General features: G+C 40.4%; 3 protein-coding genes across 3 annotated transcripts; 2 read left to right on the top strand and 1 right to left on the bottom strand.

The window, feature by feature from the left end:
- Positions 1-53,990: 53,990 nt before the first annotated feature.
- Positions 53,991-219,409, top strand: STIM2 (stromal interaction molecule 2). Its single transcript, XM_066280375.1, has 12 exons — positions 53,991-54,615; positions 127,098-127,228; positions 161,142-161,256; positions 193,469-193,580; positions 196,989-197,104; positions 200,358-200,535; positions 201,074-201,251; positions 205,484-205,651; positions 206,344-206,444; positions 206,697-206,935; positions 212,442-212,721; positions 217,981-219,409. The coding sequence occupies exons 1-12, from the start codon at positions 54,243-54,245 to the stop codon at positions 218,456-218,458; spliced, it is 2,469 nt and encodes an 822-aa protein (XP_066136472.1). The 5' UTR covers positions 53,991-54,242; the 3' UTR covers positions 218,459-219,409.
- Positions 219,410-266,569: 47,160 nt separating this feature from the next.
- On the bottom strand, positions 266,570-272,710 carry LOC136306670 (serine/arginine-rich splicing factor 7-like). Its single transcript, XM_066233100.1, has 7 exons — positions 272,683-272,710; positions 271,467-271,647; positions 271,042-271,218; positions 269,891-269,965; positions 269,708-269,809; positions 268,704-268,757; positions 266,570-266,663 (listed from the first exon to the last, which is right to left on the bottom strand). Exons 1-7 carry the CDS (start codon positions 272,708-272,710, stop codon positions 266,570-266,572), a joined length of 711 nt encoding a protein of 236 aa, XP_066089197.1.
- A 9,788-nt stretch (positions 272,711-282,498) lies between these two features.
- Positions 282,499-284,274, top strand: LOC136306668 (tetratricopeptide repeat protein 39B-like). The gene has a single exon (XM_066233099.1). The coding sequence runs from the start codon at positions 282,499-282,501 to the stop codon at positions 284,272-284,274; it is 1,776 nt and encodes a 591-aa protein (XP_066089196.1).
- The last annotated feature ends 4,084 nt before the right edge of the window (positions 284,275-288,358 follow it).

Genomic DNA, 288,358 nt, shown 5'->3' with positions numbered 1-288,358 from the left:
TCTTCCTGTTTTGTTTTTTTACTTTAAAATAAGATATGTGCAGTGTGCATAGGGATTTGTTCATAGTTTTTTTTATAGTCCAGCCCTCCAACGGTCTGAGGGACAGTGAACTGGCCCCCAGTGTAAAAAGTTTGGGGACCCCTGCCATAGAGAATCCTCCCCCCCCCACACACACACACACTGAAGGAAAGAACCCTGAGGATCAGGACATCCAGGAAATCAGCGTGAGGTTTGAGATCACGCGGCCTCGCTCCTCAACCCACATATGCTTGGTTGGACTTGCTCTGAGACTCTGGGCCAATTACTTAGATATTCTATGCCTTCTTCGTGTTTTCATCTGTTACAGACGGAGGGAATAGTATCTCATAGAATTCTTATGAGATTTAAAAAGAACAAGGAATGTAAAGTGCTTGCACATAGGAAGTGCTTAATAAAAGTAAGCCAGTACAATTTTATTCTGCAATAGGCCTGTTATAACTAGACTCCCGGACCCTCTTATACGTAGACCCTATGAGTCTGAGAGAAGGCCCAGGAATCTGTATTTTGAACATGGCCTCTGAGGTTTTCTCCTGGGCAGCCAGGTCTGGGAACCAAACACATGTGGCCCCACATACAAGTAGCCCGACTCCTACAGTGGATCCCAGCAGGATTCTCAACCCAGGGGTCTTCATTCAGATGCAGTCCCCTGGCTTCAAAGATGAATGACTAACAGACGTACGATATTAAACCCAGTACGTACTTTCTCACCCACCATGCCTGCCTGCTGCCATCTTGTTCATCTCCCATGGACTCCTCATTCACCCGGCCCTCAGGCTGCGAGCTAGGGATTGTCCTCCTCTCACCCCTCCATATTGGTCAGCAGGACCTGCCCGCGACCCCTCCTCCTTCCCCCCCCTTACCTGATCCCAGCTTCCTCTCTCACCCCTCTGTTGAGTCCTCATAGCCAGAGGGGCCTTTATACAGATTCAATCCAGCGACGAGTCCCTGCTCCGGAGGGCCTGCTTGCCTCCTCGTTGGTGCCTTGCACTAGACTTTTTCCTCCTCCTCGCACCTGCTACGCTTGCGCTGGTCCCAGGGCCTTGGCATGACTCTTCCCTCTGTCTGGAACACTTGTCCTCACCCCAAGCGCCCCAGCCTTCCTGTAGCTGCCGCTATCTCCTCACCCAGGTCTCCACTGGAGTGCCATCCGCTCAGAGAGTGTGTCCTGACAGCCACAGCCAAAGGAGCCGACCCTGTGAGCTGCGGCAGGTTCCCCGGCCTTTCTGGACTTCTGTTCTCTCATCTGTAAAACGGGGATAAAAATAGTACCTAACTCTTCCAGTTCACTGGAAGGATTATATGAGTTTAAATGTACACCTAATTCTTTTTATTTTATTTTATTTTATTTTATTGAGATAATGACAAACTGGATTAGTGTAATGTATGTTAATCCTAATCCGGAGGGACCCAAAACATTGAAGACACGAACAAAGTCCGTCGATTACACATCAAAGCTTTATTGTCTAGCTTGGCCAAGCCGCGGCAACTCCAAACAGAAATCTGAGGGAGAGCGCGCCGGCCCTTTGTTCTTCTACCTAGTTTTTATAGGTTTGTAAGTGGGAAGAACAGAAGCAAAAATTGTAATTAGGAGCCCCTTACCACTATTGGTTATAGTCATATGTCCTTTAACATGATAGGACCACGTTCAATTTGCAAGCCATACATCCTTTTGGAGAAAACAAAATTTACAAGTCAACACAATGGCAGAAAGATATCTTTTTACATATTAAAAGGCATTCCCATATTATCTAGTGTTCATCTGCCATCTCTCTGTCCAGAGTCACACGTGTTAACCACACGCATTTACATAGGAGAGGTAGTTTCCGTGGGGACAAATGCCCGCAAATGGCTCATAGTTATAAGAAAATATTTATTTTGGCTTTTCCCTCCCTGTACCTGGCTAGCCATTCACCCCTTTCCCCACAGGCGTGATGGAATGTCTGGGGATCCATGTTTTCCTCCCCTTTGCATTTACAATACAATGCCAAGGGCCATCCTGACTATGCCAATCACACAGTACAGAGACTATTCTCACAATTTCTCTGCACACCTTAACCCAAATTAATAAAATATTCTGCAAACCTCTTAAAATATTAATATTAATTCTGTAGTTTTTGGTACCTTACAACACCTGCGAGTGAAGTGGCTCAGTGGCCCCTCAATGTATACAACAGAAACATTTGCTATACGTATATACGGCAAAACAGGCCCCACAGTACGTTAACATTCATCACCTCACATAGTTACAAATATTTTTCTTGTGATGAGTACTTTTAAGATATACTCTCTTAGTAACTTTCAAATATATAGTATTGTTCATTACAGTCATTGTGCTGCGCAAGTATCCCCAGAACTTACGTATCTTATAACTGGAAGTGTGTGCCTTTTGACCACGTTCTCCTCACCCCACTCGCCCAACCACCCCCACCCCTTGCTTCTAACAATTGCCAAGTTGTTTTCTCTGTATCTATGAGTTTTTGTTTTTTTTTTAAGATTTCACATTTAAGTGAGATTATTCAGGTTTTCTCTTTCTCTGGCTGACTTATTTCATTTAGCATAATGCCTTCAAGTTCCATTCATCTTTTCCCAAAGGGCAGAAGTTTCTTATTTTTATGGCTTATATTAATATATTTTTATATCTTATATGAATATATACACCACATTTTCATTATCCATTCATCCACTAACAGAAAATGCAGATTGTTTAAAATAGTACCAGGCACTTAATAAGCGCTCAATACGTGTAAATTTTTAGCTCATGTTTATGTCATGGAATTCCAATAATCTACTTATGTGCCTACCTCGTCTTTATGCGCAGGCCTGCTGGCAGGGTATCTGGCATGAAGAAGACACCTATTCTGGGTTGAATAGTATTCCCCCCAAAACTCATGCCCATAAGGAACCTCAGAATGTAACCTTATTTAGAATGAGAGTTTTTGTGAGTACACTTTAGTTAGGGTGAGGTCATACTGGCTTAGGGTGGGCCCTAAATCCAACAACCCATGTCCTTATAAAAGGACACACAGAAGCAGAGGGAAGAAAGCCATGTGATGACAGAGGCAGAGGTTGGACTGATGCAACTGCAAGCCAAAGAGCACCAAAGACTGCTGGCCAGTGCCAGAGGCCAGGAAGACACAAGGAACGATCGTCCTCCGGGACTTCAGAGAGTGCGTGGCCCTGCTAACCTCTCAGTTTTGGACTCCTATCTTTGACAACAGTGAGACAAGAAATTTCTATTGTTTGAAGCCACCCAGTTTGTGGTACTTTGTTATGGTGGCCCTGGGAAGCTGATACAATTCCCAATAACTGGTGAGTGGGTGACAGGGAGAGAGCGAGTGAGTGAAAACTTCAGATGCATTCTTCACCCTGCACTCTAACTCCATGAGAAGGCAAAGGCTGCCTAACTGGTGGTGGTGCAGTGGATAGAGTGTTGACCTGGGACACTGAGGACCCCGTTTGAAACCCTGAGGTCATCGGCTTAAGTGCAGGTTCACCAGATTGAGCTTGCAATCACCAACAAGATCCTAAGGTCATGGGCTTGAGCCCAAAGCTCACTGGCTTGAAGCCTAAGGTCTCTGGCTTGAGCAAGAAGTCACTGGCTTGGCCTGAGCATCCCAGTCAAGGCGCATGTGAGAAGCAATCTCACTAACTAAAGTGGCACATCTGTGCTTCTCACTCTCCCTCTCTCAAAAAAAAAAAAAAAAGAAAGAGAAAGGAAAAAAATAAGAAAAGGGAGAAAGAAAGAAAGAAAGAAAGAAAGAAAGAAAGAAAGAAAGAAAGAAAGAAAGAAAAAAGAAAAGAGAAAGAAATTAAAGAAGGCAAAGGTTTTCCCTCCCTACAACATTGCAGAGAGCTCGGGGGGTGTTGGCAGACAGGGTTCCCTCAGGAGACACAGCTGGAATCCAGAGTCCTTCCCACTCTTGACTTAACCACCCTGCCTCGGCCCAGGTCAGCCCAACACACACTGAGCTGCAACCTGCCATCGAGACAATGGCCTCTGTCCGGGAGGGAGGAAGGTCTTCCACGATGAAAGTCATTAAACCCATCAATTGGTTCCACAATACTGACTGAGTGCTCACCACGGGCCAGGTGCTGGGCCTGGCTCTGAGCCCTCACAACCACTGCTCTACCCTCTCCTGGGAAACCTCTTACTTCCTCTCTTGAATTTTGGCTATTTATATATATAAGGAGCTGCCTCATTTTCCCAAGGGGGTCATTTGGCAAAGATAAAAATGGCTTAGAGAAACCACAGACCAAAATACATTATTGACGAGAACCACCCACCCTTCAATGTGCCACTTGCTTGGAGAGTTCATTCTTTTCCGTCCACGGTGGGGGACATTATCAGTTTGCCCAGAAGGGTTTCTCTTCTGGGTCCTGGATTCCTAGCTTTTTCAGGTCAACCCCTCCTCTCGCTCAGGTCAGAGGCTGAAGACAGATGTAATCACAACTGATCTCACTGCTTACTCTGCAGCAAGCAGCACGAGGTTTGTTTCATGTTTGTACCATCCATTGTGCTAAGGACTATTATTAACCCTACTTTGCTGAGGGGGAAACTGAGGCACAGGGGGGTTACACCTGGAATAAAGGATCCTCACAAGCTGCAGTGCAAGGATGGGGGTCTGGCTCCAGAGCCCACTCGCAGCCGCAGCTAACAGTGCAGCTTGCGGGACATGTCTTTGCAAGCGGCATATCATGTTGTCATGGAGGACCCAGAAAACGATTCCTCTGAACGTGCTTATCATGTTTGTTGTGTTTCTAAAAAGAACTAGTATCAAATTGCTTTTAAAGCAGTAATCCAGCAGAAGCATAGAGGAATATGAAATTTGAAGTCAACAAGACATAGACTCCATTCCCAGTTCTGCCTGCTAGATGCCCAGCCTTGAGCCAGCCGCTCACCTCTCTGGGCCCTGGTTTCTCCACCTGTAATGTGGTGATAGTTATAAGTTGTCTGCTACATAGTAGGCATTCAACAGGTTAGGTTCTGTGGGTCTTCCTCTACCTACATTGATTTTACATGAAATTCCATAGAAAGGGCACTAATAACAACAGGGCACTGATTCCATTCTTGAAAGTTCCACCCCCATGACCTAATCACTTCCCAAAGGCCCTGCCTCCTCATACTGTCACATTGAGGGGTAGGATTTCAACATAGGAATTTGGAGAGGGGCTACAAAACCATTCTGTCTACAGCACCACCCTAGGTCACATCTAACTGAAGTCATATCATTATTGAACGACAAAATTTGAAGCTAAGAGGGACCTTCCAGAAATGGAGAGGTTTGGTTACTGACTCTCAGTCTATTTGAAAAACCAAATGCACCAGATGCTCATGTCTCACCCCATCCCTTATCACTTGCTGGTCCCTGCTCAAGCTCCTGAATATCTTCCTGGCTGACAGCTCCCGTGGTCCTCACACAGGGCAGACCACAGCGCCGGGGAGTTCTAGCCCTGTGAATGCTTCTGAGCAAAGACGGAGAGGAACTGGCGGTCACACCCAGCCTCCTCCTCCCTCACGTGGAATGGCCCTGAAGCATGTTCTAGTCCTCCAGACGCCTGAGCGAGATGCTCACCTTGATGACCCACTGCCGGAGCTCCCGGCGGCGGAGGCAGGCTGCCTTCCCCCTCCTGACAAACTTCCCCAGGCCCCTAACAGTTCTTGGGATCTCCTCCCAATTAGCCTGCTGTCGTTTGAATCTTGACCTCAGAGTCCGCTTCTGTCGGCACTAACCTGAGATAGCAGGTAATCATATCTTGACCTGGGACATGGCTGAATGTCTTGTCCACACAGGTCACTTAGAGCCACCATCACCTAAATAAATTCCAATCACAAGGTTGATAAGACCGTGATCGGGCTGCTGACAACTGTCCAGACTCATCTTTCCCCAATACTTTCTCCTCTAAACCCTCCTGCTTGATGTCCATACAATTATTTGCAGTTCTTAGAATGTATTCCAATCCTCAAGCCTCTGGCCCCGTGCCATGCTAGGAACATCCTTCCCACCATTCATTCGTTCACTTGCCACTTGACTTTGAGGCTTCAGCCTTCCCTGGCCACCCCCCACAAGCACACGCGCCAGCTGGGTGACTCATCCGTCTTACGTGTTCCCGGGCCACTGTGTTCTGAGATCGCCTATTTCCTCTGGCGAGACGGAGTGAATACCATGAGACAAGAAGCCTATCTTATTTATCTTCAGACTTTGAGCTTAGTACTCCATCCACACAGAGTAGGTTTTGCATAAATGCTTGATGAATTAATGGGGGGGAGGCAATAAAAAACAAACAAACAAACAAGGCTTTTAATTTTGGAAAGGGAATAGACCATTCCCTAAGGTACAGTGAGAAATAGTGAGAACCGTGGGGGAAGGGTAAAGCCCTCTGTGGGCTGCCAGCCCGAGAGAGGGCAGCGTCGCTTCCTCGTGGAAGAGGTGAGCTTCGCTGTGAAGGTTGTGAAAGACGGTGAGAGCTGGCAGTCGGAATGAAGAGGATGAGGAGCAGGGCTGGGAATATTCCAGTGAGAGCCCCGAGTCTGGACATTTCTGAGTCAGCCTGGGAAGCGAGGAGCAGGCCCGGCCGACTGAGTACTGGGACCTAGGAAAGTATGGGGGCTGTGAGGAAGCCATGGGTAGGGGGTGTTTCCTCCGACCACACAGACAGCCCCAAGGCGTGTGACTTCACTTATTGTTTCATCTACTGGCCCTCCCCCAGCGCGGCCATCTTTCCTTCCTTCCTCAGCTTCCTCTGTTAGTGGGTGAGGCTTCCTGTTAAGTCTTTCTGAGAACTGTGGTTTTCGGAGCTGTAGACACCCGGAATGCCTGCCAGCAACATGACCGCTGCAAGTTCACACTGAATTCTGAGAAGCCATTCCTCACTCCGCTGCCCTGGGCCATCCAGAGAGCGTCAGCCCCGATGGGGGGGGGGGGGGGGCGGGGGCGGGGGGAGCCCTCGGGGGAGAGAGGAGAGGCCTGGTGCATGCACTTCACTTCCAGGGACCACGTCCTTGACCTAGCATTCACCTCCACTCAGGAAGAGTCGTGTGTCCCTCTGCTTTTTGTGAACAAAGCCAAATTGTAACTACCAGAATGCTTGCTATTTAGAGTTGAATCCTGTGAATCATTTCCAGAACACAGACACTTCTGCAAACTACATAGGCATGATCTTTTATTTTTTAGTTAATATTCTTTTGAAAACCTATATAGGGTAATTTCTATTTTTCCAGAATCAAGAAAAATACATACAAATAACTAGCTAGCAAAAAAAAAAAAAAAAAAAAAAAAGACTGTGCAAGGACAATCAGTGTTCATAATGACAAGAAAAGGCCACCGAATCCTAGGGTGCCTTCTGAAAATTGAACTACTGGTCAATAATCCCCCTATTGTAAATTCCAAAATTTATTTGCTAGAGAAAAAAAAAATGTGAACTTATGAGAAGTGATCTATGTTTATTTATCTCACATAGAGTAAACAGTCACACCTTTTGCTGTAATATGAATGTGTTTTAATACAAGGTGCCACCCTAGACCCTGGTATATATAAACTGTATATACTGCTCACAAAAATCAGGATATTTCAGAATGAATGTGAAGCGATTAAAAAAAAGAAGCATTTGATTTTTTTCCTATTAAACAAGGACATTAGAAAAGCAAACAACAAGTCAAAGAAAATTGTTGGATTATGCAAATGAGATGCAAAACCAACTTTTATTTCATTGGTGAAAAGGTACTAGACAGAAGGCTGAAAGTACTGGAGTGTCTGCATGTCCCCTGATCCCCTAATTTTTGTGAGCAGTGTAGTTTATGCACACTATTATCTTTCTACAATGCGAAATATTCCGACTTACAGACTGCATCTTGTCCAAAGGGCTTCAGATAAGGGATTATGGACCGGAGTCTCTATAAATGATGTTTAACATTATTTTAGCATTAGGTGGTTTTTTTAGGGTGTTCCAACTTTGTGAGATTGGAGTGCTACCTATTATTCTCTTGATTTCTTATGTCTCTCCCATGCCCTCCTGATCCCTCTTTGCCAGGGAAGCCACACACGTGGATGGCCTCGTTCTAGCTGACCCCCTTGATGGCCAGTGGCAGGGCCTGGCTGGACCACTGGGGACCAAGGGAGAGGGAGGTTGGGGTGTTTCTTCTATACATCAGCACCCAGCACTGGCACTGCCTGCCTTGCTCCCCATGCCAGGGCCTGCTGGGCAGCCCTGGGAGCTGGGAGCCACTTCTTCCTTCAGCTCTTGAGGTAGTAACTGTTCCCCTCGATTGCGGCAGGTGGGCGCACTCAGCTCTGCATTTGTTCTGTGTGCCCTGCCCGCACCTGTGAGCAGCCCCTTATGAGAGTCCCTCCATCTGAACCACCTGGAGTGAGCACTGTTTCCTGCCACACACGGACCAACACTTTGACAAATCAGAGTCCCTGGCGTGCCCTGTAAGGTGCACAGACCTTCAATTAGGTGGCCTGTGTGTGAGGATTGGCTAACCTTGGGCAAACCACTTCACGGTTTTGATCCCTGGAATTTACAAAGAGAAAATCAGGGTTTGATGATGCCTATTTCAGAGTGTGCTGTGAAAATAAAACACATTAAGGTGTGTGAAAATGTCTAGAAAACATTAAAGAAATGCGAAAGAATTTAAGATCCCTTAGGAAACTAGAATATTCAATTATTCTAAATCCGTAACCTCTCAATGTTTTTTGATGAAAAGAATATTTGCTCTGTGTCTTAGTCTGTGAGGGCCACTATAACAAAAATATCAAAGACTAAGTGAATTAAACAGCAAACATTTATTTCTCACAATTTTGGAGGCTGGGAAATCCGAGATCACATCTCTGGTCGGTCCTATATCTGGTGAAAACCTGCTCCCTCGTTTGCAGATGGCTGCCTTCTCCTCGTATCCTCACACAGCAGAGAGCAGGGAGAGGTCCTGTGTTTCTTCCTCTTTTTATAAAGGCTTTATTCTTGGCCCGGCTGGGTAGCTCAGTTGCTTAGTTGTTTAAAGCATCATCCCAACATGCCAAGGTTGAGGGTTCAATCCCCAGTCAGGGCACATACAAGAATCAACCAATGAATGTACAAATAAACGGAACAACAAATCCATGTATCTATCTCTCTCTCTCTCTCTCTCTCTCTCTCTCCCTTTCTCTCTCTGTCTCTAAAAATTAATTTAAAAAATTTTTATAAAGGCTTTACTCCCATCATGAGAGCCCCACCCTCATGACCTCATCTAATCATAAGTACTTCCTAATGGCCCCACCACCTGCTACCATCCCATCGGAGGTTAGGGTTTCACCATATGATTTTGGGACTGGGGTGGGGGATGCAAACATTCGGTTCAAAACACTTTGTTTGAAGCAAGGTCTACTCTGCCCTGTGCTGAGCCCAGGGTGATAGGAACAGGAAAGCCTGTGGCGTGCCCTCTCTCCCTCCTAGATGTCCATTTCTGCTCTTCCGCTGCCTGAGCCTAATGTCCGTCATCCGCCTCCAGTGAGGCACGGGGCACAAGCTTCTGTGCTATTAGTCTGACGCTAATTCATCTGCTTGCTCTTTTCCATCTCCTGCCACTCTGTAATCATTTGGGGTTTCCTTTCTATGTTCTTTCAGATCTTCAACATTCTATCTCGTTTCAGGTTGCTTTTACTTGTTTTAAAAGTCACATAATTCCCTAGAGTGACAAGTAACCATTTTTAGTAGTACAAATCTTATCACGCACTAAAATTCTCTTCACCTCCTCATAGCAACACTATCTCAAACAGGACTCTCCTATGTATAGTTATTATCAATAAGAATGGGTTGCTTGGGCTTTGGAAAAATTTAGAATGATGTGTGTGTGTGTGTGTGTGTGTGTGTGTGTGTGTGTGTATGTGTGGCCAAAGTTTACCAGAAAGATATTTAACTCTCTACCTTAATCATATTGGCTGGGCCTAAAAATCTGATCTTTTCCTGGAGCTGGTCATTCCAGCGATACATGGGTGTTCCCCACAACAGAGAACAATCGACAAGATTAAGTTCCTTTGAGTTCTTAATTGACTTAACAGAACTTCCTCTTCCTATCACAAAATGTAGCTCTCTGAGCAACACATTTGATTTAGCCTCATCCTGCCCAGAGCTTTAGTGAACAAGGCACATTCTGGGAATAAAACTGATTTCACATATAAATGACTAATTGATACTTTTACCCTCCCAATAACCTGTATTATTTATCTTTACCAAATCTGGTGCCAAAACAGAGTGTGGCTTTGTGTTACACATTCTGAGAGTCGTTCAAATTCTTCTGATCCCTGGAGTTTTGTGGTACCAAATATTTACTAGGAGTAAAGAGGACATTCTTGAAGGATTGGGGAATACTTTGAAGTGCAAAGATTTGGTCAGGTTAATTATGGTAACCGTAATTAATTACTATGACTTGGTATGATTTTTCTTCTTTTGGATAGTTTATAATTATACTTTTTTAAAAAATAGCCCTGGCCGATTGGCTCAGTCGTAGAGTGTTGGCCTGGTGTGCAGGAGTCCTGGGTTCAATTCCCAGCCAGGGCACACAGGAGAAGCGCCCATCTGCTTCTCCACCCGTCCCCCTCTCCTTCCTCTCTGTCTCTCTCTTCCCCTCCTGCAGCCAAGGCTCCATTGGAGCAAAGTTGGTCCGGGCACTGAGGATGGCTCCATGGCCTCTGCCTCAGGTGCTATAATGGCTCTGGTTGCAACAGAGCGATGCCCCAGATGGGCAGAGCATAGCCCCCTGGTGGGCGTGCCAGGTGGATCCCGGTCGGGAGCATGCGGGAGTCTGTCTGATTGCCTTGCTGGAGCATGCGGGAGTCTGTCTGACTGCCTCGCTGTTTCCAACTTCAGAAAAAATACGAAAAAATAAAATACAAAAAAAAATACAAAAATGGAGCATATCTATGCCTAACCTATGGTGATACAGTGGATAAAGTGTCAACCTGGAACACTAAGGTCACCAGTTTGAAGCCCTGGGCTTGCCTGGTCAAGGCACATACACATATGGGAAGCAACCATGTATGGCCAGCAGCCGCGGCCACCATCACAGCTGCCTGGCCCGTACAGCTTTAGGTTCACATTTAATTCGGGTCAATCGTAGAGAAACAACAGAGCCAAGAACTGGTGGGCCATTTTCCTATATTCTAGACTTATATGGGCCAACGAGTAAAAAACAAACACATGGGCACCAAAACCCATTCTTTCTGGTTTTTTCCTAGAATCAAAGGCTCCCACCTCTGTTCGCCTCCATTTCGGCTGCCTCCTCCCCTCCAACCACGTGGCCTCTCTCCCCTGGAACCACGTGGCCTCTCTCCCCTGGAACCACGGGGTCTCTCTCCCCTGGAACCACGGGGTCTCTCAATCCAAGATGGCCTTCTAGCTCCTCCTTTTAAAACTTTTCAGCGTGAAACTCTTCTCCCAACACACATTAGCGTAACCAAGCCCCTTCCCAAGCATGAAAATAATCAGTCACCCACCGTGGGCAGTGGCCACCTTTAATAAAGTGAGCATAAAATTAGTTTACAAACTTATCTGCCCAACAAACTACTATCAGTTGATGCTACCTGCTCCTCCGCCACCACCTTTCTCTCTCTCTCTCTCTCTCAAATCACTAAATAACATCTTTAAAAAATAAAATAAAAGTAGAAAGCAGAGTTAGTCTATTTTGAGCAAGACATGGCAGGGCCCCTCTGTCATGTGTGCAGTAACCTAAATGGGGAAGCCCGACACACTGCTGTGTTCTAGGGCAGAAACACGCTGACTTGCTGCAGCGCTCCCCAGCCTTGCTGCAGCGCTCCCCAGCCTTGCTGCAGCGCTCCCCAGCCTTGCTGCAGCGCTCCCCAGCCTTGCTGTACCCCTCAGGGCCTACAGAGCAGGTTGGTAGATAAGATGCTCCCTGTGTGTGACCGAAGCAGAACTGCATTTCAGTTCAGCAGGGCCCGTCAGCAATCACAAACTACTTTTCTAAGGACTAGGAGGTCAATATGTAAGGCTTCGTGGGCCATGGTCTCTTTTGCAACGTCTCAATTCCGACATTGTAGTTTGAAAGCAGTCATAAACAGTAGGTTAACGGACAAGCATGGCTGTGTTCCAATAAAACGTTACTTACAAAAATAGGTGTTGGGTTAGATGTGACCGGGGCTTTCTACCCCTTGTTTTACTTTATTACAGAGCAATTGCTCCATTGTGCTGTAATTATCCCTCACTTGTTTCCTCTATAAACCCATGCACTTCTTCTGATGAAGATTCTTCACTGCTGAACATTATTCTTTTAGAGAGAGAGAGGAGAGAGAGAGAGAGAGAGAGAGAGAGAGGTGGGGGGAAGGAGCAAAAAGCATCAACTCACAGTACTTGCCTCTCGTACGTGCCTTGACCAGGCAAGCCCGGGGTTTTGAACTGGCTACCTTGGCTTTCCAGGTCGATGCTTAACCCACTGCACCACCACAGGTCAGGCACATTTTCAAAAGTAAAATCCAATCATTGGCAACCACCTTAAAAACCACTAATTCAAGTGAGAGTCATCAATGGATACTAAAGTGGGAGAGTCTAATAAGAAACAAGATATTTACATAGTCTCCAAATATCTCTCCACCATATACTTGTTAATTGCAAAGGAGAAAACAGTAACTTTACCTTGGAGAAAGCTGGCAGAAACCCCCTCAATCTAGATCAAAGATAATATACCTGGTCTTGGGATAAATCAATACCAGGTGCCTTACTTTTGTGGGATTCCTGCAAAAAAAAACAACCTGAACCCAATCCTGTGAAAACATCAAATGAACCCCTATTGAGAGACATTCCACAAAATATTCGGCCCGCGCTGTTCACAGATCTCAGCGACACAAGAGAAGGACCGAGGAGCCGGCCTAGATTACAGAAGAGAGAAGAAGCAAGGCAAGGGGATGCAATGCATGCTGTGGGGTTTTCTTTTTCCAAAGCACATTATTGGGCAGATTGACAAAATCTGAACGAAGGTCTGAGTATTGTATACCAGAAGTCTCACTTCTAGATTTTGATAATTGTACAGTGGTCATGTCTTTGTTTTTAGTGCATACACATTAAAGTATTTATAGGTCAATGGGCGTCTCGGCTGCAACTGACGTGACCAGTCATCCTGGTTTGCTTGGGACTAAAGTAGTTCCCAGATGCAGCATTTTTCATTTTAAAATCAGGAACGTCCCAATCAAACAGAGAGAAGGTTCTCACTTGCACTGCAACTGACTACAAAATTCAGGATGAAAATGTGTGCGCATGTGTGTGTGTGTGAAACAAATGTGATAAATGTCAACATTTGGGGGCATACAAGGGATGAATCTTTGTACTATTCTTGCAACTTTTCTGTGTCTGAAATTATAGCAAAATCATAAGTTGAAAGGAAGAAATAATCCAGCACCGTTTGAAGAAATGTGCTCCAGAGCAGATTCAGTCGTGTTTTCCTTTGTCGTTAAGGTGGCCAACTTTTTTACAATGAAAAGGAGGACAAAAATAAATAGAAGAAAACAATATCGTTAATAAAAGAAACATTTATTCATTGCAACAATAATATACACTATAATATGATAAATGCATAATAAAAACATTTGTAGACCAGGCGGTGGCGCAGTGGATAGAGCGTTGGACTGGGATACAGAGGACCCAGGTTCAAGACCCCGAGGTTGTCAGCTTGAGCAAGAGCTTATCTGGTTTGAGCAAAAGTTCACCAGCTTGGACCCAAGGTTGCTGGCTTGAGCAAGGGGTTACTCAGTCTGCTGAAGGCCCGCGGTCAAGGCACATATGAGAAAGCAATCAATGAACAACTAAGGTGTCGCAACGCGCAACGAAAAATTAATGATTGATGCTTCTCATCTCTCCATTCTTGTCTGTGTGTCCCTGTCTATCCCTCTGTCTGTCTCTGAGAAAAAAAACACATTTGTAATATTTCATATTGTAATTATGCTTACATGCCTATTAATTTTTAATAATAATTGTAAGAAAAAAGTACTCATTTAGATACAAATACGTCACATCACACGCAATGGATCAACTCTGCATCGATCGAATACGGACATTTACAGATGAGTCTTCCAATATCAAAAAGGAGGACATGTAGGAGGACACTTTTGGAGGGAGGACAGAACTTACAAAAGAAGGACTGTCCTCCCTAAAGGAGAGCGATTGGTCACCTTAGTGTCGTGGCAGTCAGTACAGCAGCTCGGCGGAGAAAGCACACAGGTCTGAGTGTCTGCGTTGTGGAGCGGTGCTCAGAGAGCAGCCCCCCCAGCCCCCCCCCCCCCAGCTTCAAGCCACAGCCCTCCCTGCCTGGCTCACAGAAAGCCTACCTTAAATCCCATACGTTTAGATCCAGGAGTGGGAGGCCAAGCAGAAATGACTGAAACTCAGGTACTTCCCCACTGGTTCTATGTTGGGCACATTGTCACATGCTTTCCTTCAGATAAGCTCTTTCCAACCTCACAACCACCCTGGGAAGACTGTTAATAACTTTGTTTTACAGATGAAAGAAAAAAAGCAAGTCATAAAAGAGTTCGATACTTGACCAAGGTTACACAGCTACAAAGTGGCCACAGAAGGATCCCAAACCAGCTCCAAATAACGTGTCCATCCCTCCTGGGGAATAGGAGAGATTGTTTAAAAATATGAGATATTGCTGTACCTACTATCAACATGGAAGGTTATCGAATTATTATCAAGTCAAATTAGCCTAGCTATTTTCACTTTGCTATATAAATTAATTTTATGTTGTATGAATCGCTTTGTACATATAAGTATGTGTTTAATCTCTCTGTGTGTGTAAAACTGTATGTTATTTTGTGTTAATAGAAAGGTCAAGGACAACAGATCTCTCAAATTGAGGAGTCCATAAGAGAAACCTGGTGATCTTGTTTAAATGCATATTAATACAACACTCTGCTCCCAGTAAGGACATAGTTTGGCAGGCGGCCCATGAGTCTGCATTTCCAACAAGCACTTAGAATCTGGAACTCCGTAAATCAAGCTATTACCAAAGGTTTCACCTGGAGAGTGGGAATCTTTACTTTTCACTGAAAACATTCTGTATTGTGTGACTATTTTTAAACAGGCACGTTCCCTTTTTATACTACATGTTAAACTTTATTTTTAACCCCTGCCCTGATACCAGACCTCTTACCACAAACCCACAGCCTCTGACAGCTACTGGACCCAAGACAAGCCCGCAGCTGCAGCTGAGGCCTGGGCCCCGGGGAAGCTGGGCACTGGAAGGCCGTCCTGTCCAAAAGCATCCTTCCTGATGTCAGGCTCAAGACAAAGCCCAGGGCTTCACTCAGTGGAAAATCATCTGAATTTCTGGAGACAATGTCTGTGGCATTTGCAAGAAAAGGGACTGATGCTAGATGTGCCTTCCCCAGGCCCCTGCTGGGAGAAGACCAGCCGGTCTCTCAGAGGAAAGCGTAGCTGGATTTTTCCCTTTAATGTTTGTGAGCAGCTTGCTGTCACCTTGGGTGTCCGTTTCCTCTCACGGGACTGTGGCCCGTTGGGGTTCTGGGTACCCCCATGATGCATGGAGATCAAGGTGGCTAGGACTGAATCTTTGCAGGGGGGTGCATTGACAGGTGTGTTGATCCTTCTGGGGTCCTAGAACACCATTCTTGCTCTGTTTTCTTCCTGTCTCCGAACAGACTGAGAATAGTGGGGAGAGGTAGAATGCGTCCACACAGAGAAAAGAGTGAGAATTTAAAATCTAAATGGATCCAGCATCTGATCAGTTCTTATCATGCCCATCCCACGCACGCTGGTCCAGCTGCCCACAGCTCTCACCTGCATGACTGCCGTAGCCATCGATGTGGCCCTAGCCATAGCAGAGGCTACACCACCCTGCTTCTGCTCTAGTCTCTCTCAGTCTGTGTTCGCTGCCGCCACCATCGTCATCTTGCTAATATATGAATCAGATCACGTCACACTGTAGCCTCCAGTGGCTTCCTCTCCCAGCCAGGATAAAGTCCAAACTAATTACGATGTCTCTTGAGGCCCTACTCACTCTGATTCTCAGTCACCTCTCTGACATTATCAAATACTAGTCCCGGCCTTGATGACTCCTCTGTCACGCCCTGGCCTCTTTTTCTCCCTCAAACTACTCAAGTGTGTCATGCCTCTGGGCAGCTGTACTTGCCCTTCCGTCAGCTTGGAATGCTTTGCTGTCAGCTATCTGCCTGGCTTTCTTTCTTCCTTCATTCTTTGTTCAAATAATCCCTTCTTGAAGAGGCCTTCTCTGGCCACTGTGTCTAAAACTGCAACCTTCAACGTACCCTCTCAGCTTTACGCTACTCCTTTACACTCACTACCACCTAACTTATTAGACATTGAACTTACTTGGTGCTAGTCTCTGGTCCCGTTAGGCAGAAAGCTCCAATGTGCACAGTGTTATTTGTTTTCATGGTTGTACTCGGGGCCCCAAACATCTTCTGGAAAAAAGGTAGACATAAGTATCTGTCGACCAGCTACTGCAAGAACGGGAATCCCTCTGCTAGCTCTCTGCGGGCCTTAAGCTCTGTGCTGCATTTGGTGTAAGGACACGTGGGTTTTAATGGGAGGCCTGGGAAGAGAGGACCTTGGGACCTTAAGCATGTGAACAAACACTTGGTAGTTTCCAGACTGTTTGAAAGGACTTTGAGTCCTAGACAACCTTTCTCTCGAAGGTTCCACCTTTCGTCTTAGCAATATATTTAAATACACTAACACGCACTTTCACCCTGATTTTGGCTGGAAGAGGACTATTACAATTTTGCTTTTGGAATCATTTGGCAATGAGTGACATCGTTCATTTGTGATTGGCTCTGACTTTTGGCAGTCATCGTGCACACCTGGGAGTTCTTCTGAAGTGAAATCAAATGCCACCCTGAAATGATTTTCAAATGTCATGATATTTTTATGAATAATCAATTTGGCCATTAGGGAAATTTGAGGGTCTTCCTTTATGGAAACCCTAGTTAATTCCGGTCTTGCAGTGCTCCCTGTGCATGTGAGAGCTGGTGTGTCTTTGGAGTCTCAGCCATGTTTACGGGCCCTTGGAATCTCTTAGAACATAGGTCTTAGACCAAGAAACTCCAATGGATGAAATAGTCATAGCAAGAATCAGAAATTTGAAAACGGAGGTCTCCCGTTACTGCCTGATGATGTGGCCCTCGATCAGCGGGTGGTGCTCTGTGAGCATGGAGGGGAGCCAGGAAGCTATGGCAGGGTCACCGTGGTTGTGCTGGAGTCTCTGCCCCAGTGTGCTGTCCTGCACAAGCCAGTGGGGTCACCATTCTTTACGTGTGGCAGACTACTGGTGGCCAGGTGGGCAGCTTCCATCCATGAAACCCTTCTCCCCACTTTCATCATCTCCTGGGCCCTGATGGAAAAAAATAATTTCGGCCCTGGTCAGTTGGCTCAGCGGTAGAGCGTCAGCCTGGAGTGCAGGGGACCCTGGTTTGATTCCCGGCCAGGGCACATAGGAGAAATGCCCATTTGCTTCTCTACCATCCCCCCTCCTTCCTCTCTGTCTCTCTCTTCCCCTCCCGCAGCCAAGGCCCCATTGGAGCAAAGATGGCCCGGGCGCTGGGGATGGCTCCTTGGCCTCTGCCCCAGGCGCTAGAGTGGCTCTGGTCGTGGCAGAGCGATGCCCCGGAGGGGCAGAGCATCGCCCCCTGGTGGGCAGAGCATCGCCCCTGGTGGGCGTGCCGGGTGGATCCCGGTCGGGCGCATGCGGGAGTCTGTCTGACTGTCTCTCCCCGTTTCCAGCTTCAGAAAAATACAAAAAAATAAATAAATAATTTCACTGACATTTTATGACACTCTTGCAGAATTCTGTTGACTCATGCGAGACGAGAAGGGGGATTTTTCTGCAGCAGTTGCCACGTGGGAAAACAGATCACTGAGTCACATCATATGCCAAGCCCTGCTGCAGTCGGCACAGAGCATTTGCAATCATGTAGCCTCCAAAGGCTGTCCCTCATTTGCGGTGACATTTGCCTTGATGATTTTCTTCTCTCTCTAGCGCTGTCCGTGGCTGGGGCTTTCTCATCTCTGTCTGTAACAAACACACACTTGTTTATCACAGAGGGGGCCAGCTTGGAAAGGAGTCTTGCAAACTCCTAGAGAGGAAAAAAAACATCTCATTCCTCGCCGGTGCCGTCTCCTGCAGGCCTTTCCAAACCCAAAGCCTGTGGCTGTCCCAGTGGACAGATGTCATCCGAAGCCGGCATGGATCATTTTGTTTGTTTTTCTTGCTAACCCTGCACGACTTTGAACCTGCTCTGTAAATAAGCAAGACAGAAGCCCCAAGCTCTGCACTTCCTGCTTCCCTCGCAGTGTGCTGACATTTCAAAGTCCCAGATGTTTCTCTAAACAAAGTTTCATGAAAATATGTATTAAAAAAAAAACCATAACTGCTTCTAGGTTATTACAACCCAAGATAAGAGAGGTTGGCAGTGACTGAAGAGGACAGTTTATAGAATGCTGTGATTGTCTGCACCCCTCTTTATAACAGCAGGCACATGTGAAAGGTTTCTAATGGAGATATGGTTGAAGATATATATATGTATGGTTCTTCCTTTAACCATGTAAGTTATTAGCAGTATTCTGCAAATAAGCCCCAAGCAGGATGTAGTTTTAATGAATATTCCCCATTCAGAAATGAACAAGTAACTAGAGTTTAAAGCAGGCCAGACTACTAAAGAGTTGTGATGGACATTTGCTAGTTATCTCTCCAGAACAGATCCTTCCTTACTTTGATTCTCCTTGGAAATACACCCCTCTTCCATTCTCACTGGTGGTCTAGTTGACTTCTCCCCCAGCTCCAAGAGTGGACGATAATTGGCTCAGGCCAAACAACACAGTCCACATGCCACCACGATTGGTCAGGGATGAGCACAGGATTCAGTTTGTACCAATGATCCATGATGATAAATGCCTACATTCAGAAAAAGTGAAAGAGGTAAAAAACAAAAAACACCTAACTTGACATTTCAAGGAACTAGAATATAAAGAATGAACTAAGCCCAAAGTTAATAGAAAGAAGAAAATAACAAGGATCAGAGTGGAAACTATAAATGAAATAGAGACTAAAAACACAGCAGAAAAGATCAATGAAAACAAGAGCTAGAATTTTGAAAAGATAAAGAAAACAGACAAATTTTTAGTTAAACTTACTGAAGGGGGAAAAAGAGAGACAACAGTCACAGGACTTGTGGGAGGAACAAAAGGAGGGCCCCTGTCCCTGGATCCCACTGGCGCGGTGTGAGGATATGAGGTGTGGGCTTCCAGGGCAGCCTGCTACCCGGGAGAGGGCCCAGAGCTGCCGGGAGCCTTCCTGTGGAAGCTGGAGATAAAACTGCCGTCAGCAGAGAAACTGCAAAAGCCAGATCCTTTGGTGGCTTAATTCACCTGAAGTCAGCCCTACCTCTTGACTTTTCAGTTATATAAATCAATAAATTCTCTTCGTTGTTCAAGCCAGGTCTAATTGAATTCTCTACCCATTGCAACCACAAGCCACCTAGATGATTCAAGGCTGCTAATGCTGTTCCTAGCCATGCAAAGCCAGCATCTAAAGAAACTCGGAATTTTATGATGAAAATGTCTTTGTTGTTCTGGTTTTTACCTCATAACTGTAAGGACCAAGAGAAGATCAGAAAATAGGCAGGGCACTAATGGAACAGGGAACTTAAGGGTTACAGGCAGGTCCTGCTCCTGTTCTGTTAGGAGTAACATGCCCAAGGTCCTTCAAGAAGCAGAGACAGATAGGGACTCTGGGAAGCTGAGAGAGAAGAAAAAAAAAAGAAAAAGAGACAAACGTTTGCATTCTATTGGTTAAAAGACACTTATCAGAAGTTTAGGTTTGGAATTCGCCAATGAGCTAGACCCCAGCCCCTGCTGCTATGCTATGTGCAGCCCCCTTAGCAAATAGGTTACCGCCACATCTGCTTCTGTATTAGGCTTGCTTGCTTAGCTTATAAAAAGATTTAACTGTGAGCGCTAGGTGCGATTCCCATCTGCAGCTCCTTGTGAGCACAGTGTCTCTGGACACCTCGGGAATTTGCCCCTGCGCAGGTAAAACTGGCCAATAAAGTTACATCTATACTCCTGAAAGTCTCCAACATTTGTTCTTGTACCCGGTGGATGGTACAATAAGCATTCTCTACTGTTTTTCTTTTTTCTTTTCTATTCTTTCTTTTTTCTTTTCTTTCTCTCTCTTTTTTCTTTTCTTTCTTTCTTTCTTTCTTTCTTTTTTTTTTTTTTGCATGTCTCTGAGGGAGCTACCATTCCCCCACTTACTCCATGCTATCCTAGTTGATCCCAACTCCTGGCTACAGCAGTGGACATGTGACTGAGGCATAACCAATCAGAGAATGCCATTTGAGGAGCTCTTTGATTGGATCAGGGATGAGAACACGATCCCAAGATGGCCAATGAAAATAAGATTCAGGACTTAAAAGGCACTTAATTGAAATGGCAATTAGAGGGTTTGTTGGGGGAGAAAGGTGCCACATGGAGGGACATTTCTGAAAATGAAACAATAGAGAGGAAAGAAAGACAAGAGATAAAAAGGTGGTGAGAGGAAGACCAAGTTTTAGCGCCGTTGTCTGAGGCCTGGGTCCAGCGTGCCTGAGAACATCAAGCAGTATCTATTTTCTAGTTAAGTTAGTTTGATCTAGGTTTTCTGTCACTTGCACTTTAGAATCCTGATTAATACAGACCTGAAACTTTTTTCACACTAAGATAAATATTTTTCTATTAATAATAATAATAATAATAATAATCTTATTTCCCCCTACTACAAAAGTAATACATGCTTAATGCAGAAAGTCTGGAAAACACAAAGAAAATAAAGCAAAATTCACTTTTAGTACTACCACTCTGAGATTATGGCTGCTAACCTCTTAGTGTATATTCTTTGAGTCTTTTTAATAAGCATATTTATGGACTTCTACAACACAATTCCCAAATTATGTAGGGGCACTACCCTTAATTCTTTCTTTTTTTTTTTCTTTCTCTCTTGCTATGGTTTACTATTTACTATCATGAACATTTGTGTTGATAAGTCTTTGCACAGATCCATGGACATTTCCTGAGGGTAACTTCACATTGCCATGAACATAGTAAGTTCATCAGGTTGCTTTCAATTTTTTATTATAAATAACATTTAAATGGACATGTTTATGCATTCCTTTGTGTGGAATAAGCTCCTAGAGGTGGAATTGCTGGGTGGAGGACACTTGCCTGTTTGGGCTCTTGACAGACATCCCAAGCCACCCTGCAGAAGGCTGTCTGAGTGGGTGGACCTGCTGCCCCTCCACGCAAATGCACACTCCAGCCATTGCTATGACCTCCATTACTAATCAAGAGGAACATTTTCTTCATATGTTGGTTGAATATTTGTATTGATGTTTTTTGCTTTGCCTCTTCACATCTAAAAATCTGAAATTCTTTTACTTTTCTTTCGGGAGTGACTAGGTTTGCATTATCAGTCATTTCAGTGGAGTTTTTTTTCCCCAAAGACATTTTCTGTATATGCAAAAAAACTCCAGGCTGTCATGGGTACATTTTGGTTGAAAAAATCTATTGGTCACTCCTTTGAATTTCTAATGACAATTTTCTATATCACTATACCGCCATGAGCTCAGGACATGACTTAAGAAGTACTATTGTGTAGTTATACTAGTTAAGTCAAAAGGATTCGGAGCTAGGCTTTATTTAGCAATTGTGTGACACTTGGAGCAATTGCTGAAAATCTCTATTCTTCATTTTCCTCATCTGTAAAATGGGGATAATAGTACCTACTTCACAGGGTTGTTATAGCATTAAGATGAGTCCAGCACTTGTAACAGGGCTTCCTCATATAAGTTGTCAATAAACATTAACTATTCATAACAGAATATAATAACCATATTGAATTTGATTGTTATAGTGTGAAACAAACATCCCATTTGATCTTCACCAACTCTCTGAATCAATTTCTTTTGTTATATTCATTTTTGTAAATGAAGAAGCTAAGACGTAGAGGAGTTAAATAACTTAACCAAAGTCTCATTAATATTTTTGGGACTGGGATTCAAGCCCACCTATAATCCCTCTTGGAGAATACAGAAGAGAAATTGTTTGCATTTCTAATTTTTTTTCTTATTTGAAGGCCATATTTTTATTATAAGAGGAAAATTTTATTCCCATTGCAGTTAGAACTTAACATTCTGCCTGTCTGTTACTTAATTCCAGTATTAGGACATTTTGTCCAGCAACCTAATGCCTATTTAATAGAGCCAATAATCATGAAAAACAGGATATTTAAAACAATTTATAGTTTATGTACATTAACCGTTTACTGTCTGCTTATAATAGGTGAACATTCTTCAGAAAAAAATGAATGGCATTGTTACTAACCATGGTAAACAAAGAGACTCTGTTGATCAAGACATTAAGGCTATTACAATCATAAATGCCTCTTATTTCTCTTCCGTAATATACGTATAAGAAGCACTTATGATTGTAACAGCCTTAATAACAGTTCAAATGTTATAAAAATGTTTACCTGAAACCTATGTATTCTTATTAATCAATGTCACCCCATTAAATTTAATTTCTAAATAATAAAAAAAGAAAGTTTAAAAAATGCTCCCTTTGAGTGCCACTGATAGTTGCTGTCCACATGTATTCTGTCACGTAGGGTTCAGCTTGATATTCAGCAACCCAGAACAAAATCCAGCAAGGTTCAGCATAATGACATTTCAAGGTTTATAGCCCTGTTGTTAAGCAAAAAAGACAGTGCAGTTTTGCTTAATAACGATTAGTGTTGGGTAGATGTTTATAATGACTCTGGGTGTGGGTTGTGACGTAGATTGAGAGACTGAGTAAAGAAAGTGGAGAGTAAGTGTTATTACCAATAAAAGATAAGCCCTTTTAAAGAAATAATAATAGTTATGAAACAGGAATGAATCTCCCAGTCATGTAATTCAACCCCCTACTGAGAGGTGGGGTGAGGCAAGTCTTTCTGCTAAACTGGTTACATAATATTTTTTTTTCTTTAAGAGGTTTCACAACCTCTTTTATAAACTGTTAATGTGCTTATTCAATTGTATCATGGGGAAAACAAAGTAATTTTTAACTTTAAGTTTAGCTTGACCTTCCCATGGTAACTCTGGCAAACCAATGTGGATTGCGGTTCCATAACTTACTCACTCCTAATCAAAACTTTCATTACAGGACGCGACAAATACATAGGTTGCATACTCTTTATTTTCACTTCACTGATTAAACACTCAGCTTGCAATGCATTACTGTTCAAATGATCTCGCATCTTAGTCACCAACTCCATCATTTGGATCAAACACCTTAGGCTGGCACCCACCTACCCAGCCCTAAAATCCAAGCAAATGTTTTTGAGGATGGGACCATGTCACTGGGCTTGGAGGTGAACAGAGGCCACTCAACGAACAAACCCATACCTGAAGGTTCTTATTAGAAAAGAACTTTGATCGATTAGCTGTTATTAGCAAGTCAGGTAATAGCAAATGTTGGAGAGGCTGTGGAGAAAAAGGAACCCTCATACACTGTTGGTGGGAATGTAAAGTAGTACAACCATTATGGAAGAAAGTATGGTGGTTCCTCAAAAAACTGCAAATAGAACTACCTTATGACCCAGCAATCCCTCTACTGGGTATATATCCCCAAAACTCAGAAACATTGATACGTAAAGACACATGCAGCCCCATGTTTATTGCAGCATTGTTCACAGTGGCCAGGACATGGAAACAACCAAAAAGCCCATCAATAGATGATTGGATAAAGAAGATGTGGCACATATACACTATGGAATACTACTCAGCCATAAGAAATGATGACATCGGAACATTTACAGCAAAATGGTGGGATCTTGATAACATGATACGAAGCGAAATAAGTAAATCAGAAAAAACCAGGAACTGTATTATTCCATACGTAGGTGGGACATAATAGTGAAACTAAGAGACATTGATAAGAGTGTGGTGGTTACGGGGAGGGGGGGGAATGGGAGAGGGATAGGGGGTGGGGAGGGGCACAAAGAAAACAAGATAGAAGGTGACAGAGGACAATCTGACTTTGGGTGGTGGGTATGCAACATAATTGAACGACAAGATAACCTGGACTTGTTATCTTTGAATATATGTATCCTGATTTATTGATGTCACCCCATTAAAAAAAATAAAATTATTAAAAAAAAAAAAAAAGAAAGAAAAGAACTTTGAAATAGTTCCTCCAAGATCTGTTTTGACAGATGCTTTGACAGCTGTGAGTATAAAGGCAAGACTAGAAACTGGCCGGTGCTGCCAGTCAGAGTTTCTCCACTCTGGCTGTTAAGTGTGTGGTCCCCAGGAAGATTATCAAGTACTCTGAGCCTCAGTTTCCTCTTCTATGAAATGGGTTTGGCACTGGATGCCCAGGCTCTGGACAGGACCGCAAGGGGTTCCTGTGGCAATTATTGATCCCAGCAGACTTGACGTACTTCAATTGGGCAATTCATTTCCACCCCCTAGGCAGTCTGTGAACTCTACCTTACTCTTCAGGCAGTTTTTAATAAATTCATGATGCGAGCAGAGATAAAAGGAAAGTACTGAAACATCTTTGGTTGTTCCATATAATCTTGGAACTGTTGCTTTTGTGCTGAAAGACTATCAAATGGTAACCATTCTGTCATTCCAAATCATTTTTCTTTTTTTTTTTTTTTTGTACTTTTCTGAAGTTGGAAACGGGGAGGCAGTCAGACAGATTCCTGCACGTGCCCGACCGGGATCCACCTGGCATGCCCACCAGGGGGCAATGCTCTGCCCATCTGAAGCGTTGCTCTGTTGAGACCAGAGCCATTCTAGTGCCTGAGGCAGAGGCCATGGAGCCATCCTCAGCGCCCAGGCCAACTTTGCTCCAATGGAGCCTTGGCTGTGAGAGGGAAAGAGAGAGACAGAGAGGAAGGAGAGGGGGAAGGGGTGGAGAAGCAGATGGGCGCTTCTCCTGTGTGCCCTGGTCAGGAATCAAACCCGGGACTCCTGCACGCCAGGCCAACGCTCTACCACTGAGCCAACTGGCCAGGGCCCCAAATCATCTTTCGATTACATTTTGTTGGGATAGTAAACACTTGATGGAATGATATTTGAAAATTTTCTATTATAAAACATTACTTCCCAAATCCACACATGCCCAAGTATAATGCACCATGGCAAAGTAATTAAGAACTCTGGAGAATGACCACCTTCAAATCTTTCTTTTGTCACTAATTAGCTGTGTGACCTTGGGCGAGTTACTTACCCTCTCTGTGCTTGCAGTTTTCTCATTGGTAAATAGGTGGTGTTAAAATGGATAGAGCATCCAGCTGGGGCGCTGAGATCTCAGGTTCGAAACCCCAAGGTCACCAGCTTGAGCATGGGCTCATCCAGCTTGAGCACAGGGTTGCTGGCCTGAGTGTGGGATTATTGACATGATCCCATGGTCACTGGCATGAAGCCCAAGGTCACTGGTTTAAAGCCAATGTTGCTGGCTTGAGCCAGGGGTCACTGGTTCAGCTGTACTCCCTGGCTCAAGGCACATATAAGAAGCAATCAATGAGCAACTAAAAGTGACACAAGTTGATGCTTCTCATCTCTCTCCCTTTCTGTCAGTCTCCCTCTCTCTAAAAAAAATTAAAGAACAAAAGAACCTACCTTAAACGATGGAAGAATTAGCTAAATTAACAAATTGAAAGGACTTAGAATGGTGCCTGTAATATTATGAGGGCTGTGTTCGGTGTTAGCTTGTAAAATAGTGTTAGATAATCAGAAGACATGGAGTAAATGTTTGCTTTTGCATTCTGTTGTCAATAATGGAGGCCGGGATGCAGGAGGGTGGGAAGGGAAATTAGCACAGACCCATTTAGTTTATACCCCTTAGTCATCATATCTACAACCTTTATCTAAACAATTATCTAAGGCCCAGGACTCCATATTGAAGGAAACATGAAGCTCGAATAGCAGGTAATTAGAAGGAGCTCACTTTGAAAAATATGTTTGCTTTTTAATGGGGCTATAAATGAGCTCATGGGAAGTTTATTATTAAATGCCTGCCTGTACGAAGTGCCTTAATGGTTTAAAAGCTTAATTGCAATTCAATTTTTTTAATAATACCCAGGCCATGTCCCTCCTGGGACTCTGTCCCTGCTGTGGGAGTCAAAGTTCTTTGAATGTCCCAAGGCATTTCAAAGCAATTACAAAAGTCACATTTTAGAGGTAGCAACGAATTTGGAAATTATCTCCTACTTAGCTCTCTTTTTATAGCCAAAGAAACAACCCCAAAGGGGTTAAAGGATTTGTCTGCAGCAGCTCAGCAACCCTGCCTGCCAGCTAACATCCACACCCACTTTCTTGACCTCCTAGGGTCCCTGGGTCCCTTTCCAAGAACACATCTCCAATCTCACAGAGAGAGGGAAGGAGAGGGTGGAGGAAGCTGCGACCCGGGGAATTCTCCAAAGTATTTTCCCTTTCTCACAGAGGGAAACAGAAAATAAACTGATCACGTACCTGTAGAAACAATTACGATTGTTCAGAGAAAGTACCTAGGCTAAGCAGTGCATCACCAAGCATTCAAGATGAAAGTTCATTAGAGGCGTGGTAAGAATGTTTTGTTGGTTTATTTTTACTTGATCAGGACTCAAACCCGTTGCTATGTTGGGTGCAGGCAGTCGTGATGCCTGTGGACAAAGAGCAGAGCTGACTTACCCAGCAGGTAGGGTTTGCTGCACTCCCAGACTTATTCTAGCAAGCCATGTCACCTGGCACACAGTGGGGCCAGAGCTTCCCCCTAGGACAGGGCTGGGACGTCAGGGATAATAGCTTATCTTTTAGCAGCTCTGTCTGTACCCCTTCCACACCCACAAACCAGGATGGGGACCATCTTGGAGCTGGACTCAAGGAATGGAACCTCAGTGATTTCAGGCTTCGGTGAATTTAGCCGTTTCATTCTACGGTGGCCATGGTCCACCAAAGAGATTTCTATAAGAAGCTCACTCTCCCAGACGGGCACTCAATCTCATGCTAATTTGGCAGGAAGATCACATAAGTGTTCACTCAACTTGACAGCATCATTGACCCTTGAACAAGACGGATCTGAACTGCATGGGTCCACTTATATGTGGATTTTTTTTTTTTTTTACAATAAATCCTGTAAATGTATTTTCTCTTCCTTATAATTTTCTTAATATTTTTTCTCTAGCTTACTTAACTATAATACAGTCTCTAATACAGTACATAATAACAGTATATAATACACATACAAAACGTGTGTTAGTTGACTGTTTATGATATCAGTAAGGCTTCCTGTCAACAGGAGGCTATCAGTAGTAAAGTTTTTATGGAATCAAAAGTTATATGTAGGCCCTGGCCGGTTGGCTCAGCGGTAGAGCGTCGGCCTGGCGTGCGGGGGACTCGGGTTCAATTCCTGGCCAGGGCACATAGGAGAAGCGCCCATCTGCTTCTCCACCCCTCCCCCTCTCCTTCCTCTCTGTCTCTCTCTTCCCCTCCCGCAGCCAAGGCTCCATTGGAGCAAAGATGGCCCGGGCGCTGGGGATGGCTCCTTGGCCTCTGCCCCAGGCGCTAGAGTGGCTCTGGTCGCGGCTGAGCGACTCCCCGGAGGGGCAGAGCATCGCCCCCTGGTGGGCAGAGCATCGCCCCTGGTGGGCGTGCCGGGTGGATCCCGGTAGGGCGCATGCGGGAGTCTGTCTGACTGTCTCTCCCTGTTTCCAGCTTCAGGAAGAAAAAAAAAAGTTATATGTAGGTTTTTGGCTGCGTGGGGCTCAGTTAATGTCCCTAAGTCCTATGTTGTTCAAGGGTCAACTGAACTTGCAAATCATCCGTTCTGTTCCGTCTCTGGATAAATAATGCTTATATGCAAATGCTACACACTCATGTTTGGCCAGGACTGCTCCTGAGCCTGTGGGTCAGCATGCCAGTGACGACTTCACCAGAGCGTTCCTGGCTCCTGTCTTTACATGGCTGAGTTATCTTTCAGTTATTTTAGTTACTTTGAGTGTACATGACATCCTACCTCTGCAGAGTAGATGTTTCTGCAAAAATGACTTCCGCTACACACTCATGGGTAGACACAACTGAACAGGCGAGGAGCTGGGTCACTGCAGTTATGGGGGGGGGCTCTCAGAGCTGTGCAATGTTTGCATATTTCTGGGGTACTTATCATGTCTGAACTCTACACTTGTTTTCTGTTCCCGGGGATCCCCTAACCACCAGATTGTCACTTCTGCAATTTGGAGACTCACAAAGGTTTTTCTTGTACCCAAGATTACAAAGAACCAGGACCCATACTCAGGCATTGGCAGCCTAACAACCCTTCAGTTTTATAAAACAAGGTAATTGCTGATGAGGTCTGATTTTCCATAGGTACTGGGACTCCAAAAAACTGGCTTGTTCCTGGAGTCCTGCCTGTGGAGACTCACAATCTGGTAAAGGAGTAATTTACCTGAACTGTACAGGTGGGACCTCTGGGAACTTCAGACCTCTGGGAACTCTTGAAAATATACATAGAGGTTTTAGTGTATTTGCCCATTTTTAGATCTGAAGAGGGAATCTTGAGATCTTTTCTGGTACCACAAAATGTCAGTAACCCACCAAAACCTTAAGAATAATTGCTTTCTTAGAAGTTTTTTTAAGTTGTTTACTGTTGAGAGTGCATGTAAACACAGAGATGCATGGCCATGAATACTAAATATCACACTCTCTCAGGGCTCTGCCACAGCGCTGGAGAGGAAGCCAGGCCCTGAGTCCGCACCTGTGTGTTCCCACAGCTGCTCAGAATCCTGTGGACAAAGACTGAGGAGATAAACCATACAGGAAGCATCTAGAAAAATGAAAAGAAATTTTATATATCATAAAGAAGACCAGCTGGAAACTTTGCCTGAGATATACTCTAGGAAAAAAACCCCAAGAGTTGTATTAACCTTTCCCCTACTTTTTATTCAAAATGAAACATCTCTATTTGTGAAAGATATTATCACAACACAGATGCTACCTTTCCATTCTTTTTTTTTTTCTTGTATTTTTCTGAAATGAAAAGCATGGAGGCAGAGAGACAGACTCCCGCATGTGCCCAATGGGGATTCACCCGGCATGCCCACTAGGGGGCGATGCTTGGCCCATCTGGGACGTTCGTTGCTCCTTTTGAACAGGAGCCATTCTAGCCCCTGAGGCAGAGACCATGGAGCCATCCTCAGCGCCCGGGGTCAACTTTGCTCCAGTGAAACGTTGGTTGCAGGAGGGGAAGAGAGAGACAGAGTAGAAGGAGCAGGGAGAGGGGTGGAGAAGCAGATGGGCGCTTCTCTTGTGCACCCTGGCTGGGAATTGAACACGGGACTTCCACACGCGGGGCCGTACCTTTTCATTCTTAATTTCAAAAGTAAGGCCTGACTGAGCACAGATCTACTGGGAATTCTTTTTTTTTTTTTTTTGCATTTTTCTGAAGCTAGAAACAGGGAGAGACAGTCAGACAGACTCCCGCATGCGCCCGACCGGGATCCACCCGGCACGCCCACCAGGGGGCGACGCTCTGCCCACCAGGGGGCGATGCTCTGCCCATCCTGGGCGTCGCCATGTTGCGACCTTCCTGGGTGTCGCCATGTTGCGACCAGAGCCACTCTAGCGCCTGGGGCAGAGGCCACAGAGCCATCCCCAGCGCCCGGGCCATCTTTGCTCCAATGGAGCCTTGGCTGCGGGAGGGGAAGAGAGAGACAGAGAGGAAGGCGCAGCGGAGGGGTGGAGAAGCAAATGGGCGCTTCTCCTATGTGCCCTGGCCGGGAATCGAACCTGGGTCCTCCGCACGCTAGGCCGACACTCTACCGCTGAGCCAACCGGCCAGGGCTGGGAATTCTTTAACTAGGGAATATTTTATTTTCTTGGAGTGGAGCGTGGTCAAGCTTCTTCTATAAAAGGTCAAACAATAAATATTTTTCCCTTTTCAAGCCATATGGTTTCTGTCACACTTCAAACTCTGCTGTTGAGTGGAAAGCAGCCATAGGCAATATGTAAACAAATGGGAGTAGTGGTGTTTCCAAAAAACTTGATTTACAGAAAACAAGCAGTGGGCCTGATTTGGCCCATGGCAGCTGTTTGCTGAGCTTTTAAAGGTTTAAAGCATCAACTCACAGTTGCTTCACCTTACTTGTTTTATTGCTTGCTTCTCATATGTGCTTTGACCACAGAACTCAAGCTGAACCATCAACCCCTTGCTCAAGAGAGCAATGTTGGGCTCAAACCAGCAAACCTTTGGGCTCAAGCCAGTGACCTTGGGATCATGTTGATGATCTCACACTTAAGCCATAACTGAGTGCTCAAGCTGCTAAGCCCATGCTCAAGCCTGTGCGCTCGCCGGTGACCTCAGGGTTTCGAAACGGAGCCCTCAGCATCCCAGGTCGACTCTCTATCCACTGTGCCAGCTCTAGTCAGGCTAAAGATGCTACTGAGTGAAAATGATAGTGTCCACATATTTTCCAGGTTTACTTTGTCTACCCACTTGAAGCTACTTTGCAAAAACACACTACCTGATGGTCTTATTCTGTTGGTTGTTGTATTAGAATGAAAGTAATTTCAACAACTATTTCTACATGCTGGGCAAGCTGTGAGTGATGTTAAACACCTAACAGTTAAAATCTAGAGCTCCACATGTCAGATTTTTCTGGGGGTAAGACAAAAATACAACTGGATTCTTTAAACCGTGATTTGTCTTCCCAAGCAACTCAAGGAAATCAGGTTTTTGGCAAAATAATGAAGGTAAAATAATCCTTTTACCCTCAGGCTTCACTCTGGGTGGGGAATCCCTCCCTGATCCCGCACAGGTAGACCTCTGTGTTTTCTAGAAACCTGATATCTTTTTGAATCACAGGCTCCTGGCACTGCAAGCAGGAACGGGCGTGCCTGCGAGGCTGCAGGCTGCTGCTTGTCCACTCAGGGAGGAGAGGAGTCCTCCTGCAGCTCCAGAAGTCTGTGCCTCCTCTCATTCCCAAGGCAAAATGGTAGAGACTCGATCCTCCTTTTACTTTCCGCAGTTGAAATGTTAGTCATCGTATCTTCCTGTGGAATATGTAGTTTTGCATGCTGTCTGGTTAGAACCTATCACTTCTGTACAGGAACAGAGAGTGAGGTTTGAACAAGTGAACGAAGAGGAAAATGGAAAGGGCTCGGATAGACACCAAGTGAGCCGAAGGGAAGTCAGTCCAAAGGCAGAGTCTACCCGAAGGGAAACCAGTCCTCCAGACGATAAGGTGACAGACTTTCTTACGATGAAAAGGAGGTCAAAAATAAATTGAAGAAAACAATATCATAAATAAAAGAAATATTTTATTCATTGAAACAATAATACACTATAATATGATAAATACTCCAGACCAGGCGGTGGTGCAGTGGATAAAGCGTCGGACTGGGATGCCAAGGACCGAGGTTCGAGACCCCCCAAGGTCGCCAGCTTGAGTGCAGGCTCATCTGGTTTCAGCAAAGCTCACCAGCTTGAACCCAAGGTCGCTGGCCCAAGCAAGGGGTTACTCAGTCTGCTGAAGGCCCGTGGTCAAGTCACATATAAGAAAGCAATCAATGAACAACTAAGGTGACACAATGTGCAACAAAAAACTAATGATTGATGCTTCTCATCTCTCTGTTCCTGTCTGTCTGTCCCTGTCTATCCCTCTCTCTGACTCTCTTTCTGTCTCTGTAAAAAGAAAATAAATAAATAAATAAATAAACCCTAGGGAAAAAATATATGATAAATGCATAATAAAAACATTTGTAATATTTTTATTGTAATTATGCTTACATGCCTATTAATTTTTAATAATAATGGCAAAAAAAGTACTCATTTAGATACAAATACGTCACATCACATGCAATGGATCAACTCTGCATCGATCGAATACGGACATTTACAGATTAGTCTTCCAATATCAAAAAGGAGGACATGTAGGAGGACGCTTTTTGAGGGAGGACAGAACTTACAAAAGAAGGACTGTCCTCCCTAAAGAAGGACAATTGGTCACCTTACCGGACCTAAACGTGCCCCCTTGGAGTTAGTGAGTGCTGAGTTCCCTGCAGGAAAAACAACGTGTAAGCAAGCTCTGCCCACTGTTCATGAGAAGCTTACATCATAGCTGTCAGCACACAGACTGACAAGCAGAAGAGACCTGACATTGCCGGTAACGGCTTTCCATTGGCAGGAGTGACCAGACTTCACAAATGCCCAGGTGTAGGGGATACAGAACCGAGTAATCAGGGTGTGCAATGCATGTGCGAGAGTCAGTAAGAAGGAAGGGTGTCTTTGTTCTTTCAGCCAGCAGCCAGTTTACAAGCAGAAAAATCACCTTGTTTAGTGTATAGCTCTACAAGGTTTGACAAACACATCCAGTTGTGAAAACATATTCCCATCATCACAAAACAATCCTTCTGCCCCTTGGCAGTCCCAGCCTTGGCCACTCCCAGCTTTTGGCAACCACTGGTTTGGTTTCCATCTCTATAGTTTTGGCTTTTTGTCAGAATGTCAGATGAGTAGGCTCGTAGAGTCGGTAGCAGAAATGGTGAGATTTTAATCTCAAACAAAGAGGAGTTTTTGAGAGATTAAATGTCTCTAAGGCATCTTCAGACAGATGGGACAGCTTGTGCTATAAAAACAGCCATGGATAATGGAACTTGTGCAGGGGTGTTATTTATACACAAACTTCCTAAAATGAATACCTGATCACGCCACCTCCCTCCTAGAAGCCTTAAATGGTTTTCCATTCTCCTTAGGATAAAGTCCAAACCCTTCAGTGTGGCTTGCATGGCCTTGCATGATACCCCACCAGTCACTCCCTGAGCCCTTTTTCTCTTCATTTTTCTCATCGTCCACTTAAAAATCTAAGTGCTGGCTGCTTTGCTCGGGTTCTTCCAGGGGAAGTGCACTCTCTCTCACCGCTGGGCCTTTCGACACAGGTTTGTGTCTATCAACACCATTTGAGCCTGACCCTGACTCTTTGGCTTTAGACTTTGGCTTTCTCTGGAAGCCCTTCCTGACCCTCCCAGTTTGGTTTAAACGTCAGGCTTGTGGACTCCAGCACGCGCACTTCCCCTATCTCAGTGCTTATCAGTCTGCGCTGTCATTGCGTGTTGAATTATGTCTCCCCACCTAGACTTTCAAGTCGGTGAAACTCTAAGGGAACAGAAGCCAAGTCTGTCTTACTCATTGTTGTATTTTCAGCATCCAGCACAGTGTTTGGCACAAGTGGTTCCTCCATAGTTATACTTTGATTTGAGTCAGAGACAGACCAAGTGCAGACAAAATTCAGAAGAGGAAGAAGCTTCTTTTAGCTGGAGGTGGTGGAGGCAGGAAAGAGGAAAGAATCAAGAAATACTTCAGGAAACACATGGTATTTGAATTGGGCCCTTGTCCAGTTATTGGCCTGTTATCTCCCAGCTCCATCTGTCCTTCCGTATTGGGAGTTGGAGGGGCCAGGCTCAGTGTCTGAAACTACATTTCCCAGGCTTCTTTGCCAGCAGGGCCCAGAGGGAAATCCAAAGGCAGCAGAAACAAAAAGAATCTTGCTCTGGCTGTTACGTCCTGTGAGGTATTAAGGAGAAGAAAGATTGAAGAAGAACACCCAGGGTTTGCAGGTATCAGTTTCAGTGATGTACTGGGGACAGAACCTAGCGGCTAAAGAGTGGTTGAATACTGAAGAAGTAAAAGTGAGAACAGCCTGCTTTACCATTCTCTTGGCCTCTTTTGCGTGCATTTCCTCTGCCTACCACACAGCCCTTCCCTCCCACATCTTCCGCTATTCACTCCTGAGCTCCCCTTACTGCCTTCATCCAAGTCTAGGAAGGGCCAGTTGCTGGGATCAGGTATGCAAAGCTAGCTCACGGGACTTGCAAGTTTGAACTTCATGTAGACACTCAGTTTAACTGTGAAGGCCAATTATTGGTCAGCATCAAGGAATAGTGTTTAAAGTTGCAGATTAATTAATGGTGCTTTAAACTGTGCTCAGGGTTTTTTTTTCTTAAAGATGTCTAGTAGTTTATTAAAGAAAGGATAGTTGCCTTATATAACTTAATTAAACACACATGAAAGAATTATTTAACCTCCCCCTTTTTTAAATCCACACTTAAGTCACAAAATCCCTTGGACCACACACCATAAGTGTTTAAAGCTGTAGCTCTCACGGACCCTGGTGAACTCTGCCGACCACACTCTGAACAGCTGGTGAGAGCAGGCCACAGAGAGAGTGAGCAGGCTTCCTGTACTTTGATAGACCAGCGAAAGCCAAGGTTAAAATCTGATTACTTTGCAAAAGATTCCAAAACTTGACCTACATCACGTCACAGAAGTTCGTTAACAAATCAGAGCATCTTAGTAAGCAAGAAGCATTCAGCCCTCAGAATTCTGGTAAGTTTCACTTTGAAGATAGGGTATACTTGAGCAAATTAGACCTTTCCTAAATGCAGAGTCTACTAAATCCAAACTTATCTATGTTCATGATAAAATAGCAGCCTTCTGAATTACATTCTTTATGAACGAAGAAACTTGTAGGACATCCAAACAACAGTGCAGTAGGTAGAAACAAATGTCTTTGTTATTTTTAAATTAGTGTATTCAACAGCAGAAGGGGGAAATATTGCTTATTTTACACAACACTTAGGATTTGAATAGTTTACCTGTTATTAAAAACAAACAAACAAAGCAACAGCTTGACCAGGCGGTGGCGCAGTGGATAGGGTGTCAGACTGGGACACGGAGGACCCAGGTTCGAAACCCTGAGGTCTCTGGCTTGAGCGCGAGCTCATCTGGTTTGAGCAAGGCTTACTAGCTTGAGCCCAAGGTCACTGACTTGAGCAAGGGGTCACTCAGTCTGCTGTAGCCCCCTGGTCAAGGCACATATGAGAAAGCAATCAATGAGCAACTAAAGTGCCCCAACGAAGAGTTGATGATTCTCATCTCTCTCCCTTCCTGTCTGTCTGTCCCTCTCTCTGTCTCTGTCACACAAAACAAAGAACAAAAACCCAAAACTATCAGGCTGTCAAAGAGTTTTCTAGATTTTTAAAGTAGTGCCTAAACTGTGTAACTCTGTGGTGTTCTGACCTCTAAACACTACAGGTTTTCCCTGAAACTTGCCATAAAAACTGTATTGTCATAGAATAAAATAGCTTAAAATAAATAAAGTAAAATAATTAATAAATAAAATGAATGATATTAAATAAAATGAAGTAGGATAAAGTAGTTAAAAAAAGATACCTCTGAACAGCCTAACTTGATTTTTTTCAAATCACAAATACTGGCAGCTTAGATACTCATGATCGGTATCTTTGAATATGGAAAATCCCAGTTAATTTCCACTTCTGGTCTCGAATTGTTTTTTCTTTTTCCCCTCAAGTGTAAAATTTCAAACAGACTTCTTGATTCTTGTCATGTTGCTTTACCTCTATATTTAGTTATAGAGAGTGTGTGGGAAGGAGGGTGCGGGAGGAACGGGGGTAGTGGGAGGGGGTTCACACTACCTTTGCATCACCCTCCTTTGTGACAAAAAAAAGGGTTTGAAATATTAGACTCTACCCTCACTGTCTCAACTTCATCACCTCCCATTCACTTCACTACCCACTGCCATCTGGCTTCCGTCCCCTCACCCATTCAGACAGTCCTTATTAGGATCTTACCAATGTTTCCCTGCGTGCCAGATCCAATGACCTATTTTTAAGACCCCTCTTATTGACCTTTCTGCAGCATTGCGCACGCAGGGCAGACCCGAGTTTCTGAGCTCAGGTGTCTGCAGTCATCCACGTGGGCGAAGCTGGTCCCGTGGAGCTGCCGTAGAGGCCGCGTGAGTCACAGGAACCTGTCACACAGTGGCCATGTGCCCCTTCTGGGGGCGCAGCAGCTGCTCAGCTCTGGTTTTCACTTTGGTCAGAGAGGAATACAGGCACGGCGCTGTTCAATCTTTTAATATATATAAATTAAAAAAAAAAGAAAACAACAAAACTTGGTTTTGTGAGAAAGCTTCTAATTTTTAAATATTGGCTCAAAAATTTAAAACGCTTGTGCAACAAGTAAACATATCTGCAGACCTCCCAGGATGAGCCTCTACTCCGGATAACCCTCCACTTCTCTTGGCTTCTGGGCCTACCTCCCAGCCCTTCTCTCTTCTGCCTGTTCATCTCGGCCTGGTTTTCACTCTTTTCTTTCCTTTCCCGCCCACCCCTCTCGTGTTGTGTCGGGGTTCCCCAGCCTGCTTCCTCGGTCCTCGTTTATTTTCTTGTCCTGTGGGAAGTGTAGCTGAAAGGCGGTCCCCACGGTCTGTAACCCGTGCAGCGTAGGCCCGCGCTCAGGAGGGCCCCATGCTTGGGGTTTAATGCTGTGTGCCTGCATTTCTTATAATATCCTTGAATTTGTGTTTTGTGAGTGAAGTCTGGCAGGCAAGGGGAACATGTCCTGGGAGCTTGGCATCTCATTTTAAGAGCAGTCCCTTTCGCCCCTGCCTCCCTGAGAAGGGTTCTTGCCATGGGCTCTCTGACCTTTGATCCTTGCTCCCCGAGTCCTGCCTTCTTCCCTTTCAACCCCACCTCCCAGGGACTGAGCAGGCTCCAGGAGGGTTGGGGTTACCACCAGTAGCATGTTGGGACAAGGCCTGGCAGTGGGGGCTGTCCTTACCCAGGCTGCCACTACTGCATTCATTCCCTAGGCAAGGTGGTGGAGGCCAGCCTCTCTCCACCCTTGATCCAAATAACTTAGTGCATCCTGGCACGGCAGTTGCAATATCCTTGGATTCGCCCATCTGCTGCGGGTTGGGACAGCTGGCCCGAGGAAAGGAGAGATGCTTGACTTGACTTCCTAGCTCCCCATGGAGATGTGATTCATCGATCTGGGGACTGGTTGGAGAGAGAACATAGCGCCATCAGGGCCAAGTGCATGCAGACCTTGCCAGTCCCCGGCTCTGAACTGACCCTACGAGTATCCCCCACAACCTCTGGACTCACATTGTGCCTGCGGGACCCTTTTCATCCTCTTTCTGACGTCCCTCATCTGGCTTGTATTAGTTTCTTCTGACCAGCTCAAGGCGTACTCCCGGGTCAAGCCATGAAATATGAATTGTCTAACTTCATTGATTCTACATACAAGTTAAATGTTCTGATATATACAATTCAAACTGGCATGGCACCATATAAAGATAAATGGTAAAATTCATGCCAATTATTTACAATTTTTATTTATTTTGAACAACATTAAATAGCAAATAAAAACCATCATGACATTTTGAGGGACAATGGAAGAAAGGAACACGCTTTCTATTTTAGTACCTTAGTTCATTTAATAACTTTATTAGGGCCTTTTCCTGCTTTTTGAACAAGGAGATGCCCCCTTTCATTTTTCACCAGCCCCCACAAAGTGTGTTTCCGGTCCCGCCCCCTTCCTCATCTGCAGATGGCTCTTCCCCCTCATCTTCAGCTTGGACCCTGCTGCTCTTCTCAGACACGTCGTATTTCTTTTCTTTTTCTTTCTTTTGAAAAAATTCATAGGAGTTTATTTGAGCAAAACTGCAGACACACGCCAGGGAGCAGGATCTCAGATGCTCCCCTCAGACCCATATATCTGAGACCATCCTAGCCCAGAATGGTCCCGTGGAGGGGACCACAGGCGACTCAAACTCAGCATGGTCTCATCTGATCTCATCTCCCAAGTCTGCCATCTCTCTCCTTTTTCTCACCTTCCCATGCCCAGTGGGTCACCCAGTTCTAGTAGTTCTACCAAGAAGTCTACGCCCTCTCATGTCTTCAGGCCCGCGTATCACACATGCCGCCTGAAATCCTTGTTCAGTGTCTGTTTAAAAACCAGATCATAGGTTACTTCCTCCAAGAAGCCTTTTTGGAATTGCCCAAACATAATTAGTCTTTTATTTTTTCCTGCTATCAACAGCCTGCTTTTGCAATATTTATTATGCTGGCTTGTAATTATTGTTTATGTCTGTCTCCCCCACTGGACTGTGAGCAAATCAAAGACAGGATATACATTTTTTTAATCTCTCTCTCTCTTTTTTTTTTTTTTTGTCTAGTATATTATGTTGCGGACTCTCAGTGAATGATTAAATGGTACAGGAAAAATAAGACAATTTATAGGACTCAGAGAAAAAAGCAGATTCTTGTAGAGTGTAAACCTACTTTCTAGAGATACCTGAGCTCAGGGGGACAGAAAGTGGGGCAGGCCCTATATATGCATAGCAACAGGTTCATTGCAAGCACAGGCTTGTCATGAAGAAAAAAAAAGAGTGGGGGATGAAGCAGGGAAAAATTCTTGGTACTAGCAGAAACATGATATAGAGGAAACTCATGAGTTATGAAATAATTTCTGTATTAAAGTTTTGGATAGTGTTATCATGATAGTTTTTATTTTAAAAACATTTTGACATATATAACAAAGCTGTAAATTTGTACAGAAGCTGTAAATAATTAATGTGTACAACTAGCAATAGATAGGTTTGGAGATCAGTGTCCACCCATGAAACCATTGTCACGATCTATATACCATAAACTTATCCTTCACCTAAAAGTGTTTTCCTGCCCTTTTGTTTCTAACTATAATCTAATTATTTATATATATTTATAATTACAACAATTACTTGATAAGGACACTTGACACGGGATCTACCTTCTTAACAAATTTGAAGTACACAATATACACAGTATTGTTAACAGTAGTTGCTACGCTGTGCAGGAGATGTCTAGGACTTACTTATCTTGTATAGCCAAAATCTTTTACCTTTTACTAATGTCTCCCTGTATTCCCTCGCCCTAGTCCCTGGCAACCAGCATTATTCTTTCTGCTTCTAAAATTTAGACTATTTTATATTCATCATATAAATGGTATCAGTATCATAATACATTTTATTTAAAATTTTTTTCATTGATATTTATAGAGAGAGAAGAGAGATAGAAAAAGAGAGAGAAGCATCAACTCATTGTTCCATTTTTTTTTTCAGTTGTACACTCATTGATTGCTTCTTATCCATGCCATGACTTCAGTGCTCCGGGACAATGCTTTATCCAACTGAACCACCGGGCCGGGGCCAAGACACTTTTTAAAGTTTCATGCTTATTCAGTTAAAGTCCACTCAGGAAAAAAAATATCAATACCATGTTCAATTAAATTCACTCATGTCTCCCTAAACTTTTTGGTCATCCCATACATTTGATTAAGACTCCTCTCTATTCATTACATGTTTTTCCTGGTGTCTTACAAACAACACACCCTCCATCCAGGTATCAGATGTCAAGGAATCAGAGAAAGGCAATATGGTGGTGAGTCATTCTGTCGAAAAGATAGTGATAAAATGTTGTACCGACACCAGAGACCACTAATATCATATACTACATTACATTTTTATCAATGTTAAATATGAAATCTGGGATAAGGTTTACTGTTAACCGAAACATTAAATGTTAGTAATAGCAGAGTAAGAGTTCTTTAAGGTAAAAAAAAAGAGCCATAGAATCTTAAAGTCAGTACAGGTATGATTTGCAACTGCCTTAAAAATGCAGCAGGTTATTTTAGATAAGTTAGTGCTTCCCTGTAATCTAAAAAGTATGCTATCTACCTCTCTTCATGCAGAATGGCAAGCATTAATATGTTTTTGCCTGGAGGCTTGGTAAAGCAGAGTACTCGCTAGCAATTTCTAAATTAAGTCTTCTTAGCTTGATTCCACTGTTTCAAAATGTCCAGAGCAAATCATCTAGGTGACTGTTAAAAATGTCAGATTCCCAAATATGCCCCATCCCAAAATACCCATTTCAAAATGCCCTATCCTAGACTTACTAAGTTAGAATCCTTTCAGGAAGAACTGAGGAAACAGCATTTTAAACAAGCCTTCCGCACCATCCCCAGTGATTGTCAGGCACTCCAGATTTTAGGACAACCCAACTTCTAACATAAATATAAGTATTTTAGATTGTCAAATAAAAAGGAAAACTTCACTTTTCTTTAACAATTTTGGGAAAATGAGGAGTTCCAGCTAAGTTAGTTTTCCAGAAGAATTTAATTTCCATTTATCCCAATAAGTCCTGGAACTTTTAAATGCTTTAAAGATTTAATGAAAATCCTTCTAAACCAGGGGTAGTCAACCTTTTTATAGCTACCACCCACTTTTGTATCTATTAGTAGTAAAATTTTCTAACTGCCCACCGGTTCCAAGGTAATGGTGATTTATAAAGTAGGGAAGTAACTTTACTTTATAAAATTTATAAAGCAGAGTTACAACAAGTTAAAGCATATAATAATAATTACTTAACAAGTACTTTATGTCGGATTTTTGCTAAGTTTGGCAGAATAAATCTTTATAAAACAACTTACTATAGTTAAATCTATCTTTTTATTTATACTTTGGTTGCTCTGCTACCGCCCACCATGAAAGCTGGAACGCCCACTAGTGGGCGGTAGGGACCAGGTTGACTACCACTGTTCTAAACCATGTTATATAACGTGCACCATCTTCTCAAACACAGTAGACTGCACATACTGGGCATTGTTAGTAGGGACTCAGGAGCATTATTACAATTATCCATTATTATAACAATTGCTTAAAAGGTTATGAAGTGTCTAAAATTGTCGGATTCTACACTAACTGCTCCAGCCAGCTGGGTTTTCATGGTACTGCACTTCCTTTTTGTGTGTTGTTTAAATAATTTTCCTGTTTTCTCCCTTGCTGCCTGCTCACTGTTCTTAATGGTACCATTACATTTTCCACTTTCCACTTTTCAGTAAACTCTGGGAAAGCCTACGGAACTCTGCATGAGTAAAGTTTTTGTGTGGGTGCAAGGATGAGTTGGGATGCTTTCAAACTGAAGCAAAAGCCACAACTCAGATCGGCTGAAACAAAAGGAAGTTCCTTATCCCCCATAAGAATGCTTGTCTCACAGAGTTGAAATCAACCTGTATGCATAGGTTTTACCTTGCTTATTTCACTTATTATAGCAAATCATGTCTTATGTCATTAAAATCCATTATAAAGTTTCTATACATAGCATTTCACCATATTAATTAGTTCAACAAATATTATTTGAGTATTTTCTATGTGAAAGCACAGGACGGTAGTGAGAGGAAGAGAGAGCAAGAATAGACAGGGTTCCCAGTGCCTGGGAGGTTCCAGGTTAGGAGCTGGCCATTGTTTATTTGCCCATTGTTTTTGCAATTGTTGCCAAAGAGTTGTTTTGCAATTATCAATAACATTCTGACAAACATTTGGCTTACATTTTGGTTCATTTCCACAAGAGTAATTTCTAAAAATGAAATTACTGGGTCATTTTAAGGCTCTTCTTTATAGATATGTTTTGAGATTTGTTTACATACAAGTAAATTTACCATTTAAAAGATTTTACTGATTAATAATAGTAACTACTTTACTATTAACAATAATATATATTAAAATGTAATATTTTACTAGTATTGATAAAATATTTATAATACTATTAATTTTTTTTACTGTTTAAATATGAATAAAATAAAATTTACCCTTTTGACTTTTTCAGTGTACAATTTAGTGGCATTAGATACATTCACATTGTTGTACAACCATCACCACTAACCATCTCCAGAGCTTTTTGTATCACCCAAAATTAAAACTCTGCCCATAAAACAATAACTTTTGACTCTGCACTCCCTAGATCCACCTTGGCAACTACTGTTCTACCCTCTTTCTCTATGACCTTGACTATTCTAGGTAGCCCATCGAAGTGGAATCGTGATATTTGTTGTTTCGTGTCTGGCTCATTTCACTTAACATAATGTTGTCAAAGTTTATACATGTTGTAGCAAGTATAAGATTTTATTTCTTTTTAAGGCTAAGTAATATTTCACCGTAAGTGTATATCTTACTTTGTTTATTCCTTCATTGCTTGATGGACATTTGGATTGTTTCCACCTTCTGGCTATTGTGAATATCTCATTCTGTTTTTAAATTGCTTTCTGAAATGGATTGTACCTGCTTAGGTCTACCGAAAGTATACAAGTAATTCTTCTTCACAGTTTCACTTTCATAATTATATTTTTAACTTGGTTAATAGAAAAAATCTTAGTATTTTTTGAATGATATTTTTTATTACTCAAGCAGACCACTTTACACAGTTTATATTTATACTTTCTAAAATCTGTTCCTGTTTTTCACCTTTTATATATTAGAATTTTTCGGATTATAAGAGCTTTTCAGTATAAAATGTTTCCTCATTGCCAAACTTACTGCAGGTATCTTTCCCAGTTTATTTTAGCCTTTTCATTTGGGCTAGGCTTCTTTTTGATGTAGAGAATATTTGATGGATATTCAAATTTATCAGTTAATACATTTGTAAATTATATAATTTTTTAAGCTTGAAACTTTTCCCATCAGGAGCGTATTTCTTTACTGATTTTTATGCATTCAACACTATCCATATGGAGTTGGATATATGGTGTAAGATGATCAACATTTATTGAGTTTTTCCAAATAGCTAAGTAATTTCTACAGACACTTCTTGCCAGACTTCACCTTTCTGCTGCAGCTGATGCTGCTAACCACTCCTTCTGAAAGTATGTCTCCTTTTTACTTGCTCAATCTCCTTGTTCTTCTTTATTCTTGTTGCTTGTTTTCAGGCTCCTCCCACTGTCCTTTCTCTAACTGCTTCTGTGATTGACTTCAACCCTTTCATGTTGTGCATTCTTTCTGAGTAATCTGCCACCTGAACACAATTCCACCTTCCACCCATATGTGAACAACTCCCCCTTTCTTTTTCATCTTCTGCAGGAACTCCTATCTGGGTCCCAGATTATGTGTTGGGTCAATGATTCAAACAATATCCATCAAATAGTAACTGAACATCTACTCTATCAGGCACTGCTCTTGGCTCAGGAGATACAATGTCTACCCTCATAGAATTTATATTCTTGTGAGTGAGACTGATGATATTGTACCTACATACTATATGTAGTAAATTAGGTGGTCATAAGGACTATGGAGAAAATCAATGCAGGCAAGGAAGTTAAAATGTGTTTGTGGATAGAGATGAGGGTTATAATTTTAAACTGCATGGTCAGGGAAGTCCACACTGAGAAGGGGACATCTGTGCAAAGAGCTGATGGAAGTAGAGTGAGAAACAACCACTGTGGGTAGTTGTTGGAAGAGCACTCCAGGCAGAATGAAACACAACTGCAGAAGCCAGAGGTAGAAGGCACGAGGGGGCTCTCATAGATGGAATGAAGAGAGCAATAGGAAATGAGGTCAGAGAGGTGAATGAGATCATGCCAGGCTCTGCAGGCCATTTTATCATTGGCTTTCACTCCAAGAAAGATGGCCTGTTTGAGGGTTTTAAAGAAATAAATAACATGGTCTCTGGAAGATGCATCAAGAATAAATTTTGGAGGGCATGGGGAAAATGAAACCGGTTAAGAGGCAGTTGTAATATCTCAGGCAAGAGTTGCTTGGACCAGAGTGGTAGCTGCAGAAGAGATGAGAAATGGTAGAGTGGACAAGATCTGCTGAGTATTAGATGTGAGAATGTGAGGGAAGATCTCAGTCATTGAAGATAGAGGATAGAGTATGAGCTGGGTAGACTTTTTGGATACCACTAACAATCCAGTATGGGGTGACTGTCAGTCATGACAGTTATGTCAATTGCTGTGTCAAGACTAAGGTAATGGGGTATAATGTAGGAGAGGCCCAGGATTCCCAGAACCTTAGGTCTAGACACTTGGATAAAGACTCCATTTGCACACTGATATGATGAAACCTCTTCCCCTTGTGGGCTATAAGAACTCAGAGCTCTGACCACCCAATGCTGGAGCTTGGTTGCACCATGGGTCACACTCAGAGCCCTGACAGATGCCTGCTGCTACTGCAGCCACTTGGCTTGAGACCAACGCATTCTCCTTTACCTGCAGACATGCTAGTGACAGGGACTTTATGCCAGATGCTCGCTCTGCTTGCTTCTATTGCACACACTCCCCATTTCTGTGTATAACCTGTACATGACACTACTGGCTTGTTGGGGAGGTCTCCCCTAATAAACCTGGTATAGTGGGAAGCCAAAATTGTGTGAGAGACTCCTTCCAGGGATGCTGCCTTGCTCATGACAGATGGGGACTGTACAGAGAAGCAGGGTTTGGAGGAAAATATCAGAAACTCAGTTTTTAAACATGTGAATTTGAGATGCTAATTAGATGTCCAAGTGGAGATGTCAAAATGGGTCTGGAGCTCACAATATAGTTCTGAACTGGAGAAATGAATTTATAAGTCATTAAAATATGCCATTTAAAGCCATTGAGTGAAATGAGTGAGATTGAGTGAGATTGAGTGAAATAAGTGAGATTGAGTGAAATTATCAAAGAATAAATATAGCTGAGAAGAATAGTGAGCTCTGAGCACCCTGTCATATATATAAATACTTGCTGTATTTTTGCACCTGTATGTGCCAAGCATTTCAGAATAAACATCCCAAATTCAGAACTGTCTCTCCTGCTTTATTCTCTACTTTTGTATATAGAACCACCATTTTTGATAGGACAGAGAAATAAAAACTAAGATGAAAGAGTAAGCTGTTACATAGATTTAAGTTCTTATATAAGAATTAAAAATCTTACCTGACCAAGTGGTAGTGCAGTGGCTAGAGTGTTGGACTGGGACACAGAGGACCCAAGTTCAAAACCCTGAGGTTGCTGGCTTGAGCCTGGGCTCACCAGCTTGAGCGTGGGGTTGCTGGCTTGAGCGTGGGATCATAGACATATTCCCAATGGTTGCTGGCTTGAGCCCAGAGGTTTCTGGCTTAAAGCCCAAGCTTCTTAGCTTGAGCCCAAGGTCACTGGCTTGAGCAAGGAGTCACTTGCTCTGCTGTAGGCCCCCAGTTAAGGCACATATGAGAAAGCAATCAATGAACTAGGGAGCTGCAATGAAGAATTGATGCTTCTCATCTCTCTCCCTTCCTGTCTGTCTTCCCTATCTGTTCCCCTCTGTTTCTATGTCACAAAAAAAAGAGAGAAAGAATTAAAATCGTGCAGCAAATTTACCTTTTTCCTTTGAGCTTCCTGGCAGCCAAAGAATGAATACTGCTTATCATAAAGCCTTGTTTCCATTGTTACATTTTTCTTTTACTTTAAAATAACAAGCCACTAGCTTTTCCAAAGATTGCCTCCCACTCATATCTGCTCCTGTGGGTGTACATTACTGTGACTTTCTTCCATCTGTCCAACCACATTGCTTATTAGGTACAAACAAGCTTTTAGGTTTAGATCTTTCCAATTGTAACATAGTACCTAAAAGCTCTCCAAGTGGTTTAACGTTAAAGTGCTCATACACAAGGATACACACACACACACACACATCATAAATTTGAGGCCTCATGATGCCAAGATCTATTATTCATTGATTTACATGCTAATGTTGAGCAAAATATGATTGTTCTCCAAGAGCGTATATTTACTCTTCTATAAGGAAGATTTTACTTTATTTATCTAAAAAAGATTCAGTTTCTATTACTTCCGATTAGAATGCCTTTCTTTCTCTTTCTCTTTGTCTATCAATAGTTAACCTTTAAATTCATAACAGCTTCTTGTCCTTCAAAGTCATCTCAACTATTAGCTCCTCTAAGAAGTCTTCTCTACTATGTCAGGTGGACTGTGGTTATGTAGCATTCTATTTATAGCCCTATTATCATATTTCTACTCTAAACCCTTATTCATATGTCTCCTTCTCTGGATAGAAACTTTCTGGGGAGCAGGAAATCTGTATTTTTAACCTCTGATGCCTAGCAAGTAGCACAGTGACTGACATTAGGAGTCAGCTGATACATGTACATAAAAAAATTAATTAACGCCCTTTGCAAATAAAAGAGCCTTATTACCACACTGAAAAATTAAGATGCTCTTGTTGTTGGATTGACCATAAATCCATATCATGTCAACTTTAAGTCCTAAATCACTTTCCAAGTTTTAGGGTCACCTAACACACAGCTTCAGGTTTTGGTTGGCTTTGTGGGAGAGTGACATTTTCATTATTTTTATAGCCAACTCTTGTCTAGCATCATGTTAATGGAAGTTTCCTTTAGGGATTTTACTTAGATCATTATTATTTGTCAAAGCATATATATTCTGTCGCCTCATAATTTGATTGCCTAGTATGTACAGGCACTGTCTCAGATACTGTACTTATTTAAGCATCAAGGCAGTCTTGAAATTTACGGTTAATATTGTTATTAGGTGTAGTTATGGGTTGAATTGTGTCCTACCCCATGTTGAGGTCCTAACCCCCAATACCTTAGAAAGTTATCTTATTTGGAGATAGGTTCCTTATTGGAGGCCATCAAATTAAAATGAGGTCATTAGGGTGAACCCTAATCCAAAGTGACTGGTATCCTTACAAAATGGAGAAATTTGGAGATTTGACATACATAATAATGGAAAGACAATGGGAAGAGATATGGGGAGAAGATGTCCTCCAGCAAGGTAAGAAGAGAGACCTAGAAGAGATCCTTCTCCTGGTGTCCTCAGAAGGAAACAGCTCTGCTGGCAACTTGGTTTTGAACCTCTAGCTTCTAGAACTGTACGACAATAAATTTCTCTTGTTTAAGCCACGCAGACTGTGGTACTTTGTTACAACAGCCCTAGAAGATGAATATGGACATAGATTAATTTTCTCAATGACAAACAGAATAGACTGATCCTAGGGTTGACTGGTTCCAAAGACCTCCTTTTACTGTGAAATATGTTCTTTGACAGTTCAAACTTTGGGTGAGAGGTGTAACAGTGTGAACCTAAGTTACTGAATTTCCCTTAATGAACATACTTTGGATCATTTGCCCATTGAGTTAACTAATCCTTCTTTGCAATGATATAAATATTTATTTTGTACTACTTCTAGGGAGAGTGAAGTCTATAAATCTATTTCTTGCTGTGACAAGTCCTAATTCTTTTATTTGTACCTGTTTAGTGAATGAAGAATAAGGCAGGAAGGGTACACTTGGAGAATGTGGGAATAATCTCTTGGCTTTAAATTCAGTCCATATACTGAAGACTCCTAAATTTAAATCTCTAGCTTGTCCTTTTCCTCTGAACTTGAGACCTAAATATACAACTGTTCATTGATGTTTCCACTTGGATGCCTAATAGTATCTTAAAGTAAGCCTGGCTAAATATGAGCTTCTAATGTCCCCATCCACTCCCACACCTGACTTGCTCTACTCATAGCACCCCAATTCTCATTGATGAGAACCCCATTCTTCCAGTTGCATAAGGAAAAAATTTCAGTATTCTTGATTTTCTTCTCACACATTGTGTTGGGTTGGTCCATAAAGCCTACTGATTCTACTTTCAAAAGTTACCAAGAATTCCACCTTTTACTATGACTTCTGTCACTATTCTGGGCCCAAATCCCATCATCTCTTATCTGGATTGTTGCAGGAGCTTCCTAGCTGTTGTACCCACTCCTGCCATAACCAACTATAGAATGATCCTATAAAAACAGATGTCATATCACAGAACAGTACTCCACTGGTTTCTAAACCCATCCAGAGGAAAAAGCGAACTCTTGTCTAGCATCATGTTAATGGAAGTTTCCTTTAGGGATTTTACTTAGATAATTATTATTTGTCAAAGCATATATTCTGTCGCCTCATAATTTGATTGCCTAGTATGTACAGGCACTGTCTCAGATACTGTACTTATTTAAGCATCAAGGCAGTCTTAAAATTTACAGTTAATATTGTTATTAGGTGTTATTATGGGTTGAATTGTGTCCTACCCCATGTTGAGGTCCTAACCCCCAGTACCTTAGAAAGTTATCTTATCTGGAGATAGGTAAAGTTCTTACCCTGCAATTTTCTGGCCCCTATTACTTCTCTTACATCTTCTAGTATTCTCTCCCTTGGTCTGCTCTAGCCAAGCTTACCTCCTTGCTATTCCTGGAACAAGTCACACACACACTATTTCCCCAAAACCTTTCTGCATGCTAAGATCCTCTCTCCCCAGATATCTGTATGACTATCTCACTTTGTTCAATTCCATACTCAAAAGTCATCTTCCTTCTCCTTGCCTTTTTTCCTCCTTTAGCAAACTAGCACATGACTTCTTAAAACTTATTTATCTCAAAGACTGTAATTCCACGAAGTGTCTTTTCTTTTCTTATTGCTGCCTTGTAAATTTTGGCCAAATAGCACTAATATGTCCTAGTTAGAGAGAGAACATTAAACTCTCCTCTTCTTCCTTCTGGATTTGCAATAACGCTATGAGAATATGCTCCTTTATAATTTGAACCACTACGTTCTCAGGCTCTGTTTTTCTTCATTTCCTTTCCTTCCGACAGAAGGCTTATTTCCAAACTCTCTTTCATTCACTCCATTCCCCCAACTGCAAACACATGCTGGAACACCTTTATGTAAATATTAAAACATTCAGACAAATGCCTCATTTCACCAGTTCCTGGCAGCTGCATTATGTGAAGTATGAGATCATTCATAAACTTGATATTAATTTTGTGAGGCAAGAACTTCTTGAATCAAACTGGTTTTTTTTTAAAGAAAGATTTAACCACATTTGATGGTGACAGACATTATTAAAGGACAAAGGATGAACAAATGAATGAAATAAGTATCTACCTTTGTGCTACTGTTGCGTGACTGAGGATTATCAATCCTGGACATAGGAATCATTTTATTCATCTTGGATCCTAGCATGTAATATAGTACCTGACTCCTAAAATGCATTTAGTATTTGAAAGCATGAAGGGCTTCTCTTAGTTCAAAATGGCTTTTATTATCTTGGTTCTCATATCTCTGTCATTACTATTATGCCAAACCCATGTACCTTCTTGAGTTTGTCTGGCCATAGTTTTGAGTTTGATACTACAGTTACGATCCAGAAACATTAATACACTGCAACAGCATCCTTCCAGATTGTAGAAGGGGTTTTCCCGTCTTCACCGTAGGAAGGTTTGTTGAGCTCCTGGTGGCAGTGGCAGAGATGTGATGCTCTGCACGTTCCAGATCCCTCATGTTGCTTTTAGGCATGACTTAATAACACCTTGCTTGATGTCTTGAATCCCCAGCCTTTTTTTTTTTCTTCCTGGGGCTTCTCTGTTTCTACAGAGGTGGTAGACACTGCTGGAAGCTGCAGGCTGCAGGTGGACAGTTGGGAAGCGCTATTGGCTCCCTTTTACTTGCTGGCTCAGCTCAGGCGTGGATAATGCCATTGTTGTTAAGGGATCTGGCTTCCCTGGCAGCTGCCTGGAAAGGCAGGTGGCACGAATCAAAACTACAGAGGAGTTCACATCTCCTGCAGTAACCTTTTACTGATGGATCCAGGGTCTCCATTGCTCTCCCTTTCTGTTCCCAAACACCATGCTCTCCCAAGTCCTTTATGGAGACATCACACGAGACTGAGAAGCCAGCACTCTTTTTTTGCAAGTGGTGGCCAGCGTACTATCTCATCTTCTTTTTTTCTACCTCCTTCCCTCCCTCATTTCTTCTTTCTCTTCACCCTGTTTCCCTGTACTTCCTAAGGAATTGTTATATAAGCCTTTACCTCAGGTCCTGTTTTCTTGGGATCCTAGATTAATATATTACCCTTTACTGTCCCCTCAGGCATATGCCTCTGTAAAGATTTTTATGTACTTTTGTTGTATGTACTCTTACATATTTTTCTTGTAGTCCTTTTTTTCCACTTTCCTCTTGCACACAGTTTTAACTGAAAACAAGCTCTTTTCCTTAACACCATCAAGGGCTTAGATAATAATTGCTATCTTTGCACCAGGAACTTTTATAATCATTTTTACCTCAAAATAACCTTGGCTAGGTAGTCCTACTTTTTTATAGAAGGGGAAACTGAGGTTAACATGTTTAGTAACTTGGCCAAAGTCACACGGTTAGTAAATGAGTGTATCAACTCCAGAACCCACATTCTTTTTAAAAATTTTATTAAATTTACTGGTGTGACATTGGTTAATAAGTTACTGTTTCAAGTGTACCATTCTATAATACATCATCTGTATGTTGTATCGTGTGTTTACTACTCAAATCAAGTCTCCTTCCATCACCATATATTTGACCCCCTTTATCGTCTTCAACCCTCCCCACCTGCCTTTCCCTCTGGTAACCACCATACTTTATTCGGTATGTTTTTTTGTTCATCTCCTTTGTTCACTTCTGCTTTCTTTCCCACATGAGTAAAACCATATGGTTCTTGAACTTTCCCACCTGACTTATTTTAACATGATACTCTCAAAATCTATCCATGTTGTCATAAATTGCAGCATTTCACCTTTTCTTATGGCTGAGATGTATTCCATTGTACTCCTTTAGCACTTATCAGGTATTATTTGATAAACAATATTCGTCAAACACCTCAAGCATTAACAGAGCAAACATCCTATGACCAACAAGCCCATTGACTACTTTGGCTTTGGTGAGAAAAGCTGACTTCCTTTTGCGCTGCTGCGTAGCTTTTAAAAAACCTGTTAATAAGTTAAACATTCTTAGTTTTTGATTTCCTACTCTGGATGTAGGACACCTTTTAAAAAACTTCCTTAACTCACCAAAAGATGTGAAGATGAGGATTACCATCTTAGCTAAACCAGTTGAGGGCTATCCCATTGCCTTTAGAGAGAAAGAAACTTGCTAATGAGTTACTTCCACTGAATCACTTTTTTCCTTAGTGCTTTAATGAACTTAACAATTTGAAGAACGTATTCATAAGCTGAAGCTTCATGCACTGTTTGGATAATATCACTTTGGACAAGTTCTCTGGACCTCGATTCCTAAGCAAGTTTGTGTGGGAGTTAGTGGAGAAACAATGTGATTGGTACTCAACCGGCTTCCAGCAAAGTGAGCTCTTTGCGTTTCTCCAAGAGGCGTGATAAGCAAATGAAACTGGTTCTCCGATGGTGCTCGGTCAGACCCCGACATCCCAGGGGTGCAGAGTGGAAGCCAAGAAATTCTACTTGCAAACCGCCCTTTGGGTCAAAGGCGGGTGGAGGGCGTGCGGGACTTAGGTAGAAGTCCCACTCGGTTAACCACGGCCGGAATTCCCCACTCCCCTACCTCCATCCCAGCTCGTCTCACGGCCCCCACAACCCGCCGCGTCCGCCCGCGCAGTGACGTCACCGCGCGGGTGCGAGTGGCACGGACGCACCGCCCACGGAGTGGAAGCCGGAAGCTGGAAGAGCCGCGTTGCACGGCGTCCGGAACCGCGGAAGCGGGCGTGTTTAGCGCACCTGCGGAAAGGCGGTGGGAGACAGCGGGCATGCGCGAGGCTGCTGTGCGGCGCATGCGCGCGGCTGGCCTCGCCCGCTGGAGGAGATCCGGTTCTCCCGGTTGGAGTGGGTGGAGTGTCGTGGGCTGTCCTAGGTGCTGGGGAGTAGAGGGATAAGAAGGAGATGGGGAGCCCGCCTGTTGGGAAGGGCGGGTTTGCTTCTGGGATGGGGAGGGCCCGAGTGGATGAATCCTGCTGTGCATCTGTGCTGGCCGATCCCCACGGAGCTAGGGAATTATTTATGGGAAGATGAACTCAAACCACCACGCCAAGTGTGATAAGTTTATTCTGAGCCTGGTACACTCGGAATACACGCCTGGAACCTAGGTCCAGTTCTCCCCAAGGGATGACAACGTACCTGAGTGCTAGGCACCGCACAAAGGCTGATCTATTATTTCACTCTCCTGCCGCCGCCAACAACCTTGTGGGGCAGGCGTTATTTCATGATCCCTAATTTCCTCTCTGTAAACTGAGGACAGATGAACTTTTATACAGTTAACACCTCTGAAAATGGGTGCAGTTGCCATTTCCACCAGGTTTTTCTGATTCAAAAATTCATAGCTGCCCACCGGGCAGCTGAAGTCATGAACAAGTGAAAATCAGACAAGATCTGTAAATATATAAATGGCAAACCGTGAACTTTTGATGTTTAGAGGTATAAACCAGGCTGTAGGAGACGGGTGGGTGGCATGAAAAAGGGGCTGAAAGTATATTTAGAAAGCTATTTGGCAAGAGGAAAGGAGAAAATAAAGCTTTTGGGAAGCAAGGAAAGGAAATCAAAGGCTTGGAAGTGCTGGAGAGGAAACCTGAGAAGGCAAACCATTGCCTTAAAGGGAACCTTTTCTGTTCGGCTTGCAAATACCTGTAATTCCAGAGATAGGCTTGTCTTCCAAAGCAATGGACTTTCTCTTTTATGTACTAATGTTTATGCTAGGTGCACAGTGATACCCCTCTTCAGCAAGAAGACCCATTCTGGCCACTGATTTCAGAGTTGGAAACTTCTCTACCGGTGACAAAGATGAAACGAGATGGAGAGTTTATTGCTGGATCCTAGCTTGTCTGAGAGAGGTTTCTTCAGCGCTTGCAGATTCACTGTCATCTCTATAGCTACAGCGGTGAGAGGAATAAACACTTAACCCCAAATCCAATATCCTTTTTAGTGTCAACATTTCTTAGTGTCAAAGAAAGAAAGAAAAAACCCACATCATGTTTGTTTAAAGAAGGTTAAGGTTTTATATTGCTGTTATTGCTATAACACAGCTTATCTATCCAATTGAGCAACTGATTACTACCTTGTATAAGCCTCTTAATTGTTTAATGGGTGTATTTTTATCTCCTAAGCAAGAGTGTAAGATTTCCCAGACAAGGACTGTGTTCTTTATTACTTCCCTAAGTACTGACTTAAATGATTTCTTTCTTTCTTTTGTGTGTGTGTGTGTGTGTGTGTGTGAAAGTACATATTTTAAATGACATTTTTGGGTATCTCTTATTACTGGTTGAAACCTTACTGCTCAGTAACCTGCCTGTCATATACTAGGCACTCAGTAAATATTAGATGATGAGATATTACCTTCTGGAGATGCTATTCGACATTTTCTTTGTATTTTCCTGTTTCTCCAGCAGAATTATCCCCTTTTGGTGGCCACCCAGCAAACGTGTGACTTAACTGCTGTGCTTTTCAGCAGGGGAAATATAATCTCCCTGTTGCTCTATAAAGAATTGCCACCTGAACATCATGTCCCCAAGAAGCCTGTCAAGAAATAATTGTTGATAGATTGATTAGCCTTAAAGCATTGCTTGATTCTTTTCTGAACTGTGCACAGTGGTGCTTCATTTGAGGTAGTTGAAGCCAAGTCAAGTCTGAACCACCTTTCTTCTGTCAGTCTACTAAGCTGACAGCTAAGTCTACAAGGGGTGACTTGGGGGTAGGAAGGAGACAAGTTCAAGCAAAGTTTGAATATTGGGGAGTCGGAGGCTAGAGCAAATCTCTTTCAATATTTCCATTCAATGGAGCTAAATCTATCCTGTCTCCCATTAATTAGCTGTGTATATGTATATGTGTGTGTAGGGGGTTCAAGTTATGTAACATTTCTGGGCCTTAATTTTCCCATTTGTACATAGGTTTGATAACAAGGATACGATCATCTAATCTTAAGAATTATGTGTAAATTTGTAAAGCGCTGGAACAGTGCCTAGCACATTGGCAAACATGTTAAGTATTTGATACATAAATAAAATGCTAGGCTGGGCTAACCTCCACTTCTGTATTGCTAGCCCTTCTGGAAGCCCCACCTATATTGAAATTCTGTTTCATAGATTGTATTTCCCTTACCCTTGTTAACGATGACCAAGTTTTCCGGAACCATGCAATTATGTTTGCTGCCATCTACATACAGGGCTGCAACCCTCCCAAACGATGTGGGATATCGGTACTCTTCCAGCGACCCCCTTGGTCTGCCCCACTCCCCCGCAACTGAGGTGCTGGGGTGAATGGGGGAGGGGGACTTGCCGGGTTTCCTTTCCACACCTCTCCCCCCTCCCCCCAACTTCCCAGCTCAGCTAAAGCGTTAGAAACAACCCCGCGACACTGCCGCCCTCCCGGGTACGCCCCCGGGGGCGGGGCTGGAGCGCCGCGCAGACGCAGTGCAGCAGCGCCGCGCCTGCGCCGATGAGGGACTGAAGGAGGCGGGGGATTGGTATGCGAGCGAGTGTGTGAGGGGAGGCGGCGTCGCGGGCGGCCGTGGTACTACGACAGGCGCGGGCCGGAGGGGGCGGGGGGATGCGCCGCGGCGGCGGCGGTGGCGGCGGCACGGGCGCTGGGGCTGCTGTTCGAGGCGCCAGAGCAGCGGATCCCGGTCTCGCTGCCGCAGCAGCGCGGCTGTCGCGCGCGGCCGGAGACGCCGTGCCTCTGTGCCCCTCACTTTTTTTTTAAGTAACCGGAACCAATGAACGCAGCGGGGACCCGGGCTCCGGAGGCCGCCGGTGCCGAGGGGACCGGGCTGGCGCCCGGCAGGAGCTCGCTTCTGAGGCGGCGGGGGCGGCCCGAGGAGTCGCAGGCGGCGGCGCCTGGTGGGGCGCGCGAGTGGCCGGCGGCCGGGGCGCCGCCGCGCTTCCTCCCGGGTCCCCCTCCGCGCCCGGCCTCGGGCTGGCTGCGGCGGCGGGGCTGGGCAGCGCTGCTGCTGCTGCTGCTGGGGCTGCTGGTGGCCCGCACGGCGGACGGATGCGAGCTGGTGGCCAGGAGGCGGGCGTCGGGCTCCGCCGCGGCAGCCGCCTCCTCTCCCGCCTCGGCGGCGCGCGACGGCCCGGAGCTCCTGACAGGTGAGGCCCGGGGGGCCGGCGGCTGCGGGACCCCCATCCTCGGGAGGGCCCCTGCCCGTGCCGGGCGCTCGCTGTCCGACGGCCCCGGCCAGTGCGCGATGCCGAGCCCGCGCCGGACGCCGGCGTGGTGGCCCGGGCACTGCTTGGTCGCGATCACCTCCACTCCCCCTCCACTCCGGATGCTTCCGCCGACCCCCCGACAGCCCGCTGCCGACGGAGCCGCTGGACGGCGCCGCCTCCGCCCGGCTGCCGGGCTCGGCTCTGCGGAGGCTCTCTTCCGTGCTGCGGAGCAGCCCGCGGGGTCTGCGGGGCACTGGGCCGATTTTTTTTTTTTTTTTTTTTAAAGCTGCTAGAAAGAAGTCAGCAGCGGCACTGCGGTATTGAGTCTGCCTGTGGTGCTGCTTTTGCACGGGCTGCTGGCAGCGAGTTTTCGGATTCAAAGCCCCGCTGAGCAGTGTCCCAGCAGAGGCTGCTGAAGGATTCTTTGAGAGCCATAATGCCTAGTGGCATTAGTGGTGCCTTGTTAGTATGAGGAATCTCTAAGTCGGATGTGTATGTTTTGAGCGGTGGGAGAAAGGCCCTTTTAAAAGATGGAAAGTGTTTGCTGGTGGGAGCATCACTGGGTGACAAAAGGGTGCCGAAAGCTCAGCCGGGTACTAGAAATGTACCTGTAATTTACCAAGTGCATGGTATTCCGGGGTTTGTATTTGAGCAGCACAGTTCTGATAGACGGCACCAACATCTTTTTAGTGTAGAATGTTCTCGATGTTATTGAAAAGTTGCAAACATGTTTGGTAAGGTTAGGTGGGAAATGGAATCTTTTTCAGTTTTCCAGAGTCATGTAGAACTGATAACGTTGTGGATTAAGTAATGATGTAAGGATCTTAAAGTGATTTCCTTTGGAAAAGCAGTGGAGCTCCAGTTTATTTTCTGTACTTAATTTTAAAAAGTAATCTGTAGGTTATGTGTATTAATTGCAAGACTAACAAGGAAAAAGTAAAGCAGAACAAGATGACATCATTAATTAAAGTGATAGTCCAACAGGCATCTAAAAGTTACTAACAGCTGCTCTGAGAAGTGCTCAGGAGCTATATTCTTTGGAGCAAAGCAACTATCTGGATTCTATGACGGATGTGTACTATTCTGGAGAGTAGGGCGTTGGTAAACTTGGCAAATTCTTTGGAAGTTGTAGTGTATAGAACATAAGGATCAGAATACTGTATTTAATTTGCTCGGCCCTGCAACAGATCAAGCCCTTTTCAATGGATCGTGAAACCTCAAACCTGTTACTAGGTAATCTGGATAAAATGATTACAGAATGATCAGTTTTAGGAGTATAGTATAGTTTGAGTGAGAGGACAGGTTGGATAGCTTTCTGCTTGATTAGGCTTTTTTCTCCAAATAAAAATGTGGTGAAGAACAGTGATTATTAAAAAAGTAGTAGTATAAAAATATAATGTGAAGGTTTAATGTCTCATGCAGGAATGGAGGGAGCAGAAATATTTGAGCTTCAAGAAGCTGTAAGAGTGTGACTGTTGGTTTTTTCAGCAGAAAAGTTAGATTATAATAATTGCTGATGTTTTACCAACATGTAGTTGGTAGGAGGGCACGTGATTCAGGAAATTTGGTATTTATTAACCATTAACAGTATATTGTATATGTAGATTATATCAAGGAAATTACTTCAGATGAAATTTTATTTTAATAAACTTTATAATCCCTTTGAAGATGTAAATTTCTCATATCTTAGTGGCATTGTAAAAAAGGAAGGCTGATTCTTACTAGATAAAAAATATGTCACACAGAATGAGTTTGTGCTGCAGTGCTTAAAAATAAGTTTACTAACATAATATTAACCCTGGAATTTATTTTTAATGTTCTTGTTCTTTCCCTTTGGTAGAATATAAATTTTTAGCAACTTAAACATGTCCATTTAAAGTTTAAGATAATCAAACTACAGTGTCCAAGTTAAAGTATGGTCATTTAAATAAGTTTATAATAGTACTGGTATCTGGGAAAAGGTAGATTGAAAGTCTGATAGAGAAAGAGCATATTAAAAATTTCTTTGAACTAACTGTATGGTCTGGTCTTTTCAGGGTTCTTTCCTATTCTTCCGATTGTATGAACAGCACCTTTTATGTTTCCCATTGCTGAATGTTGTGCTAAACCTAGGACATAGTGATTGGCAGTTGTACACTTAAAGAAGCAGACCTACAGACCGAACTTTAAAAATACTGTTATCGTATTCTAAGCAGTGTTAATGGATAGGCATGGAGTGGAGAGCATCAGTAATAAAAAACTAAGCTTCATAGGAATTTTGAAAATAAAAATTTCTTGAAAGAATTCTGAGAGAATTGTTCTCTGGCTCTGTATGTAATGATTAAGTTATCATTTAGCCGTGATTATTCTTACTATCTCTGAAAGTGACAGCCAAAATCACTTTATCTTCTCGCTTCTTCTGTACATTGGTATTTTATTTATTCGTTTTAAAGAGGAGAGAGACAGAGAGAAGGGGGGGAGGAGCAAGAAGCATCAACTCCCGTATGTGCCCTGACCAGGCAAGCCCAGGGTTTCGAACTGGCGACCTCAGCATTCCAGGTCGACACTTTATCCCACTGCGCCACCACAGGTCAGGCTGTAGATTGGTATTTTAAATACTGACCTTTACAAACTTCATTAGAGTTTGCATCTTACTAATAAAAACCATTCTTTTCCACTGGATTTTGCCTCTCAGAAGTTTTACTTTAGACATTAAGTGTATTTTAAGAATAAATTGCCTTTAAATCATCTATTGCATACTTAGTTTTGAGCAAGTAAGTGTTCTTATAAACCAGGGGTCCCCAAACTACAGCCCGCGGGCCGCATGTGGCCCCCTGAGGCCATTTATCAGGCCCCCACTGCACTTCCTGAAGGGGCACCTCTTTCATTGGTGGTCAGTGAGAGGAGCACATTGACCATCTCATTAGCCAAAAGCAGGCCCATAGTTCCTATTGAAATATTGGTCAGTTTGTTGATTTAAATTTACTTTTTCTTTATTTTAAATATAGTATTTGTTCCCGTTTTGTTTTTTTTACTTTAAAATAAGATATATGCAGTGTGCATAGGGATTTGTTCATAGTTTTTTTTTTTATAGTCTTGCCCTCCAACGGTCTGAGGGACAGTGAACTGGCCTCCTGTGAAAAAAGTTTGGGGACCCCTGTTATAGACTATGACAGATCATCAAAATAAACAGACCTGCTGTCATAATGAATATCTGTTTGTGTTTCCTTTATTTTTTATGTTACTTTTTCAGGAATTAGTGTGAAAATATTTTGATAAGGTCAAACCAATATTTTTAATGCTGTATAGTAAGGGCTTAAGTTATATATATATATATATATTAGGGTTCTTTCTTTGAAAGTAAATTGGAATTTAAAGCATATTAGGGATTGGTGATTAAAAGCTTGTTGATTGTGATGTAAAGCAGAGCTTTAGTAATTTAAAACATTATATTTGTTTCTTTTTTGTCTAACAGATTTAGAATCAGTGAGTTGAACCCAGCTGGGACTAATTGATCATATCAGATATGGTCCCTAAGAAATAGTTTATGAAAGGGCAATGAACATATATCTATATACACAAATACATAAATATATCACATATATAGAACACAATCTTTTACTATTTAAAATATGCAGAATAATTAAAACATTTTCTTATATGGAATTGTTCCATATATTTTTGTGTTTTTGTATTTTTCCGAAGTGAGAAGTGGGGAGGCAGAGAGACAGACTCCTGCATGCGCCTGGCTGTGATCCACCTGGCATGCCCATCAGGAGGCGATGCTCAGCGCATCTGGGCCATTGCTCCATTGCAACTAGAGCCATTCTAGCGCCTGAGGCCAACTTTGGAGCCATCCTCAGTTCCCTGGGCCAACCGGGCCAACTTGGCTCCAATGGAGCGTTGGCTGTGGGAGAGATGGAGAGAAAGGAGAGGGCGAAGGGTGGAGAAGCAGATCGGCACTTCTCCTGTGTGCCCTGGCTGGGAATTGAACCCGGGACTACCACATGCTGGGCCACCGCTCTACCGCTGAGCCAACCAGCCAGGGCCTGTTCCATTATTTTTTAAAACAAGTTTTAATTTTGGAAATATTTGCTTCTATCATTTTTTAAATGAATGAACGCAACCTTTAATACCTATATAAAGGTTTTAACTATAATTTCACAAACATTTTAAAATTTTGGAAGTACATATTGAAATTTCAATGAAAATTTAAAATAGTTCTGTTTAGTTTGAAAGAAGTTTAGGAGAGCTGCTCTAGTGTTAAGTGCATCTGTGTTGTGGGGTTTTCATTAATTTAGATGAAAATATCTCAGGTGAACATGATTGTCACAAAATTTTAAGCTTCACTTTTAATTATCTCATTTTGTATCTCTAGTATTTACTCAACAAATGTCATTTTTTAATGATAGTTTCTTGAATATAGTTTATATATGTTGGTTTGAGGAATGTTTTACAATGATTGCATTTGTTAATGTTTAGAATGTGACAATGGTTAAACTCAGTGTAGTAGTTCATCTAGTACCAGTGAACCGGTTTTTCTTTTTTGTGTGAAGTTGCTCTTTCTGAATTTAGCTTACGATTTCCTGAAGCTGCCTTTTGATGGCTAGGTTTTCTGCTTGCTGTATCCTCTTTTTCCTTCCCTATAGTTATCGTCATCAGTCCCTTTATCAGTTTTTGGTCATTGTTGTAGATTTTTTTGGGTTTTTTTGCTATTGCTAATTACAAGATTAAAGATTCTACTTTTCCATTTTGATCTAGCCTATTGTGAACATCTAAGAATTAGTCGGGCTCTTGTTGGTCTGGAAACCTTGTATCTCTTGGTACTCTTCTTGAAAATCCCGTGGCAGAACTGATTGGTCTCTGTTGGGAATCCCCTGGCACAGGAATAACTCAGAGGGCCAGTTGGAAAAGTGGATTAGGATTTAGTGTAATTTAACAATAGGAGGATCCACACGGGAATTCTTTAATTTGCTAAAGGCTTGCTTTGAATACTTACTAATGTTTTTAGATTAATTTAGACTTTTAAGTAACTGTATCAAGCATTTTGGATATTGGCCTTCTTATGAAAATAATGCAGTGTGAAACACTTTCAAAATGATGCTTTGGGATCTCTGTTATGGTAGCTAAAGTCTGAACTGGTTAAGCTACTGTTAAACAGCTAATAATATGATAAGCAAGCCATTTCTGATATTCACTAGAATTTGGACCTTATTAAGAGCTACCTAGGAGATTAAGTCTGAATTGATCAGATTTCATTACCCAAGAAATTGTTAAGCCAATGGAGAATATTACATGGGCTAGAATGCAAAAATGAGTTAAGACATGGGTCTGCCGAATAATACATCTATTTATTAAATTATTCCTAGCTGTCGGTATTATGTTAAGTGTTTTATACACATCACTGTTTTTGATTCTGACCTTAACCTATCTTTATAGCTGCTATCTTCATAGAAGAGATGAGGAAGCTGATGCAGGATGATTCTTAAATAACTTGCACAAGATCATACTTAGTAAATAGCAGCGTCAGATGTTGACTTGAGTTTCTGGTTCCAAAGCCTTGACTCTTAACTGATATGTTATATGCATCCTTATACACACAACTAAACACAATAATGAGACAGGCTAGCTTGGTACCATAATGAATTGCAAAATTTTGGGGAAAGGATAGCTATTAGGGAATATTACTTGGAGGAAGGTAGGGATTAAGCTGGTCCTTGATGTATAGATAAGACTTCTTATGGAGATGAGAGAGGCATATGTAAGAATAAGGAGTAGCCTGACCGGGCGGTGGTGCAGTTAATAGAGCGTTGAACTGGGATGCGGAGGACCCAGGTTCGAGACCCCGAGGTCGCCAGTTTGAGCACAGGCTCATCTGGTTTGAGCAAAGCTCACCAGCTTGGATCCAGGGTCGCTGGCTTGAGCAAGGGGTTACTTGGTCTGCTGAAGGCCCACGGTCAAGGCACATATGAAAAAGCAATCAGTGAACAACTAAGGTGTCGCAACGAAAAACTGATGATTGATGGTTCTCATCTCTCTTTGTTCCTGCCTGTCTGTCCCTATCTGTCCCTCTCTCTGTCTCTGTAAAAAAAAAAAGGAGTAAATTAATATATATATATATTTTTTAACTGAGTACAGGGTATATGTAGAATAGTGGAGAATGCAAGGAGAAAGTTCAAGTCAAATTATCAAAGGCTTTTCTAGTTTCTAATTTATTCCCTATATATTGAACTGTCATCACAGCTGTAACTGGGGTACTGAGTATAGAAAACTACAGGAAAATTCTGACACTTTTTTTTTTCCTAGCCATTTCACTAATTATTTGGGAAACAAACATTAAATAATTCAATTGATAGTAATTTAAAACATTTAACAATATTTTTATTTGCCAATACTAAACATGCATATGTTATAGAGAATATAAATTTAATTTTTAAGGTAAAACAAAAGGCTTGACAGGATATTGTGACATGTCAGAGCGTTTTGTTGATAATCTTAGAGTTCGAAACCCATTATCCTGTCAGGTTGAGCAGTCCTGTGGTTTTTGAACATGGGAGTGTCATGACCTCTGTGTTTGAGAAGTCTGGGTAGATGGGAGTGAGGAGATAACAGATGAAGACAAGAGGCCAGTTGGGAAGCCATACAGAAGTAGAGTTTTTGAGAACTTAAATTATGCATTGGCAATGATAATGTTTAGAGGAAACTATAAAATTTTACTGTTGGATTAGAAAGGAATTTGATTAGAGAAAACTACAGAAACAAAATTTACCTTTTAATTTTAAACACCTAGAATTTGTAGAATGACTTAAATTGGTACAAGTCCTTGAAAATATGCAAGAAGAAACATGGTTGTGGTGTCTTTTTAATTTCAAGTGTGCCTATTTAATATAAAAATTACTTTTGTGTGTAATTGAACTTATGTGATGTTTTGCAAAGTTGTTTATATAGAGCTTTATAGTACTCCACATTTTAAAAAAGCATGTTTATTCCTTAACAAAGGATACCAGTTTCCTCATTTAACTATTATAATGCATCAGAGTTCCCCTGTGTCCCCCCTCCCCCCCTTTGGAGAACAATGTGTCAGAGTACTGGCGTATTATTGTATTTGTTTTAAAATTAACTTTTGAATTTCATTGTGTGCATATCTAGCTTGTTCTGTAGAGGATCTAATTGATTTGTTCTTTTCCTTATCCTTTTAGATCTTTATATTAGTAGGTTTTAGGTATTTAATCCTTCTTGACACTTTCTAATCCTGCCTTCAGTAACTATTCTCCTTGACTGGTTTTATTGTTGCTGATTTTAAGGGTGGTTCTCTCCTCAGTCTAGTGTTCTTCTAGTCTAGCTGAACATTTCCTCCTCAGAGAACTTCATTACTAGGAAAGTTCGAAATTGGGATAGGGAACCCCAAGCCAATGATTGACTTGACTTTTGGCTCTATTCCATTTGGCCCTTGAAGTGATACCGTGTAACCATCATGGCTGCAGTCCTGAGAGTAATTTCCTTTGTTCAAGGCTTTCTCAGCCATATTGTCTAAAGCGCAACAGCTTTAAGATTAAGGCTAAAATTAGTTTTATAATGTTTAATAATGGCTTATTCAGTGTTTTTTAAGAGATAGGTAACCCCCTCCCCCACATTCTACCTTCTTTCAAGACTAGGGAACCATATAGTATGAGAAAGAACAGTTTACTTGGACTGACATTCATCTCAGAACACATGTGCTTATATCTGTCTCACTGTTTCTTGCAAGTGCATTTGTCTTTACGTGTGCTTATGCATTTTGACCTCTGTGTAATTTAGGTGCTCTCTTTAATTTCCTAGTCATTTTTGCTTTCTTCTTCTCTTTGATCTTCCTAAACTTGCCACTATAGGGAATGGAAACTCTTCAAAAACTTAATTTACAGAATTAAGTACTGATTTTTTAATTTTAAAAATACTTGAGCCCTAGCCAGATAGCTAGGTTGGTTAGAGCATCATCTCTGCACAGAGTTTGCTGGTTCAATCTCTGGTCGGGGCACATACAGGAACAGATTGATGTTCCTGTCTTTCTCTTTCCCTTCCTCTCTCTCTAAAACCAATAAAACAAAACAAAATTCTTGAAATAAATATTATAAATACGTGATTAAAATTATTAAGCTACCTCATCACAAACCCCTACAGTAATGGAAGTGATTTATAGTAGTTTCTTAAATGATTCTCAAGAAGTGGAAAAGGTTGTTTAAACCTTTATTTGCAATTTTTACCTGCTATTCAACACACTGTAAATTTCACAGGTCTATGTTATTGTGCTCATGTTTTCTTTCCACTACTGTTTTTCTTCTCCTTTAAAATATAGCTGATGTTGAGTAATAGATAATCTTAATGCTGTTGTTCTTCTTTCTCCCTACTCTCCAGCGATAAACCTCTAACTTATCCATGAATGACAAGTTTGTAATTTTCCTTTGTTTCCATACTGTGTGTCATCTTCAGAAGTTCTTTCTACTGTTATAGACTGTGTTAATCCATGATATTTCTTTCTGCTGTGTTTCTGAGTACCAAATTTTTAAAAATTCTGCTTTAAGTTCCCCTTTGCTATCTTTTGAATTTGCTTTTTAGTGTACCCTATGATGTGCACTCAGTGTTTGGATCTAGGTATGTTGAAATGGATCCGAAAAAGAACTACAGAGCATAATCTAAGAGTGAAAAAGTCTGATTTCAGTGAACTTGTGTGTATTCATGTGTTACTTTTAAGCATTATGAAGTGACTGTTTTGTGCCAGACATGATGTAAGGAATTGGGTATATAAAGATGCTGAAATTGACCATTTTTATCATAGTAAGAACAATATAAGCTTGAAAATTACCTGAAAGTGTATTGCACTATCTAAAAAAGGTCTAAATAATTGTATTTGTTTTTTAAAAGGGAACACTGTGATAGCTTATCATATTTCCACATGTATAAGATGCACCCTTTCTTGAAAAATTTGGGATAAAAAAACTGGGTGCATCTTATACAGTGGTTGTAGATTTTTTTACTTGTAATTCCTGCTTTTTTGCACAGATGAGGAGTTGTATGAATTTTATGATGAATAAAACTTGAGTCCAATAGCTTTATGTAATATAATTTTTTTTTTAAATTTTGGGCCCCCAAATTAAGGTGCGTCTTATACATGGGGAAATATGGTATTTAATAGCATTCCTGCATTTATTAAAAATATATATTGGAATATTTACTAGGAGTTTCTGTTATATATTTCCAATATTAAAAATAAGCCCTCCTTCTCCTGTCTTTGGAACAAGCTGGGGTATAAATAAATATAGGGTTTTTGTTGTTGTTGTTTTCTTTTTTTGTATCCCTTATAGTCTTCATTCACTAACAAGCAAACACACAAATGAAAAACCTAAGTAAATGAAAAACCTCAGTAACTGTTACGTGCCAGTCATTAGGCGTTTGGAAATTTCAAATTAATATAAAGATACTGACCCTGCCTTGTATTCCAGGAGCAGATATACCCACGTAAAGGGTGATGATACATTGTGTTGCAGGTGTATGGGGCATAAAGGTGTGTGCTGTATTTAATAGAATTACAAAGATGGAGTTCCTAACTTTGGTGTAAAGAGGTGAGTTATTAATGAAGAATTTCTCCCCAGAGTAGTGATATTCATTGGACTCTGTAATGATTTGTCAGATAAGGTAAAGTATAGTGGTATAGAGTGGAAGCTGAGTGAGGTGTGGCATTTATCAAAGACACTGGCATTTGAGAATGCTGGATGGAGACTGAATTACCAAATAAGGCAGTCAATGGTTAGCCTGCTTGTAGGGCTACCAACATTCATATTTGCATGTAGGATTCAAATTTATGTGAAGTATTTGTATATTTTATCTCATTTGACCCTTAGAGAATCTTGTGAGGGTATTACCATCCCTTTATATAATAAGGTTACTATATATAATGGAGATTTAGGATTTCTCTTAAATAGTTTATACCTTAAAAATTCTCCAGTGCCGTGGATATTTATAAAAAAGCACAAGGTGTAATCAGAGTTGAATTAGGAAATGAGCTGGAGAAGTAGCAGAATTAAACTTTCAGATTAATCTTAATTTCTAAATTTTTATTGTCTAAAGAACCTCATGAGTCATGAGTTCCTTCTTCAGTTACTGTTGGCAAATAACCAGTTTTTCTTTTTTAAAATTTTGCTATTAAATATTCTGAGATCTTAAAAAAAGAGTCATTTAAATTATATATATTCCAGGGCTTAAGACAACTTAAAAATCTTTTTGTGTGTGTGTGTGTGTGTGTGTGTGTGTGTGTGACAGAGCCGAGAGAGGCAGAGAGAGGGACAAATAGAGACAGGCAGGAAGGGAGGGAGAGAGATGAGAGGCATCAAGTCTTTGTTGTGGCTCCTTTAGCCTCCTTAGTTGTTCAGTGATTGTATTCTCATATGTGTCTTGACAGGGATGGGAGGGGAGAGGTACAGCGACCTTGGGCTCAAGCCAGTGACCATGGGATCTTGTCTATGAACCCACGCTCAAGCTAGTGACCCTGCAGTCAAGCCAGTGACTGCGGGGTTTCTAACTTGGGTCCCCTGCATCACAGTTCAATGCTTTATCTACTGCAGCACCGCCTGGTCAGGCTGAAAAAATATATTTTTAATTGATTGATTTTAGAGAGAAAGAGGAAGGGTGTGGAGAGAGACATTGATTTGTTGTTACACTTATTTATGCATTGATTGATTGATCCTTTTATGTGCCCTGATCAGGACTGAACCCACCACCTTGACATATTGGGACAGCACTCTAATTAACCGAGCTACCTGGCCAGGGCAAGACAATGACTTTTTAAAAAATGTTGTCAACAAGTGGGAAATTACTATTTGTGTTTGTTTTCCATGAATATTCCTTAAGGATGGACTGTAATCTTTAAGAAACGTAGCATATTCTATCTTGAACTTTTATCTGGGCCGTAAGTCTGTTGCCACTTTGGTACAGTGTGATAAAGAGTCTAGCCTCTCGACCTGAGCAGTATTTCCTGGGCTTGAGTCCCAGTCTGACAGTGGTTTTATAATTTTGAGTAGATAATTTAATCTCTTAGTGCCTAAATTTTCTTATCTCTGAAAGGGATTTGAAGTATGAGTGACTTAATCTATGTAGAGTACTTAGAACAGTCTGACAAGTGTTAGTGTTCAATTATTGTTGATTTAAAAAAATCTATAGATATAGATGTAGGATAATTGTATAAATTTGCTGTTGTATTGAGAATTAATGTTAAGATGTTTTATATTGCATTTTAAAAAGTATGAAGATACAGTTTTAGTCATTTTTGTGATCTATATCATTGATGGTCTGAGGTTACTTAAAACAGAAATATGCAAACTGAATATAGACATTGAGGAATAATATGGAAGTTTTAAAATTTGTATCTTTAGCTAAGTTATATTTTGTACCTTTATTTTATATAATTAAAAGATTTAAAGCATTTTATAGTTAAATATCAGACTTAAAGGCCTTTAATTTCTGAGTATAAGATTTATTATAGAACAGAACATACTAAAAAATATAAAGTAGTAAATAAATCTCAACAACAAAAGATAACAGCTTTTACATCAATTATAGTCTTCTAAAGCTCTGTATGCATATTTGTATATATTTAATCAGGGCTTATGGAGTGATTTTTTTAAAAAAAAGTCTAATCACTCAATATTTGAATGTGAAGTATATCCCAGGCATGTGATAATTATTAGGAACACAATGATAAACAAGATCGATGAGGTCCTTGTTACCATGGAACCTGCATTTTAGTTTGGAAGATAGTAAAAAAAGTATTTCAGTTTTTCTATTAAAGAGCAAAAGAGACATAAGGTAGAAAATAATGTGGATGGTGTGGGGACACCTAATTTAGTTAGGCTAGTTAGGGGAAGGCTTCTGCAAAGTTCACATTTAAGATGACATCTGAAGAATTCTAAGGAGCCAAGTTGGTGAAAAGTTACGGAATAGCATTCCACACAGGGGTAATAGCATGAACTAAAAGACCTTGGGGTAAGAAAGAATTTGAATCATTTGAAGAAGTGAAAGAGTATCATTTTGACTGAACTTCTTGAGGGAAGAGGAGAGTAGCATGTGATCTGGTTATACCAGAGGGAAAGGCCAGATGCTACAAAGCCTCATTGACCTTGCTGGGGTTTTATTCAGTTTGTGGTAGGAAGCAATTAAAGCATTTTAAGGAGGGGGTGAAGTGATATATTTTTTTTTTATAAAACACAACAAAAATGTAACATCTTAACTCTTCCAGTGTACAATTCAGTTACATTAAGTATATTCACATTATTGTGAAACAGATCTCCATAACTTTTCATCCTGTAAAGCTGATGAACCAGCTCCTCCCAGTTTCTGGTAACCACCATTCTACTGTTTTTTTGTTTGTTTGTTTGTTTGTTTTTTGCATTTTTCCAAAGCTGGAAACGGAGAGGCAGTCAGACAGACTCCTGCATGCGCCCGACCGGGATCCACCCGGCACGCCCACCAGGGGGCGATGCTATGCCCCTCTGGGGCGTCGCTCTGTTGCAATCAGAGCCATTCTAGCGCCTGAGGCAGAGGCCACAGAGCCATCCTCAGCGCCCGGGCCATCTTTGCTCCAGTGGAGCCTCGGCTGCGGGAGGGGAAGAGAGAGACAGAAAGGAAGGAGAGGGGGTGGGGTGGAGAAGCAGATGGGCGCTTCTCCTGTGTGCCCTGGCCGGGAATCGAACCCGGACTCCTGCAAGCCAGGCCGACGCTCTACCACTGAGCCAGCTGGCCAGGGCCCCATTCTACTGTTTGTATGAATTTGACTACTTAAGATACCTTTTACAGTATGTGTTTTATTGTGACTAGCTTCTTCACATAGTGTCCTCAAAGTTCATTTTTGTTGTGGCATGTGACAGGATTTTCTTCCTTCTTAAAGCTGAGTAATATTCTGTTGTATGTGTACCACTTTTTTTATATCCAGTCATCTCTGGATAGACAGTAGGTTGTTTTAGCTCTTGGCTGTTGTGAATAGTGCTGCTATGAACACAGGTGTGTAAATATCTCTGAGACTGCTCTCAATTCTTTTTGACATACAGTCAGTGTTAGAATTGCTGGATCATAAGGTAGTTCTGTTTTTTAATTATTTTTGAGGAACCCATACGATTTTCCCTGGTGGTTGTACCTTTTTGCAATCCCACCAACAGAGCACAAGGGTTTCAATTACTCCATGATTTACATTTTAAAGATTTCTTTGGCTGCTGTTTGGGAAATGAATTGTTGGGAGCAAGGGCAACTACAGGGAGATCGCCTAGGAAAGTATGGGTTTGGACTAAGATTTGTAGAAGAGGAAGGGTCACAGGATATTTTGCAAGTAGAATTGGTTTAGTTTGCTGATGGTTTGGAAACAAATGAAAGAAAGGGAGGAATCAAAGACAGTTCTTAGATTGTGACTTCAAGGCTCCTCGTGAATGTTCATAGACGAGTCTTTCCCAGCTGCCTTCAGCACACATACTTCTCATGTCTCATAGGTCAGGCCTGAATGGTTGAGCAAGGCAAATTTTTAGAACAGTCAGGTTTCATGCTCCTAGGGTTGGAGGTCTACCTTCCTCAGCACATCGTCACCTTATATTTGAAGAAAATGGAAGGAAGAAAGGAGGGAATGACACAACTAAATTAGCTTTGGGAGCTTTGGGGAAATATCTTGACCTCTTTATGTCTCATTTGTAAAGTGGGGTGATTACTTTACAGGGTGGTTGTGGAGATTAAATAATATAGCATATTTGAAGTGCTTAGTAAGTAAAAGTGCTCAATTAAATATCATTTTCTTTAATTCTTTCCTCAACCTTTCCATTTTTTTTTAACTTGGTATTTTTTCTTTTTTAAAAAACTTACAAAATTTTTTTTAATTTTAATATTTAAAAAAAAAATTAAGTGAGAGGAGAGAAGATAGACCTCCTGCATGTGCCCTGGGATCTACCTGGCAACCCCCATCTGGGCTGAACCGAGCTATCCTCAGTGCCTGGGCTGACGCTCAAACCAAATGGAGGGAGGAGAGAGAAGAAGAGGAAAGGGAGGGGAAGAGAAGCAGATGGTTGCTTCTCTTGTGTGCCCTGACTGGGAATTGAACCTGGGATGTCCCCACACTGGGCCAACGCTTTACCACTGAGCCAGCTGGCCAGGGCCACCTTTTATTTTTTCTAATGGTACCACTGTTTTTTTAACCAACCAAATTCTTGGGGTTACATTTGACCTTTTCCCCCCATTCTTTCCATTCATTGCTACCACATTAGTTCTGAACTGAATCCTTTGTGCTAGGTGACTCATCTCATACTCTTACATATTTCATTACTAAAACTTCTATTGTTTTTTAATTATTACCAATTTTTAAACTTATTATGTAGCTCATAGCAGACATAAACTCCTGCTGATCTGCGTTTCATAAGTATGCTCCAACATAATTAGGCTACTACTCTTCTTTGAACGTACCTTATATCCTTTATTCCTTTGCTTGTGTGTTTCTTTCATGCTAGAGTGTCCTCCCATCTGTCAAGGTCCATTTCAAATGTTTGTTCATTCATTCAGTAAATATTTATTGAGACTTGTCTGTGTTCAGTGTACTGTTGTACAAGTTGGAGATATAATGATGGGCAAAGATTGGCATGGTTCCTGCTCATTTGTGTGTCATTTATAAAATCTTTCCAAAGTCAACTTTAATAAGACTGGCTTTTTCTACTTTGTGACTTTCTTAACAGATTATTAATGCCCTTCTTACTGCAATTTTAACTGGTAAAATCTGCCTACTTTTGTTGCACCACAGTGATTCTTCTTTTTTAACCATTTAAGTATCTTTTATGCTAGCTTTCTTGTGAAAGTTGTACCATAGCCTTGTAAATACTTTCTGACTTGAAGGTTTGTTTTTGATTGTAATCTGTTGTAATTAATGATACCTTACATCTTGATAATGATTAATGCTTTGAAAATATTGCTCTGACATAGTGTGTTCAACACTTAAAGTAAATGGGTAAGTTAGTCTAGAATATAATATGATTTAATCATTGACATGTTTTTATTTAAGATGTCTTTGATGAATGAAAAATTGTATGTGTTAAATATTTTTGGGAAGAATTATAACATCTTTATTTGTGACTGTTAACTTCTAGTGGAAAAATAGGATAAATTTTCAGTGTTTAGTTATAGAAATGGAAAAGTTTTTAGTTACTGTATCACTCAATTGGCTTAAGTCATGAACTCTTTTTTGTTTTGAATTTTAATGAAAATTTATTTGAACCAAACAGAGGATACACCTGGAAGCAAGATCTCAACAGATTGAGATAAATGCTTCAGAGAATAACAGTTTGCAGCTTCTTTTATGCATTTGGGATTAAGGAGGGAATGTAAGAGAGATTACATGAAGGTGATAAGCAACTCAGGGATAGGATTACATATTATTAAGAGCAGGGGTCCCCACATTTTTTACACAGGGCCCAGTTCACTGTCCCTCAGACCGTTGGAGGGCTGGACTATAAAAAAAACTATGAACAAATCCCTATGCACACTGCACATATCTTATTTTAAAGTAAAAAAACAAAACGGGAACAAATACAATATTTAAATTAAAGAACAAGTAAATTTAAATCAACAAACTGACCAGTATTTCAATGGGAACTATGCTCTCACTGACCACCAATGAGAGAGGTGCCCTTTCCGGAAGTGCGCCAGGGGCCAGATAAATGGCCTCAGGGGGCCGCAGTTTGGGGACCTCTGGTTAAGGGTATATATGCTCTCTTGGAGGCAGTTATTTATATAAAAGGTATGTTAACCTAGATGCACAGAAATAATGGACAGGGCTGCTTAAGGCAAAAATAAACCATTTATGAAAATGTTAAATGCCTGGAGTATGACTACCTATCATGACCTGCCCAGTTAGGAATTTATAATTAGATCAACCTGTGAGGTTACTTTTTATATACTTCTCACAAAAATTAGGGGATATTTCAAAACGAATATGAAGCAATGAAAAAAAGAAGCATTTGATTTTTTTGTTGTTGAGAACATCAGAAAAGCAAATGACAACTCGAAAGTTGTTTGCTTATGCAAATGAGATACAAAACCAATTTTTATTTCATTGGTGAAAATGTGCTATACAGAAGGCTGAAAGTACTGGAGTTATGTTCATGTTCCCTGATCCCCTAGTTTTTCTGAGCAGTAGAATCCCAACTCCCATTTTTTTTGTCTATAGATTTATTGGTCATAAATCAATCTGAAGCATGTAATGATGACCAGCCTTTTGGCTGGGTAGTGTGGTCTTATAGTGCTATAAAGGCTTGTTCATTCTTAAGAAGTCTCAGTATTGATGTCATCTTGTTAACCGCTGGGTATGGGGCAATACTGTATCCATGGGATCTGAGTTGAGGCTTAATTTCTCCCAAAGTGGAAGGGCAGGTAAATGGATGGTAACAGGTCTTACGGCCTTTGTTGTGAAAAAACACTGGACCATTTCTAGCCTGTCAACTGGCATGATTCGAGTTTTGCTGTCTAATTTTTCTGTATTTGGCATCTAGTATAACATTTACATCAGCTGTAACAAGGGCATTAAAAGTTATACATCATTTTTAGCTTGGCGATAGAGTAAAATGTCTCCTTTCAGTAATGTCACTCATAACTTCCTTTATCTAATTTTAAGTCTAGCTGAAATGCATTATGATGCATGAAGGAATGTAAAAACCCAAAAATGGGATGTCAGGGAACTAGGAAGAACTCAGCTGCTGTCTTGGGTTTCTCATAGCCTCAACTATCTATATAATTGACAACCTTTTTATACCCATACAGTATACCCTACAAGTTTTTCTATGTGTATTTAAGTTTTTAACCTTTAAAACTTCAATGTCTAATGAAAACTAAGAAGTAATCAATTATTCTTTAGCTTGGACATTTTATAACCTCTAGAAACATTTTTCATAGACATGAGAGTCAGTTATTAACATAGACATATTTATAAAACCTAGGCAAACTAAAGATATTTCTGTTTTACTTAAACCAACAAACTGAAGTTAGCTTTTGTTTGTTAAGGACTAATCTTAAATCATGAACTTGAAAAGCATTTGAATTAGCTTCTATTTTTTGAGAATTTTGGAATACCTAATTTTTATAAGTGCTTCCTTTTAAGTTTTAACAATACCACCCAGACGTAGAAAATTATCTCACATTTACAACATACACACACACTTACATACACAGAAACCTTTTAGCCATGAGACAAATTCACTAGTATATAATAAAAACAGTTGGATCCAAATGTTTCCCTGGAGGCATTTACAATTTATACCTGTCCTTGATGAGTCAAGTTCCAAATGACTTTCCTCCTTTTAAACTAAGGACAGCCATTTTTAATACCTCAAAGAATTGGGTTCACATCTAACAGCGACATAGTTAGATCTACTTATTTAAAACCTGATTTTGAAGCTTTGAGAGAGTAATTAAATATATATATAGTTCATTTTGTCTAATTTTATAGCCAGCTTTTTCTAATTAAGCGTGCAAAAATTAATTTAGAAATATTAAAGAATCCTTGTTTCAACCATCTTCATTATAAATGGAAGGCTGACGACTGTTTTGGGCCTTGTTGACCTAAAAGGCACTATTTCCCATGTTAGTTTTGAGATCTGTAGAGTCTGAACAAACTTTTAGGGAAAACCAGCCCTTACGTGCATGTCTCTGGACTCTCCAAATGCCCTGGTTATCTCTGTAAGACTGCTTTCTGCCCAGGAGGAAAGTTTTCCTCAGGCAACCCCGCCTAGGCCAGCGAGAGCGTACTAGGTGCTGCTGGAACCTTGCTACTCTCCAAGGCACGGGCCCCTTCTTGGGTAAACCGATTCCAGGGTGCCCTGCCCTTCACCCCGAGGCCCCTGCCAGCATTTCCAGGGTTGGGGGCATTACTGCAGCAGGTTGACTTCTAGTGCCCATCTCTTCCGCTCTGGATTTGGGGATCTGGACAACTGTCATCAGTCACCCCATTGGCTCTTCGGGTTGGGAGACAAGTGTTTTTTCTCAGAGAGGAAGAGAGTTCAGATTCTGATTTAACCAGTGAAGATTTTGTTCAGACTTTTAGTAAGCAGTCTAGTTAAAAAGCTGAAATTAAAAGCAACGTCCATTTTTTTCCTCCTTTCCCTGCGTTGAACTCATGTCCACCTCAAGGATTTTGTAAAAATAACTCAGTGACAGTCATGGCCTGTTACTTAAAGCAACGAGGCCCAGGATTCTGAGAGAAACTCAGCCACGCTTACCTGTGTGAAGTGGAGAGCCTGTGGGTCCCAGTGGGCTCTCGCTTGTGCCTCGCACTGGGGTCCAGTCTGCAGGCTTGTCCTGGGTCGGCTTCCTCAGAATCCTGCCCACTGCGCCAAGTCAGAAATGTCCAAACCTATAGAGAATTTTTTTAATTTTTATTTTTTATTATTCATTTTAATGGGGTGACATTGATAAATCAGGGTATATTCATTTTAATGGGGTGACATTGATAAATCAGGGTACATATGTTCAGAGAAAACATCTCCAGGTTATTTTGACATTTGATTATGTTGCATACCTATCACCCAAAGTCAAATTGTCTTCCGTCACCTTCTCTCTGGTTTTCTTTGTGCCCCTCCCCCCTCCCCCCTCCCCCCCCCAACCACCACCCTCTTGTCCATGTCTCTGAGTCTCATTTTTATGTTCCACTTATGTGTGGAATCATATAGTTGCAGAGAATTTTTATAAGAGTATATTTGAGTCAAACAAGATCTCAAATGCTCTGAACTCTTTTTTTTTTTTTTTAAACAGAGACAGAGAGAGAGTCAGAGAGAGGGATAGATAGGGATAGACAGACAGGAACGGAGAGAGATGAGAAGCATCAATCATTAGTTTTTTGTTTTGACACCTTAGTTGTTCATTGATTGCTTTCTCATATGTGCCTTGACCGCGGGCCTTCAGCAGACCAAGTAACCCCTTGCTCAAGCCAGCGACCTTGGGTCCAAGCTGGTGAGCTTTGCTCAAACTAGATGAGCCCGCGCTCAAGCTGTTGACCTTGGGGTCTCGAACCTGGGTATTCCGCATCCCAGTCCGATGAACTCTTCTTAATTGACAAATTCACATCTTGTTAAAGAGTTCAGGGAAATTAAAATGATGTGATTTCTAAAAAAGCTGCAATTTATTCAATTTGTAATCTCCCAGACTTGGAAAACATTTAAATGACTGCTGGTTAATGTGAAGTTAAGAGTGTTAAGCCTAATCCGGAGGGACTTGACATGTTGAAGACACAAACAAAATCTGTGGATTGCACATCAAAGCTTTATTGTCTAGCTTGGCCAAGCAGCGGCAACTTCGACAGAAATCTGAGGGAGAGCGCGCCGGTCCTTTGTTCTACCTAGTTTTTATAGTTTTGTAAGTGGGAATTACAGAAGCAAAAATTGCAATTAGGTGCCCTTTACCACTGTTGGTTATAGTCATATGTCCTTTAACATGATAGGACCACGTTCAATTTGTAAGCCATACATCATTTTGGAGAAAACAAAATTTATAAGTCAACACAATGGTAGAAAGATGTCTGTTTACATATTAAAAGGCATTCCTATATTTTCTAGTGTTTATCTCTCTGTCCATAGTCACACGTATTAACCACATGCATTTACATAGGAGAGGTAGTTTCCGTGGGGACAGATGCCCGCAAATGGCTTATTACCATGAGAAAAGATTTATTTTGGCTTTTCTCTTCCTGCACCTGGCTAGCCATTCACCCTTTTCCCCACAGGTGTGGTGGAATGTCAGGGAATCCATGTTTTCCTTCCCTTTGCATTTATAATACAATGCCAAGGGCCATCCTGGTTTTATGCCAATCACACTGTACAGAGATTATTCTTAAAAGTTCTCTGCACAGCCTGACCTGTGGTGGCGCAGTGGGATAAAGCGTCGACCTGGAAATGCTGAGGTTGCCGGTTCGAAACCTTGGGCTTTTCAGGTCAAGGCACATATGGGAGTTGATGCTTCCTGCTCCTCTCCCTTCTCCCTCCCTCCCTCTTTCTCTCTCTCTCTCTCTCTCTCTTTCTCTCTCTCTCTAAAAATCAATAAATAAAATATTAAAAAGTTCTCTGCACACTTTAACCCAAATTAATAAAATGTTCTTCAAGCCTCTTAAAATACTAATATTGATTCTGTAGCTTTTGGTACTTGACAACACCTGCGGGTGAAGTGGCGCAGTGGCTCCTCAAAGAGTAGTGAAGTCAGGATATGTGCGTATTAGGCATGGACTGTGATTACATTGTGCTGCTTAGTTGAGGAATATATTCAACAAATTATTGAATGCCTACTGTGGTACTTGACAATTTTTAGGTGCTGAAGAAATATTACAAAACTAAACGAAGCCTCTATTGTCATGATTTTATTTTTAATGCTCTGGTTATTTGTTGTGCAATTATAGTTTTACTGTATACAGTATGTGATCTTTGAAGAAATTGGGAACTTTTGCCACTGATCCCAGTATTCAGTAGTTTCCAGATGTCTTGTAATTGAAACTGATTTATTAATCTTTTTACTCATTTATAATATCAGTTACAGAAGTAAAAATAAATTTCTTTTGAGTTGTACACAATGCATATATATATACATATACAGTATTCTAAAATCCGCTTTAATATTATTAACTTAGACTCTGAACCCAAATGTATTAACTCCTTGTTTTTACCATATGCTATGATATTTCTTTATGGATTTAGTTTGAAATGCCATAGAAACATGCATATACATTGGTCCTCTGAGTTTAATCAAACATGTATGGAAATCTATGATAAGTTGTTTAAACTTGCTTATGAAATTGTCAGTTAGTTTTTATAGTGTACTGGAAATTTAAATATACATTTTGAAGTCTTTAAAATTTCTTTGAATGTATAATTTTTTTATTTATTTTTTTGCCAGAGAGAGTAAGTGAGTGAGACAGAGACAGACAAATAGGAAGGGAGAGAGATGAGAAGTATCTATCAATTTGTGGTTGCGGCACTTATGTTGTTCATTGATTTGCTTTCTCATATATGCCTTGACTGGAGGGCTCTAGCAGAACCAGTGACCCCTTGCTCAAGCCAGGGACCTTGCACGTTAAGCCAGTGACCTTTGGGCTCAAGCCAGCGACCATGGGGTCATGTGTCTTATCCCATGCTCAAGCCTGTAAGCCTGTTCTCAACCCAGATGTGCTCAAGCGTTTCAACCTCAGGGTTTCTAAGCTGGGTCCTCAGCGTTTCAGGTCAGTGCTCTGTTCACTGTGTCACTGCTGGGTCAGGCAGATTTATTTTGAATATTGAACTATATATATTTAGGACTGTTTTTTTACCTTCATATTCTAGGTTAGTAAAGGAGTAAAAAATTGTTATGATATTCTAGGGTTGCAAACTCAGAATGAAACAACATGAGAATAGACTCTGCTTAGGAATTAAAAGATAGTAAAATAATTATTTTTTGGTTTTCAGTTTTTCAAGATTTCTAGATAACCAACAAGTGTTTTTTGTTAAATTCCAGAGCAAAGCATGGTATGTTTATAGGTAATTTTTTTCTGATCATTGTGAAGATTTCCCTGAAGAATCTTACCCTCTAGCAAAATTCAAAGTTGAAGAACCAAGATCTTATGGGAAAAAATAGTCTGTGAAGTAAGGATCAATAAGCCAATGAAAGTGTTTATTAATATTTATATTTAATAAAAGGAAATACCATATCATTTGCAATGTTCTGAATTAGTATACTGCTCACAAAAATTAGGGGCTTTTTCAAAATGAATATGAAGCGATAAAAAAGAAGCATCTTTTTTTTATTAAACAAGAACATCAGAAAAGCAAACGACAAGTCAAAGAAAGTTGTTTAATTATGCAAATGATATGCAAAACAACTTTTATTTCATTGGTGAAAATGCACTTACAAAAGGCTGAAAGTACTTGAGTATCTGCATATTCCCTAATCCCCTAATTATTGTGAGCAGTGTAATTCAGAAAACTTACTTTTCACTTATTATCCTTGTTTTAAGGAAGGATCCAGAATTTCCTTATGTAGCTTGTGAAATGCTTGAAAAACCATTTTGGATTGTAGTAGATGATAATTACACTGAGAAGCATATTAGTATGTTACTCAGTATTCAGTCCATCAGAAAGTTAGATGTCCTTTTTTTGTTACTTGGAATTGTTTATTCATACTTCTTTGGACTCACAGTGGTTTCAGACATGTTGTTTAACTTGGATAAATAAAATTGCTAAAACTGGGTAAATTTATTTAAAAAGTCTTTCACTATCTCCATTACTGTGGGTCAGACATCTTCTGTAATTCACAAGGTATTGGTAAAATTTGAATTCTTCTTGTAGGAACCTTGTATCAGGAGACACGAGGATATTAAATATGGTAACTTGGCTCTGTTATCTCCACTTAGATGTGTCACTTTGCTAGCTTTCAGACATAGGAATATTTAAGAAGTTAGGTAGACTTTACCTAGATTTTCTTTAACTCAAGACTGCATTTTAAAAGTCTGAAAAAAAAAAGTCTGAAATCTGGCTCTTCTCTGCTTTATTCTTGTTACTTTTCTAGATCCTTCTTTTTTTCCAGTCATCCCTGACACAAATTTTCATAGTGGAAATGCTAATCCATAAATAAATTTGTAATACAGTTTTCACAAAGTATTATCCTAGAGGATATACTACATTCATATTGTTATTACAACTCACAACTTTATTTAATGTACTTGCTGAAAATAAACATTTGTTTCTGTCAAAGTAGAATAGTCTAAATATCTGCATTTGTTTGGTGGCTATTGGAAGGACATTGTAATAAGTATTTATTGGGTTATACTTTAGAGTTAAGATTTTTAAAAATCTCTTGTCACCTTTCTTCTGTTTCATCCATTTCCTTTAGTTCATTTTTATGTGGGATGGTAAATGGTATGTTTTATTGTTTATAAATAATAGAAAATATTTTACAACATCTGGTAAACACACACTTTTCAGTTATTTAAAGCTCTCTTTTGTCTAAACCTTTTGCTTTACTTGGTTGATTTAAAAAAAGGATAACTTCACAATTTTAAGAGTTTTCTGACCCTCTTGACTGTAGTTTGTTGTCTTTAGTTTTGGAAGATGTCAACCATTATCTTTTTCAGACAATTATTTTGTTTTTCTTCTCCATTTGGACTTCAATTAAGTGTATGTTAGACCATTTGACATTGTCCCACAATTGTGTGCCCCCTTCTGGTTTCTTTAAACAAAAACAACCCACAAAAAACATATTCCTCTTTTTTGTTTTAAGTTTGGATAATTTCTGTTTACTATTTTAAGTTCATTGATAATCCTGTCAAAGGAATTCTCCAACTCTGAAATTGTCTTTATTTTCTTTTTGCTGTTTGCCTCTCTTTTATAGTTTATATATCTCTGTTGAAACTCCCCATACATATTGTTCAGGTCTTACAACATACTGATATTTTCCTCTAGGCCTTTAACATTTAATAGTAGTTATTTTAGCATCCCTGTCTGATAGTTCCAACATTTGGATCAACTCTTTATTTTTGTTCTGTTGTTTATTTCTTGACAATGAGGGTTTTGTTTTTCGTAATGTCTTATATTTTTTATTGAATGATACAGAACAGTTGAAACTGAAGTAAATCCTGTCTGTGCCCAGAAATGGGTATGCTTCTTCAGTCAGACCCTTAGTATGTAGGCTGAATCAGTTTTGGTTCTAGTTGAGCTAGGTATGGCTCTGTTGTTACTATTATCACCTTCAATGCACTTGAATTTTCCCAGTGGTGCTGTTGTGTGTGGCCTGAGTAGTGTTCCTGCCCCATTGTCAGCTGTCACAGCATGCCTTCACTCTGTGTGTGTGCTAGGTTTGTGGTGGGAGTGGAGGAATTCTTAGTTCTTCTGATCTGTCATCAATATTTGGTTGGGATTGTGAGCCTGGGCTTTCCAAGTCCAGCGTTCTCGGTCTTCTTTTCCTTACCCCAGTGGCAGCCAAACTCTGCCTTGGATCTGAGGGAGGACTTGAGCCAGAGTTTCCTGTTCAGTGGCCAGTGGTAATGTACTGTTTGTGTGGGGCAAGAGGGTTTCTTGTCCCCCTCCTGAAGTGCTGGGCTTTTACTGCTGCCTATCCTCTGGGAGCAGTGGATCTTTGCCTGGGCCCTGGGGTTGGGAGGGGTTCCTAGCCCTGTCCTAGAGGTAGCTAACTGCTTCTCATGGTATTTGCTTGTCTCTCAGACTCTGACTAATCCTGGTTTTGGCATGTCTCTTTTGCCCTTGCTTTCCTTCCAAGTTTTAGATTGTTCTCTTTTATTGTGGCACTCACTTGCATTCCCTGTGTAGCTCTTGTCTTCCTGTTGATAAGTCTTCCCTGCCTAGACCCCCATGGTCTAACTAAATTGTGCTCCTTTTGCATTGCATTCAGGTTGACTCGGCAGCCTTACTTAAGTAAAGTACTTACCGAAAAGTCAGTAAGCTTTTCAATTATTTCTGTGGTTCAGAAATTTCTAATGCTCTGGCCAGTGGTGCAGTGGATAGAGCATCATCCCAGAGCACGGAGCTTGCAGGGCTCAATTCCGGGTTGCTGGCTCAATCCCTAGGGTGCTGGTTTAAACCCTGATCAAGGCATGTATAAGAAGCAATCAATGAGTGCTAAGGGTAACAACAAATTGAAGCTTCTCTCTCTCTGTCTCCCTTCCCCCACCTCCTCCTTTCCTCTCTCAATCAATGGGAAAGAAAGAAATCACTAATTATTTTAATCTACTTGACTATGTATAATATTAAAGCCTCTAGACCTTGGATTGTTGTATAATTTGTACCAAAAAGTCTCTAAGGAAGATTCCATAGTTCTCATTAGTTGATTTTACAATCTAATGATTCTCAGAGTTTTTAGTCTTCATTCCTCACCTCTGGTAAAGAGGACATGCATGATTTTGTAGGGATTGAGTTAGATGACCTGGGCTTAAATTCCTACACCATCATTTCTTTTATCTGCCTATTTATCCATAAAACATTATTGACTACCTTCTTTATTCTGGAGAGTGCAGAGTCATTGCTTTGCTTTCTGGCAGCTTTAAGTTATTGATCCTTCCAACAAGTCTAAATATCATGCCCATTATGATAGATAGAGAAGCAAACCTCCTACAAACATTAGTAATGTTCCATCTGACGGATACTTCATAATATATTTAACTATTCTTCTATTACTAGAAACACACTAAGTTTTCATTTTGTAAATAATGATTCAGCCAGACTCCCAGGAGCTGTACTTGATTGTTCTGGGTCCTCATCTCCCACATCCTGCCCATCTGTTAGTAAATGCTGTGGGTTCTAACCACCCACATGTATTTTGAGTTTCTGTACTTGCTGTATTTCCATTGCCATCACACTCTTCCAGACTGCCCTTACCTCTCCGTGGGATCCCGCAGTAGCTTCCTAACTTCTTGTTACTGCCCTTGATCATCTTCAGTCTCTCAGAAGCCTGTAAAATTGCACATAAGATTATTACCTTCCCCTTTCAGTGCCTTCCCTTTGTAATTAAAATAAAATAGAAACTTCTTACCCTGCCTTGCAAATCCCTGCATCGTCTGGCCCCTGTGTACCTCAGGGTACACAATTAAACTAAGGAAAATGTTTAATGTCTTTAAACCTCCCCCCCCCTCCCCCCCCCCGCCCCACACACAATTCCTTTCTGCCACTAGAATATGCCAAATTCTGTTTCTGAGTCTTTGCGCTTGAGGTTCCCAGTGTCTTGACAGTTCTTCTTTCTCATTAGCTTTTTGTGCAACTGACTTTAGTTTTTGGTTTTGTATCTTTCTCAGAAATACTTTTTTTGGTGACCACATATGTGAGCAGTCTCCTTACTTCTTCTCCCAATAAATACACAAAGCACTTTTGACACTTGTGTAGAATTATAAGTAGAAATTATATTTTAGTATATTTACTAACTTGTTATCTTTACTTACCCATAGAAATGCAAGCTTTTAAAGAATTGAAACCTTGTCTGGTTTGCTCATGTATTACCCAGATAGTGCCTAGTATCTCATAAGTGATAAAACTTTTTGGATAAAGAATGTCTTGATTTATACCTTTTGTGCGTAATCCCTTTTGTATATTTTCCTGCCGCCATACCCCCTGCCACCTCCCTGAGGAAGAAAGCCAAAGTACAATTAAGCTAAGGAAAATGTTTAATGTCTTTAAACCATATATGCTAATTTAAACATTTCAGAAATGATTCCCTGTCCACCTGTTTTTGTATCTTATTATACTTAATATGGGTGCTGTGCCATCTAAGTTTTCATTCTTTTATGTAAATAGTTTTTTTTATTATTATCTTGGAAAATACATACAAATATAGCAAAGAGAATAAAACAGATTGCACTCCTCAGAATCACTTTGGTATTGTTCCTTTTTATATGCATTAAGTGTTATTTTGTATAGTTGCAGTCATCTTAGATGTAATTTTGCGTTTTTAAAGTCCAACATTTTGAGCTTTTTCTAACTACTAAATGGAACAGAAGATATGAATAATAATGTTACTCCTTGTTCTTTTTTTTTTTTTTTTTCCATTTTTCTGAAGCTGGAAACAGGGAGAGACAGTCAGACAGACTCCCACATGCGCCCGACCGGGATCCACCCGGCACACCCACCAGGGGCGACGCTCTGCCCACCAGGGGGCGATGCTCTGCCCATCCTGGGCGTCGCCATGTTGCGACCAGAGCCACTCTAGCGCCTGAGGCAGAGGCCACAGAGCCATCCCCAGCGCCCGGGCCATCTTTGCTCCAATGGAGCCTTGGCTGCGGGAGGGGAAGAGAGAGACAGAGAGGAAAGCGCGGCGGAGGGGTGGAGAAGCAAATGGGCGCTTCTCCTGTGTGCCCTGGCCGGGAATCGAACCCGGGTCCTCCGCACGCTAGGCCGACGCTCTACCGCTGAGCCAACCGGCCAGGGCCTACTCCTTGTTCTTGTAGGAGTTCAGAACAGTTAACCCAAGATGTGCCTCTTTGTTATACAAATTGTTTTGAGCTAAAGGCAACCAAGACCCTTGAGCTCAAAGGAAACTTCTGCCCCCCCCCAACTATCTAGAAGAATTTAAATTAGCGGCCTTGCCTATAGTAATAAATTACCAAAGATGTATAGGGCAGGGCAAACTTCTAATTATTGAACATCTGCTCTCCTTATCATCTTGTAATGATGTTCTTCCCTCTGACTCTCCAAAGTGATCCTTCACTCAGGATATTATATACACCTCATTTTCCCTTTCTGTCTTGGAAACTCCACAGTGAGGTTTCTGACTTTTATCTATGTGGGGTTCCCGTGGGTACAGAAGTGTTAAATTTAGTTGTTTTCTCTTGTTAATGTGCCTCATGTCTGTTAGATTATTAGACCAGCTGAAAGAACCTGGAGGGTAGAGGAAAGTTTCTTCTGCCATCACATTCTTATAAACATTTATCTTCATAAACCTTTTCTGCATTTTGGCATACTATTAGATTAAAAGGTATGAATATTTTAGGATTTAAAAAATACATATGTATTTTTAGTAACATATATTGTTGCCAGATTGCTTTCTGGAAGGATTGTGGTTTTGAGTGCTCATTGGTATTTTTATTGAAAAAACTGTCTTTACTCTTTTGGGTGAAATGTCATGTTTCATTTCTTTAATTATTAGAGTTTGAATATTTTTCCTTTTGTGTATTGTTAAACACATGGTTCCTTGTGATCAAGGGTTGGAGTGGTCCAGACAACAGATCTCTTCAGCTAATGAGAGTATGAAGACTGATTCTTTCCTGACATTCCATTATGCAATGTGATATCATTAAAAGAGTTTAGCTTTCTGATAGATGAATTGTGCTTCCGTTTTCTCAAAATTTGTTAAAAGGTTCAGGTATTGATAGTTCTTTTTCTCCTTTAAATTCTGTTGTAATCCCAAAACCTAGTTTCTTGAATTTCGTAATTTAACAGCTCAGATTTCTGAAGAGTAAGATACCATGAATATTACAAATGTTGGCTACCTTTATTTTCTGTTGCAAGTTCTTCTTGAATATTGACCCTTTTCTCCAAACAGTGAGGTGCATGATACCTACTTGCATAGTCTGAAGTTTGTATCATTCATCTTTTTTTTATGGCTTGAACTATATAATATGTAAATCAAGGGACTATCCATGTGTTTCTTTCACCATGGGGAGTGGTGATCAGAGACAACTGCAGCATGAGAAAGAGGGAGGTTTGGGAAGATAGCATGGAATAAGGGAAAAACTAAGCTTTAGAGTAACATAAACCTGCATTTTAATTGTGTACCATTTACTAACTCAAAGTTTCTGTGCTACAGTTTCTTCCTTGGGGGAGAAAAGATAATATATTCCTATCTTTCAAGGTCATAGTCAGGGGGGTGTGTGTGTGTGTGTGTGTACACACACCTATGCTGTATTATATATTATATTATTTGGAGTTCAGTAAATTAGTTCTTTGTTTTTTTGGGGGGGGGATAGAGGGACTGTCACAATATCTGGGAAGTTCCTATTATATAAACACAGGTGTGCGTTGTACGGAGGTACTGGCCATACACAACAAGTTATATTGTGGCAGGCAAAGCAGTTCGACAGATTCATTCTCTGTAACTAAGCTGTGTGGAAGTAGAATTGTATAATTAAAGTAAAGAATGAAAAGACCCTTTGAAGATTAATTTAAAATGAAAGCCCCCTGCTCTATTTTTTTTATTTATTTGAAGGAGACTAAATGCTATCAAATAATGCTCCTTTTGTATTTTAAGGGATAAAGCAGCATGAAAGATATTAGAATGTTGTTGTTATACTGAGTGAGACATGTAACTCTACAAGATGGTGTCTCTTGATAGACTATTGATAGAATATAACTTAATTTTATATTAAATGCTTATCGAATGGGTCCTCAACATTTATCACATTCTCAGAAAAGTTATTATTAACAATAGGATTATCAAATTGTCGCCTGGATTAACACTCAGCAAAGGGTGAACCTCTCAGCAAAATAAACAGGTTATCTCATGGGGGACTGAAATCATGGGTTTAGATACCCATTCTTTATAGTCTTGGAGAGAAGGTGCTTGCTCTAGAATTCACTCAAAAGCAGTCAGGCTTAAGAGTTACAACTTCTCATCTCTATAATGAACCGTTTCCTGGCAAACATTCCTAAGCCCCTTTCTGCGTGCCATGCTCTGCCTGCTTTGGGACTGGGGAGTTGTGGAATTCATAATCTAGTGAGAAAGAACAGGTATAACTATAAAACTTTGTGATAAATGTAAACAGTATATAAATGGAACTACTTTAAAATGGAGCTGGGAGCTGCCATGCCAGAGGACCTGCCCGCAGATCTTGTGTGTCAAACCTTTGGAATGTTAAAGCGGCAAAATGACCATTGGACTGGGCCTAAGCAACCTGGTTCCTCAGAGAACTTGACGAAGGCGACAAGATGACTACTGGACTAAAAGTTAAAAACGTTATTTAGAATGAATGTGACTGCTATGTTATCTGCATCAATAGAAATGTCTTCTGTTGATTCAGTTGCTCCCCTTTCCTTTCTTGTAAATGCTCATTGCCTTTGTCTCCAAATCAGAACCTAATTTGGGCTTCTGCCTGAATGAATGATTCCTGAATAGCTGTTATTATTCATCTCAAATAATTGTTTATTTGTCTCTCAGTTTGAAAGGGCTTTCCATTTTTATTATTTTTTTATTCTTTAAATATATTTTTTATTTTTAAATTACAGTTGAACAATATCATATTAGTTTCAGGTGTACAACCCCATGGTTAGACATTTTTATATCTTATAAGGTGATCTTCCTGATGGATCTAGTACCCATCTGACACCATATAAATATGGTAGTTATGACCATATTTTAGACTATCATCCATAAGCTGAATTTTACATCCCTATTACTATTCTGTAACTACCAGTTTATACTTCTAAATCCCTTCATCATTTTCACCCATCCCCTCAAAGTCCCTTCAATTTGACAACCGTCAAAATGTTCTCTGTATCTATGAGTCTGTTTCTTTTCCCTTGTTTGTTTATTTTGATTTTTAGATTCCACATATAAGTGAAATCATCTGGCATTTGTCTTTGTTTGACTTATTTCTCTCAGCACAATATCCTCTATGTTTGTTCGTGTTGTTGCAGATGGTAGGATTTCTTTTCCTTTTTTAATGGCTGAGCCATGCTCTTCTTTGTATGCACTATTTCTGTGTCTGTTCATCTTTTAATGGACACTTAGGTTGCTTCCATATCTTGGCTATTGTAAATAATGCTGCAGTAAACATTTGGACATATATCTTTTCGATTTCATATTTTGGGTTTCTTTGGTTAAATGCCCAGAAGTGGAATTGCTGGGTCCTCTTTTGTCTCTTGTAATAGTTGAAAAGCCTTTTAATTTTTAAGTGAACATATTGGTGGTGTGTATGAAGAGCTGTGAGAGAGAATAAGGTGAAGGAGATAAATGAAGAACAGTGGACATGCCATTTTAGTCAGGGTGAGCAGTCATATACCTACTAAGGTTTGTTGTCAGCAATAAATAAGATCAGTATAGGAAAATGTTTAGCACAGTGTTTGTCACATTGCTGTTAGTATTTTAAATTCCTATAATTTCTTCCTTTGATGATGCAGTGCTGTATGTAAATGATTATTATCCCATTTAATTTTTAAAGATATTTGTAATAAAAGATTAAAAAAACCAGGATGGGACTGGAGTGTGATTTATTGCTTTTACAACAGTTACTTAGGGAAATTCAAATAGAAAGAAAGCTAATAGTGATCTTGCTTTATATATAGAGTACTGTACAAGTTATTTTATGAAAGGGCTCTTTGTTGCATTTCACTGCCCACCTGTCAGCTGGCTGTGGTAGAAACACCCTGTTTATTTAGCATCTCCCATAGGAATGAAGAGCCAACCTTTATTGAGTACTTAATTATGTCTCAGATGCCGTTCTCAATGCTTTACACAGAATAACTCATTTAGTCCTGACAACAGTGCTTGTGAGGAGAACTCCATTTCATAGGCAAGGTAACGAGGCACTGAGAGGTTAAGTACAAGTCTCAGAGCTGTCAAGTGGTGGATATGAGATGCTACCAATAGAACCCACAGCCTTAACCAGTCTTCCTTTGATGCTTGAATAATTGCAGATTAACTCCTTTGTATTATAACATTTTATTGCAGACATTTTGGAAACAAATCATTTTCAAAATTTATTACTTATTTCCCTGCCTTGTCCTGAGTGTGGCTTAACAGGCAGGCACACTGTTACTGTTAGTGCACCTGCAGAAAGCACAGGTGTTCTTCAGGACTATTGATTTGTGCAGAGCTTTGCAACCTTATATGTTGTGACCTTGAGCTGTCATACTATTTGTTTCTTCTTAAGCTTTTAATTTAAGTGTAACAGTCTAGAAAAGGGCACAAAATTGGTATATAGCTCACCTGTTCTTCACAAAGTGAATATTCTCATACCACCAGCACCCTGGTCAAGAAACATAATACTGCCTTCCTCCCTGAAGTACCTTATGCCTGCTTCAATCACTGCCGGCCGCTGTCCAAGGTTAATTAACCACTGCACTTATACTTCAATATCATAGAATAGCTTTCTATGATATTTCCCGTTTTTGAATGTAATATAAATGTGGAGTTATCAACATGATTATGTCCAGCTTATTCATTGGACAGCTGTTTTTAAATTTTTTGGTATCCGTTAAGACTGGACAATGGATATCAAAACTTGAGTTGTCACAACTTTTGTTGTGTCAAGAATCTTCCTTTGAGAGAAGTGTATAGAATTTTAGTATGTATTATTTGTGACATCGTTTTCATGTCTGGATTTGTATTTTGGGGAGGGTTATCTTTATTTTGCCTAGATAAAGTCAGAGCTTTCAGATAAATGAAGTTACTGTGCTTATCAGACTTTAAGGAGTGGAGTGTAAGAGCAGAGAAGCTTAAAATGTAAGGTCTAGTGTTATTTGCATTATTAAAAGAAGCTAAATTTAGCACCGCGGCTTATAGATAGGGCACACGTATGTTATTTATATATACATATACAGTGCTGATTTATCCTAAGTACTGAGAAACCCTATGATGATTAACTGAAAAACTTATATAAACTTTGTTTTAAATATGATGTCTTAGATACTAGATCTTTATAAACTGATTACCATGGACCAGTTCTTTTTATTTGACAAATAAGGAAGTTGAAACTCTGGAAGCTCATAATTTGTGGTTAAGTAGAAAAAAAAATATGATAGGTGGAAATTCACTTTTTTTTTCTTTTTAATATTTACTGTAAAACCAAATCATTGAGAAATATGGAAGGGGAAGTAGGGAAGTATATCAAATTTTCATGCTCACAGATTTTAGTGTTTACTAGCGTATTCACATAGTTTAAAAGATTGTTTTAAATTTTAATTTAAGGCTAGTGTATTAATTCAGTGTGTATTTATTGAACACTTATAGACAGGTTCTGGGTACTGTGCTGGAGCCATGAAAAGAAGAAACAAAACAATGAGCTTGCATTTAAGTGGGTAAGACAGTCAACAAGTAGACAAGTAAATATATATGTAATATGTCAGGAATTAATAAATGCAATGGAAAATTAAATAGTAGAGGGAATGGGGACTGTAAGGGTGGAGTGTATCTATGTATTTGCTGTTCTGTATACAGTGGTCAGAGAAAGCATAGGTGTTATACTATTTGTTTACACAGAATAACTCATTTAGTCCTGAATACAGAGAAGAAGGAAGGGAGGGACTGAGTGATAGGGATATCCCTTATATAGAGGGAACGGCAACTACGTCATGGACCCTGATGTGGAATATGCTTGGATTTTGGAAATACTTCCAAGGAGGACACCACCGGGCTAGTGATGGAGTAAGCAGTGGAGGGAGGAGCAGGAGATTAAGTCAGGGAAGTAGCCAAGGGCAGAATGTAGAGGGTCTTGAAGATGATGTGAGGACATTTCTCTGAGGGAGATGGAAGTGAATGCAGGGTTTTGAGAAGAGTTGTGACATGGACAGACTTGTGTTTTAAAAGGGTCACTTTAGTCATTACATGGAGATTAGATTGTGGAAGGGCTAGTCTCATGGAGCAGCGAGACCAGTGAGGATGCTTTTGTCTATGGGAGGGTGATGGAGCTCCAGGACGAGCTGTGGAGATGGTGAGAGTGGTACAGGTGGTTCTGTCTGCAGATACCAAATACAGTGAAAGCTTTTCTGTTCTGTTCTGAAAATCAAGTTCATTGTAATATAAACATTGTGATGTAAAAACATAAAAGTTTATGCTATAATATATAATTTAAGGAGTTAAGATATTAGACCAAATTTATTTTAATTTTCAGATGCTGGATATTATGGGGTAGCATAAACACCAAACCAAGTAGTTAAACCTTTTTTTGCCTATCCACATGTCCCCAGTCCTTTTAAAACATAGGGTCTCTTTTAGTTTATTTTCATATTTTTTTGTTCCACTTATGCATTCATTGGTTGATTCTTTTATGTGCCCTGACCAGGAATTGTTCCCTTAACATTGGCACTTTGGGGAGATGCTCTAACTAACTGACCAACCTGGCCATGACTTATTTTCTTACTCTTTTGGTTGTTATTGCTTTCATTTCTTATCACTTTGTTTAGTTTCTGATTTTTAGCCTTCCTCTTATGTGTTGATGTAATTACAAATAAATACCTGGTCTGTTTTGTATATTCATACTTGAACTAGTTTTCTTTTTGTAGATTATTATGTTTTTGACCTTCTTTCCTGATTTTGTTTAATCTCTTACTCTCTGAAGGTAAGTCTCTGCTACTTACCTTCAAGTTATTTTGCTTTATTACATAGGTAGAGCTTATTTCACTTTGAAAAGGCAGTAGAGAGAATGAATTATTATCAGTGTCTAGCAGATAAATGTACTTTAGTAAATACATAATTTCACTTTGGATTAGTTTCTGTTTATTAATAACTGTTTATTCATTTATTTGTTGCAAATGGTATTTGTTATATCTTGTACATGTTTAAAAATTTATATATCTATATCTGTATCCCAGTTATTAGTCTGTGGTAAGTGTCCAGGCTTTGCAGTTAGACCAATATGAGTTTGAATTTTGGTTCTTCCACTCATTAGATTAGCAGAGGTTTAGGAACCTCTCTGTAAGGTGGGAAACAGTGACTGCTGTTTAAGAATGTGAAGTGTGCCCAGCATAGTATCTGGCCGTAGTAGCAATCCCTTCAATAGGTATTGTCTCTTTTTCCTTTATAAGCCATTAGGTTAATTTTCTAAGAATTAATAGAGAAAACATATGAAGTAATTCACTGAATTTTCTTTATGTTTGTATTCCCTTTGCGTTTTCTCTTCTTTCCCTTTCTTCTAGTCCTTTTGGAAGGATCTACGGAGATACAAGTACGTCCTTATTGAGACTTGTGATAAGTGTAATACATCAAATTGTTAAGCCTTTGGAACTACTTATGAGATGAGCAGAAGCAGATAAGTTGGACTTAGTAAATGAGACTAGAAAAGATAGTAAAAGTAGTTGCTGCCTGAGTTGAGGTTTTTTTATTCTTGCTAATATAAAATTAGAGCATTGTAGACTTTGAATTGGAAGAGGTGGACAAACCTTAATGCTCAGATTTTCTACTAATTATAGGAACCCTTATGGTGTACCCCATTCTTTGGCTCCTCAGATGCTTTTAGTGACTGGGAACTCACTGGTTCCTAAGCAGGCTTTTCAATTAGAGTACAACTCTGGTTTATAAAAACTTCTTTGTCAAATTGACCCAAAGTCATTCCGTACCTTTCACGGGTTCTAGATCTATTCTTAGAAATAAAGAATGGCAGCCTTGTCTTTTTATATTTTGAAGGAGCTTGCATCAGTTAGAGTTCTCTAGAGAAATAGGACAGAAGAGGAAAAAATATAAATTATATTTTAATTAGTATAAAATTAAAATTTGAAATCATTATATGTATATAAAATTCAAAGAGGTTAATTTTAAGGAAATGACACAGTTGACTGCAAGGACTAAGTCCAAAATCCATAGGACAGGAGTTGAAGTTTTAGCCTTGCGGTAGAATTTTTCTTCCTCAGGGAAAGCCCAGTTTTGCTTTTAATGCCTTCCAAATGATTGGATCAGGCCCACCTATACTGTGGAGAATAATCTGCTTAAAGTCAAGTCAGTGTCAGGGGTCCCCAAACTTTTTACACAGGGGGCCAGTTCACTGTCCCTCAGACCGTTGGAGGGCCGGACTATAAAAAAACTATGAACAAATCCCTATGCACACTACACATATCTTATTTTAAAGTAAAAAAACAAAATGGGAACGAATACAATATTTAAAATAGAGAACAAGTAAATTTAAATCAACAAACTGACCAGTATTTCAATGGGAACTATGATCCTCTCACTGACCACCAATGAAAGAGGTGCCCCTTCCGGGTGTGTGGCGGGGGGCCGGATAAATGGCCTCAGGGAGCCGCATGCGGCCCGCCGGGCCATAGTTTGGGGACCCCTGGTGTAGATGTTAACTATGTCTCTAACATACTTTCACAGCAACGCCTAGATTAGTGTTTGGTAAAGAAGTAGTCACGATAGTCAAGTTGACACACAAAAATAACCATCATATTTTACCCATGTCAACTTGGCACTTGCACATATTTCCTAAAAAGCATATTTAATTTGCAGATAAAGACAATAACAAAGTCATACTTTCCCCTAACATGGTAACAACTATCCTTTGAATAACTGAAAACATTGCCAACATTTTTCTCAGGAGAAGAAGCAAATTCCTTTTCAATGTTCTTGATGTCCTGTCACTTAAATACTATGATGTAAATTTAACCATTATTAATATATCTTATGTTAGATTTTCCTTCTTTGCCCACTGATGCAGAGGGAGGAAGAGCCGAGCATGGCTGGGTAATTGGTTTGGCAGAAACACTGGATGCAGAGAAGGCAGAATGATAATTCCAGTGAGAACAATCTTTTCCCCTTCCGTGATGGAAACAGTTCAGTGTGATCAGCCTGCCACCAGGTAGCTGGCTGATATCCTTGGGGAGGTGCCATACTGTGGACTCAGTGCTGACCTCTGCTGCTGGAACATTGATCCCTCAGCAGTGGCTGTGGCCACGTCAGCCGCTGTGAGTAAAAGTCCATGTTGCTGCCGAGCCCACGTCCAACCATTCTCCCTCCGATGACCACTTTGTTCGTGAGCCCACTAGGCAGTGCTAGGAGTGGCTGGGGAGGGAGGCTGACTGTGTACAGCCATACCTTGGAGATGTTATAGGCTTGGTTTCAGACCACCACAATAAATTGAATATCGCTATAAAGGAGTCACATGAATTTTTCGGTTTAGCATATAAAAGTTATGTTATATTGTATATTTAGTGTGCAGTATCATTAAGTGTAAAATAACCCATACATACCTTAATTTAAAAATACTTCATTCTAAAAATGCCAACCATCATCTCAACCTTTAGCATGTTGTAATCTTTTTTGCTGGTGGAGGATCTTGTGTTGATGTTGATGGGTGGTGGATGTGGCAATTTCATTTTTTTCTAATTTTTTTTACTTTTTAAGATTTTGTTTATTGATTTTAGAGAGGAGAGAGGGAGAGAGGAAAGCAACAACTCGTTTTCATATATACCTTGAGCAGGGAAGCCTAAGGTTCTGAACCAGCAACCTCAGCATTCTAGGTTGTTGCTTTATCCACTGTGCCATCACAGGTCAGGCTGTGGCAGTTTCTTAAAATAAGACAACAAAAAAGTTTGCTGCATCGACTGACTCTTCCTTTCATGAAAAATTTTTCTGTAGCATGCAATGGTATTTGATAGCATTTTACCCACAGAACTTCGTTCAGAATTGGAGTTAGTTGTATTAACTAAGTTTATGTAATATTCTAAATCCTTTGTTGTTATTTTAACAGTCCTCACAGTATTTTCAACAGGAGTAAATTCCATTTAAACAAACCACTTTCTTTGCTCATCCCTAAGAATTAAGACCTCCTCCCTTTAAGTTTTATCAGGAGATTGCAGCAGTTTAGTCACACCTTGAGGCTCCACTTCTAATTCTAATTCTTTTTCTACTTCCACCACATCTGCAGTTACTTCTTCCAAACACCTGTTAGTGTTGAAATTTTGACTTCTTTCCCTGCATCACAAATGTTCTTAATGACATCTAGAATGCTGAATTTTTTCCAGAAAGTTTTCAATTTACTTTGCCCAGATCTGGTCAGAGGAAACGCTAGCTATAGCAGCTGTAGCCTTATAAAGGTATTTCTCAAATAATAATTGAAAATTGAAGTTACTCCTTGACCCATGGTTGGCTGCAGAATGGATGCTGTGTTAGCAGGCATGAGAATAATCTTACCGTATACCTCTTTCTGAGCTCTGGGGCGACGGGTGCGTTGCTAATGAGTAGTAATAATTTGAAAGGAATCTTTTTTTCTGAGAAGTAGGTCTCAATAGTGGGCTTAAAACATGCAGAACACTGTTGTAAACAGATATGCTATTGTCTAGGTTTTGCTGTTACATTTATAGAGCACAGGCAGAGTAGATTTAGTATAATTCTAAGAGACCTAGGATTTTTGGAATGGTAAATGAGCATTGGCTTCAATTTAAAGTCACAAGCTGCACTAACCCCTAACAGGAGAGTCAGCTTGTCCTTTGAAGCTTTGAATCCCGTCACCTCTACCTATGAAGGTCCTAGATGGTGTCTTTTTCCAATATAAGACTGTTCCATCTACACTGAAAATCTTCATTAATTATCCCAGCTAGATTTTTTCTTTGATAACTTGCAGCTTCTATATTAGCACTTGCTGCTTTCCTTGTACTTTTATGTTATGAAGATGGCTTCTTTCCTTAAACCTTATGAAGCAGCTTTTGCTAGCTTCAAACTCTTCTGCAGCTTTCTAATTTTTTCACTTGTCATAGAATTGGAGAGAGTTAGGGTCTAGCTGGATTAGGCTTTGGTTTAAGGGAATGTTGTCGCTGGTTTGATCTTCTGTCCAGACCTCTAAAACTTTCTTCATCTCGGCAATGAAATTGTTTTGCTTTCTTATCATTTGTGTGTTTCCTGGAATAGCACTTTAGTTTCCTTCAAGAACCTTTTCTCTCATTCACTACTTTCCATCTCGTAAGGAGGCTTTTATCCCACCTCCTCTTTCAACATGTCTTCCTCACTAAGCTTAAACATTTCTAGCTGTTGACTTAAAGTGAGACATGTTACTTTTTCTTTTTCTTGAACACTTACAGGCCATTGCAGGGTTAGTAAAGGGCCTTTTAAATTAATTTTAATATTATTGTGTCTCAAGGAATTAGGAGACCCAAGTTGCTGGGAGAGACGGGACCAGCCAGTCAGCGGAGCATTCAGAACACATATAACATTAATCAGTTCAGTTTGCTGTCTTATATGGGCCGGTTTATGGCACCCCAAATAATTACAGTAGTAACATCAAAGGTATTGTGAGAATCACCAAAATGTGATAAAGACACCAAATGAACAAATACTGTTGGAAAAATGGTGCTCCTTAACTTTTCCAATGCAGGGTTGCCACAAACCTTCAATTTGTAAAAAAAAAAAAAAAGCACCTTCTGTGTAGCACAATAAAGTGAAGTACAATAAAACGAGGCATGTCTGTATACAGATCAGGTCATTCTATCCACTTGATTATTGAAATCCTTCTCTGCTGAGGTTACTCTTTGATAAGCATTCCCATGGGACATAGATATTTTTATGTTTTCCTGCCCATTCAGAGAGGTCTGTTCACATATCTTTTCTCTAGATCACTTTGTCAATAGTTTCTTAATCATGTCCTTACAAATTCCTGACCATCAAGATAAACCCTTGGTTGCATCCTATGAGTTGGTATGCAATAGTACCTCTGGCTGTTTCTTCCAAGTAAAATGGACAGCCAGGTTCACTACTCAAAGTTCTGTCCACTGGGAGGATCTCCTTCACCTCTGTCCTTTAGGGATGTCCTGCCAAGGGGCTATAGTGCCTGCATATTTTGCTGAATGACACCCACGTTTTCTTTTCTTTATTTAGCTGATGGTAGAGAACTTGCCATGAGGTTATAAATGTGGGTTGAGAGAGAAGATAATGTAGCAGGAATGAAGACCATGGGCATTTGGTTCACTCCTTCATTTAACTTGTTTTTTCATGGCCTGTGGGATCTTGATTGTGTACACACTATTTCCATTTGATGATGAGTACTGCTGTGCTTGCCCAGCATGGCTCAGTGAGTCAGACAATACCCAGTTCATGGTGGGAAGTTCAGTTCACATAGTAACTTGGTGGCCTATACTTAAGTATCAGTCTCTGCTGAGGCCCAGTGACAAGCTCTGCTGAGGCCCAGTAACAAGCCAAAATGTGTTTCTTAAAAGCAGGGGTCAGGAACCTATGGCTCGCGAGCCAGATGTGGCTCTTTTGATGGCTGTATCTGGCTCGCAGACAAATCTTTAATGAAAAAAAAAATAATAAAGTTAAAAATATAAAACATTCTCATGTATTACAATCCATTCATTTCCTACCGCTCATGTTCATGGTTGCGGGTGGCTGGAGCCAATCTCAGCTGTTCTCAGGGACAACACCAAATTTTTATTGGATAATGCATAACGTACACGAGTCATTGTATGGCTCTCATGGAATTACATGTTAAAATATGTGGCGTTCATGGCTCTCTCAGCCAAAAAGTTTCCTGACCCCTGCTTAAAAGGAAAGTAGTAATCTGTAGAGGCTTTCAGGGCTTTGCTCCATAATTGTAAGGGTCTGTACTGTGATGAACCTGTATGGGTCTACCATAGGCTCCAAACAGCATTTCCATCTTCTTTGACACTTCAGGATTTCGATCTGCTGGATTATATCAGCTTGAAGAGCAGCCTGACTGGTTGCAGAGCCTTCTTTTTATCTAGGCCATACTCAAAATTACTTGCTTTTTCAGTCAACTGGTGTTATGGAAAAGTTTTATATATCAGCTTGGCTGGGCTATGGTGGCCAGTTGTTTGGTCGAACACTAGTACTGTATAGGGTTGCTGTCAAGGTAATTTGTAGATGTGATTAACATCTACAGTTAGTTGACTCTCTGAGTAAAGGAGATTATCTTTGATAATGTGGGTAAGCCTCATCCAGTCTATTGAAGGCATTAAGAGCAAAAACTGAGATTTCTCCTCAAAAGAAGGAATCCTGCCTCAAGACTATAATCTAGAAATCTTGCCTGAGTTTCCAGCCTGTTGGTCTGTTCTACAGATTTTGAACTCAAGATTGCAGTCTTAACTCCTTTGTGAGTTTCTTGCCTAACAGCCTAAACTACAGATTTCATATTTGCCAGTCTCCACAATTGTGTGAGCCAGTTCCTTTAAATACATCTCTTAATGCATTTTTTCTCTTTCCTTCTCCCTCATCCTGTGTATATGTAATATACATATTAAATATTTATATTTATGTACACATACTGTATGTGTATACATATATACACACATGTGTATGTATGTGTGTATATGTATGTATATATATACACACATACTTCCTATTGGCTGTGTAGTTTTGGAAAACCTTGATTTGTACACTTAGTAAGTGGACTGAAGTAACACACTCAAATGAGGCTATGTTGCTTTCAAAATGCAAAGGGGCCTATTAGGTGTTGTCTTTTTCTGTTTTTAGGAGGCACCAGATGCGCAAAAATCCTTTACTTTAGAGGGGATTTCTTGACATTCCCTGTACCACTGGATGCCTAGAAATGTCACTTAGGTGGAAGGCCCTGAATATTTGTTCAGTTTATTCCTACTCTCTGATACCTAACTGTCTTAGCAGTAAGTCTAGAGTAGTTGCAGCTTCTTGCTCACTAGGTCCGGCTAGTATAATATCATGAGTGTAATGGACCAGTATGGTACCTTGTGCAAGGGAAAGGCTCTCAAGATCCCTGCAAATTGCATTATGACTGGAATTATAGGGCTGGGGAATTAATATAACTCTGTGGTAGGACAGTGAAGATATATTGCTGGACTTGCTAACTGAAAACAAACTGCTTTAACAGGTAATTCTTTTGAGAAAAAAGAATTTGCCCGATCAATATCTGCATAATATATACTAGGGGATGTGTTAATTTGCTCAAGCAATGAAACCACATTTATTACAGCAGCTACAATCGGAGTCACCACCAAGTTAAGTTTATGATTATCTACTGTCATTCTCTAAGATCTAGTTGTTTTCTGCACAGGCCATGTAGGTGAGGTCAGTGGCAATGTAAGTGGTAGGAATCACCAACCCTGCATTCTTTTAAGTCCTTGATGATGTCACTGATCTGTGCAGTTTCATCATGAATGCAGAATTGGTTTGGATTGCTATTTTCATAGATAGAGGCAGTTCTAATGGCCAGCACTTGGCTTTTCCTATTCTCATATCCAGTCCTTACTCCACTGGTCTGGAACCAGTGTGGGAATTTTGCCAGTTGTTGAGTTTGTCTGTTCCAATTATGAATTCTGCATTCGGGTAAATAAGCACAGGATGGATTCAGAGGGACCCACTAAACCCACTGTGAGATGGACCTGAGCTGAAACTCCATGATTACCTGACCTCCATAATCCCCTGCTCTGACACATGGACCACAGTGACATTTTGGATCTCTTGGAATATGTGTCCGTTTACAGCCAATGTCCAAAAATCCCTGCAACATCTAATTACAGTTGACCCTTGTACAACAAGGGTTGAGTTTTATACATGGAGTTTTTAAAATAAATACAGTTGGCCCTGTGTCTTTTCAGGTTTTGCACTCACAGATTCAACCGACTGCTGATTGAAAACAGGACTTTTGATCTGAGGTTGGAAATCCTTGGATATGGAGGGCTGACTGTGTATATACATTGTTCTACAGTTTTATATAAGGGACTTGAGCACCTCTGGATTTTGATATTGGTGGGGTCTTGGAACCAATCCCATACGGATACTGTGGGATGACTGTAAAGTTTTTGGGCGTCAAAAGTTTTATTTGAATTTACAGCTGCACTGGGGTCAGTGTCCCCTATTTGTTCAAGGGTCAACTATATTTTCTTCTTCCGTTGCATAGTCATCCTGGTTAAAGGCTGTAGATCCATTTGGGGAAGGCTAGGAGAAAGAACAGTATGAATTTTTGGCTATGTAGCAGGTCCCTTCCTCAGGAAGACCTATTGTCCACTTCATTCAAGGTGTTTTTAGTCTGTTAACCGACTCAGGTTTGGGAATTTGAGGGAACTTGACTGTTTTTCAGTAAATCAAGTTAGTCTTCTGTTTACTTGACTTAGAACTCTTTTGCTAGGTCAAGTAAGAATTTAGTAGACAGCCCGGCTGTTTCTCTTCTAAAAGCACCATGATTAACTCAGCAAATGCCACACAGGTCTCTGTAAGTCAGACTTCTCTGATTGCTCTTTTCACTCTACTGTCCATTATGGTGACCATGTCCACCTTGTATTTGGTGATTAAATACTGCTCTTTGGCCCCGTATCTCCAGGATCCCATTATTCCCATTGTATTTAAGGATCCCAGTTGAGTGGTAGTGATGATCTCATTGTACTTTATGAACTGCAGAGAAGAGCAACCTGAGTTCTTGCTGAGGCTCATCTTACACATTTATTTTTCAGTGTCATGAAGAAAGGAATGTCTTCTGGATCCTCCTGGGGTGGGTGAACAGGTTTACATGCTAAAACCATTTTAGCATTTTGATTCTTCAAGCTTTTGGATACCTTCTTCTATGTATACCAAGGCATGTCAGCTTCACTGAATGTAGCCCACTTTTTGGTCCATGTTTCAGGCAACTAGCCAGTCAAACTGCTAGAGCCCTTTCTAACCTCTTGAACTACAACATTGAATCTAGATTCTCTGCTTAAGTGTTCTCATATCAATAACTTTGGCCTTATCCAACTTTATGTTTTGTCCTTATTATCTCACATCCTTAATATCTAATCCCACACATTCCCAGGTTTCTGTGGGTATGGGTGAGAAAAAGCATGCTATTCTTCTGGATTGTAGTGCATTACCTGGGGTGAGGGGAGGGCTCACAATTTGTACCTCACCTTTTGGGGCCTGCTGGGACTTGAGTCTAGTTACAGGTCTAGAAACAAAGAGTTGGTTGGTAAAGGTCCTGAGGAGAGTCAACTGTGTCTGGCAAGGCAGCTACCTCAGGGGAGGCCATCACAAGTTTGTGCAAAGCCACCTTCGCTCCTGTTGAAGATAGAAGGTCTGCTTCTAGCAAAGAAGACCCAGCATAATTTAGGGGTTAGCATCCCCAGCTTCACTGAGAGGGATCTGCCCACATGTTCCCATTCCAATTTTCAGGATCCCATTTCCTCCTAAGCAACACCCTTACTTTAACAGACAATGCTGTGTGAGTTTGGAGATTCAGTTTATGTTGTAATTTAGCCACTCACAGGATGATACTTCGAGTTTGGCTCTCAGAAATCTCAGCTAAGGCGTCTGTAGTTAAGAGTCTCTCTCAGGGCAGATGGGGCTCTCTCAGGTCATTTCTGTGGCATTTGAGTTGGGCCTGTGAAGCCCTGAGCTTGTCCTCCTGTTTCCCAATCTTATCCAGAACAGCAAATCTCATAGTAGTTGAATAGTTGTTAGTTTGACCGATGTGCTAAGATAGTGATTGCATGTTCACCTAGAGCCATGCTTTTCATAAGTATTTGATTGGGCGTTATATTTTGTATATCTCTATTACTGTATTGCACCATGGGCTACCAGTGCCTTCTTTATCTCTGTATTGGAAATAAAGCCATTAGTCAGTGTTTTTAAATCTAATCAGGATAGAGAACCAGTTTCAGAAACCACTTCAGAAGTTGAATTCTTAAAAGTATTACTCTGGAACTACTATCGGTTCCCAGTCAGTGTCAGTCAGAGCTCATGAGAGAAACCGCAGGTGTATATGTGTATACACGTGCATGTGTGTACACACACATGCATATATAAAATAAGAATTTTTTTTGAAAGAAATTGCCTCATGATTGTTAGGTCTAGAAAAGCTTGTGATTTGTAGGTCAGGCTAAAAAGCCACCTTGACCACCATCAGATCAGGAAATAGAACTTGACAAACACTCCAGACACTTCCTCTCTTCACATTCCCCTTCTTAATGACAACTTTTCTTACTGCCCAAGGTATTACTTTTGAGGTAATTTTTTCTTTCCTTGTCTTTTTACTTTTACCATTTGTGTATGTATGCCTAAATAATAGTATTTAATTTTGTCTTGGACTATATATATATATATTAATAGAGTCATTATATGTACTTTTATCTCTGTCACTGAAGACAAGTGTTTTGTTCATTTTATTACATGTAGCTGAAGCTCATTGATTTTATTGCTATATTCCAGTTTTGAATACTTGACAGTTTAACCAGTTTTTCTTTTTTTTTAATTAATTTTATTTTTTTAATGGGGCGACATCAATAAATCAGGATACATATATTCAAAGATAATAAGTCCAGGTTATCTTGTTGTTTAATTATGTTGCATACCCATCACCCAAAGTCAGCAGTTTTTCTAATGATCATTTATTTTCTAGTTTTGGCCTTCTATGAAAAATTCTTCTATGTTTACTCATCTATGTCAATTTCTCAAGGGTGTGTAACCAAAGAGGTTGCAGTGTCAGATGGCATAAACTTTACTTAGTAATGCTAATTATTTGCCAAAGGAGAAGTATCAGTTCACTTTTCCAGCATCACCACATTGGTATTATACCCTTAAAATGTTTCTGTGGTGGGTGTATAATAGTATCTTCTTGTGAGTTTAGTTTGCCCATTGTTATTGAAAGTGAGCATCATTTCATATTATTGATTATTTGAATTCCTTCTTTTGAAGATTCAAGTCTTCTGTTTTTCTCTTGGGTTGGTCCTTTCTTTTCTTACAGTATTTTTGAAATTATTTATATTTCTGTCTTTTAGTTACTATTTTAGGAATTCTTTGTTTTTGTCCTCCAGTTACAATTGCAATATCTCTTTCAATTTCTGGCATGTCTTTTTATTTACTTTATAAAGTGTGTTAAACAGTTCTTCATGTTAGTGTTGTCAGATTAACCAGGCTTTTTTATTTATCATTAACTGCTTTTTGAGTTAAAAAATACTTTCCTACCTTGATGATACTATCCTACATTATCTTCTCAAAGCTGTATAGTTTGTATTTCAAATTTAGGCTTTTAACTTGCTAGGAATTGGTTTTTGTATGTTTTGTGAGAATTGAATTGGATTTATTTTTCTATATGTGGATGCTCAGCTAATTCTAGAACCATTTATTTAACAAGTTTGGATTTTTATCATGAATTTGCATTGCTAATTCTGTCATATAGCAAGTGTGTGGATCTGTTTCTGAGCTCTGTTTTTTCCCCACTGGTTTGTCTGTTGCTTTGACAATACTCACAATGTTTTTAAAGTTATGTTATCAGTCTTAATATCGGTCACAGCAAGTTTTCTTATTTTGTTCTTTTTCAAGACTCTCTGGCTATTTTTTATTTTTTGAGAAGGAGGGAGAAAGAGAGCGAGAAAAAGAAAGAGAAGCATCACATTGTTTCATTCAGTTGCTCAACCATTGATTGCTTCTCATCTGTCATGACTAGGGCTGGAACTGGTGACATCGGGGTTCAGACTTAGACCCTCAGCTTGAGCTGGGTTGGGGAAACTGGGCTCGAGCTGGCTACCTTGGGATTGTTGACCCCAGGCTTGAGCCAATGACCTTGGGCTGCAACCAGCGACCTCAGCACGCCAGGACAATACTTTGTCCACTGTGCCACCCACCAGGGCCTCTCTTATTTTTTTGCCTTTAGCATATTCATATAAATTTTACAATGAAATTGTCAAACTCTTGGGATTGTAAATTGAATGATATTGGATTAATTTTTTTTCAAATTGATTTAGAGACAGTTGACACCTTTATAACATTGAATTCTGCAGTGTAAAAATTTGGCATTTACCTCCATTTGTTGTTGTTGTAAATATATTTAATGGCCTTTATTTAGTTTTATAATTTTTTCCCCCAGAGGTTTTGTACATTGTTGTATTTATTTCTAGGTACTTTATATTTTGATCCCCTCCCTTTAAAAAAAATTCAAGTTATTTTTATTTTTAAAATGGGATTTTCAGTTCCCATTCTTTAGGAAAACATGATTAGCATGGATTCATGACTGAGGGTTTTTTTGTACTTTAAGAAGTATGAACTTAGAAAGTCTTGTCTTTTTCTGAGATTTTTTTAGTATAGTTAGGAAAAGGCAAGAGTTTGACCTTAAGTTGGGTTTTGACAACCCAGTAAGGACGAGAAACGTAAATAACAGGAATTTGGCTGTAACCAGATTTCACTGGTTTTACGTCATCGTCTCGCTCTCCCATTTATGAGGCCGAATGGAGAGTTGCAGCCCTAAACTGTGGAACTCTTCTAACAATTTTTTCTTATGAAACTTTCAGCCAGAACATAAGGGCCTAAGGTTCAAACAAATTCTGAATTAGTTTGAAAAATTAAGTGAATCTGTTTTTGGCTTTATCCACTATTCCAAAGTCATTCATTCTTTTTGTAAGCATGTTTGATGAATAATCATTAAACTCAGTTTATTAGTTATCTATATTGCTATTTAATTACCACAAACTCAGTGGCTAAAAACAACTGGGTTCTCTGTTAAGTCTCACAAGGCTGAAATCAATGTATTGGTTGGGCTGCATTTTTATCTCAAGGTTGAAGTCCTCTTCCAAGCTCATTCAAATTGTTGGCAGAAATCAGTTCCTTGTGGCCTGACCAGGCAGTGGCGCAGTGGATAAAGCGTCGGACTGGGATATGGAGGACCCAGGTTCGAGACCCTGAGGTTACCAGCTTGAGTGCAGGCTCATCTGGTTTGAGCAAAGCTCACCTGCTTGGACCCAAGGTTGCTGGCTTGAGCAAGGGGTTACTTGGTATGCTGAAGGCCCACGGTCAAGGCACATGTGAGAAAGCAATCAGTGAACAACTAAGGTGTCGCAAGCAAAAACTGATGATTGATGCTTCTTATCTCTCTGCGTTCCTGTCTGTCCCTCTCTCTGACTCTCTCTGTCTCTGTAAAAAAAAAAAAAAAGTTCCTTGTGGTTGTAGTATTGAGGTCCTTGATCTCTTGATGGCTTTTGGCCAGCTGTTGCTCTCTTTACCACATAGCTGTTTGCTCCTTCTGGGCTAGTAGGGGAATCTTGCTTACACTTGGTGTTTCTTTGAGCTCTTTTAAGGTCTCACTGGATAAAATTACGCTCGCTCAGGACAAATTCTTTCTTGAAGTGAACTCAAAGTCAACTGATTAGGGACCTTAATTACATCTGCAAAATTCTTTCGCCATGTAATGTGCATAATCATGGTAGTGATATCTCATTATATTCACAGGTTCTCACATTCAAAAGAAATGGATAATGCAGGGCGTATACATATACCAGGGAGCAGGAGTCTTGGGGGCCATCTTAGAATTCTGCCTACCACACTCTGATCCTTATATGAAAATTTCAGTTTTTCATACCACATGTTGCCTTGATTCTTCCTTATACCTCAATTGTGTGCAATTCTGTGTATAGATTCATACAACTACTACCTTAAAGAAACAACTGCTCTGTCATCCAAAAGAATTCCCTTGTATTCTCCCTGTGTAGTAAAATCCTATTCTTTAGTTGATGGCAACAACTGTTCTTCACTTCTACACTTTTACACTGCAAGGATATATATAAATGGATTTCTAGCTATGTAATTTTCTGAGCCTGGCTCTTTTCATTTAGTATGATGTACTTAAGATCCATTCAAATTGTTGAGTGTGACTATAGTTTATTCCTTTTTATTGCTGAATTGTATTCATTTGTATGGATGTCCCACAGTTTGTTTAGCCATTCACCCACTAAATGACATTTGGGCTGTTTTCAGTTTGGGTCTATTAAAGATAACATTTCTATAAACATTTATGTTCAGGATTTTGTGTGAACATGTTTACTTTTCTGTAGAATAAATGTTCAGGAATAAGATTCTTGAGCCATATGGAAAGTTTATGTTTAACTTTTTATGAAATTGCCAGACTGATTTCCAGAGTGGCTGTTTTATTTTTCATTCTTACTAGGGAAGTATGAGAAAAACAGTTTCTCTGCATTCTCTTCAGCATTTGGTTCTATTGATATTTTTTACTTTGATCATTATAATAGATGTATGGTGAAATCATTGTGATTTTGTTTTTTTTGGGGGGGAGACAGTTAGGGAGAGAGATGAGAAGCATCAATTCATAGTTGCATCACTTCAGTTGTTTATTGATTGCTTCTCATGTGTGCCTTGATCCCAGAGTCTCAAGACTAGCAAGTGACTGCTTGCTCAAGCCAGTGACCTTGCAATCATGTCTATGGTCCCACACTCAAGCTGGGAAGCCTGCATTTAAGCTGGATGAGCACACGCTCAAGCCAGTGACCTTGGGATTTTGAATCTGGGACCTCAGCATCCTAGGTTTATGCTCTATCCACTGTGCCACTACCAGTCAACTGGAATCATTGTGATTTTAATTTGCATTTCTCTCATGGCTAGCAGTGTTTAACATTATTTCATGAGCTATCTGCTGTCTTTAGATCTCCTGTTCATGTCTTTACCCATTTTCTAATTAGATTTTAATTGATTTTTACGATGGACATTTTCACATAAATACAAAAGCTGAGTGAGACAATACTATAAAGAACTCTTGTTACCAGACTTCAACAGTTAACCACATTTTGCTCTTTTGTTTCTTTTCAATATTTCAAAGGAAATCAGGTGCTTAGGTATCATGACATTTCATTTGGAAATACTTAATTTCAATCTTATAAGGACTTTTAAAAAACATAATCGCCAGAATATTATCATTCTTGATTTAACAATAATTCCTTAATATCTAATACCTAATAATATTATATACTAATACATTAAGTTAAAGTATAATATATACTTTATACATTATAGTAATAGTATATATTTGTAATTAGCATATACACAGTATATACCATAGGTGGTAGAGATCTAATATCTAATGTTTGGTCCATATTTACATTTTTCTTTTTCAAAGATGTATTTCTAAAAGTGGTCTGAATCAGAATTCAAATCAGATTGTTTAGTTGTGTACTCTTTTTCCTTTTATTCAACTTATTGGGGTGGCATGGTTAACAACAAAATTATACAGGTTTCCACAACACATCATCTGTACAGTGTATTGTGTGCTCATCACCCCAAGTCAAGTCTCCTTCCATCACCTTTTACTCCCCAATTACCCTCCTCCACCTCTCCTGCCCTTCCCTGGTAGTCAGCACGCTATTGTCCTTGTCTATGATTTTTTTTTCTGTCTTTTTTTTTGCCAATCCTTCCACCCCTCTCTATTTAGTCCCCTGAACTCCTATCCCTGACAGCTGTCAGCCTGCTCTCTATCTGTGAGTCTGTCTCTATTTTGGTTTTTGATAGCACTTTCTCTCCTATTCTTTCCTCAGGCGATTGATTTGTTGGAGAAATTGGGTCATTTGCCTTCTAGACTAATTTGGATTTGGCTGATTTCTTTCTTCTGTTTTAACTTGTTTTGTACCCTGTTTCCTTTAAACAGGTAGTAAGATTTAGTGGCTTGATTAAATTTGGATCAAATTTTTAGACAAGAATGCCTCACAGGGACATTGTGTCCTTCCTGTTGTATCGCATTACAAGGCAGGTGATGTTTGGTTACTCCATTTGTAGATTGGACTACTAAGTTCGAGCTCTTAGTTCAGCTATTTTCAGCTTTATCCCTACTTTAAAAATATTTTCATTAATCTATTTCTATGGTTATAGTCTTCGTTTTAGATTGTTGCCTAGATCCAGTATTTCATTTGGGATTGCAGGATGGTGATTTTACAATTTAGTTATTCTTGCATTTATTTGTTGGACTTTCAAGAACATTTATCAACTTTTTGGTTTTAATCAAATACATTCATAAAGGAAAGACAGGAAAAATGCTCAGTTCTCCCCCCTTCCCCTTAATAGACCAGTTCTCAAAGTAATGAGTTGGTGCTCAAGCAATCTACAGAAGACACCAGTGAGGTGTTACCCCCCCATCGTTTTCTTTGTGAATCCCTTTGAATTTGTAGATTTTAAGAAAAGGTATGTTATGCTTTCCAATGAAAAAATTTCACTTTTTAACTGTAGGTATTTAGAAATATAATTGATTTTGTACATTGAGCTGTTAAATCCAGCAACCTTACTAAGTTAATTGTGAATTTACGTTTATTTCTGTATTTTATCCTCTACAGATTGCGTTTCTCTGTTCTGCCTTTTAAGTCTTTATACCTTTCATTTGTTTTTCTTTCCTTACTGTATTGGTATAAAACTCTACTACTATTTGAACTATTTGAACAGAAATGGGATGATACAACCCTATTCTTGTTCTTACCTCAGAGGCAGAGCTTTTAATGTTTTAGTATTAAGAATATAGTTTGCTATAGTTTCTTTATCAGATTAAGAATATTTCTTTATATTTCCATACATTTTATTATACATTAACGTTTAATATTATGGAATGCTTTTGTGCATCTTTTCCTGTGATTATGTTTGGTTTTAATCAAATACATTCATATAGGAAAGTCAGGAAAAACGCTCAGTTCTTTCCTCCTTCCCCTTAATAGATCAGTTCTCAAAGTAATGAGTTGGTGCTCAAGCAATCTACAGAAGACACCAGTGTTGACACCAGTAATAAGTTTTCTACCTTTAATCTGTTAATATGAATTACACTAATTGATTTTCTTACATTGAGCCAGTCTTCCATTCTTGTAATAAACTTAACTTTGTCATGACATGTTATTATCCTTTTTGCAGTTTGTTGAATTTAATTTGGTAATATTTTCAGATTTTTACATTTATGTTCATTTGTGAGGCTGGCTTTATAATTTTTAGTTTTAATACTGTTTTCTTGGTTTTGGTACCAGTGTTAAGCTATCCTCTTAAAACGAGTTGAAGAAGTTTCTTCTTTCTATTCTCTGTAAAAGTTTGTGTTTAGAGTAGAATTCTTTTTTCCTTGATTTTTGCTAGAATTCATGAATAAAGCCTCTGGGTTTAGAATTTTCTTTGTGGGAAAAGTTCCCAGGTAGTTTAGATTTTGGTTCTTGAAGGATGTAAAGTAAAAGTAGTATTTTTCTGTGGTGACTAGCTAGTAGTTATAAGTGAAAAATTCAGTCACTGATTAATATTTTTTACTGAGTGGTTTGAGTAAAGATCTTTGTCTTTATTTTTTGAGGTATATACAACATCCTTTTTGTCTGTAAATAATTACTGGTTATATCAACTACAATTACAAATTATATCCAATACTGTTACATTTTATTTACTTGTTTGTTTGTTTGTTTGTTTATTTATTTATTTATTTTTGTGACAGAGACAGAGAGACAGAGAGAGGGACAGATAGAGACAAGCAGACAGGAAAGGAGAGAGAAGAGAAGCATCAATTCTTTGTTGTGGCACCTTTAGTTCATTGATTGTTTTCCTATATGTGCCTTGACCAGGGAACTACAACAGACCAAGTGACCCCTTGCTCAAGCCAGTGACCTTGGGTTCAAGCTGGTGAGCTGTGCTCAGACCAGATGAGCCTGCACTCAAGCTGGCGACCTCGGGGTTTCAAACCTGGGTCCTCTGTGTCCCAGTCTGACGCTCTATCCACTGCGCCACCACCTGGTTAGGCTGAATACTATTACATTTTAAAAACAGGTCATTATGGAGGGTGGCACAAGAGTAAGTTTTTAGTTGTGAGTATGAGAAACAGTTTATTCTTGTTTTATGATTTATTAATTGTATTATTTTCCATATGAATAACTGTAAACCTACTTTTGCTTCACTCTGTTTTGCTTTATTACAGTTGTTTAAATTTGGGTTTAAGCTTAAGTTTGTAAGATTTCCTAATAATGAATCTTTAAGGAGTGTTTAGAGGACTTTTAGTTAGGTATCCAAGTTCAGCTTCGGCTCTGCCAGTGACTATCTTGGTATATATCTTAATTTCTGGACTTAAAATTCCTCATTTGTAAGAAAAAGAAAATTATCTACTTCACATAGTTTTCAGGATAAGCCGAGATGTACTTTATAAACTGCAAACTATATAAATGAACAGTTTTAAAGATAGTGAAAGTCACTGAGTTAGAAGGAACCTTTGAGATCCGATGAGGGCCTTCATTTTATAGGAAATAGAGTATACTAGTGTCTGGTGTGCACAGAGCTGGCTGGCAGCCCGACTTCCTGCCTCCCAATTTCTGGGCTTTTTCTGTTTTGCTTTTGTTCAAATTAAATACTAGGTACTTGAGGGAAACTTTGACTTCTTTAGGAACATAACTGAGTGTATCATTCCCAAGAGGCTAAGTAGAAAAGTACATGTGACATTCGAGAGAAAAAGGAATTTTAAGACTTTAGTTTCTTAAGTTACCAGTAATTAAAACTGCTGTGAAAGTAGTTATTGAATTTTTCCCCCTAGAATTTAGACAAAGAATGACTTGTTATACTTTTCAGGGATTAAAATTCATCTAATACAGTAAGAAGTAAGGCCCTGTGTGGTTGCTGCATAACTTTGTACTTGAAATTCAGTTGAAATTTTACTCTAAAAACTATTGCTTCAGTATAACTTTAGTAAGACTTTACCTTATCTTCTATGTCACATGAAAACTTTCAAACTAATTGTTTCTAAAAGGTAGTTCCTTGAAATCTAATCTGTTTTTTTTCTCTATAGTCTTATTTTTTCTAAATATAGAAGAAATGATTTCCTTCAAGTTTTTAAGTGGAGACTCCATACTAATGGAAAGCTTTCTCTTATTTGAACTTTGACTATTCAGTATATTGTCTAGTATTTGTGTGCCTTACCCCCAGGAGGGAGCTGCTCTTCATCGTTCTCAGTGCTGCCGTGTGCGAGAGGTCCCAACGCTGCCCACTGCCTCGCACCCCTACCCCATCGTAAGGCACAGCACGTGTTTCAGTTGCTAACCCTTATCTCCAGTTCTGTTGTCTGCTCTCCTCTAAGAATTTCTTCTTTCTTTCCCTTCTTACCCTTCCTCTCCTAGGAAGTTTGTTTCCTGTGAAATGATGAGACATATCAGGACACATTAAAGGGAGGAACCCAGGTATGCTGAAGCAATTTAAAGATCCCAAACATTTTTGTAGAAAATATATGTTCCATATTTTAGATGAATTTATAAAAAGTTTACATCATTTTAAGCCCACTTGTATTTTTTAAAGGGAATACCTTCAAATGCTAGATTTGTGAAGTTATTTTGAATCAAAAGTTTCTAAGAACTGAGGCTGTTTTTGTTTTGTTTAAATACTAATTTCTATTAGGGTTCAATAAAAATTTATATGAAGTGAATTATACTTTTGTTGACTTGAAATTGAAGATCAGATTTAATGTTAGTTTAGCTGTTGTATACAGGCTTGTGATTTTTTTCTCTCTGAAAAACAGGACATTTTCTTTCAATAAAGTGCATCACAGTTACTCCTCCACTTACAATAGGGTTATATCCTAATAAACTCTTTGTAGGTTGAAAATATTATAAGTAAAAAATGCATTTAATATACCTAATCTACCAAGCTTTGTAGCTTAGTCTAGCCAGGGGTCAGAAACCTTTTTGGCTGAGAGAGCCATGAATGCCACATATTTAAAAATGTAATTCCGTGAGAGCCATACAACAACCCATGTACGTTACGCATTATCCAATAAAAATTTGGTGTTGTCCCTAAGGACAGCTGAGATTGGCTCCAGCCACCCGCAACCATGAACATGAGTGGTAGGAAATGAATGGATTGTAATACATGAGAATATTTTATATTTTTAACATTATTTTTTTTTATTAAAGATTTGTCTGCGAGCCAGATGCAGCCATCAAAAGAGTCACATCTGGCTCACGAGCCATAGGTTCCAAACCCCTGGTCTAGCCTATCTTAAACATGATCAGAAAACTTACATTACCCTACAATTGGACAACTACCTTGAGTTTTGTCTCAAGAGCCTTCCTCATCTCCCCAGAAGCAGGAGACACAGATGTTTTATAGGCATGATGGGATGTGAAAACAAAACACAGTATCTAGAAAATGCTGGAAAACGCAGTTCACTATGGAATGCCAGTTGGTTCCTGCTGTGGTCATGTGGCTGACTGGGAGCTGAGGTCCGCTGCTGCTGCTGCTGCTGCTGCCCAGCATCTTAAGACAGTGTCCTATCGCGTATCGCTGGCTTGGGAAAAAGTCAAAATTTGAAGTACAGGTTCTACTGAATGCATATTGCTATCGTATCATCATAAGGTAGAAAAATTATATATTGAACCATCAGTTAAGTCAGGGCTCATCTGTAAATGTATTCTCATCACAAAGGAGAAACTTGTACCTGCCCTAGAGAAGGTTTAGTTCTTTTATTTAGTGTGTCCATAAAGTCATGGTGCACTTTTGACCGGTCACAGGAAAGCAACAAAAGACGATAGAAATGTGAAATCTGCACCAAATAAAAGGAAAACCCTCCCAGTTTCTGTAGGATGATGTGGCAGCTTGTGAGCATGCGCAGATGACAACATAACACCGTGTATACAGCGGAGCAGCCCACAGCCATGCCAGTCAAGATGTGGACGGTACAGAGGAAAGTTCAGTGTGTTCTGTGGTTCGCTAAATTTGAATCCGTGACCAAAGTGCAACGTGAATATTGGTGCGTTTATAACGAAGCGCCACCACATAGGAATAACATTACTCAGTGGGATAAGCAGTTGAAGGAAACCGGCAGTTTGGTGGAGACACCCCGTTCTGGTAGGCCATCAGTCAGTGGCGAGTCTGTAGAGGCTATTTGGGATAGCTACCTAAGGAGCCCTAAAAAATCTGTGCGTGAGCCTGCATCAAACTGCACTGAATAGGTATAAAACTGGGAGAGTTTTCCTTTTATTTGGTGCAGATTTCACATTTCTATCGTCTTTTGTTGCTTTCCTGTGATTGGTCAAAAGTGCACCATAACTTACGGACACACTGTATAATATGTTTTTTTTTTTTCTTTTTAGGTTGTATGAGTGTTATTAGCTACACTACAGTTCTGTGGGTTTTCTAGAACTATGTACTTTTTTATTTATAGTTTTTATTGCTATTTATAGGAAAATCTGAGGGTATTTTATGCTTATTTTGCAGTTGAGGACCCTTAAGAATCAAATATGTAAAGAGGTTTGCTGAAAATTACATGGTTAGTCAATAATGGAATGGAGATTTGAGCACAGGTCTGGCTCCAAAGTTGATAGTAGTGTGATTATTTAGGGAGAATGTGGGTTTATAGGTAAACACTTGCAGTTATAATAGTTGTGCACAAAATGCTTTAAGTGGAGAATAGGAAATGTCTAACTGTTGGGAAAGTCAGAAATGCTTAAAAGGTGAATCACTGGTGAAGTGATTCTTACGGAATCAGAATGTACCTTGTATTATGCTGCGGGGATTGGGCTTTATCCTTTAGGGGGTTGGGAGACAGGGAAGTACTGAAGAATTTCAGCAGGAGAGATGATGTGACCAGCTTCATATTCTAAAAAGGGAAGTTGGCCATAAATGGAATATATTTGTAGCGTGGTGGTGTTTGTGATAGGGAGGCCATTACAGGAAAGCTGTGGGAGAAGTGCCGAGGCTGTTTTTGATGGCAGTGGTGGAGATGTGGAGAGGAGGGATTGGATTTGAGCTTTCAATAATTGGACAGTATACAGATGTCCTCACTTATTTCCACTCTCTCAAAAACACTAAAAGTTTGTGTTTAGAAGACAGACTCGGTTCTGATCATCTTCAGATTGCTGATCAGGAAAGAGCTTGCTGTTGTTTTTTTTTTTAAATGTGAAAGGTGGGAGTATAGTGAGATAGATTCCCACACGCACCTCGAACGGGATCCACCCAGCAACCCCTGTCTGGAGTCAGTGTGCAAATCAACCGAGCTATTTTTAGTTCCTGAGGCTGACATGCTTGGACCAACCAAGTTATCTTCAGCTCCCCAGGACCAACTCTGGAACCATTGGAGCCACTGGCTGTGGGAGGGGAAGAGGAAGAGGAGGGGGAGAGGGAGAGAAGCAGATAATTGCTTCTCCTTTGTGCTCTGACCAGGGTCTAACCTGGGATGTCTAGACACCAGGCTGACGCTCTAGCTACTGAGCCAACCAGTGAAGGCTGAGAAAGATCTTGCTTTTTGTTGTTAGGTTAGAAATGACGTCTTTTGGTTACAAAGCCATTGAGCTTTAGGTGGAAGTGAAATTTATGCATAGATTATGGTAGGATGTAAATAAGACTTTGATGTAGAATCTACACAGTCACATCATTTCAGGAAGCAAAGCTAATATTACTTAAAATGAGGCCTGACTGGTGGTAGTGCAGTGGATAGTCAACCTGGGACGCTCAGCGTCCCAATTCGAAATCCCGAGGTCACCGGCTTGAGCGCAGGCTTTCCAGCTTGAGCATGGGGCCACCAACTTGAGTGTGGGATCATCAAAATGATCCCATGTCACTGGCTTGAGCCCAAAGGTTGTTGACCTCAAGCCCAAGGTTGCTGGCTTGAGCCCAAAGGTTGCTGGCAACAAGGAGTCATTAGCTCAGCTGGAGCCCCCCAGTCAAGGCACGTATGACAAGCAATCAGTGGACAACTCAAGTGATGTAATTACGAGTTGATGTTTCTTTTTTTTTTTTTTCTCATTTTTCTGAAGCTGGAAACAGGGAGAGACAGTCAGACAGACTCCCGCATGCGCCCGACCGGGATCCACCCAGCACGCCCACCAGGGGCGAAGCTCTGCCTACCAGGGGGCGATGCTCTGCCCATCCTGGGCGTCGCCATGTTGCGACCAGAGCCACTCTAGCACCTGAGGCAGAGGCCACAGAGCCATCCTCAGCGCCCGGGCCATCTTTGCTCCAATGGAGCCTTGGCTGCGGGAGGGGAAGAGAGAGACAGAGAGGAAGGTGCGGCGGAGGGGTGGAGAAGCAAATGGGCGCTTCTCCTGTGTGCCCTGGCCGGGAATCGAACCCGGGTCCTCCGCATGCTAGGCCAATGCTCTACCGCTGAGCCAACCAGCCAGGGCGAGTTGATGTTTCTTATCTCTCTCTCTCTCTCTTTTTCTCTTGTGCACTTGCACTAATAAATAAATAAAATGGCTACCACTGTTCTATGAATGACTTTTTTCATTCCATTCTGGATCATCCTAAATCATTTCTTAGAAATTTCTGATTGAGTTCTGCAGGCCGGAAGAATACAGTATTGTCAGTCTTTTTGGCAACATGTTCTCCTAGGCAAATTTCTACCTATTGGATGCCACCTTGCTTCTTGTCTTTTCCTCATATCCTGAGCTGGAAAGGGAGCTGTTTCAGTGTTCCAATCTGTCATGTGGTAGGTGGAGTTTTCTTGGATTATCTGTAAGAATAGTCGTCCTATTGTTAATAAGGTAAAAAAATTTGTTTTTTAGTATCTAATTAATCAGAAATTTTGTTTATATCTCTAGGTGTATTTTTCTATATCGTTTTCCTTTGTATTTTGTAATTTTAGTTACTGTATTTTTCACTGCATAAGATGCACCTGATCATAAGACACACCTAGGGTTTTAAGGAGGAAAATAAGAAAAAAAATATTCTGACCAAATGGTGTGTTAAAATTTAATAAAATACCATATTTTTCACTCCATAAGACACATGGGCATTTCCCCCTTCACTTTTTTGGGGAAAAAGTTCGTCTTATGGATCGAAAAATATTGTATCTTTATGTTTGAAAATGAATAATATCTTTTCCTGAATGATTACACCTCCATTTAATGGAGGCTGCATACTGTAGTGGACTGAAGGGGAATTCTAGGAATTAGTAAACTTTACCTTCTAAGTGTTTTTGTAATCTGCCCCCTTCTAGCTTGCCTTCTTAGCACAGCTTTGGTTTAGACCTTGTAACGTAGAAATTACTGGTGATTTTGACCAACGCAGTGTTAGTGGAGTAGTGAGAGCAGAGGCCTGATTGGAGTGTATTTTAAGAGAGAAGGGGAAGAGAGAAATTGGGAATGGTTAGTTAGCAATGTTTTCAAGGAGATGTTTTGCAAATGGAGCAATGAAATGGGATAGTAGTGAAGCGAGGTTGAGTATATTTGCTTTTCTTTTTTTTTTTTTTTTTTGGCGAGACAGAGAGGAAGGGAAAGAGATAAGCATCAACTCATAGTTATGTCACTTTAGTTGTTCATTGATTACTTCTCATATGTGCCTTGGTCAGGGGGCTTCAGTTGAGCCAGTGACCCCTTACTCAAGTCAGTGACCTTGGGCTTTGAGTCAGTGACCTTTGGGCTCAAGGCAGCAACCAGGGGATCATGTCAATGTTTGCACTCTCAAGCTGGCGACCTTGCGGTCAAGCTGGTGAGCCTGTGCTCAAGCCAGCAAACTTGAGGTCTTGAACCTGGGACCTCAGCATCCCAGGTTTCCAGGTTCCCAGGTTGACACTCTGTTCACTGTGCCACCACTGGTCAGGCTGTTTGCCTTTTTGTAAAAGACGGGAAGAAAGTAGCCTGTGTACATTCTGATCGCAATGACCCTTGAAAGCAAAATGTTAGGGTTGAATTTCTAGAATGGTGCTCTTAAGGGACTAAATGGGATGCTATTTATTTCATGAATAATATAGAAAGTTGGTTAATTCATTTGTGGCCGTAGGCCAGAGATGCAACATGAGGTGTAGACGCTGGAAGGTAGTTCAATAGGTCATGAGAGTTTATGAAAGTTCTTTTCTGATTGTTTATTTTTTTTTTCTTTCAGTGAACTATTAAGTCTTGAGGATCAAGAAGGTTTGAAATAGGGAGAGTGAACAGACCAGGGAATTATGGTATGACTGGCAGATTTTGAGGCATTATGACCAGCCATGCTTAGGTGTATGGGTGCAGGTGCAAAGTAGGTGGAGAATTAGATTTTTACCAGGATTATGGCTTTGCTGACCTAGTATAATGAAGTGAGAGAAGGGCCAGGGAGCTGAAAATGTTTGCAGGGGAATGATTATAATGAGTGGCCATGGATTTTGAAGGTAAAGCCAACAGCTTTCCCAAGGCTGGATGGGATGTGTAAGAGGAAGAATGGAGTCGCTGTCAACTTTAAGTCTTTGGTACTTGATCACATTTGATGGTATGGTTATATTTTGTTGATTGTTTCTTGTAAAAAGAGAAAGATTTCTGGTATCATTAAGCTTTGCAAATATAAATGAAAGTCAGCTTAATCTATGACCATTCATTAAATTTCTATATTGATGCACTTACTCAGTAAATACTTACTGGTTGCTTGCTTTGTTCCAGGTGGTGTTCTAGGTAATAGGAATATAGCACTGAACAAAGCTCATAGTTAAATTAATAACTTACATTGGTTTTAGTTCAGATTGAGAAATATTTTGGAAAACTTATGAAGTAAAAGAGATTGTATATTAATTAATGAAAATTTATATTTGTATTGAACTTCTAAATGACTAGTTCAGTGATATATATATAGTTATATATGGCCAATTTTATATTTTTAATACTTTTCCTCTAGAAACTTACATTATCACACAATGATTTTTTAATCAATAAATTATTTAAAATAATTTAAAGTATTAATGGCTTATTCTAAAAAAATAAAAGTTTTAGAGTTAATGAATTGGAATTTTATGGACCACATGAGAAAAATCTTTTTCTTTACTGGATGTGATATTTTGTTTGAACCAGAAATTTTATTCTGCCAGTTAATTTCCTAATTGTAAATCCACCCTTATTGGAAGAAATTATACTATTTTTAAGAACATACAAAAAACATTACACATGTTTTGGAGTAGTTCTTTTGGTTAAGTCATGAGTGCCATTGAGTTTTGGACAGTGACAAAGTTATTGAAATAAATTTCTTCCTAAGGAGAATTTTTTGAATTTGAAGGACAATTTTGATTTGTGTGTATATATTTTGATAGGTTGATTAAATAGTTTCTTTACTTTTAGTGTTATCTTTTAAATATGATGCTTAGAGAGAGAGAACTCCTAAAAGTTGATGACAACAAATCAATACTACTGAAGAACTGAAGTGAATAATTTCAGAGAAATGACATTACTATGGGGAGTGTTTCAGTTGACCATACTTGCTATAAACAATATTTGCTAAATAGGAGGAATCTTCAGTAACCTTGTGTAACTCTAAACTCTCTTTACTTTTACTTACATTTTTAAAGCAGAAATAGGTATTACAATTATATGGTGTAAAAAATCATGTGAAAAGGATAGATAGAAAAGATTATATTGGAAAAGGAAGTTAATGATATTCAGAAGAGTTAGGGTCAGTTCTCTCATAAACTATTAAATAGATGCTTTACCTGATTCTGCTTTTTTATTTTTTACGTGAGAGGAGGGGAGGAGATAGTGTGACAGATTCCTGCATGTCAGGATCCACCCTTTAACCCCTGTCTTGGATTGATACTCTGATCAATTGAGCTATTTTTAGTGCCTTGAGGCTGACACTCGTACCAATGAAATATCCTCAGTGCCTGGGGCCAACATTTGAACCAGTTGTACCCCTGGCTTCAGGAGGGGAAGGGAAAGGGAAGAGGGAGAGAAACAGATGGTCTCTTCTCCTGTGTGCCCTGACTGGGAATTGAACGGGGACGACCATATGCTGGGCTGATGCTCATTCCACTACCAGGTGTCCCCAAACTACGGCCCGCGGCAATGTGGCCCCCTGAGGCCATTTATCCAGCCCCCACTGCACTTCTGGAAGGGGCACCTCTTTCATTGGTGGTCAGTGAGAGGACCACTGTATTTGGCAGCCCTCCAATGGTCTCAGGGACAGTGAACTGGCCTCCTGTGTAAAAAGTTTGGAGACCCCTGCAAGCCAACTGGCCAGGGTCTGATTCTGCTTTTGTACTTGAAGACCTTTTGCAGGTTTCTACTGACACCTTCAGTTTCTCTCTGTTGCTTTTGGATATATTACTGAGGCTACTTACAAAAATTCTAGGAAGATAATTTCCTTTAAAATACATAAAAATAGCCCTGGCCAGATAGCTCAGTTGGTTAGAGCATTGTCTCAAAGCACAGAGGTTGCCGGTTTGATCCCCAGTCGGGGCTCATACAAGAACAAATCGATGTTCCTGTCTCCCTCTCCCTTCCTCTGTCACTGAAATCAGTAAATAAATTAATAATAAAATAAGTAAATAAAAATAAGGAAAATATTCTATTCTGTGTACATAATGTTGCTAGTGAAAATGTTAGTGGCATGATATACTGTTTCAGAGGAGGCTGGGATTATTAGAATCCTGATTTCTAATTATTTGGGTCATGTTTCTTTTGCCTGTATATGTCAGTAAAATCTTTGCAGAGAAATTAGGAATTGCTTTTGTAATTCTGTGTGTCTACCTGCCCAAAATTTTCTCTTCTGTTAAGTTTTTATAGCATCCTGGAAAAACAGGAGTCAATAAATAAGTGTATTTATGCACCTTAAATTATGCACCAGTAAAAAGTGTATTTACTTTTTTGTACCTAGTCAACAGTATTTTGCCACATATGACGGATGTAACAATGTTATAAACATTGATTTCTAGCAGTTTATAATATAAAACAATAGAAAAAAAATGGCAGCTGTCAGTGAATATGGAGATAAATACAGCCACATAAGTATTCCTTCTCATTTGTCTACATACATTAAAGGAACATATTGGTTAGCCATGAATTTACAAGTATGGATGTTTTTTGGACAGAGGAATGCATTGGTAAATGAATTGCATATCTGATAGTTATGAGACAGATGCATTATTCTGTCTTCTACCTTTGTGAGGTTCTTTGAGATCAGCAGGAACTTTTTCAAGTGGCAAGTATATGATGCTTTGCTTGGGCGAGGAATAAGTGGGAATGAAATATTTAGAAGATGGTAAATTGAAACATGTCCCTGGTAAATGAGAAGGGACCTGAGTTTGTATTGGATAGTCTATTTAAAACATTTGGAAGGTGTAGTTGAACTTAGCAATTTTTTAGGGAAATTTTTAGCTACTATCAGAGGAAACTTTTTTTTCTCAGGAGTCCAGACTAATTAATAGGTACTTTTTATGCAGAATGATTAAAATGATTCAGACCTTAAAGAGGCTATTGTCAGTCAGAAGCGGTTTCAAAGTGAAGGCCTTCATTTTTTTGTTGGTTGTAATACTTAAGCCATAAATAGATACTTTTGGGGTGGTTTCATAGCCTTCTATTGGTAAGGTCTGTTGCCTTTAACAGTTGAACTTTTCAAAAGTTTGAGTAAATATTAGAGAGCCTAGAGTCCTCTACGTGCATTTTTACATCATCCAGGTGTAGTATTGTGTATACCAGTTATAACTTTCCCTTTCTCACTTGTCTGGCATGTAATATACTCATGCTCTCAGTAAATGCTAGCATATTTTGAGTATATATTATATACTAGACCATGTAATAGATAATGGGTTGAAACTCACTTTTTTTCTAAAAAATATGCAGCAGCCTTTATTATCTGCTTATTAGATTTTCTTGAGAAACATTCATTGATCCTACTATATACTAGATGTTGGTGTGCCAGACACTGGGAATATAAGATAGTACAGACTCTGCCCTAAAGGGGAAACCAGAAGAAAAAGGAACACTTTTACTTTGAACTGGATTGTTGGTTTGTTGAATATTGACACCAGAGAATTATATCTGGAGATTTGAGACAAAATTTACTTTCAAAATATTCAAATTGGAATATTTGATTTTATAAATGCTTGAACTATTAATGAAAGTACAACATACAAATGATACTTATTTTGAAAATTTCTCTCAGTGGTAGTAATTAAGAAAATCCTAATCATGAGACTCATAAATAGTTGTCAGTGTGGTAAGCCACGTTCTTGGCAGTGTATGATGTTCCTCATTGTTAACGGGCCGCAGTCATTGGTTTGTGATTAACAGTCAGCTGGCTCCCCTTCTTTCTTGTTCTTTTCTGCATGAAATTTGCTGACCTTAAAGGAGGGAAATTAGTAGGAGGGAAACTAGCTTTAAAGACTAGATTTACTTTTTTAGCTTCATTTATTTCTTAAACTCTTATTTTCTTAGGTTTCTGAACCATATTTTGTACATATAACTGTACACATATTAATTGATGACAAAATATAGAGTATGGCATACATATTTATTCCTCTAGTGAAGGCTTAATGGAGTCACATTTGACGTGTTTTCTAACTCTGTTGTTTGGACTGGCTCAACCAATAAAAGAGAAATGTACTTTTGTTTTACCTACACTTTTAGGCCTGAAATATCAGTCATATTTTTCTACATTCAGGTTGACCTTTTCTTTCTATTCTCACTGCTACAATCACATCTTATATTGTGTTACTTTCTGTCTGGACAGTAGGAATAGGCATTTGTTGGGAACAATCATGTAAAACAAGATTATAATTTCTTCTCTAGGTTAAAATAAAATTGACTATATAGGAAAGTATTTTTGACTTGAAAGCACTACGTAAAATATAAGTTGGAATTTCTGTAACTTTTGTCATTATGTTACAGTTCTACTTAAAAACCATTAGTGACTTTTAGACTCCTCTTCCTGAGGTTTACTGCCTTTCCCCAGTAGATGGTCCCAGGCTCTCTTTCCAGATTCACATCCTATTGCTCCTCCCTTTTTCACTTGCTAGTGTTTTCTTCCTCCCTTTGGGAATACTAGTGGCAGAGCAGAGGACAGTTCTTTGTTGAGTTGAACTGACCTATCTGTTATAGTTACTGAACATCCTTGGCCTCCACACCCTCCACGCAGTGGGAGGAGAGATGAGCAGGAGGGAGAGGGGAAGGGCACTAAGGAGCACTCTCAATTGAGAACCAGTAGGCGAGCCAAAGCACTCTTTGTGGATCGCAGAGCTCTTTATTTTTTGTATTTTTGTCTTTGCTTTTTCGAACCCCACTAATTAAAATCAAGTTTCTTTTACTTTATGCCACCCTAAATGCAATTACTTGCATATGAAAATCATGCATAATTACTTATTAGATGTCGTAATGTGTAGTAATAATATACGTATAATATAGTGCTCATAAGAATTATGGGATATTTCAAAATGAATATGAAGCGATAAAATATCTCCTAATTTTTGTGAGCAGTGTGTATAATACTAGTGATCATCTATAGTAATCAATATGACAAATTTAGTCCTTGCCCTCATGAAGTTTTATCTTTACTGCTAGAGCATAAGAGACTTGAGGAAGACTGTCTTAAATATTTTAAAAGTTCCCCTCAGTTATTTTTGCTAAACATGTTGTATATTTTGTTCAATAAATACTTAAGCAGTAATATTTGACAATGAATAAATAGACTTTATACCTTAAGCTCTAGGGGCCTACTGAATAGTTTTAATCAGGAATAATGTTATTAGATCTTTACTAACTACATAGATTTAACTTTGGTGCTGTAAAGAAGTGAGGAGTTTTATTGTCAGTTTGTACATCTTACTCTTCTAACTAGCTAAGTAATTTCTAGGAAAGTTTTTGTCTTCCAAACATTTATATTAGAAGCTAATTACGTAAGTAATTCAGTAAGCAAATATTGTTTGAGCATTTATTATGCGCCAGGCACTGTTCTTGCACCTGGGAAAGAGGCATTATCAAAACAAAGCCTGTGATCTCACGATTGCATTATTGTGGGAAAATCGGGCAGTAAGCAGATGAATAATACATAATACAGTATGCTGGGATAAAGTGTTATGAGGAAAAAGAAAGCATGTAGAGCGTAAGAGGGAAGGCTTTCTTTTTCTTTTTTTAAGTGAGGCAGAGACAGAGACAGGAAGGGAGAGAAATGAGAAGCATTAATTCTTAGTTGGGGCACTTTAGTTGTTTATTGATTGTTTCTCATACGTGCCTTGATGGGTGTGTGTGTGTGAGGACGCCAGGCACACCAGTGACCCCTTGTTGCTCAAGCCAACAACCTTTGGGCTCAAGCCAGTGACCATGGGGTCATGTCTATGATCCCATGCTCAAGCTGGTGACACCAGTCAAGCTGGTGAGCCATGCTCAAGGCAGATAGATGAGCCTGTGCTCAAGCCAACGACCTCGGGGTTTTGAACCTGGGCCCTCAGTCTCCCAGGTTGACGCTGTAGCCACTGTGCCACCACTTGGTCAGGCAGGAAGGCTGTTTTTGATAGGGAGGTAGGATGGTCTATGAAGAGTCACATTTGAGTTGGAATGAAAGGAATTATCCAGGCTTAGGTGTACTTGGGAGGAAACAGGAGAAACTGTAAGCAGGGGCTTTCAGTGAGAAATTTAGTAATATTTTTCTCCTTTATTGTCACTTTAGGCTGATATTTAGATTCCTTCATAATTGGCCCTCATTCATATCAATTTTTTCTCTTAATCTAATCAATTGGGAATAATAATGCCTACTTTATAGGCAAAGTAAAATGAATAATATGTAATTTATATATATTTATATGGTATATTATAGACATTCTATAATAGCCTAGGAGAAGAAGTTTTCCTTTACCCTTATTGTTTCTTTTGGCTGCTCTAATAAATCTACATGAGACAGATTAACAAGAGCAAATAACCAAATTCAATTATATATGTATTTAAAACCCACATCTATGAGAAGTGCAGAGACAGGAAGGGAAAATGAGTTCTATAAGATTCTGAGCTAAGGATGAAAAGTAAGGCACCTTCGGGCTTCAGAGGAGGGTCATTGTCAGGATAATAAGGAGAGCACATGTTTAGTGATTAAAAGTTTGCCCTGCCCTATAGATAGGTCATAAAAAGTTATTTCTGGTGGTAACTGTTACTAGGGGCAGGGACCCAAATTTAAATTCTTTAAGGGAGAGGTAAAAATTTCTCGTGAGTCTACAGGGTCTCTGTGACCTTCAGTTCAAAATAATCCACAAGCCTAGGTAACACGTTTTAGGGAGGCTTTTTCTGAACCCCTTCAATAATTATTGTCATTATTTTGTTAATATCGTAACTATTAGCAGCTTATGCTCTGGCTTATACATATACTTCTCACAAAACTTAGAGGATATTTCAAAATGAATATGAAGCGATAAAGTACCCCCTAATTTTTGTGAGCAATGTGTCTTCCTAGCAGACACTTGGTGTCTGATTCTTGAACACTTATTGTTCAAGAATCAATGTAACTATCGCTTCCTCCTGTAAGCTTTTCTTGCATGTAGACAGGACTACTTTCTTAGTTTTGCTACCATTGTATATTTATTACTTATCTGTCCTTACACTGGCCATATTAAACTATGTTTTTATTTTTTGTATACCTGGTTTCTAACTTAGAGTGTGGCATTTATGTATTTACTAGGAAAATAACTTGTATTCAGAAATTATTTTACTTGGCTTCTAATATTTATATATATTTAAACATTCAACAACTAGGTCAGTCTGTGTGGGCATGGTATACTTATCATAAACGTTTGTTCAAGGAAGTGTAAGTTGAAGACACATTGTTCTCAAGAGGAAAAGATATGTAGCAAGTGTAGGTTTGTATTCTAGGTTGTGAATATCATTCTGAGGTGTCTAGTGATCCCTTTCCCTGGACAAATTTATGTTTGGTTCTCTAGCTCTCCTCACCCAGGTCCTGGTATTATGTACAATAGCAAGATGTTATTCTTTTCTGACACCAGTGACACACATTTCTGTTTATTATACTGATACTTGAGTTTGAGTTTGAGTTTCAAAGACTTGGTTGGATTTCCGTACTGTCATTTTTAGGGTTAGAATTTTAAGCCTGTTGCTTATGAGCCTCATTTTCTCATCTGAATAATGGAGGTAATACGTGCCTCACACTGGATTGTATGGATTAAATTATGTACATAAAATGGCATTGGCTTCTGGAATGTGGTAGATGCTTTGTATTAGGTGAAGTCACTTTAATTCATTTGCCTATTTCTGCAGAATCAGACTGAGCATCTGCCTTTGATTAGAGAAAAACAAGGTGAATTTAACATTGGCGTTGGTTGCTGACTTTGGTTAAGTCTGTTTTGTTCAGCTGATTCCTGTTTTCTCATTGGGAAATGCTAGCCTTACTCCATAGAAAAGACAGGAATGCTGAGTATAATGCTAAAACGATGTATCACAGCATGTTGCATTTAACACAAGGGAAGAAATCTGTCTGACTTACCATATTGGGTGCCCCACTTCAAGCACAGGGCCTGGTATATTACAGAGACTCTAGAACATATATTTTTTTTAAAATAAATTTTTATTAATGGTAATGGGATGACATTAATAAATCAGGGTACATATATTCAAAGAAAACATGTCTAGGTTATTTTGTCATTAAATTATGTTGCATACCCCTCGCCCAAAGTCAGATTGTTCTCCGCCACCCTCTATCTAGTTCTCTGTGCCCCACCCCCTCCCCCTAACTCTCTCCCTCCCTCCCTCCCATGTCCTCCCTCCCCCCACCCCTGGTAACCACCACACTCTTGTCCATGTCTCTTAGTCTTGTTTTTATGTTCCACCAATGTATGGAATCATGTAGTTCTTGTTTTTTTCTGATTTACTTATTTCACTCCGTATAATGTTATCAAGATCCCACCATTTTGCTGTAAATGATCTGATGTCATCATTTCTTATGGCTGATTAGTATTCCATAGTGTATATGTGCCACATCTTCTTTATCCAGTCTTCTATTGAAGGGCTTTTTGGTTGTTTCCATGTCTTGGCCACTGTGAACAGTGCTGCAATGAACATGGGGCTACATGTGTCTTCACGTATCAATGTTTCTGAGGTTTTGGGGTATATACCCAGTAGAGGGATTGCTGGGTCATAAGGTAGTTCTATTTGCAGTTTTTTGTGGTTGTACTACTTTACAGTCCCACCAACAGTGAATGAGGGTTCCTTTTTCTCCACAGCCTCTCCAACATTTGCTATTACCCGTCTTGTTGATAATAGCTAATCTAACAGGGGTGAGGTGGTATCTCATTGTAGTTTTGATTTGCATTTCTCTAATAACTAATGAAGCTGAGCATCTTTTCATATATCTGTTGGCCATTTGTATCTCTTCCTGGGAGAAGTGTCTAGAACATATTTTAATGAACAAGTGAAATCTGTTTAGAGGAGAAACGTGTTCTGGTATGGAGTACATGTTGTACACTGGTGCCTTTTTGGTTAAGGTGTCTATGAGATGTTGGCAAAGGAGAACGATTTTGGTATTGAAGCCATTGTCTTTGGAACCGTTATACCTGACTCATTATAGGCACAGAACTTTCATAATGATTCATATATTTAAAAAAATTAGGTCAGTAACTTGAGTTAAAACAATCACTTGTGCTGAATTAACCTAGAAGCGAAACAGCTGAGAAAGAAATGTGAAAGACTTTAGATCATGTATTAGAATTCAGAATTACCAACTATTCTAAATTAGATGTCTAGACCTTAAGTAATTGTACCACAAGAAAATGAATTTTTTTGTGGAGAAATGAATTACTCTTGCCATAGCCTCAACTCCTGTCTTTTCTTTCCTTCTGCTGCTTGAACTTGGCCAAAACACCAAACCCCAGAGCAGCGGTTCTCAACCTGTGGGTCATGACCCTGATGGGGTCGCCTAAAGCCATCGGAAAATACATAATGCATATCAGGTATTTACATTCCGAATCATAACTGTAGCAAAATTACAGTTATGAAGTAGCCACCAAAATTATTTTTTGGTTTGGGGTCACCGCAACATGAGGAACTGTATTGTGGGGTCACGGCATTAGAAAGGTTGAGAACCACTGCCCTAGAGCAGTGTTCATCATTTGCCTCCTTCATTCCTTGAGGCGTGGATGGATTAGTGCTTCCCTGGTATCCTAGCAATGTCTGACAGCTGTGCCTCCAGGTCTGGCCTCCAGCCTGTCTATTTTATACTGTCACCAGAATGATCTTTCCATACGAACCTGATTGTGTCATGTCAGTCCTCTCCTTGAAATCCTTTATGGCTTCTTATATAGTCTTCAGGATTAAAAATCAAAGCTCCTTAGTATGGAAAATCACTTTTAGAGACCTGGCCTCTTCTTATCAATCTCCTACCTGATCTTTTGACTCTTTTCTACATGTTCTCTGTACTCTGTATATATTAACCTGTTGCATTTCTTTTAATATTCTGTGTTGTTTTCATGCCACTGAACATACAATGTTTCTTCTTCCAGGCATGCTTCTCTCTTCTTCCCAGTGTCATCAACTCTAGGTCATTTAAAACTCCCTAAGGTACCTTTAGGAAGTGCTAGACTTTTCTTTCCCAGTTTCGATTAGATAACAACCTATGACTAATGTTCTCAGTGGTACCTAACCCAATATATCGTCCACATGCCTTCTTTCTCACTTGAATGTGGACTTTTTTGAGTCCTGGATTCTCTTCTTGTCACTTTATTCTAATACTTGTTGTTGGTTTGCACAGTATGGAAGCCTAGAACCTTAGCTAATGTGTAATAGTTAATTTATCACAGGTTCCAAATGTGCCCAGTGCTGGATATTATGAACATTTGAGAAAAGGAAGAATATGGTCCTGGCCCTGTTCACAAGCTTAATTGTGTGGACAAAATGATTCATAACGTAATTATATATTAATAAAGTACAACATGAAATGAGCACTTAAGAAGAATGATTTGAGAATTGATATAATTGAAAAATTTAAATCTTTGCTTTATTAAATAAGGTGTGTTTATTAAGTTAATTTAATTAAAAATTACCGGCCTTGGCTGGTTGGCTCAGTTGTAGAGCGTCAGCCTGGCGTGCAGAAGTCTCGGGTTCGATTCCCGGCCAGGGCACACAGGAGAAGTGCCCATCTGCTTCTCCACACCTCCCCCTCTCCTTCCTCTCCATCTCTCTCTTCCCCTCCCGCAGCCAAGGCTCCATTGGAGCAAGGATGGCCTGGGCACTGGGGATGGCTCCTTGGCCTCTGCCCCAGGCGCTGGAGTGGCTCTGGTCGCAATGGAGCGACCCCCCGGAGGGGCAGAGCATCGCCCCCTGGTGGGCGTGCCGGGTGGATCCCGATTGGGCGCATGCGGGAGTCTGTCTGACTGTCTCTCCCCGTTTCCAGCTTCAGAAAAATACCAAAAAAAAAAAAATTACTAATTTTATTTCTACATGAATTTTTTTTCAGGTCATAGGTTTCTCCTAGTTTTCTCTTGAAGTTTTATAAGGTTTATACAACCCTCACTGTTGACTTCTTTTAGAGAGTTTGATAGCAGGCCTCTTGAACCATAGTGATTGATGCTGAGCCTTTCTTTACATACTTGTTACAATAACACTTTCATTTTGTATGTTTATTAGCAAATAAAGTATGTTTGAAAAATAGGATCTTAAGCCCTGGCTGGTTGGCTCAGTGGTAGAGCATCAGCCCGGTGTGTGGAAGTCCCGGGTTCGATTCCCGTCAGGGCACACAGGAGAAGCACCCATCTGCTTCTCCGCCCCTCCCTCTCTCCTTCCTCTCTCTCTCTTCCCCTTCTGTAGCCAAGGCTCCATTGGAGCAAAGTTGGCCCAGGCACTGAGGATGGCTCCACGGCCTCCACCTCAGGTGCTAGAATGGCTCCAGATGGGCAGAGCATTGCCCCCTGGTGGGCATGCCATGTGGATCCCAGTTGGGCGCATGCGGGAGTCTTTCTGACTGCCTCTCTGCTGCTTCTTTTTTTTTTCTAATAAATAAATTTTTATTAATTTTAATGGGGTGACATCAATAAATCAGGGTACATATATTCAAAGAAAACATGTCCAGGTTATCTTATCATTCAATTCTGTTGCATACCCATCACCCAAAGTCAGATTGTCCTCTGTCACCTTCTATCTAGTTTTCTTTGTGCCCCTCCCCCTCCACCTGCCTCCCTGCTTCTAACTTCTGAAAAATACACACACAAAAAAAGAAAAGGATCTTCTGTACATAATAGATTGTTATGAAATCTAAGAACTTATCTTTTATTTTACATCTATGCAAAATTACTGCAAGTGAGTTCAAATTTGTATGCTTATCAGGGTTCTGGTTGTTTTGTGAGTTAGGGATCATAATTAACCATTTGCCTATAAGTTCTTACAGTTTATCAAATCTTGATCAGTTTTAAATATTTGTATGTAAATATATGCATATGTCACATAACTTAAAATTTTATTTTCCATTTTAATAGAGTTGTCTTTCCTATTTCTTTTCCTTTCAAGACTAACAAAATTAAAATTAGATTTGGAATTAAAAATGTTAAATTACCAAAAAAGGTTATAACTGGAACATGTAGGTGATATCAGTTTTCATTATTTTTTAGAAAATAAAATAATTAGTTGGTCTCTAGTACTGGCTTCTTTTCTTGCATTTCTTTCCCTTAAGTACAGAGTTAGATATTCTTAGGCTCTTATATCTGAAATAGATATTAATAAGTAAGCATTAAGTCTGTTTAGTAAGCATCTAGTCTACTAACTTTATTTTAGAGAGTAACCCTCCTGTTATGCTAATAATCACTTTAAATTTAAGGTCATACTATTTCTAGAAGTACATCCAGTTCTGATGAAATTTAAAAAGGATATTATTTTAGTGAACTGGTAGAAGTAGGTTGCTGAATACCGGTCAGCCAGATTGGGTGTAAATGAAGCTTTGACAGTACTTTTTCATTTTGGTTTACTTGTTGAGTCCACAGGAGGTGGTTTTTATCAATCTGGTTTTAAGCCATGAAAAACTCCATATTCTCTCTGAATTGTTAATTTTTGAAAAGCAATGTGAGGATTCATACATTTTTCATAGGAAGAGGTTTACCCAATAAATGCATATTAAAGTAAACATGAGTAACAAGTTTTTCAAAAATTCAATCTTTTTTTTCCTTGTTGACTCTAAGAAGTTACATATTTTATTTTTATTTTTTATTTTATTTTTTCATTGATAAGAGAGAGAGAAGCATTGACTCATCCCACATAATTGTACACCCATTGGTTGCTTCTTGTATATGCTCTGACTGGGGCTGAACCCACCACCTTGTCGTGTCCACTGAGTAACCTGGCCAGGGCCAGAAGTTATGTATTTTAAGATGTCACCTGGGCTAACTCTTGGACTCTCTTAAATAGAAAAATGAAAAAAGTTTAAAAATCATGTAAATATTCCACGTTTCCTTTTCTTGTATTCTTTGTCATATTTTCCTAGGACTTACATTTTAATTAAACTGGATTATACAAAAAAAAAAAAAAAAAAACAACCCTAAAACAAACCACGTTGTATTCTGTGGTTATTAGTTTTCTTTTTCTTTTTTTAAAAGAAAACCTCATCTGTTTTTTCTTTTTTTGTGGAGAATAATTGGTAAATCTAATAGGTTGCATAAGAGGAAAATGATTAAAAATGCAGAAGGATGGAGACCACTCGAAGTCACTCCTGGTGTAACTCCTGGTGGTGGTTGCCCAGAGTCAATGAAGTTGAATTATTTATTTTTAGTCAATTGTCTTCATATATTATACTTTTGATTTGAAGAATACTCTGCTAGAATTTAAAAAGCCTCTTGGACTTCGTCTGAAATTTAATGTTAGGTGTTTAAAAAATTAGGCCCTCCAAGTGTAAGCTGCATTTGGGATGGCAGGTCAGTAATGGCTTTCTGTTCGTTGCAGATCCCTGCATAGCACTGAGTCCACCGTGCTTCACGGAGGAAGACAGATTTAGTCTGGAAGCTCTTCAAACAATCCACAAACAAATGGATGACGACAAAGATGGTGGAATTGAAGTGGATGAAAGTGATGAAGTAGGTAGAAAACTTTTTCACTGGGAACTCATAACACAATGTTTTAGCCTTAAAATTCCCCATTATTCCTCATATGACTTAACTCCTTCAACACCTTTCGCTTTCCTCTTTACCTTTTAATTTTACCCTGTGTATTTACATGTTTTTCTTTTTTCTTTTCCTCATGTGTGCTTTGAATTTTCCCAGCTATATATAAGAATCCTTCTTCTCATGTTCCTGGATTTCTCAAACATGTATCTTATATGTACTGACTCTATCACTTACCTATTGCTGCTTTACAAACCACCACAAAATTTAATGGCTTAAAATAGCAACACTATTGTTTCATCTGATTTTCTGGTTGTCTGGTCTTAGCTGGGCATCTTTTCTGTTCCTTTAGGTGTGGGCTGAGGTATGTTCCCTGTATTCCCACTTTGCTGAGAGTTTTGATCATGAATGGGTGCTGGATTTTATCAAATGCTTTTTCTGCATCTATTGAAATTATCATATGGTTTTTCTCCTTCTTTTTGTTTATGTGATGAATCATATTGATTGATTTACGAATATTGTACCAGTTTTGCCTCCCCAGAATAAATCCCACTTGATCATGGTGTATGATTTTGTCCATATATTGTTGGATCCAGTTTGCTAATATTTTGTTGAGGATTTTAGCATCTATATTCATCAGAGATATTGGCCTATAATTTTCTTTCTTTGTGTTGTCTTTGCTTGGTTTTGGAATCAGAATTATACTCGCCTTGTAAAAGGAGTTTGGAAGTCTTCCTTCCTCTTGAATTTTTAAAAATAGTTTGAGAAGGATAGAAGTTAGTTCTTTGAATATTTGGTAGAATTCAGTTGTGAAGTCATCAGACCCCGGACTTTTCTTTGTTGGGAGTTTTTAGATAACTGTTTCGATCTCATTTGGTGTAATCGGTCTGTTTAGGTTTTCTGATTCTTCCAGGTTGATTTTTGGAAGATTGTATGTTTCAAGGAATTTGTCCATTTCATCTAGGTTGTCTAGTTTGTTTATTTATTTATTTATTTATTTATTTATTTTCATTTTTTCTGAAGCTGGAAACAGGGAGAGACAGTCAGACAGACTCCCGCATGCGCCCGACCGGGATCCACCCGGCACGCCCACCAGGGGCGACGCTCTGCCCACCAGGGGGCGATGCTCTGCCCATCCTGGGCGTCGCCATGTTGCGACCAGAGCCACTCTAGCGCCTGGGGCAGAGGCCACAGAGCCATCCTCAGCGCCCGGGCCATCTTTGCTCCAATGGAGCCTTGGCTGCGGGAGGGGAAGAGAGAGACAGAGAGGAAAGCGCGGCGGAGGGGTGGAGAAGCAAATGGGCGCTTCTCCTGTGTGCCCTGGCCGGGAATCGAACCCGGGTCCTCCGCACGCTAGGCCGACGCTCTACCGCTGAGCCAACCGGCCAGGGCCTAGGTTGTCTAGTTTTTTGGCATACAGTTCTTCATAGTATTTTCTTACAATATTTTGTATTTCTGTTGTGTCAGTTGTTATTTCTCCACTCTCATTTCTAATTTTATTTGAGTTCTCACTCTTTTTTTCTTGGTAAGTCTAGTTAAAGGTTCATCGATCTTGTTTACACTTTCAAAAAACCAGCTCCTAGTTTCATTGATCCTCTGTATTGTTTCTTTAGTCTCTATGTCATTTATTATTTCTGCTCTGATCTTTATTATTTCCTTACTTCTACTACATTTGGGCTTTACTTGCTGTTCTTTTTCTAGTTCTTTTAGATGCAAGATTAAGTTGTTTATTTGAGCTTTTTCTAGCTTCTTAACGTGTGCCTGTAGTGCTATGAACTTCCTTCTCAGTACTGCTTTTGCTGTGTCCCATAAATTTTTAGTTGTTGTATGCTCATTGTCATTCGTTTCTAGGAATTTTTTTATTTCTTCTTTGATCTCATTTTTAATCCATTCGTTATTTAACAACCTGCTATTTAGTTTCCATGTGTTTGAGAATTTTTGAGCTTTTCTGTTGTGGTTCATTTCTAGTTTCATGCCGTTGTGATCGGAGAAAGTGCTTGATATGATTTCAATCTTCTTATATTTGTGGAGAGCTCTTTTGTGCCCTAACATGTGGTCTATCCTAGAAAATGTACCATGAGCACTTGAAAAGAATGTATATTCTGTTGCTTTAGGGTGGAAGGTTCTGAAGATATCTATTAAATCGAGTTGATCTAGTGTGTCCAATAAGTCTGCTATTTCTTTGTTTATTTTCTTCTTGAGGATCTATCTAGTGATGTTAGTGGGGTATTGAAATCCCCAACTCTTATAGTATTGTTGTTGATCTCGCCCTTTAAATCCATCAAAGTCTGCTTTATATATTTAGGTGCTCCTATATTAGGTGCATAGATATTGATAATAGTTATATCTTCCTGTTGGATTACTCCCTTTTTCATTATGTAGTGGCCTTCTTTATCTCTTACTATATCCTTTGTTTTAAAGTCCAATTTGTCTGATATAAGTATTGCTACCCCAACTTTTTTTTCATTTCTATTTGCGTGAAATATTTTTTTCCATCCTTTTACCTTCAATCTATGTGTATCTTTTGTTCTAAGGTGTGTCTCTTGTAGACAGCATATGTATGGGTCCTGTTTTCTTATCCATGCAGCTACCCTGTCTTTTGATTGGATCATTTAATCCATTTACGTTTAAGGTTATTATTGATATGTAGTTGTTTATTGCCATTTTATTCTTTAAAGCTGTGTTCCTTTTTTGCTATATTATTTTACCACTTTGATCTGTTTACAGCAGGCCCCTTAACATTTCCTGCAGCATTGGTTTAGTTGTAATCAATTCCTTGAGTTGTTTTTTGTCTGGGAAGCTTTTTATTTCTCCTTCAATTTTAAACGATAGCCTTGCTGGATAAAGTAGTCTTGGTTGTAGGTTCTTGTTCTGCATTACTTTGAATATTTCTTGCTGTTCCCTTCTGGCCTCAAGTGTTTCTGTTGAGAAGTCGGATGTCATCCGTATGGGGGCTCCTTTGTAGGTGATAGCTTTTTTTTCTCTTGCAGCTTTTAATATTTTCTCTTTATCGCTTAGCTTTGGTATTTTAATTATGATGTGTCTTGGTGTAGGTTTCTTTGGGTTTCTCTTTTTTTTTTTTTTTTTGTATTTTTCTGAAGCTGGAAACGGGGAGAGACAGTCAGACAGACTCCCGCATGCGCCCGACTGGGATCCACCCAGCACGCCCACCAGGGGCGATGCTCTGCCGTGACCAGAGCCACTCTAGCGCCTGGGGCAGAGGCCAAGGAGCCATTCCCAGCACCCGGGCCATCCCCGCTCCAATGGAGCCTTGGCTGCGGGAGGGGAAGAGAGAGACAGAGAGGAAGGAGGGGGCGGTGGAGAAGCAAATGGGCGCTTCTCCTATGTGCCCTGGCTGGGAATCGAACCAGGGTCCCCCGCACGCCAGGCCGACGCTCTACAGCTGAGCCAGCCGGCCAGGGCCGGGTTTCTCTTTAATGGAGTCCTCTGTGCTTCTTGAACTTGTGAGAGTTTCTCCTGCATTAATTTAGGGAAGTTTTCTGCTATAATATAATTGAACAAAATCTCTATCCCTTGTTCTTTTTCTTCTTCTTCAGGAACCCCTATGATGCGAATGTTATTTCTCTTCATGTTGTCACAGAGCTCTCTAAGAGTTTCCTCAGACTTTTTGAGTCTCTTTTCTTTTTTCTTCTCTGCTTTCATGCCTTCATTCCAGTTGTCCTCCAACTCGCTGATTCGATCCTCAGCTCTATCTATCCTGTTTTTAATTCCTTCCATTGTGGTCTTTATTTCTGATATTGTATTTGTCATCTCCCACTGATTCTTTTTTATACTTGCTATTTCTTTATTTAGGTGTTCATAATAACCATCTATTGTTGTTCTAAGATCCCTAAGCATCCTTACAATCATTATTTTGTACTCTGCATCTGGAAGTTTGATTATATCCATATAACTCATTTCATCTCTTGAAGGTGTCTCTTGTGGTTTCATTTGGATTGCATTTTTTTGTCTTCTCGTTATGTCTGTGTTTGGGTGTTTTGCTTATAGAGCTGGTTGAGTCTAGGCTTGGTGTTGTCTGCCTCCAGTTTTCAGTTGTGTTATTTCTAGGTCTTCTTGGGTTGGTATCAGCTATTATTTGTAATCCACTTTCAGATTTGGGCAGCTTTGAAGTCTTGATTTGTTTGTTTTCTTAACAGGTGATAGTCTTGTTTATTGATCTCAGCAGGGGGCTTCCTTATAACTGTATCCAGGAATGCCATGGGTATAACAACTAATCTCTCTGGGGGCAGGGTGTTTTCTCAGCTTCAGTAGGGGGAGGTGTATCTCAGATCTCCATGGAGACCTCAGTTACTGCCCCTCCTCCCCACTTCTTGTTTTCAGCTGTATCTTGTTGCGCTGATTGGAGCTGGAGAGATGTCTGGAGATCTCTGTTCCGGAAGCAATTCAGTACTGTTTTGTGGGGAAGGATCAGTCCCTCCCCCAGCTATGGCCGCCTCCAGCACGAATGAGTCAGCTTTTTTTTAGGTCGTCTCCTGCAGTCCTTAGCCCTTCACAGTCCGTCCCTCTCTCTTTCCTTCCCACTTGGGAGATAAACTGGTCCTTTCAACACAGCTCACTCCCCGTTCACCAGGGAAGTTGCTGCGAGCAGTACTTTCTGCTCTTTAACCCAGAGTGAGATCCCTTCTGGGCTCTCAGTCTCACCCCCCCTCCGTTCCTGTAAGCAGGGGAGATTCAGGCGTTCTCTATTAGGTTTGTTGTGGCTTCTTCTTTGCTCCTTGGTTTTTGAGAGCTGTTCTTGTAGTCCAGAGTTGGTTTTTCACACTGATTTTTCCTAAATTGATTTGTATTCCAGGTTGGTGGTGAGAGCTGGGCGTGTATGTGTCCGCCTACTCCGCTGCCATTTTCTGTCTCCTTCCTTCCTTCCTTCCTTCCTTCCTTCCTTCCTTCCTTCCTTCCTTCCTTCCTTCCTTCCTTCCTCCTTCCTTCCTTCCTTCCTTCCTTCCTTCCTTCCTTCCTTCCTTCCTTCCTTCCTTCCTTCCTCCCTTCCTTCCTTCCTCCCTTCCTCCCTTCCTCCCTTCCTCCCTTCCTCCCTTCTTCCCTCCCTTGCCTTTTTTCTTTCTTTTCTTTTCTTTTCTTTCTCTCCCTCCCTCCCTCCCCTTCCCTTCTCTCTTTCTTTCTCTTCCTCCCTCCCTTCCCTTCTCTTTCTCTTTCTCTCCCCCTCTCCCTCCCTCCTTTCCTCTCTTTTTCTCTCTCTCTCACTCTCTTTCTCTCCTCCCTCCCTCTCTTCCTCCCTCTCTTCCTCTCTCTCTCTCACTCTCTCTCCCCTCCCTCCCTCTTTCTCTCTTTCTCTCCTCCCTCCCTCCCTTCCTCCCTCTCTTCCTCTCTCTCGCTCACTCTCTCTCTTTCCTTCTCTCTCTCCCTCCCTCCCTTCCTCTCTCTCACTCTCTCTCTCTCTCTCTCTCTCTCTCCCCCCCCTCCCTCTATCTCCCTCTCTCCCTCCCTTCCTGCTTTCTTTCTCACTTTCTGTTCTCGTTATTTGCTTGCTCTATTTTAATATAGGTCAGTGATTTTCAATTAGTGTGCTGTTTTTTAAATATACAATAACTGACTGCTCAGGGGGCACTGACCTCTTTTCCCTTAGATTGTCAAATAAAAGGATGACAACAGCAGTCTGGTGTGAATGAATAAAATTAATACTTTTTTTTTTGTCAGATTGGCAAAAAAGTATTTTTTTGGTGGGCTGCAGAATTTTAGTAATTAATTTATATGTGCCATGAGATGAAAAAGTTTGATTGCTGATCCTAGGTATTTATTATCTTTTGCCTAGATTATCACCTCTAAGTTATTCCTCTCTAATCCTTCATGAATGTCACTGAAAGTGTTTTTCTCTAGCCAGGAAACTAAACAGGGATTTGTTAATGCTTTTTAGATCAGATATTAAATTCTTCAGTCACTTCTGCCTAATAAAATTATCTTTTCTCATTTTAGTTGGAACTCAATGACATTAATATCAGAGCTGTGGGTTTTAGTTCTTTTTTTTTTTACAGAGACAGAGGGATAGATAGAGACAGACAGACAGGAACAGAGAGAGATGAGAAGCATCAATCATTAGCTTTTTGTTGTGACACCTTAGTTGTTCATTGATTGCTTTCTCATATGTGCCTTGATCATGGGGCTACAGCAGACCAAGAAATCCCTTGCTTGAGCCAGCGACCTTGGGTCCAAGCTGGTGAGCTCTGCTCAAACCAGGTAAGCTCGTGCTCAGGCTGGCAACCTCGGGGTCTTGAACCTGGGTCCTCCGCATCCCAGTCTGATGCTCTATCCACTGCACCACCGCCTGGTCAGGTGGCTTTCAGTTCTAAATAGTCCAGTTCATTTCATTCATTTGTATAACCACAGAAAATGGTAGGATAATCCTCTCTTATACACTGTTTCCAGCTTAAAAGGTATTTGAAGTGTTTGAATATATGCTGTTTGTCATCAGGTAGAATGAGTAAAATGAAACGATGGATTATTAAGTTTTACTATTACATACTGGAAACCAACATGAAGTAGTTGTCATTTATTATGAGTCATTTTATTATACTGAATAATTTATTCTTTCAACATTATCACCATTTCTTTGCTCTCTCCCAATACAGACCACATACACGTGCGCGCGCGCGCACACACACACACACAAAACCAAGCTATAGGATTGCTTTTAGTAATAAAACTCTGAATTATTAGTGATGGATTGTTCTTTCTAATCTTCTCAAGATTGTACAAGTGGTTTATTTTGTTGACAACATAATTGCTTAAGAATTTGAGCCCTGGCTGGATAGCTCAGTTGGAGCATCGTCTTAATATGCCAAGGTTGTGGCTTTAGTCCCTGGTCAGGACACACACAAAAATGCATAATGAATGCATAAATGACTGGAACAAGTTGATGTTTATGTCTCTCTCTCTCTGTCCCTGAAATCAATAAATTTAAAAAAATTAAAAAAAGAATTTGAGTATCAAATATAACAAATTCTGGTAGTCCATAAATTATATATTATTATCTATATAAATTATAAAGTAAATTGTATTTGTTAGCATATTTGATATGTTTTGTAGAGAATTATTTTCTGGGCTAGAAATTATTGTGCATTTTTTTAGTTGTTTATAGTATAACCCTACTAGTTTTATCATACAAATTTCATGCCATTTCTGGAGTGTATAGTATTTAATATGAATGGTCTTTACCGTTTTATATCTCCCCCAATTAAATTGGAGATAACTTCTACTATTAAACTTCGTGGTACTGTGCTGAAAGGACGTATCTTTGGTTATTACAGGGGTGGTGCTTTGTTTTCCTTTGATTTTGGTATTATTTGAGAATCTAATCATTGCTGACAGTTGTGTTAGGTTAAGAATCATTTTAATGCTGAGGAATTACTTTGAGGGGGGTTGGAGAAGTGGGACTGGGAGAGCATATATGGTTAGTTTTTAAGAATTTTAGTATTATAAAATGTTTGAGAAGATTGGTGTACGTTTTCACTTTTAAAGCTGGACTAGTTTTAGATAGCCACATTTTAGAATTTAAAAATTAATTAATTTTTTTTGTATTTTTCTGAAGCTAGAAATGGGGAGAGACAGACAGACTCCTGCATGTGCCCGACCGGGATCCACCCGGCACGCCCACCAGGGGGCGACGCTCTGCCCACCAGGGGGCGATGCTCTGCCCACCAGGGGGCGATGCTCTGCCCCTCCGGGGCGTCGCTCTGCCACGACCAGAGCCACTCTAGCGCCTGGGGCAGAGGCCAAGGAGCCATCCCCAGCGCCCGGGCCATCTTTGCTCCAATGGAGCCTTGGCTGCGGGAGGGGAAGGGAGAGACAGAGAGGAAGGAGAGGGGGAGGGGTGGAAAAGCAGATGGGCGCTTCTCCTGTGTGCCCTGGCCGGGAATCGAACCCGGGACTTCTGCACGCCAGGCCGACGCTCTACCACTGAGCCAACCAGCCAGGGCTTAAAAATTAATTTTTGAGGTTGATTAATTTTGCAACTAGAATAAGGCTAGGTTCTTTACTTCAAAAATCCACATAATAAAACTTACTTTTGTTATTGAATAGTAACATAAATATTACTATTCTAGGGTGTTTTCTAACACCAGTCAAGTTTTCATTTCTTCAGTACCCATCAACTGGGTACCCATCAACTGGGTGTACAACATTTCAGTTCAGTTCTGACACTGTCTACTTGGAGTACTGGCAGATCCCACAGGTCAAAGAGATTAGTCCTGTAAGACTGCCCCCTACTTCACATGCCAGTGACATGTCTCTGGTCATGCATTCCTCTGACTGACCTGCTCTCAATGAGGGGTCCCCACGACCCCCTTCTCAAATTTGGTAATTGGCTAGAATGGATCACAAAATTCATGTTTACTAATTTATCATGAAGGATGAAACTCCAGGACAGCCCAATGGAAGAGCTGTATAGGACAGGTATGGAGAGAAGGGCATGGATCTTCCCTGCCCTCTCTGGGCATGCCACTCTACCAGCGTCTCAGTTTGTTCACCATCCTGGAAGTGCTCTGAGTCTCAAGGTGAAGAGTTTTTTTTATAGAGCTCAGTTTCCCCAGTGATCAGGTGGGTAGGACTAAAAGTTCCAACCTAATTACTCAGTCTTTCTGGTGACCAGTCCCATCGTGAGGCTATCTTAGGAGACCAACCCTAGGTCATCTCATTAGCATAAACTAAGGGCAAAAGACACTCCTGTCAGGTATTAGGGAGCTTATGCAGATATTTGACAGCCCATTGAGTGCATAATAGTTCCTAGAATTACAAGTTATTTTAATCTCTTTTACCTCATCAACAGATATTAAATGCTCAAATGTGTGAAGTGTTGCCATTATCACTGTGCCAAACAAAGTAAGCATGCATGGCTATATAGTTTATATTTTAGTAGACTTTTTACAGTCTTTTAAATTTCAGCGGAATTCTGAACATTTGTAGTAAAAGTTAGAACCAAAAACCTATGTTAAAAAGTTTATTGAAAGGGCCCTGGCCGGTTGGCTCAGTGGTAGAGCGTCGGCCTGGCATGCAGGAGTCCCGGGTTCGATTCCTGGCCTGGGCACACAGGAGAAGCGCCCATCTGCTTCTCCACCCCTCCCCCTCTCCTTCCTCTCTCTTCCCCTCCCACAGCCGAGGCTCCATTGGAGCAAAGTTGGCCCGGGCACTGAGGATGGCTCCATGGCCTCTGCCTCAGGCGCTAGAATGGCTCTGGTCACAACAGAGCAATGCCCCAGATGGGCAGAGCATCGCCCCCTGGTGGGCATGCCGGGTGGATCCCGGTCCGTCACATGCGGGAGTCTGTCTGACTGCCTCTCCGTTTCCAACTTCAGAAAAATACAAAAAAAAAAAAAAGTTTATTAAAAGAATTTTATCAATATAGTAAGTGAACTTTGTTTAAAAATAGATAACTTTTTCTCGGTATTTCTTCTAATAATATTTAAAAGGAAATACTGTATACCTTTATATATATATATATATATATTTAGCAAGAGAGAGAGAGAGAGAGAGAGACAGAGAGACTGGAAGGAATGAGAAGTATCAATTCATAATTGTGGCTCCTTAGTTGTTCACTGATTGCTTTCTCATATGTGCCTTGACGGGGGTGGGGGTGGGGGAAGCTACAGCCGAACCAGTGACCTTGGGCTCAAATCAGCAACCATGGGATCCCATGGTCAAGCTGCCGACTCTGTGCTCAAGCTGGTGAGCCTGCGCTCAAGCCTGTGACCTTGGGGTGTTGCACCTAGTACCTCAGCATCCCAGGTCAACACTCTGTTCACTGTGCCACCACTGATCAGGCATGCCTTTATATTTTATTAGTAGCTAAAAGAATCTAGAAATCCACTGGAGGCAGAGAAACAGACTCCTGCATGCACCCCAACCATTATCCACCTGGCAAGCCCCCTACAAGGCGATGCTCTGCCCATCTTGGGCTGCTGCTCTGTTACCGAGCTATTTCAGTGCTTGAGACGAGGCCATGGAGCCATCCTCAGCAACTGGGTCCAACTTACTTGAACCGTTGAAGCCATGGCTGTGGGAGAAGGAAAGGGAGAGAGGGGAGAGAGAGAGAGAGAGAGAGAGAGAGAGAGAGAAAGAAAGAGAAGGGGGGTGGGAAGGGGTAGAGAAAGAAGCTGATAGTTGCTTCTCCTGTGTGTCCCTGACTGGGAATTGAATCTGGAACTTCCACATAGGGGAGCGATGCTCTACTGCTGAGCCAACCGGCCAGTGCAAAGTGTCTCTTTTTTAAAGAAGAAAATAATAAACCCATTGTAGGCCTCTAGCAGCCATCATTAAGAAACTTCACAGTTTTAATAGGAAACCATAGTAAAACATTTTAAATACTTTATTTCTTGTAATTATTGCTTTAAAATATTAATTTTTTGTAAAATTTAGAAAGATATTTAGCATTTTAAAATGCTGCTTGAAAACTTAATTTTTTTCTCTTTAATGTCTTCTGTTTTATATATATATATTTTGATCATATAAGAAAGCATTTCCTTTTCTAGTTTATTCATTCATTCATCACCAGTATATACTCGATACTTACATAGATCTTGAAGTATATTAGAAACAAACAGACAATAACTCATATAAATCTCTAAGCCCTTAAGCTAACGTTTTGATGGTGCTGGAGGAAGGCAGACTGAGCAGTAAACTAAATAAGCCGGGACAAGGAGGACCAGGTCAGATTAGATGGATGATGGGTAGCTGTAATTTTTAAATAGTGTGGTCATGGTAGCCCTGTTGAGAAGATAGCACTTACAGTGTACTGTATACAGTACTTGGACAAATTAGAGTGTTCTAAAATGGAGATTGGAGGATATTGGAGTATTTCAGATTAGGCACAAGATGGAAAGGTTTTGGCCCATGATAAAAATGATTAGGTGTCAGTATATGCAGACTCTGTGGCCTGGTTAGATTGAAGTGATGAGTACAGTCAAGTTTGCTTGTTCTATCAATACTGAAAGATTTTTGGAAACTATAGGTACTTATTGACAAATAATTTAAATAAGAGAAACGAATGGCTTTGTTGCCCTGAGCCACAGTGGCAGGAGTCAGTGATAATTTACATTGTTATTGCCTGCTTTGTGACTGAAAATTTATTACCGGTTTTTAGTGTGTATGAATTTTGTTTTTCCTTTTTCCTTTTCAGTTTGAAAAAAATTCCTTCTCTTTTTCTAGTTTTTCTTCCTTTTAATACATTCTCCCCTTTCATCAGTATCATTCAGAAGGTTTAGAGTTTTGGTCTTATCAGACTATATCTGATATATAGTTAATTTTAAGATCAATTTATATGAAAAATATTGTTGTACTTAATATTTCAGTTTTAATTTCATACCTTAGCTGTTCTGCCTGAAAACACCTTTGTCGTCATTTGTCTAGACACCTCAGAGAACTTAACAACACAGATGTATTTGCATCTGAAACGAGTCACTTACGAAAATAGGCAAAAGTAAGGTTACAAAAAAAATGGTAGAAAGTAATTTAAAAAATAAGATCAGTAAGTTTTGAATGATATGAAAGTGCTATTTCTAAAGGAATAAAATGCATGAGTTTTTTACTGAAATTTTCTAAGTTAAAAATTTAATCTATGTATTAGTATATTATTGCTGTGTAACAGATTTCTCCCAAATGTAATAGCTTACAGCAATATACATTTATCATTTAATGGTTTCTGTAGATCAGAAATCCAGGTGCAGCCTCGCTGAGTTTTCTAGTTCTGAACCTTGCACAAAGCTTCAATTAAGATGTCAGCTAGTATTAGAGTTACCATGGAAAACAATATAGAGATTCCTTACAAAATTTTTTTTTTAAATGAAAGGAGGGGAGATAGACATGTGCCCCGACTGGGATCCACTTTTGACAACCTCTGTCTGGTGCTGATGTTCTAATCAAGCAAGTTAGTTTTAGTGCCTGACACTGACACACTGGGACTAACTGAGCTGTCCTTAGCACCAGAGGCCACGCTTGAACCAACTGAGCCACTGGCTGCAAGAGGGGAGAAGAGAGAGATGGGGGAGGGAAAGGGGGAGAGAAGCAGATGGTCGCTTCTGTTATATGCCCTGACGGGATCAAACCTGGGATGTCCATACGCTGGGCCGATGCTCGATCCATTGAGCAACCAACCAGGGCCACCTCCTCAAAGAAATAAAAGTAGAACTGCCATTATCTCAGCAATCCTACTTATGGGTATTTAGCTGAAGAAATTAAAAACACTAATTTGAAAAGAAGCATTTATCTATATATTCAATGCAGCATTATTTGCAATAGCCAAGATACGGAAGCAACCTAAATGTCCATCTATAGACAGTGGATAAAGATGTGGTACATTTACACAATGGGATATCACTCAGCCATGAAAAGAATGAACTATTACCATTTTTGACAACAACATGGATGCATCTAGAAATTATTATGCTAAGTGAAATAAGTCATACAGAGAAAGCCAAGTAGCATATGATTTCACTTACATGTGGATTCTAAAAAACACAATAGGAACAAATTAAAAAATACAGAGAAAAAAACTAAAGATTGCTAAATGGGAGGGGTTGGGAGGCTGAGTGAAAAAGGTGAAGGTGTTAAAAAGTACAAACTGGCAGTTACAGAATAGTCACAGGGATATAAAGTACAGCACAGAGAATATAGTTAATAACATTGTAATAACTGTGTATGGTACCAGGTAGGTACTGGACTGATCCGGGGGACTGCTTTGTAAGTTGTATAAATGTCTGATCACTATGCTGTCCACCCTAAACTAGTATAATACTGAATGTCAATCCAATTGAAAAATAAAAATAACTTTAAAAAATGTTTCCCATTGATTTTTAGTTTACTGTAACAACAGTTTCATATTAAACCCTTTGCAGCCTGGAAGGAGGCAGGAGTGGGAGTGAACCGGGACTGCGCCTGTGCTCCAGCCGTCCTAGCCTGCCTGTGGCCGTCCTCCCCTCCCTCCCTCTTCCTGGGCTCGCAGCATGCTGCTGCACTGATGCAGTTTTTTTTTGAGAGTTTAGCACATTTCACATATATTGTCTCATCTTCTGAGAGATCGCTGAGTTGGGGTAGGTACAGGACCTACTTATTCTCATTTCACAAGTGAATTAAATAAAATTGTACCTTGACTGCAACATTAACTCTATGCCATATATCATTGTCATTATAGATAGAATGATTGCATAATTCATCGTCCAAACTAAAATACTCTTGAGAGTAAAAGAGGGTGCTATTAATAATTATACCCAGTCAACGGGTTTATATAAGGATTGTCCCAGGCAAATGGGGCTTTGCGATTACTTTGCTGTATGTATGTCTTATCACAGTCTGCTTTCCATTGTACTTATCTTTATCTGGATCTTGTTCCTTCACTGAGTTGTTATTAAATTGATCTAAGCAATGTGCCAAGGTTTGTGCTATTGGTAAAGCTTGGATCTTTTTCCGTTTAGTTTATCACCCTAAGTTTTTTATATAGTACAGCTTTTCTAGTAACATGACAGAGACTCAGGTTTTTTTTTTTAACTTTTGTTTCTTAGAGTTAAGTGCTTTCTTTGGTCTTTTTAGTCTCTAGAAATAATATATCTTGACAATATTTTTTATATTAACTTAAAATACTAGTCAGTGATTCTTTCCTTGCGTTTTAGATTGAAAAAAAATGTAGTATTAATTTTCCTGGCTTTCCCAAATTTTTATATCTGAAGACTTTTATATAAGAGTCTAAATTTTGCTGTGGACCTATTCAGTGTTTGGCTTGCCAGATATTCTTAGGATTTAGTGTTGCAGTCACAGAAGACTGTTTTGCTCTAGAGAGCTGTTTTTGTGGTCTTAAGGTAAGGGACTGTGCTATATCAGGGAGGTGTAAGTTCAATTGTTTTTAGACTTAGGTAACCTCACCGTTTGTCAATTATAACATCATGGTTTATACAGCATTTATGCTGTCTCACATTATCTTTAATGATTTCTTTTTTTAAAGATAGGACTGGTGGTATCCCTATTTTATTGTTGAGGAGACCAAGATTTAGAGAGATTGTTTCTTAGGTCACATAGTGTATATAAGGAGAACTGAGCTAGAGCCCAACTCTCCCAACTCCATTTACTCTCAAAAACATGCTTAGAGACAGTTCCAAAGTGGTTTTTTAAACTTGTTTTTAGTTTTGAGCCCTGGACACTGAAATCACCTTCCTGTATACATTCTTGAACAGTGTTTCTATTAATGACCTCAGTTTTAGTTGGAAACTTTAGGGCATTGATACAGCTCTTTCACTAGGACCATATACCTGCTTGTTCCCTTTATTTGGTTTGAGTCATACGAATGTGTGACTCAAGTCGTACTTGAGTGTTGTCTTTAACTTGGATGGGCTGTTTACCTTACCTCACTAAAGATTACTATTTTCCCTTGCACTTTATTTAGGCTCTTATCCTGGCCTTGTGGTTCTAGGCTGGCTCCTTGATATTGCTCATGACCTAGTACTGGTACAAGTAAGTGTTGATGACTTGCTTCTCACTATCTGGCCTTTTTGCAGTATTAGGTCTGGAGGGCTGAAACAATGGGGTTCAACTGATAAAGAACACTTTTTTAAAACTGAAGGAATATTTGACCTTGGTCCTGAAAATGTTTAAAATAACTATAAAAATATTTAGGGCCTTCGGTTGGCTCAGCGGTAGAGCGTCGGCCTAGCGTGCGGAGGACCCGGGTTCGATTCCCGGCCAGGGCACACAGGAGAAGCGCCCATTTGCTTCTCCACCCCTCCGCCGTGCTTTCCCTCTCTGTCTCTCTCTTCCCCTCCCGCAGCCAAGGCTCCATTGGAGCAAAGATGGCCCGGGTGCTGGGGATGGCTCTGTGGCCTCTGCCCCAGGCGCTAGAGTGGCTCTGGTCGCAACATGGCGATGCCCAGGATGGGCAGAGCATCGCCCCCTGGTGGGCAGAGCGTCGCCCCTGGTGGGCGTGCTGGGTGGATCCCGGTCGGGCGCATGCGGGAGTCTGTCTGACTGTCTCTCCCTGTTTCCAGCTTCAGAAAAATGAAAAAAAAAAAATATTTAGGGCCTTTTATTTTAAATGTTTATCCTTGCCAACTGACCTTTAAAAGTATTTTTAATATCTGAGAAATAGGTAAATTTCTTTCAGGTCTTAACCAAGAAGATAAAAGAGTTTTTAAGGAATTTTTAAAACTATTTTAAAAATTAAATAGTTGCTTTTTGTTTTGTTCTCATTTTCTTTTATTTTCCCTGGTCTCCTCAAAGGGCTTGGGAAATGTGCCTACATTCTTAACTAAGGGCATTGTTGACCACTTAGTCAAAAACAAAACACACATAGTATTTTAAGTTTCTATTTACATATACAGGACTAAATATGGAGCAGAATGAAAAAAAATGAGCAAGATCTTTATGAACTTACCATTTAGTGGGACATGTAATGTCATAGATGTATAATATAAGACATAGTATGGCAAATTATGTAGTAGGAATACACGTAAATCATGGAAGTGCTTTTGTGTTTCAGAAGATAAAGTGCACATCTGTTTTTTGGAGCATTGAGAAAAACTTGGATAGGAGAATTCCATGAGATAGACGTTTGGAAACAGGTCTGGTCTTCACAGGTGTAGGTGATAGGTGGGACATTCCAAAATGAAGGTAGTCTGGGGGAGGAAAAAGCATTAAAGCAAGAACGTACTGTACTAATTTATGCAAGTAGTGAATAATTCAGTCTGACTTGAATATGGTGTTGTGAGGGATAGGATTGAAATGTGCTTGCTTGGTTTTTCTTCTTTCCGCTTCTGGCATTTCTTTTGCATCTGATTTCTTCGTTGTTCTTGTTTTTCTTGAACCCTTAAGTGTGCATATTCCATATGATTTATTTATTTATTTATTTATTTTAAATTTAAATTTTTTATTTTTTTACAGGGACAGAGAGAGAGAGTCAGATAGAGGGATAGATAGGGACAGACAGACAGGAACAGAGAGAGATGAGAAGCATCAATCATCAGTTTTTCGTTGCGATACTGTAGTTGTTCATTGATTGCTTTCTCATATGTGCCTTGACTGCGGGCCTTCAGCAGACTGAGTAACCCCCTCCTCGAGCCAGTGACCTTGGGTCCAAGCTGGTGAGCTTTTTTGCTGAAGCCAGATGAGCCCACGCTCAAGCTGGCTATCCCAGGGTCTTGAACCTGGGTCCTTCCGCATCCTAGTCCGATGCTCTATCCACTGTGCCACCGCCTGGTCAGGCCGTATGATTTATTTTTTAAGAAAAATTTTAAAGAGCTGTTTTAGGTTTAGAAAAAAATTGAGAGGGAGAACAGATTTTCCATGTACTTTATAGTTCCATACGTGCCTGGTCTCTCTCATTATCGTCGTCATCACTCACCAGGTTGGTACTTTTTTTTTTTCTTTTAATACTAAAGGCTGAACCTACATGGACATCGTAATCACCCAGAGTTCATAATTTCTGTTTGGGTTAATTCTTGGTGTTGTACATTCAGCAGGCTCGGACAAATATATCATATAATGATACCTATTCATCATCATATCATACAGAATATTTTTACTGCCCTAAAAATTCTCGGTTATTATTGTTTTAGATGCTTCTTCTGTTCTTCTATCTCTTTCTTTCTGATTTTCTATTACACATATGTTATTCCTTTTGTTGTCCCACAGCTCTTGGATATTCTGTTATCTTCTTTTGCATCTATTTTCTCTTTGCTTTTTAGTTATTGAGGTTTCTGTTGGTATATCGTCTAGCTCAGAAATTTTTTCTTCAGCTTTGTTCAGTCTACTAATAAGCCTATTTAAGGCATTCTTCATTTCTGTTACAATGTTTTTGAACTCTAGCATTTCTTTCTGGTATATCGTCTAGCTCAGAAATTTTTTCTTCAGCTTTGATCAGTCTACTAATAAGCCTATTTAAGGCATTCTTCATTTCTGTTACAATGTTTTTGAACTCTAGCATTTCTTTCTGGTATATCGTCTAGCTCAGAAATTTTTTCTTCAGCTTTGATCAGTCTACTAATAAGCCTATTTAAGGCATTCTTCATTTCTGTTACAATGTTTTTGAACTCTAGCATTTCTTTCTGGTCCCTTAGGACTTTCAGCCCTCTGCTTTACCTTGCCTCTCTGTTTCCATATACTGTCTACTTTATCTGTTAAAGCTTGTAGCATATTTAATTAGAGTTGTTTTAAATTCCTGGCTTGATACTTGCTCAGTTTTTCTAGGTAGTGTTTTTTGCATTTTGGTATGCTATATAATTTTTTTTTCTTGGTAGCTGGACGTGATTTATGGGGTAAAAGGAACATCTTTAAATAAGCCTCAAGTAGTATGGTGGTGAGGTATGGTGGTGGGCAAGTGTTCTACAGTCCAGTGAGTAGGTCCTAGTCTTTTGGAGAGCCTGTCTCTGGACTGTGAACTTCACCAGTGGGTCTCAGTTGTTGTTCTTGTGTTTTTCTTTCTGCTTAGGTAAGATAGGATGGCTAGAGTGAGCTGGAGTTAGGTATTTCTCTTCTCTTACTGGAAGGATAGAGTCTGGTTGAGTTGAATATTTCCCCTGGTCAATTAGGCTCTGTTAATATCCTAGCAGGTTAAGTAAGCTCTGGGTCAGTACTTTCCCCTGAGGACAGGCCTTGTTTGGAAGAACAGAGTGCTCTAAAGTATTTTGAAATGGTTCTTTTCCCTCACCCCTTATTGGAAATAGGAGGCGACCCCACCCCCTGCCCTGATCTTTATTGTGGAATCTGGTCAAACTCCTGGAGGTAATTTTTACAATATCATGGGAGTCTTTGTGGGGTAGAAAGAAACTCTACTCTCCTAAGTTCTTGACACTGATCTAATAATTAAATCTGCATCTGATAGTACAATAGGAATAAATAACTGAATTTAATTATATACAGATGTACACATGGGAACCCCATATACACAAAAGAGTCAGAGATCCCATAGACATAAGAGATTCAGAGACAGAAAGGAAAAAATGAGGCATGTATAAAATTCTGAACTAAAGTAGTAAGGCACTTTGGGGCTTCAGAGGGTCATTGCAGATGATAAAAAGAATAGAGAGATATTCAGTAATTGCTAGTTTCCCCTGCTACCTAGATAGGTAAACAAAGTTTATGACAATCTCTTATTTATGGGCAAGGTGTCTAATTTAAATTCTTCTAGACAGTTTAGGGGTCGGGGGACCAACATTTCTCTTAATACCACAGGGGTATCCACTGCCTTTAGTTCAAAATAATTCATATACCACAGAGGTACATCTTGGGGTGACTCATTCTGAACCTCTAAACCTGCCTTATGACTAGATATCCTTGGAGTTTTTAATTCTCAGACTTCTTTGCACCAAACCTCTAGCAATTTATCAATCACAGTTCAGCCCTGTGTTCTCTCCTCTCTAATGAATTCGAGAACAGTTTTTTACTGTTCAGTGAGCTTTTTACATGTTAGAATGAGGTGGCAACTTCCAGCTCCTTGCGTCCTAAACCAGAAAACAGAAGTTTCTTCCATAAAATTTTTGTCTTTTGGGCCTCTTTTTTTTTTTTTCCTTTTCTTTCAACTAAGAAGCTTTATTTAGGCTCATGGCTTTAACTATCACTTCTGTGTATGTTCAGTTCTGACTTTTATCCTGAATTCCATTTTCACATTTTGTCAGCTAGAATCTCCAATTCTGTCCTAAATTCTAAAGAACTACATTGCTATCTTTCCCCGTTTTTCTGTCTAGAAAGTCTCATGTTGAACCAGTCACTCACTGATTTTCTTAAAAAACTTGTTTCCCTTCTCTCCTTAACTCTGTTGCTGTTTTTATTGAAGGTATATCACTATTTTATTTAAAACTCAGGCTCTATGCTTCTTATTGTTCCCCCTCTCTGAGTTGTTGAGCTTTATTCTTATGTTGATTTTTTATTTATGATTTTAATTTGTGTTTACATAGATTCAAGTGTCCCACTGAATATATCTCCCCCCACCCTCTTATTGTCCCCCCCACCCTGTACCCCCTTTCCTCAATGCCTTCCCCCCTTCCCTCCAGGATTTGCTGTTCTGTTCTCTATAAGTTGATTTCTAAGTGGTCTTTCCATTGCTAGCCTTTTCTTCCTTTGAAGTCCGTTTTCACCAGCCTGACCAGTGGTGGCGCAGTGGATAGAGCATCGACCTGGGATGCTGAGGACCCGGGTTCAAAACTCCGAGGTCTCAGGCTTGAGCATGGCTCACCAGCTTGAGCGCGGGGTTGCTGGGTTGAGCATGGGATCCATAGACATAGATCCTGTGGTCTCTGGTTTGAGCCCAAGGCCACTGACTTGAACAAGAGGTCACTGGCTCAGCTTGAGCCCCCCCAACCCCCCCCCATAAAGGCACATAATGAGAAAGCAATTGATAAGCAACTAAAGTGAGGCAGCTATGAGTTGATGCTTTTCATCTCTCTCCCTTCCTGTCTCTCTCTCTCTCTCAAAAAAAATTCATTTTGACCATTATTACTTAACTAAAACATTTAGAACATAGAATTTTGTTATTTTTTTTTCCTACTCAAAAACTTGTATTTTCATGGTCCAGTGGTCTCAATCTTTAGTGTGTACAGAATCACCTGGAGGATCTGTCAAAATACATAGGACTGGGCCTACGTAGAGTTTCTGAGTTAGTAGGCCTGAGAAGAGGCCCAGGAATTTGCTTTTCTCATTGTCAGACGTCATATAAGCACTGGGGATTCTTCCACCTGCACATGTGTCTATAAACTCTATATTCTTTCCTGTAACTGTGGGTTCACTGTGCTCCTTGCAAAAGGGAATTCTCCTACTTGTTTTTGTGTACTTTAATTTCATCTCCTCTTACCATTGTAGAACAATGATTTAGCATTTTTTCTTCTCTCTTTTTTTAAGTTTCCCATTGATTTGAGTGAGAGAATAAGGGGGAAAGAGAGAGAGAAAGAGAAAGAAGCATTAACTCGTTCCAGTTAGTTGATCTATTTAGTTTTGTATTGATTGCTACTTGCTTGTTCCCTGTTTGGGGATTAAACCTGCTACCTCGGCTAGCTGGGATGATGCTGTATCCACCCAGCCTCTTGGCAGGTGGCTCTTCAACAACCATATTTATAGTTTCTAATGGATCTTTTCCATCTGATGCAAAACTGCCTTATTTTTCCACCATATAAATGCAACAAAATAAAAACTTTTTACTCTGCTTCTCCTTTTGGTTATTTCCGTGTTCCTTTATCCTTTGCTTACACAAAGATCCTTAAAAGACTTTGTATACTGTTTCTTTCATCTCATTCTTTCTTGAAATCACTCAAGCTTTTGCCTCTATTATTCTACCAAAACTGTTATGTGCTCACCAGAGATGTTCATGTTGCTACGCATGATCAGTTTTCAGTCTTCATATCACTTACCAGCATCATGGTTTAGTTAAACATGCTTTCCTTTTTAACATATATATTTTTTTCACCTGGCTTCTAGGAAACCATATTTTTCTTTAACTCTACTGGTTGCTTTTTTTCAGTTTCTTTGCTGATTTCCTCTTCAACTCTCAGACCCCCCAACATTGGAGTACTCTAAAACTTAGTCCTTACACCTATTTTTCTACTTACTCCTTTGGTGATCTCATCTAATTTCAAGGCTTTTTTTTTTTTTTTGTATTTTTCTGAAGCTGGAAACGGGGAGTGACAGACAGACTCCCGCATGCGCCCGACCGGGATCCACCCGGCACACCCACCAGGGGGCGACGCTCTGCCCCTCAGGGGCGTCGCTCTGTTGCAACCAGAGCCACTCCAGCACCTGGGGCAGAGGCCAAGGAGCCATCCCCAGCGCCCGGGCCATCCTTGCTCCAATGGAGCCTCGGCTGCGGGAGAGGAAGAGAGAGACAGAGAGGAAGGAGAGGGGGAGGGGTGGAGAAGCAGATGGGTGCTTTTCCTGTGTGCCCTGGCCGGGAATCAAATCCGGGACCTCTGCACCCCAGGCTGATGCTCTACCACTGAGCCAACCGGCCAGGGCCCTAATTTCAAGGCTTTTAAATACCCTCTATTCATTGGAGTCCTAAGCTCTGGGTTTGTATATCCAACTGCATCAACATCTTCATTTGTATATATGACTCAACATAGGTTTAGAATGTTCAAAATTGAGTCCTGATTTTCTGCTTGACCCAAATTTCTTTTTCTCTGTTATTTTAATTTCTGACAATGGAATTAGTTTAAACAGCTGCTTCATAACACCCCTTAAAGTGGGCCAAAAAATTTGACATCACCTTTGATGTTTTGTGATTTTATCCACCGTTGTTTATTGCCAATATCCATTAATCTTTTGGAGGTTGCAAATGCCAATCTTTGGATTCTGTTCTTTTTTCATATTAGTTGGAATTCTTTAAAGGGAAATTTTGATCTATTATTTGGTTTTTTATTTCTATAGGAAAGACAGGATAAATGACTGATTATTTCCCCTTATTTATACCTTTACAAAAATAATTAGGTAGTTTCCAAGGATCCTCCAAAGAAGATAGAAGAATATGTGTGTTTCTGGGAAGGGGGTTGTGGGTAATGGTTATGCATATAGTATCATGAACCCATGGATTTAAATGAATTTCAGGCTATTATGATTTATTTTGTTGTAGTTTAACTTGTCCTATATTTGGCCAGAAGAAGCTTATTTTAGCTTGTGCCTGGATCCTCCTGACTCAGCCTTGGTAGTCTTTGGTAGTTTCTTGCTTTCTACTGTGATGTTTCAGGCCCAGCTTGTACATTTCTGGCCCCAGAATTCCACTTTCTTCAACCATTTTTCTAAGAAGACTTGATTTCTTTCATTGGAGGAATATAGTACCTGAAAGACCACAGTCAAAGGTGCTGTAGTGCTTTGAGTCATTGTCCCTTATTTTATTTCCCATGGATAGAGCTAGGAAGTATTTTGTTGTTTTTAAAAGATGATATACACTGTGAATTCAGCCTGATACTTATGATACAAGTTTAATACTAGAGGATTTTTATTTAACTTCATTGATTTTTACCCTTATATTTTCCTGCAATCACACAGAAACTCTTGATGCATACTGATGCCAGCATACTCATTAGATTTATCCCACAGTCTGTACACAACTGTCTCAGGATAGCAGTACTAACATTAACACCTATATTATGGTTACTAAAAACAGTTTAACACTTTTTTATGATTTCTTTTTTTTTTGTTTTTCATAGGGTATATTCCACAAGGGATATATACTTAACGTCAGTGGAGATAGTTCCTAACAGTATGATTATATTCTAAGTAGATAATATAATTAGGTTCATTTGTTTAGTTCAACTTGTGACTTTTAGTGATTACATTTAAAAATTAATTTTGTTTGTAATTATAAAAATATTTATATGGTTCCACAGTTCTATTTATGAAACAAAAGTATATGCAAAAGGTATAGCTTTCACCTCTATTTCATATATTATATTTGCTCTATTCTTTTAAAGATAACCTTTTTCCTCTAATTTTTTTATCTGTCCTTTACTTTTTTACATATAAGCAAAAACAGTGTGTCTGTAAAGTCATGGTGTACTTTTGACCTATCACGGGAAAGCAACAAATGACGATAGAAATGTGAAATCTGCACCAAATAAAAGGAAAACCCTCCTAGTTTCTGCAGGATGATGTGGCAGCATGTGCACATGCACAGATGATGACATAACACTGTGTATACAGCAGAGGAACCCACGGCCATGCCAGTCGAGATGTGGACGGTACAGAGGAAAGTTTAGTGTGTTCTGTGGCTCGCTGAATTTGAATCCGTGACCAAAGTGCAACATGAATATCGGCGCGTTTATAATGAAGCGCCACCACATAGGAATAACATTACTCGATGGGATAAGCAGTTGAAGGAAACCGGCAGTTTGGTGGAGACACCCCGTTCTGGTAGGCCATCAGTCAGTGGCGAGGCTGTAGAGGCTATATGGGATAGCTACCTAAGGAGCCCTAAAAAATCTGTGCGTGCGTGTGCTCGACAATTAAACCTAAGCAAGACTACAGTTCATAAGGTGTTAAAGAAATGTCTCTGTTTTACGGGGTACAAATTGCAGCTGTTGCATGCTATCAAACTGGTGGATAGACCCACATGATGCACATTTGCTACAGATATGCTTCATGAGACCGACAATGATGCAAGATTTTTGCAGAAGATTACGTTTAGCGATGAGGTGACCTTCCATATCTGTGGCCATGTTCATCGCCATAATGTCTGAATATGGGCTGCTCAACATCCTCATGCCTACGTTGAGTCCGAATGTAACACCCCTAAAGTGAACGTGTGCTGTGGCCTGATGCATGATAAGGTGATAGGCCCATTTTTTTTTCGTGGAGCAGTCTGTGACGGCAAAGTCCTATCTTGACATGTTGGAATTGTATGCGGTGCCACAATTTCCAGAAGGTGTCATCTTTCAATAGGACGACGCTCCTCCACACTACGCCACCATTGTTTGTGAGTTTCTGGATAGAACATTCCCCCAGTGGTGGATAGGCAGGGGTTCTGTCAAGCCATGGCCACCATGATCCCTGGATCTGAAGCCCTTAGACTTTTACTTTTGGGGTTATGTGCATTGAAAGTATCAACGACATTAATCACTTAAAACAGAGAATCACAGACATTATTCACTCTGTTACACCAGACGTCCTTACCCAGGTGTGGCAAGAACTTCACTATCCTTTGAATGTGTATAGGGCAACAGATGGAGCCCACATCGAACTGCACTGAATAGGTATGAAACTGGGAGAGTTTTCCTTTTATTTGGTGCAGATTTCACATTTCTATCGTCTTTTGTTGCTTTCCTGTGACCGGTCAAAAGTGCACCATGACTTTATGAACACACTGTACTTAGATATTTTTATTCTTTTCTTAAAAATTCAACCCTGCTTATTTCAAGTAGCAATATACTTTTAATTTTACTTATTTTATTAATTTCTGGGTTTCTTGTGCAAGAAAATATATTCTTTGAGGTTAGAGTCTTCTTTGCTTTATTCTTCTCTATTCTCACCACTTAGAACTGAATCATTGATTGTATTGTGCTTTCGTGGTTCTTCATCTTAATGCAAATTAAAACGTGTTTGTTAAAATATATTTTATTAGTAAATACTCCAGTTAAGAGTGACAAGATGCTGAAGAGCTCAAATTAATATTCTAAAGTTATTTTTACTTCTGTGTAATAATCTTTTCTAGTAAGTAGTGAAAATAGTTTCATAATGAAAGTAACAAAATACTCATTTTAAGTCAGCCATCACTGAATATGTATTTTCATTGATTACCCAAATAATATATCCCACATTTTTGTTAACTCTGTGAATATGATGCGTATGTGTTCTAATTTGTGCATATGGTTCTACATAGATTTTTAAATCTAACAGTGCTGAGAGAATGTTTAAATTAAAAAAGCATGTACTGTGGGGGAAGGGGCATTTGGGAACTTCTACTTTTCTGCCAAATTTTGTTTGAAAAAACTGTTCTAAAAAATAGTCTTAAAAAGTCGTGTGTATTTTAGTACTATTAGTACTGGGATTCATGGCAGATTTACAAAATTAGAGTGATGTCAATTAGATTTGTGCCAGAAGCCCTATATAAAATTATTGCATTTGTATATGATGTCATTATTATAAGTTGCACATGCGAATCATCAGTTTTCTTCTATTAGTATTAAGGTGAAAGAAGTAAGTGTAATTAATAAAGTGAATATACCAGGAATAGAACCGTGTGTGCATGTGATTAAGTAAACCTTGCAAAAATACTGAGCTCTTACTATGTTTAAAATATATAAAGGTAGAATTGCAGGTCATTGGGAATACTGGTGTTATTTCAGTAAACAATGCTTGGATAATGAAGATTTAGAGAAAAATAAAATTAGATCCTAACCTTTTACCTTATGTAAAAAATAAACCAGATTGATTAAAAAATTTAATAGTAAAAGTGAAACTACACAGAAATTATAAGTGAATATTAGAAGTTATTAGAACCTTTGATAAGAGCCTGTCAGTTTCCTTAATGTAGTCTAATTACACATTGGTTCTTTAAGACAGGAAGGAGTGAAAGAATAAGTGGAAGGAACTGCTCAGTTTATAGTCTGACTTTCATCACCTCTTTTTCTTGTCTCCATACGAAGGTCTCTTACTGTTTGCTGCTGTAATTGTCAGGCTTGCCCCGCACCCCCGGTGTGTGTGTACTTCTGTGTTTATGTGCACTTTTCTTCTTTAACTCCAATCAGAAATATGCCTCTTCTTGACTTCCCACAAAGCAGAAATTTCGGATAGTTTAATAACTGTCTTTAGTTAAAGGATATAAAGACATAATAATAAGCAGTTGGATAATCTGGTTTATAGAGTCAATTTAGCAATTTGTGGTTCTTTCTATTTATATGATAATTCTCTGTTTGTCTCTTGCTGTATTTTTTAGGATGGTTCTTTTTTTTTGGCTTCAAATAATAAAATACTTGAACTGAAGTAGCTTAAACAACAGTGGTATAATATTTGAAATTACATCACCATAAGTCTGGGACTAAATGCTTTCAAGTTTAATTCAGAGGCTCAGTAATGTGTAGGGCTCTGTGTTAACTTTTCTTCATTTGTTGGCTTTCTAATTATGGTTGGAAAGGTCGACAGTAGCTCCAAGTTTTGTATATTCTCCCGTGATAACATCAGAAGTGAGGAAGGAGTTTGAAGAAATAGTGTTCTCGCTTTTTCTGCTTTTCTTTCTTTGTTTTATCAGAAAGAAAAAAACATACACTCCCACGTGTAAATTAAGTATATAAATGGACATTTCATAAAAGGAATAACAGATGGTTAATAAACACATAAGAGAACTTTAATCTCAATAAGACTCTGGAGTGCCTGATTTACTTCTGTTTTTCTTGAGGATTACCAAACAGTGCCTTGGTGAATCCAGGTAACACCTTGTGTATATAAGGATAGAAGTTAAGAGAGGGTACCTCAAAATATGTTCAGTCATTTCAAGAAATGATATAAAGTCTATAAGTCAAGGCAAACATTTAACTCATTACTTAAAACATAAGTGATTTATTGATACATGAAATAGCTGACATTGATGAGTATTTACTATATACCAAGTACTCTTCTTTACACTTCGCAGGAAATAAATCCCTTCTCACAACCCTCTGACTAAGACTTATTAGCATTTTGCTGACTAGAAACTGAAGCAGAAACAGTAAAGTAACTTATTTAAGTCATGCAATAGATAGTAGATTTGGGATATATCTGTGATTTGGAGACTGAGTCTGTGCTCTCAACCACTGTGCATCCTGTTTGATAAAACAATTTCGGGTTGAAGAGAGAAACACGGGCAATTCATGCTTTATTAGCATGCTGTGCATGCTGTGAAAGGTTGGGAATCCATGCATTTTTACAGAACATCCTGGTTAGGTGGTGGTAAAGAACTTACCTTTGTAATTTTTTAGAATTCTCTTACAGAATTAGGCCCCTTAAATATCTATATAAAATAGAATGCATTACAGACTCCTCCTTAGCCTTAGCTTTTTTTCTTTCAGGGTGAGATACAGTCATATCTTTCTTGTTATGCATCATTTCCTCTGAGACATCATACTAAGAAATTTAATATTATTTTCAAGACAGGAAGACCCTGCAGTTTTTTTCAAGGAACCCATCAGCTTTAACTGACTCATACAGCAGACCTTAGACTCTGTTGTTCGGATGACAGGTGTCCTTCGGGAACATCTCTGCTTACATTGTCAGTGAAAAAGCTGTGGTTTTTCTATTTCTGTGTTATTTATTTTGTTTCAGAATATCTGAAATTGTAGTTTAAGAATATTAGGTAATCTTATCTTTATAAATGTCTGCTATTTCCACACATGTGTATTAAGCCTAACAACATAATTAGGGTGAAATTCATTTATTCAGGCTTTAAACTTTAACAGCAGTAACAACAGTGATATATAAAAACCAGTCAATATTTTTGATTTAATGTAATTTTGTTGTATGATACTTCTATGCATTATGACATCTTAATTTAATTTTCATAACCATATGTGGTGGACAGTTTTCTTTTTCTCGTAGAGAGGAGAAATATGAGGATAAAGAGAATTTCAGGAATGGTGAGATTCTGAATCTAGTCTGTCAGACTGCAGAGTCTGAGTGTCGAACTGGGATAATAAATCACATCTCCTAGATATTGAGGTCATAAAATTGTGTATTTAAAAATAAAAGGAAGCAGGTTTATAATTGTCATGCCATAGAAATCAGGGCAAGAGTTGTGTAGCCTAGGCCTCCTGAGGAGCTGAAACTGGAAAGTCATCAAGAACTGCGGCAGTTCCTGGTGCCGTGTCTTTCTCTGTCCTCATCTCGGTTCTCTGGTATCATTTTCTCTCTCTGAGTATTGGCTTCCTCTGCTCTCCTTATCACTTGGCCCATCTGGACTGTCCATAAAATGCTACCTTCAATACCAGTGTCTTAATCACCTTAAAAATCCAGAGCCATGGCCAAGTGACCCTTTTATGGTCTGAATTATAGTTTCCTGTGAGACACAGTGCTGTCATCCTGATCAGGCCCTAGATTGTTTTCTTCTGAGTTAAGTGTCCATCTTTGTCAGGTAGCTGTGGTAGTGGGTAGTAGGTTGAGGGAGGGGCGACTGGACATCTTCGGGGATTTGCACTAGTGTTGGTAGGTAGGTTTTCAGGGAAAGAGGCTGAATAGAGTCCCAGACTGTGTCTATACAGTAGGTCCTTGAATAATGTTATTTCTTCAACCTCATTTTGTTATAATGTTGATGAGATGCCATAGGGACTCAACTCATTTATATTAGTTTGCCTGTGGTAAAATTGGTTTCATTATACATCATTTTGTTTAAAGTTGAATAGCCTATTGATGATGTTAAGTGTGAGGACTTACTGTTCTAACATGTATCAGAGAATATTAAAGTAGTGTCATAAAAATAATAGCAAAAATACAAGTATAATAACATAACAAAAGCAAAATATAAACATAAAAAATATAACAAAAATAACAGCACAGATACAAAGTAAAGAATAATAATAAGAACAAGAAATTGAAATCAGTTGATTATGTAAAAGCTACCTTCCTGAAACTGGGCATGTCATTTCTTTAATGGTACTAGAAGAATTTATTTCGAAGACTCCCCCGTGTGAATGTTTTTGAAATGAATATTCAATAGTTATTATTTATTGAGGACTCCTTTATTTGTATTGTCAATTCAGGTTTTCTTATAGTCGGCTTGCATAATTAGATGTACTTATCAAAGAAGTTGACATTATTTTCTGTACATTATTTAGAGATTTACTTCATAGAATTTAAGGTTCTATTTTCTGATTTCTTAATTCTCTATTTCAGTTAATAAGAAGTATTTGTAATTCATCATGCATTTTCTGTTATTGGTGACTGCTTTTAAAATTTCTCTAGTAGCCTGCCTCATTTCTAAGATTTTTAGTTTTCTATGAAGTTTTGGAAGTCTGGTCAGAATGGTCTGTTCTGAAGGATTTTGGGAAGAAGATTTAATGGAATCTGATGGTTTCTGGTGTATTTGGTTCAGTTAAACATTTTCCAGCTAAGTTTCAGCATAAAGTAACTTTACTTATAGTGTTTTCTAGTCAAATTTTATCATCAAATGTTGCTATATGAGATATAGAATATACTTTTATGTGGTTTGTTAGGAATTGTGTTATCTTGGACTTATTTTAAAATAAAATTATACAGGATGGGGCAAGAGGAGGTTTACAGTTGTGAGTACAGGTACATGGAAAAGAGTTTATTCTAGTATCATTATTTTTTATTGTGTTATATTTCATATGAACAACTGTAAACCTACTTTTCCCCACCTCATATATAATTTTTTAAATGGTTATTCTAGGGAAAATAAAATTCAGTGTGTTTTTTAGTTTTCACCCAACCTTCTTTTCTCTTTTTTCTTTCTTTTTTAAAGTGAGAGGAAGGGAGATATAGAGACAGAGACTCCCTCATGTGCCCCAATTGGGGATCCACCTGCAACACCGTCTGGGGCTGATGCTCAAATCAACCGAGCTATCCTCAGCACCTGAGGCCTACGCTTGGACCAACCAGGCTGTTCTCAGTGCCTGGGGCCGATGCTTGAACCATTGAGCCACTGGCTGCGAGAGGAGAAAGAGAGAGAGAAAGAGGAAGAGAAGCAGATTGTCATTTCTCTTCTGTGCCCTATCATTCCTCATGTGCCCTGACCAGGGATTGAACCTGTGACATCCGCACACTGAACCAGTGATCTGTCCCCTGAGCCAATGGACCAGGGCCTCACTCAACTTTCTTAGGAGCCAGAAACTTCTTTTATATCAAATAAGCTATAAATACCATCATAAGCTTTAAAAATGTTTTTTCTTTTATTTTGATAAGAACATTTTTTGACAGGTACACATTTATTCTGGACTATCTAAAAGAGTTCAAGTAACTAGAATGCTGCATCTAGTCCACCCTTGGAAATTAACTTTATTTTCTGAAATATATTGATTCTGAAGCCATGGAACTCTACTTCTGGGTTCTTTTGTTCATGTGGTAAAAGAATTTCCTAGGTCATTTTTAAAAAATGAGTCATGTTAATGAAACAGTTGCCATTTATTTCAACTTTCTGGACCATTTCCAAAATAGGCATCCTCCCTGTTCTGTCCATTATGGTTTTCAGTCTAGAATTTCATTGTAACTCCTATTTAGACCCCTTCAAAGATAGGAGCAGTTTCTCAGTATCTCAGTGGCAGTGACTTTTTCAGATGTATGTACTGGATTCTGAAGGTATCAGAAAGAGCAGGAGGGTTGGGCAGGAAAAAGAAATTGGAAGTAGGAATAGAAATAGACAATGAGGAGTTGGGGTAATAAGTTGGGCCCCTTTAAAAGTAACTTTTTAAAAGGGCATTTAGAAAAAAGGAATAAGGTATTATTTCGAGTAGCAGAATATGTTAAGTGCAAGAGTAGACTTTTTAGGTTAGTACTTTTCAAATTATCTATGGTGAAGGACGAGATTTTTCATTTTTAATTCATTACTCCTAGGGCGTTCATGGTAAGTACGTTCATCACATGCTTGGGTCAGATGCTTTGAAAACATTGTCTAATTACTACAAAGGTGTCTAAATGGTTACTCACTATTTCTGTCTATACTATGGATTGCTATCAGTTTAATGAGTGATCACTGTCAGCTGACCACCTGTTGAGTAGTGTTGTTGATCCTAAAAAAGCTTGTTTCTTCATTTTTAAAGGTATTAAAAGCTCAGAAAGTAAAATGATTTGCTCAATATAATACAGCTATTAAAATTTTAATTTCTGTAGAGAACAACTGTACTCAAAAGCAAAAATTGGATCCTGGCTGGATAGTTTGGTTGGTTAGAGCATTGTCCCGAAGCACAGAGGTTGCTAGTTCGATCCACAGTCAGGGCAGATCGACCTCCTTCCTTCCCTTCCTCCCTCCCTCCCTCCCTTCCTCCCTTCCTTCCCCCTCCCCACCACCTTTCCTCTCCTTTTGCTAAAGTCAATGAATAAAAATTAAAAAGAAAAAAAAAGCAAAAGTTGGTGTTTGTTCTGAAGGTGATGTCCATTGTCAGTATGCAAAAAGTCAGACCAATAAGCTTCTGGGAATTTTTACTTGCTACATTGCAGATGTCTGAAGTAATCTTTTGTATGATCTTATATTTTTGGAATCAAAAGAAAATAAAAATACAAGTAAAACCAATACTAAAAGAGGAAAAATTAGAAGTATTAAAGTATAAAAAGCATAATACTTTTAAAAACTTAGTTTCATATAATTACATACATTAATGAATTTATAAGGCGAAACTATCAAGAGATAAGGCCTAAAAGATTGTTGGGGACAGGATTGGGAATGGTATGTAAAGTATACCTTTTTGTTTGGTAAGCTTTTTATTTGGTAAGCAGTGGGGAGCAATTTAAAAAAATGTGTATAATGAAGCAATATAGAGCAGGTTGGTTTTTAGCAAAGAATATTTTAATGCTTTTTTCCTATACTATTAAAGTAAGATTAGTAGAGGATGTACTTCAGTTTGTAAAATATTGTACTTTAGTTCTAAACACTGTTAATTGAATGCCTTTCTTTTGTGTGTGTGTGTGTCTGTGTGTGTATCTGAAAACTGTCTTTATTGTACCTTTATTTCTATAAAAATATTTTCAGTGCTTGTAGAATTCTTAAGCTGACACCATATTTCCCCATGTATAAGAGGCTCCCATGTATAAGATGCATCTTAATTTTGGGGCCCGAAATTTGAAAAAAGAAATATTACATAAAGTTATTGAGCTCAAGTTTTATTCATCATAAAATTCATACAACTCCTCATCACTGTCAAAACTCCCATCCAGCCTGACCAGGTGGCGCAGTAGATAGAGCATGGGACTGGGACACAGAGGACCTAGGTTCGAAAACCCAAGGTTGCCAGCTTGAGTGCAGGCTCATCTGGCTTGAGCATGGGCTCACTATTTTGAGCGAGGGATTTCTGGCTTGAGCATGGGATCATAGACATGACCCCATGGTCGCTGGCTTGAGCCCAAAGGTTGCTGGCTTGAAGCCCAAGGTTGCTGGTTTGAGCCCATGGTCGCTGGCTTGAGCCCAAAGGTCACTGGCTTTGAAGCCCAAGGTTGCTGGTTTGAGCCCAACATCGCTGGCTTGAGCAAGGGGTCACTCACTCTGCTGTAGCTCCCAGTCAAGGCACATATGAGAAAGCAATCACTGAACAACTAAGGAGCTGCAACAAAGAATTGATGCTTCTCATCTCTCTCTCTTCCTGTCCGCCTGTCCCTATCTATCCCTCTCTCTGACTCTCTCTCTGTCAAAAAAACTCCCAAAATTTCCTTTCATTAGCTTGTGCTCATCTGTGTCTGATGACAAATCACTGCCTTCAATAATGAATGCAGAAACAAGTGTGAAAAAGCTGAAAATGCAAGTAAAAAAACCCTACAACCACTGTATAAGACACACCAGTTTTTAGACTCCAAATTTTTCAAAAAAGGGTGCATCTTCTACATGGGGACATATGGGATATATTCTTACAGCACACTAAAATACCATTCCATTATCTAGCATTTGTCACTTTGTTTCTCCATGGAAGTACTGTCCTCTGGATGCTTTGAAGATTTTCTTTGGCTTTGATTTTAAGCAGTTTTATTAAGATGTGCTCAGATGTGCCTTGGGTTTTATAGAGAATCTTGTTTTGTTTTGTTTTGCGATAGAAGAGATAGAAGTTCAACACATAGTTGAATCATTGTAGTTGTTCACTGATTGCTTCTCATAGGTGCCTTGACTGGGGGGCTCCAGTTGAGCCATTGACCCCTTATTCAAGCCAGCAACCTTGGGCCTTAAGCCAGTGTGACTTTTGGGTACAAGCCAGTGACCATGGCATCAATGTTGATGGTACACTCAAGGCAGGAACCCTGCACTCAAGCTGAGCCCATGCTCAAGTCGGCGACCTCAGGATTTTGAACCTGGTACCTCAGCATTCCAGGCTGATGCTCTATCTACTGTGCCACCACCTGTCAAGCAATAGAGATTCTTGACTCTGACTTCAAATGCCTTTCAACTCTAAGTAATAGCTTAAACAGTAGGAGAATATAGAAATATGCAGTAATTGAGATTAGCATTTAGTATATATTTTTTTATAAATAAATTTTTATTTTAATGAGGTGACATCAATATATCAGGGTACATATATTCAAAGAAAACATGTCCAGGTTATCTTGTCATTCAACTCTGTTGCATACCCATCACCCAAAGAGAGATTGTCCTCCGTCACCTTCTATCTAGTTTTCATTGTACCCCTCCCCCTTCCCCTCTCCCTCCCTCCTCTCTTCCCCCTCCCCCCATAACCACCACATTCTTGTCCATGTCTCTTAGTCTCATTTTTGTCCCACCAATGTATGGAATCCTGCAGATCTCGGTTTTTTCTGATTTACTTATTTCACTCCATATAATGTTATCAAGATCCCACCATTTTGCCGTAAGTGATCCAATGTCATCATCTCTTATGGCTGAACAGCATACCATGGTGTATATATATTTTTTTAAATTAAAAAAAAATTTTTTTTTTCATTTTTCCAAAGCTGGAAACGGGGAGGCAGACAGACTCCTGCATGCGCCCGACTGGGATCTACCTGGCATGCCTACCAGGGGGCGATGCTCTGCCCCTCTGGGGCGTCACTCTGTTGCATCCAGAGCCATTCTAACGCCTGAGGCAGAGGCCACAGAGCCATCTTCAGCGCCCGGGTCATCTTTGCTCCAGTGGAGCCTCGGCTGCGGGAGGGGAAGAGAGAGACAGAGAGGAAGGAGAGGGGGAGGGGTGGAGAAGCAGATGGGTGCCTCTCCTGTGTGCCCTGGCCGGGAATCGAACCCGGGATTCCTGCACACCAGGCTGACGCTCTACCACTGAGCCAACCGACCAGGGCCACCATGATGTATATTTTGAAACATCCGTGCTGCTCAGTAGTTGGTAAAAGTATGTAATATTGAGGTGGTGTTTTGTACAGTTGAGCACAACCAAATTGCTTGGGTTGGAGTCTCATCTTTGCTTTTGGTTCTTTTTTCAACATTGGGAAAAATACATAAGCTCTGTGAGCTTTCACTTTATTATCTATAAATTGGGGGTACATAATACTTAGTGTGTTATATCATGAAGTTAAACAACCATCCCTATGTGTGTTTGTTTTATTACAGGTATAAAGACATATTTATTAAATAATTATAATAGTTCCAGCAAGTAATGAACATTAAGTATTTTTACTGCTGTTGTCATGATTAAGTATAATTTATTAAATAAATTATATAAATATGTAAGAATAATGTGAGTTTAAAATAATAAAAATGTATCAGTTGTTACCTGATAATCACCACCCACTGGATTTCAAATTTTATTTTTTTTCTCAGTTTATAGAGACTAAAATAGTGAAAAGTATATTTAGCTTAGTGTTTTCTCTTTTATAGTTCATCAGGGAAGATATGAAATATAAAGATGCTACCAAAAAACACAGCCATCTGCACAGAGAAGATAAGCATATAACTGTTGAGGATTTATGGAAACGATGGAAAACATCAGAAGGTAAGACTATTTTAGTGATCTATACCCCTTACCTGCTCTTCTGCCCTTGCCTGTTGTTATCTCACTAATTATATATGACCTTACAAAAAATAACATTTCTGTGAGGATATTTATATTTTATTAAGTCATTATTTTATCAAATAAACATATGGATTCCAAAGTTTTCTTTTTAGTTATGGATAACAGTTTCTAAAGTCTTTAGAAGGCATAGAATTTTCAAGCTTTTTCTTAAGCAAACCCTTAATGAAGTTTTCTAATATTTGTTTGATAAAGTATAATTTATATCTTATTCCTTTTCCTAATCTTAAGTCCTCAAACTTATTTATGGACAGTAATTGTTTAGGGCAGGAAAGTGTATGACCTAAAACCTCAACTTGATCCCTAATACTAGAAAACGACTAAAAATTTTTGAAAAGCCCATATACAAGTAGGGGTAGAATGAAATAATAAAATTTATTGGCCTGTCAATGTAAATGGGAAAAATATAGAAAACTATTTCACCAGTGTTCAGCATTTTTATTAATGGAAAAGGTTTATAGCCTGCTTATATTGTTTTTCACTTTTTAAAAGAGACATATGTTGCAATATGCTGGAAAGAAGAAAAAGAAAAAAGGTAAAAATTGTCACTAACTTAAATGAAAGATACATAAACTTTTGAAATTGTTTCTGCATTTTCCCCTCCCCATACCACTTTTAAATACTATGAGCTTGAGTAAGAATAGGAATAAATGAATATAAATTTTATGGGGGAAGGTGAAATGTCATAGCAATATGTAGATGTTTCTAAAAGAATTGGAGATCTATTATTGCTACTGGTATATTTTAGATTTTGTGTATGTGAGAGTTGAATGGAACCCATTTAACCATTTGTTGAATGAAGGAAAAAGATTTGACCACATCTCATCCCTTGTTATTGCTACTACCTGGTTTAGCCTCTGTCTCTGCCTGGGTAATTGCCTTAGCCAGTTGATGGTCTCCCTGTGTATACTTGTGCTCTGCTGTAGTGTGTTCTTCATTTAGCAGAGTAACCTATTTGAAATGTGTCAGATCTGTTCAATATTCTGCAGAGACCCAGAGTAAAAGACAAAATCTTCACAAAGACCTACATGATCTGCCTTCCACTCCCACCCTGCTCCGTCTCTTTCCTCTCTGTCCTGTGTGGACACTTTCTCACTGAGCTCTGCCCTGGCTGGATTCCTTACTCTTCTGCAACTGCAGGAGTGCAGACACCCTCATGGCTAACTCCCTTACCCCCTACCACTTTTTATTTATTTATTTGTTTATTTATTTAATTTTTTTGAAGTGAGAGGTGGGGAGGCAGAAAGAGACTCCCTCATGCGCCCAATCAGGATCCTACCGGCATGCCCACCAGGGGGCGACGCTCTGCCTATCTGGGCTGTTGCTTCATTGCAACTGGAGCCATTCTAGTGCCTGAGGTGGAAGCCATGGAGCCATCCTCAGCACCCGGGTGAACTTTGCTCCAGTGGAGCCTTGGCTGTGGGAGGGGAAGAGAGAGAGAAAGAAAGAAGAGGGGAGGGGTGGAGAAGCAGATGTACGCTTCTCCTGTGTGCCCTGACTGGGAATCGAACCCGGGACTTCCACATGCCGGGCCGACACTCTACCACTAAGCCAAATGACCAGGTCCTCCTACCACTTTTATTAAGTCTGTCAGGGCTCTTCTCTCTTGAGGCCCACCTTGACCTGCAACCCCATCCCTGTAGCCCCCGTTTGTTGGCATGCTTGATTCCTGCTACTGAGCTTCACACTTTCTTTTTTCCATATTGTATATCACCTTCTAACATATTTTGTTATTGACTTTTTAATTATGTTTATCTCCCTTCTCTCTCTCTCTCCCTTGCCCCCAAGAATGTTGTAAGACAGAGGGCAGGTCTGTGTCTATTTTGTTTATTAATGTATCCTAAATCCTAGAGGACTCTGTTCTTAAACCCCTTTTTGGCTTCCCACCCTACTGAGCTGAGTGAGATCCTTTGTGATTTATGAGAATGTTTGTTATTTTTCTTTTAAGCGTAAGTCCTTTCAAAGTTGAAAAGCCTCTTAAGTCTCTTTTTCCCTAGGTTTTCACCTTAATTTCCACCCCCTAGGATTTCACCATTATGATGATAAGATTTTTCCCTAAATCTCCAAAGAGTTGTCCTAAATTATCTACTCTCTGCTTCCTTTTCTCTGAAACCTATCTCTTACATAACTGTTTTAGGGGATTAGGGCGTGGGAGGAGTTGTCTTAGGGCTCCTACTGAAACAGCTTCATGAAAGGGAAGAGAGGTGTGGAGTGAAATAAACCTCCACCGAAAGCTTTATAATGACCTAATTCATATTCTCAGCCCATGTCAGACTCTTTTTACTTATTAAAGGGGTCATGTAAAGGCGGGGCATCATTACCAGGTCCCTGTTTTTTAAATCATAGCCTGACAAGCCCTAGGTTTCCTGTGGAATCTTAGGAATGAGGCATGCTGAATGTGTAGGGTTCTGCTTTTATCTGGTATATTTTGTTTCTGCTTAAGAGTTCTTTTTGGGGAAAAATGATTCTTGTGAAGTTTTGGAAATTGCTGATAGAGATTAGAATGTACCTCTAGCAGTAATATGTAATGCAAGGTTATTTAGTTCAATATGAATATAAATACACACACAAACAGATACAGTATACTCTGTGCAACATTGCCGTGACTCTGATGCCGAGAGCACTGTCTTATAATACTTGATATTCAGCAAATATTTGCAGATGAGTGAATGTGTCATGCCAAACATTGGATACTCAGTAGTTAAACAATTCAGTTCATCAAACATCATTTGAGTTCAAACATTTCTGCCAAAATGAAATATATATATTCCCCAAAAACCTACATTTTTCAAAATTATGAACTTAAAAGATATAGATTTTATAGGAAATAATGGGGTTGAAGCAAATTTCTTAAAACATATGCAATTTTGTAACCAGAGCATTAACAGTACTAAAAAAAATACTAGCACAGGCAAAAAGATGTGCTACATTTCTAATCAATAAATACTATAGTAGATATTGGACTTTACCTTAAAAATAAATACAGGTGACTTAATGGGAGGAGGTTTTAGGTTGTGTTGAGGTTGCTGAATTATGAAGACAAGTGAAGTGCCTAACAATGAGAACTGAGCAACAAACGTTTCTAAGACAAAGGCCGTTGCCAAATTGAGCTAAGAGGAAGAAGGAGAGGTAACAAGACATTAAGTTATGGCTTACTGTTTTGTCATTCTGTAAACTCCATATCTACTTGCTGCTATTTGGCAGGGTGAAGTGATAACATGTGAAGAAAAGACACATATGAAATGATGTGACGTACTATGTTGACATGTTTCCTATTTACGAGTTGTACATAAACAAATTTATGTTACGGAAGCACAAGTAGCAGAACAGGTATATCTATTATCTACTAAGCAGGCATTGGAGCCGGGTATTAAAGATGAGTTAAACATGTCTCTGGGATACAAGGAATAAATAGCTAAGTAGAAAAGACAAAGTATACAAATAATTACAGTATGTGGTGATATGTACAAGAATAGAAGTAAGTGTAGGATATAGAGATAGTTCACTGAAAGGAGTAAGTAACTCTCTGATATTGCATTGCAGAGAGGCTGTGAGGGTTGACCAAGAGTTCTGGGAGGCCATGAAGAGGTAGACCACAAATGGCAGCCCCTCGTGGCTCCTGCTTTAGTTACCTGGAAATTTGCTAGAAGTGGAAATGGAGGTGGCATGCTATAGGAAGTATGTGGGCTTTCAAGCTATACAAATTTAATTCCTGGCCTTTCTATTTATGAACATCAAGACATTAGGTACATTTTAAAATTCACTTATAAAATAGCAATTCTTATGTGCTATAAATGAGTAGTGTAATAAAAGTGCCTGGTTCCTGGCAATACCTGTGAGGCAGTAAGTATTCACTTATCTTTATAATAAAGCTGAATAAACCAAAATGTTTAGCTCTATTTAAAGTTGTGTAAAGTTTTTAATTCAATCTCATAATACTTACTAATAAAATGAACAGATCTATTAGGCTAAACACTTACCATTGTAGTATGTAATTTGCTGGAGGGTGAAATGTACTCAAGGTCTTTATGGAATGTTGTCAACTGATGAAAAGTAAAATTGTGTTACGCAGAAATTGTTCCTGATTTCACATAGAATAATTTCAGTGTGACCTGAATGTACTTTTTTTGGTTTCTGTAGAGAATACATGGCAACAGTCCAATGGCAATGAAAGCCATTTTAAAAACTAGTAGTGAATTTCAGATCTTGATAAACTAGGTATGTTGTTAGAATTACTGAATGCAATTAAGTAATAGCTAGACACCTAATGAAGGAAAATACAGAAAGAAGAAAATTACTGGTTTTATATAAGATTTAAGGATAATAATATATAAAAAACTGATTAAGTAATGTACTGTTTTTAAAAAGATAATTCATTGGATTAAATATTATAATGTGACATTATTTTTATCCTGTTCAGCACGGATCTTACCTAAGGTCACTGTAATTTTGGGCTTTACAAATGGAGTGGCATTTTGAAATTTTGCAGAAGGTTGAATCTTTTTTTTTTTTTTTATTAGAAACTTGAACTGAAATTGTCTGAGAGGAGAGAGAGGTAGGCACTTAATAATGGCTGTTTTCAAGTTCATGTAAAGCCTAGTCAGAGAGAAATGACTTAAGTATTCTGTTTAGGAAAACAAAAATCTAAATGTTATATAAGAAGAAATGTAAAGGAAAAAAATTCCTGACCATAGATGTTATATTTCTATAAGTAAGGAGGATTTATAATTATTTTCTTTATATAGATCCTTATTATTCGTAAGGATAATAAAGTGTGAAAGTGTAAATGGATCTTAAATGTTGATAAAATGTACCACCATTTTAGATGTATACTATTGGTTACAATGAAACTGGAATAAAAAAAGTAAAAGGGTCAGTAACTATTATTTAGCATTACCAGAAGAGTAACTCAAAATATAGGCCTTGCACATAATAAGATAGCATTATCTTTGTGATACCAGCAGCAAAATATTTATTTGTGCATTTACAATATGCATAGAAGTCACTGGTAGGATACAAGGAAGTATAAGATAAAGCTTTTCTCCTCAAGGAGATTATATTATTTTTACGTGATCACAGATGAAATGTTAACACAGGAAGGTTTGATTAAATACTAGGTAAGTGGTACTATTAGAATCAGAGTCAGTATCTGTGAGATATGAATAAATTACTGTTTACATTTGTCTTTTGTTTATTAATAGGTAGGTTTATCTTTTCTTAAGCCATCATCTGTTAAATGGTGGTAAAATTCATCTACGACATCAAATGTTGAGGATAAAGTGAATTTGTACATGTAAAGTGCTTAGAACAGTGCCTAGTATGTGGCAAGTACTCAGTGACTTTCCTGTTATATGCTTTTTGTAAGACATATGCAAACGTGGCTCATACAGGGAATGTTGGAGACTGACATTGCTGGGAGAGGCGTCTGAGTTGGGGAATAGTAGAACACAGAGTCAGTTAGAAGGGAGTCCAGACTAGTGGGCCTTGATGCTTAAACCTGTTGAGTTGCTCCATGAGTGGTAAGATCCCACTCATATACCAACACTACCACTGATAGCAGTTGCCTAGCAATAGTTTTTAACCGTTTTACAATTGGGGGTCTGTGAAAATAGGGGGATTATTTCATGGACCTCCAAGGCAGAAGTCACCCTGAACTATCTGAGCATAAGTAAATTTAACTAAGATCATTGGGTCTATAATCTTCATCCAACATTAGGATGGCTAACTCTTCCATGGACCGGTGTGGAATTTCTGGTACACTAGCAGCTGAAAAAACACTGGCCTCGAGCACTGTATTTAGGAAGATTGATCTAGGTCTGGTGTCAGTAGCAAGGAAGTATAAATATTGTGGAAATGATTGGTTATATTATGTGTATGAGAAGTGATAGCATATTTTGGCATTTTTATCATCAGTGCACTAAGTATTAGGAGCTATTATAGCTTCTTGTTTTAGAAAGCCTAATAATAGAGAAGAGTTAGAGGAAAATGAATTTGCTACAGGTAGAAAGACTAGTTTTGAGTTTAATATAATGTGGATTTGGGTGGGAAGAATGAAAAATTATAAATTCTAAGAAATGTTTTAAAGGGATACTAGAATCAACTTTCCCCTTTGTTCTGACTGAATTCCATTTTTCCCCCTCCTTGTGATTTTGGACCTATTTGTCTTGAGACAAATCATGTAACTGAATCATATAGTGAACATTTTTTAGTAAATGATTATTATGAGCAAGGCATTCATTGTCTTAGATATTGAAGATACACAGATGAAGAATATGTTTTCTGTCCTCCACCTGTCTATAGTCTTACTGGAGAAAGATCTGTTAAAAAATGATTAGAGGAGGTGCTATGACCTGTCATCGAGAAACACAGTAGGCACTGTGGGATGAGAAAATAAGAAGTACTATGTTGGTGTGCCTACAGAGGTCAGGTAAGGCCAGAGGAGTTAGTTGTATTAAAGGGTAATGTTTTCATCTCGTTACTTATCTCTAGGAGACACTCTGCTGGATTAATAGTGTTCAGGATATTTGTAATATAGCACATTTTTAAAACACCAGGCTCTTACTATGCTTTAAATACTTAGACTGTTTTATTAACTCAGGTTTTTAACACTTTCCAACGTCTACAGGCTACTGTTCTAGGAGAACCTGTTGTTAACCATCTATGGAGGCACTGGGTTTTTCTTGTTCACAGAAAGCAGTTTCTATGTGGGAAGACATGTTCTTGTTTAGGTAGTCTAGTTTCAGAATGACAATGTCATTATTTGACACACTAACAAAAGTTTTTATAGTCACAGTTTCTTGTATGTAGAGAACAGATGACTCTACTATATTGCTCATTTATTCTGTCAGCCAACATTTAAGCGCAGTGTTTTCCCAGTTATCTGAAAGTATAGTGGTCCTATGAATCGTTTTATAAGCAGAAATGGAGTAAAACAAAGAAGCAGTTACCATTAACTTCTATGGAAAAGTTTTTGAGCATTCCCAGACTCCCAAAATAACCTACCAAATCATACCAAATAATATACTAAACCTAAATAACACTTTCCATTATATGTATCTCAGCATCAGGCCACCATAGCTTGAAACTGTGTCTGTGAGAATCTGCCAACCAGTCCTGCTTTGGTACTAGCTGAACCAGTAATAACTTTGGTAACCTTCAAGCTTCTTTCTCGCTGCATATAAATAGTACCATTGGTCGATACATGTAAATTCATTGCATGCACAATGTCTTTATTTCATTCACCACAACTGAAATGCTTAATTACAAGTCCAGTTTTATGCTATGTGTAATATATCCTTACTAGCTCTTTTAGGGTTTTCTGATACCTTAGGGTACAACTTGTTAATGGATACACAGAGACTCATAGATACAGTTCAGAGATGTGGTGGCCTGATGCTGAGGTGGAGAGGTGGCAGTGCCCATCTCACAGCTCCAGATGCCTCTGTCACAGCTAGCTGCCGAACAAATGCTGAACACTTTTTCCGTTTTTACCCTTTTCTCATAAAAGTAAAAATCCTCTTCGGATTTCTTTTGGTTATTGAAAATAGGTACTCTTCTAGGTCTTTCGTAAAAGCAAAGGGGTGTAATGCAAACTTTTGAAAAACGGAGCATACCGGTTTACTTAATAAGGGGTTTCCCCCCCAGAGGAGTAGCATAAATGCTACTTGCTTGATTTGCAAATTTCTTGATCAGTTTGCAAAAACACTTGTTCTGTATTAATCAGAATTGATTCCTATATTTTGTATAAAGTCTTTTTTAACTTCTTTATAATTAAACAGCTTTGTTTTCATTATAAAATTATCCAAATGAGTTTAGGGTACTCAGAATATATTTCTAATCTTTCTTAATCGTCAGCCTGTGTTAGCATTTCAGTCTCCGTTCCCTTCATTTCCGATCTGTTCATTCAGGGCTACCTGGTTTTGGTTTTTGTTGTAGTAGTTGTCTTCTATTTCTCTTTGACTGTTGACACTCTTACTCTTTCACTTTAGGACACTTGACTTGCAGAGATGTAGGCTCATTGCATAAACTGATTGCTAGGATTAATTATGCCATTTTAATCTATGAAAGATTCTTGACTTTGAATACAGCTTGTCTTCCCCTTATAGATCTTTCTTGGTTTTATTCTGAAATAGACTACCTCTGAGACTAGGATACAGAGACCCACTGCCAATTACAATTCCCTGTACTTGGAATCTAGAAAATTTGACCATTTCTGCGCTCTGGGAACACATGAAATAGGCATGTTGTAAGGCTCATTTTCTCAAACAACAAATTTTCCAGTAATTCATCATGTCATGAAGCTTTTCGTATAACTTAGGGAAGTGCTACTCTAAATTGTTTGTGAATGTGACTTATTATGGTTTTCTATACACTTGAATTTTCTACATTTCTCCTCTGCTATGTTCACAGACTTAAGGGGTACCTCAAGTTTGAAGTACAGTAACAGAACCTTCTGCAGAAGGTAAAAATGAGGGCTGACCCGCATTTCACTGTGATGAATGAGCTAGAAAAGAGTACGCTTCCTTGAATATCTTACTGTTCTTTCTTCCTTTTCTTCACATGTTGGGAATTCCGTATGGATGTCTGGTAAATTTTGCTTTACCAGTTCTTGGTTTGGAAAGGGGTTGGCTAGGAGGACCTCTGGTTACAGTTCTGGATTTTAAAATTTGTTATTGAAGGAGATTCATTATATTAAATTGTCCTTTGGGTGCAACAAATATTTCATTCCTTCTCTTCAAAGATGGTCAGTTTTACTGTTATTTTTTTCAAACAAATCTTAAGTTTACTTTAGTCTTCTATTTCATTGAATATTACTGAACAATTTAGGGAAAAAACTGTAATAGATATAATGCAAACACAAGTACAACGGAAATAAAAAATTTAAAGATATTATTTCATTTTAAATATGAACATGGCTTATTTTAAAAAATTCTGAACATTTCCATAATTTTGGAACATACATATACACACACAAACACAGATTCATATGCGGTATATTACATATATAAATACATGACTCAGAGGGAATGAATGATTAAAATATAGGATGAATCACAGAGCATATAATGTCTCATACTTTAAAAATCCTTTTACTCCATGAATGATTACTCTTTTCAAATAGAATATTAAATACAAGTCAAGCTTGTTTAACTTTCTCACCTGGTAAGAGGTCCTTGATAAACATTCTTCTAACATTTGGTAAGTCTTCTGTTTCTCTTTGCATCAGTGTGAATTGTGCCAGTATATTGGACAATTTAGCTATCTTTGACTCACAGTACTCAAAATCAGCTGCTTACTTAAGAGTTTAAAATTAAGATCATAGAGGTTTTTTTTTTTAGAAAACGAAGCAGCAAATATTAGCCTTGTTAATGGAAATTAAGGTTTTGCTTCCATCACCCAAGTTTTATCTTTACCATGTCATAAGTTAAAAAAATTATGGGAAAAGCATCTTTTTCACTACAAGCTTATGACTGCTTAAGGCCTATGTTCTTAAACAAAATAACAATATTGAATTGTGATTCACTGTCATAAAGGTATCATAGTTCAAGTTACATGAATCAAAAGTTCACATAGAAAAGGAAAGAGAAAGAATAGCTCCTTGGGAATACTGCTAATAAGGCAGAAGTAAATAATTAGCCAGTGAAATAAGTAATGGCAATCAGAGGTAGGAGAGGTTAATCTGGATGGTACAGTGTCTTGAAAGTTTAGACGAGTTTTCAGGAAGTGATGGATGGTTGTGTATTTGAGGGCTAGTCCGCCATATTGCAAAGTATGTGTTCAGACTCCAATGAAGAACGTTCTTTTTAGGTCTCTGTAATAAGAAAAGATGTACTCCTGAGGAGTTGAGAACCCTGTGACTGATTTTATTTCCTTCCTTGTCTATTTTTTCTAGCCGTTATCAGAGGAACTCATGTATATATTTTGTATGTTCTTATTTAGTTTCATTTTACTTTCCTGATCCATTGGCTTCTTTCATGTTTTATTTTCTCTATATTACAGTTGACCCTCAAACAATATGGGGATTTGGGGTACCAACCCCACATAGTCAAAAGTCCACCTATAACTTGATTATAGTCATCCTTCAGTATCTGCTACAGATTGGTTCCAGGACCTTCTGTGGATTCAGAAATCTCAAGTCCCTTATGTATAATGGCATAAAACAGCACATGCAGTCAGTTCTCACACCCACAGATTCCCACCTGTGCATCAAAAATATGTACTGTTTTCAAACTCTGGTTGATTGAATCTGCAGATACAAAACCTGGGGATATAGAATACTGGAAAAAAATTGTATTGAAAAAAAATCTATATATAAGTGGACTGACACAGTTCAAATCTATGTTGTTCAATGGTCAACTGAATCTGAATCTTTGTAAGTCACTTCTTTTCTCTCTCAGTCGGGAATAGAGAGAGGAGAGATGAAAAGTGGCCAGTAGTTCTGATATAGAGAAATGTGATATATTGGGAAAAAGCCATTAGATTTGGCAAGAAGAAAAATCATTAACCTTCAGGAAATCAATTTAAATATTTCCTTTTAACATTTAGTTAAACATTTAGTTTAAACATTTAGTTAAACATTTGTTTGGGGAATTGAGTCACATACACTCACAGAGTAAGTCTTAAGAAAGATTTAAGTGCATGGTTTGGTGCAAGTCAGGGTGAATTCTGATGAATTTAATCCACAGCTTCATTTTCATAGAGGATTTCTTTTCTCATTTTTAAAGGCTACATTTCAGTTAATAAATATGTTTATGCCTATCAAAAAAAAAGAGGAAGATTTAAGTGGAGCCAAATGTTCATGAACAGGCAAACAGATTAAAAAACTGTGGTCCATATATACAACAGAGTATTATTCAGCTTTAAAAAGGAAGGACATTCTGACACATGTTACAGCATGGATGCACCCTGAAAACATTCTGCTAAGTAAACTAAGCCAGTCAGAAGAAGAAGAAAACAGTATGATTGCACTTTGAAGTACCCAGAATAGTCAAATTACAGAGACAAAGTAAAATAATGATCACTGGGGCACTGAGGGGAGGTAAATAGGGAGTTATTGTTTAATGAGTACAGAGTTTTAATTTTGCAAGGTGAAAATAGTTCTGTAGTTTGATGGTGGTGATGGCTGAACAAAATGAGTATGTATACTATTGTACTGTACACTTAAAAATGGTCAGGATGGTAAGTTTTATGTTAATATGTGTTTTGCCACAATAAGAAAATGATTTAAGAGAATGAGTAGATAGGAAGTAGAAACAGTGAGTAACCCCTATTTAAGAGATAGGGAAGAAAATGGAGAGAAATTGAATGGTAGTTATGAATGGATAGTATGATAGTTTACTTAGGAACTGGTAGATCTTAAAAAGTTGAGCACTAAAAAAAATTTAATTCAGCAACTAATTTGTTCAATAATTGCTAGTTATTGGGATTCCATTTTTTCATTTAATATTTGCATTTATTTTTTTGATGGGTAATTGTGTTGGTTATGGATTGAAAAGATATTAGGTTAATAAAAAATGAATTTAAGCTAATACAGGCCAAAAATACTTGTTGGTAGAATAATTCTTTGTTACTGGATGGCATTGACTTATAGACATGTCACTAACCATTCTCAAATTCTTCATAGAATGTATTTCTTATGAAGAATTTGAATCAATTCTTTTAAAACAATGTCGTAAACTTCTTGGAAGGGGTGGTGGTGGGCTGGCATGAGGGGAAATGGGAAGATGAGTAATTAGAGAGAAGAGGCCCAAGAAATTCCCTACTTTTTAAATTTGTTTATGTATTCGTTTGGTTTTTGATTATATATTGTAAGAATATAGAAATCTAACATCATTATTTTCCATGTTTTGACCAGTACCAAATATTTTGTGGCAGAATCTTAATGATAGTCTACAGCTCTACTACAGTGAATAATAATAGGTTTCTGTGTACTAGCTGCATACCCACTGATCCAGAGCCCGTGACCTTAGCAAAGGTAAGCACACCCAGATTGCAGTGTGAGATAGTTGAAGATTGATCTGCTTTGGTACTTGTCTAAATTTCTCTTATCTGTTTTTATGAGCATGCTGAATTGCATGAATCTGGCCATGACTTTAGACTGCATTCTCTTTTAGATGTGTAACTGAAAGCTTCTGAAAAAGGAAAGTTGAGTCTTAAGTTAGTGGATATATATGTTTTAGGACTGTGTCTAGATTCTTTGAGTAACTTTCAGGATTGCCCAAAAGAGTAATCCCTCCAGTTTTCAATGGAACTTGCACTATATTAAATACTGAAGGCTGAATTTATCACAAAACTAAACGCTTAATAAATTTCTGTGCATAACTGATTGTTCAACATGCTTTGTTTAGTGGCTTGAAATTACAGTATACTATATCCTCTTTTTTTTACTACAAAGCTTTATTTTAAAGTTTGGGCAGTTTAGTAAGTCTTTTTTTTAGTGGCAGAAGATAGAGAAACTCAGATTACCTCAAATAATGGGAAATTTGTTGTAAGGATACATTTATTTAGTTCTTTTTGTGAGATAGGCATTATTTTGAGTTTTGGAGGTAAAGCATTGAGTAAAATAGATATCCTGCCCTCATGAAACCAGTACTCTTTTAGGGGACAGTGAACAAGTTGGCACATGTGTGTGTAGATGCATACACACTCACATGACTGCTGGAACAGAAAAGTGGAATGATAAAACAAAAGCAGGGTAACACAGAGTCAGTGACTAAGTAGGACAATGGCTGTTTAATGTAGGCAGAGAAGAACTCCCCAAAGAAATGATACTTGGTTATGTATCTGAGTGATGAGAGTGAACCAAGGAAATGTTTGGGTGAAGTATATTCCAGATTTAGGGATCAGCTAAGATCCTAAGGCTGGCATTACCACCAAGAACTTACTTGGGGGGCTGTAGGAAAGCCAATATAGCTTGAAGGTCATAAGGGACTGAGGGGGACAGGCGACAAATAGATCCTTGAGATAGACAGGGGCCAGGTCTCATAGGATCTTACAGGCCTATTAAAAAGTTGGGGGTTTATTGTAAGTATTATGTAAGTATAGTGCAAGTCTAGCTCCATTTAGGAGTTTAGAGCAGAGTAGTGATATGATTTATCCTTTGAAAAGATCATTGTAGATACTGTATAGATATTAGACAAAGTTTCTGTTGAGGAATCAGTTGAAAGTCTTATGGAAGAAGGAGCAAAAGTAGAGGTAGGAGGCCTGTCAAGACTTTTGTGATGACCAGGTGGGGGGGGTAGCAGAAAGGTCTGATTTATGATATAGTTTGAAGGAATAGCTGAAAGAATTTGCTGTTGGGTTGGATTCAGGAAGTTGATGGGGGTAGGGACAGAAATTAGGGATGGAATCTAGTTTTTATGTACCTGTAGTATAAAATACCTTAGAAATGGAAGTGTTAAGGTAAAAAAGAAAGTCTGAACAGGCCCAATTGTGGGGGGCAATAATGAAAAAAAATGGTTAAAAAATACTGAAATCATGATGCAAAGAGGTGAAGGACTTAGTGCTGAGAGGTCCAGGAGCAGAGGAGGGGCCAGAAAAGAAGAAGAAATGATTAGTTAGATGTGAGAGGAACCAGTTAGATTTGTAGGGTCCTTAAAGTATATGAAGGACATGTTTTTTTTGTTTTTTTTTTTTCATTTTTTCTGAAGCTGGAAACAGGGAGAGACAGTCAGACAGACTCCCGCATGCGCCCGACCGGGATCCACCCGGCACGCCCACCATGGGGCGACACTCTGCCCACCAGGGGGCGATGCTCTGCCCATCCTGGGCGTCGCCATGTTGCGACCAGAGCCACTCTAGCGCCTGAGGCAGAGGCCACAGAGCCATCCTCAGCGCCCGGGCCATCTTTGCTCCAATGGAGCCTTGGCTGCGGGAGGGGAAGAGAGAGACAGAGAGGAAAGCGTGGCAGAGGGGTGGAGAAGCAAATGGGCACTTCTCCTGTGTGCCCTGGCCAGGAATCGAACCCGGGTCCTCCGCACGCTAGGCCGACGCTCTACCGCTGAGCCAACCGGCCAGGGCCTATGAAGGACATGTTTTAAGAAAGATGCCACAGTTAGTGTCAACAGCTCAAAAAAAAGAAACCGGCAACAAAACAAAAAGGCAGCCAACCAAATAGGAGATGATATTTATAAACAACAGCTCCAATAAGGGGTGAATATCCAAAATATACAAAGAACTCACAAAACTCAGCAACAAACAAACAAACAATCTAGTTAAAAAGTGGAGAGAGGACCTGAATAGACACTTCTCCCAAGAAGACATATAAATGGTCAACAGATAGACTGACCAGGCAGTGGTGCAGTAGATAGAGCATCAGCCTAAGATACTGAGGACCCAGGTTCAAAACCCTGAGGTCGCAGGCTTGAGTCTGGACTCATCTGGCTTGAGCGTGGGGTCATCAGCTTAAGCATGTGATAATAGACATGACCCCATGGTTGCTGGCTTGAGCAAGGGGTCACTGGCTCAGCTGGAGCACCCTGGTCAGGGCACATATGAGAAAACAATCAATGAACAACTAAGGTGTCGCAACTATGAGTTGATGCTTCTCATCTCCCTGTCTGTCCCTCTCTGTCTCTCTCTCTCTCTTAAAAAAACAAAAAAATAATAATAAAGCCCCACAAAAAAACCCCCAAATGTTCAACAGATATATGAAAACATGCTCACCTTTGCTAGCTATTAGAGAAATGCAAATGAGATACCACATCATGCTTGCTAGATCAGCTGTTATCAGCAAGACAGGCAATAACAAGTGTTGGAGAGGCCATAGAGGAAAAGGAACCTTCATTCACTGCTGATGGGAATGTAAACTAGTACAGCCATTATGGAAAAAAGTGTGGTCATTCCTCAAAAAATTAAGAACAGAATTACCATATGACCCAGCAATCCCTCTACCGGCTATCTACCCTAAAACCTCAAAAACATTGGTACGCAAAGACACGTACCCCGATGTTCATCACAGCATTGTTCACAGTGACTAGACATGGAAATAACCATTATCCCTTGATAGATGGCTGGATATAGAAGATGTGAGACATATATACAATGGAATACTACTCAGCCATAAGAAATGATGACATTGTGCTATTTATAACAGCATGGGTTGAACTTGAGAACATTTTACTGAATGAAATAAGTAAGTCAGAAAAAGCTAAGAACTGTACGATTTCACACAAAGGTGGGATAAAACAACGACACTCATGGAGACAGATAAAAGTGGAGTGGTATGGGGACGTTGGGGTGAAGGGGAGTAGAGAGCTCTGGACAAATACACGATGATGGAAAATGATTTGACTTTGGCTGATGGGTACACAACATAAACAACAGTTCAAATATTATAGAAGAAATACTTACCTGAAACCTATGTGTACTCTATTAAATTTAATTTTCTAAATGAAATTAGAAGAAATTTTTTTAAAAAAAGAAATTCAAATAAAATGAAGACAGAGACCTCACCATTGGCTTGACAAAGTAGCAGTGAAGGTTGCTGGCAGAGCAGTTGCACTATCGTGGTGGAAGTGAAGGTCTGATTGGGGTGGATTAAAGGGGAAGTGAAGATAGTGAATGTTGTTGACTTTCAAAGGATGGAGAAGAGAAATGAAAGTCTGATACCTGAAGATAGGGTTGATGTGGAGGAAGATTTTATTTTCTAAAAGATGGAAGAGTACAACATGTTTGTATATTAATAGAATGAATGACCCAGGTGAGAAAATCAAACTATCTTAACTTAAAAACTGTCCTTATTTAATGGGACGGTATACGTATATACTCGGGGGCTGCATCTACTTTGGTTATTTGTATTTCTCTCTGTTTTGTTTTTTTCTGGATTTTGCTTTTTTTCTTTTTCTACTGCATTTCCTAGAGACTAGCCCTGTGGCTGCCAGAAATTTTAGGTTTATGTTTTCCCAAGATCATGACCAAAGGGAAACGAGCCTTTCCTACCTGCTCTAGTTAGGAAAATTTCAGGGAGTAACTGGCTTACGTTATGTGGCCATCCCTAGACCTATCGCTGTGGCCTCCAAGGCGGAGTACTGTGATAACTTTCTCCCCTGGTTTCCTCTCCCTAGCAATCTTGAGCCTTGTCTCAGAAAAAAAGAGAGGGGACACCTAGCACACGAATGGCCTTAACAAATGTATGTGTAAGAGAAACTAGACTTTGAGAAGAACAGCTAGAAGAAAAGGTTAAAAGACTATTCTGGATCTAGGGGTGGATTTGTGAGTCACATGATATAACATATAGCTGCTCCTTCAGAAAAACCTTTTATGTTCTTGACACTTGCACTCTAAAACTTCTGGACTAGAAATAGATTTTCTCGTATGATAATTGAATGGATTATTTTCCAAATATAACTGTCTTATTAAATCCCATTTTGGTATTTTAATGAAATGAGCTAATATAGTCTTCAACACTAGAAACTATATCAGTAAATTTTGTTCAACCTCTCCTCTTTCCAAAATCTTCCTGGCTATTAGGGTTTTTACTACTGTACAGCACTTTTTACTTTGACAAGGTGAAATCCTGGCTGCATTCACCCAGGATCACCAGACATGTCTAACCTGTATAAGAGGAACATAGGTACTTTTAAAAGCATCATTAGAGAAGCAGAAAAGTGAATCTGAGGGCAGAAATCAAGTGCTGTCCATTTTGAGTTTGAAAATTTTGAGAATGACATGTCCTCCAACTACTTGTATATTCAGGGAATAGATGATTATTGACATATGACCTAAATATCCCCTAAAGGCAAATAGTATTCATCATACTTAAGTAATATGTAAGAATACCAATTACTGCTCCCGGTTACTGTTATACTTTACTGTATGTTTGAGGATGTGGAAGTTTGTTGTACTGCTGTGTTATCATGTTGTCCTGGAATTCTTATCATTTGAGTTACTCGTGAATTTTTGCCAAGTAAGTCTTTCTCAATAGGTAAAAACAAATATAATATTAGAGAAACAATAAGTATGAAGTTTATAAAGGAATTCAGCAAATTGTCTAGGAGGATATTCCTTTATGAAATTACAGAAAGTTTTATTGAATTATAGGATATAGCTAATATCTTGCTGTTACCAATTCTAGAAAAAGTAATACTCTTATATGTCCTAGGATACCTTAAGAAATGGTAGTTTTATAGTTTACAGTACTATATTATTTTTACATTTTTAATGAAAAATTTGGGTAGTATTTTTTCAAAAATTAATTTGATATTACTATCACTGTCTTTGATTTTTCTTTACATTAATAGGAAACAAGGAACAGAATTCTCTGATATACAAAATTAGTACAATATATTATAGTGTTTGTAGACTGAAGGCACATATAAACTACAAATGACTATGGTATTTGTTTTCTAGAATATAAGAATTTGTTTATATTGCAAATAAATTGGTTAGGCAAGATTTAGAGATCACTTTTATTGTTTTTGGTTTGCCAACACTTTCATGAAAATAAATAACATTACTTACTAGATATAAAGTGTTTTTTTTTTTCATGAGAAACACATACGAGAAATGGCAATTTATAATTTTTTAACTTACTGATTTGAGAGAGAGAAAAACATTTGTTCCACTTATTTATGCATTCATTGGTTGATTCTTGTATGTGTCCTGACCGGGAATGGAACCCTCAACCTTGGTGTAGTGAGACAGCATTTTAAACTGAGCTACCTGGTAGGGCCAGCAATTTATAATTTAAGAACTCTGAATTTAATTAGTAATAATTTGTTGGTTTGTCTCTAACACTCTTTCACCAAAGTGAGCAAAATTATTTTCCCATTGGGATGACTGGGGCCTGCAACAAAAAGTTGAAACAGGAAAGCACTTCTGGATCTGGGAACTGAGTCAGATGCAAGAGAACAAAGAAATAGTAAGGAGTAGAACTTGAATTGTTGACTAGACAGTTAGAAAAAGCAAAACAGACATGAAAAAGGTTATTTCAACTCCAGCCCATAAAAGTAGAGAAATACTAAAATATCAATGTTTTAATATTTTAACCCAAACATAATTACATTTCTAAAAAAGAATACTAAAATCCTCGATTATTCCTGCATGCAGCCTAAGTCAAGAGAAAAGTTTGTTTTTCTTTAAAGTCTAGTTTTCAAAAGGTATTATAAATGTTTTTATAATAGTTTATTAGTTTTTAACTGGATAAACCTCATGAATCCATACTAGAAGCTTTCTAATACTGTGAATTTAATCTTACATTTTAGCAAACTGGTACTATGTGTATATTGAACAAATACATTTTTTATGGGTTATGAGACTTGGTAATCACTGAGGCCTCTCATCTTTTGACACTGATATCTTGAGAAACCCCAGTATCCCAAAGTAAACGTGGAGCACGACTAACTGTCTGGGTTCACGTTTCTGTGTAACACTGATTAGATTTGTGACCTGGGGCAAGTACCTTCATCTCTCAGTTCTGAACTCCACCATCTAGGAATGTAGCTAATAATAGTACACACCTTTAAGGTTTGTATTAAGGACTAAATGACTTAATGAATATACAGAATTTAGAACAGTACTGGATGGCTAATAAGGGCCTAGTGTTTGCTTTTTGTTGCTACTGTTGAAAGATTACGATACTTTTTTTTTTTTTTTTTGTATTTTTCTGAAGCTGGAAACGGGGAGAGACAGTCAGACCAGGATCCACCCGGCGCCCGACCGGGATCCACCTGGCGACGTCCCCACCAGGGGCGACGCTCTGCCCACCAGGGGGCGATGCTCTGCCCCTCCGGGGCGTCGCTCTGCAGCGACCAGAGCCACTCTAGCGCCTGGGGCAGAGGCCATGGAGCCATCCCCAGCGCCCGGGCCATCTTTGCTCCAATGGAGCCTTGGCTGCAGGAGGGGAAGAGAGAGACAGAGAGGAAGGAAGGTGTGGGGGTGGAGAAGCAAATGGGCGCTTCTCCTATGTGCCCTGGCCGGGAATCGAACCTGGGTCCCCCGCACGCCAGGCCGACGCTCTACCGCTGAGCCAACTGGCCAGGGCCACGATACTTTTTTGAAGAAAACCACAAGCTACAAAGTAGTAGAGAGGTTAGCAATGATTAGAACTCTATACCTACATAATTGAAAAAGAATTAAAATATTTCTTTTTTAAATTTTACTTTCGTTATTGAGTTTAAAATTTAGTGAAAAGTTGTAAGACCACAACAAATAGCTATCACACAACACTTTGTTCAGAGACCCTCATTCCAATTTTGCTGTTTGTCCTACTAATAGCTTGTATAGCCAAAGGATCCAGGAGTATGCATCACACCCAGCTGTCCAGCTCTGTATTCTTCTTTAACCCAGAACAAATTCTTAGTATCTCCTGGGTTTGCATGTCTTTGGTCACTAATTTTCAAAAGTGTTATTTTGTAGATTGTAACTAAATTAGGATTTGTTTGAGGTTTTCATATGATTAGATCCAGGTCATGCATTTTGGGCTAGACTGTTACAGAAAAGATTCTTTTCTTTACATTCTTCTGAGTGGCACATGGTGTCAGTTTGTCCTACTATTGGTAGAATTTGTTACCTTTGATTACTTGATTAAGATATTATGTGCCACATTTCAGTAACTATAAAATTACTTTCCCCCCACCTTTATAATTAATACATATTATTTTTATGAAGAGAATCTTGGAGACTTTGTAAAATCACATTCCTCATATCATTTTACCCATTAGTTTTAACATCCATGGGTGTTTCTTGCCTGAATTATTACTCTGATGGTTGCCAGATTGCAGTTATTCAAACTTCATCATTCCTTGTTTATTAATTTGCATTCTCCTGTAAGGAAGAGATTTAAACAGAGTCCTTTGAAGGTGGTGGGAGATAACAGACATATCTTGAAAATAGTAATTGAAAATCATATACACACACACATATACATATACATACATACATACTTTTTTTTTTTTTTTTTTTTTTTTTAAGAGAGGAGAGGGAGAGACAGAGAGAGAGAAGGGGGGAGGAGCTGGAAGCATCAACTCCCGTATGTGGTTCAAGCCCAGGGTTTTGAACCGGCGACCTCAGCATTTCCAGGTTGACGCTTTATCCACTGCGCCACCCCAGGTCCATACATACATACATTTTAAATTAAGTAAGAGGCAGGGAGGCAGAGACAGACTCTTGCATGTGCCCTGACTGGGATCCACCCATCAAGCCCCTACCAGGTGATGCTCTGCCCATCTGGGACACTGCTCAATTTCTTACTACTGAGCTATTTTAGCGCCTGAGGCCAAGGCCATGGAGCCATCCTCAGCCCCAGGGCTGACTTTACTTGAACCAACTATTTGACCTGTGGCTGCGGGAGTGGAAGTGAGAGGTAGAGAGATGGGGGAGGGAAGGGAGAGAAGCAGATGGGTGATTCTGTGTGCCCTGACCAGGAATCGAAGCCAGGACTTCTGCATGCCAGGCTGACACTCTACTGCTGAGCCAACTGGCCAGGGCCAGATATTGGAAATCCTATGATTGTTCTGAAGATTGGTCTTCTTCATTTGTTTTTATATCAGTATGGCTCCTAGATTTCTATCTTCCTATTTTATTCAGTGGGTTATAATTTGCTGTTATTATTTCAAGGCTTTAGATATTCCACAGTTGGCTACTGAGAAGCCTTTCAAGCTGATTTCTATATTCTTTTATGTCTCTTATCATTTTTTAAACCCTTACTTACTTTCTAGCACAAAAGGATTATTTCTTAGCTCTGTAAACAAACTTTTCTCCAAGGATTCCTGGATACTTTTAGTAGAGATGGTACAGTATTTAGAAACCAATATTTGTGTACTAGGTGTGTTCACTGCTACTGATGTGTTTTTGTGTCAGGCTCTTTCAGTGGATAGAGTTAAGAAACATCCCTATATTTATTTCTTTATATACATTAAAAGTTATAAGCTTACACTGATAACAGCACTACTGGATTAATTCTTACTTAACATCTTTCCTTATTTGTAACTTCTTTCACTGACTGGAGAACCTAGCTCTGTTATCATCAATATATTTTCTTATTTGCTCAGTCTCCCTGTTTATAGCCAGTCTCCTGACCCTATTGGGCTGTTACCTTATTTAGACTGCCTTGTATGGACTGCTGCTTTCAGAGTCAACACCCAGGGTCTCCATTAGACACATTCTGGCCTCTGTTAGCCTATCTTACCATCCTGGCCTCTGTTAACCTATCTTCCCATCCCTTTGTGGACTCTTTAAGTTGATGGACAATTGAAAGGTTTTGAAATGAATTTGAAAATTGGAAAAAACTTTGGAAAGTCTGAGTGAACATTATATAGTGTCATTGTGTTGTTGAGTCTTTTTTATGATTTAATTTTTATTATTGAAGCACATTATTCACATTTGTCCTTCCTCACATAATTCTAGCTATTGACAAAATCCCCTGTGAATGGGGAGGTCACTGTGTCAGTATTTGCAAAACTAGTGAAGTTTTCCTGAAAGTTGTTTTGGAATTAATAATAATTCAAATACTACTGGATATAGTTAATGAAGCCTAAGTTGGAAGAGGGTATATACCCAGTAAATGCTGCTAATAGTATTTGTGAACTGTTAGATTTTTAAATGTTAATTGTACTAGAAAAGGTTGCAGATCAAACAAATTTCATGAGTAAAATTATCTTTTGGAATCAGTGATTTTTTTTCTATTCTATAAGAAACTAGCATTCCATTCCATTAAGTTTGGAATGTAATGTCTCTTCTTACCTGGTGATTGTGTGGCAATGTGTGAAAACTAAATTTTTAGCTGGGCTTTTATACCCTTTAGAAAATATTTATTAACTGGGATTTGTGTTCATTATTTGTTGACTCCCTCTAAAGTCAATACTTTATTTATTTTTTTTTTACACATCAAGCTTTCTGCTAGTCTTGGCAATAATTCCTTGACTCTAATGTTTTACATTTATTTTATCCATTGCTAGGTGGTAATTACCATGTATTCAGTAAATATTTACTGAATAAAATAATCCCTGTTTAACCCTCATCCGCTGTTGGTGGGAATGTAAAGTAGTACAACCATTATGGAAGAAAGTATGGTGGTTCCTCAAAAAACTGAAAATAGAACTACCTTATGACCCAGCAATTCCTCTACTGGGTATATATCCCCAAAACTCAGAAACATTGATACGTAAAGACACATGCAGCCCCATGCTCATTGCAGCATTGTTCACAGTGGCCAGGACATGGAAACAACCAAAAAGCCCATCAATAGATGATTGGATAAAGAAGATGTGGCACATATACACTATGGAATACTACTCAGCCATAAGAAATGATGACATCGGAACATTTACAGCAAAATGGTGGGATCTTGATAACATGATACGAAGCGAAATAAGTAAATCAGAAAAAAACAGGAACTGTATTATTCCATACGTAGGTGGGACATAATAGTGAAACTAAGAGACATTGATAAGAGTGTGGTGGTTACGGGGGGGAGGGGGAATGGGAGAGGGAAAGGGGGAGGGGGAGGGGCACAGAGAGAACAAGATAGAGGGTGACGGAGGACAATCTGACTTTGGGTGGTGGGTATGCAACATAATTGAACGACAAGATAACCTGGACTTGTTATCTTTGAATATATGTATCCTGATTTATTGATGTCACCCCATTAAAAAAATAAAATTATAAAAAAAATAATAATAATCCCTGTTACTTGCACAGAAAATCTCTTGAAGACATTTTCAAATTCTAAGAGAATAAAAAATTGAGCATTTTTGATAATTTTAATAGCAGAAAATTAAAGGAAACATTTGTAAAGCTATAATTTAGAAGTAGAATTTTTGTTGTTAAACATAAATTCTTTGAAAAACAGCATCCTTTCAATTTTATGGAGCTTTGTTGTACTTTTAAAAGACTTTATTTCTTTGTCTAGAAATGCCACTAAAGAGTGAAATGAAGGTGGCAATTTTCTAGCAGCTTTGGTTAATTTAATCATTTGTCATTTGTTCACTCACCCAACAAGTATTAATTGAGTTCCTAAGATGTAGCTGCCATTCCACATTTGTTGAGTGCCTGCTATATTTTTGGCATTGTGTAACATGTTGGAAATAAAGAAATGAATAAGAAAGATGGTCTGCCCTTAAAGAACTTACCTTTATTTTATGTGTGGTATTCTTTTTATTCTCAGCTCAGTGTGGTTTACTTTTCCCGTTAATGAAGAAAGTGGCTAAAGACAAGTATAAAATGAAAGGATGAGTAACCAGAGAGTCAGCCACTCTGTCTTTAAGGTGATCTCTGTATATCTTTAATGACAACATAAGATATTCAGTAAAACTTGATTAAACATTTAGTTCCCTATGGCCAATGAATTCCTTGGTTTTGATGAATCATTAATTTTTAAATTTTTTATTTTTTTTCTTTGAATTACCCCTCCTGTTGAATCATTTATAAAGTGTATTCCTTGAATTGCCTTAATGACAGAAAATTTCTGAGTCAATATTTATTTTATGACAATAATAAATTCACATTTGTAGAGTACTTTTACAATTCCTGAGTCATTTCCAAATACATTTTGTTAGTTAATCTTCAGAACAGTCCTATAGTTTTGAGCCTCAGTGCTTCTCCAATTTCTGTATTTAAGATATGTCTTTATTATCTCTAACCATCTTCATAAAAGTAGGTGTTGGTAGTACACTATATTTAATGGTAATAAGATTGCAGTTTACAACAGAAAACGTAGTAATGCCTTCCCTTTGTGACCATTTTATCACTGTTGGGAGGAGAACACCCTGATAATTTTTAAGTTTTGAATGTTCAGACACTTACCAACATTTACCTAGTCTGCCTAAAAATTGTATGTAATTCTTACACAATAAAAGATTAGAGAAGCTCATGAAAGAAAGTCTGTATTTCTCTTTGGTACATTTACTAATATCTGGACTTCCCGAATCCAGACTGTGGCTTTTAAGTGTCCAAATATAGCATGTTGCAGGAATTTAGTCTGTGTTACAGAGACATATCCCACTGACCAGTGTGCAAACGAGGAGCTCACGTTCTAAACATAAGCTTGTCTTGACTGTGCTGAGCAGCTGATCATGTTGAGGCTTTCTCAGAGGTGAGGCCACAGCATCTATAAGTTGAGCTAAGGTGACATGAGGAAGGCTTTAAACTTTTTCATCTTATAAAGTTATTTTTTATGTTTATATTACATGTAGTTCAAGTTGCTTTTTGTCAAATCCCTGCCAAATTGAACCTTAGGTTAAAGGCGTTTTTCTGTGATTAGTATGTCTGTCTCTGTAAAGAGGACTTCTAAGCCTTTTAGAATAACTTCCCTCTACTGGGTATATACCCCCAAAACTCAGAAACATTGATACGTAAAGACACATGCAGCCCCATGCTCATTGCAGCATTGTTCACAGTGGCCAGGACATGGAAACAACCAAAAAGCCCGTCAATAGATGACTGGATAAAGAAGATGTGGCACATATACACTATGGAATACTACTCAGCCATAAGAAATGATGACATCGGATCATTTACAGCAAAATGGTGGGATCTTGATAACATTATACAAAGTGAAATAAGTAAATCAGAAAAAACCAGGAACTGCATTATTCCATACGTAGGTGGGACATAAAAGTGAAACTAAGAGACATTGATAAGAGTGTGGTGGTTACAGGGGGAGGGGGGAAAAGAAGAGGGAAAGGGGTAGGGAGAGGGGCACAAAGAAAACTAGATAGAAGATGACAGAGGACAATCTGACTTTGGGTGATGGGTATGCAACATAATTGAACGACAAGATAACCTGGACTTGTTATCTTTGAATATATGTATCCTGATTTATTGATGTCACCCCATTAAAAAATAAAATTATTTAAAAAAAAAAGAAAGAATAACTTGAAATTCTCAGTTGAACTTGAATTTAGAAAAGTGGTGAATACTGCTATGCCAACCCATATTTTAGAATACAGTGTGTCTGTAAAGTCATGGTGCACTTTTGACCGGTCACAGGAAAGCAACAAAAGATGATAGAAATGTGAAATCTGCACCAAATAGAAGGAAAACCCTCCAGTTTCTGTAGGATGATGTGGCAGCATGTGCGCATGCGCAGATGATGACGTAACACCGTGTATACAGTGGAGCAGCCCACGGCCATGCCAGTTGAGATGTGGACAGTACAGAGGAAAGTTCAATGTGTTCTGTGGCTCGCTAAATTTGAATCCGTGACCAAAGTGCAACGTGAATATTGGCGCGTTTATAACAAAGCGCCAGCACATAGGAATCACATTACTGGATGGGATAAGCAGTTGAAGGAAACCGGCAGTTTGGTGGAGAAACCCCGTTCTGGTAGGCCATCAGTCAGTGACGAGTCTGTAGAGGCTATACGGGATAGCTACCTAAGAAGCCCTAAAAAATCTGTGCGTGAGCCCACATCGAACTGCACTGAATAGGTATGAAACTGGGAGAGTTTTCCTTTTATTTGGTGCAGATTTCATATTTCTATCGTCTTTTGTTGCTTTCCTGTGACCGGTCAAAAGTGCACCATGACTTTACGGACACACTGTACAATACTTCATATAAATATGCCTATAATTCATATATTTTTCAAACTGTGAATAGTTTTTAGTGTGTATATCAGAGAAGCTTCAAAATATAGGACTTTTTTCCAGTAACTATTTCATATGGCCTACATTAAATATAGTTACTTTCATTAATGTTTATTCTTTCTCCTCCCTGACCTTACCAAACCTTTGGTACTATAAGATGTTTTCTTGTTTTAATAAAAAGGAGTGTATATTTAACTGTACCATATCTAACAGTATAGTACTGTATTAGGAGATCAGAAGTTTATTTCTCTAAAATAGTAGTTATGCTAGTGGCTTTCTTAACATTAAGAACAGCATTACAAATGGTTACTTATCATAAATTTTGGATATAGCAGCTTTTAAAAACTAGTAGGAGCGTTATTAATAAATGAAATGCAGAATAAATGTAGTGGTATGTCTATTATATCCAAAGTCTGACAAAATGGATGGTGAGTCTGGCTGTATTTGGAAATTTTCTCAGCGTGCCAGCAAAACATAGGAGGAGGAGCTTAATGATTGAGTTGGAACTTTTAAGTCAACAGACATAGTTTTGAGTCCTTTCTCCACTGCTTACTTGGTGTGTGAAGTCAGGCAAGTTATTCATACTTTCAGAGCCTTGGCTTCCTGATCTGTGAACCAGGATTATGACATTGCTTCTTAAACCTACTTCATAAGGCTGTTGAAAGAATTTCATGAGATAATTCATGAAAAGCATTTCACACAGTTACTGGAAATTGTCAAATACTCACAAAATACTAGCTACTTCTATTATTAACATGTCTTTACATGCATGCTAATACTTTAGTTAGAAATTAGTTTTTTCCCCGCAGTATGTAGGTGAATTCACAAATTACTTTTGAAGGTTTTTAGGACAGCATGTACTTATATTAAATATAACAGATGAAAACTTATATGTTGGTACTTCACTAAGCTGTTTTGTATTTTTAGGCCTGTAACTTAATACAAGTATATGGCTAAGTGCACTGGGCGCATTGGTTTTATCAGATTGCCTTTTATAAATGAAGGGAGCAAGTAAATATGGATATTTTAATCTCTTGAAGTTTGTTTTACACTGATTTGTGTCCATCATGTTTTCTTAAGGCAGAGGTGGACCAGACACACACAAATTCTTATTTCATCCTACTGTCGGACACGCAGCTATGCATTGGCACCTTCTAACCTCCACTGTGCTGTGTAGGTCCCTGTGATCCTGCTCTGGAGTCTAGGGTTTTCCAGTGCTGCTTTGAAGTGAGATATCATGAAAATAGTATTGTTTGTCTTTCACACAACTATGGGAGAGAAGTAGACAATTGAAACACGTTCTTCCTGTAAGGAAGAAAAAAGTCAGTTGTACATTTGGCTAATTCTTAAATGGCAACTTCGTGCTGGGCTGCATGGTACCTGTTATGGAAGGCTATATAATATAGTAGGACCATAAGATGTAATGAAGCAAATATTTACAAAATAAGGCAGCACATAGGATATGCCATTTGATAGAAATAGTAAGTACTATAGGAATTAAGGGGAAGGAGAGATCACTCTTCTCTAATTAAAACCTTGTTTGTGCCACTGAGGGTGTACCTATGTGGAACTCCTTTGTTCTTTAGAAGGCTGTGTCAGCTGGCTGCCACAGGAACGCCAGTTTCTTTACGTCTCTATGCTGGCTGTTTCTAGCCGTTACTTCTCTTTATTCTCCCCATCTCTACAGATCCTCATACTGTCTAAATCATTTTTCCCTTAGTTCTAGTTATCACTTTTCATCTTTTCCAAGCATCCTAGATAATTATGTCAGTAGTGGTACTGACAGTAGCAAGGAGGAAGGGGGAGAAAGGGAAACAATTTTGGTACAGAAGCACGGACATCCTTTTCTGTGGTAGAAATAGCCTTATTGACAACAGCAAGGAAGTGGGCTCATGAAAAGGAGATCCCTCGTCTGTTCCTGTGAAATCCATAATTGTGTGCCCCCACCCACACATCCTGCATCTTTACATCCCTTTGTCTCTTGGAGATTTGGTTCTGTTCACCATCCTGTCCCCACTCTCCCCTGTCCTCCTCCATCTTCTTTGCCCCTTTGCCTCTGAATCCCAGGCTCTTTGTAATCTTGCCCTTCAGTCTGTTAGAGCCCCTTTATAAGTCACAGGAGTCACCCCCATGATGAAGCACTGGCATAGCATCACTGAGCAATTGTTTTCCTATCTCCAGGCCTTCCGTAAAGCCATAGTGTGGACCTGATGTGTCTAGTGGAACTCTGAATCCATTAATGCAGTTACCTATAACAGATGGCTCATATATAAAGATTGACTCTTGTGTTGTTATTGGTGCTATATGTCTGTAAGATTTGTTTCTAAGAGAAAATGTGTTTCAAGTTTTGGACAATGAGTTATTGTTCCAAATCAGGAGCCACCTATATTGGCAGGGAACTTGGAGTCAGAAAAGTAGAGTTTAGATTCTAGTTCTCCTAGTTGCTACAAATGTGTGATTATGTGACTACTTGGCCACTCAAACAATTTACTCTGTATAGACTATAGAAAGAACAGCTATCAAATGTGGTTGGTGGGGGAGTAAATGAAAATATATGTGAAAGTGTATCATAAAAATGTAAACCCCGATATGAAATGAATGTGGTGTTATGGTGTTAGTAATCACTGTCTTAGGCAGAAGAACAAGTTCCTGCTCTCTAGGAACTCCTCATTCAGGAGGTGAGACCGGCATGGACAGTTGCAGTAGAGTATCTGGTAAATTCTGTGGCAGGTACATGTGCCAGTGATCAGGAGACACAAAGGAGAACAACTCTAATCTGGAAATGGATGGATAGGGAAAGCTTGAAGGAGGGAGTTCCTGATGTGAGTCTTAAAGGCTAAGGAAAAGCAAGCCTGATAAAAGATGGAAGGAGAATGGAAAATCATTCTAGGTTGAAGAAGTGGCATACAGGAATATGGTACGTTCAGGAAGCCGAGAATATGGCTGGACGTATGATTGGGGCATAAACTGTCTACTGATAGTGCCTGATTTGATTACCAAGACCACTAACCTAAGTCTAAAGAGGCAGTATCATTGCACAGTGGTTAACAACTCTAGAAACAGACTTAGTCAGAAACCTGGGTAGATCATTTACTAATTGGTTACAGCTAATTAAGAATTTTACTCTCACACACTTTTAGGATCAATATGATGATAAAAGTACTACTTCAAAGGATTACTGCAATAATGATTTGAAATAATGTTTACAAATACCCTGTTGTAATAAACATATTGTAAATGTTAGCACAGTTTCTACCGCTGTCCTGAAAGTTCTTACTTTTCCCCTCTCATTATTCTATAACCTACTGTTCTAGGCTAACAGTTTAGCAATATTTTAAATATCAATTCTTGTTTGTTATAATGGAACCATAGAAAGAGAATTTAAATGAATTTTAAAGATGGTCTAGCCCAATTTCATTATTTTATGTGTTCAGAAACTGAGTCATAGTTAAATAACCTGACTGCGATGTCACTGTGAATCAGTAGCTCAACAGAACTAGAATCAGATCTCCTTCCAGAGTTCCTTCTGTTGGAATAAATTGCCCCAGGTCACTGAGAGACACCAACCTATAACACTGGCCAGAATTCATTGCAGAAACAGTATATTAAAATGATAGAAACTGGCATTTCTGTAGCCTTACAGATAGGGAAATATATTTTTTAAAGGAATAGCCTATCTTTCTTTGCCTACCCTCTGGTGGAGGTGCTGTTTAGTAGCACATGTGAAAGCAGTGAGAGGCTGGTAATAAGGAACCAGATCATTCTTAAGTGAATAACTCTTTTGCTGTCAAGAGTTGCTTATACAGATTTTTATTTGTTTACTAGGGTCTCCTCACTAAAATATGTGAAAATAGATTTTCATAATACTTGTCAGTTACACATGTTCTGCTTCATTTATTCAAGAGGATCCAATAAGTAATTTGTTAAACACCCTTTGTGTACCAAGTGCTAGGGATAGAATGGTGAGCAAGAAGCTTATGCTTTAATGGATTAAACCTGTTGAGATAACAATATACAAGTGAATATAATTGTGCATAAGAAGTACAGAGTGATATATGATTCTATAGCAATGTTTGAGAAGGTTCCCCCTGAAAGTTTTGAGATATGAAGACTCAATAAATAGGTGAAGATGAGTCACAGGGATGGAGAAAAGGGTCTCATACTGATGAAACAGCATGTACCAAGGCCCTGAGGAAGGACATAGAATGATCTGTCTTAAGAACTAAAAGACAGCTGGTATAATTGGAGTAGAAAAGGCTAGACAAAATGCAAACCCTGGTCCTGAGAAGCAAGGTGAAGCTTTACACAGGTATCACTGAAGAAACCAAGCAGCACGAGACAGGCATCACCTCCCCCCCCCCACCCCCGCAGTAAACTGTGTGCTCTGTATTAGCATTTTGTTGTCAAGATTCATTGTAAAGAGGTTACTTTAGAACCACTCTAATAAATAGTCAATGTACTTGATAGAATAAAACTAGGATTTGGGCAATTTTAACTATTATTTTTCATTTGATTTTTCTTTCTGTCCTGGCTCATTGGGGATTAATTCAGGGAAGATTTTGATGTTCTGGTGTGTTTAGGTTAGGGACTTTTGCTGTTGATTAGTTAGTTGAACAGCCTAGAAATGACAGAATCTCATCCTGTCTTTTGGCAGAGGTTTGTGTGGGCGTGTGAGGTGCAGCGGCACTGTTGATTTCTTGGCAGACAAGACATGGCAATTCTCAATGCAGTTAGTTCATCTTGAATAGGAAGAAAAAAGTAAAAGGGCTACTTAAATTCAGTGGAAGGTTCCCAGGACCTGAATCTTTGGCTGGCATTCTAAGTTATTTGGCTAAATTGATACAGCAGTCTCAGGCACGTGTCCAAGCGTATGGCAGGAACACATGAAGGAGAGAACATGAAAAAAATAGTCAAAGCTTTGTCTCGATATAAAAGTGTCAATTACCATATGAAATTTTAAAATGATTTTTGTTTATTTTTATTAGTGATTTATTTAAGCTTTTCTCTAATGAAAAAAGGCAAATTGTGAAAAATAAACTTTGCAAAAATGAATTTATAATTATTTGTAGTATCTCAGGAAGATTTTTTTCCCACATTCATTTCTACACAGATGGATTCCCAGATTTGCTTTTATTGCACACTTGTTTTCTTCACTTCCCTTTGCCCTTTTCTATGGTGAATAAGCACTTTGTTTTCCAAAATCCTTAAATTAAATGCAGAGTATATAGAGCTCTTTATTTTTCAAGTGTATTTGCGTTTCCTTTGGATGAACTATCATTGTCCTTCATACTCTTCAAATAGAAATATCTGAGTTGCTTCTTATATTTAGCTGTTTGTTTATATGTCTACTGATTTGTATATCTGACTGCAACTGTTTATGCTTAAATATCTAATACATACTTTACACATAACATATTAAAAACAGAACTTTTAATCTCTGCCACCTGCTGCTACTTGCCTGTCCAGTCTACTCTGCCAGTCTTTCCTATCTCAGTTAGTAGCACCATGCCTTGTCCTTTTTTTTGTGTGTGTGTGGGGTCTTTTCTTTGGCTATCAACCGCCATCCATTTGATAAGCATATCTAACAGCATTGTCCCCTGAATATGTCCTGAATCAGACCACATGTCACCATATTCTCTGCTCGCACCATAGTCCAAGGCAGTAGCCTCTTTTGCTTGGACAGATACATAAAGAAAGGTTGTCTTATTTCTCTGTTTTAAATCTTGTCTCTTATATAATCTGTTCTCCACATTTTGAAGACTGATATTTTAAAAGCACAGATTATTTTATCCTTACTGAAATTAGAAAAATATTCAGAATTTTTGAAAATCCTCTATGATCTGGACTCTATTGACTGCTTTCTTCTACCTCTCAGTCGCAGCTAGTTCCGGGCCTTTTCAATGAGCTTTTCCTTCTGTCTGATTCTTTCACCCGGATGATCGCAGGGTTGGCTCCTTGCAGTTTTAGGTCTCAGTTTAGATCACAGCTCTTCAGAGAGGTTTATTCTGACATCTTTCCTTCCCTTAATAGCTGATCAATATCTAAAATCTTCCCCTTCTTTCTTTTTCCTTTTGTAAATTGTCCCTCCCTACTCCCAAAATAATTTATGTTCCATGAGGGCAAGGACTTATACTCTTGTTTATTACCATATTCCCAGTACTTTGACTAGAGCCTGATACTCAGAAGAAGGTTTACTGTATTATGTGGAAAGATGAGGAATAAATATATATCTTTTAAGTCTTCTGCATTTAGGGAAATAATGGATTGTTTCATCCTGCACAAACTTTGCATAGGTGCTTATTTTAAAATTAACCAGGCTAATATTTTGTCTCTTTTATGTGTTTTCTCTGTTCTAGATTGTAAGCTCTTAAGGGCAGGAGTAAGTATTAATGTTTTTAGCTCTCACAGAATTATAAACACCATTTTAGTACATAGCATTGATTGAATTGAATTGAAAAAATCAATCTAACATCTTTATTTCCTCTGAAGTTATAGCAGTTATATATGTGTGTGTTTATTTATGGATATTTAAATAGGTAGATAGATGTAATTTATAGAAATCTTGAAGGCAGGTGTGTATAAAATATGCCTTCCCCTTTTATCTCTTGTAGTTCATAATTGGACCCTTGAGGACACGCTTCAGTGGTTGATAGAATTTGTTGAACTGCCCCAGTATGAGAAGAATTTTAGAGACAACAATGTCAAAGGAACAACACTTCCTAGGTGAGTCTTGATCATCCCAAAGTATTTTTTCCACTCATGGAACATTATATGCTATATGTTCCTTTGCATTGCCAAATCTGCAAGTTACTTCTGTGGCTAAGAGCTCAAAGGAAATATTAATCAGTTTTTCTTGTCTAAACAATACACCTTTTAAAAAATTTATATCCAAGGAAAGTAATTTTGAGAATTAGAAGATGGGCCAGCTATATCTTTTTTTAGATAATATCAAAGGGCCAACTTCTGATTGCCTGGTAAATATTTTAAAAAAACACAATTTATTCATTTGATACAGATCCACCTTTATGAAAAGATTGATTTGAATGGATTAATTTATAGACCCTTCTTAATTGGCATTCTTTTACTAATAACTACTGAGTATTATTGGCCATAAATTAAACCTTTAAAAAAATGAAGTTTAGTGAACAAAATGTAAATAATAGCAACCATTTTTAAGTGCATATTACATAGAAGCAGTCTATATTATCTCATTTAAGCTTCATGGTTAAAATGAAGTATGTGTTATTATCCCCATTTTACAGATTAAAAATCCAAGTCAGAGAGAAGTTAAATATTTTGCCCAAAGCAGCATTTGAACACATATAGATCTGATACCAGAGTTTAGGATGCTAGTTTATCCTTTATATGTCTGGAATTAATTGGTACTGGCTTTCTGAATTATATTTTCTAAGTCTCCATTACTTGATTTGATAATATTAAAAGATTTAAATGTTCGAATTTGCAATAATTCTACCAGAATTTGACCCTTTCAAGATTGCTTATGTTTCGTTCCTCCCTGGGTTGTTTCCATATTCAAAAAATGACTTGAGTGCCTTTTTACTGCCCAATTAGTATACATGATGAAACATACACACTGTATTTCTAATCCATTTGCTTACATACTCTATTTAAATACATGGCTTTTGTTGATTTGAAGTTTGTAGTTTGGATCAAGTTAAAAGTTCTCATATTTCTCTTAAATGTATTCTGAACATCAACATCAGTATTTCAGATTTTACAGTGCATATGACTATAGTGATGAAATTATGAGGATAAGAGACAATTTAACAAATGCATATTGTTGAATATCTTCTGTGTTCATGATACAACTAGATGCTAGAAAGAAGACAAGAATTAAACAAGATACAGTTTTTGCTTTTAAATAAGATGAGTTCCTAAGTTAAAACCAACAGGATATAGAGTATTAAAATGGGATTAAAGTTTTCTGAGTTAATATATGTTATCCTGTTTATGAGGAACTCTTGTTATTTTTCTTATGTTATCTTTTACGAAGTTTCTTTTTATAACAATGACATGAAATAAAATAGCCAGCTCTGTGTTTTGGCAATAAGTGTTAGAGCCACTTTTTTCTTTTGATTAAATAAAGGCTATCAGAGATATCTCAAATTCTAATCAAGATCAGTTTTTAAAAATAGTGGCCATGTTTCTATAGAAGAACAATTTATCTGTAATATGTAGAGGCTTTCAGGTCAGCCTGTTGGAGTCCTTTTGAGTGGAGGAGAAGGGAAACTGGCTTATAAGGCCCCTCTTAGATGGTAATGCAATTAGATAAAACAGTTTAAAGGTGTAATATCAATTAATTTAAACAACCATGTAAGTTACAGAGCTTTTTTTATAGCGCAATTGTAGATACAGGACTATTTGTATAAGAAAATATATTACACATTCCAGATGTGCACATGCCTAAAACAATTCATTATTGTTTCCTTTCAGTGACAATAAAATTACCTTTGAAATAGGTACCCAAAACTACAAAAGTTTTATGTTAGTTATAATAGTTATTTTAAGGCTTTTACTGTTTTTTCTATACTCTGTAATTCTTTTTACCAGAGCTTATACTAAGGCTCTCTTCACCTGATACATGCCTCCTCATTCCTTTCAGACCTGTGTGAACTTCTGACATCCTCACCCACTCAGGTAGAATCACTTCCACCTCTGGGCTCATATTGAACTTTGCATAAAATTCTGTTATGTAGTTTCTTTTTTACTACATCTCATTGTCTTTCTTAAATTTAGTCTATTGATAGTATTGCTGTGAATTCATTCATGCATCCATCCATGCATTCATTCATTTATTATACAAACATTTATCAAGCATCTGTTTCTGCCAAGCATCATGCTAGGTTTGGAGATACAGAGCTAAGATAGTTTTTGCCTTCAAGGACTTTGATAGATGTCATATTAAAGGAGTATCAGGAGCATATACATAAGGTACCTGTGGAGAAGATGAAGGAAGGCATTTCGTAAAGGGAAAGTTAGAGTTCTTTACTCTTAAGTTTTATAGAAACCTCATAGGAGTTCCTGTAACTTCTTCAAAATCAGAGGTTCTGATATCTTCTGAAATAAAACCTAGTGGTTCAAGTATAGTCATTGAATCATACATATCTGAGTTTGAGTCTCTGCCCTACTTCTTACTGATTATTAACCTTGGACAAGTTACTCAACTTTAACTTGCCCCAGGTTACATAATATATATATATTATATATACTAAAATATATATTGTTGTTTGTTTTGAATTTTCATTAAGCCCTTGACACAGGTCCTGGTACATAGTACATGTCTGTTTTTATTGTTATTATTTATATTATATTACATTATATATTATATTTATAGTATATTTATTATTTTAACAATTATATTATTATTAACAATTTTAAAAATAATTATTATTAGACTTTGTGTTATAAGATCTTTATTGGTGGCATATTTAGTTGTTAAGAAGTCTTTGCTGATTATTGGGCTACTTGGATTTGAAGTCCAAATCATAATGATTTTATTTCCTTATTTTACCTGTGCCTTTGGCCCCCTAAATACTTTTTTCATTGTACATAAAATGGTTCAGTATACTTCTTATTATGTAAATTCTTCAATTTATTTTCCCAACTAGTGATGACTTCTTACTTCCCACTTATGACTTCAATGGACTTAATTTATAAACAGTTTAAACATTTGAATATAAAGGTGTGGACCTCTTAGATAGATTTTCAAAGAAAAGCAATAATCCAAACTGAGAACTAGTTTTAAAAGTTATGTAAATTACTTATAGTTTTCTGGTTTTTTATGACATGACAGCAAAATATCAGGTAATTAAAGATTATAAAATATTTTAATTTGATAAAGTTTAAAATCATATTAAGTTATAGCACAAAATAACCGTAGAAAACAAAAATATCAATTTAGCAACTTAATTATTAACATACAGGAGTGTTTGTACAGCTTAGTTTGCATTGAAAAGGTTTTTGATACATGTAACTAAGTGTTAAATCACACTTGGATAAGGACTTACAGTAATTATCAATATGTTAAGTATTAACTATGTTGTTCAAATATTTAAATTTGTATACTAGAAATACTTTCATTTAATGTATATGTATTTTTTAAATGAACAGGATAGCAGTACATGAAACTTCATTTATGATCTCTCAGTTGAAAATCAGCGACCGGAGTCACAGACAAAAACTTCAGCTCAAGGCATTGGATGTGGTTTTGTTTGGACCTCTAACACGTTAGTATTCATTCTCACAGAATATAATGCAAAAGAATAATCAGATCATCTGTTACCTAAAGAAGGAGAAAAATAAGGAAGGTAGTAGACCACTAAGAAAAATCATCTATTAGGTGTAAAAAAATTTAATGCCTTTTTTTTTTCTTTTTGTATTTTTCTGACGCTGGAAACAGGGAGGCAGTCAGACAGACTCCCGCATGCGCTGGACCGGGATCCACCCGGCACGCCCACCAGGGGGCGATGCTCTGCCCATCCGGGGGCATCGCTCTGTTGCGACCAGAGCCACTCTAGCGCCTGAGGCAGAGGCCATGGAGCCATCCTCAGTGCCCGGGCCATCTTTGCTCCAATGGAGCCTTGGCTGCGGGAGGGGAAGAGAGAGACAGAGAGGAAGGAGAGGGGGAGGGGTGGAGAAGCAGATGGGCGCTTCTCCTGTGTGCCCTGGCCGGGAATCGAACCCAGGACTTCCGCACGCCAGGCCGACGCTCTACCACTGAGCCAACCAGCCAGGGCTAATGCTATCTTAAAACAAAATATTTATAAAGGGAGACTTCTTGTCATTGAAATATAGTGTGGGATTTTCAAAGCTGGTTACTGATGTAGATAATTGTAAAAACTATGTTAGTCGATACTTTAGAATTAAATTTCTAGATTTAAAACCTTAGATCTTTATAGCAATTTTAGTGGTGATGTTATTATAGCTGGATGTTCACTGAAGAATCCCTTGACAAACTGTTACAGTCTAACCATCTTGATGGCATGAAGTAATAGAACCTAACTTGATTTCATTAATCACCAAAAAACAATTATTTTAGATACAGACCAAAAGCAAGGATGCACTTTGAAACTTTGTAAAGTAACAGACTATCTTGACAGGAGCACAAGGTGGAGAATTATTCTTTAGATTGAAAGAGAAACAGTAAGAAATTGCTCTGTCATGTTTATAAAGAAAATAAACCAAAATTTCTTTAATTTGACAGGCATACTTTTTCCCAGAAGGAAAGTTTAATATGCTTATTTCATTTAATTTCAAATTTCAGAAAGCTTTGGGGAAAAGCATTTGAAGAGTACACATTTTAGAGGAATTATGTTTTATTTTTCAGAAGCCAAAAATGATTAACAAATTAATACAAGAAAAATGACTTCCACAAATACAAAATGGGAAACGAATGTTTACCTCCATTCTTGGAGTTGGGAGACTTGCAGATTTCTATGATAGTATCTTGGGGGTGGCTCTGCTAAAAACGGGTTACTGGGGTGGTTGGATGGATTCCATGGCTTTACTGGTGGTTCTTTTTTGGCTCAGGCTAAAAGAGCAGCTGGTGAAACAGCTGGAACTTCTCTTTGTGAGGGTTGGTGGAAATGTACTGTTGGTGGAAATTACAAACCCTAGGAAATAGAACACTACTGACATGCCGAGCATTCCACGGAGAGATACCCTTTCTAACCTCTTCCTTCTCCAAGTTTTCTACTGAATCTCTTGGGGTTGTCTTCTGTGCAATTCCTTCTAATTTTTTCATGTGAGCAATCAGTGAAAATAAGAATTAAACTATAGAATGTGTCTCTATGTACAACTTGATCAGGAATATTTGTATTTTATTAATCCAGAAACAAACCACCCTCTAAGGCAAACGGTATTATATTATTAGTTGAAAAGGAACTACACTAGTCTCAGAAATGTTGAAAATACATATTTTAATTAAAAAAACAGTTACATTACACCTTTATAGTGTGTTTGTCTTTAAATTATTATTTGAGTGAATGAGTCTGTAGTTGGGACACCCATGTTAGAGTTATAAAAAACTAGCATTGTCAAATGAACAAGATACATTTTAAAGGAGTATTTGCTGAAATCTTTTCCAGTATGTGATATATATTGTAGTTTGGGACTTGTCCATCTATTTATTACTGTATCTGGTGATTATATTTCAGCCTGAACAGGGCTCATAGTTGAACTAGACCCTGAGCTGAACCTCTCAGTCTGAGGCAGAAATAGAAATAAGTGCTTTTGAGACACTGGACTTGTGGAGTGCATCTCTTTCACTGTAGGTGAGGGCATGCACTCTGGAGACACACAGCCCTGAGGGTCTCTGGCCTAGAGCGTGCTCTTTATCACATTGTAGAAAACATACGAACCCTAGACTGGTAAGCACAGAAACTTCTCATTTCTCTAGAGTTCTTCATCTTATCAAACATACAAAATGTCTTCCTTCTGGAGGCCTGGAGAATTAAGTTTTTCCAGATATTTCTTTGGAGCAAATAATACATTTTAATGTGTTAGTTATACTTGTGTCTCCCTCCAGAGAGCCCCCGGAAAACTAGTGTGTATTGACAATCTCAGTAAAATTCCAAATGAACTAGAAAATTATTTGAATAATGATTTCTATGTTTTGTATCACTGGAGACAGTAGGTCCTGGCTTCTTACTCCTTATTTGGAAACAATGCTGGAGGTTACTGTCTTTCCAGGCTGGGTAGGGAGGGCGATCCTATTCTTTCCCTCTAGTAACCCAGCTACCTCTGGCAAATAGCCATCTAAAACAATACCATTATGGTCATGTAACCCATGACCCTTGTAACCGTTGGCACTGTTCACAGTTAGGTCGGATAACTCCTAGGTAATTTTTTTAAGAAGGATGTTGAGTGGGGAAGCATTTGTCTTGTGCATTGTGGGATGTTTAGCAACATCCCTGGCCAGTAGACACCAGTAAGAACTCTCCCTGTCCCTTCATTTTCTTCCCAATTGTAACAACAACAACAAAAAAGGCATATGTTTGCTGGGGAAAATAATTACCTTTGGTTGAGAATCACTGATTAATCATAATTAGTTCCATGGCTGTGTGCTTGGAGAAAGTGCTTTTTGGTGAATGAATAGCAATCCATTTATCAAAGCATCACCTTCACTTGACTGAAGGAAAGGACTTGCAATGATAATGATGGCATTCTTTACTGAATAGGATCATTCTGGTACATGATGGGAGGTGCTATTGCTTTTCAGGGGTCCCCAGGATTTATATTACTGCCTCCTGTTCTATCAGGGGCAGGGAGCATCCATGTTGTTTATCTCTGTCCTATAGGTCTAGCAGAGCAGGAAGTTATAAGCATTGATTATTTGAAAAAGGGATTTTCAGAAAGTTATAACTTTTATATGGGAGGGACATCTTGACTTTTTTTTGTTTTATTTTTTAAAAAGTGTCTCTGTATTGAGATTCTATTATACTCAAATATTAATTTAACCATCTTTAATTGTCTTCATAGGCCCTCCTCATAATTGGATGAAGGATTTTATCCTCACAGTTTCTATAGTAATTGGTGTTGGAGGGTGCTGGTTTGCTTATACACAGAATAAAACATCAAAAGAACATGTTACAAAAATGATGAAAGACTTAGAGAGTCTACAAAATGCAGAGAAGAGTCTAATGGACTTACAAGAGAGGTAAGTAAAACAAACTCTTAAGTCTTTTTATTTATATAGGAAAATACAATTTTTGAAAATGTAATATGGGCATGTACATACACATATTTAGGTTGATACATCAGAAATGTTTGTATACCTCATTTCAGATACTGACTAAAGTATCATTGAATTATTATAGTTACAGATTTATTGTGAGGGTATGCACTAGGGAATAATTGGGTAAAGAGACCTGTGGAAATCAGTCATATAGAAGTAGAATTATATGTGGAGTTAAATTACTTTTTTGACATGCTTTAAGAAATTATGTACTTCTTAAAAATCTCTTTGCTGGAGTATTTCCCTGCCGTCCCTGTACTTTGAGCTCAAGCTAACCACAATTGCTGTATTATAGGCTGCCTGTTTTTTTTTTTTATTCAAATTTAAGATTAATAGAAAATTCTGCGAATTTTGATTGAAATATGTATTCTATTGTTTGATACATACATATCTTCTTCATTTAAAAAAATGAAATTTTAAAAACTTTCGTGAGAAATTTACATTTTTATTGTTCTGTAAGACTTGAAAAGGCCCAGGAAGAAAACAGAAATGTTGCTGTAGAAAAGCAAAATCTGGAGCGCAAAATGATGGATGAAATCAATTTCGCGAAGGAGGAGGCTTGTCGGCTGCGAGAGCTGCGGGAGGGGGCGGAGTGTGAGCTGAGCCGGCGGCAGTATGCCGAGCAGGAGTTGGAGCAGGTATTGACCCGTTAAAAAAAGGATTTGTTAGAATGTTTGTATTGCCATTCTGAATATTTTGTCTTTGTTGAATTGTGTACATTTAGTTCCATTGTATACTCTTTAATCAAAGAATCATTTGTGTTGTTTGCATTGCTCAAAGTCCTTATAGCAAAATAAAGTAGAAACTAAAAGACAAAGTTGCCACCATGTTTTCTCATTCATGAAATCTTATCCCAAGCCGTGTTAATTATCTTGAATAAATATAAAGCATTTATTTAGTTTAACATCTGTAGTATATGTTTCAGTTTTCAACTGTAACCTAGTGAAGTATATCTAATGTTACACTTCTCTGCAAAGGTAAAGAATCTCTATTATGCATTCATTTGAGTCCTGTTAAATGGTTTTAGAATATAATCTAAAAATTTGAGGCTGCTGAAGAATAACCTTTCCAATCCCTGCTTCCCCCAGGGATTTATTTAAGATTGCATGCAGGCAGTCAGCACGGCACAACCTTTCAGGTAGTGGTTCTGGGAGAACTTAATTATAGGCAGATGGCTCAGTTTTTTATTCCTGCTATAAAAATTACCACAGACTTAGTGGCTTTAAAATGACCCGGATTTATTATCTCGCTGCTCTCAGAGTTGGCATCTGCAGTAGGTCCTCAGGGCTGCACTCCTCCGGAAGGCCCTGGCCAGGGTCTGTTTCCTTTTTGTTCCGACTTCCAGAGCCGCCTGCTTTTCTGGCCTCATGGCACCTCCCTTCATCTTCAAAGCACGTCCCTCCAGCCTCTGCCTCCAAGGCCTTGTCTCGTCCTCTTGACCTTGTCCCTTTCACTTTTGGTAAAGAAACTGAGGAACAAAGTAAGGATGAGAAGACTTTCTCCACATTAGGGAGTGACTCATTTGTAAACCAGGGCCAAGAACCCAGGTGTCCTTCCTCCCACTTGGATTTCTGCACTGTTGCCTTCTCAGTCAAGTGCTGAATAAGGAATAAAAACCATGTCATGAGTGAGTTTCAGTTTCAACTCCTGAGAAAACGTTCAGTGTGCATTACTGTTTCTTTTGAGTTTGTCGTGTTTGACTGAGTGTAGTCATCTCTTTGATTAACTGTTAACGGTTCTTTCCCTCGTACCCCACGCATCTGTTTTTTGGATCTTTTCCCTGTTTGTTCTCTTAAGTTGCCTTCTAGACATATACTTTACAGACAGGTCCCAGTTACCTGAAAATACCTTCTGTACAGAATGTAGTCAAGAACAGGGAATTAACAACAACAGAAAAGGCCGAGGCCAAAATTATACCATGTCCAAGAATGAGATATTTTGCCCTTTACTCCTGTGAGAACTCCCTGCCTGTTTCTACCAGGACTTCTAACTCTTGGTTTGTTCCCACTACTAAATTAAAAGCTTGGTAGCCGTTTTTCTGAACTTCGCAGATAATGTGTAAATCAGAAAGCAGTAGTGGGAATTCTCTGCAGAGATATAAACTGATGGCAGTGTTTTCTAGGTGACTTCCTCACAGTGAGGAGGAAACACAATATAAAAGTACCCCCAAAACCACTAACATTCTCATCCGAGGTTTTTGGTGTAGAGACCTCGCACTCAGTAGATCCTGAGATCACCGTAATATCATGGCCCAACACAAATGTAATACCTAGTGAAATCCAGTCAGTGAGTGGTGGTTTAATGGAGAGATATGGGTATTTAAAAAGAACTCTGTCCAATGTGATTATAGTAATAAGAAATACAATACTATAAGTGTTTATATGTATTTTTATGTATATTGCAAGTGGTTTGCTCCTAAGTTTTAATCTTAACAATACATAGAAATTATCCTTATTTACAGATGAGATATGTAAAGAGGTTAAATAACTTGTCTTAGGTAAGTGGCAAAGGCAAGCATGTCACATTCCAGAGTCCATGTTTTCCCTTCATGCTAGTAAAGGCTTTGTGTATAGAAGTAAATTTAACTGGGAAATTAATTTACATATAATGTCACATCATCCACAGTTCCACATAATTTGAAGCATTATTACATTTTTGTCTGGAGGATAATCAACTTTTCAAAATTAGAAGGCAGGAACATCTGGCACATATTTTATATGAGTTATTTCCCATAGAACAAAACTTTTGTATGAATAATATAATAGTTTTTGTGTAAATTCCTTTTACATAAGTTATTTTGTTTCTAAAGTCAGGGGAAGTCTAAAGTGAGGACAAGTCATAGAACCCTTGTTCTACATGAGATAGTAAGCCTCAGAAAGTAAAGAACTTGCTGAAGGTCACAGGTAATAAATAATAAAGCTGAATCTAGAAGCCAGCTTTTCAGATGGTTAGGCCATTTCTTTCTGTGATAGCATGTTTTTGCTGCTGTTTTACACAAAAGTTATATAAATAATAATTTTATTTTTAAACAATTTAATGACTTATCATTTGTAAAAGGTATTAATAACTCAATTTTCACTGAATCCATTCCCCTTTAAATAACAATGTAATTCAAACTAAGGATTGGGATTTAGGTCAAATGATAAACTTAAGAATAATAGCAGAGAAAACAAAATATTGCAATAGTTGCTATTATTAGAAGGTTAGGATTTAAAAAATTTTGAGAAATTATTTGACAGTCAATTATAACATCCTTAAGCCTCCATTTATGCTAGAAATATATTAATTCTGTGTTAAATGTATTATTGGGTTGTTTTAGGAGAAATTAATTTGTAGATATAACATTAAGGAAAGTTTTAATGATTGAAGAGAAAAACTTGAGTGAAATTTGTTCAGATTCTCTGTATACTACTTTGCCAGTAGAACTTATACAGAAATTTTAGCTTTAAAATCTTGTAAGAAAGGCCTGTGGCCCCACACTTTGTGGTATTATGTAGACCAGTACGTCATAGGACCTGAGCTCAAATTCTCTCTTCCTGAGAGATTAGCAGGGACACCACACAGCTTAGCCAAACTTTTTGTTCAACACAGTTAAATTTTCTCAAGCACACTGCACAGTGAATTGTGTCAGGAAATGTTTAGGATTTGTTTTCAGTGAGTAAGTGCTGTCTTATCTGTCCTTTTAATATCTGGGTTTTGAATTGTCTACTTAGTGCCATTGTTAAATTTGGATTTTTTTTTTCTTTATTATAATATCTGACAGCCATTCTATTTTTTTTATCTAAGGTATGTGTATAGTACACTTCTTAGTTTAATCTGGCACATGAAAAAGTTTATTTAAATAAATTGAGTTTTCAGGTCAAATGTTCCTCTGCACGTTAGTCTAGGTTACCTTACTAAGTTTTGGTTACCTTACTAAGCTTGAGGAAAGGTAATTTGCAGTTATGGTGGCCTAGAAGCAGGCTTCTCCATAGCTTACCCTCACTATCTGAGGGTCCCGAGTGTGTGTACCTGATTCCACGGATTCCATCCTGTGTCTTTATATGCCTTTAGCCTGAGCTCGTGCTGGTTTAAGTGAGTCATTCCGAGAATGGATCTCTCTTCCTTCTGTGTCCTTTCCTTTGTGACACTTTCCTTAAGGGTGTTTTCCCTAGCATTTAATACCAGCTCCACACTGAGCACTGACTGCCCTCAAGGCAGCTGAGGGTAGGGCTTGGCACTGATGGCTCTGCATAGTTTCTCCTGGAAAAATCAGGTAGACTTGCACTCAGAATCTCATTTCTTGAAATGTATACTTGATCTGCAAATGTTGATTCACCTCTTTTCTGGTATATTAGAAGCAGTGAATTAAATGGAAGTGGTAAAAGTGAGTGTATAGTTAAGGAGCTACATTAGGGCTTTCTGGGAACAAAAGAGGGGGTCGTAGAGCAGATAGATATTCACCTTATTTTGGACACTTACTCATATCCTATTATATAAACAAGTAATGCATTATGAGAGGAGAGTGATCAGTTTTAGTTTTGTATGCCCTGGATTTTTTCTGAGTCTTGTTGTATAATAAAATATAAAAACTAAATATTCAGCTTAAGTTATATATGTCCCCTCTATCCTCTGGCTTTACAACTTTGCTTAATGAAATTAAGATGCACTTAAATTTTTAGCTATAATGTCAGAAATATATTGTTTTAGACTTTGTGATTTAAAAAGATGTTTGCAAAGAGCATAACTATATAAAATGGCTTTGCTTTTAATTTGGGTATTAAAATATCTTAATTTTTAAACAAATTTTTAATTTTAAAATCTGAAGAAATTTTTCTCTCTTCTTCCCCTCTTTCCTCCTTCCCTCCCTCCTGCCCTCCCTCTTGCCCAGGTTCGAATGGCTCTAAAAAAGGCTGAAAAGGAATTTGAGCTCAGAAGCAGCTGGTCTGTTCCAGATGCACTTCAGAAATGGCTTCAGTTAACACACGAAGTAGAAGTACAGTACTACAATATTAAAAGACAGAATGCTGAAATGCAGTTAGCTATTGCTAAGGACGAGGTACTCTATTATATTTCAAAACTTATAGATTTCTAGGAGGATTAACAAGTTGGAATACAAAGATATGAATAAATTTTTGTTATTGCAGATGTTTTTCTTGAACCATAACTTATTGCATAACTTCTCATAATCATAGACTGTAAAGTAAAATTACTTTATTTAGAGAGCTATTTACCTTTTAGGATGACCTTAGTGTCATTTAAAAATCATTCCTATTATCATTATCATAAATGTTTTATACAGAGGTTTTCTCCTCTAGGTTGCTGCTTTATATTTAATTCAGGTTAGTAGTTACTGGAAATTAATGTTCAAGTTTATTAAATTGTGTGAAGTAAGATTAAGTCTTAATCTGATTTGTAGCAAAAAAACCCCAGCATCTTAGTTTGCTCACTAACACCTCTGTTGCAGTAGCATATGGTGTTATTAGGTTAGTTTTAATAGCAAATTCAGGTCTTTCTGAACCACCAAAATAGAGAAATTCTTCAGAATGAGGTTTTGATTCCTTTTGTTTTGGATGGAAAACGTGTTTTTTTTCCCCCCTTTATTCTTTTCTTTGAAAAATAAAACTAATATAGCTAATAATTTTTCACTGACTTTATGATTATTAATATATTCAAAACAAAATAAACTTCATTAGTCTATATGTGTTATTTCCCAAACCTAGCCTTGTTTTTCCCTCCTTCGGTTTCTAGGCAGAGAAAATCAAGAAGAAGAGAAGCACAGTCTTCGGCACTCTGCACGTTGCACACAGCTCCTCCCTAGATGAGGTGGACCACAAAATTCTGGAAGCAAAGTAAGAATGTTATTTTAGCTATGTGTTTATTTTCACTGCATTGAAATACATAATTTATAGACAATTTATATTTTGTCATTTGATCATGTATAATCACATAATTTATACTAATTCTAAGAGTGTGTAATTTCTTCTGAAATTAGCTAATTGCCATGGTCTGTTCATATAGTTGCCTTGTTTCAGTGCCTTGTTAAAGACTATTTGCTGAAGACTACCTGAAGTAACAAGTAATTACTATATTGGCTTTTCCAGGAAATCTCTCTCTGAGTTGACAACTTGTTTACGAGAACGGCTTTTTCGCTGGCAACAGATTGAGAAGATCTGTGGCTTTCAGATAGCTCATAACTCGGGACTCCCCAGCCTGACCTCTTCCCTGTATTCTGATCACAGCTGGGTGGTGATGCCCAGAGTCTCCATTCCACCCTACCCGATTGCTGGAGGGGTCGATGACTTAGATGAAGACACCCCCCCAATAGTGTCACAGTTTCCTGGTAGGTAGCGAGTTCAAAAGAGAGTTGGTACAATTTTTAAAATAACTTTATACCATGCCATTTATGGAAGTCTTTGATGAAAATTGTTTATTCCTTATTTCCTCTTTTTGTTGTTAATTTGTGTTTACTGTTTGTGAATACTATATGAGGGATATGAGGGGCATGTGGATGTGTGTGTATAATATATCACATATGCTAAATCATTTGTATGAATGAGGGGCAGAGGTTTGACAGTCCTTCAAATGGCAGCTTAATCTATATTAGAAAGTGAAAATAGAGGAAGATCTTAGAAACCTGAGTTCCAGTCCTGACTCTGCCACTTTCTAACCAGCTGTGTGACTGGGAGCTAGTCTGTCATTATTTATTTATTTATTTATATTTATTTAGAGGAGGGGAGGCAGAGAGACAGACTTCCTCAGGTGCCCCAGCTGGGATCCACCTGGCAAGTCCATTAGGGGGCAATGCTGTGCTCATCTGGTGTGTTGCTCCATTGCTCAGCAACCAAGCTCTTCTTAGTGCCTGAGGCGGAGGCCATGGAGCCCTTCTCAGTGCCTGGAGCCAACTTGCTCCTATTGATCCATGGCTGCAGGAGGGGAAGAGAGAGAAGTGAGAGGGGGAAGAGTGGAGAAGCAGATGGGTGCTTCTTTTGTGTGCCCTGAATGGGAATCGAACCTGGGACATCCACATGCTGGGCCAAATGCTCTACCACTATGTCAACATGCTGTGGCCTGTGATTTATTTTAAATTGAGTTGACATCCAGGAGGCATCTATTTTAGTATTTTGTTTTGCTTTTCCAATTCTGTCCTTTTATTGAAAGCATTAACTCACGAAGCACCAAATCAATTTATCATTATATAAAATTAAACTGTGTTTATGTTTAGATAAACAAATCTTGTATATATTTTTTGTTTCTAAAAAGTGGAGCTCCTCCCAAAGTGGTTTAACATGTAGTTTCTTTGTTGTGCTCTATTCTTTGAAAACTTTCAGATGGTAAAGAATACATTTTGGTAGGGAATTAAAATTTAAATATTTTTATTTTATTAATAAATTTTAGAATTTATTAATAAATACTTGGACTTTTGCAAAGTTAGAGAGCAATTGATTTTAAAATGGTATATTTCATGTATTAGAAATCATTCAAAAAAGTCTATTCTTATTATTGCCTGATTCATTTTCCCAACCTTTCTGACCTTCTTGAAACAGTGTAGATAGAATGGAGTTCAACGAATGGAGAGCAGTTTATCATTGATTGGTTGAAGACTTACATGGAAATTTTAGTCTTTGAGACAAATCATGATATATGAGCATTTTCTAATTTCATTTTTTCTATTCAGTTACAGATTTAGTGAAGTTATGACTTAGGGTTCTAATTTTTAAAACAATTTTAAAGTTGCATTCCTCAGAAGAGAAAATTATGCATATCAGAAGTGTGCGTGAAGATGTATTCTATTCCTTAAATGAACTAGATTTTTTTCTTTGCCTTTTGTTTCTTAAAGTACATTTTCTGGGGAATAGGTATTTATATGCACATTAAAATATTTAACATTAAATGTGGATAATCAAATTTTTAATGTTTCTGCTATAGAAATTTGAACTTTTAAATATGATAAAAGTACAAGAATTGATTTTAAATTTAATATAATGTCTTAGAAATGCTTTCATCAAATTTATTATCTCTGAAAAATAACTCATGCCAAAGATTACACTTGAGAGCTCTGCCTCCACCCAGTGGTACATCAGAGATACTCCACTGCTTAGTTATAAAAGCATAATTTCTGGACCTGACAAGTAAGAAATTCTTGGCTGTAGGATGAGTATCTAGGCAAGGATGAAAGCTCTTCATTGTATACCCTTCTGAGCAGTTTTGTGCCATAGGTATATAAATTGTATAAGTGTGAAACAATTACAAGAAACATACCTGTGGTATGTTAAAAGCAAAGTAAGATGGTAAAACTAGACATACATAGCATAATATCATCTATGTTTAATTATTTGTAAGGAAAAAAAGACAGAAGACACTATCCAAAGTTAGCCCTGTGTGGGTAGGAGAACAGATGAGTTTGTTTTCCTTTATTTTTTTATTTTCCAAGTTGAGAGGAGGGGAGATAGAGAGACAGACTCCCACATGTGCCCCGACTGGGATCCACCCAGCAACCACTGTCTGGGGCTGATGCTCTACCCATCTGGGGCCATGCTTGCAATTGAGCTATTGTTAGGGCCTGGGAGGCTCCACCGAGCCATCCTCAGCACCCGGGACCAATGTGCTTGAAGTCTAGTCATGGCTGCAGAAGGGGGGAGAGAGAGAGCAAGAGAGGGAGGAGGGGGGAGGGGTAGAGAAGCAGATGGTTGCCTCTCTTATGTGCGCTGACCAGGAATCAAACCCAGCACATCCACACACAGGGCCAACACTCTGCCGCTGAGCCAACCAGCCAGGACAAAGTATTTTCATTTTATATAATTTGTTTAGAAGAAGGCTTGTATAGTATTGAGGGAGGTAGTCAAAAATTCTGGAAGTTTGTCTTTTAATTTTACTTCATTTTCACCTCTCCAGTCTATCACACTTTATCAGTGGCGTTTTCTGTTTGAGTCATTCATTGATTCATTCATTTAAAACTTACCGTGATCTTACTCTTTGCCCAGCACTAGGCTAGTTGTTGTGACGTACTGTTGAATACAATATACAATTATTGCCATCGTGTAACTAACGGTCTAATGGAGGACAGACAAGAGCATTGCATAGAGATCAGCTATGTGATGGGGAAATATACTGTGATAGTGTCATGTGAGTACAAGAGCCCAAACAATTTGGAATTGTTGGGAAACTTCCTGGAGCAACTGCCATTTAAACAAAGACCTGAAATGGGAGGTCAAGGGAGAGATGGGGAAAGGAGGCAGAGAGGCAAGAGAGAGAATATTATACTTCTAGGAGCTGAGAGAGGTAGAAACACTGTTTCTAGTGTTCCTGTGACAGAGAAGGGGGACACTCGTTCCAACAGAGAGACCAGATCAATCAAACAGTCCCATGTTAAGGAGTTGACTTTATTGTACCCTAAAAGAAATGGGGAGCCACTTAAGGGTTTCTAGCAATAAAATGTCATATTTATCTTCCATTTTCAAGTGATCATGCAGGCTGCAGTATGGAAATAAAACCGGAGGAGGAAAAACAGTTATTAGGCTTGTACAGTAGTCCAGCATGATGCCGGGGCAGTGGGGATATAGGGAAGTGGACGGATTTGAAAAATATCAAGGAGGTGGAATTGGAACTACTTTGTTGGGTTTTTTTTTGTTTTGTATTTTTGTATTTTTCCAAAGTTAGCGGGGAGGCAAACAGACTCCCGCATGTGCCCCACTGGCATCCACCTGGCATGCCCACTAGGGGGCGATGCTTGGCCCCTCTGGGGTGTGGCTCCACTGCCATCGGAGCTATTTTAGTGCCTGAGGCAGAAGCCATGGAGCCATCCTTAGCGCCTGGGCCAGCTTTGCTCCAGTGGAGCCTTGTCTGCAGGAGGAGAAGAGAGAGACAGAGAAGAAGGAGAGAGGGAAGGGTGGAGAAGCTTGTTCTATGTGCCCTGACCGGGAATTTAACCTGGGACTTCCACACGTGGGGCCGACACTCTACTGCTGAGCCAACTGGCCAGGGCAGAATTGGAACTACTTTATGATGAACTAGGTATGGATTATGATGGAGGAAGAAGAGTCAAGAATGTCAGTGTTTCCAACTTAGAGAACTGTGTGAGTGGTGGTGTTATTTAACAGGATAAAGAACACAGGATAGTGGGTTTGAGGAGGAAAATGTTGAATTCAGTTTGAGTATCTGTGGGGCATGCAGATGCTTAGTAAATAGTTGGATGTAAGGTTCTGAAGTTTAGGAAAAAGATTAAAGCTGGAGTTACAGATTTGGACTTGCATACACTGCAAATAATAAAACTACTTGAAGTTAAAACAAGTTGCACTATCTCAAGAGGTATCCATTGAAAATCCAAGATGAATACAATGTATATGATCTCACCTATATGTGGAATCTAATGAATAAATTAAATTAATAGACAAAATAGTTACAGAGACATGGATACATGGAACAGGGTGACAGCTGTCAGAGGGGGGTTGTGGGACTGGGTGATAGAAGGTGATGGGGTTAAGGTCGTTGGGATATATATATATATATTTGTAAACTATGTAGACACAGACAACAGTATGATGATAGCAAGAGGGAGGGGGTAGTGGGGGCAGAGATGAGCACTGGTGAGGGGAATGGGAATGAAAAAGACTTTGCTTAGGGTGATGGGCACACGAAGCAGTGTGCAGATGGTGTTTTATTGAGTTTCACACCTGAACCTGTAACCCAATAAATTCAATTTAAAAATAATAATGAAGAAAAAAAAAATGAGAGAATTTAGCTACATTAATTTTCTATAATAAAATATCTGAATGCCATAAAAAAACAAGGAAAATTTAGCAAAGTACAGATTTCTCTCTTTCCTTTTTTTCTTTTTCTTTTCTTTTTTCTTTTCTATTACTCAGAGGAAGAGAGGCAGACAGACTCCTGCATGTGCTCCAACTGGGAACTCCCCGGCATGCCCACTAGGGGGCGATGCTCTGCCCATGTGGGGCTTTGCTCCATTACTCAGCAACCAAGCTCTTAGCACCTGAGGCAGAAGCCATGGAGCTATTCTCAGCACCTGAGGCCAACTCGCTCCAAGCCATGGCTATAGGAGGGGTAGAGAAAGAGAGAGGCGAGAAGGGGAGGGGTGGAGAAGCAGATGGGCACTTGTCCTGTGTGCCCTGACCAGGAATTGAACCTGGGAGATCCACACACGGGGCTGACGCTCTACCAGTGAACCGACCGGCCAGGGCCTAGATTTCTTTTAAATATGCTATATTGATTTTTAAATTTAAGCATTTGCTATCTTGGGTAAATTTTTTAATCTCTTTGAATAGTAATGTCAAATATTATATTAAAGCCTCATTTGTGTTCATTGCCTTTTTTGTGTGTGTGATGGAGACAGAGTCAGAGAGGGACAGATAGGGAGGGAGACGAGAAACATCAATTCTTTGTTGCAGCACCTTAGTTGTTCATTGATTGCTTTCTCATATGTGCCTTGATGGGGGCTAGGGTGAGCTACAGCAGACTGAGTGACCCCTTGCTTGAGCCAGCAACCTTGGGCTCAAGCTGGTGAGCCTTGCTCAAACCAGATGAGCCTGTGCTCAAGCTGGTGACCTTGGGGTCTCGAACCTGGGTCCTCTGTGTCTCAGTCCAACGCTCTCTTCACTGCGCCACCGCCTGGTCAGGCCATTGCCTTTTATTTTAAGGCCTGTTTTCATTTTTGTTACATTTTATTTTTTTATTTCTTAAATTTCCAGAGGATCAGTGAAGATGTTGGAGGATGGTAATAATGGTGCAGTTGCTTACTTAAGTAAAGGTAGATTAAATGGTTACATGCTAGTAATAGCACAAAGGAGCGCTGGATTTTATGAGCCTCTGATTTGTCTGTGTTTGGTTTGCAGGGACCATGGCGAAATCTGCCGGGTCGCTGGCCCGGAGCAGCAGCCTGTGCCGCTCTCGCCGCAGCATCGGGCCGTCCTCGCCGCAGTCCCAGCGCGCTCAGCTCCCTGCGCACACGGCGCTCCCGCACCCGGCGCACCCGCGGCACGCCCACCTCCCCCAGCACCCCCAGCACTCGCTGGCCTCTCCCGATCCCGATATCCTCTCGGTGTCCAGTTGCCCTGCGCTCTACCGAAGTGAAGAGGAGGAGGAGGCCATTTACTTTTCTGCTGAAAAGCAATGGTATTGGCACTGAATGAACAGGGGGAGTGGGGGTTGGGAGGGGGCTGGGTAGGAGGTTGTGTGGTCTTAGTTCTTTATTGCTGCATAAGAAGTTACCACGGACTTAGTGGTTCCAAACAACACCAGTCTTGAGCTCACAGTTCTCCGTGCGGTAGTCCCAGCTGGGTGTGGCTGGGTTTTCTGCCCAGGGTCTGACGAGGCTAAAATCAGTGTATTGGCTGAGCTTTGCTCCCACCTACAGCTTTGGGGCTCCTCAAAGCTCAGTTAGTTGTGTGAGAATTCAGTCCCTGGGGCTGTAGCTCCGAGGCCCAGGTTCGCATGCATGCTCTCCGCCAGGGCTGCTCGCGGTGCCTAGAGGCGGCTGCCCTTTCAAACAGCGCGACAGACCGGGGCCCTTCGTTGGACTCTTGGCTTTGAATCTTGGACTTCTTCTATCACTGATCTCTAGGTCCAGATTTAAAAGATAGTCTGACCTGGATAGTCTCTCTACATTAAGGTAGACTGGTTTGTGGCCTTAGTTACATCTGCAGAATCTCCTATATTAGTGTGAATTCAGACACTGAGAGAAGATGACTGTACTGGGCTGGGAATTTGGGGACTGTCATAGAAGTCTGCCCAGTACAAACATAGGTTGATATTTTGAGGTACAACTTTTAGACGAGGCCATAGCACACAGTTTACTCAAGTCTCTAAATGTAAACTTATGAACAGTTTTATATGCAAACTATAAAGGCATGAGCTTAAATATACTTGAGCACAAGGAAACATTAAATATGACTGAGTTTTTAAAATATTTGTCACTTAATGATTTAAAATATTTGTCACTTAATGATTTATTGGTATAGGCTAGTACTTGGTATTATATCAGATGCCAAAGGTTTAGGAACATGTAGGGCACTAAAGGAGGAATTTATGTTCATCACAGTTGTTTTCTGTAGTGGCAGGTCCTCCGGTCCGGTGTAAGGAGCCCAGTGCTCCGTGCACCCTGTTGTTGTGGAGGTCTCCCTTTCTAAACCTCTGACCTCCTGCGAAGCAGTGTGGTGTCGACAGAAACTCTCACTGGTGTTAGTTTCTGCTGGTGCTACTAGGCCATGCAGCCCCGAAGTCATACTGTCCTCAGAGAAACAAAACCAGATGAGGTGGACTGGCTGCCTTCCATGGCCCTCCACAGCTCTCTGTCATGTGATTCTGTTTCTATTTATTTTTAATTTTTAGGGAGAGAGAGACAGGTGAGAAGCATCAACTCGTAGTTGCGGCACATTAGTTGTTCATTGATTGTTTCTCATACGCGCCTTGATTGGGGATCTCCCACTGAGCCAGTGACTCCTTGCTCAAGCCAGAGACGCTGAGCTCAAGCTGATGAGCCTGCACTCAAGCCGGTGACTTTGGGGTCTCGAACCTGGGTCCTCAGCATCCCAGGTTGACGCTCTATCCACTGTACCACCACCAGTCAGGCCGTCATATGATTCTTTAGTGTCATCAAATAATTATTTTTGGCCCTGGCCCGTTGGCTCAGCGGTAGAGCGTCGGCCTGGTGTGCAGGAGTCCCGGGTTCGATTCCCGGCCAGGGCACACAGGAGAGGCGCCCATTTGCTTCTCCACCCCTCCCCCTTTCCTTCCTCTCTGTCTCTCTCTTCCCCTCCCGCAGTGATGCTCCATTGGAGCAAAGATGGCCCCAGCGCTGGGGATGGCTCTGTGGCCTCTGCCTCAGGCGCTAGAGTGGCTCTGGACACAACAGAGCGACGCCCCAGATGGGCAAAGCATCGCCCCCTGGTGGGCATGCCGGGTGGATCCCGGTCGGGCGCATGCGGTAGTCTGTCTGACTGCCTCCCCGTTTCCAGCTTTGGAAAAATGAAAAAAAAAATTATTTTCACACACATTTGTTTTATCTACTAGTGAAAGTAAATCTTACCATTAGCCAGTGATCATTATCGCATATTCCCGAGGAGACAGTCCACATTTTGTATTCTCGTTGCGGTTGGAGAATTTGATGCAGCTTTGCTTGGTTAGTACTTTATGATTAGCTGTTTTGTATTACCTTTGCAGTATAACTACAGTCACCAGCTAGGTGGCTTTACTGACAAAACAAATTCTGTGTGGCTTATGGAAATTGGAAAACTCTAGAGCTATGCCTTCCAGTAGAATTTATTGAGTTGATGGAAGTTTTCAGGTCTTATTTCAAATAGCAACATCAAAAATTCACAGCTAGCTCAGAAATATGAGAAGAATTTGGAATCAGAAAACTTTTCCTTCTCTGTATGTTTAGTCTTTAAGCACTGAACCACCAGAACCCTTAAAAAATATAATAACATTTACTGCTTCCTGATCTTTCATGTTCTGTGCATTATGCATATTAATGCTCATTTAAACCTCACCTTGAGTTATCTTGTTATATTGTACATGCATTAAGCTTACATGACTCAACTACACGTCACTGTAGGGAAAAAATAAATAGAAAAATAACATAAATGGTACACATAATTAACTTCAACATTCCAAAGAACATATGCTCTAGAAATGTGGAAGATTTTAAGGTGGACTGTACCTACTCTCCAGATCGGAGTACTTAGTGGAAGACACAGCACTTTAGATTATTTGTCTTGGAATTAGAATTGTTGGAGAGTAATCTGATTCTCTTTTACAGGAAAATTGAGACCTGGTTAAACTAAGTGATTTGACCAAGATTGTACAGCTGATTGATGGGAGGGCCAGGACAGTATTCCTAATGTAGATCGGTATTTCTTTCACACATTATTTAGACCTTTGGGACTCGTTTTTTGAAATATATCTTACCTACCTTAGAATTTCACACAGAGTAGCCAATCATGTAGCAGAATAGAAAGTAAATTAATAAAATAGTAACTAAATCAGCCCCTGGCTCTGGAGGCTGAGGGGGACTAAATCAAACCCAACTTCGTCAAATCCTAGCATACTCCTCAATTGCCCACATAGGATGAATGACCTCCATTCTAACATTTAACCCAACTATAACACTGCTAAACCTCCTCCTATATATCCTAATAACAACCACAACATTTATACTCTTCATAACAGCTTCAGCAACAACAACCTTATCCCTCTCCCAGTTTCAGGCAGCAGTGATATGCGCCGTTCAGTTAATGGACATGCACTCCAGAAAGAACCCTAGCAGAAAGGCCCGACCTACAGTGGAATTTTCAGTCATTTTTTCCTTTCTGAGCTGCCTCTTGCCCTCTGTTAGCACTACCCATTATCAGATTGTAAAAGCATGTGAAAATTATGCAGTATGGGTATTATAGGAAAACATTTTTAAGTGTTTATTTTCCCAAGGGATTTTGTACCTTCTGAGAACCTGTAATGTAATAAAGACAGTCTTCACTGACATATGTGAGTACAGTACAAAGAAATGACTTAGTGTATTCAGAAATCTAATATATATCTAAAATATGGCATTAACATAGATATGTTAATGTGCATATCAAAAGTAATAAATACGCATATCAACACGACTAATTATAGTAATCCTAGGTCATCCAAGGTGAGAGCTCATTTAGTTTCATTCATTCTATAAATACGAGTTTAGTCTTCTGTGTGCCATGCACTTACTAATGAGCTGCCAAGACAAGTGAGACAAGGTCCTGTCCTAGTTCTAGCTGGTAGATTGGGATCATATGTGTTCTTGCATTTCTAGTCTGTCTTCAGCTCTCCTCTGTCTCCCACCTGACTTTTTTTTCCTGTTATTTTTACCTTGACTGTATTTTGAAATTTTTTAATCACTTTTTTCATAGAGTGAACAATATTTGTGTCAGGCATGGTACCTACAAAAAATGAGTAAGACATGATCCCTGTTTTTCAAGACACTCTCTCCCTCCCTCCCTTTTTCCTTTCCTTTCTTCCTTTCATTCATTTGTCAAATATTTATTGAATACCCACTGTGAGCTTGCCATTATTCCAGTGCAGAGATACACAAGTTAATAAGACTCCTTGTCTTTATTAAGTTTCCTTTCTTTTGGGGAAGCTGACTGTGAGCAAGTTAATATAAAGTATTTTAGATAGTGGTAAGTTCCAGGATGCTAAACAAAGACAGGTAAAAGGAAAATAGGGTGGTTATGGGTGGCATCAGCAACCTGGATGGCATGGAGAAGGAAGCCACGTGGAGGAAATGGCAGGTGTCCTCTGGGGTCACAAGATTTGCACATGGGACAGACAAGGAGGAGACTGTGGTAGAATGAGGAGACACGGTAGGGTGTGCAACTGCAGAGACAGCCGTGGCCATGGTCATACAGGGCTTGTGACTTGGGCACGGACTGTGGGTTTTAGTCTGAGGGTGGGAGGGAGCACTAGAAAGTGCCGAGCAAGGGAGTGAGGTGTCTGGTTGAGTTTTAAAAACCACTTTAAAGGCTGTGTGGAGACATATCTAAGAAGGAGGAACAGAACAGAAGCAGGGAGAGCAGTTTAGGATGCTACTGCAATGACTGAGGCGACTTCCTGGTGCCCGGGGAGAGGGATGGTACTGGTGGGGCGTAGGAAGTGAGGTTCGGGGTACAGTTTGCGAGTGGCTAGTAGCACTAACTGGGTTGGGTTTGGGAACTTTATTTTTTTCACTGCTCTTTATTTCTCTTCTCTTCACTGTAGAGAAGGGGGGGTCACAGAGGAATAAGCCTGGGAGAATTTACTGAATGCCTGCTTTCTAAGAAATAGCTTTATTTCATTGCCTTCCACCTCCCGTCCACTGGCCCCCCCATTGTTCCTCAATTTCCTTCCCCATTTTTCACTTAGTATATTTCTTTTCTTAGCAAGGTATATGTCATCAACTTAATGACTGAAAAATTAAAGGCAGAAGCAGTCACTAAAATTAATCTTTTCAAATATATGGTGTCAACTATGTGACTTAGGAAGAGAAAATACTAAAACAAAAAAATAGCTGAAACAATAGAAAAATCGGTAAAATTAAAACATTTCGTTTCTCTGACAAAGAAGGTATGACTTAAGTTTAATGTTTCTTAGATTGGTAGATTGTATTCTTATAGTTTGTGTTAAAAATGAAACATTGAATTTTGATAAGTTATATTATTTAAACTGGTAATTTTCTAATTTTGCTGAAATGTGTTTAAGTTTTAGCACTTACCCCATTTGCAGTCTGAGAGATGAAATTATGAAAGTTGTTATAGTTACTATAGTACAGTATTCTGCTGATACACTTCACTATAGTGTATAGTATTCTGCTGATACACTTCACATACTGATTTAAAGTTTTGCCTTTGGCTCTATCTCATCCAGGGAAGTACCAGACACAGCTTCAGAATGTGACTCCTTAAATTCTTCCATTGGAAGGAAACAGTCTCCTCCTTCAAGCCTTGAGATATACCAAACATTGTCTCCTCGGAAGATATCAAAAGATGAGCTCTCTCTAGAGGATTCGTCCAGAGGGGACTCGCCCATAACGGCAGATCTGTCTCGGGGCTCCCCTGATTGTGTGGGTCTGACAGAGACCAAGAGCATGATCTTCAGCCCCGCGAGCAAGGTGTACAACGGCATCCTGGAGAAGTCCTGCAGCATGAACCAGCTCTCCAGCGGCATCCCGGTGGCCAAGGCTCGCCACACGTGCTCTTCCTCAGGTGGCAGCAGCAGTAAACCAGCTCAGGAAGCCCCCATTGTTGCCAGGATAAGCAGCATCCCCCATGACCTTTGTCGGAATGGAGAGAAAAGCAAAAAGCCATCAAAAATCAAAAGCTTTTTTAAGAAGAAAGCTAAGTGAACTGGCTGACTTGATGGGATTCCATCCGGGTGGCACCTTTAAACTCTTCTCTCCCACCCTCCACTACCCGTTTGTGTTCTGATGTTAGGAATGTAACTCCACTGGGGCTTTCCAGACTGGAGGCCAGAGTGCGATGTCCTTAGGGCACCTGTCTGCTGTCTGCTCATTTGAATGACTGTAATCAATTCGTCAAGCCACTTATTACTGAAAAATTGTTAGGAGACAAGACAGTTTACAGTCATTTCTGCCTATTTATTTCTGCTTTGTTATTAGTGATGTATATACACCATTTGTTGAAAGCCACCGTGGACTGACAAGCTTTAATGGACTAGTAAGCCAGCATGGGCTTGCAAACATTTTTTGTTTACCAGAGCATCTTCGTATCTTTCCACAGAGCTATTGACATCCGGGACTATGTAACTTAAAGAAATAAAACTAATTGCACTACTGTTTTCCAGACTGGAAAAAAAAATCTCTGCAAGTGAAACTGTATAAAGTTTATAAATGACTGTGGATAGGGGACTGTTTTCACTTTTAGATCAAATGGGTTTTTAAGTAGAACCTTGGGTTTCTAATGACTTGATTTCTGGAAATGAAAACCCATGCTTTTATTATGGGGAGCTTCTTTAAACGCATTTACTATTGTCAAGTTTCAAGTCCTGCTGTAAAAATCATGTTGTTTTGTTTTCCCAGGGCTTTCACTGTGATTTACTGCATTGCAGGCTGTATGATAAAACATAGATCATTTAGAGAGAAGGCTCTTTATTCCTTACGCAAGTGGAAGAGTTAAAACTTGATCAAAGGACTTAAAACATTCACAAGCTTAAACTGAGGTGGGGGGGTGTGGGGATTCAGACATTTGTTTACAGACTTTGAATAAACTGCAAAGGATTTATGGTTTGTGAAAAATTTGTACTGTGGAAAAGATAATAAATCGGAGACATCATTGTGTGGGACTGTGCTGATTTTTGTTGATCGTTCTCCACTAAGAGCACTACATGTTTTCTGGAGAGCTGTGTAAGCTACCTTGTTGCTTAATTGCAATGTAAGAAAGAGCGATGTTTTGGAAGTAAGTTGTCAACAAATTTCTTTCTATTTTATATTGTTTGTCATATTTTTATGGAGTTTGAAATGTTTAAATGTTCTAATATCCAGATTAACAAATATAAATTTATGGTGCATTTAGAATGTGTTGTATTAATTTGTAAAGTACGGGGTTCGTTAATCTTATAGGTTATTGTAAGGGTAGTTATCACTGCGACGATTGTCACATAGAGCAAGCAAATACATTAACATCTGGGGAGTTTCTGCTTACACCAGTTCTTCTAAAAATTCAATCATAAATGACCTAGGGGTGTTACAACGCAGATGGAATTTTGGGAGAATAGCAGATACATATTAGCTAGAATGGTTTTTCAGCATTATGGCTAAAATACATAATGTCCAACCGAGTTCTGTTTAGATGAAAACGCTAGTTGATAAACAGGACATGTATTTGAAATTTGCTCCAAAGAAATACTCTAAGAGTATGAATGGTTTCCTGTAAATTGTGTTTATTCTTTTCGGTACTGTTGTTAAAAACTGTTCATGTCTTGAATGATACTTATATACAGGGACATTTATATCTTTAACAGTGCTGTGAAGTCAAAAGTCGATGCGTGAGATGCACATCGTGTGTGGGGCTAGTGAGTAGGGAGCGTCTGAAAGGCAGGGTTGGGAAACATGCTGAGGCTGTTGATGGAGGGAAAGCCTTGCGTGAAGACTTGAAAAGCCTTGTTGGAAAGCTGCTTTAGCGGGGAGGGAATACCTTGTCCTTTTTTCTCCTTACAACCAGACAGGAGTTCTTCCCTTTGAAAACTGCAGAAGGGAGGAGGTCACTTACAGTTTGCTGGGTAGGAAGGGTCAAGGCTGCTGGAGGTGGAGTGCAGCTGTGAGAGGGGGTGTCTCTGAGTGCTCCCAGCAGGCCCTGCTGCTTGTTTAAGGTCGGAAGGGAAGTCTGGATCAGAACCACCTGGGCACTGGACCTGTGCTGGGCGTGGAGAGGCTGGCCTAGGTGCAGGCGCCATCTTACACCTCACACATGGATAGAGTCAGCCAAGGGATACTTACCGCTTTGTGTTTCTTGTCATACTCACTTTGTATTAGTACAAAGTGCTCTATTTCCAAATTCAGCAAAATAATTGTTTTGGAAGCCACAATAATTTCTGTATTACATCATTTACACTGGAAAAGTTGGGCATTAATATAAATTTTTTAAATGACCCATTTGCTACCTTATTTTAACCTTATAAAACCAGGGTGTTCTGATTTTTGAAGCAAATATCTTACTGTAAAAAGCAACTCATGACAGAAAAATAGAAGGAAGAAAAACAACTAGGAGGTCAAATTCTGCCCAAATAATTGCTTTTAATATTTTGGTATGTTTTCTGCTAGATCGTTTTCTATGTATTGATACTATCTATATTTAATTTCCTATCATTCTCCATTTAATAGAAGCATTTCTCCAATATCAGGAAGTATTTTTCATTTTAATGATTATAATATGCCCCTGTATGGATTAATGATAATCTCTTTAATCATCCTTTTATTATTAATCATTAGCCTGTTTCCAAATTTCTGATATGTGGACTAGTTACATTTAAGATTTGTTGATTACTCCATGTGCCAGGCACTGTTTTAAACTCATTAGTACACACTCTCATTTAATATTTATACCTTGTAAGGTAGGCACTTTTTTTTTCTTTGATTTTTAGAATCACCATTTTACTAATGAGGAAACTGAGCCCAGAGAAGTAGTGATTTATTGAAGGTCCCATAACCAGTAAGTGGTAGAATGATGTTAGAACGTATGCTCTAAGTCAGTGGTCCCCAACCCCTGGGCCGCGGACCGGTACTGGTCCGTGGGCCATTTGGTACCGGTCCGCAGAGAAAGAATAAATAACTTACATTATTTCCATTTTATTTATATTTAAGTCTGAACGATGTTTTATTTTTAAAAAATGACCAGATTCCCTCTGTTACATTCGTCTAAGACTCACTCTTGACGCTTGTTTCGGTCACATGATACATTTATCCATCCCTCCCTAAAGGCCGGTCTGTGAAAATATTTTCTTACATTAAACCGGTCCGTGGCCCAAAAAAGGTTGGGAACCACTGCTCTAAGTTATATCACGTAAATTCTAATCAACATTTTGAATCCTTAGAATATATACAGTGTGTCCGTAAAGTCATGGTGCACTTTTGACCGATCACAGGAAAGCAACAAAAGGCGATAGAAATATGAAATCTGCACCAAATAAAAGGAAAACTCTCCCAGTTTCATACCTATTCAGTGCAGTTCGATGTGAGCTCACGCACAGATTTTTTAGGGCTCCTTAGGTAGCTATCCCGTATAGCCTCTACAGACTCGTCACTGACTGATGGCCTACCAGAACAAGGTTTCTCCACCAAACTGCCGGTTTCCTTCAACTGCTTATCCCACCGAGTAATGTTATTCCTATGTGCTGGCGCTTCATTATAAACGCGCCGATATTCACGTTGCACTTTGGTCATGGATTCGAATTTAGCAAGCCACAGAACACACTGAACTTTCCTCTGTACCGTCCACATCTCAACTGGCATGGCCGTGGGCTGCTCCGCTTACGCATGGTGTTATGTCATCATCTGCGCATGCGCACATGCTGCCACATCATCTTACAGAAAGTGGGAGGGTTTTCCTTTTATTTGGTGCAGATTTCACATTTCTGTTATCTTTTGTTGCTTTCCTGTGACTGGTCAAAAGTGTACCATGACTTTACGGACACACTATTTAGAAGTGTGTAGAAAACTATAAAGATATTCTAGTTTATGTTTGTAAGTACATATGTATGTTCACAACAGAGTTGCACATACATTTTTAAGGTTTCTTTTCCACATAGTCCTGTTTATGTCTCAACCAATACATGATTGTATGAGCACTCTTTTGCTTCACACTGATTTCTGAATTACCATTTGGTTAAATAATATCTAGTATATTTGGAAAGTTTTTCACATTTTTTGTCTGTGTCTTTTGCCCGTTAAGTCCTTGGGGTTCTAGTGTTTTCGAAGTCTTTTACATAGTCTTTCAGATGTTGCTATTGTATTCTTTATTTACCAGCTAAAACAGTGATTTTTTTAAAAAAAATCATGTTTAGTTTTTCATTTTTATTTTTAAAAATCAGCAAAAGAAAACCTGAATTTAAGTTTTAGTCTTATTGATCTGTTTTTAGGTCTTGAATGAGAGAGTAGACTCCCCCCTCCAAAAAAGTGACAGGTAAGAGATAATACAGATTGCACTTAATTCAATCAACAAACATGTAATAGCTTATGCACCAAGCATCATGATAAGCTCGGAGGCATAGAGACTAATGCGACAGACTCATGTCCTCAAGGAACTCGATACCTAAGGAGGGGTCAGAGCCAACACAAATCTTTGTAACTGGCAGTGATAGGAATGGGATCTGCAGTACTTGTCTGCTGTGGAGGGATTTGCTATGGCTGAGACAAACCCGGGGCGAGTTTGGGGGCTTCTACTCACTGGTAGTAGGTGAGCAGAGGGTGCTCGTTGTGAGGTAAGTGGTTTACCAGAGAGAAGCACAGCTTTTGAGCACTCATATAAGCCCTGATAGTACTGAGAAAAGACTTTTCTACCCCGCACCCCCAGCCCTGAGTTGGAACAGTCTGCTGAAAGGCGGGGTCCTTCAGATGTCCCTGGGTAGGCCTCATTCCCTCCCCTCTTAAGTAATTGGTGTCAGGTGGGCTTCAGGCCAAGAGCCAGGATTTCGGCTCAGCCCTGTGATTGCGATTACCTGCAGTTATCTACAGCTCTGTCGCACAGAAGTCTTCTCTGTGGCAGTGTTTGCTGTAAGCCCAGACAGGACATTAGGGGAGGCCTCAGCCCAGACCTGGCCTCTTCCCAATGTGCAGGGTTTGAAACGGGATGCCGAGACCCTTTCATAAGGTAAGAGTTTTGACTTCCACGTCCTCCATTATTTGATGTTTCAGTTTTTACTGGATTGTTGCAGCACCTTCAATGGCCTCCACAAGTGAGAGAGAGCAGTGAGCTCAAGGTAAGGTGGGCGGGTGACCTCCACCTGGTGGAACAGCTCTGCAGGTGGGTCCCAGGGAGTCACTGTTGCTACACCATTCATGTCTCCAGTCCCTAAAGCGGGGCAGCGCCTCTGCTCCCACTTTCCACCTCTGCCTTGTTTGTTCCTGGCTCCCTATAGGAGCAGGATTCAAGAAATCTGGGTCCAAATTGTTCCTCTTGTTTGCCTACTGTTCATTTCAAATAGCAGCCATGCCAATGTCCCTGTTCTGTTAAGAATAGCTGGCATTTGTTTCTTGAGGACCACGTCTTTAACTGAAGCATCTGTCCACGTGGGCTAGTCTTCCACGTGTGAGAGCGCGGACAGCTGAACTCCTCCTGTGCCCCTGTGGTTCCTGAGCAGCGGCGGCCCTGGAAGGGACTGTAGGGGGGTGGAAGGATACCACCGCGCAGGGGGGCGGAAGGATACCACCGCGCAGGACCTGGAAAGGCTTTCTAGAGTAAGAATGTGGCTCTTATGTTTTATTTGTCAAACATCAGCTATTCAAGTTTGATTCTTCCCCCTGAGAAGGCCTTCTGTTAACACTCAGGATGTGCATCCGTAGCCAAAAAGTACAACGACAAGAAAAGAAAAGAAAAGAAAAGAAAAGGGATGGGGGAATAAAATGAAGCCTGGGTCCAACAACTCGACCAGAGGTTGCCTTTGACCCATAAAATAAAGGCAGGAAAACAAACCTTAAATAAGACGGGGCACAGGGCCTTAAGAAAGGAGGACAGTCGGGAGGGAACACCTGAATTTATTGTCAAAGCACCAGATCCTGTCCGTTTCGTCCACGAGTTTCTGAGCTAATGCTTTTGTCTTCTTACCGCCCTGGCTTCGCCTTCTCCTTTCCTATTTTACATTCGATGAGCAAACAGCTTTCTTAGCCTCATGATGGGTTTTCTCTGATCAAAATCTTTCTACAGCTTTTCACTGCCTGTAGGATAAAATATAAACTCAATATCAACTAGCAGACGATTGACAGCCTGGGCCCTACCTACTCCTCCAGCCTCGTGGCTTGTTACCTCACCCAACCGTCTGCACAGAACTTGGCGCAGTTCCTGAGCGAGCCAGCCTGCTCCCACCCCCTCCCTCACTGCACTGGCTGCTGCTTTCGTCTGGGGTGCCCTCTCCATCCTCGGGGCACTAACTCAAAACCTTTAACTCACAGGCATCTTCAGGGAGAGTTTCATACATGCCCCAAAGAAGCAGTCCAGAACTTGGTGTTTATTACTCACTTGACATGTCATACATATTACAATGACATGTTTACTTGTTTTTCCAATAAACTGAGCCACCCCAGTGCCTTAGCTAGCTCTGAGCCCCAAAAACTGGTGCTTCGGGCACTGAATACATCGCATGCCTGATGAAAGAATAAAGGAAGAATGCATTCCTGCTGCCTTCTAGTTTCAGGTTGTTGAGGCAGTCGCAAGTTTAATGGTTAGAAAACAGTACAAGACTGTGCCCAATACAAATGAGCATTGTATGCTGTCTTTTCGTTGTCATATATTCCAGGGAAGATACGGATCAAGATGGCATGGAGTAGCAGGTTTTCTCTGTGAAACGCATTCTAAGAGCTGGAGTCTGAATGATGAGCGTGGTCTGACCAGGCCTAATAGGAGGGACAGATTCTTCCAGGCTCTGTTGAGGTGTTTATCTGTACAGCTACTCAGCCACCCCAGTCCTGGCACTCTACCCCTCCCCTGCGCCCAGCATTTAGTGGCTATACTACATAGCTGGCAACTAATGTGATTTCTATATCATAAAAGCTTCTTCTTGCAATAACTGTATAGCGAGAACCTATAATGTGCTGAGTGCTGGGCATATAACAATAACGAAGAGAAATATTACCTGCCTTGTTGAATGGTTCTGTAGATAATTAAACTACCATGGCAGTTATTAGGACTATGAAGAGAAAGGTCTCAGGGGTATAGGACTATTTAACTTGAAGGTCAAGAAGGGCCTTTCTGAGGAAGTGACCTTTGCACCTAGCCCTGCAGAATAGTAGGAAACAGGCAAGGAGGAGAGCAGTGTCTGGGCGGAGCAGGCAGCAGTAACAGCACCTGTGGAGAAGGCTCCCGGAGGGAAGGACTGGGCTGTGCTCAGGACACGGAAAACGGTAGGGCTGGACTGTGAGGGAACAAGAGAAAGGGGTACAGCTGTGCAGTGCCCTGAGGCAACACTTAGGACTGTAGACTCGATGCTGAGATCAATGGGAAATCATTAAAAGGGCTAAGCATGGGGAAAATGATCCTCTTTTACTTATTTTATATATCTTGCTTCCAGACAACTTGAGGAGTAAATGTGTTGGCTTATGTATGCTTAAATTCCTCCTTAGCTTCTGTCACTAAATTAGATACTCAGCAAATATTTAGCAATTGCTTTCTTTCTTTTTTTTTTTTTTTTTGTATTTTTCCGAAGCTGGAAATGGGGAGAGACAGTCAGACAGACTACTGCATGCGCCCGACCGGGATCCACCCGGCACGCCCACCAGGGGCAACGCTCTGCCCACCAGGGGGCGATGCTCTGCCCATCCTGGGCGTCGCTCCGCCGCGACCAGAGCCACTCTAGTGCCTAGGGCAGAGGCCAAGGAGCCATCCCCAGCGCCCGGGCCATCTTTGCTCCAATGGAGCCTCGCTGCGGGAGGGGAAGAGAGAGACAGAGAGGAATGGGGAGGGGGGTGAAGAAGCAGATGGGCGCTTCTCCTGTGTGCCCTGGCCGGGAATCGAACCCGGGTCCCCGCACGCCAGGCCGACGCTCTACCACTGAGCCAACCGGCCAGGGCCACAATTGCTTTCTTTTTTAAAAAAATATTTTATTTATTGATTTTGAGAGAGAGAGGAGTGAGAGAGGGGTGAGAGAGAGAGAGAGAGAGAGAGAGAGAGAAGGGGGAGGAGCAGGAAGCATCAACTCCTATATGTGCCTTGACTAGGCAAGCCCAAGGTTTCGAACCGGCAACCTCCGTGTTCCAGGTCGACGCTTTATCCCATTGCGCCACCACAGGTCAGGCCAGCAATTGCTTTCTGAATGGCGAGAGGCAAGTATAAGGCTGGGAATGAGGAGGGTCTTTGAAGAGACGAGTAAGGACTCCAGCTAGAGAGGATATGGGGAGCAGTGGGAAGTAGTGAGCAGGGTGGTCATGAGCTCAGTCAGAGGCTTTGTATTTTACTCGGCATGGCCAGCTGTAACCGAATGCCATAGACTGAGTGGCTTCCACAACTGAGACTTAGTTTCTTCCCAGTTTGGGGGCTGGAAGTCGAGATCAAGGTGCTAGAGTTCGGGTGCTGGTGAGTATCTGCTTCCTGCTTGCAGACAACGGCTTCTGCTGTGTCCTCACATGGCGTGTGTGTGTGTGTGTGTGTGTGTGTACGCACATGTGGGGAGAGAGGGAGGGAGGGGGGAGAGAGAGAAAGGAACAGAGAGAGAGAGAGAGAGAGAGAGAGAGAGAGAGAGAGAAGACTCCCGTGCTATAGGATTAGGACCCCACGTTGTGACATCATTTAATCTAATTACCACCTTGGAGGCCCTATCTCCCATCATGGTCACATTGGGGGTGAGAGCATTTTGGGGACACAGTTCAACCTGTAACAGGTTTCACACCGTGAAGCCACCAGAGCAGAGGTGGTTCTCCCCAGGATGTGAGTCAGTTGCGCTCAGGGAGTTTTCTCAAAATTGACATTTAGCTGACCTGTCTTGGGAGTTTCTGTTTTCTTTGGTTCTAGGCTAGAGAATCAGAATCTACATTAAAAAAAAAAAAAATCTCCCTGAGATGGTTCCGTTGTACAGGGAATACTTACTATACCTGCATTTTGTTCCTGGCTTGTAAACCATGGACTTGTCTCTTCTCTCCATTTGGAAAATATGTCATCCTCTCTTCCTGCTTCCTCTGGGGTTCTTCTTTTCTGATCAGAGAAACTTGAGAGAACCCACCGTTCTCTAGGCCCTCACAGAGAAGGCAGGTGGCTGTTCACTCTCTTGTGCTTGGTGTTACTTGTCCTGCCGCGCCTAGTGGTTGCTAAACAAACCACTCTCTCCCATACAGCCATACAGCTGGCCGGGTGGGTGCCAGCTGGGTGGGTGCCAAGACACCTAACTTTCCCACAGGTGGTTTGCAAGGCCTAGGTCAGGAGGAGAGGAAAGCGAGAGGCACAGTTTTGACCTTAGGCGTGTTAAGAGGATGATGACATTTAGCTGCCAAGTCACAGATTACATAGCTAAGCAGTGGTTCGAAACATGTGCGGGTTCGTTTCCCTCGTCTGACGGGATGTCCAAAGGAAGGCAGCCCAGGGCTCTGTGACGCCCTCAGAGACTGGGCTCCTGCACTCTTTCAAACACTCGTTCATCCTGAGATGTCAAGTTGCTCAAGATAAATGGGAGGCCCCTGACATCACGTTCACACGCTGGGCAGGAGGCGGGGCCAGAGCAAAGCGGTGTGGGCGGGGCCACGAGCCAGGCTGCAGCCTATCAGCCCTCAGCCAGAGGATGCGCGCAGCCCCGTCAGCTAGGAGCTGTGAGTGGAATGCCTTAGCTTTTTAAAATTTATTTATTTATTTTTGGTATGCTGCTGCTCTCAGACACAAGAAGACTGATAAGAAATTTGAAACTATTTGAGTTTCTAACACGTGCCAGGAACCATTCTAGATGCTGGGAATTCAGCAGTTTAAAAAACAAAGACCCCCACCATAGTAGGGTTTCCATTCTAGCAGGGGATAGAGTAAACAAAGTGTGTAACATGTTAGCAGAAGGGAACGGGAAGTGCCCAAGTAGCGAGGGTGGAGGTGGCGGGTTGCAGTTTTCAGTTGGGTGCTCAGGGCAAGCCCAGTGTTCAGTCCTTGGCATTTGAGTAATGACCCGAAGGAGAGGGAAGGACGGGGTCATGCAACCCGAAGGAAAGGAGTGCTCGAGGCAGAGCAGTCGGGGACAACAGGCACGACACCCTGAGGTCTTGTTCTATTCCCGATGTATGGTTGTTTTATGGGTTCTCGATATTTTAATCTTTTTTTTTTTTTTTTTTTCATTTTTCTGAAGCTGGAAACAGGGAGAGACAGTCAGACAGACTCCCGCATGCGCCCGACCGGGATCCACCCGGCACGCCCACCAGGGGCGGTGCTCTGCCCCCCAGGGGGCGATGCTCTGCCCATCCTGGGCGTCGCCATATTGCGACCAGAGCCACTCTAGCGCCTGAGGCAGAGGCCACAGAGCCATGCCCAGCGCCCGGGCCATCTTTGCTCCAATGGAGCCTTGGCTGCGGGAGGGGAAGAGAGAGACAGAGAGGAAAGCGCGGCGGAGGGGTGGAGAAGCAAATGGGCGCTTCTCCTATGTGCCCTGGCCGGGAATCGAACCCGGGTCCTCCGCACGCTAGGCCGACGCTCTACCGCTGAGCCAACCGGCCAGGGCCATCGATATTTTAATCTTAATTTCTTCATAGGAACATTGGTACATACAGTGTGCTACCTGTAAAAGGGTCACCTGGGGCTTCCTCCCCCTTTGGGAACAAGGTCTCAGAATGTACATCTTGAGAAACTGGCAGGAGCCTTTCCCCACTTCCCTCCCTCTTCCGAACCCTGTTTCCTTACTTCCTTATTCTTTGGGGGACTGTTATGAAAATGGATTTTGGAGTCATGATGGCTGTGAGTATGAGCCCTGACATTTCCGACCTGTGATATATGGCAAATAACTTACCCTCTCAGAGCCTGCTTGCTCATCTAAGTGGGTAGTTAATGCCTCTTTCATTATTGTTGTCTTAAATGAGGTGATGTGTCTGAAGAACCCACTACAGAGCTGGGTAGCAGTCAGGTTTCTTCTCTGTACTCTGTCTTTAATAATCTCTTTTCCTGTGACTTTTGCTTGTTTTACATGTGAAACGGGCTAAAAATATTATCTTAAAAGAAAAAGAAAAATTCTTACCTCTCCCTAGCTTTCATATCTTGCCTAGGCATCTAGAAAGGTAGTCAATGATTTTACACACACACACACACAGAGACACACACAGAAACACACACACATTTTTAAGGAGAGAGCGAGACAGAAAGGAAGGGAAAGAGATGAGGAGCATCTGTTTGTAGTTGCGGCACTTTAGCTATTCATTGATTGCTTTCTTCTATGTGCCTTGATCCCAGGGTCTCAAGATGAGCAAGTAACCCCTTGCTCAAGCCAGACACCTTGGGCTCAAGCCAGATATCTTGGGCTTCAAGCCAGTGACCTTTGGGCTCAAGCCACTGACCATGGGACTATATCAATGATCTCACTCTCAAGCCAGTGGCCCCGCGCTCAAGCTGGTGAGCCTGCAGTCAAACCGGCTGCCTTGGGGTTTCAAAGCTGGGACCTCAGTGTCCCAAGTTGATGCTCTATCTACCGTGCCACCACAGGTCAAGCTATTTTTTTTTTTAAGTGAGTCTGCATCAAAGATTTATTAAACTCATTAATGAAGAACTTGGGAGAATGGTGAAGCTGGTTCAAAGAAAAGGTGAAAGATTAGGTATACAAAGTCATTGAAAAAATGCTGGACTAAGCTTGCTAAATTATGTATAAAATCAACCATCACTTCTGGCTTATCATATTTTCATTTGCATCTCTCCAGGGACAAATTTCATTTTCATTCCTTTTGAACAAGAATAATTTACATTTCTGTTTTCTACGAGTTAACGTCTACGCTTACAGAATTGAAAAGTATCCTAAATAATAGCGAGTCAAATAAAGGTGCACACTCCTAGAAAGTCAGGCTGACTCCCAGACATTCCGCACAAACCTAGGGCGACAGGCAGAGAGCTTCCTTCTCCATTTTCCTAGGTTTCTGAACACTTTTTCTAATGGCCGTGCTCTGTGATCATAAATAATTCCTGAAGGTTATTCTTGAACACAAAAGCCAGCCTTATTTTGTTCTGATTCATTAACATCTATGCAGAATTGTTGATTAAGTGTTTAAATTTCCTCAACGTATGGTCAGCAAATCCAGCACCGTGTGGAGTTAAGCAACTACTAAGGCCAAAACGTTCACCTCCGTCTGGAGAACGTACAGGGAACCTAGAGCTGTCTTTTCAATAAGCCGGAGGAGGTTTTCTTGCTCTTATCTGATCTGCGCTCATGTTTTGAGACTAGAAAGCCAAACCCAAGAAATTCATTTCTACCAGTTTTGCCTGGAGTACCTATAAATGTGAATGAAATGCCCTCACACTGTGAGATTTCCCAAATCTGCTAACGTATTTGGTCAGCCAGGAAATTATTCTCTTCTCCACCTAAAATTTCTGGACCCCCAAAGCCACAGAACAGGTGCCAGCACGGTTTCCTGGGGACGGCTTTGTGAGCCTCGGCTCCACGACGGAAGCACAGCCCCAGTTGCCAGTGGGAGCTGTGTCATACCTGATAGAATGAGATGTATTCTCTCCCGGTATCGTAAGTATAGCTTTGGGTACACAACTGAGTTTTTCCTAACCATATTCTACTTTATAAAAAGAGAAGAAAACCCAACTCAGTGACCCCCTTGAAAAACCACCTCCCTTTTAAAAGCAAAGAGACAGTAGAAAGTATTTGTCTGTACATTTGAGGGGTAAATGAGAACAAAACATCATTTAATAAAGATTTCATTTTAGTTTGCAGAATCCTAGTCTAAAAGAGGGATCAGCAAACTTTTCTATAAAGGACCAGATAATAAATGTTTTAGTTTTGTGGGCCATGGGTCTCTCTCACAAGATTTGTGCTCTGGTTTGTCACTCAGCCCGAAAGAAGCCGCAGGCAACATGGAAGCAGCGGACTAGCATTGGCCTGTGGGGAGCTGGATTCGGCCCAGGCACCATAGTTTGCTTAGCCTACGTTTAAAATAAAAGAATAGATTAAAAAAGAAAAGACTTCATCATCTGCCCATAAGAAAACAGAACATTAGAAATAAGACCATATGCAATAAGTAGATAAGTAATAGCCCATTGCAAATAGTCACCTTGTCAGTTCATGCAGCTCCATGGAAGTAATACGTATTGCGCTGGATGTTGGGTCTGCAGTCAGCTTTTACACAGTGCCTGCTCCTGGGCTGAAATCCAGTCCGGAACTCCGGACTTGTTCCCCTGCTGCTCTCTGCAGCTGTCCACGTGGTGTCAGCTTGAAGTCTGTACCCGTGAGTCTGTTACTTGCCGTGTCCATAGGTAAGCACACCTTGTCCTTTTCATTGAGGTGCATGTCTATTTTTGCTAAACCACTTACCTCTTAGCCTGCAGCTTATAGCAATGTCTTCAGGTAAGTGTGAGAGGAAAACCAGGGTTGATGACAAGACTGAATGATGGTAGTGCTTTTTTGTTTGTTTCAGTAATTAATGGTAGCAGAATAGAGAATCATCTTTAAGGAGGGTAAAATGAATAATGATTTCATAAGTTTTGGGTCAATATTTTTTCGTGACAGTGGGAATATATTACAGAAAGACAGGACACTGGCAACAATTTGCGACATTCCTAAAATGTACAACCTGAGAGAGAAAGTTAATCTGGGGAAGGCTGAGCTTCCCCTTCCACTTGACAGCTCTTTCCAGAAGCTATTACCGTCACTGTTTCCCCTTGACTCAACCCTTTGCCCTTTGGTATGAAGCAGTTGTGTTTTCCCTGGGAGATTTCACCTCTCTTGATTTAATAGCAAGTGTCACATCCTCACAATTTTTAGAAATCTTGTCCAGCCTCCTAATCTGCCCCTTGGGCATCTCCACCTGTAGGTCTCAGAGGCGTCAAAACCTCAATGTGTTTAAAATGGAACTTACTGGGATGTCCCTTCTGGTCCTGATCCATCAGTAACTGATCTGCCATTAGCAAATATAAAACGTGCCGAGAGATATGAGGAGATTGGTTTCAGGCATTGACAAATAGTAATGCCAGGCTGTGTTCCTTGAGAGAAGGGAAGCGCATCGAGGGAACCGCAGTCACCCAGCTTTCTGCCGGGGGCACAGTTTGGACTTCAGTGTGTTGTGGTGGAGCCTAGGGGTTCCTTCTGGGTCCGTCGCGGAGAGTTAGGCTGAGCATAGCAGGGTGAGGCTTCAGGAGGCTGAGGAGAGAAAGGCTGCTGATGCGTCAGCTGTTGTACAGGGCCAGGACCGGGAGACAGGGTTTGGCTAATCTGGAGTGGAATGTCCTTAATGAACACTGCAGGTATCCAGCTGAGGTCTCAAAAAGGCCACGTGCTAGGAGTAAGCACCATGCCCTAGAGCAGGGCTTGGGAAACTATAGCCATATCTGATTTGTGAACTATTTTTGTGTAGTGCTTGAACTAAGAATGATTTTTACATTTTAAAAAATGATTGTTAGAAGCAGCAGAAGCAGGTTAAAATGGAGGAAGAACAGGAGGGGGGGAAAAAAAAATAAAGGCAGACAGTATATTGCTCATGAAGGCTAACATATTTATTGCCTGGTCTTTTACAGACGACATTTGCCAAATCCTGCAATAGAACAGAAGCACCCTAATAAGAATAAAACCAAGCCAGAGTAAGGAAAGTGGTCAATAATTAGCTGCTTTGCAGAACTAAACTAACCACCTTTAAAAAAAAAAACCCAACATAATCCAGACTAGACTCTTTATATCATCCACAATGTCCAGCATATAATAAAAAGTTGCTAGACATGGGAGAAACGAGGATTGTGTTTACCTATGATCAGGGAACCAACACCAGTCAATAGAAATAGACTTTGATATGACTCAGGTGTAGTACTTAGCAGACTTTAAATCTTGCATTATAAACATGTTCAGAGTGTGAACGGTGGTGCAATGGATAGAGCATTGACCCAGGGCACTGAGGTCCCTGGTTCACAACCCTGATGTCACCTGATTGAGCACAGGCTTGCCAGCTTGAGTGCGGGGTCACTGACTTGAGTGCAGATCATTGATTTGATCCTAAGGTTGTTGGTTTGAACCCATTGTCACTGGCTTGAGCAAGGGGTCACTGGCTCAGTTTGAGCTCCCCAGTCAGGGCACATATGAGAAGAAATTAACAAACAACTAAAATAAAGCAACTAAAAGTTTATGTTTCTCATCTGTCTCCTCCCTTTCTCTCCCTCTTATCCCCCCCCCTCAAATAAATAAATATGTTCAGGAACTAAATGGACAATATGGACAGAATAAATCAACAGATAGGAGATCTCAATGGAGAAATGGGCACTATAAGTAAACAAATTGGAAATTCTAAAACTGAAAGGTATGGTATGGGCTGTGAGGGAATGAAAATTTCACTAGATGAGCTCAACAGCAGATTGGAGGCTTCAAAAGAAAAGGACAGTGAACTTTAAGATAGGTTAACAGAATTATTCTATCTGAAGAAGGAAGAGAAAAAAGATGAAAACAATGAATAGACCCTCAGTGGTCCAAGGGAAATTATTAAATTATTTAGTAAGAGTCAGAGACAGAACAGAAAAAATATTTGAGAAAATAATACCAGGAAAAAAATTTAAATTTAAGAGAAAAATAATTACTGTACTCATCTGAGAAGCTCACCAAATCCCTAACAAGTACAAAAACAGAAAAACAAAAACCACCCCACACTTAGACACATCCCTGTCATTTTCCTGCAAACCAAAGATAAAGAGGAAATCTTAAGACAGCCAAGGTGAAAAGATCCAGTATTTACACAGGAACAATCATATACATGACAGATAATTCTCGTAAGAAACAACAAAGGCCAGGAGGCAATGAAACAACATTTTAAAAATGTTAAAAGAGGAAAAAAAAAACCTGTCAACTAAATTCTCTGTTCAGCATGAATATCCTTCAAAAATTAGGATGAAATAAGAGATTTTCAGAGAAATAAAAACTGAGGTCCTGGCTGGCTGGCTCATCAGCCCCGCGTGTGGAAGTCCCAGGTTCGATTCCAGGTCAGGGCACACAGGAGAAGCGACCATCTGCTTCTCCACCCCTCCGTCCCATCTTTGTCTCTCTCTTTTTCCTCCCACAGCCATGGCTTGAATGGTTTGAGCAAAGTTGGCCTTGGCATTGAAGATGGATGGATACATGGACTCGGCCTCAGACACTAAAATAGATTGGTTACTGAGCAATGGAACTGTGGCCCAGCCAGGCAGAGCATCGCCTGGTTGAAGGCTTACTGGGTGGATCCCAGTCAGGGCACATGTGGGAGTCTGTCTCTGCCTCCCTGCCTCTCGCTTAATTAAAAAACAAAACAAAACAAAAAAACTGAAAGATGTGTTGTCAACGGTCTGGAGTTATAAGAAATGCTAAAGGAAGTTCTTTAGCTTAGAGAGAAATGATATAAATGGGAACTCACATATACAGAAAGTAATAAAAAGCACCAGAAATTGTAAATACAGAGTGTGACAAAGTAGGTTTACAGTCTGAGTTTTAAAACAGTTTATTCTTGTATTATTTGTTAATTACTATATTGTTTTCCATATAAACAACTGTAAACCTACGTTTGCCTCACCCTCTATGTGGATAAATAGAAAAAGATGATTTTTAAACTTAATTTTTAAAAGCACATGACACTTTAAGGCAAAAGTAACATGGAATTTTGGAACTTACTACATATGTCGAATGAAATAGATGATACTGACAGCACAGGGCGCAACACTGGAGCTGCACCCTTGGAAGTGTCCCACATGTCACATGATGTGGTTAGGTATTAAGTCTGTGTACAAGGTGACACGTAAGGATGACTAGCAGAGCAGTCTCTGTACAGAATGAGATGCCGCTAAAACCTCCATGAAGATAATAAATAGTGTATGTGAAATTTGATTAATTCAAAAGAAAATAAGCAAGGAGAAATGGAGGAACAGCAAGAACAAAGAAGAAATATGGAAAAATAGAAAACAGAGAGCAGGATAGTTGAATTAAATATAATTATATTAATTACTTAAAGTGAGCTGACTAACCTTTTCACTTAGGTGGCAGAGACTGGGTAAAAATATAAGACTCAACACATGCTATCTATAAACAACGCAATGTAAATATATATGGACATGCATTCTGAATGTAGGAAAGGAGGGAAAATGATACACCATGAAATAGCAAGTGTAAGAAAGCTGCTGGGCCGATACCAATTTCACACAAAGTAGACTTCAAGACAAAGGCGTGTGAATCAGGGCATTTCATAGTGATGGCTTAATTCACCAGGAAGACACCGGAATCCTAAATATGTACGTATGCACACGATAATAAAACTAAAATATACGGGACGAAAACTCATAGAATTAAAGCAAGAGCTAGCCAAACCCTCAGTGATAATTGGAGATCTTAACACCTTGTTTTTATAAATTGATGAAACAAGACAAAAACCAAAACCAAATCCAGTGAAGAAAGAGAAGAGAAAATTGGCTAAGAGGTACATCCCCTCCCCCTGCACTGATCACTTACGCCCCTGGGCTTTCCTCTACACGTATTTGAAGAGTTTTTACCCCTCTGTTTATGAAAAACATGTGAAAATAACGAAATAAGTTATGAAACATGCCATGGTTCTCTTTGTTCTGTGACGGTATGAACCTGCGATGATTGAATCAGGAGGAAAAGACGGAACACTCAGCAGCCCGGCACAGGCCAGCTGAGAGTGCAAGAGTGCGCTGTTCGGCTGCGATCTGCGCAAGTGTGTTTGCTCAATAAAGACACACGCAAGGCTTGACATCACTTTATTTACCTTTCTAAAACCTCTCTTAGTCATTTGCTACTGTGGCCATAGTATTTTTTTATTGACTTTATTGGAGTGTACGGTTCTATAATACATCATCTGTACATGGTCCTATGTATTCCAAGCCTCAAATCAGGTCTCCTTCTAAAACCATCTATCCCCCATACTCTCTTCTATCTCCCCACCCCCTCTGGGAGTCACCATGCTGTTGACTGTGTCTATGAGGTTTTTTCTACTTAATCCCTTCCATTTTTTTTCACTCAGCCCTGCAAGCCCCACCCCTCTGACAGCTGTCAGTCTGCTCTCTGTATCTGTGAGTCTGTTTCTATTTTGTTTGTTAGTTTATTTTGCTCATTAGAGTCCACATATAAGTGAAATCATATGGTACTTGTATTTTCTGACTGGCTTATTTCACTTAGCATAATGCTCTCCAGGTCTATCTATGCTGTTGCAAAGGGTAAGATTTCCTTCTTTTTTTATGGCTGAGTAGTATTCCATTGAGGAAATGTCTCATAGATTTTTTATCTACTCATCTCCTGATGGACACTTGGGCTACTTCCAGATCTTAGCTACTGTAAGTAACACTGCAATAAACATAGTGGTACAAATATTCTTTTGAATTAATGATTTGAGTTTCTTTGGAAATTTTCCAAGAAGTAGAATTGCTAGGTCATGAGGCAGTTCCATTTTCAATTTGTTGAAGTAACTCCACACTGCTTTCCACAGTGGCTGCACCAGTCTGCATTCTCACCAACAGTGCACGAGGGTTCCCTTTTCTCCACATCCTTGCCAACATTTATCTGTTGATGTATTGATGAGCACCATTCTGACTGGTATGAGGTAATATCTGATTGTGGTTTTAATATGTATTTCTCTGATGATTAGAGACATTGAGAACCTTTTCATATGTCTATTGTATTTCTCTGATGATTAGAGACATTGAGAACCTTTTCATATGTCTATTGTATTTCTCTGATGATTAGAGACATTGAGAACCTTTTCATATGTCTATTGGCCATCTGTATGCCCCTTTTGGAGAAGTGTCTGTTCAGGTCCTTTGCCCATTTTTTGGATTATTTTTGTGTTGAGTTTTGTAAGTTCTTTATAAATTTTGGATATTAAACTCTTATCAGATGTATCATGGGTAATATATATATTCTCCCATTCATTGGGTTGTCTTTTCATTTGTTTGATGGTTTACTTTGCTGTGCAAAACCTTTTTAGTTTGATGTAGCCCCATTTGTTTATTTTTTGTTTGTTTTCCTTGCTTAAGGTGATATATCAGAAAAAGTATTGCTATGAGAAATGTCCGAGAATTTACTGCCTATGTTTTCTTCTAAGATTTTTATGGTTTCAAGTCTAATAGTTAAGTCTTTAATATATTTTGAGTATATTCTTGTGTATGGTATAAGAAGCTGGTCTAGTTTCAGTTTTCTTTACATATCTGTCCAATTTTCCCAACACCATTTTTTGAGTAGACTATCTTTACCCCATTGTATGCTTTTGCCTCCTTTGCCAAATATTAATTGACCATAAAGGCATGAGTTTATTTCTGGGCTCTCTATTCTGTTCCATTGATCTATATGTCTGTTTTTATGCCAGTCTCTGCATAGCTTCTGTAAATCCTTGGTTATGGACTTCTCTTCAGCTAATTTTTAGTTGGTTATTCAGGATGATTGTTCTATAATTTAGTTGTAATTCCCATTTGGACCCAGGAGAAGCGAGTGGACTTTCTACCTACTCCACCACCAGCATGGATCTCCATAGTTAGGATTTTTCACTTTTTCTTTGCACTTATTTGAAAATTATATCAAAAAAAAAGCCCTATTTTTTTTCCCTTTGGCCTGTGCTTTTTCTGCCTTTGACCTTTTCTCTAAACTTCCTTCTCCTTCCTTTCTTTCCCATGTGTCTTCTGCTACCTGGTTCACAGTTCTTGGGGAATATCTCTCAGATGTAATTAGGGTTAGGAGAAAGGACTGGCTGAACACTTTCACATGTGTGACATGGTGGGGACATGGCTTATGCATGTGTGTGTAGAAACTGCACATCTCATTGAGTCTCAGGTCATAGAAGTCTACAAATGACAAGGTTGGACAGCTAAAGCTAATGTTACATTACACTCTTGTCTTCCTACTTGACTACGCTGGCATTTTTGGGTGGGGCACAAATTTTTACTTTACTTACTCTCTTCCTTTCTTGTTTGGTCAGTTGTCACCAGTAATATATACTTTTTCCATTTCAAGTTTCACAAACTGTGGGCCCTTTGAGCCAAATTAGCCTTCAGACATGTTTTATTCAGAACAAACGGTTAAATTTTTTAAAAGTTGCCAATTAAAATGGGTTGAGACTTCACATTACAGACACAAATATTCAGCTTTCATTGAACAAACAAAAGCGAGAGACACTCCAGGTATTGCTAGACCTGGGCTCTCATTCATTTAGATTCCCAGGTGTCCCTGCTACTGGCTGACCCCATGCAGTGGGACGGACTAAGCAGTTTGTAACATAGTTTGGTTTGTGTTCTTGAGACTATTTTTTTTTCCTTTTTTGCACTTTTCCAAAGTGAGAAGCAGGGGGGAGGCAGAAAGACAGACTCCCGCATGTGCCCCACCAGGATCCACCTGGAATGTCCACCAGGGGGCGATGCTCTGTCCATCTGGGGTGTTGCTCCCCTGCCATCAGAGCCATTCTAGCGCCTGAGGCGGAGGCCATGGAGCCATCCTCAGTGCCCGGGCCAACTTTGCTCCAATGGAGCCTTGGCTACAGGAGGGGAAGAGAGAGACAGAGAGAGAGAGGAAGGAGAAGGGGAAGGGTGGAGAAGCAGATGGTCACTTCTCCTGTGTGCCATGACTGGTGATCGAACCCGGGACTCCCACACGCAGGGCCGATGCTCTACCGCTGAGCCAACCGGCCAGGGCTGAGACTGTACTTGACACGACTCAGAGGACTCTGCTTGGGCTAGCCTAGTTTCCCTTCCAGAGGAAAGACGTGCACCGACAAGTTGCAGTTCAAAGCACAGGCAATATTCACTAACTCACAGTTAGATGCGGGGATGGGGCCTAACTACTCGCTTAAGAAGGGGCCTTGTTGGTGATGCTTCTCTCGGCGGCCTCTGGTCCAGGATCCCGTCCCACGTGGAGACATGCCCACTCTGCATTGGAGTCCAGATGACTGACTGACCGACTGACCAACGGTTCAGGGGCCCCTTGCTTACGCAGCACCTCTCGCCATATGATTATCACACATCACACCAACATCTGGCTATGGGCAGGGTTCACTCTTATCACTTCTTTGCTCTCCTTACATGGCTGTTTGCCTGGCGTGGAAATATTTTTAGTTTTATTTTGTATTTATTTAAACTATTTACAAGTTTTCCTATTAATATTTCCACAACTTATTTTCACGTGTTTACTATAATACAAGGGTCTTGGTGGACATCTATGTGACTTCCTTTCTGGTCAGCACCCCTGACCCCTTTTCAACCTCTCAAATACGCCAGGATTCATGGAAGTGGAAAAGAAAATGGAAGACTCTGATTTAAGTCATGTTAGAATAACAGGATCTCAATATGTATAAATCTGCGACCCTTTTTCCTGTCATTATTAGATATACCTGAAAACTCCTTTTGGACAAAGCAATCAGAAAAGTAAAACTAGGGTCTGTAGTTTCTTATTATTTCCTCTAGATGGCAGCATTGTACCAGTACCACAGATATTCCCCATTCCAGCCGCCTTTGAAATGTATAATTTTTCAGCGGGAGTAATTTTTGTTTCTAAATGTATTCTGGTAGATATTTTTTCAATAATGTAAACTTTATCAGTAAATAGGTAGTGTCCATAAGATGCAATATTTAAAACAACAAAACAACAATCTTCTCCCCCCACTTTGCGGAACTGAGTTGATTAGCAGAAACAGAACATATTGCAACGTATAATTGTCACGATTATGTGGGCTGTTCATTTAGAGTGTGTGTGAAAATGCATTCAGCTGCCACATCTGCAGCGCACGTTGGAAAAATAGCCCTTCTCTGTGCATTTTGAAACATCAAATGTTTCTCATTTGGAGCAATTTCTTTATTTTATTTTGTGGATAATGAATGTTACTCACAATTATGGGAGGCAAGGGAGCAGGAAATAGTCTGTAGTGCAAGGGGGAGGCTCGGAGAGATAGACATACACAAAAGTAGCCAGATGTGAGCTGGGTGTCGGCCTCATGCATAAACAAGACGAGTACAGGGAAAGGGGCGTGGTGTGTGTTAATTAGATTAATGCCTTGAGAACGGGATCCATTTCAGAGCAGCTAATTAGATATTTCATTTTGACTTATTTTGTGTAATTTGCTTTGGTATGCGACAGACAAATATTAAGTATCCCATTTTATCTTCAAGCACAACCCGCTAATATTTCATTGATTTAGTTCTTTGGTTTTGGTGCTTTGGGTTTTTGAAAGTGCCGTTTTTTGAGTTCCGGTTAATCCACGTGACAGCTGTGTGTGCAACAGAGACTCTGCCGTTTCCTTTAGTCAATTACATCGCAGACCAGCCTACCTGGGATTTAAGCTTTGTTGGTGTCATCACCTTGACGACGTCCTAAAATGTTAGGGTTGGAAGGACCCCATGAGGTTCTCTCTCATCCAGTGTTCCCAGTGTTACAATGTCCCTGACAGACTGGTCCTCCGGTTCCTCCCTGAGCTTCCTCGGGGGTGGAATGTCCTGGGTGCCCTGGCATCAACACTGACCTGACTGAGGGACAGAGCTAACTGTGGGGACGTTGCTCTTCGCCGTGAGCCCAGGGAGGAAATACAGACAGGCAGGTGAGCAGGCCACCTGGCACGCTCTGCAGGCCACCCTGAGGAGGCCGTGACCTTCTCCTATAGGCCTCCGGATAGCTGCTATTTCATTGGAAATGAAACATGGGTTGGAAACCATCCATCTTTTTGGGCTTGAGCCCATCTGTTTTCCCAGGTTTATCCAGACAACTGAACGCAGCACCGGAAGTCCCCTGTGACCTGGCCCCAATGTTATGAGAGAGTCGGCTTTACCTCTGTGGTCCAGACTCCCACAAACCTTAATCTTAGACACAAGTGATGGCTGTTACTGTTGTTCCACTCTTGGTGTGCCCGTTCTTTCTACATCCTGCGTGAAGTCAAGCTTGCAGCCTCCATGTAAGATGTCCAGGAGAAAGGTCATCAGAAATCTTGGCTCTTAGGCACCTCCCCTGTTAGCATGAGCTAGATCAGGGGTCCCCAAACTACGGCCTGCGGGCCACATGCAGCCCCCTGAGGCCATTTATCCGGCCCCCGCCGCACTTCCAGAAGGGGCACCTCTTTCATTGGTGGTCAGTGAGAGGAGCATAGTTCCCATTGAAATACTGGTCAGTTTGTTGATTTAAATTTACTTGTTCTTTATTTTAAATATTGTATTTGTTCCTGTTTTTTTTTGTTTTGTTTTGTTTTTTTTTTACTTTAAAATAAGATATGTGCAGTATGCATAGGGATTTGTTCATAGTTTTTTTTTATAGTCCGGCCCTCCAATGGTCTGAGGGACAGTGAACTGGCCCCCTGTGTAAAAAGTTTGGGGACCCCTGAGTTAGATCCTACCCTGTAAAATCAGATAAACAGCCAATACCCCCAAGTACAGAGCCCACCCCTCGCTGGGCCAGAATGAAGTCTCAATTATTCTATCCCAGACCCTCCCAAACCTTCCTGCCCCCTCTCCCACCTCCCTCTGCATCCTTCAGGATCTGAGTTAAGACCGTATATCTCGTCATCAGGCCTTCCTGGGTACACTTCTGTCTCCACAACAGAATTTTCCCTCCTTCTGAATGCATCCAGGTCCTTGCTCCACCCGGTAGGTGTAATGTGAACGACTCCCCAGACAAGGAAGGAGCCTCGCTGTCTTTTGCCCGGGTTTTCAGTGGCTCTAACCCCGTGGTAAGTGGGATCTGAGTTGGAGAGTATAAATATCCTCCTTCTCTGGAGTGTTTAAAATTCTGACAAGTCACCTTTTACACAGAACATATATTTTCAGCGCTGTAGCCTTTGGCTAAGGGGATCTTATTCTATAGGAAGCATGAGACCCACTTGCCACCTCGGGACCATCTCATCCTGCTTCAGGTCTGGGAGTTGGTGTTAAATCCATCTTCCCCTTCGAATGCCCACGGTGCGATCGAGAGAATTCGACTCCAGGGAGCCAGAAGGGACAAGCAGGGCTGGGAGACTGGTCTGTTGGGAAGATGTCCTGACTTTAGACGTAGAGATTCTTAAAGGGAGAGGAGGGGATTTTGGAGAAGATGAAATAGGATATATAAATGGAAATACAAAATAGTGCATTTCCAACACACTCCTTTTGCTCCAGGGCTCAGCTGAATTCTGGCCCTTTACAGCAAGCATTCTCTGATCACTCCAGGCCACAGAGACGGTCAGCGTGCTGCCGTCTGATTTTTACAGAGCCAGGCTGGACACCCCCGGAGACCAGCTCCATCTGGTCCTCTCCCCGCCCAGTCCCGGGACGGAGGCCCGGAACTGTGCGCAGAGACTGCGTCCCGCGGCGAGGGTCCGGGAGGAACGGGATACACAGTCCAGGCCCCGGCGGGCGTCCTACTGAATCCGCGACGAAAGGGAGAAAGGATCTTTCCCCATCGAGGGTCCCAGGCGAAAAACATGCTCACGTTTCACTTGGGGGAAGACAAAAGGGAAGTTGGCTTTAAAAAGACTCTGCCTTTTCAGCATGTCAAGTATTGTTTTTCTGCAAAATGGGGTTTTAAATATTTGATAAGTTTTTGAGAACACCGCACCGTTGCTACTCTGAATTGCTGGGCTCGGTTCGAAGGCTTGTGCAAACATTTCTAAAGGCAAGCCGTAGCTCGGAGCCGGCTTCCCCGATGTACACCCTCGGTCATTCACACATAGATCTTCCTTCAGAAGGGCTCCCCTTCCCGCCTTTACATTCTCCCGGACTCTAGTGTTGGCCTTTTTTATGAACCAGAGATCTGGCCAATTTGAATTCCTCCCGTAGCTCCAACAATAAAGCCACCCATATTACTAAATGAGATTTAAAACTGTCTCCCAGTGGTGCGAATGAGTTGAATGAAACCTACGAATTTTGTCCCACTGCGTTGTGACCCGGGATGGAAGGCCAGGGGCGGGATGGGTGCTCTGGGGTCTTCAGTAGCGCTACAACCACAGCCCCCTAGCACTACGAGAAACACGGGGGTCTGCCCGCCCGCAGCTGGGTTTGCTCGGAGTGGGCACCTGATGCCTTCAATGCAGAACGTGGGAGGGGTCCAGATTTGCTGAGAAAAATCCGAGTTTTTCATTTGCGGATGTCTCTCTGAAGAAAATACTTCTGATGGGTGTGTGTGTGTAGCCGATCAATATTACCAATGTATTACCACCGGGAATATCCTCACTTTGCCTACTCTTTGTATTACTTATGGGAGCCATGTCTGTGATCTCTGTGTGGCCTTGTCTCCGTGGTCAGCTATGAATATACCTGCGGATTGCTTCTTGTTTCTGCCTCTCTTTTTATAAAATGGGAGAGGAGTTGGCTTGCCCTGGCCTGGTGCCTTCGGGCTGGTCTTGCTCTGTTTTCCTGCTTCCTGCTTCCTGAGGGACCGTGCTGGGCTACGGCTGGCTGAGAATCCTAACATGCCTTCTGTCCCCAGAGTCATTACGGCCGCTAATTAAGCCATACCACATCGCTGGTGGAGGAGGGGCCAGTGAATAATCACCTCTTTTGGATTTGCCCAAGGTGTGTTTGGCTCCAAATGAAATGCAGATGAAGATAAATTTCTTTCAGAGCACAGAATTATAGAAATGGCGTGTTGAGCAGGGCTCAAGGCAGGAGATGGGCGAAGGCTGGCTTCTGCTTTGGCTCCGACTGGTCACAGCTGGGCGGATGGGGGGGGTGAATAATGTAGGTGCTGGCTGGTCCCTGTTCAGGTGTTCTGGTGGCTTAGGTGCCTGTGATGATATAGACGAGGCCAGGACTGTTTTTGGTAAAGAGCTAGAATTTCTCTTTGCTTCTTGTAGGACCTTGTTTTCTTTTTATCCTTCATTCTCAAATAGATCAGAAAAAATAGAGGTATCTCCCAGCTGTCTGTATGTGAACTCATTATCCGCTACTTGCTACTTCTCAGATGGCTGCCAAAATCAGCACCCTCCCCAAAGCCAGCCAGGCCTTTGCCAGACTCGCAAGCTTATTTTCTTTTGGGTTCTTTTATACCATATTTACATTCCCATCTGATAGCAACCCTTTTCTTGTAATTTATCATTTCCCTTTGTCTCTTTAACTACAGAGTGAATTTTTTTGTGTGGCAAATTTCTGGAAGATCACCTTTCCAAAATATGGTTGTGTTGAGTTGCTACATGCTTTGTAAATGTTTGAAATGAGGGAATTTGGTAATCAATAAGTGACTGGTTTCTGACTCCCTGGTGACGGTGTATATGCAAATCAATGATAATTCCTGTCCTCAACCACCCCCCACCCACCTCCCCCAAGGTTGCACTTCTTATTTCTATCTTTGTTACCTTATAGTCCACACAGGTTCTACCTCCCATTTCTTTAAATTACTCATCATCAATTTCAAAGGTTAGTGGTTGCTATTCTACAAAGCGGCTTCTCACCCACGGCGGACCTAGTTGTAGAAGCAGCTTGTGGCAGGAGCACAGGAAGAATTTGGAAAGCAGATAAAAAGAACTAACATTCACCGATGGCCAACTCTGTGCCAAGTGCTTCACACAGGTCATTTCATTTCTCTGTCACGCCGACCCTGGAAAACAGGTATCAGATGCAAGCCGGGAGACTCAGAAGCTAAACCTTCCACCCAGGGTCATGAAGTGGCAGAGATGAGATTTGAACTGGCCAGATATGGTTTTGGGATATAATCTAGAAGATTTAGTAGGTGAGGGCAGATGGGAGGGGAGAAGATGAACTGGAGATAATAAAACTCACTCAGAAATGAGGAATTAGTTAAAACGCATGTGAGGACATACCGCCACCTGTCGTACACAGATATGCTAGGTCAATCTCAGGACCCAGAAACAAAAAAGAAGGGTTGTACGTCGCTCACAGGGAGAGGAAGTATGATGGTGAGCTGGTTGTGAGCCAATCGCTATGAGTTGGAGGCCAATGCCCAGACAGAACATCATACCATCTCCCCATGGTGCCCGGCTCTGCCTGCCACCCGGCAGCTGAGGTACCCCTGCCACATGCCCTGATCTGGACTCACAGGTGACACCACTTCTGTCCCTTTTAACTGCACTTCCACCATCATGACCTCCTTCCTTTGAGATCTGAAGCATTGGGACCTTCCACGAAGCCTTATTAGATTGTGTCCTAGGACAGAATTCTGCTTTGCAGCCTAATGTGCCAGGAAGGGGACAAAGACCACTCCCAGGCAGAACCGTATGCCACACAGGCCTGAAGGGCGAGGAGTGGGAAGAGAGAGTCCAAGATTATCACTTCAGTGCACGTTCTGTGCAGGTTGCTGGCTTTGGGTACATCCCTCCAGAGCCTCGGAGCAGGGACTTCAACAAAGTAAGTGCTCAGTAAACATGTGAGGAAAGAGTGAAGGAAGGAAGAAAGGAGTTCCATCAATTGGCATAACTTTGTATCAGACACAAAGAATATTTCTCAAGGTTCCAAACAGTTGGGTCGGTACGTCTCAGAAGGCTGACTTACAGCTCTCGCTGCCTCTTCTTTGGGAAATTTCCCTCGCAGTTCTGAGTTTTCGAAGAAGAGCTAGTAGCTCTTCTTTCGATGTGGCAGTTCTTTCTTCCCTCTCCGGCTGGTTTAGTTTGTGTGTGGAGAAACACATACTTAGGCGAGAGATCCTTTCGACAATAGATTGGAAAGGTTGTCTGGAAGTCATGTCACACCGTCCTCTGTCGCCAGTAGCTTTTCCCGCGGATGTGTTCAGCCGCTAAGGGGCAGGGGACTCCAGTTCACTGTGTTGGTGTAAGTGCATTCTGCATTTATCTCCTAACCAGACGTTGCTGTGAAAATAAGCACGAGAGGCAGGCTTCCCTCCTCCTCTTGCAGGCCCACTGTCACCCTCTGGGAGCTGCCAGGGCTTCCTGCCCCGCCCCCCCCCGGACCACACACTGTCCCGCGTGAGCCGTGTCCTGAACACAGTGCAGAACTAACACGGTTGGAGCGGACCCTTCTCGGACACCTAAATGGTAGCTTGAAAACTGCGCATGTCAATACCAGAACTAAAAACAGAACAGGAACACCCTCCCCTCCCTGCCCCATGAATTGGAACAACAAAATCCTCACATTTGATCTGAAGAGCTCAGACTCTCCTGAGACGTCTGGAGCCCGGCCCGAGGAGTTCCGGTGCGGCTGTGGGACAGGCTCACAGCCTGAACGTGAGGTCGGCAGGGACCGGCATGTGCCCGGTGAGGTTGACAACGTAGTGACCTTGGGCAGAAGCTTAATGTCACTCTGTTTCCCTTTGCCCACTTCACACATCTGTCAGAGGTGCGTAATAACCCATCCCCAGCTCATGTGGGGGCTGAGGATTAATTAATAAGTGATTGTAAATTACTTGGCACTCCTCAGAGGGAACGCGTTCTGTAAGTGCAGAGAATTGCTATTATAAAGCGAGTCGGCTGGCTCGAAGGCAGTAATGACTTCAGGGAGCCTGTCGGAACACAGAGTGTGATCTCTCCAGGCTGGAAACCAAAGGTTGAGGGACACTGTGGTGTTTTATTTCCCCCCGGCAACCCTGCTGTAAAACAGGGCATTCTCCCCAACAATGTCTGCCCCACCGATGGTGTTTCATTCCCTAAATTATGAAAACAGATCTCTTCCTGCATTCTTTTTTTTTTTTCTTAGTCAAATTTATTGAGGTGACACTGGTTAACACAATCATATAAGTTTCAGGTGCCCAATTCTACCGCTCATCTCTGTACACTGTATTGTGTCCCCCCTCCTCAATCACCATTTACCCCCCTACACCCTACCCAACCTCCCCCTGAGCCTGGCAGTCACCACGCTGCTGACCGTGTCCCTGGGAACTCACAGTGAGGCAGAGCGGTGTTTTCCAAGCACAATTCTCTGAACAGCAGAACCACATGATGCACTTAAGCCTAAAGGGCTCTGTGGGGATGTCACACCTTGTGCCTTCCTCTTGGAGATCAACAGTCTACTTTCATGCTAAAGTCCTGCAAAGGGTTTTTAAGAACATGTTGAACTTTATTTACCCAACTCTTTCTCTAAATAACTGGATAAGTCTTGCTGATGTTTACAAAATCAGCTCCCTCTGCTCAATGTGTGCATCCCCATTGGAACCTGACTTCATCTGCTCCTCCTGTCAGCAGGCGGGGTGATTTCTCAACCTTCTCAATCTGGGCAGGCTTTGTGACTTGCTTTGGCCAGGCCAATAAAATGTGGCCGAAATGACCAATTCTGAGCCCAAGTATCAAGGGGTTTGGCAACTTCTGTCGTACTCTGGAACCTGACCAGCCTCTACAGGAGTGAGCCTGGCTAACCTGCTGGAGAACAGGAGCAACTGTGCCCATTTCCCTTACTGTCCGAGCCAACAACCAGCCTCCCCAGCTCCCCTAGAGCCCTCTGACTTCTCCGGAGGAAGCTGACCATGGGCACGTGGGAGAGACCCGCTGTGCACAGTCCTGGTTGCTGTTTTAAACCACAAAGTTGCAGGTGGTCGGTTAGGCAAGGACAGATGACTCATACAACCATGGCATCCACTAAGACTAAAGAATCTCTTTTCATGGTCCCAGGCCTTTCTACTGGGATTATAAATTGGCGAGGCATAGACTGTTTAGCATTTTGGCAGATTGGCTGTGGTCAGCTGAGCGTCACTGCCACCTCTTTGTCCCTGCTCATTTGTATTGTGGGAAGAAGTGGGGACTTACCGTGCCACGCCGTTCTGGTCCTTGTCTAGTTCTGCCTTTTACTCAGCCAGGCGGAGGCGCTCTGGTGAGATTGGGGAAGCGGAAGAGAAGGTGAAGCTGTTGTCCTTTAGGTTCATCGTGGGCAGGAGCACGGGCAGACGCCCGCATGAGGGTTGTAGCAGCTTCTGAGCAAACCCTTAGGAACCACGCCCTCGGGAGCTGCATGCAGGTCCCTGTCGCTGTCTGTGGCCCCAGCACTTCCTGGGTTAATGACCTCCAGTAGCTGCTTCACTAACCCCCGAGTCCCCAGAGGCTGGTGAACCTCTGGTGGGGAGATTTCCAATTACACCAGAAATTAGAATGTGACGGCTGTTAGAGTAAGGGAGTTCCTAGGACACAGCGTGTCTATGACTGATGGCCCTGCAGAACCAGACAGCAGTAGGAAGCTTCACTTTGCTACTGCTTCTTTTTAATGTTGACTGATTTCATTATAAAGGGTACAATTCCAGTCAGCCAAATAAATAAAGAGATATAGACAAGGAACGGGAGGAGGGCGTGGAGCCCCCATGCCCTCTCTGGGCACACCACCCGCCCAGCCCCTGGATGTGTTCACCCAACTGGAAATTCTGCTGTCTTACTTTTTAGCTCAGTGGTCTAGGGAAGTCCCTGGACCTTTTGCCTTATTTTACTTACTTGTAACATGGGAATAATAACTTTGAAAATATTTTATTTACTGATTGATCTTGAGAGAGAGAGAGAAACATTGATTGTTGTCCCACTCATTTATGAATTTGCTGGTTGAGTCTTGTATGCGTCCTGACTGGGGATCAAACCTGTGACCTTGGCGTAGTGAGATGAAACTCCAACCGAATGGACTACCAGGCCAGGGCAGTAATAACAATTCCTAGCCCGAAGCATTGTTGTGAGGAATAGCTAAGGTCTACACGTACAGCACTGGTGACACACAGTCTCTCTCCAAATGGCAGTTGTCTCTTTGTTCAAGGTTATGTCCAAATTTCCAGTGACTGGAGTCTAAATTATTGAGTGGTCCTCTTTCAAATGTCCCACATTTCTCCCTTCACTCTCGTGTCAAGGATGACACAGCCGTACCCCTCAAGAACTTAATAACTTTCCAAGCAGCTCTGTGCGGCCCCCTCCTCCCTGGTCTCCGCGCCTTATGCACGGCTTGCTCTTGTTGCAGATTGCTTTCTAATAAGCAAATACATTTTACTCAGGCGAATCTGAACACAATTGCTGTGGTATTTCCCAGGGACTTGCCTTTGAAATCAACAAACAAATCAAAACTTCTCATTTCCCTGTAAGGATCTCAGAAGGATTGTATCAGAACTCAAAGGCAGGGAGGGCGGGGCAGGGATGAAAAACACCATCATTCATTTTCACTTGTGTGGTGGTAGCTGCTGGATTGAGAGAGCCCCGCCAGGAGTCAAGGCTGTATTAAACACAAAAAATCAAAAAACTGTATCTGGCCTCCTGCTGTTCTTGTTTGTTTACTCGTGGGGAGGCAGTAGGTGGGCTATGCTTCTTGAACTTTTTATGAAGAAAACTTCAAGGGCAACTGAGAGGAAACCCACCTCCCCAGAGATCTGGATGTGCAGTCTGACCCCACAGACCTAAAGCACGCATTTACTTGATCTTAACAATACCTATTAATTTTCCTGTGCATAATATATGTATATTTATTTTAATGTGGAAATTATATTTCCCCTACACATCTTTCCAGATAAATGATGCCCCAGGAAGATGTGTGCACCAGGTTTATCCCTGGAGTGGGGATACTGGAGAGGGAATGGATTCAGGACTCAGATAGACAGGGGTTTGTGGATTTTATGGCTGTAGGACCTGAGGGAAATGAATTAATTTTCTGAGCTGGCCATCCCATTGGGAAGAGAGAAGAATGTCTCTGGCAGGGTTGTTGTGAGGATGAAAATTAAATGAGATAATGTATATCAAGCATCTAACAAAGTTAAGTGATAATATGTGCACAGGAAAGTCACTTTTTTTTCCCTTTTAATTTACTTGTTGATTTGGAGGGAGGAGACAGAGAGAGATGGATTTGTTGTTCCACTTATTCATGCATTCATTGGTTATTGTTATGTGCCCTGACCGGGGATAGAAGCTACAACCTTGGACGCTCTAACCAACTGAGCTACTTGGGCCAAGGCCAGCAGCTGTTGTTTTTATTGTTACTTATTCTTAAAAGGAGGAAAGTGAAGAAATGTTTTTAATCTTGATGCTGGAAGACCACTTAACTTTAATCTTAATCAAGGCTGAGATATCAAAGTGAACAGGGTGAAAGTTTTGCTCTTGGGAGACTGAGGAAGAAGCCTGGGCTGGCCAGTGAAAGGAAAATGCTTATGTGTAAGGAATGGGCTCTATCTGAGCAATGACTTTGACTTTATCTAGCTAGTGTCTTCCAATGATGTTCCTGAAAGGCTTGCTAGCATGTTTATGTGGATCTAAATATATACCCAAATAGTCATGGTCTCCAAACTGTGGAGTATTTATGGCATACGCCCCACCAATCCCTATTCGTTGGGTTCACCTTCTCTGCTTGATCTCTTTGCTTGAACAGATTGCACACATCCAAAATGCCTGGTCAAATAAATGTGGTAGGATGAATGAGAAGATTTTTCTTTCTGGTTCTTGTTTTGTGTTTGTCACAAAGTATTCTTTGCCTCTAGGGGAGGAGTGGGATAAAGGGGAACATTATAACATCTCCGAATGATTTTCCAACAAGTTTCTGAATGTAGTTTTAGAGATCGTAGTAGACACAGTTGTCTGGTAACCAGGCTTTCTACAGGAAATTCTTTGGTTTTATGTCTGACAGAAGGTATTTTGAGCCTGGAGTTTGTCACAGGCCTTAGAGTGACGTTGTGGCTAAAAAACCACGTCCTTACATGGAATATGGCACTTCAGGATCAAATGGAATAAAATATGGGAAAAGTGATGAGCTGTCACTCCAAGAAGAGAATAAAAAGGTCTGGCTTTCATCTAGGAAGCTGTCTTGCACTCTTTCTGGGATTGCTCTCTCCGGGGGGCAGCCAGCTGCCTGGCCATGAGGCAGCCCCGTGGAGAGGCCAGGGGACAGGGCTTGGAAGTGGATCCTCCCCCCGCTGAGCACTGAGATGACTGCAGCTCAGCCAGTGGCAGGTTGACAGCAATCTTGGGAAAGGCTGTGAGGCAGAGACACCCAACTAGTCATGGCTGGTTCCTGACCCCTTGAAACCATGAAATTATGAATGTTTGTCTGGCTGAGCTGTGAAATCTGGGATAATTTCTTACATAGCCATAGCTAACTAATACACATGACTAATGCATGATATAAAATCATTTTATTGTCCAAAGACGGGCTATGATCTGAAGGCTTGGCAGTGGCGGAGGATAAGCAGAGAGAATGTCGCCACGGTTAGACAAGGATGAATCTCCACCTTGGAACATGGACAAAGCCCGCCTTCCTAGAGGAGCAGACGGAAACTCCAGGTGGTCCGGGGGTTGCGCAAGGCAGAGAGGACTGAAGCCTTGTTCCCTGAGCAGGCAGCAAACTCTCCAAGGGCCAAACAGCATCCACTGCACTGAAATAAGGGTCAGTGGAAGTAGCAGCTAATGTGTCTAGGCCAGAGGCTGGCAACTTTTTCTATAAGGAGTCATATAATCTGTATTTTTGCTTGTGGGCCATTCATTGTCACAGCTACTCAACTCTGCCCTCAAGAGTGAAAGCAGTCACAGACAAAATGTAAATGAATGGCCCGACTGTGCTCCAACAAAAGGTCATGTGCAAACAGGCAGTGGGCCCGAGAGGGCCCTGGGGCCATGTTTGCTGACCTCTGGCCTAGGCTAAGAGGACTGCGTCAACCCCTGAGCACCCAGCAGGCCCAGGAGAAATGAGAGGCCCACCGGGACAGCCTCTTGGTGAGCAGGGGGACATGCAGAGGGAGCTGTGGGGCTGGAGGCAGATGGGGCGGTGAGTAGGGGGACGCGCAGAGGGAGCTGTGGGGCTGGAGGCAGAGGGGGCAGTGAGTAGGAGGACACGCAGAGGGAGCTGTGGGGCTGGAGGCAGATGGGGCGGTGAGCAGGGGGACACGCTGCAGAGAGAGCTGTGGGGCTGGAGGCAGATAGGGCCTCGACATCCCGGCAACACCTGTGGAGGGATGAAGACTGAAGGTTAGAGACAAATGGGAACTTTACCTTTCCCTAAGTCGGCAAGATGAACGTGATGGCAGGCCGGGGATTTCTTCCCAGATTTTAATCCCTCTTTGGGTTTAAAGATGAACTGTGTGTGTGTGTGTGTGTGTGTGTGTGTGTGTGTGTGGTTTGCAGGGAGAATCTCCTGAATTAACTGAGTTCAAATCCCAAAGTCACTGAGTTTCCTTAAATTGGGCAATTATTTTTCTCCATTAGTGGTAACTAAAGTCTCGAGAACTAAGTTTGTGTTGGTAATGAAGAAATGAAAAAGGTTTTTTTCTGTTTCCATTTTGCACACCTGAGAATGGTGATTACATGAAATCTGCATTGGATATATGCATATAAGTAGTTGTGAGAAATAATATCAAGGATATCCAGATCTTGAAGTTGGCAAAAAGCCAAAAGTTCACAGCACCTGAGTAGAAATAGTATTTCCTGCAGCTCTTGGTTGATTCTAAAACTGAGCCAGCTACACAGCTCGCAGAATCCAGTGCAAAATGAAAATGCAGGTCCTTTTAAAAAAGGAAAACAAGTGCCATTAAAGGTGGTAACATAAAGCTTTTTTCTTTCTTCCCTGTCTCTCTTTCAACTTGTCGTGATGTTTTATATTTGCTCTTAATGTTGCTCTAAGTAAGTTCAGATAAATTTTTGTTATCCACACGTTCGTCTTTATATGGTGCAATGCCTCTTTTAAATGCAAACCTGAGAGGATTTAACTCATAGAACCAATGCAATTACATAATTCGTATTTTGTGGCTCATATATGCATTCGCGCTTTGTAGAAATGCTGCACAGAACGAAGCCAGCTATTTTAAATCTCACTTCTAGACACTCGCACACACGCTGTGCCTGCTGATGATGCGAGAATGGGCAGACAGCAGCAGGAGTTTTGGGCTGCCTGTCTGCCCCCCCACTGCCCCCCCCCCCCCGTCCTGACATCGTGTTCAGCATCAGCATTGGACTAACAAAGGGAAACAACACACAACACGGTGCAGACAGGCTACCACTGGTTCTGATGTACTTTGCTGAGGCTGCTGGGACAAAATACCAGAAACTGAGTGGCGTAAACAACTGGTGTTTAGTTTGTCTCCCGGTTCTTGAGGTTAGAAATCTGAGATCAATGTGTTGAGAAGGCCATCAGCCACTGCGGGCACTAGGGGAGGGAAGATCTTCCAAGTCTCTCACCTGGCTTCTGGTAGTTTCTTGGCTTTCGACGGTGTCACTCCAATCTTCACACGCTGTTCTTTCCTGTGCATGTCAGTGTCCACGTGTCCCCTTCTTATAAAGATCCCAGCTATACTGGAGTAGGGCCCAGCCTACTCTAGTATGACCTCATCCTATCTAACTGTATCTTCAATGGCCCTATTTCCAAATAAGGTCACATCGTGAGGTACTGGGGGTTAGGATAGCAACCTACGGATTTAGGGGAGAGTATACATATTCACATCATAACCCTGGTTGTTCATGTTTCTTAGGACTCTGCGCTCTGGTTTGAACAGAAGGTACAACCTCTCTCGGGGCTGTCCCTGATTCTTGCCTAAGTCTCCACATTGTGAGTACACTGACATCCTGTGCTCACGGGGAACCACAAACACTATCGGTGACCGTGGCAGGAAGGAACTGTGTAGCTCACCTCTGCTCACATGCATGGTCCACTGTCCCATTGGACTTTGCTTACAAAACCCATGTTCAAAGATAAAATCACAGAGTTTGGTCCTGGCCGGTTGGCTCAATGGTAGAGCATCAGCCTGGCGTGCAGGAGTCCCAGGTTCGATTCCCGGCCAGGGCACACAGGAGAAGTGCCCACCTGCTTCCCCCCTCTCCTTCCTCTCTGTCTCTCTCTTCCCCTCCCGCAGCCGAGGCTCCATTGGAGCAAAGTTGGCCCGGGCGCTGGGGATGGCTCTGTGGCCTCTGCCTCAGGCACTAGAATGGCTCTGGTTGCAACAGAGCGACGCCCCGGATGGGCGGAGCATCGCCCCCTGGTGGGCATGCCGGGTGGATCCCGGTCGGGCACATGCGGGAGTCTGACTGCCTCCCCGTTTCCAGCTTTGGAAAAATACAAAAAAAAACAAAACACACCACTCACATAGAGTTTCAGGATGACAACAGTCGAGAATTACCAAACACATGGGACTTCTCCGAGCCTGGGCCCTGTGCCCCTGTATGGGCTACACACCGACAAAGTTGACTTTTCCAGAGCTGTGGCCCGGATCTCCGAGCTGAGCTTCATTCCTGTTCTCCAGGTCTCTAGAAACATATTGATGATGGAATCCAGGGAGGTGAAGTGCCTGTCCCAAGACCCCCAATGGGAGCAGGTAGGACCGGTGTCCAGGACCCTGGTGCCTCGGTGCGCTGTCATTTATAAACTGGCCACCTGCTTCTCAGCCACCCAATTTGCTAAGAGGCAGCTCGGTGTGAATGCTCTCTCTGCGCATCGAGTTCTTCAGGGCTCAGTTATCCACGGGACTTGCAGGACACTCCTTAGATGTGTGTACAGGGGACTGGCCTGCTTTGCCCTCTTGGATGGCAACACAGACAAGTGATGAAATGGGAGCTTGTGTCCCATCTAAACTGAACTTGTCACTGAGTCCAGGGAAAGGAAACAAGGGGCAAGGCTGAGAGGTTAGAAGGCTCTGAATATTCCTGTTCACTACTCAGTGAAATGCTTTGATTCTGGGGGGGTGGGGCAGCCAGGTGTCCTTACCACACAGAGAAGCACAACACTTAGGTCTGGCCCAGAGCATGATGCTACAATGATGGCGTTGGTTTTCAGGGTTCCTCTGACGTTTCCTGGCCTCCCTCTGCCTCAGTTAACTTTTACTATAGAACAGACTACCCCCAAACCCAGCGGTTTAAAACAGCAGTCACCCATAGTGCACAGTTCTGCAGCAGTTTGAACTGGGCTCTCATCCATAGTGCACAGTTCTGCAGCAGTTTGAACTGGGCTCTCACCCATAGTGCACAGTTCTGCAGCAGTTTGAACTGGGCTCTCATCCATAGTGCACAGTTCTGCAGCAGTTTGAACTGGGCTCTCATCCATAGTGCACAGTTCTGCAGCAGTTTGAACTGGGCTCTCACCCATAGTGCACAGTTCTGCAGCAGTTTGAACTGGGCTCAGCGGGACAGTTCTGCAGCAGTTTGAACTGGGCTCTCATCCATAGTGCACAGTTCTGCAGCAGTTTGAACTGGGCTCAGCAGGACAGTTCTGCAGCAGTTTGAACTGGGCTCAGCGGGACAGTTCTGCCGGTCCAGCCCGTCTCGCTCAGGCATTTGTATGGTCTGTGCAGAGCAGCTTTTGACTGCACCCTTCACGGGGTCCCTCTTCTTTCAGCCCACTGGCTGGCCTTGTTCTCATGGTAACATCAGGGTTACAAGTACAGCCAAAAGGTAAACCATCAGACCTGTGGATTGGAACTTACAGTGTCCCTTCTGCCACTTTCTATTGATCAAAGCAGGTCACAAACCTGCTCAGATTCAAGGGGTGGAGTGAGAGATCGCACTTCTTGTGCAGAGTTGCTAGGAAGGATTGTGGCCACTTTGCCATCTATCATCTCGCTCCTGACACCTTTCAGTATCTCATGCTTTCTGTCCTGGCCACTAAAATTCACCTGCCTCCCTCCCTCTCTTCCTTCCTCCCTCCTTTCCCCCCCCTCCCTCCCCCTCTTCCTTTCTCTCCTCTACTGTTATTCCAGGGCTCTTTATACAGGAGGCTTGATGGGAAAGAGCCATCGTATTGGGAAGTAATTTGTGCTGGATCATAGAAAGCAGAAGTGGGAGTGCTTATGGGTTAGTCTGAGACCTCCCTTGTCTTAGAATTTCTGGGCTTTTGGAAAACCAGGCATTAAGTGAAGGCAGTCCTAAACATTCGTGTTGCTAAGAATTACCTGGGAGCTTGTTAAATATGCAGATTCCTGGCTTCCCTTGGAGTCATACTAATTCTATATTTTCTGGGAGGAGACTAGGAGCACAACATTCCTGGGTGGTTCTATTGGAAACACAACCTTATCTCAAAGCGTAAGCAGCATCTTGGCAGGAAGGAGGCAGGGAAAGTGTTTAAATCTTAGGCCCCTGGACAAATAGATGCCTTATTTATTTCTCTGTCCCCATGCTGCCTGACGCCTATGCGGTATCTGAGTCTCACCATGTTTCGCTGAATTGAGTGGAGCCATGGTTCTCATGTGTGGCTTGTCCTGGCAGCATCACTTTCCTGGGAACACAGTAGGAATGCAAATTGCAGGACCCACCCCCAGCCCCCCTGAACCAGCGACTGGGAGGGGCCACATCTGCTCTAAGGAGCCCTGTGGGTGATGCTGATTGCTGCTCTAGTGAGAGCCGCTGGGTCCGAGGCATCTGCACATGGTCACAGGGCGTGTGCACCTTGGGCAGGGCCTTCCTGCAGCTCCCAAGCTCTTCCAGCGAGCCCACCCTTGGCCCTTCCTCATCTGTGCGAACACACCCCAATTCTGTTGTAATTCTTTCTTCTGCATCCCGGTCAGGGTCTCCGAGCCTGCTTGTCAGGCGAGGTCTTCACGCTTACAGCAGGGGTCCCCAAACTTTTTACACAGGGGGCCAGTTCACTGTCCCTCAGACCGTTGGAGGGCCAGACTATAAAAAAAAACTATGAACAAATCCCTACGCACGCTGCACATATCTTATTTTAAAGTAAAAAACAAAACAAAACAGGAACAAATACAATATTTAAAATAAAGAACAAATAAATTTAAATCAACAAACTGACCAATATTTCAATGAGAACTATGCTCCTCTCATTGACCACCAATGAAAGAGGTGCCCCTTCCGGAAGTGCACCGGGGGCCAGATAAATGGCCTCAGGGGGCTGCATGCGGCCCGCGGGCCATAGTTTGGGGACCCCTGGCTTACAGCAAACGATGGTTCCTGCTGGGCAAACAGAGCTTTGAAGTTGGTGTCAAGATTTTCCTCCTTTCCTAAGCAGCTTTAAAACCTGGTACCTTAGGTAGAGCACTGACAGTTTAGGAATTAGAGGAACTGACACAAGGGGTCACCATTCCTGCAGAGTTTCAGATGCACACTTCATTATTAAAGTGGTAGACACAGCATGCGCGCACACACACACAGCCTGGGCATCAAGTTTCTTGAAGCCAAGTTCTTTCTCTGTGCTTTCCTGGACAGTCCTTAGCAACAAGGAGCATGGTAAGTCCTCATCTACCACATTGGCCCCTGGGAGAAGAGGGAGACTTAGGAAGAGGACCTTGGTGTGGCATTGGGAGACTGATGTCCTAGCCCCTGACGCACCCCAAATTCTTGAACACATGGCTTCATCTCCCTGAGGTGCAGCTCCTATCTGCAAATGGGACTTGTTTTGAGATTTTACCTTTATAAATATAAATGCATGTAAAACAGCAGGCAGACATGCGTAAACAGAAATGAGGAATTCCGTAGGGAAACTGATACACACTCACGGTAGGAACCCGGAGTGAGAAAAACCTGAACATTCAATTCCACTCTGAGTCAGAGGGAATGAGGGCTGGGGGGTTGGGGTGAAAAAGGTAGAGACTAACTAAAAAAACTTGCAGACACAGACAGCAGTGTGGGGGCTGCAGGAGGGATGGGGAAGGTGGGGAGGGCAGGGGAGGGGTGGATGGTGGTGGAGGGAGACCTGACTTGCGGGGTGAATGCACAATGCAGTATACAGATAATGTGTACAGCTGAAACCTGTGGTTTTATTAATCAATGTCACTCCAATAAATTCAATAATAAAAAAAAATACATATACCTGTATATATTCTGAGAGTTCAGGAAGCCAGGGGAGGCCTGGAAGAGGCAGAATGGAAAGTCCTCTCCTGCCCTATCAGGTGAAAGAAAGAAGTGGGTGGGAGTGGCGAGGGGTAAGGTGGGGCTTGTCAACCTCTCCCCCCAAAAAGGAGGCAGCCTGGACCAGGTTAAAACTCCTCTACTCCAACCCCACCTGTGTGCCCCTGAGCTGACCTCTGAGGTTTCCTCAAGTCCTGTGAGCTGTGGCTGCCCCTGGCTCTGGGTTGGCTCCGCTCTGTTGGGGGCCCGTGGTGGTTAAGTGGATTCTGCCTCCCTTCTCAGGCGAGGCTTAATCACCACACTGCAATTGTCTCCTGAATGCAATGGAGTGCCTGTTTTCAGATGCGCCAAGTGAAAGTGAACCTTTCAGCTTGAAGCAGTACAGAACATCTCACCTTTTGCTGAATATGCAAATTAAAAGGTAAGAGGCGCTGTTCGTGGGCTAACTAGCAGAGCAAGTAGTGGGTGTTGTGTAGATTGGTAGAGCGGATGGGAATAGGGGTGCCTCCACATCTGATGCTTGGCTAACAGACTCCTCTGAAGGGGCGGAACGTGGTGGGACTCTCCCTAGAGCTCTCCAAACAGAACAGTGTGTCACTGTCACAGGCAGGTAGGTCCTTGGCAAAGGGTGGAGAGCCAGAACCCCCCCCCCCCGCCATGCATATCTGGCCGGCACTGCAGTTCAGTGGAAAATGGCACTAATCAATTATGAATTTGGAGAAATTTTATGATTATGAATATGGAGAAAAATACAGTGGCATCCCAAGCATCATATGAATTAAAACTATTATTGTAGAAAGACCAAAACATGAAAGTTTAAAAACTTTTACAGGAAAATAGAACATCTTGATGGAGACAGGACTACATAAATGTTCCAAACTCACAAACCAGAGTACAAATCAAAAACTTCAATTTATGTTAAAATGAAAAAAAAATTTTCTTCATCAAAAGACATCTCTGAGAACATGAAAGGATAACCCATCATTAGGAATAAATAATGTATTCATATCCAGAACGCATCAAGAACTTCTTTAGTTCGCCTGACCAGGCGGTGGCGCAGTGGGTAGAACGTCAGACTGGGATGCGGAGGACCCAAGCTCAAGACCTCGAGATCATCAGCTTGAGCGCGGGCTCATCTGGTTTGAGCAAAGCCCACCAGCTTGGACCCAAGGTTGCTGGCTCGAGCAAGGGGTCACTCGGTCTGCTGAAGGCCCACAGCCAAGGCACATATGAGAAAGCAATCAATGAACAACTGAGGTGTCACAATGAAAAACACTGATGATTGATGCTTCTCATCTCTCTCCGTTCCTGTCTATCCCTCTCTAGCTCTCTGTCTCTGAAAAAACAAACAAACAAACAAAAAAACTTCTTTAGTTCAATGAGGAAAAGATGGACAGGTTAGTCAAAATGAGCAAAATGGTTAAGATATAATTTACTGGAATGGAAACATCAATTGTCAATAAACTTAGGAAAAGATACTTAACCTCATTATTAATAAGGAAAATGCAAATTAAAACAAATTAGATGTGTTTCACACCATTAGGTTAGTAGAAACTAAAACATCTGACTACCATGTTTTGATTAGGATGTAAAGCAGGGATTTTCAACCTTTTTCATTTTGTGACTCACAGAAACATCACTAAAATTCTGCAGCACACCAAAACAGGTATTTTTTGCTGATCTGACAAACAATAAATATAATCTTGATTGATTTACAAAATAATAATAACAGTAATTACATACTCTTTTGCTCCAAACTAACTAAAAAAAAAAAAAAATCAGGTGCTCATACTTGTATATTAGAATTTCTGGTACCAAGAATAAATCAATTGTTGTGTTGGCTGTTGTCATTTTTTTATTTGATAGTCTAGGGAAAAGTGGTCAATGCATCTGACTAAATATCAGGTATGGCATGTTTTAAAAGTTCTTGTAGCATATTGGTTGAAAACTGCTGATGTAGAGTAATGGGACCTCCACTGCTTTTGGAAATAAAAATTGGTACAACCACTTTGGAAAAAATTTGGCAACATCCAGTAAAGTTGAAACTCCACATATACTGTTACTCAAAATTATACTTCTAGATATATACCCTTGATACACACACACATACATATATAGATGTACATACAGATATGCATACATAAACATATTTATGTCTACATCTATTATATGCATATACACACGTGTCAGGAGCCATAAAAAATAAACATATTCTTTATAATAGTAAAATACTGTAAACTTCCCAACATCCATCTAGAGGAGAAATAAATTGTGCTATATCTATAATGGAATTCCACATAAACTAAAAAGAAATAAAGTAGAGCTGCATGAGTCAATATGGATTAATTCCACAAACATAATATTGATCAAAAGAAAGCAATTTACAAATGAATATTTGCAGTGTGTTATCTGTGTGAAAGTTCAAGACATGTAGCAATTCTATAAATTGAAATACAAAAAACAAAAACCCCTTCAAAATCAGTACAAAAGTTACTCCTGGGTAGAAAGGAGGGAGGGGGAGGAATCTCGAAGGGTCCTCTATGGGGGATTTGATTATATTGGCAATAAATTACTTTTTAAGCTGGGTGAGAGATGTTATTCTACATGCTTTTTGCGTATCTCAAACATTAACAATAAAGAAAAAATGCAGCACTGTTAATACTGACCCAACTACAAGTCTTTCCTAAGGGATGAATCAGGATTGATCTAATCCAATCATGGCCGTGCTATTTCCCTTTGCCAGATACTCACTTTTCCCTCCTCCCTTATAAATGGGATTGGACATGTAACCTACTTTCAGATCTAAGAGGAAGTCAGTGGGGAGAACAGTTCTGGAAAGCTTTCATTTTCTGATAAAATATTCCTTTGACGCCTGCCTCTTCCTTTTTGGGACACTAGATGCCTATGATGTCTGCAGCTGTCATCGTGAGGTGACCAGCACCAGGGCAGGAGGCCGGTGCTCTGAGGATGGTAGAGAGAGGAATATTTAGAGCTGGAGCATCTACCTGGTGATGTCACTGAGCCACGGAATGAACTCTGGAAACAGCGAGAGCCTACCGTTTGTGAGTAGGTTGTTAATAATTGTCTTAATGATTCAGGCTACTGGTGGTCTGTGTTTGTTTATTTGTGGGAAAGTCTTGCTGTTACAAAACCCAAGAAATCATTTTCTTCTTAACTTTGCTGTTGGGCTTCCAGTCTATGAAAACACTAAGCACTTTCTCTCCTTCACATCTCTACTCTTTTGTCCAGGGGTGGGGCGTCTTCTGTCCTGTGAACTCCTCAGTCCTCAGAGCTCTCCTGAAATGTCCCCGTGATGCTTTCTCAGAGGTCCCAAGTCACCAGCACTCTTCCTTCTCTGTAGCCCCAACACTTTCTCTCTCCACATTACAGCCCGCATTCAACCACGAGTCCCTTTCAGGCAGGACTGGAACAGCACAGGGCCCCAAGAGAAGCTGGGTAGAATGAGTAATTCCTGCCTTGTAGCTGTCTCTCAGAGGGCAAACCAGTCAAGTACTGAAGTGGGTAACCGAGGAGATGTGCGAGGAACGGCAAGTGTGAACGGCCGGCCCATTCGTGAACACTGCAGAGCAAATCCTTTTCTTCACAGCTCTGGAGGCAGTGTTCCATTAGTCACATTCACCCTCGCTAATGAGTTTGTGTGTTCGATATAATCGCACTGAAGCGCACCAGCCTATTTAAATCCTGGCTTCCTTTTATTTCCCCATCCTAATCAGGTTTCAGTGACAATTGCTGAAGACTTATTTCCTAGGAGATAAATGGATGCACGGGTGATGCTGGGCCCTTACAATGTGATCGCCATACCAGGACTTGAACTACGAATGCGTGGGCAACCTTTGTCATTAGACAGAGACCTTTGTGTGAGAGGTAACACAGAGACACGAGCAAGGAGTTATTTAATTTTAATGGGCTTACACATTTGCTCCAGTATACTTTTCTGTATCAGTAATCATGAGACTAGAACAGGGGTGATATTAAATATTTTTCTGCCTTCTAAAAGCCTTTTTCTTTCTTTAAGTAGCTGTGTGTGTGTGTGTGTGTGTGTGAGAGAGAGAGAGAGAGAGAGAGAGAGAATGTGGAGGGGAGTCAGAGATGAGTAAAAGACAAGGAGCATCATTCTGCAGATAACCTGGGGACAGCAATGCACTGAGAGATTGGCATTAATTCTGTATGTCGCCCAACTGTTAGGGCCTTTAAGTGATACGTATGTAGAGGAAGGCAGGCGTTAGTTGAGGGAAGATTCCAGCTGCAACAGGACTGGACTGAGACAGAAATACAGGCTGAAGCAGATCTTTATTCTGCAAAGGGTCCTTTAAAACCTTATTTATGCAAATGTGAGTGACAATGATAGCAACATTTTATATACTATAAGATTGTCTGTCTAGCACATGCATGCTCAGGGCTTAACGTGCATTATCTCATTTAAATCAGTAACAATTATATTGGAACTATAACAATAAGTTGGGACTATTCATATTTTCATTTTGCAGAAAACAGAACCAGTGAGGCTAGGAGGTTCGTGTTTTCCTGGGAATAGGGTATAATTATTATTTATCAGTTTGAGAAACACTGCCTCTCCCTTTGAGGTCTAGGAGGGAGGGAACCTGTATGAATAAGGAGCCCAGCAATCCTCAGGGCCTAAAAGAATCCGTGTTACAACCTTGGAGGCACAAAAGTTGACATTAGGGCAGGGCAATTCTAACCCAAGCTGGGGCAGTGGGGGCTGCAGTCTTTGAAAGATTTACCATCAGACTGGAGATCTGGGACAAGTGAGCAGGCCTAGCACATGGTCAGAAAGGAAGCATTTGGCATGGCGGTTCTGGAGTGTGGCTGCTGGACCCTAGCCAGGGTCTTTATGGTATGTGGAAGCATCTTCTGTCCTCTTATTGGGGACTGAAAGAAATGACTTTTCCCCTTATGAGACCGGGACCTTGGCCATTTGCAATCAAAGAGATTGAAAACTACAGTCATCCCAGGAGCACCCCCCACCCCGTCCCCATCCACGGTTTCACTTTCTGTAATTTCAGTTACTTGTATTCAACTCTGTTTTGAAAAAATTAAATAAAAAATTCCAGAAACTGAACCCCATTTTTCTGGGTTTTTGGGAAGGCTTTATTACCCTTGAATTACATGGTTGGTTTTTTTGGTAAACAGCTCCCAATGGAGGTGTTTTCCAAAAGTAACCTTATCTGCATAACAAAAGATACCTTTAAGGATCTCATTTTAGAAAATTTCCGAGGGTTTAGGGAGCTCTGTGCCAGGAATAGGGACCAAGATCAAACACGTATTTCTTCTTATGTATTACAATATCACAGTCCCCAAATTCAAGATTCAGGGTCCATAAAGAGCTGGAATCCACGGTGCTGGGGACACTCTAGTTTAACCAGGACTCTCTCACCGGTTACTAGTGAGATGGGGCAATGCCCTCTCCCCGTGAGGCTGGTCCACCAGCAGTCAGGTTAGGCCATGGAGTATGATTATTGCTTTTTCGCTTTTCAGTTCCAACATTCCTTGTCCTCCTCCTCTGCCCGCTGAAGCTTTTTATCTGCGGAAGTTCTTTCAAGAGGACATTAATTTGTTGTAATTTAGTGTAGCTTCATTATGGTAAGTGCTTCTAAGTAGTTCTTTTTCTAATTGTAGGATTAAAAAAAATATTTTGTTTACTGATTTTAGAGAGAGAGAATGGAGGAGCAGGAAGCATCAACTTATGAAAGCTGCTTTTCATATGTGCCTTGACCAGGCAAGCCCTGGGCCTCGACTGGTGACCTCAGCAGTCCAGGTCAATGCTGGTCCACTGCGCCACCACAGGTCAGGCTAGGATTTCCCCTACGGTATGCCGTATTGCCCACATAGAAGATGCTCTCATGTATAAGAAGCACCTAATTTTGGGGCCTAAAATTAAAAAAATTATATTACCTAAAGTTACTGAACTCAAGTTTTATTCATTATAAAATTCATACAACTCCTCATCACTGTCAAAATTCCCATCCATTAGCTTGTCCTCATCTGTGTCTGAGGATGAATCACTGTCTTCATATATTCATACAACAACGAGCGCAAAAACAAGTGCAAAAAAGTGGGAAATGCAAGTAAAAAAAATTACAAGCACTGTATACGATGCACCAAGTTTTTAGACCCCAAATTTTTTGAAAAAGGGTGTGTTTTATACATGGGGAATAGGTAATCACATCTGCAAGAGCCTGGGCCTCTATCTTGTGCCAATGGTCACTGGCTTCACTCTTAGTGCTTTTCAAGGGGAACACACACAAGTCTGGGTGCGTTAGGGCTGAGCACAGGCTATCAGTCTCCTCTCCTGCACTGACTGGCCAGCCACTCACAAGGCTGACAGCCTGAGGTTGTGGTGGCTCGACAACAGGGCACTTAGAAGCGTGAACTGTGACAAGCTCAGGGGAGGCCTCCTGGATTATCTGCTCAGCCTGTCCTGCTTTAAAAACTGCAAAACTGGGTGACTCCTAACAGCCATGTTTGCTCTTTGGCCCCTGACAAAGGTGGGCATTTAACCCACGTTTAGCCAATCAGAGATTCTTCCCTAAGAATTTAAGATTGAGTGGAGAAAGAGAATCACGTGTTCTGAGTAGCTGGTCTAATCTAACCCAAAGGAGGGATGGGCAGGGTGGATTTCTCCAGCAGATGCAGAGAAGCCAGGCTGCGGAGAGAAGAATGAAACAGCTTTGTGGGGAGCTGAAGGGGCAGATGCAGCAATAATACTGATGGCTTCCTGGTTTCCCAGCCTGGATCTTCTGAGTTCTGCCACATTTCTGTCCTTCAGACAGCCATAGAGCAGTGATTTCTTTCTGTCACTTGCAAAGAAAAGAGTCATTCCCAATAGGGTACTTGACTCAGTATAGACTGGAGGTCCATATTGAAGAAAAACATTTGTTCCTATACTAGCATGCTCTTCATCTCGTCTGTTCATTTCATTCATTTATTTAATAAGTATATATTCAGCTCTGCCGTATGCTGGGCACTACGGTATGTTCTCTGGAGATTGGTGTGCACAACAGACCCAGTGCCTGATCTCATGGAGCTTATGGTCTGTTCCTGTGGCTGTCAAAACAAATGACCACAAACTGGGTGGCCTAAAACAACAGAACTTTGTTCTCTCACTGTCCTGAGAGCCCTACTTCCAAAATCAAGGCGTCAGCAGACTGCGCTCCCTCTGAAGGTTCTCGGGGAGAACCCTTCCTACCTCTTCCTGCCTCTGAAGGTTCTCGGGGAGAACCCTTCCTACCTCTTCCTGCCTCTGAAGGTCTAGGGGAGAACCCTTCCTACCTCTTCCGGCTTCTGCTGGCTCCAGACGCTCCTCGGCTTGTGGCTGCATCATTGAGATCTCTGCCCTGGCCTTTACATGGCCTTCGCCACTTCACCCTGTGTGCCTCACCTCTGTCTGACTCTTAAAAGGACACTTGCCACTTGCCATTCGGGTTTGTGGCTCAGCTGATAATCCAGAACAAATTCATATCAAGTTTCTTAACTGCGCCTGCAAAATTCCTTCTTCCAAATAGGGTCACATTCACAGGTTCCAGATGTTGGGACATGGAGATACCTTTTTCTCTGGATCACCATCCAACCTATTGCAGATGGTGAGCAGTTATTAAGAGTGCGGAGAATTCCGAAAAGGAAACTAGTCATAAATTGATCAAGAAAAGCGGGCCAGGGAAGGCTTGTCAGAGAAAGCAACATCATGTGAAACCTGAAGGAAGTGCATACACAGGACTGGGAACTCAAAGAGGCGCTGTGGTGGGAGGGGAGTCAGGGCTTAACAGCAGGGTGTGTGTGGGGGAGGGGAGGGGCAGAGGGTGGAGCAATAGGCTGGATGCACAGGAAGGTTCTGATTACACAGCCTCTTGTCACCTTGTGCTTTAATTTGGAGTAAAGTGATGTGATTTGCATTTTAAAAAGACTTCCTCGCTTTCCAATTTTTCTCCCCTGCCTCCAACACCCTACTTTCCTGAAGATTGCCAAACTATGTATCAGGGGTCCAGAACCATTTTGGCTGACAGAGCCATGAACAGCCACATATTTAAAAATGTAATTCCTTGAGAGCCATACAATATGTTTAACACTAAATACAAGTAAATGTGTGCATTTTATGTAAGACCAACACTTTTAAAGTACAATAAGTCTCTGAATTCTTTTTAATAACATTGTTATGCTGTTGCTAACCAATGATGAATAAAGTACTTCTTACCAATAATGTGACTTCTGCTGCTGCATGGTTTTGCTGATGGCTTTGTAGTCTGGTTGATACATGGTGAGGTTAAGCTTTACGCAGGCGTTGAGACTTCCATCCATTAAACATGATCGTAGGTTGGTCTTAATGTTCTTTAGATGTGAGAGAGACTGCTCACATGCATACATAGGGCCAAACATTGTCACTACAGCAATACTCACACGCTGCAGTGTGTGGTATGTGACGGGAAGCGCGTTCCAAGTTTTGACAATCAGCTGGTCTGCAGGTTGAAGTTTTTTCATTTCTCCCCACTTGTGTTTGCTGGCCAACTCTGCTTGCTGTCATGCAAGTCTTTCCAAATCTTCATTCAGTGACTTGAACTTATTTACCCTCATGTTTGAGGCCTTCAGGTCAGCAGCTTGTAGCTCAAAATCTCTGACGGAGACACCGGGGATGTAACTCAGGTCGGCACTGTCCACTGCACACTAGTATGGATGGGTGATGAACTTAAAAAGACGAGTGCACTCATGAAATTCTCCAAAGCGTGCTTTGAATGACTGCAGGAGATTAGATGTGAAGCCCGCTAGCTGCTGGAGATCAAGATGTTGAGCAGGGTCACTGCTGTGCATGCATCTTTAAACTCTCCCAGTTTTTCAAAGTGTAGTAAATGACCTGTTTCAATGTCAGCTTGTTTTCAAATGCAAACAATGCTTGATGAAGGAATAAGACTGTATTCCCAATGCCTTGCATTTTCACATTGAGCTGGTTCAGATGTTCAGTCATGTCCACGAGACAGAAGTTCAGGAGCCACTCAGTGTTAGCTAACTCAGGATGCTCGATGTTTTTCATTTCAAGTCTGGATTTTGCTCAGATAAGCCATGAAACGGCTGAGCACCTTCCCTCTTGACAACTAACTCACCCTACTGTGCAGAAGCAGACCAGTATAATTATTCCCAACTTCATCAGTGTTTTAAACTGGAAATCATTTAAAGCTTGGGCAACAATAAAGTTGACCACCCGAATGACCAGCGACATCACCTCACCAAGCTGCTCACCACACATCTGAGCACAAAGTGCCTCCTGATGTAGGATGTAGTGAAAACTTAGGATGGGTCTCTTTTCATGTTCATGAAGAAGGGCTAGAAATCCTGTTTTTCCCCACCATGCACGGAGCACCATCAGTACACAGTGAAATAAGTTTATCCATCAGTAGACTTTTTTCTTTAGCGAACTCAGCGAAAGACTTGAATAATTCCTCCCCTCTTATTGTCTCTTTCATAGGCAAAACAGCAAGACTTTCCTCATGTAGTTTGTCACCGACAGCATACCTTGCAATCACGCTGAACTGGGATAAATGGCTTACGTCTGTTGATTCATCCAAAGCAAGAGAAAAGAATGGTGCTGCATCTATATCCTTCACTTGTGTTGCCTCAATTTGAGTTGCCATCATGATGGTACGATTGTGAACAGTTTTTGCCGACAGAGGGATGTCTTTTATTCATTTATCTTGTCTTTATCCGAAAAGTCGTCAAAAAGTTCATTGGCAACATCAAGCATGAATGTTTTGGCATACTCCCCATCTGTGAATGGCTTTCTGTTTCTCACAATTGCTAAAGCACCAGCAAAGCTAGCCAAATTCCAGTCACCTTGTTGGGTCCAAACACAAAGCTGCTGCTGACTAGCTTGCACTCTGCATAGTAGCTCTTGACATGCTTTCCTCCTGCTGTCCCCCGCTGGATATTTCGATGCAAATGTAGTATGGCGTGTGTTGAAGTGCCGCTTTATATTTGACCATTTCATTGATGCAATTTTATCATTTCATATTAGATACACTGCAGAACCTGCTCTCTCCACAAAGGTGAATTCCTCTGTCCATTCCTGCTGAAAAGTACGATACTTCTCATCTTTTTTTCTTTTAGCCATCTTCTTGGTCAAAAGGGTTTCTGCAATTAGCTAGCTGATTGCTTGATTAAAAGGAGGGAAGTTTACTTCCTGACCTTACAACGACCAGTGTACCTTCTGCATTATCCAATAAAGATTTGGTGTTGTTCTGCAGGACAGCTGTGATTGGCTCCAGACACCCGCAACCATGAACATGAGTGGTAGGAAATGAATGGATTGTAATATATGAGAATGTTTTATATTTTTAATGTTATTGTTTTTTTTATTAAAGATTTGTCTGTGAGCCAGATGCAGCCATCAAAAGAGCCACATCTGGCTCATGAGCCATAGGTTCCCAACCCGTTCTAAACTTTTTCACTATAGCTTGGCATTCCTTTGTCCAGAAAGTCAGCCAGAATAGGTCAAGTACAAATGAAATTCTTAAGTTTAGTTTATTAATAAGATACTATGCTCTCACTTAACACCTAGGCTTAGAATTAACACTGAAAACTTCAAACAATTCAAAACACTTTGAAGTCTTTAAATATCGGTGCCATATAACTACAAGAGCATTATTCAAATTTTTATCCTTACCTGCTTCTCGGTCGTGAAAGAGACCTGGATCTTGATCTTGACCCCGACCGAGATCTAAAAAACAGAAATTACACCACTCAGTCCATACTAGTCATTTTCTTAAACACCTCCTGATCACCCTATTAGGTAGGTTCAGAATGGAGAGGCTGAAAATAAACAAGATGCAACTCTGGCCTTATACCAAGGTATGGACAAATTGTCACATTTTCAACAAGCTGATATAAAATAAATAAGAAAACAATTTCCAATATCTGCTTTGTTAATCCATAATGAGCTGGACTGTCACAATTACGTAAGTATGATATAATATTCTTAAAGTGTATAGTAATCCAAGAGAAATTAGTTTGCTTTCATAAGGATAAAATGATTTGCTTTTATCTTAAAAGAATCAAACCAATGTCAGGGAGATCCCCTGAACTGAGATTTTTTTTTTTTTACTAATTTTAGAGAGGAGAGGGGGAGAGAGAGTTAGAGAGAGAGAGAGAAGGGAAGGAGAAGCCAGAACATCAACTCCCATATGTGCCTTAACCAGTAAAACCTGGGGTTTGAAAGGGCAACCCCAGCATTCCACGTCGATGCTTTATCCACTGCACTACCACAGGTCAGGCCTGAATTGAGATTTCAATTACTCAAGTGATAAGAGCTCAGTAAGAAGGATGTCACAACTGGGCAAAGATTTATTCTTGAATCAGTAAATCATTGTTCAAGACCATCAATATATAAGCAAGAAACCAAATCAGTATGACATACACATCTTGGGGTCTTGCAATCAAATTAAAATCATTAATCCAGAGAGAGGGTCCAGAACTTTTACAAATGGACATCTCTGCATTTAAAGACTCACAGAACAATGATATTTCCCAGTGGCATTCCCTACTACTGGCTCATCTGTGGCATTACCAACTCCATATTTTCTAGACTTTATTAAGACACTCTAGTAATGTCATTAAGATGTGACAATACAAATACAAATAAGGGGGGGAAATGTTACATACTGGAAATACCTTGATCCTTTTATAGAACCAAATCTAGATCGTCTGAGGGAAGCTGATCGTGATCTACGGAGAGATACATATCTGGATTGTCGAGGAGATGCTGATCTTGACCTAAAAATTCAAAGAGGTTTAGGTGCATTTCCAATTAAAGTTTTTTACTGCTTGATAAAACTTGAATTAGAGATCTCTCACCTCCTTCCCCTGCTCCTGCTTCGTGAGCGAGAGTATCGCCTACCTCTGGATCTCGAATGTGATCTAGAGTGTGACCTATTTTTCAAGTTAGAAAAAACCGAAGTGTTAAATAATTACTCATTTTTATAGTTTTTGTGCCTCTGCTAAAATCGAATCTCAAAACTATTTAAACTTAGTGTCTCATTTGGAAATAAACTCTGGGCCTATTATTAATATCATTATTATTTTTACTACCTAAAAAAGATTTGTTAAAAACTGAATTACATCATAGAATTACATAATAAAAAACACTGTAATGTGTATTTAAAATAAACCTTGCAAGTTTGCAGGTCGATCTTCTTTGGCCCATGGTCTAGTAGATCTAGACAATCTAGAAGTATCTATAGCTGATCACTGCATCTAGATGTTTTCTTCAATCTAACAACGATCAAACTGACAGCCAAATGAGCCAGGTGAGGCTTGATTGACACCAGAAGATTTTTCTAGTTGGGAATGTGGTCAATTTGGTGTTACTCTTTCTAAACCAGAGGCCCCAATTGATCACCGACTCAAATTTTCTGCCCTTTAAAGAATAAGGTGAAGCTAGGTGTAGATGACTTGAGGGGATCTGGTTTCTTATGCTGATCACCTCAAGGTCTAGGACTATGATGGTGAACCTTTTTATAAAAACTGCCTACTTCTGCAGTGCTGGTCAACCTGGTCCCTCCTGCCCACTAGTGGGCGTTCGAGCTTTCATGGTGGGCAGTAGCAGAGCAACGAAACTGCGCCAATTGGCCCACTATGAAAGCTGGACTGCCCACTATTGGGCGGGAGGAACAAGGTTGACCAGCACTGCAAAAATGGGCGGTTTTTATAAAAAGGTTCGCCATTATGGGTCTAGGAGGATCTTAATTGTCGGATTTGCAAGGCGTCTCAGCATATCATAAGGCTCGTGACATTCTTAATCAAGGCGACTGACTCAAACGAAGAAACCTGAAAGGTTTTGACCAGGTTGATTATTAATATATTAATATTTGTTTAATTAAACAATAATTGTAAAATACACCTGTACGATTAACATTCAAATTTATACAAAAATATTAGTTTCTGCCTTGCTAATAAAAGAATTACTTGATTAACTAGTATACCAACCATTCTTTTAAAATAAATACCTGCTGCTTCTTCGCTGACTATAGTAATGACAATCATAAGCATAATGTCCCTTTTCGTCACACTCATAGCATCTATCATTGGGATCAAAGGGATGTCGGGCAGGTGGTCTATCAAAACGAGATCTCCGAGACATGCCTGTTGATAGTTCAACCCTTACTCGGGAACCACAAATCACCCTATAAAAAATAACAAAAATTTTAATGCTAAAAAAACATGCAACTTCCTACTTTTAGAACTTTTCAACCATTCTGCTTTCACAAACATTAGCTATCTTTGTAAGCCCTTCCAACGCACCTTTGCCCCCTTTCTTAAGCAAAATGATTTGCTAATTATAACCTCTAAACTACAGAATCTGAGCTTAGCACCTAGCTCATTAACCAACCCACTGGACTATTCTAAGTTTCCTTATGGACATCTTACTTACTTGCCATCTAGGCCTCGCACTGCATCTTCTGCATCTCTAGGGTCTTCAAATTCCACAAAGGCAAATCCTGGAGGATTTCTCGCAATCCACACATTTCTTAATGGACCATAATAACTGAAAGCCCTTTCTAAATCTCGTTTGCCAGCACCAGTTCCCAGGTTACCAACATACACCTTGGTTTCTGTTTAAAAATGCAAATAGAAGAATGAATGTTATGCAAGATTTGACCTAAGTTTGAATGAATACTTTGCCTTAAAACTGTGCAAAGCACGTTTAGTGCTCTATCAAGGATTTAATTTGGCCTCAACATCAGCAAAGTCTGAAAATTTTGAAAAGCTAGGCGTATGACAAAGTTAACATTCTAATCAACTGTGTGTGGGGGGAAACCTCCAGAACACGTGTACACATGAATGGTAGGATATTCCGCGGCGCATGGCGGGCTCCGCCCCGGCCCCGCCCTCGAGTCCCGGCAGCCCCTGGCGCGCTGGGAGTGCGGGACTGGGGCGGTAGCCGTGTGGGGCGGTAGCCGTGTGGGGCGGTAGCCGCTGAGGGCCGGGACTGGGAGAGCAGGGCTGTGCCGGCTCTCGTCCTCCGTGGCAACCGGCCTGGGCGCAGGCCCGCCTAAGACTCCAGCTCCCCGCCCCAGTGATGAACAGCGCAGGAAAGAGCTAAAAGAGAAAAGAAACCAGCCACCAGAGGACAAGATTGTGTCTCCGTACCCACTCCGCAATTCCACCGATTGTATGACAAGAAAGCGCAGCTCGAAACTGGGGCCAGTTTTGTTCAGGCTCAAAGTCATCCTTGATTTTATATTGCCCCCAGGCCTGTCCCCTAAATTGGCGGGAAGGTGCCACGAAAATGCGCCACCATGCTCGTCAATGTGCGCAAAATGGCAGCCGGGGGCGTGGGGGGCGACGGGCGGCTCGGGAAGGGCGACATGAAAACAGTGACCCTGGGCCTGACTTGGGCTAGTGGAGACGAAAATGCCCGAGAAGTAACACGACACTGGACACAGACCTGCACCCGCCATCCCCCGTCTCCCTTCAATATCCCGCCCCGGCTGCCTCCGGCTTCGGACGGCCTGCGCCGGACGGCCTGCGCCGAGGCCGCCATTACGCACGCGGAATAACCGTCTCCCAACCGCGCGCCAACCCCTCAGCCTCGCAACACTTGCTGCACCCGCAACAACGTCCCTCCCTGGGCCCTAGCCGCTCACCTCCTCCGTACCGCCCATAACGCGACATGGTGACTGTCCCGGGAGCTCTGCGCTCTCAGCTCACAGTGACCGGGGATCGACAAGTACAAAAGCAAGGAGACCTGAACACATCAATGGCCCCAGCGCCACTACGAGGAAGAGTGTGAGTTCCGGCTTATATAGGCGGCGGACCTGTTTCTTTGCGCATGCGTTATCTTAGCGTTCTGCGCGGCACAAAGGAGGCGGGGAATCACCAGAGAAGCGAAGCGGAGGGAACCGAAGAGGGTAAAACACCAATCATAGGCGGAGGGATACGTTTCCATGGGAACGTCAGAATCCGGCCTGTAAACCCTTGGCCTTCCCCGCAGTGTCCCGCCCCCTCCCTTCCTGTTTTCCTAAACCCCCCTCCTTTCCCTTCCCTCCTCCCTTCCCCCTCTCATTTCCCCCACTCTAGGGACCTTCAGCTCTAGTAGTAGTACTGCAGGTGCATTACACCGGCCTTATGAAAGGCTGTAAAACATAACTGCTGATGTTGCTGCCCTCGCCGCTGTTCTGTTGGCAGACCGGCCCAGACCATTACTCTGATCTTTGGGGCTCCTCAGAGGTAATCGGGAGTTTGGCCAGGGTGGTTTTAGTTCATAAATCCTTTTCTTAGGAGAGGTGGTGCAGTGTAATAATTAGGAACGTAAGCACATGGAGTGTGACAGTAACGGGCTTGAAGCGTGGCCCCACCCCTGATCAAGTTTTTAATCTCCTGGTACTTCCACTACCTCATCTGAAAAGTGGGGTTTTGCCTGACAGTGTGATGTCGCAGCAGATAAAGCCTCGACCTGGAATGCTGAAGTCGCCAGTTTAGAACCCCAGGCTTTCCTGCCTGGTCAAGGCACATGTAAGAAGCAACTACTGCGAGCTGATGCTTCCTATTTCCCCCCTGTAAAGCCAGGAGCCAGGGCCAGAGCCACCATCACAGCAGCCTTCTGGTCCATGCAGGTTCGCATTGGATTCGGACAGTCGGCAAAGAAACAGCGGAGCCAAAAACTGGTGGGCCATAGTCTTTAATTCTAGCTTTGCACCCCGCGGGCAAGTAAAAATACACACTGGGCTCCAAAACCCAGTCACATTCAGTGCTCACAAAGCTACTGACCTATCCGAGTTTCCTGGAATCAAAGGTTTCTAGCTCACCAGACTTATTCACCTCTGTTCCCCATCTCCTTCCTTATCCCAGATACAAACTCTACACAAACTGGCATCTCACTCAGCACTCCGCCATCTTGGCTGCTTCTCCTGGCCTCCTCCACGTGGCCTCCTCCCGCTGCTGGCTCTATTCTCTCTGCTCTCTCATGCTAACCTCAGGAACCAAGAGCCCAAACTCTCATTCCGTCCCCATTTTATAGTGTAGAAATCCAAACCCTTAATCCAATATACAAAGTAGGGAAGTCTCTAATACAAAGTCACTTCTCTGAGGCATGATTGGATTGTACCACCCCTCATCAAAAAGGGTGGGAAAGGCTTAATCCCAAAACCAAGCCTCATGCTACAACAATTCTCAACACACATTAATATCACCTGGGCAACGGCCTCTTTAACAAAGTGAGCATAATACATTTTATCTGCCCAACAATCCACCCCTATGCTCACTTTACTACCCACAATCTATACCACCGGCATTCCTGTGCAAGGTAACTAGCACATTACACAAGTTACAACAGCACAAATCATACAGTTTCAACAATTACAAAGGTACATTTCACCAATATCTGAGCACTTTGCCAAAAGTGCAAAATGTCCTCGGCCTTCTTTCTAGCCATGGGAAAAGCTTCCCGGGGCAGGGGAGTGCTTCCAGCAAAGCCACCCCCCACCCCCATCAGGGTATTTCACATTGTCCAAAATCCGTAATCCGTAAATCCATCCAACAAAGGAGCCAATGCTCACTCCGGTCGTAGTCCAGGAAATCAGTCCACACACATGGGGCATCAGCCACCCCCTTCATCCCTCCTGTCCTGGCAGGTCTTACACTGTCCCAAAGAGGGGCACGTGGCAATGGCAATCAGCATTTCCATCTCTGCTCCGGAAAGTATGTCCAGCCCTATGTCCCCAAATCGCAGACCTACCGGGGCCACAGTAGGTGCTCCTTCCAGCTGGGCTCTCATCTTATGGAGACTGCGGATTGCAACTCCAGCCCGATTCTCCTCATCCTCCAAAGTGGGACTGAAAACACCAGCTCCGGCTGCTGGGCTCGAGCCTCCGTCCACTGCCGCCTTCTGCTCCACAGACCTTGCAGCTCCGGACTTGGCTTCAGCCTCAGCCTCGGCCCCGGCCCCAGCTTCAGCCTCAGCCTCAGCCCCGGCCTCCTGCCGCTGCTGGCTCTCCGCAACATCCAGGGCAAGCTGCAACTCACGAACCTCTGAATCCTCCTCCAGCGTTTGCTCCATTTCCAGGCGAATCTCGAACACCTGGTTGGCCTCCTCCTCCAGCATTTCCTCCAGCTCCAGGGTCAGCATCGGTTTCTCCTGCATTTCCTCCATCTCCTTCCACTGCTCGGTTTGCAGGTCCTGGGCAGCCTCTTCCACAGAGCTCTCAGTTTCCTCACACATGGCTGTAAAAGTCAGCCAGCCTACAATCCCCAAAAGGACAGCCATGGGGAACCCTAACAGCAGCCAGTCCTCTACTCCACCACTCAAAGGCTCCTTGCCGATCTGTATTGAATCCTGCCACAGACTACGCCAAATGTAAAGCCAGGAGCCAGGGCCAGAGCCACCATCACAGCAGCCTTCTGGTCCATGCAGGTTCGCATTGGATTCGGACAGTCGGCAAAGAAACAGCGGAGCCAAAAACTGGTGGGCCATAGTCTTTAATTCTAGCTTTGCACCCGGCGGGCAAGTAAAAATACACACTGGGCTCCAAAACCCAGTCACATTCAGTGCTCACAAAGCTACTGACCTATCCGAGTTTCCTAGAATCAAAGGTTTCTAGCTCACCAGACTTATTCACCTCTGTTCCCCATCTCCTTCCTTATCCCAGATACAAACTCTACACAAACTGGCATCTCACTCAGCACTCCGCCATCTTGGCTGCTTCTCCTGGCCTCCTCCACGTGGCCTCCTCCCGCTGCTGGCTCTATTCTCTCTGCTCTCTCATGCTAACCTCAGAAACCAAGAGCCCAAACTCTCATTCCGTCCCCATTTTATAGTGTAGAAATCCAAACCCTTAATCCAATATACAAAGTAGGGAAGTCTCTAATACAAAGTCACTTCTCTGAGGCATGATTGGATTGTACCACCCCTCATCAAAAAGGGTGGGAAAGGCTTAATCCCAAAACCAAGCCTCATGCTACAACAATTCTCAACACACATTAATATCACCTGGGCAACGGCCTCTTTAACAAAGTGAGCATAATACGTTTTATCTGCCCAACACCCCCTCACTTTCTCTCTTTCTCGCTCTCCTCTCTCTGAAAGTCAATAAGTAAAATCTTAAAAAAAAGAACCCAAAAAACAAAACTAAAACAATTCTATTTAAAAAGTGGGGTTTCATTATAGTAACTATCTCAGAGAGTTGTTTTTAGGAGTCAGTGAGGTAAACCAAGTAAATAACATTGCAAAATGTCTAGCATTGTTCAACAAATGATAGCTAGTAGAAGGTGGAGGAGGAAGAGCAGTAGTAGTCGCAGTAGTCTGACTAACCTTTGGAAGCTTCTAAAAGTTTGATGTGATCTGGGTGCATTGACAGAATTGAAATTTGTTTCTGCAAAGCTAGGGACTAGACCACTAGAATGTGGTGACCGGACTTAAGTGGCCACTCCTAAGACGTCTTTGATCACTCGTTGACTTCAGTAAGGAAAATTGTCATTTTTCTTCTTCAACTCAATCCACAGAGAGAAAAACACTCTGACATATAAGAAGCAACAACTCCGAAAAAGAAATTTTCCTCTTGGAAAGTAAATTCCGCCCAGGCTGGATAGCTTGACTGGTTACCAGTGGTAGTCAACCTGGTCCCTACTGCCCACTAGTGGGCGTTCCAGCTTTCATGGTGGGCTATAGCAGAGCAACCGAAGTATAAATAAAAAGATAAATTTAACTATAGTAAGTTGTTTTATAAAGATTTATTCTGCCAAACTTAGTGAAAATCCGACATAAAGTACTTGGTAAGTAATTATTATTATGTGTTTTAACTTGCTATAACTGTGCTTTATAAATTTTATAAAGTAAAGTTACTTCCCTACTTTATAAATCACTATTATTGTGGAACCGGTGGGCGGTTAGAAAATTTTACTACTAACAGAGATACAAAAATGGGCGGTAGGTATAAAAAGGTTGACTACCCCTGGGTTAGACTGTTAGAGCATCATCTGGATACGCCAAGGTTGTGGGTTTGATCCCCAGTCAGGGCACATACAGGAACAAATCTATGTTTCTCTCTCTCTTCCTCTCCTGCTAAAATCAATAAGTAATAATTAAAAAAAGAAAAATAAAGTAAATTCCCAGGAATTCCAAAATGAAATGCTGAAACCTTGTTAAGGGTTATATGCAAAAGTATTTGCCTGGGGAATGGGGAGATACGTGTTCATGAGCAGTAGAGAAATTGTCACTTTTTATACAAAATTTAGTCTTTGAAGCTCATTCTTGTAAGATTAGGCACATATTTTTTTTTAATTTTTAATATGACCGATTGATTTTAGAGAGAGAGAGAAATATCAATCCATTGTTCCACCTATCCATGCCTGCAATGATTTAGTCTTGTATGTGCCCTGACCAGGGAGTGAACCTGCAACCTTGGTATATTGGGATGAAGCTCTAACCAACTGAGCAACCCAGCACCACCTGTAGGCCCCTCTTTAAAAAAAAACAAAAAATGTATTTTAAAACCGATAATATACTACAACACTTAAATAGATAATTAAATTTAGACTACATGTGAAAGAAATGGCTTGAAATTCAGAGATAGAAGGAGTTTTATTAGATCATTAGTCTAATCATTTTGTTTTCCAAATGATACTAAGACAGAATTACAGAATGGTGAACTTGACTTGGGGTGGTGAGCACTCAATACAGGGTACAGATGATGTGTTGTAGAATTATGCACCTGACCCTGTATAATTTTTTAACCAGTGTCACCCAATAAATAAGTAAAAAGAAAAAAAAATTGCAGAATAGTGAGAGCATTGATTCCCAAATGCTGCTGCAAGGACTGTCGCTGTGAACCTTGATGAAAATCTCTCCAATCCAAAAAAAATAGAGCCTGTTGGCAACCAGTCTTCCTTAGGAAAGAACCATCATTTATTCTATGAATATGTATTTCTTATTTTTTTATTAAAATGCTCCTCCAGTTGTTTTTTTATTTCAGAGACAGAGAGAGAGTCAGAGAGAGGGATAGATAGGGACAGACAGACAGGAATGGAGAGAGATGAGAAGCATCAATCATTAGTTTTTTGTTGCGACACCTTAGTTGTTCATTAATTGCTTTCTCATATGTGCCTTGACCGTGGGCCTTCAGCAGACTGAGTAACCCCTTGCTCAAGCCAGTGACCTTGGGTCCAAGCTGGTGAGCTTTGCTCAAACCAGATGAGCCCGTGCTCAAGGTGGCGACCTCGGGGTCTCGAACCTGGGTCCTCCGCATCCCAGTCTGACACTATTCACTGTGTCACCGCCTGGTCAGGCGCTCCTCCAGTTTTTAAATGAAAGGAACAGATTGGCGTTCCTCTCTCTCTCTCTCTCCTTCCCTCTCTCTATAAAATCAATAAAGTAAAAAATGTATATATTTAGAAAAAGAACAAAGCATGACTTTACCCAATAAAAAAATAGAAAAAAATCAGAAACTGTTCAGAAAACCAAAGAAAGAATAAAATTAAGAAAAAAAGTTTAATCCTAGTAAAAATGCAAATTAAAACAACATACTTTTTTGTCAGGAGTGCAGTGAAATCACACTTATACCCACTAATGGAAATGTGAAATCATATGATATTCTTGAGGGTCAGTTTGGCAGTTTGTTTTATTTTTTTAAATTTTTATTGATTTTTTTAAGTGAGACGAGGGGAAATAGACAGACTCCTGCATGCGCCCTCACACCCAGCAGAGAGGGAAAGAGAGAGAGAAGGGGGAGTGGGAAAGGAAGCAAATGGTTGCTTCTCCTGTGTGCCCTGACCAGGAATCGAACCCAGGACATCTACACGCTGGGCCGACACTCTATCCACTGAGCAAACCGGCCAGGGCCCAGCAGTAGGTTTTAAATTTCAATTATATGTAGAGTAGGTCCCTCCTTATCTATAGTTTTGTTTCCATGGTGTCGGTTACCAATAAGCTGGAGTCAATAAGTATTAAATAGAAAATTCCAAAAATAATTTACAAGTTTAAAATTATTTTTATTGATTTTAGAGTGAAAAGAGAGGGATGTGGGGGAGGAGAGAGAGAGACAGAAACATATGTTTCTGTATGTGCCCTGACCAGGGATTGAACCGGCAGCCTTTGGCTCCCGGGCTGACACTCAAACCAGCAGAACTATCCAGCCAGGGCACAATTTACAAGTTTTAAATTATGTACCATTCTAATAGTGTGATGACCTATTGGGCCACTCTGCTTCATCCCACCCAGGACGTGAATCCCCCTTTGTCCAACATATCCATGCTGTATATACTACCTGCCCTTTAGTCACTTAGTAACTCTGGATTAGCAGGTCTTTTGTCAGACCACATTCACATAACTTTTATTATAATTGTTGTATTTTACTACTAGTAAAATTATGTGCCTAATTTATAAATTACTGTGCCTGGAATTGCCAGGGCTTGGATATCAATCACTGATGGGTATGGGGGAAGAAAAAGAAGAGACAGTCTAGAGTAGATGATGGGTTCGACCATCTAGACAGGAAATACCAGAGTAGATTGAGGAGGAGATGGGTTTAGGGTTTAATAAACATCATCCCTTTTCCTCCCCTGAGTTCAGGAAAAGGAGACTGAAACATGACCTTTTTAAAGTAGAGCATTCCTATAGCAGAAAAGTCCCCTTATGGGACCAATAAGAATAAGGAATACAGTCGATGAGGTAATCAGAGATGTTTTCAAGAGTACAAACTCTCAATTCTGAGATTAATAAGGTCTGAGGATCTAATATATAGCATGGTGACTATAGTTGACAACACTATTATATGTACAATTGAAATTTGCTAAGAGTAGAACTTAAATGTTCTCACCACTCCCCAAATCATCATGTTGTGCACTTTAATTAATCTTACGATTTTATTTGCCAATTTAATTTAATAAAATCGAGGGAGGAAATAATTGGAAATAGGGCCCCCCCATCTCTGAAAATGTATATTATTGGCTAAACAAATATCAGTCCTTGAGGTAGGTAAAAATAGAATCTCAATCCCTAAAATACTAGAACAATATACAAGTAAATCTTGGTACAAAGACTTCATTATGGTTATATCTTTATGTACTCTTTGGGAATAGCAAACTTAGCAATTATATGGCAGTAAGAGAAGTTCACAACTTGCTTTCAAGAAATTCCTAGAAATACGTTGGGGTACCTGAACCATTTGCAACCATTTATTAATTCCTACTTTGCTCAAAAAAGTGAGCTAGGACTGGGATGTGATGCTGAGTAAAACACAGATTATACCTCCGAGTTCCCAGGCTGGCAGTGAAAGCAGGTGAGCAAATAATTACAGTGCAGTGAGCTAGGAGCCAATAGGAATATATGCACAATGCCATTAGAGTGGCTATGCTGACAGACTCAGGTCAGGTTCTGGGAAAAGTAAGATTTAGATTATGTTGGAAGGAGAATAGGGATTCTATGGAATATCATTTGAAAGCATTAGGCCAGAAGGAGGGGAAGTGGGTCCTTGGGTGGAATCTGGCCCTCATCTAGCTTTCTCCAGCGAACCTTCATCTAGCCGTTACGATTGCAGCTCCAGGGAGATTTCCCTCCCCGTGAACTGCATGGCTTTTCCTCTCAGAACTTAACCTTTAGAGAAATATGTCATTAACAGCTTTCTTCTTTATTTTTAATATTTTCAAATTTACTTTAGAGAGAGTGGAAGGGTAGGAGGAGCAGGAAGCATTAACCCATCGTTGCTTCCTGTATGTGCCTTGACCAGGCAAGCCCAGGGATTCGAACCGAGACCTCAGCGTTCCAGGTCAGCGCTGTATCCGCTGCGCCACCAAGGCCAGGCAACTTAGCTCTTTCATGGGTAGTGATTATCGTTGCGGATACCCTGAAGCATAACTAAACCTTATGGTGTAAAAACAAGCAATTTAACTAAAATAATACCTCGGAGGTTGTCCTTCTTCCCCTCATTTTTTCCCTCAGATATTTTCTCTGTTTCAAAATACAGAATTAAAGTACATTTTAAAGTATACTTGTAATTATTGTAAAGCATAGTAATTAATATTAAAGTACTATATTTGCTGTTTCAATTTTTAAAAATAGATTAATTGAACCTATTGTGTTGTTATGAATGAATTCCTACATGTAATTGGTTTTCCATTATACCCACCCTCCACCCTACCTTCCTACCACAATACCACAGTAATGCTGTAATAACAATTGTTATATTTGAATTTTTTTGAATTGCAGCAATGCTAGGAAGTCTTTCTAGTTTATACAGCCATTTCCATGTCCAAAGTCCCATACAAATAACCATAATATTTCACAAAGACCTATTTTTTTTAATGAAAATATACGCAAATGTAGTGGTGTTACTAAGAATAACAGAGTGGATTTTTGATTCCTATAATCTTTTATTTATTTATTTAGTTATTTCTTTATTCGTTTTTATTTTATTCATTTTTAGAGAGGAGAGAGAGAGGGAGAAAGAGAGACAGAGAGGGAGAGAGAGACAGAGAGAGAGAAGGGGAGAGGAGCTGGAAGCATCAACTCCCATATGTGCCTTGACCAGGCAAGCCCAGGGTTTCGAACCGGCAACCTCAGCATTTCCAGGTCGACGCTTTATCCACTGCGCCACCACAGGTCAGGCCGATTCCTATAATCTTTATCCTTTGGTCTGGACAATTTACTCCTTCCTTAGTTTTAAGCAGATACAGTCCCATTTCAAGCCAGATTCTTGTACCCAAAATTTTCTAGAGAGAAGTTTTACAGTTATCACAGTTCAATTCTACAACATAAATATGCAAAAGCATGATCTTATGAAAATAATGAATTGGAGGGATGGTTACAAAAGAACTCTTCTGTTTACAAAGGACTTCACAATATATTAAAAGAAGATGTTTTTTTATTTTTATTTTTAGAGAAAGGGAAAGGGAGAGACAGAAAGGGAGAGAGATGAGAAGCATCAGCTCGTAGTTGCATCATATTAGTTGTTCATTGATGGCTTTTTATATGTGCTTTGACCCGGGAGCTCAAGCAGAGCCAGCAACCTTGGGCTCAAGTCAGCGTTCTTAGGCTTCAAGCCAGTGATCATGGGATATCGATCTCGCGCTCAAGCCCGGACCCCATGCTCAAGCTGGGTGAGCCTGGGCTCAAGCTGTAGAGCTCGGGATTTTGAACCTGGGACCTTAGCATCCCGGGTCAATGCTCCTTCCACTGAGTCACTACTGGTCAGGCAAAGAATGTGCTTTCTTTGGTACATTCCAAATGATTTGAGGTTTTCAGAAATATATCTTCTAGGTAAATAAAATGATCTTTTTTCCCCTTTTGTCTGATCTAGATGAGACTACCCTAATGCTGCACCTCAGAGCTCTTCGTTTGCTTGCCTCCACTGTAACAGCAACACCGCAGGCTGTAGAAGGACTGACCCCAGTCAGGAGAGCAGGAGCTACCCTCACTGCAGCCGCATCACTCCACTGCAGATCTTTCCCATCTCTAAGACGGGGAAGTGAATATGTCACTTATTCTAAGTAAAAGAGGCCATAGTAAGGAAGATGACTTTATATCATTTACTTTACGAAAGGAAGACAATGATGATGAGGACAAGTTTGAAGACGCCTATGAAATTATTCCTGCAGCCGCAACAATGAATCTAAAGTCTTCCCTGGAAGAATGCACAACTGGATTGTATTTATTTCTAAATAACAGATTCTCTGATGCAATAAATTTCATCCTTCCATGGTCGAAAAACAGCATATACCATGCTCTAATTTATGGTATCCTTATGGTTGTCAAAGCCATCTTGACTTTTGATCCACAGGATATAGAGATTGGGATGACTGCTGTAAAGGAAGCTTTGAAAACCTGTAACAGTTTCCGAAGAAAAGATAAGATGATGAGTTTTTCTCGTGTAGTGAATAAACAGGGAATAAAGGCTGTTAAAGAAGAGGAGTTGCATGCAGAAGTCTGCTATGCTGAATGTTTGATCTTGAAATCCACTATAACATTTATACAAGAGGAGACTGTACTTGGTTTTCTTAAAAGTGGGGTCAACGTTGGGTTAAGTTACCAAATATTCAAAGACTGTCAACATATATTAGCACGGATACCTAACAACCAAAGCAAAACCTACAAACACCTGGTTGGAGGAATAAAATTTGGACTTGGAGCATTCAATCTGATGTTATCACTTGTGCCACCAAAGACACTTAAATTCCTCAATATTGTTGGCTATTATGGTGATAGAGAGGTAGGCTTGACTTTGCTTTACGAGAGTGCATCTGGATCACATATAAACAATGTCTTAAGTATTTTCACTCTACTCTTCTATTACAATTATATCTGTATTACTTTTGGGATTGAAAATGGTCATCATTCTTCTATAGAAGACCTCTTCCTAATCTATCTCCGGAAATTTCCCAAGTGTGTCATACTTAAATTTTTCCAAGCACGTTTCAGTATGCTGAAAGGAAAAGTTGAAACTGCACAGTTAACATTAGAAGAGTGCATTTTTATTCAGAATGAATGGAAGCAGCTTGATCACCTCTGTTACTGGGAGCTCATGTGGTGCTGCATCTTTGTGCAGGATTGGAAGCAGGCTTACCACTATGCTGACCTGCTATTTCAACACAGCAGGTGGTCCAAGGCCATGTATTTATACAGTAAAGCTGTTCTGTTGGCCTTGTTTCCTTCTGGATTTGCTAAACCAGCAAGCGAGGACATGAACGCTCTCTTCTTAAAAGTGGATAACCTGAGAATCAGATTTTTAGGAAACTCTGTGCCAGTAGAAAAGTTTGTTGCCGAGAAGGGTCAGCGCTATGGTACTACTACAGGCTGGTTTACAGCACAGCCCATTCTGGAATTCGTTTATGCCTGGAGTGGTTTCCAAGTCATGAGCAAAAGACTACATCTTGTTTCATGCTGGCTTTCAATAATTGACAAAGGAGAAGACATTTTGCGAGAAAATCCAAATAAAGAGTATGGCACAGATGACTTAAGTTTGCTAAATTTACTGAAAGGTCTATGTCTGAGATACTTAGGCAAATATTCAACAGCTGAGCAGTACTTTAATCGTGTCATTCAAAAGGAGAAATTGTTAAAATATGATCACTATTTGGTGCCATATACTTACTATGAACTGGGAATTCTATACTATCTGAAAGGAGATTATGCCAATGCAATGAAAAACCTTGACAACATAAAAAACTACAGAGACTATTCCATGGAAGCCCGATTACAGTTTAGGGCTCACATAGCTCTTGAACGAATAGCTAAAAAAAAAGTGATTTAGACACAAAATATGCTTTTGTTTACTATGCATAAAGTGTCTACAGTCAGCAAGATAATTAACAGGTAGAAAAAAATAATTTCTTTGTGGAAGAAATCGAAGAAGAGGCAGCTGCTAAGAATCTGGTAACAAGAAAGAAATTACCTTTCCCTCTTTCCTTCTCTATAACTATAAAATTAAATGTCAGACTAGCAAATGGAGTGATGTACATTTTTGAAAAAGAAAAGGTAAATGATGTACATTATACAAGATACTCTTATGAATTTATCCATATTAGAGAACATTTTCAAAAACTCAAAAAATATTTTTAACATCTCATTATATATATAATAATATATACCTCTCAAATAAAATAGGGAAAGTAGCTACACTAGGAATCCCAGTGCCCTGTAAATGTTTTTATTTAATTAGTAAAAGAAAGAAAAAAGACTTTAAGGTCTTCCTGACATTTCAAAAACAATGATGAGCTGAGAGCCTGGGCTCGGTGGTTTCCCGATACACAGTCATTGTTACTGGCGTTTCATACCAGCAAAGATTATTTTCCTCCTGTGTGCTTAGAAGTATATTTTACCTTTTTCATTAGGAAGCCCAAATATGTGGCTATAATTTACAGCAGGATAGAAAAGAAAGAGGCTCATCCACACACACACACACACACACACAGGCACATGCACACACACTAAACCCTTTGAAGATAATTGGAGGAGGCCAAGAGGATAAATGCCCTGGGTAGAAAAATAAAAAGTCAAGATTGAGGCCCTTGAAGGGCGAGTTTAGTTACCACTAGCCCTCCCTTTAGCTGCTGTCCCTAAGGTATAATTCTTATTAAGACCAGCTCTTCAGTATAATTAAACCACTTGCATCTATCTTGTGTTATGGTAAACAGGCTAATCTGAGAGTAAATAGCATGGGCTTGGTATTGTTTTTACCCACCTGAGGGATAAAATTAGTCCCTGGTTTTCAGACCATTAAGTCTGGCTGAGTGTATCTTCTGTGCTGTCACCTGTGAAAAAAGACACTGCCGGGAAAGTTGGCTTTGCTAAAACACAGGAGTGAAACACAGTATCTTAGTGCTTTGGGCGTCCAAACAACCCACTGGAGCCCATCCTGGGGCTACTAGTTCAGATATAGAAATGCTTAGGTTGAAAAACATGTTCCTTATTAATTAAAAATAGACTTTTAGGTGCACAAATATACTTGGGTTATAATATACTCACCATTATTTAATAATGCTGGTACTGTATAGTAGTTAAGAGGGCAGGCTCTGGCCTGAGCTGGATTTACATCCTAGCTCTGTCACTAAATAGCCGTGTGGTCCTGGGCTTCTGTACCTCAGTTCCTTAGCTATCAATTGAGATAATTAATAATAGTTCTTATCTCATGGTTTTCCTATGATTAAGACTGAGTTTATATAGATTTATTATCCCTACTACTAGTAAGAATAACACATTGTTGTTCAGTGAAGAGGACTTAAATTACTTTCTTGGAAAAAGCAAAGGTTCCTTTGTTACCACTTTGCCAATCTAAAATTTGATCGATACTGTAATTTGCTTTTTCTGTTCTTAGTTTATCTTGGTAACTTATGAAATAAGTAACTCTCTGTTTAAATTATGACCTTGTGCTTTGCCCCGGTTTCTAACAATGAAGAGTGAAGTTATTAATTAAACAGATATCTGTTGAATGCCTACTATATGTAGGCCCTGAGCAGTGTACTGAGGATATAAAAAGAAAGCATGGTCTCTCTTCTGAGGACTTTATTAGGGAGACAAGTTAGAAAAAGATTTTGTTGGGGGTGAAAACATTTAAAGAAGTTGCTTAAACAGAAAGTTGTTTATTTGTTCCAAACAAAAAAGTATCTGAACGTAGGTAATTCAGGTCTGGTCTGGCTCTTTTTGTCTCGTATTTTTCTGCTCGGTGTACAGGCCTCCATGCGTGTTTTCTCACAGTGGAAAGGGCTGCGTCACCTCCAGTTCTCTGCCCGAGCCAGGCAGGCTGGGGCAGAAATGGTTAAGGCACAAAAAGTCTTTCTTTTTATTAAGAGGCTTTGCTTTTTTATTTCGGAAAAGACAGCCTTCCTAGGAATGTCCATTATATCTCATTGGTCAGAAATATTTGTGTGGCCACTTCTGCCCACAAAGGAAGCTGCGACTGTGTTTTAACTGTCATCCCTCATTAATTAGGAGGTTATGGGAAAGGATTGTTAAATGAACCAACCTGCAGTTACTGCCCCCTAAACCCATATGTTAAGTAACAGTAAGTTAACAAAATCGTATCAGAGGGGCACAGTTGAAAAGGAGGCAAGGCAATAGTGAGATCAAGGGACACCTGGGAAAGACTCTATGGGGATCTAACAGGACACCTTGTGATTGACATTTCCTTTGTGAAGGTGCTTCCCATAGTCCAGGTTCTGGCCTTTAACGGACCCATGAGTTGAATAGACACATTGAAGCTGTCTTTCACCAAAGTCACAAGAGATTAAGGTATAATTTACTCTAACTTATTTATTTATAGTAGGAATTATTCCAGAGTTGTAAATTCAACTTCCTATAGGGATCAGGCAAGCAATATAAACATGAAAGAACCAAGTATAAAACAATAGTGCTTGACCTGTGGTGGTGCAGTGGATAAAGCATCATCAACCTGGAGCACTGAGGTTGCCAGTTCGAAACCCTGGTCTTGCCTGGTCAAGGCTCATATGGAAGTTGATGCTTCCCACTCCTCCCCCCTTATCTCTCTCTCTCTCTCCTCTCTCCTCTCTAAAAATGAATAAATAAAATATATTTTAAAAAAACAATAAAAGTGGTGGGAACTAGTTGTGAAGAAAAGAGAGAAAATCTAAAGACTTACAAATTATAAAGAAATTTAACAATATACAGATATTAAACCTACCTGCAGGTACTGATATCACCTTTGGCCCCTCATTTGTAACTTCTGATCTATTCCTTTCTATTGCCTGGAAAATGCACGTGTTTCTGTCTTGAGGGCCATCTCTCTTGATAAACAGTGTACCTAGAAAACCAGGGCAGAGTCACAGGCAGCACGGTGAGCATGGAATCAGAATATAAAGAGACAGAAGGTTTAAGGAATACCTATTCCTGGCCAGGGTGAGACACAATGAAGCATTCATTCCTCACAATGTGGGTACATCTCTGGAAAGTCCCTGTCTTCCAGAGTCAGGGTCTCTGAGAAATATCTCCCAATCTTCTGCTTGCTTACCTTTCTTCTTTTATGCCTTCTGCTGCCATCCCTGGGCTACTGAGTGTTGTAGGGGTCAATATAACTAAGTTTTCATCTAGTGAGCTTTTATTCCATTCCAGCCCCGCTTCGAGCAACTGCAACCAGATCACTTAGTTTAGACTTTCCAGTCGTCCCCGTATTCTTTGGTTACCCATATTATAGATGGTCTCTTTCTGTAAATGAATCACAGATCCAATCCCATCCATTTTATTGAATGTTTAGGGTTAGTTTAGAAGAGCTTGGTTTAGGGTTTTTAGAAGAGCTTGGTTTAGGGTTAGTTTATAAGAGCTTGGAGGTGGTACCTCAGTGTTACTTCCTATGCCATAAACACAGATAAAGTGCTATTGAAACATTTTTTATTCTATGGGGAAATTTTTTATTTTTTCTATTTTTATGGGAGACAGAGTGACAGAGAGAGAGACAGATAGGGACAGACAGGAAGGGAAAGAGATGAGAAACATCAATTCTTCATTGCAGAACCTTAGTTATTCATTGATTGCTTTCTCATATGTGCCTTGACTGAGCCAGTGACCCCTTGTTCAAACTAGCGACCTTGGGCTTCAAGCCAGCAACCTTTGGGCTCAAGCCAGCAACCTTGGGCTCAAGTCAGCGATCATGGGGTCATGTCTATGATCCACGTTCAAGTCAGCAACCCCGTGCTCAAGCCAGATGAGCCTGTACTTGAGCGGGTGACTTCGGGGTTTCAAAATTGGGTTCTTTGCCTTCGAGGCTGATGCTCTATTTACTGTGCCACTGTCTGGTCTATGGAGAAATGTTCTTATTTAAAATAGTAAATATAATAACTATTTGGAGGCCCAATATCCTGGAAAAATGAAAAGGAAAACAGGGG

Source organism: Saccopteryx bilineata, chromosome 5, assembly GCF_036850765.1.
Source record: "Saccopteryx bilineata isolate mSacBil1 chromosome 5, mSacBil1_pri_phased_curated, whole genome shotgun sequence".
NCBI lineage: Eukaryota > Metazoa > Chordata > Mammalia > Chiroptera > Emballonuridae > Saccopteryx > Saccopteryx bilineata.
This window is presented reverse-complemented; position numbering and strand designations above follow the sequence as displayed.

What these genes read in the sequence shown, in the direction of transcription:
- STIM2 (XM_066280375.1), top strand. Translation starts at nt 54,243, where the DNA reads ATGAACGCAGCGGGGACCCGGGCTCCGGAGGCCGCCGGTGCCGAGGGG. An exon ending in AAGTGGATGAAAGTGATGAA is followed by an intron (nt 127,229 to 161,141) that starts GTAGGTAGAAAA and finishes TCTCTTTTATAG; the next exon opens with TTCATCAGGGAAGATATGAA. An exon ending in CCGAGCAGGAGTTGGAGCAG is followed by an intron (nt 201,252 to 205,483) that starts GTATTGACCCGT and finishes CCTCTTGCCCAG; the next exon opens with GTTCGAATGGCTCTAAAAAA.
- LOC136306670 (XM_066233100.1), bottom strand. Translation starts at nt 272,710, where the DNA reads ATGTCGCGTTATGGGCGGTACGGAGGAG. An exon ending in GTGCGAGGCCTAGATGGCAA is followed by an intron (nt 271,219 to 271,466) that starts GTAAGTAAGATG and finishes TATTTTTTATAG; the next exon opens with GGTGATTTGTGGTTCCCGAG. An exon ending in AGTCAGCGAAGAAGCAGCAG is followed by an intron (nt 269,966 to 271,041) that starts GTATTTATTTTA and finishes CTTGAAAAATAG; the next exon opens with GTCACACTCTAGATCACATT.
- LOC136306668 (XM_066233099.1), top strand. Translation starts at nt 282,499, where the DNA reads ATGTCACTTATTCTAAGTAAAAGAGGCCATAGTAAGGAAGATGACTTT.